The sequence below is a fragment of the Rhineura floridana genome, chromosome 16, assembly GCF_030035675.1.
Source record: "Rhineura floridana isolate rRhiFlo1 chromosome 16, rRhiFlo1.hap2, whole genome shotgun sequence".
In the NCBI taxonomy this organism is placed as follows: domain Eukaryota; kingdom Metazoa; phylum Chordata; class Lepidosauria; order Squamata; family Rhineuridae; genus Rhineura; species Rhineura floridana.
Genome location: NC_084495.1, coordinates 5,573,159 through 5,836,074, shown reverse-complemented (window position 1 = coordinate 5,836,074; position 262,916 = coordinate 5,573,159). Strand labels below are relative to the sequence as shown.

At 42.9% G+C, this 262,916-nt stretch overlaps 3 protein-coding genes across 5 annotated transcripts; 2 read left to right on the top strand and 1 right to left on the bottom strand.

Moving 5' to 3' along the window:
* Positions 1-4,324: 4,324 nt before the first annotated feature.
* On the top strand, positions 4,325-20,505 carry MAGT1 (magnesium transporter 1). Of its 2 annotated transcripts, none has more exons than XM_061598541.1 (10): positions 4,325-4,454; positions 6,365-6,534; positions 8,017-8,134; positions 8,724-8,864; positions 10,766-10,906; positions 11,826-11,915; positions 15,148-15,211; positions 16,132-16,206; positions 16,630-16,720; positions 18,347-20,505. In XM_061598541.1, the coding sequence occupies exons 1-10, from the start codon at positions 4,374-4,376 to the stop codon at positions 18,360-18,362; spliced, it is 987 nt and encodes a 328-aa protein (XP_061454525.1). In that variant the 5' UTR covers positions 4,325-4,373; the 3' UTR covers positions 18,363-20,505. The 2 variants fall into 2 exon arrangements, with proteins under 2 accessions (XP_061454525.1, XP_061454524.1); XM_061598540.1 differs by lacking the exon at positions 4,325-4,454 and adding an exon at positions 4,461-4,594.
* Positions 20,506-30,291: 9,786 nt separating this feature from the next.
* ATRX (ATRX chromatin remodeler) lies at positions 30,292-194,273 on the top strand. The gene is made up of 35 exons (XM_061598106.1): positions 30,292-30,481; positions 52,458-52,570; positions 60,627-60,676; positions 63,069-63,121; positions 63,652-63,776; positions 73,272-73,391; positions 74,767-74,876; positions 78,185-78,252; positions 79,218-81,991; positions 94,481-94,556; positions 100,937-101,067; positions 101,564-101,743; positions 107,082-107,175; positions 125,551-125,656; positions 128,290-128,469; positions 131,733-131,871; positions 132,089-132,198; positions 133,786-133,932; positions 134,108-134,285; positions 136,657-136,794; positions 137,782-137,957; positions 139,698-139,815; positions 146,326-146,456; positions 146,746-146,834; positions 146,968-147,140; positions 152,970-153,117; positions 153,331-153,431; positions 159,235-159,343; positions 172,692-172,869; positions 173,639-173,833; positions 183,839-183,988; positions 185,521-185,646; positions 186,662-186,757; positions 189,562-189,690; positions 191,365-194,273. Exons 1-35 carry the CDS (start codon positions 30,462-30,464, stop codon positions 191,683-191,685), a joined length of 7,152 nt encoding a protein of 2,383 aa, XP_061454090.1. The 5' UTR covers positions 30,292-30,461; the 3' UTR covers positions 191,686-194,273.
* A 7,348-nt stretch (positions 194,274-201,621) lies between these two features.
* On the bottom strand, positions 201,622-226,150 carry FGF16 (fibroblast growth factor 16). 2 transcript variants are annotated; one of them, XM_061598389.1, is made up of 3 exons: positions 225,620-226,150; positions 208,086-208,189; positions 201,622-202,750 (listed from the first exon to the last, which is right to left on the bottom strand). In XM_061598389.1, exons 1-3 carry the CDS (start codon positions 225,891-225,893, stop codon positions 202,508-202,510), a joined length of 621 nt encoding a protein of 206 aa, XP_061454373.1. In that variant the 5' UTR covers positions 225,894-226,150; the 3' UTR covers positions 201,622-202,507. The 2 variants fall into 2 exon arrangements, with proteins under 2 accessions (XP_061454373.1, XP_061454371.1); XM_061598387.1 differs by having other exon boundaries at positions 201,622-202,753; positions 225,620-226,148.
* Between the last annotated feature and the right edge of the window lie 36,766 nt (positions 226,151-262,916).

Sequence of the window (262,916 nt, the reverse complement as noted above, 5' to 3'; positions counted from 1 at the left end):
GTGACCTCGCCTCAGTCATTCATGCTCTGGTAACCTCGAGATTGGACTACTGCAATGCACTCTACGTGGGGCTGCCTTTGAAGACAATTCGGAAACTACAGCTAGTGCAAAACGCAGCAGCCAGACTGCTGACGAGGACCAGACGGTCCGCACACATAACACCTGTTCTGGCACGTTTGCACTGGCTACCTATTTGTTTCCGGGCTAGATTCAAAGTGCTAGTTTTGACTTATAAAGCCTTACACGGTGCGGGACCAAAATACCTTGCGGAACGCCTCTCCCGCTATGAACCTACCCGCTCACTACGTTCAACATCTAAGGCCCTCCTCCGAGTCCCGTCCCATAGGGAAGCTCGGAGGGCTGTTACTAGATCCAGGGCCTTTTCAGTGGTGGCCCCCGAATTATGGAACAGTTTCTCCAATGAGATGCGCCTGGCGCCTTCTCTTCTATCTTTTCGGCGCCAGGTTAAAACCTTTTTATTCTCCCAGGCATTTTAATGTTTATTGTTAATTTCTTCTATATTAGTTGTTAAATGCTCAAGTTGTATGTTTTTAATGATTTTATCTGATTTTTTACTGTATTGTATTTTATTCCTTGCTGTGAACCGCCCAGAGAGCCATAGGCTAAGGGCGGTATAGAAATGGAATGAAATAAATAAATAAATAAAAATCAAAAGTGCTTCTAATCTCAACAAGGAAACCCAAAGTATTCCCTGTTATAGCAAAGGGGTCCAATTTAAATCTTCATTTAGTCCATTTGGCACCATAGTCTTCAGGGAATGTATCCAGAAAAGTTCTCTTTTTTTCAATTTAGCTTCCAGGTGTCTTCCTACTCCTGTGACTTTCTCGATAGTCCAGAATTTCATATCTCTTTCCGTATGACCACAGCTTATAAAATGTCTAACCATTGGAGCATGTAGTCTTCCATTTTTGATGCAACTTTTATGTTCACTGATTCTCATTTTGATTTTTCTAGTTGTCATTCCTACATACATGAGATTACAAGGACATTGTATAGCATATATCACCCCCTTAGTGTTGCAATTAAAAAATCCTCTAAGAACATACCTTTTGTTGTCAACCTGATTAGTTAACTGTTTCAATTTAGCACAGTTAATACAAGTACTTGCTAAATAGAGTTGTAACACTTTGAAGCTGGTTATACTGTCATAAAGAATGCACTTCAAGGTCATACAGAAAGGCATGTTTGCTCAGCCACCTAGTCTATCAGTTGTTTTCCCACACTCAGCAGTTTTTTACACTTTCCAGACACTGGCAGAACCAATATTTTCAGATACCCAGAATCCTCTATATGCTGGTTATTTTACTCCCACAATACCTTCCCAAAGACTCCTGAGTAAGCTTACCCATGGGATTAGAGGACAGATATTCTTATGTGTCCATAGCTGGTTAAGAAACTGGAAGCAGAGAATAGATAAATGGACAGTTCTCCCAATGGAGGGAGGTTGAAAGTGGACCAAGGATACCTATTGGGACCTGTACTATTTAACTTGTTCATAAGTTATCTAGAGTTAGGGGTGAGCAGTGAGGTAGCCAAGTTGATCAGCATGGTTGAAACAAAATGGGATTGCAAGGAACTCCAAAAGGACCTCCCCAGCCTAGGTAACGAGTCATAAAATGGCAAATGCAATTAAATGTAAGTAAGTGTAAAGTGATGCATGTCAGGGCAAAAAATATATATTAATTTCCCTTATACACTCATCATGAGGTCTGGACTGAAGACCTTGGGGTTGTAGCAGATAATTCAATGAAGATATTGACCCAATGCGTGGCAGCTTGGGAAAATGTGAATTCCATGCTAGGGATGATTAGGAAAAAGAATGAAAATAAAACTGCCAATATTAATATGCCATTATACAAATTTATGGGTGAGACCATGCTGGTCACCTCACCTCAAGGTAGATATTGTAAAGCCAGAAAAGGTTCAAAGGCAACTATCCTGTTTTGGTTGGAATGGTGCTTTTCATGTTTATAACTGTAACTGTTTTCCTTGTTTTTAGAACTTCCTGATTAGATTGTCATAACTTGCCTTAGGATCTTATGGTAAAGAGCAGGAAACAATTTGCAATAAAATAAAATAAACCAAAATGATAAAGGGGATGCAGTAACTCCCCTATAAGAAAAGGTTTTAGTTTGGAAAAAAGGTGATCGGGGGGGATGGACATGATAGAGGTATACAAGAGTAGGTAGAATGGCCCAGCTGACAAGACACCATGGCATGCTCCTGAATGCCAATTGCTGGGCAGTTTAAGTGGGAAGAATGCTCTTGCATTCATGTCCTGCCCATGGGCTTTCCAGAGGCATCTGGTTGGCTGGTGCCAGACCAGAATGCTGGACTTGATGAGCCATTGGCCTGATGCAGCCAGGCTCTTATTATTTCAATGCCAGGCAAAGACCTTTCTGTTTGCCCAAGCTTGTGTGGGTTATTAGTATTATCGTTACCTCTACAAAATCAGGAGCCATGTGTGGCTCACTTTGTTTTTAACAGCTGGATTTTAAGGATATGTTGTTCTTTTATCTGCTCTTATCATGGTACTTTTATTGTACTGCAACCTGCCCTGGGATCATATGAGGAAGGGTTACATAAGAACATAAGAAGAGCCTGCTGGATCAGGCCAGTGGCCCATCTAGTCCAGCATCCTGTTCTCACAGTGGCCAACCAGGTGCCAACCACAGTGGTCAACCAGGTTAGAAATGCTTTCATTTAAAATAACTAAAAATAAACTAAATATGCCAGCTTTCATAAGAACATAAAAAGAGCCTGGTCGCTGCATCAGACCAATGGCTATGTGCAGCACCCGGTTCTCACAATGGCCAGATGCCTCAGTTGGAAGTTTAAAAACAGACCGAAGGGCAACTGCACTCTCCCCACGTGCTCTTCCTTGCAACTGAAATTCAGATGCATACAGCCTCCAGCGCTGTTGGCAGAACATAGTCATCATGGCTAGTAGCCATATCATGCTATCCTCTATGAGTTTGTCTAATCCTCCAAGTAGGTTGCCATCACTACTTCATTTCACAGGACTCCTCAGGCAGGCAGATCCTGTACCAATTTAAAAGGATTACTGACCCGAGAGAGAAAAACAAAGAGCTTTGTGATTACTAACAAATTAATTATGGCACCAGCTTTTGTGTTTGCCTAGTACCCACCTTATTGTCCTTTTTGACATGAAGCAAAGGATTTCTTTTTTTAAAAAAATTGTCCCATCTTCTTACATATGTTAATTCTGCTGGCTGTTTTGCAATTCTGGTTTTATGATTTTGTGGCTATCAGGGTATTTATTATTATTATTATTGGTTGGTTGTATATTTCATATAGGCAGTTGTTTGGCGAGGGAATGAATGTTTTATCATTATTTTATTTAAAGTTCTATTTTATTTCTCTGCCTGTTGAAAAATGAAATGGACTGCCTTCAAGTCAATCCCGACTTATGGCAACCCTATGAATAGGGATTTCATGGTAAGAGGTATTCAGAGGTGGTTTACCATCGCCTTTCTCTGAGGTTGAGAGGCAGTGAGTGGCCCAAGGTCACCCAGTGAGCTTCATGGCTGTGTGGGGATTTGAACCCTGGTCCCCCAGGTCATAGTCCAGCACCTTAACCACTACGCCACACTGGCTCTCCACATTATTATTATTATTATTGTTGTTGTTATGTACCTTCAAGTCAAATTACAAGTTATGGTAACCCTACAAACCAGCAACCTCCAATAACATGTCAGGAACCACCCTGTTCAGATCTTGTAAGTTCGGGTGTGTGGCTTCCTTTATGGAATCAATCCATCTCTTGTTTGGCCTTCCCCTTTTTCTACTCCCTTCTGTTTTTTCCAGCATTATTGTCTTTTCTAGTGAATCATGTCTTCTCATGATGTGTCCAAAGTATGATAACCTGTTTCATCATTTTAGCTGCTAGTGATAGTTCCTTCTGGAACACGATGGTAGAAAATGGTTTATCTAAATAAGTTAAAGAATAATTAAGATAATTAATAAATAATAGGCCATTAATTAATTAATTGAGAAGAAAGGCATCCCTGTGCCTCTCTCTTCGAAGCTATGAGGCCACACTGCCGGCACTTCCAATTTCAAAGGCACCGCCCGCCTCCTTCCTTCCCTTGCAACGCTTTTAAGTCGCGGCAGGAGCCAGAGCAGCTGCGCGCGCTTCTCCACTTCGGCCTGTCTGTCAACTAACCCGAGGCCCGCCCTCTTGGGCTCTATCGACCAATCACACCGCAACAACTCGTCCCATTCTAATTCGTCCTTCCGGCCCCTCCTCCTCCGTTCCTCCACTTCTAGTCCAAAAAGTAAAAGTTCGGCTGCGGGCGGAGAGTCGGCGAAACAGGAAGCGGAGTGGACCAATGTCGAGACAGCGGAAATACCGCTTGGCCAATCCGGTTCTGGCTCGAAACGCGGCCTGGCCAATGGGCGCCGAGCTGCCGGTGAGTGCGTTTATGTGTGTGCCTTTCCTATCTCTGAGGGGAAGGAGGCCGGTTCGCTGATGGCGGTTCCACTGAGGGTTCTGCTGGGCTTCTTGGTCGTGCTTGTCGGCTCCGGCGTCGGAGGGCAAAAGAAGAAGGAGGTGAGTGGGGCGGGCTGGAGGAGGGCCGAGGTTGGTCGGGCTCCTGGCGAGGAGGAGAGACTCAGGGGGTACGTCGAGGTCATCCAGCCAACCACATCCCTTTCTTCCGGGACTCAGTTTGTTCCAGGCTCCTCAGCACCTCTTTTTAATGCTTAGTATTCGACCTAGGGGTTCTTGTTACGGAAGAGAGTGTTGCTGAACATGTGTGGAGTGCCCCTTTTCTCCCTCCGCCAGCCACTGCTGGGCCTTATAATAACCGCTTATTTTGCTCACCTCCACGCTGTGGGAACCTTCAGCTGCGAATTCCTACCCTCTCAGGCTGTTGTTGGAGCTTCATAGGTTGTTGGTCATTTGGCCAGGGAGTACATTGGGTGGCCTTGGGCCAGTCGATTCTGGCTAAGCCAGCCTTGCAGAATTGTTGCGAGCTCCCTGGTGGAGAGATGGGTTAATAATAATGTAGTAATAGTTGTAATAATGATAATAAACTTTGCAGCTTTGGTTGTGCCTTTAACACCAATGTCTCAGGTTGCAACTAAATATGAGATGTTTCCTCCAACACTTCATCTTCATGGCAGGAAAAGTGTCTTATTTATGTACAATCAGTATGTAGTTAAAGGCAGGGCTGTGGAGTCGTGGAGTCAGAGTCAGAAGCAATTTTGGATGGAGTTGGAGTTGGTAGAAATGTTCCGACTCCGGCTTCAAAATAAATTTTGATTGACAAATTTTTTAAAATATAAATTCAAAATGTCAAAGAAGCTTCCCATGAAGTCAGCTGTAGTTGAGCATTTCACCATAACTCAAGATGGAAAACATTTTGTGTGTCAGGACCCAGATGAAGACAAATGCTGTGATGCCAAAATCAGCGCATATTCAGGCAGCGATAAAAATGCTCCTATGAGAGCTTCCAATTTAAAAAGACATCTAGGGCTGTGGAGTTGGAAGCAATTTTGGGTGGAGTCGGAGTCGAACAGAGGAGTTGGAGTCGAGAGTTTGGTGTACCGACTCCACAGCCCTGGTTAAAGGCGCAGGAGCAAGCAGTGTTGCTAGCTAAGTTCTTCACTGGCCTGGTTCCTCTGCAAGAGAGGGCATTTAGAAAGGGATGTGTTTCCCTCATGGAGAGAAAGCGATGGGTAGATCCCCTCCATCTACACTGGGCGAAAGGATTTGAAAAGCATGGCCACCCATCAGGAACTGAGTGACGGGCAATAGTAGAGAAAGCTAAGGTGATGATACAGTATGATACCTTGGCACACATATGCAAGCAGGATGTTGTGTGGTCAAGAGCCAGCCTACTGCCTTTATCTTCCATAATCGCTGACCATTACCCATGCTTGCTGGGGCTGATGGGAGCTGTTACTTGCCAACATCTTTAGGACACCATGTTGGGAAGACTTTTTACACAGCACTGAGGAAGCAATTGTTCACACTGTTTTCCCTGGTTCTAGTTTTAGGTGCTGTAAAGAAACAGAATTGGGAAATAGAGGAAATGAGAATATATCTGGTCCAGTTGTGTTTTGTTCAAGTTTGCTAGAAGTTGTTAATTTCTCAGGGAAGGAGAAGGAAAGGCTAAAGAGAAGAAATAAGTATACTGCTTACAATCCCTCAGCCAAACTTGGCAGGAGTTGGGTTTGACCCCAGGACTATGAACCTAACGTGTGTCATTTAAATTTAATGCATGATCATCGAGGTTGAGTTACGACAGCTTAGACTCCTGGAAAACTTGTTTTAATGCTCAGTGAAGCTGTCTTATATTTTCCAATTTTGTTTTAGATGGTGCTTTCAGAAAAAGTGAGCCAACTGATGGAATGGACCAACAAAAGATCGGTTATTCGACTGAATGGTGACAAATTTCGTCGTCTTATAAAGTCACCACCGAGAAACTACTCTGTGATTGTTATGTTCACCGCTCTTCAGCCTCACAGACAATGTGTTGTGTGCAAGTATGGACTTATATTGCTTAGAAGTTTGTGGTTACAGAAAAGCTTGTATGTTTGTTTGATGTCAATATATTTCTCCTTTGTTTTATCTTTTTTACTTCAAGCTTATTTTTCTTGTATTCAAGGGGAAAGCACCATGCTAGCATGCCAAAAATCAGGTGTGCCAAAAGATGGATGAAGCAGCAATCTATAATCTGATACTCTTTATACATTATTTTTTAAGAAAAATGTCCGCAGTCATATACAGAGGGTTGGCTTTTGTGTTGAAATTACTGTATCCTGCATTTTTTGAAGTGCCTGAAAGTGAGAATGTCTGTCAGCCATTTTTGTAGGGACTGTGGTCTCTAAACCTTATTCAAGCAAGCACCTGATTCACAGACTAATTTATCTTTAATTAGTTTAGCATTTGCCATTATAGACGACTTCTACCTGCCTACATGTGAAAGTGCCATCTGCTCTTATCTGCATAGACTCTAGAATTATTATCAATGCAATACCAACTGACAGGAGGGATCCAGCTGCAAGGAAGTGTCAGACTTTCTTTGTTGGTACCGCAGTAGTTGAGATGGAGTGGTGATGTTATTTGAAACATATTAGATGAAAGACATTCTCCAAGGAAAGTAAAATGGCAACTTTGTGAGAACTCCAGGAAGCATGTGCATCCTTACTTTGTCATTTCAGAGGCTGTTGTAGTGGTGACTTGTGACTGCATGATCACTACTGGTACCTAAATAGCCTTGGCATCAATGCAAAGGTGTGGGCTTACTTTCTTGAAACCTCTCATAGACTGATTCAGAGGTGGGGAACCTCCAGCTCATTTGTCACACTTGGGCTGCCAGGTCTCTCCATTTGGCCCTGAAGGCATCAGGTGTGGGGAGGTTAAGGGTGGGGTTTCAAAGGAACAGTCATGTGCTTAAAGTTGGGCTCCCAATTGCTCCTTTGCTGGAGCAGGGCATTGATGGGTGGTAGGAGCATACCTTGCTCAAGGAGGGAGAAGTGGTTTCCTCCTAGCACTGCTCTTGGAAGCCACTCTGCGATGTTCCTTTCAACCTCCAGTGTCGGAGGTTGGGCTTGGTAACCCTTCTCGCACCCACCTTTTAATCTCTGAAGTCTCTAGCTTCTCATAGCACCAGGAACCTTCTTTCTCTCCCCACCCCCACCCCCACCCCCACCAGAAGCACAGGAAAGAAGCTCGCGTTTTAAAAGGCAGGCTTCTTTCTTGGGCTTCCCTCATTGACAATAGGTGCTTGGGAACCACACAGAGAATTTTGATAGGTGTGTGGGGCAACCCATCTGTCAATTGTATGATGTAATATGAGTGATTGGTGGATGACCCCCACCCACCTGTCAAATTTGACCCACGAAGCCAGTCCTGATAAAGATTTGGCCCGTGGAGCCAAAAGATTCCTCACCCCTGGGTTATATGCTTTTAAATCTCTTTGACCTGAATAGATGTTTGAAAAGCACATTTTTAAATTTACACAGACAAGCTGATGAAGAATACCAGATTCTGGCAAACTCATGGCGGTACTCAAGTGCATTCACCAATAGGATCTTTTTTGCCATGGTTGACTTCGATGAAGGTTCCGATGTATTTCAAATGGTAATGTGCTTCTTTTGAATTTATACTTATACCTTATAAATAAGGTTAAGAAAAAGAGATGAGGTTTTTTTTAAAAAATTGCATGTTTAGAGCAAGCGTAAGCATGTTTATGCCACTTACTCCCCAGTAAATTTATTTAGATTTTTGTTATAAGGACTAGGGCTGTAAGTAATAGCTTTCTTCTCTAGAGTATTTAAGAGTAAGTAGTTTGAACAGTGCAACCTAAATGGAAGAGTATGGGAGAGAGAAGAAACATGTTTTTCTTGTTTTAACCTAATAGTTGAACTCCATATATTTATGTAAGACAGTGGAGTTTGCAACCTAGATCTAAGTGTTTTGGTTCATAGGTTATAATGGATTGTATCCAACTCAGTTCTACTCAGAATAGACCCCTGAAATTAATGGACCTAAGTTAGTCATGTCTATTAATTTCAGTGGATCTACTCTGAATATGGCTAACTTTGAATACAACCCAAAGTCTGGATAATTTCAAAGTGTGAGCTGCTTTTTAGAGCATGGATTTTAAATATTGGCAGCTCAACAGAAATTTTGAGTGACAGAAATTTTTTGTGTGTTTTAAAAAATGCAGCTCAACATGAACTCTGCTCCAACCTTCATTAATTTCCCACCGAAAGGAAAACCGAAAAGAAGTGACACGTACGAGCTACAAGTGCGAGGTTTTGCAGCTGAACAGCTTGCCCGCTGGGTAGCTGATAGGACTGATGTGAATGTAAGTAAAGTCCAGACTGACCTCTGTGCAGTGCTGTGCTTCTAACTGCAATGTACAGAAAAGAAATCTGCTTCTGTACTGTTGGCAATGGTTCTGTAGAGCTGGGGGTATAGCCATTCTGCTTTGCCACACACTGCAAGATCACCACATGAAGATAACAAATTTATGAGCACTTGGCCACCCTTTCTAATACAGACAGGCACTCAAGACAATTATTTCCTCTAAACCAGAACAGTTTGTGTAGTCTTATGATTTCATATAGCACAAATATGTTTTTAATGCTTACCACAGTGGGTGAAGAAAGTCAGTGCATTGAACTGATTTTTATGGGGAGGCAATTGTAAATTTTATTTCCAGTGTGGCCAGTTATCATAAGCATCCTGGTATAGCACTATCAGTAATTTGGACATCTTTTCTGAAATGCCTCTTTGATATCTTGGTGTATGTACTCTTGTGTCACCTTCAAATTATTTTCAGCGCATTCTAAAAAAAAGTATGGTAGCTGTAGTCATCTTACAGCTTGATCCTGTGCATGTTTACTTGGGAGTAAGTACTCTGTGTTCCATGTGGATTGTCCCTGCATAAATGCGCATATAATTGCGGCTGTAAATAGTTTAAATGTCTTTGTTAGAGGCCTGTAGGCAAAATCTTTCTTCATCTGCGCCATTGACCCACAAGGTCAGATTGGCTGCAGCTTGGAGCAGGAATGTCTTGGTAGTGACACCTCGGGTTGGAATGTCCACCCCACTGTGGCGTGGTAAGCCCCACATCATGGATTGGGGGGGGGTTGCATTCAAGTTCAAGCACTTTCTCTTTCAACATGTATTTTTGTAAATATGCTTGGTGGTTATATTTTAATCATAATCTACTTTGAGTATCTTATGGGAGCAACAGGGTATAATGTAATTAAAAATAAATATGGAACATTATATGAATACTTAAATGTTACTGTTCATCAGCAGTTTTCTTTATGGGATGCTTCAAATGGTTTTTTAGAAATTGAAGTATCTTTGCTCTCTTTTCAAAAATGTATCCGTCTTTCTCCAAGCGAAGCTGTTCAAGAATTATTGGAGCCTTTATGTGTTTTTGTGCAGATTTCCTCCGTCACCACAGAGGAATAAATGGCAGCTTTTACTGCTGTAGAAATTGTAGCCATTATTTTCCAAACCTAGCTTGTTATTTAAGATTGCCTTTAAAACATTTTTCCCAGGGTGACTCACAACATATTTAATTATAAAACTTGAACATCATAATCCACATTTAAAATAATAATAATAATAATAATTTAATTTTTGTGTCGCCTATCTGGCCAAGGCCACTCTAGGCGACATACACAATTAAATTCCAGTAAAATACAATTTAAAATACGATTTAAAATACATAGCAATACAATACAGTCGACAATAAAGGATTAAATTACAGCATAAAACAGTATGTAAACAACGGGCATTCAGTAATAGTGATAAAAGCTTAGCCCACCCCGGAGGTCCCGAAGGCCTGTCCAAAGAGCCAGGTTTTAATGCTCGGCAAAATGCATCCAGGGAAGGGGCATGTCGAAGATCGAACGGGAGGGAGTTCCAGAGAGTGGGGGCCGCCACGCATGCATTCTGTTCAGGGCCAATTCCTGAAGGTGGCAATTTGTATTGTGAGGGTCCCAAGGCTGTGTCTTGGCAAAGGGCCCCACCACCTCAGCAAAGCTACCAATTTCGCTTTTCATGAAGCACCCAAGAGGGGTCAGATGCCAAGTAGGGGAATTCTCAGCTTATATATCTGCTTAAGGGGACGCACTGTTAGTGCCTTGCTTGAGCCCCACTAGTCAGCATCTTGATGCCAGCATTTCGGAGTCCTGCTGGTTTCTGGGTCGCAACTTTAACATGCAAACTGTTTTTTGACTGTCACAGATTCGCGTGATAAGGCCTCCAAACTATGCTGGACCCTTGATGTTGGGGTTGCTGCTCACTGTTATTGGTGGCCTTGTGTACTTAAGGAGAACCAACCTGGATTTTCTTTATAACAAGACAGGCTGGGCTTTTGCTGCTTTGGTAAGCAAATTAACGTCAAAGCTCTAAACAATGTTTCCTCGTTCCCTGCTCTAGTTCCTCCAAGTCACTTGACCTATTCCTTGCATCTACACACACCTCTAACCTGATCTGGCTATATTGTATATTCTTCTGTTTGGCAATGTAATTAACAGAGGAGCTTTCTTGTTCTATTTTTTTAAAAGTTCCATTCCCATTGATTCTAGTGGTAGGGCTGGCATAGGTTGTCCCCTGTTCCAGGGGAGTTTTGGGGAACAGAAGGGCTTTGGATCCTGTGGATTTATAGCCTTTCCTAAAATGTCTTCTGTTTGCCTCTCCACCTTCAGACTTCTAAAGTGAGAGGGGCACAGGCTGCAGTCCTTTTTTGCAGCATCACAGAGCAGGCATATGAGGACAGATCTCCCTGTCTGAGGTTGGACCTTTCTCCCTGTCCTTGGAGAGGGAGATCTGAAGAATACTGTGCCTGTTGGGACTATAGGATTGCAGCTAAAGTTGCTGTTAAAGTTAAAAATATTGCTGGGAGTTTACATTTTAAAGGAAATAAAACAGCTTCATTACCTTTTGATAACTCTTCTGTTGGGTTCAGAAAATGGGGGTTTTTTTGCTTTGCTTGGGGTAACTTCAGCATTAGCAGCTGCTTGTGGATGGGACACTCCTGGCGATGTCACAGGATTGTGTAACATAACAGGACTGCCACATATGGATAATATCCAGTCGTTATATGAATATTTAATACAAATTCATTTTGAGAACTAAATTGGGATGCAAACTCAGAATTTCTCTAAAATGTGAAGCTGTGAAAAAATGATGAAGCAACTCTTATGACTAGTATAGTTTGGGTCAGTTTAAGTTGTGAACAATATTGGGGATATTTTGTTTTATGCATACATGGTTGCTGATTTCACAATCTGTTGGTTTCCAGTGTTTTGTTCTAGCAATGACATCGGGGCAAATGTGGAATCACATCAGAGGACCACCGTATGCTCATAAGAATCCTCATACGGGTCAAGTGGTAGGTGTGGATTTAAAAAATGGCGAACTTAAAAACTGGATTTGTTTTCATTTCCTGACCTTGTAGCAAGCAACATTAACAAATCTAGTTCTCTAAACATTAGATAAGTCATGGTTCTTCAGCAGCTGTTGCAGCATAGGTAGCATTCTCGATCTTTGTTTTGGACCTTACTTTTTTTCTTTTTGAAGCCTTTCCAACCTCTTCTGTTTTTTGAAGAGGTGGGACACTCATCTGTAAGTGCCAGTTCTTGATCTAGAGGGGTGCCCTTCCTGTCCCACTGCATGCAGTATTTCCTTTTTTATCTTCTGACTGCCTGGTAGACGACTGATGGGACTTGCCTTTTAAGAATTAGAATTCTGAAATGTGTTCCTGGTGTTTACGGTCACTCATAATTAGAAAGGGCTTAAATCAGTTTGAGACTATGGCTCAATAAAATAAATTGTTGCTGACTAACATCATCTACTAACACTGAATCAGCATCACTTTTTTATTTATTATAAAAATTTTATTTATTTATAAAAATATTTAACCTGTCTTTCAGGATACACTTGAAAAACTCTAAAACATGAAAATACAACCCCTCCCCCTGCCAAAGCAGCAGCAGCTAAAGTTTTTTTCAGGTACCACATAACTCAACCAGAGACTTGAATAAATGTGTCTTGAGAGTGTTTCTAAAGACCAGCACAAGACCACATGTGCCTCTCTGGAGAAGAAGCTACACATGTATGGAACCCCCACTGGGAAAGCACTATTCCTTGTACTCACTAGCCTAAACATTCTTGCTAATGAGCCAGAGAGCATGGCCTCTGCTGATCTAAATGTTTGGGCTGGCTCATACAAATGTAGGTGGTCCTTCAGATTATGTAGCTGCAAGCTGTTTAGGGTTCTAAAAGTCAAAACCAGCATCTTGAATTGAGCCCAGAAGCGAATAGGCAGCCAATTTAACTGATACCGAATAGGTGTAATATAATCTGAGCACTTAGCTGCCACAATCTGTACCAGTTGCAGTTTCAACTTGAACGACAGCCCCACGCAGAGTGCATCATCGAGATGTAGTTAACCAAGATGTCGCATGAAAACAGTAGTTCAGAAAAGGGAAAGTGGTTTTTTAGACAGTCCCTATTGCAACATATGCAAACACTATATCAGAAGAGACATTCCTTCTTGTGTGTAAGAAAGAGGAATGCCCCTTCCAAGGAGACAGACACTCATGGGTTTGGAAATATTTTAAAATATTTTTGTTAGTTGCTGCTGTTTTGTAATCAAAAGATTTTTCATCAGTTAATCTAATTGATCAATTTAACATTACAGCCCTAAGCTGACGATAACTGCTTTGTCAATCAAAATTGTCACTCTTTGTACTGAAATCTCATGCTTTTTTTTAAAATCTCTTTTGCTTCTTAAAGAGGTGCCTCATTGGGATTTACCCTTCCTTCAGTTTGCCATGGCTCCTGCTTTCTGTACCCATAGGCCTCCTAAATGTGAAACTAAGACTGTCTATGGTGCAGTAAAAGTGAATGGGGTGTGGCTGTTTTAAGCAACTCTTCACTGCTTTCAGATTCTCACATACTCCCAGTCACAGTAGTGCTGCTAAATCTGGCATTTTCAGTTTTAAAAATACATACACTTTTGCCTCTCATTTCCTTCTACTACATGTTGTTCATTGCAGAAACGTATTTCCTGGATTTGTTCTTATTTTACTGCTGATCTGTATATTGGGTAAAGCTGCAGAAGCTAAACATTGGTAGTAAATTCATCTGAGCATGCTCAAGCAGAAGTTGCACAGCTGTCAAAGGGGAAGAAGGGTGAGAGAGAGACCAATGACCTTTTAAGTCTTCCTCACTGCTCCTTTACATACCTTATACTTAGGGAGAAGGTGAACCTGCATTGTCTGGAAGTACAATCTCTTATGCAGTTTTGTGTGTTGTCTAAAAAAATTGCTTTTAGAGGTGGAAACAGCAAGAAGGGTAAAGTAGCTCCTCCCCTGGCCTGCTTCTGCTCCACATCTTAGCCCCAGGTCCTCTTTTTCAGTAGTAAACAAAAAGCCACATTGTTCATGCATATATTCTAGTTAGGGCCTAACATTCATAAGCTAAGCATGAACTTGTGTACACAGAATTGACTACAAAGCTAGGCTGTGGCATGTGATTCATGGGGCTGGGTTACAGCTTAAAAGACCTCGCCTACAGCTCTTAGGGTGTCAAGAGGTTCCTGTGAAGAGAGCTGATCTCATTAGGAAATATGTTTGGGACAGGGCATGTCACAGGATCTCTTAATAAGAGAGCATTCAAAACCCACCAATCATAACACATCTAACAAACCTGCTCAAAACCAGCTTCACTATAGCATCTGAAAGCCAGGGCAAACAAGATTCTCTTGCAGCACTTCTGGAAAATGCTCAGGCTTGGACTTGGGTGAGCCTCCACGTGAAGGGAATTGGTAGTTACAGGACAGCTACCTGACATGCCTTATTTTGTGCTCTTGGGTAAATGGCATAGCTAGTAGAGTGTTCTCCCTTGCTTTTGAGATTGTGATGGGTGACACATAGACAAGACAGTGTTTAGCACAGAGACCTGAGCTCTTGGCTTTGTAGGTTAAAGCCAGCACTTTAAATGTGGGAAGCAATAACTGCTGCACATGCAGAAATGTAGTTGTGGTAAGCAGTTCCTTGCAGGGGTTGGGCCATTCCATGGAGCATCAGCTGACCTAAAAAGGCAGACATAGCAATGTTGCCAAAATATGCTCTGGCAAGAACTACTGACTGGAGCAGTTTTGTAGTGTTAAGTGGGGATTGGCTGGACCTGGCCGCTCATCCCCATGTAGATGTATGTGTGAGTGTGTGTGTGCAAATACTGTTCAGGAATTTTGTGGGGAGGAGAGTGTGGCTGGGAGTCCAGAGTCTGAGTTCAAATCCCCGCTTGTGTCTCCTGGGTGTCAAGGGCCAGCTAAAGATCACCTGCACAGTGAGTGGCTCAGGAGTTACATGCTCTGCTACCTGTGCAGCTGTGGGCAAGCGGCATAGTCCCAAGGAGCCCAGTTGCCCCCCAGCTGGAAGTCGCGGACAAGGAAGGGGCTGGCTTGTGCAGCCGTGGCAAGCTGAGCAGGCTCTAGCCAGCTGGGGAGGACTAGCCTCAGAGGGAGGCAAGGGTAAACCCCCTCTGAATACCGCTTACCATAAAAAAGTGAATATAAAATGTTTGTAACTGAATAATTTTAAACCTTTATCTTGCAGAACTATATCCATGGCAGCAGTCAAGCTCAATTTGTTGCTGAAACACACATTGTTCTGTTGTTTAGTATCCTTCTTAATGACAAATACTTGCTCGTGCAAGATAGCATATCTCAGTCTCCCGGGACTTGCCCTGGTGACTTTGCATCTTAGGAAAAAGGCATCGATCAGGTCAAGCAAGTAGATGCTGAAGCCTTATTGACGCTGACGCATGTGTGGTCATCTGAATGGGAGACCACTGGGAGCACCATGTAGGAGCAGCAGGTACATAGAGGTGGTAGCCGACGGAAGTAGGAGACCCATGGAAACTGATGGAACTAAATGGGGGTCTACTCTGAGTAGGCCTAATCTTATTTTTAAGGGCAGACATCCTTAGGATGTTTGGTATTACCTGTAGTTGTTGTGAACGGTTCCTGTGTTTATTTGTATACATTTAAGCTTGATATCCAATTGTCACAGCCTGTAAGATTTTCCTCTGTACTTGTGTGTCTGTGCCAAATGAAAATAATAGTGTGGATTTGGTTTTTATCTATGAAAGTTTCTACCACTGTAAATGTGTCTTTTTAAGGTGCCACAAATTCTTTGATTTTGCTTTCCATTGTGGATTTTGTCTTGCTTTCCTAATCCAGTGTTTCCCTCGCCACTGCTGCCTGCCTCTAATTGTGCATAAAATATAACAAGCACAAAGGGGACACAGTAGCTTCTTGCCCAATTACTGGAAATTGAAATGAAACCAAGCAACGTTTTGAGAATGCAAAGGCCTAAAACCTCTTGATCTGTCCTCTTCCTCCCTTCTTTATTGTGCAGCTCAGAATGCTAGTGCAGTGTTGCTGAGTTCACATTTCATTCGCTTTTCTAAACTGTACCAACTACAGCAAAGGTCATGATCTTCCTAAATGTTTAACAACATGTGCAGTTAAGAAGTTGAAGAAGAATGTACTTTCGTTCAGTCTATTCAAGTGGTTTAGCCTTAAACAGCTTTCTCAGATGCTGGTGTTACTCTTGGGATGGTGCTCCTGCATGAAGCTGCTACTTCTGACCTGGAGGTGGGGAAGAGAAAAAGTAAGTACCAATTCAGACACCATCATTCACTGTTTTGTTTACTGGGCCCGGAATGTTTTCTGTTGTGTTTTAAATAGTGAATGCCATGATAGGGAGACTCTCTCTCTCTCTCTCTCTCTCTCTCTCTCTGTGTGTGTGTGAGAGAGTGTGTGTGTGTGTGAGAGTGTGAGAGTGAGTGAGTGTGAGAGAGTATTTTGGTACTTGGGAAAACCTTTCCTCTGGCAGCCATGTTGTCAATGAGAATAGGTTTGTTGTTTTCAGTGGTAAATGTTTTGTTGGCCTCGTCTGCTTCTGTGGATGCCTATTAGTATTTTCTACTGCATGTAGACAATCAGTAAGCATTTTTAAATCCCACAATTCATGATGGATGATTTTTAAGCTGTTCTCGCAAACTGACTTTGTTCTGTGATTAATTTTCTACAGTAATGTGTATGGCTGGCATTGGTTTGGTGGTCTTGTTCTTCAGCTGGCTGCTCTCAATATTTAGATCTAAGTACCATGGCTATCCATACAGGTATGTATTTTTTGCTGTTTAAATTGACCTACTCCAATAAATAGAACTTTGGTATGATTCTTCTGACATGAAGGGCACATATAAAAACAGTCCTACATAATGTGTTTGGATTGAACCATACTATTGATTTTTAAAAAGCTAAACATGTTTTATGTTACTTTGTAATTTAGAAAGGAGTATTTAGAGAAGTCCCTTAAATATGCTAGGACTAGGTGCTGTTATAAAAATAAAATGCACAGGCTCCTGCCTGCAGACAGGTAGTTTAAATGGGACTTGAAGGGAGAAGGCACTAGGCTCAGAATCCATCAGCTGCTGCATGTGTTGACTTAAAGCAGAGATGAGACCTGTGGCCCTTCTGATGTTGTTGAACTCCATCTCTCATCAGCCCTAGACAGCATGGGCAGTGTGCAGCAACATCTGGAGGGCACCATGTTGGTGACACCTGACTTAAACTATGCCATTGGTATACATCCCAGGGAAGTTAAAAATACTTTTGACTACCAGAGTGATTGGAAGATCAAGCCGAGTGCATTCTGAGAATCATGATATAGAGCAGTGTGCATATATGAGTATGTACATCAAAAATATTGAGACTTCCCTCTCAGAAACCCCAACATTCCAACTACACCTTAAACTTTAAGTTTAAAAAGGAAAAAAATGGGTATTTGGTGTGAAAATTATTTAAAAGAAGGCGGTATTGGTACATTGTACTTGCCCAATTTTCTTCTTCAAGAAATAAAAGCTCCCATGTTAAATCCCCAAGCTGCTTTTGCAAGCATATATGTGTATGCACACTTCCAGATAGTCACTCAGTCTATTCAAACACCAGAAACGCCCCCATATCTATGAATCAAACAGCTGGTCTGCCTAGTCCAGTGCTGCCTCCTGTAGTCTGGTGTGGCCCTTCAAGGGTTCAGGCAGAAATCTCTTTCCAATCCTGCGACTTGAGGATTATTTTAACTGAATATGGCACGGGTTGAACCTGAGACCTTCTGCATGCAAAGCATGTGTTCTACCACTGAGTGCTGGGCTCTCCCCTACAGAGAGCCATTAACAGGAATCCCTATCCTGAAATGTAAAAACAGTGTAAAAAGTGTGCTGCACCTTTCATGCGAGCTTTGTATAGCGCTCTGGTTATCTAACTGATCAGTCAGCACAGTTGCATTACCTTAGTTACCGTTTGACCCTAGAAGAGCGCTCCAAGCAGTGCCTCTTGCATGGCTCAAAGGAGGCTGTGAGATGCCCACAAGTGCATTCTGACTGAAGAAGAATGGGATAAGGAAGGGCAGTCACAGGCAAACCCTCCAGGACTGCTGCCATTTCAGTACTGTCCATTTTTCACCACTGGACAACATTTTAGTGCCATCTGACACCATTAGCTTGGCTTGTTTCATCTCTGTTGTAAACTAGTTTCCTGCCATCCCCTTTCTAGTCAGTGCTTCTGTTGCATATCTTCTGTTACGTGTCCAAACAATGCTCACCAAAATGTAAATGTGTCATATCATGATGCAAGTACATTTTACATTTCTGTGAAGTCGGTGGATGTTCGCTTAGTATCTTTCGGATTTGCAACCAATAATTGCTTATTTTAATTTGGTAACCTGAATTTTTTTTGTCATTTTTTAGCTTCCTAATGAGTTAAAGAATGTTGCATCTCTGTTATCCTGAAGCATGAAATATGTGGACCGTCTACCTCTGTTTGAAATTAATAGGAACCAGACTATTGCACACCAAACCAAAGATGTCTAGTGCCTTGACAAGACAAGCAATTTGCTCTAAAAGTCATGGAGAGTATTAAGACATGTTCATGTTCTCCATTTACTTTAAGCCCAAGTATAATTTTAAATTTTGAATCTGGGTTCTTGGTTTCAGATTGGTTTAAAAGAAAACTACACTTTAATTCTCAAGCCACAGTCTAAAGGCCCTCTTTAGGCACATATTGTATTGTTTAGGCACCTCTGTTGTGCACAAAGACACCCTGATCATCACCTCTGCCACTACGTACCATTTCATGTACTGCTGGATCTTTTCAAAGTTCCTGAGTTTCAGAGGAGGCTCATTGGGGAGTGCCAGGGCTGCTGACACAAGGGAGCAGGATGCTCAGAAACAGTACCATGTGCATGTGCAATTTTCCATGCAGCCCTTTGGATTCTGGCTTCATCTGTTAAAACAGTCTGACACTGCAGTATTTCCAGCATGAGAACTTTTCCCCTAGTGCAGAGGACTCTTTGTTTCAGACCATTAAATATGTCCCTCATTGTAAAGGCAGTTGATCAGATTCTAGGTGATTCTACTGCAATTGATCACATTTTTAACCATGTTTTTGTGCAACATGTTACAATGCAAGAGCCACTTGGGAAAAGAAGGATGTTAAACTTTTTTAAAATACACAATTCAGTAGGGTGACTTCCTGAAGATTTCTTTTCTTGAAAAGCATGGGAGTATCTTTCAACAATACTGCCATCTTATAAGGCCATCTGTGTTGCAGCTGTTTTGTAATCTACTTGAGAACTCCTCCAGATTAGCGCATCGACCTCTTAGTATGTGCCCAGTGACTACCAGAAAGTATTTTCTGATATCAAAACTGTTATGTGGGCTTTTAGACCCAGCAGACCTTTGTTCAATAAAGGAATTTGTTTAACTGTTTGGGTTTGAAAAGCATACAGCCCTGATCTTTGTGCACATCAGTCTGCCGTACCCATAATCACCAGCCGAACAAAGTTGGTGTGATCAGCCTTGATAGTACCAATTCACTGTTGTGGGGTAGAGCTAAGGAGATTAATCCCCCAAACTAATTAATGGCACTATTAAAGCTGTTTGTATTGCCATTTACGGGGTGAACATAAGGTTTTGATTCAGTATCCTTTGATATGCCTACTATTCCAGGTGCTAGAGTGGGGGTATGCCGCTTGCTCTACACATAACCCTTCTGTGCATTTGAGATTCAAGTCAAAGGGTGGTTCATGCGTGGAAACTTGCCTCTGTGAGTGGATTGTCCTTGCTGGATTGGGACAACTTCTCTTAAACCTGAACACCTTGCATGCAGAATCCAGGCCAAGCACCAAACATGCCAGTGCTTTGGCATGATATCGTAAGAGTCCACTGGTTTCTTTACCTCTAAATACAGTGGAAATATGTAGGATGAGAGAAGATTCCAGCATGTATAATGAATCTTAGTTTGCAACTGTACGCTTTTAAAGATAAAAGTGTCTGCCTTTTCTCCTTTAGCTGCTTTTTCTCCAGGCAGGAATTATGCGCCATTTGAATTGTTCCCTCTCTTATCCCATGCTCAGGAAAAATTATTTGCTTGGTTTATGCATCACAGCCCTTGAGGATACTAGGAATGGGATCTAGAAGAAATCTTGTTAAGGATTCTAGGAAATGTATTATTGGGAAACTCCAACTGCTTGTCTTAATAACTTTTATCTTCTTCAAGGGGGTCTAATTCTGGGTATGATTGACTACACAGAGTAAGAAAAATAAATTCTTCTGTGGGGGTGTGGAGAGGTAAAGATAGAGGAAGGACATGGAAATAATGTTTCTCATTCAAAGTTGACTGGAGGCAACTACTACTGAACTCAATTAAGTAGTTTTCTCTTATGCAAGTTTGTTGTATTTAATTATATTTCAAGTGCCTTAACACCATTAGTCTATTTTTTGGTATTGACTCCTCAAATATTTTAAAAATGCATTTTTATACAGCTCATAGCATTCAGTTGTAGCATGGATATTGAAAGGACTACTGGGGATTTTGGACAACTTTCAATAAATACTTTACAAATGCACCCCTGCTGTTGTATTTGATTATCGCATCTACAGAACCATTCATGGAGTACAGGGCAGGCCACTGTGATTTTTCCCCTTGAAATAAGCTGGACCTGCTCAAGAGACTGGATTTTGGTAGGCAGATTCCTGGGTGCAATTGACGGAGAGGATCTACATAGTGTGTTGCCATCATTTGCCTCTGTTTGTCACATTTGACAGTGACAGGCAATGTCTCCAGCAACGAGAGCAGTGTCAGTACTAGCCTCATCCAGAATTGCACAGCACTCAGCCCACTTTTGTGTTCTGAGAGGCTGGCCCCCTCACACCCCCAGAGTTTGGTTGAACAGAGAGTAGAGGGAACACTGAACCCAAGCCAGGCAGCAATAAAGTCCCACAGGCCAGCTAAAATTAGATTGAGCTAGGGTTGGGATTCCTATTTGCTATCTTCCAGCAACAATGAAACAACATATGTAGCAAAATTAAAGCCTTTATTGAACAACATGAGGGATGGAGTAGGTTCCATCATATGTGATCTGATAACGTATGTTTAGGATGGGAGCAATGATGTGAAATACACTTGTTTCAGACATGTTAACATTTCGGATAAAGCTTGTTCTCCCACATCCCCCAGTGATAGAATGGGAAGTGTCTTTGTGGGATGGGAAAGGAAACATCAAATTGAGCGGGCTTCTAAGCAACATTCCACCAAGTTGATTGTGCCACCCACTCTGGTCCCATCATGCCCCTGGACTAATGAGGATCAGAGAACTTCGGCTATGGGGCGGTATACAAATGGAATAAATAAATATCACTTGAAGGATGGGATATAAATAAGTGCATTAGAATAGTATGGTGTACCATGTGTTATGTGCCTTCAGGTCTATTACGACTTTCAGTGACCTCCAAGAGCATCTGACATGGACCACCCTGTTCAGATCTTGTAAGTTCAGGTCTGTGGCTTCCTTTATGGAATCAATCCATCTCTTGTTTGGCCTTCCTCTTTTTCTACTCCCATCTGTTTTTCCCAGCATTATTGTCTTTTCTAGTGAATCATGTCTTCTCATTATGTGTCCAAAGTATGATAACCTCAGTTTCATCATTTTAGCTTCTAGTGACAGTTCTGGTTTAATTTGTTCTAACACCCAATTATTTGTCTTTTTTGCGGTCCATGGTATCTACAAAGTTCTCCAACACATTTCAAATGAGTTGATTTTTCCCATATCCACTCTTTCACTATCCAACTTTCACATCCATACAGAGAGATCGGGAATGCCATGGTCTGAATGATCCTGACTTTAGTGTTCAGTGATACATCTTTGCATTTCAGGACCTTTTCTAGTTCTCTCATAGCTGCCCTCCCAAGTCCTAGCCTTCTTCTGATTTCTTGACTGTTGTCTCCATTTTGGTTAATGACTGTGCCGAGGTATTGATAATCCTTGACAAGTTCAATGTCCTAATTATTAACTTTAAAGTTACAGAAATCTTCTGTTGTCCTGGGTTTAAATTCGTACTTGGTCATGAAGCTCACTTTAATGGCCTTATGTGTGCCCGCAGTGGGGGGAATCCTAATTTTTCATCCAGCAGGGCTCCTGTGCCTTTGACAGTTGCAAAGTAACAGATGTAATGTCCCTACAGAGCTTCATATTCATGCTACATTCCTTCATCTGTTGCATAACTCTCATGGGGCTTGCAAAGGTGCAGGATCCTATCTGAAACATAGGCCAGTGAAGGGTAGTTGGGGGTGCTGTAGCTGCTGCTACCAGTGATGGTGTGGAGGAATTCATGGTCAAAAAGGCTATCGGTGGCTACTAGCCATGATGGCTATGCTCTGCCTCCATAGGCAGAGGCAGTCTGCTTCCAAATACCAGTTGCTGGAAACGGCAGGAGGGGAGAGTGCTCTTTGCACTCAGGTCCTGATTGCGGGTGTCCCATGGGCAACTGGTTGGCCACTGTGAGAACAGTATGCTGGACTAGATGGGCCATTGGTAATCAATTTGATAATGACGACTGACGTGGAGAGCCTGGCATTTACTAACAGGTATTTCCTGCCCATGGGAGTGCATGCTCATCCTTGTATCTCCTGTGTGGGAGACGCTGTTGCATCTGCTTATTCAGGATGGGTTATCGACTTGAAGGTGCATAACACAAATCTGATCAACAGAGTTTAGCCAAAACAGCTGCCCTGTGTGCCAAGCCGCATCACTGCAGCCTCTCTAGGAAGGGCCTTCTGGATATAGGCTGGCCATTGTCTTCTAGGCAGGAAGGCATATTAAGAGGGCTCCCTGTCTCTGTGGTGCATTGCTCAGGTAGTAAGGTCTTCCTGGGCCCTGGTGTATCTTGTGTTCCTGTCTTTGTTCTTTGGTCCTGATTCACTCCAGTCTATTTGCCCAGCTCTGACATAACAGCAGACAGGCAGAGGCGGGGGAGTCATTTGGAGCAGTTAGACTTTGAAGATGACAAGGCTGAGCCATAGGCAGCTGTTCAAAGTGAGTCGGAGCCAAAAGACAAACCACAAACCACACTTGAGCCAGGAAGACCTTGTTGCGCAGTCAAGGCCCCTGGCCTGAGCAGGAACTATATTGTAGTCCTTCCTATCTGGGAATGGCAGTCGAGAGCCCAAGAGACATTCTCTGCAGGGAAGATGTTGCATGCAGCATAGTGAAGCATCATACCAGGACAGTGCAGTAAAATGGAAAATGCAATTCAATGTAAACAAGCGTAAAGTTTTATTTATTTATTAAATTTCTATTCCACCCTTCCTCCCAGAAAGAGCCCAAGGTGGCAAAGTTGTGCGTATAGGAGCAAAAAAAATCTATAGATATATGAACTGCCGGTGAGTGACCAGGAATGAGACCTTGGGGTCGTAGTGGATAGCTCGATGAGGATGTTGACCCAGTGTGTGGCAGCTGTGAAAAAGGCAAATTCCATGCTAGGGATCATTAGGAAAGGTATTGAAAATACAATGACTGATATTATATTGCCATTATACAAATCTGTAGTGTGGCTGCATTTGGAATACTGCGATCAGCTCTGGTTCCCTCACCTCAAAAGAGGATATTGTAGAGCTGGAAAAGGTTCAAAAAAGGGCAATCAAAATGACCAAGGGGATGGAGCGACCCCCCCTATGAGGAAAGGTTGCAGCATTTGTGGCTTTTAAGTTTAGACAAAAAGTTAGAGGTGATATCACAGAAGTTTATAAAATTGTGCAAGGTATGGAGAAAGTAGACATAGAAGTTTTTCTCTTGTCATAACACAAGAACTCATGGACATCCAATAAAGCTGAATGTTGGAAGGTTCAAGGCAAGCATTTCAGAATAGATGCACACAGGCCCTACTTCAACCATGACATCCAACGTGTGGCTGTCAAGAGGTCCAAATGGTCAAGACAAGCACTACGTAGCCTCACCCACATTCAGTTTGCTCCCACAGGAGGCAGTGATGGCCACCAACTTGGATGGCTTTAAAAGATTAGACAAATTCATGGAGGACGAGGCTATCAATGGCTACTAGCCATGATGGCTATGCTCTGCATTTATAAGCAGAAGCAGTATGTTTCCAAATGCCAGTTGGTGGAAACCACAGGAGGGGAGAGTGCTCTTTGCACTCAGGTCCTGCTTGCAGGCTTCCCCCAGGCATCTGCTTGGCCACTGTGAGAACAGGATGCTGGACTAGATGGGCCACTGGCCTGATCCAGCAGGCTCTTCTCATGTTCTTGCGCTGTATCCCCATATGCCTACTAAATCTCGCCAGCCAATGTATGCTGAGTATGTAGATTGCACCCAAAGTGACATTGATTAATAGAGAAATTGCTTACTAAGGATTTATGAAGGTACGCTACAGAAAAAAGTCTGCAGTATATTTAAATGAAGAAGCAGGTTTCTTTCTGACACCTGGATCCTATGATTTACTGTAACAACAAATAATTGTTAGAAGTTGGAGTAGTATATTGACCAACCAATCTTCCCAATGATCCTGAAAATTGTAGGAGTTTCAGGGCAACGTTGCAGGCGCTTCTTGCTATATTTTAAGACAGGTGAGGAATCTTTTTAATTCCCTCGTGGGTGGCCTTCTGGGGTCAGTGGGTGGGCCCAGAGGCAAAAGGAGGGAGAGTAACGGAGGTGCCTCTGAGCTTCAGGGCCAGCACCAGGCATGACTGGGCCCTTGGGCATCAGACTGTTGCAGGCCCGGGTCGTTGCGATGTTCCCCAACACCCCCTGAATTAGCCGGCATGGGTGTAAATAGGCCCAGTAGCCCCACTTCACGCATCGCCACACTAACATATGCACACATCTGCCATCATCATCACCCAAGATGGCAGCAGGGGCGTCAATGGGGTTGATCCTCCCCACCCACCATCTTGATGCAGCAACATGGGAAGTGGACTGCTTTGGGGGCGGGTGGAGCTGCTGCTCTGTGCCACCATCGGCCTGCCCGCAAATCATGCCCTGCAACCCGACACTGCTGTGAATAGTGGAACGGGAGCATCACCCTTCAAGCCTAAGGAGGGGCCCTCGGGCCTGTGCTCAACCTGACTGCCTTCTGGCTACATTCCAGCCAGGCAAAACTCATTGCTTTTTACTGTAACCATACACATCTGTCCAACTAGGCAAGCAAGAGGCATTATTACAATTCCGTACTGGAGGTCATGAAACAGGGCCATGAGAGGTGGGTTTCAAGGGTGGGATAGACAGGCCTGAAGGGTTGCATTTGTCCCCCAGGCCTGAGGCTTCCCACCTGTTTGAGGATAATTAGACTTACTGTTGGTGTTTTACTGAAATTTCTCACTTGGGATAAATTGTAAACTGACCCTTCACAGCTTAAGTTTCATACATTTATAAGCCGGTCTTTTAAGAAAACATTCTCACAAAGGAGTGTACAACAAAAACAACCAAAATACCTTTTAAAAACTTAAAACCAAAATTTATATACCAGTTGACTGTAAATAGACCTTCTAAGTGGTTTACAAAAAATACATTAAATACAACCACACTTCAAGATAATCTAGAAAGTCAGCACAAAAGCAATCAGCCCAGCATAAACTCAGCATCCACAGTAATTTAGAAGATAAATGTATGCCAATTTACACCAGCCTGTCTAAAGATATCAGTTCCACTGAATTCAGCAACTAATTTTATGGAAATATTAGGATGTGATAATAGTTTATTGGGGCTCAGGCTAGGCCACTAACAGCTAATCCAGCTACCATAAATAAGCCTCCACGCCCACACACCTCTCTCCTTTGCAACTGGGCAGCCAGCTAATATTCCTCATCTGGGGCAGATTTACATCAGTACGGCCTGTAGCTGCTGAACTCTACCCTAACCCAGGGCTGTGCACCAGATTCAGCTGAAGTCCAAACTGAATTGTGCCAGTTTGGGCATTTGTGGCCTTCAGGTGAATCGGGTCAAGTCAGGCCCAGATTGCCCCTGGTTGGGTTAGACCACCAAGAGCAATCCAGGACTGTCAAAAAGCAGGATGGTCAGGCCAGGGGCAGAAGGAGAGGCATGCTTGCATAGGAAGCAAGCCCCCTTTATCACTGGCACTTCCTTTCAAGTAAGCATGTGCAGTAGTGGCTAGTGGAGTGGCATTGCTCACCTGGCTTCCCAGTGCCAGTTATTACTGCCAGCTACTGAGAGGAGGAGGGGTGAGCTCCACACAGTGCAGGTGCCGCGGCCTGGCTCTGCCACGGCACCTGCACTGTGATCCCTGTTGCCTCACCTCTCCCCCTCTTGGTAACCCACATGGCATTGGGAAGCCAGGTAAGCAACACCGCCCTGTCTGCACTGCCAGCCACTTTGAAAAAATTAAACATTAGGGCTGGCCCCCTGAATTGATTAGGGGCCAGGATCTGGATCAGAAGGGGGGGCATGCACAGTCCAGCCCTCCCAAATCCACAGACTCAGTCTTTACACTCAGTCTCTGCCCATCCTTCTCACCGTTTCCCTTTTTATAAACCTGAGAGCTCCCCCACAGAGACATTTCTCCTATATGTAAGGCTTTAACACTACATACATATCCTCTGATTTAATTAAAAAGCAGATTTTCCCCAAAGTCTTCTAGGAATGTGCTTTAAAAAAGAAGCACAAACGTACACATTTTGTGCATTATACCACATTTTGCACAGAATTTCTGCATATTTCTTGCTCTCCCGTGGAAATATAACAAAAACACACCTCTATATAATCTTGTGAAATCACAAACCAGACAAGAGAGTAATCAACCAACCACACAGAAACTTTGTACAGAAAGTGTTTTGTTTTCACCATTTGTAGAAAAATTACAGTTCCTGAGAGAGCCAATGTGGTGTGGTGGTTAAGGTGTTGGACTACGACACACAGCCATGAAGCTCACTGGGTGACCTTGGGCCAGTCACTGCCTCTCAGCCTCAGAGGGAGGCAATGGTAAACCACCTCTGAATACCGCTTACCATGAAAACCCTATTCGTAGGGTTGCCATAAGTTGGGATCGACTGGAAGGCAGTCCATTTCCATTTTTACAGTTCCTGAATAGATGATTATCTGGGCATAGTGACAATCAGCGGTTGAGTCAGCAGTGAGTCAGATCAGATGAAGAGGGAAGGGCAGTCAGATGCCCTGTCCAAGCTGCCCTCATCAAGTCTTCCTCTCACTGAAAAGAGACTGTTTTAACTTTCTTTGCCACAATGGTGGCAAATGCTGTTTAAATGAACAGCATTTGCCAGAGGTGCTCTCCTGGGCAACAGTGCCCACAATGGACACTATTGTTGATGGAATATGCTCCCCTCCTGTCTAGTTCCCTGCTCAGCAACAAAATATGCTGGGTAAGATTGGATCAGAGAACAAACTTATTGGGCTCTATAATCCACCCATTCACTTTGTCTCATTGGTTTCAATGGAAGAGAGCCTCAGTTTATCCACAGGATTCTTGTGAAACACATTGTATCATGTACGCCACACTGAGCTCCTATGGAGGAAAAGGCAGAAAATAATAATTTTCATGGCCTTTGCCTTACTACCAGGCAGCCTAGTATGAAGTCTATCATATTTTGACTTAAACAAAAGAGTGATTTGGCACAGGTTTTTTTGCTGGTTTTAAGCAGTTAGGAATTAGTTAATGTGCATTTAGAAATGCTCAGAAGTTATATGGCTGAACTGACTCTTATTAGACCTTATCAGACCCTTATTAGACCTGCTCTGTTAACTAGATGTGTCTTCTGGTATTAAGATGGAAAGTGCTATCATAGTTTAGAGACTGATAATTGCAGAAACAACATTTTTGGGCAACAGCCTGCTTTCACCATAAGAATTATCTTCCTGGTTTAAATTTCCTATGTTAAATAATGCTTCCCTTACTGCAAAGATGCACCATGAACATAATTACAATCCTGTCATGGGGTATCTTTTCACCACCGCCATGGAGGAGATCCAAAGAATAAGTCAGGGTGTGTTCCAGGACTTACAAAGTGTCACAGACTAACCATACATTGGTGCCCAATAGCATAGCCCAGGTATGGGCGGTCCTCAGGCTTGTAGAATCTAATTTGTTTTTTTCTAGAGCCCATGAGGTCCACCAACTGGAGTCAGATGGAAAAAAGTGCTTTGGAAAAGCAGAGCCAAATATATTCCACACTGTGCAAATAATACGCTGGCATATATACAACCAAAGGAACATCTGAGTCCTGACCCCCCTAATTTAGATTTTTTGTGTGCTAGTGCTAGAAAATTTGAAGGAAGAATACTTTCTGACCTACTGCAAATCATTAGAGCTCACTCTTTCTTCTGCCTGCTCTTGGCATAGTCCATCAATCACCGCTTAGGTTATAATGGTTAAGTCTTATCTTTTGTATTTGGTTCACCATCTGTAAACTGGGAATAGGGACAACTTTCCCCCACAGCATTGTTGAAAATGGAAATGGCCTGCCTTCAAGTCGATCCCGACTTATGGCGACCCTATGAATAATAAGTGGTATTCAGAGGTGGTTTACCATTGCCTCCCTCTGAGGCTAGTCCTCCTCAGCTTGCCACAGCTGCACAAGCCAGCCCCTTCCTTGTCTGCAACTGCCAGCTGGGGGACAACTGGGCTCCTTGGGACTCTGCAGCTTGCCCACGGCTGCACAGATGGCAGGGCACGTAACCCCTGAGCCACTCACTGTGGGGGGTGATCTTTAGCTGGCCCTTGATGCCCAGGAGACACGAGTGGGGATTTGAACTCACACTGTTATGAGGCTTCAAAAGGTACTTAATGTACATTTAAGCTCACAAACTGAAAGGCAATATTTAGGACACAATCCAACTGCTTTTTACGCTGGGCTGAGGGGAGATGGATATGGATCCCAGCTCAGCCAGGCTACACTAACAGAAGTCCATCAACCTGCTCAGCCATGGTGGAGCTGGGACCCAGCCTGCTCAGCCAGGGGTCCACTGGGGAAGCCCAGCCCCACATAAGGGAAGCCGTCAGAAGGCCCGAAAAAACAGCATGTCAGGGGAGGGGCTGGGGGGGGGACTTAGGCTACATCCAACTCGTGTTCGGAGCACTCTTGCAGGTGCTGAATCGGGCAAAAACTATGCCAGGGAAAAGGTCAGTGTAAGAAAACAATTCAACAGAAGTTAATGGAGAGTGCTTACTCCCCGGTAGGGGTATCTGTGAGAGCCGGCTTTTATTTTCCAGTCGCTGTGTGCAGCTCCTCCCTGAGCCAGTGTTCAGCTGGCCCGGAGGCTTCCGAACAGCAATTGGATGCCACGGACCTTCCCACCAGCTCTTCTTGTGCCGGCTTCCCCTGTGTTAGATTGCTCTGTTAGCGAGAAAAAACATATGCAGCACAGGCCTGGGCTTGTTTACTCAGCAGTAAGTCCCATTAGGGTTCATTGGGCTTCTTTCTAGCCAAGAGTGTGTGGGACTACAGCCTGCAAAATTTGTGGCAAACTGTGAGCGTGGTAGGGTGTCTTTTTTATTATTATTATTACCTTTATATCCTGCCTTTCCTCCAAGCAGCTCCAAGTGGCTGTCCCCTTCTCAATTTATCCTCAGGACCTGTGAGGTAGGTTAGGCTGAAACAGTGACTGGCCTGAGGTCACCCAGGGAGCTTTGTGGGGATTTGAGCCCTTCATCTCCCCAGACCTAGTCCTACACTAATCTAACTGCTACACCAGAGTGGCTCATCACAGGCCAATTCTTTGCAAATATTTGTGACGTTTCAGTTCCTAGAAGGATAGCCATGTTAGTCTCATGTAGCAAAACAAAAATCTTGCAGCACCTTCAAGAAATGTATCCTGGCACAAAAATGCAGGCCACAATATATTTGCTTTGAAAGATGGTATCCTACCTATTTATTCATTCCTCTTTCATATTCTGCTTGGGATGCCATGGCTCTGTGGCACAGCATCTGCTTTGCATGCAGAAGGTCCCAGATTCAGTCCCTGGTTCCCTAAGTAGGGCTGGGAGAGCAGCTGCCAGTCAAGGTAGGCAGTCCTGACCCAGATGGACCAATGGCCTGCCATAGTATAAGGCAGCTTCCTGTGCTCCTGGCAGTATATAGCTGTATTGGTTGTCCTCCATTTGGGAAAGAGAAAAGACAGGAGAGAGTGCCGATTCAGGGTCAAATAGGCCCCTGCAGCGAATAAGACCAGAGGCGCGGGGACAGAAACATGTAACCTAACCTCCCGCGCGATGACGTCATGGGCGGCACGACATGATGTCAGCTGACGGCAGCCCCACCTCCGGCCAATCGGGAGCGGCGGCGAAGCGGTGATGACGCAAACGACCCTAGCAACAGCAGCAGCCGCGCTCGGGCCAATGGAAAAAAAGAAGCGGGCTGCCGGGAGCCAATGGGGCTCTGCGGAGCGGGCGAGGGAAGGCGGCAGGAGGCTGGTCTCTCCCTCATCCTTTCGCCGACAAGATGGCGGCGGCGTTGGGGCTGGTGGCGCCAACGGCTTTGTTTCCCTCCACTGCCTGAAGCCCGGCTTTCACCAGCCCGGCCGCGAGGGGCAGCGGCGGAGACATGACCGCGGAGCCTGTGAGGTAACGCGGCGGCGGCGGCGCGGACGAATCGCCCTTCCCCCCCAGTCAGAGGGATCTGAGAGGAGGCGGAGGCGGCGCCACTAAAGGGGGGGGAGAGAGGGAGAAGCGGCCCCCGCGGCCGGCGATGGAGGGTGTGTGTGGACGCTTTGCTGAGGCGGCGAAGGAGGTTCACCTCAGGGGCGCTCGTTTTTTCAGCGGCGCCCGGGGGGGGGGAGAAGGGCCGGGTCTTCCTCCCCTCCTTTCTGCGCATGCCCAGTGGGAGGCGAGTGTCTCTTTATCCCCCCCCCGGTCCCTGTTCATCGGCGCCCCCTCCAGAGAGGTACCATTTGCCTCCCGCCGCGGACGAGGGGGAGGGGCGCTCTACCCCCCACCGCCACCCCGCTCTGTCATCCGGGAGAAAATGTTTTTCTTGCTTCCTCCCTTCTCTCCTCCACCCTTCTCCGCCATCGGCACTTGATTAGGGCCGCCCACACCCGCGTGTAATGCTGTTCGCACGACCCCTGAGTGGCGCGTCACTTATCCAAAGCAGACCTGGAGCGTCTGACTTCCGCTTATGCCCAGGACGGAGTCCGGGGAGGGGGCGTGGCTTGAGCTCTTTAGTCAGGTGCGGATGGGTCGCCCTGGGACATGTTTTGCTAGGCAGTATTGGTGCACCCTTTTAAGCGGGGATGCGGCATAGGAAGATCTTACACCGCGTCACACCGCTGGCCCATCTGGCTCAGTTTGTTTACAGCGGCTGACAGCAGCTCTTCAGGATTTCAGGCGGATCAGGTGCCAAGGATTGGATTTGGGACTCTACCACAGCCCTTCCCCATGCATAGGAGTAGCCTTATGCTGTACTGAATCAGACCACTGGTCCATCTCGCTCGGTATTATCTCTACACCGACTGGCAATGGCTCTTTAGAGTTTCAGGCAAGAATCTTTCCCAGTCCTACCTGGAGCTGCAGGAGATTGATTCTTTGCTCTCCTGTATGCAGAGCAGCTGTTCTGCTACTGATCTATGGGCCTCTCCCCAAAAAAGTTTCTGGCAGAGCAAATGAATGGGATTATGGACTCTGGTCTGTCCAAGCCAACATGGTAAATGGTCAGGGATGATGGCAATTATAGCTCAACAACATCTGGAGGGCAACAGGTTTCCCATCCCTGCTTTTAAGGATGCTTTGGGAAGGGTAACTGAGAGAGTGTCCAGCTGTAATACTGTGTATGCCTATCTGGTTTCATTGAACACAGTGGGACTTACCTCTTAGTAAATGCAGGGGATGGGATGGGGCAGTTAGGCACGGGGTTGATTCCTAGACCCTGGACCTTGCATTGTTTCTTGTCCAGCAACTAGGGGCATGACCCTGGCTTTTAAATGGGACTCTTAAGTTGATGTGTCATGTGCACACTGAACTAGAATGTAAGTTGTTACTGTGGAATGTTTCTCCTCTTTATTGCACATGAGGGTGTTTTTTTAAGTCCCTTTTCTCCTTGATGCTGCTGCTGGTTTAATCTCTGTGTAACTTTGGAATGAGGACATAGGTGCCAGGGAAGAGAGTGAGCCTTTGTTTTATACCACCAGTGGATTCTTTTGGTGATTATAAACTCCCAACCAATCCTTCTACAGGAGGTTCCTTTCAGAACATCTGCTCTCCTAAACTGGCAATCGGTTTTGTTGCAAAGGTAAAAACCAAACAAACCTTGCCTGGGAAATCTGATAGTAAAACACAGTCCACTAATCTTGTGAATGTTTAAAACACTTAATGGGAAAAAAGAAAAGGTCTCAGGAAGCTTAATGAACATTTTCTGGAGACATTATTTTGACCAAAATAAAATGTGAAACTGCTAGCTTAAATTGCTTCCATATGTCAGTGGCTCTTCACCCATAATGGATGGATGAACCCATGGAGAGCAGTGGTAACCCTCAACACACTACAAATATAGTCCAGGAAAATTAAAAGCATAAACAAAGATTGCAGCTTATTTTAATCATAAGAGAATAAAACTCCACAGCTTTATATTCTGTAGTATTTCACCTACACCTATTGAAGTATTAAAGTTTGGCTTCTCAGAAGTAGGGATGTATGCATATGGTAAAATGGAGTAATATACCATCAGATGTTGGTTTGCAAGAGACCCAAAGTGAAATTGGCCAGCAATCCCCAAGTCATGTATACTTCGTTATACTGAGTGGTTCATTAATTTCAATGGGTCTACTCAGAGTAGGAATTAGTTGAATACAGCTCACCATGTTCTTCTGTGAGAGCCAACATGGTGTGTTGAGGTTTGAGCATTGGACTAAGACTGGGGAGGCATAGTTTCAAATTCTCACTCTGCCATGACGCTCACTGAAAGGCTTTGCATCAGTTACTTGCTCTCAGGCTGACTGCAGAGTAGTTTTGAAGATAAGATGAGGCAGGTGGGGGAGATCTATGAAAGCCATCCTGAGATTCTCAAAGGACAGGTTAGATAATAAAATAAATGTATATGTTGTTGATAGGTATAGTCTGTTGCTTTGAAGGTTCTGAGTTAAATGGGTTGTACTTCCAGTGTTAAGATTGCAGCTGTAAACTATGAAAAGGTAGGTACTGTACTTTTGTGAAGGGTCATAGCTCTGTGGTAGAGGACATAATTTGTGTGCAGGAGATCCCAGGTTCAGTCTCCAGGTAAAGCTGGGAAAGATTCCTACTTGAAACCCAACAGACAATGATTGATTGATTGATTTTTATTTACGGTTATAGACCAAACTGAATAGACAATGTAGGGCTAGATAGACCAATAAAGCAGCTTTCTGTGTACCCACAATATTTATTTATTTATTAAAATTCTAGCCTGACTTTCCTCCCAGAAGGATCCCAGGGTGGCAAGTGATATTGATACAGGTATTGTGATATCAGATGCATTTATTGTGTAGACATGCAGTTGTAGTCGTTTGAGCTTTGACTTCCATCCTGATGAAGTTTTATTAATTTCATTTTTATCCCACCCTTCACTGTCAGGTGATTCCAGGACGGGTTCAGTAATACCAAGAAATAAAACATGATATGCAATAAACCAATACACATCAACAATAAAACAGCATATAATGAAACATTAATACTCCATCAGCTCCTTCTTGATTTTAAAACAACTGGCCTACATTATTATCATTATTATCTACCCTTCACCAGTAGGTCCCAGGGCAGGTCACAATGATATAAAATACATTATTAAAAACAGGTTAGAAAAATTAAAATAAATTACATTCACAGCTAGAGAGTGTCCTAAAAGGATATCTCTCAAGTGTCAAAGGCCAGGGTGACGAGGTGCGTCTTCCCTCTCCCCATCAAAAGCTTGGAAGACTAGGTGTTCCTTTAGCTGTTGACTGAAACTAAACAGTGGAAGTGCCAACTGTCTCAAAGAACAGGGCATTCCACAGTCAGGGTGCAGCTACCAAGAAGGCCTTTTCTTAAGTTGAGAAACCTAGAGATGCTTGCTTGTGCCACAACTGCTTGCAAATTTCATTCTAAGCTTTAAAAGGAAACAAGCAATTTTATGCTCTTGTCCAAAGTTTAATTTTCCAGAACTTCTAGAAGTTTGGGGCTTGAGTATTGCTTTCACTATCTTGATGGGATAAAGATTAATTTCTCTTCCTTCCCCCCTTCCCCATTGTGCAACAGCTTGATGTGGGTTTGCTGTACATACATGAAGAAATTGCAGCAGACTCCAGTTAAGGTGCCCCCCTTCCAATATGGGTCTGGATAGAGGAGAAATTAGAAGTTGAGTGGCTTCCTTTGTGGGAATGGTTTTTAACCTACTGCATTCACTTGTTACTGTTGTATTTGTGCTTCCAAACCAGTCATGTCAAAATGTCAAGACATCATGGCTCAGGTTGGCCCAAACAATAACAGCTTGGTAATTGCCCTTGTTTCAGCTTACACTGGTTTTTCATAATCAACATCAGTGTTCTTTGGAAACAGTGGTTTCTAAATTTTGTTTATTTGAAAAATATGTAAGTAAATTGCACGTGTTGAATATAAATGTTTGTTCCCATGATGGCTAACAGTAGTAAAAAAAGGATACTAGTTAATAATATTTTAAAAATGAAATGAAATAAATAATACAAATTAATACAGTAAATTCAAACAGCAAACTAAAGTATCATTCAAATAAATAGAAAAAACCAAACTGCTTCAAATTTTAAAACCCTTCACATTAGTAGTATTTGAACGCCTGCAATAACAGAGTTGTTTTTGCCTGGCATCTAATTGATGATAATGAGGTCTCTAGACGGACCTCCTTTGGAATGGTATTGTAAAGTTGAGGAGCTGCCACAGCAAAGGCTTTCTCTTTGGTTGCCGCCACCACACTTCAACTGGCAGAGGAACCTGGAGAATGGCCTCAGATGACTATCTCAGTGGAGGAATAGATTGACATGAAAGAAGGTAGTCTAAGAAACATCTAGGTTGCCTGGTTGTCAACTCACAATTCCTAAATTTCATTCAGACCATCATCTTGTTTTCATCATCAGTAACTTTCAGGTCCTTGAAATCTAGCAGGTTAAAACGTCTTCCGCTCTTTCCAGTTAAATGTTTGGGTAAAATAAGCACATCATTTTGCCACATTGAGCCAAAGTAAATAGCAGGCATGGAGGACTGATCTGGATTGGGACGCTGCTGGAGGGGATGAGTAGAGTAGTATGCTCTAGCACTTTGCACTCTTACTGCAGAGCTGATCTGGATCACACATCCCTCCCCTGGCATGGCTGCTATATACTTCGGGGGGGAAACAGTGACACAGTTGCTAATTTGCATGTATTATGTCATGTCTGGGTTGTTGTTGTTATAATATGCCTCCAAGTCGATTACGACTTATGGCAACCCTATGAATCAATGACCTCCAATAGCATCTGTTATAAACCATCCTGTTCAGATCTTGTAAGTTCAGGTCTGTGGCTTCCTTTATGGAATCAATCCATCCCTTGTTTGGCCTTCCTCTTTTTCTACCCCCTTCTGTTTTTTCCAGCATTATTGTCTTTTCTAGTGAATCATGTCTTCTCATTAGGTGTCCATAGTGTGATAACCTCAGTTTCATCGTTTTAGCTACTAGTGATAGTTCTGGTTTAATTTGTTCTAACACCCAATTATTTGTCTTTTTTGCGGTCCGTGTTATGTGCAAATCTCTCCTCCAACATCACATTTCAAATGAGTTGATTTTTCTCTTACCAACTTTATTCACTGTCCAACTTGCACATCCATACGTAAAGATCGAGAATCCCATGGTCTGAATGATCCTGACTTTAGTGTTCAGTGATAAATCTTTGCATTTGAGGACCTTTTCTAGTTCTCTCATAGCTACCCTCGCCAGTCCTATCCTTCTTCTAATTTCTTGACTATTTTCTCTATTCTGGTTAATGACTGTGCCAAAGTATTGATAATCCTTCACAAGTTCAATGTCCTCGTTCTCAACTTTAAAGTTACAGAAATCTTCTATTGTCATTACTTTACTCGTCTTGACGATCAGTTGTAATGTTTTTGTGCTTTCCTCTTTAACTTTCATCGGCATTTGTTTCAAATCATTACTGGTTTCTGCTAGTAGTATGGTATTGTCTGCATATCTTAAATTATTTATGTTTCTCCCTCCAGTTTTCACACCTCCTTCATCTTGGTCCAATCCTGCTTTCCGTATGATATGTTCTGCGTATAGATTAAATAAATAGGATGATAAAATACACCCCCTGTCTCACACCCTTTCTGATTGGGAACCAATTGATTTCTCCATACAGTAGGGCCCCGCTCTTCGGTGTTCCGCTTCTTGGCGTTCCACTAATATGGCGGTTTTCAATTAAAGGAGGGCCCCATTCATACGGCACTTGTGCTTTTTTGGTGTTTTTCAGGCGTTGGGCACCATTTTGTTGGTGTTCCACTTTTTGGTGTTTTTTGCTTTTCGGTGGGGGTCTGGAACCTAACCCACCATATGAGTGGGGCCCTACTGTATTCTGTCCTTATAGTAGCCTCTTGTCCAGAGTATAGGTTGAGCATCAGAACAATCAGATGCTGTGACGCCCCCATTTCTTTTAAAACATTCCATAGTTTTTCATGATCTACACAGTCAAAGGCTTTGCTGTAATCTATAAAGCACAGGGTGATTTTCTACTGAAATTCCTTGCTTCATTCCATTATCCAATATATGTTTGCGATATGATCTCTGGTATCTCTTCCCTTTCTAAATCCAGCTTGGACATCTGGCACTTCTCTCTCCATATGTGGTAAGAGCCTTTGTTGTAGAATCTTCAACATTACTTGCCTGGGATATTAAGGCAATAGTTCGATAATTACTGCATTCCCTGGGATCCCCTTTCTTTGGAACTGGGATGTATATTGAACGTTTCCAGTCTGTGGGCCATTGTTTTCTTTTTCATATTTGTTGACAAATTTTTGTCAAAATTTGGACAGATTCAGTCTCAGTAGCTTGTAGCAAAGATCCTCCGTGGCACAGAGTGGTAAGCGGTGGTAACGCAGCCGAAGCTCTGCTCATGGCCGGAGTTCAATTCCAACAGAAGGAGGAAGTCGAATCTTTGGTAAAAGGGGTCGAGGTCCACTCAGCCTTCCATCCATCTGTGGTCGGTAAAATGAGTGGTAAACAAAGGCCGGGGAAGGAATTGGCAAATCCACCCCATATATACGGTCTGCCTAGTAAACGTTGCAAGACGTCACCCTAAGAGTTGGAAAGGACTCGCACTACAAGTGCGGGGACACCTTTACCTTTTTAGCTTGTAGCAACTCTGTTGGCATGCCATCTGTTCCTGGTGATTTGTTTCTTCCAAGTATTTTCAGAGCAGCTTTCACCTCACATTCTATAATTTCTGGTTCTTCATCATACAGTTCCTTCAAGAATGAATCTGTCATCCTTGCATCTCTTTTATAGAGTTTTTCAGTGTATTGCTTCCATCTTCCTTTTATTTTATCTCAGTCAGTCAGCGTGTTCCCTTGTTGATTATTCAAGATCCCTACTCTTGGTTTAAATTTCCCTTTCATTTCTCTAATTTTTTGGAATAGGACTCTTGGTTTTCCCTTTTTGTTGTCCTCTTCTATTTCTATACAATAACTATTGTAATAGTTCTTTGTCCCTACATATTAGATGTTGTATTATTGCATTTAGGGTCTGACTGTGTTTCTGTCTCCTTTTGCTTTCTTCTCTCTTTAACCGTTTTAAGAGTTTCTTCAGTCATCCATTGAGGCCTTTCTCTCTAACTAGAGGTATTGTCTTTTTGCATTCTTCCCTGATAAGGTCTCTGACTTCAATCCATGGTTCTTCTGGTTCTCTGTCAACTAAGTTTAAAGCCTTAAATCTCTTCCTTGTTTGATCTTTATATTCTTCTGGGATGTTATTTAAATTGTATTTTGGCATTATGATTGCTTTGTTCTTCTTCTTTAGCTTCACTCTGATTTTTGATATGACCAGTTCATGATCTGTACCGCAGTCTGCTCCTGGTCTTGTTTTTGCAGAAAGTATGGAACTTCTCCATCTTCTGCTACCAATTATATAATCAATGTGATCCGTATATTTACCATTTGGTGATGTCCCTGAGTACAGTTGTCTTTTCGGTTGCTCAAACAATGTGTTTGCAAGAAACATTATTATAAGTCTTTCTCCTGCTTCACTTCTATCTCCTGATCCCCATTTCCCCACAATTCCTAGTTTTTCTGTGTTCCCTACTTTTGCATTCCAGTCCCCATCAGCAAATCTTGTTTTGGTGTGTGATCAATTTCTTCCTGTACTTCTGTGTAAAATCTTTCCAATTCCTCTTCTTCTGTGTTTGCCATTGGAGCATAGACTTGGATGATGGTTATGTTAATAGGTTTCCCGTTAAATCTCATTGATATAACTTGCTCATACTTTGCGTAAATAGCTCCTAATTGCTTTTGCTGCATCACTTTACTATTAAAGCAATCCCGTTTCTTCTTAATTTCTCATTTCCTGCATAAAATATTTTGTAGATGTCTGATTGAAAATGTCCTATTCCCATCCATTTTAATTCACTCACACCAAGTATAATAATGTTAATGTGTTCCTTTCCTTGCTTAACAATTTCTAACTTCCCCTGGTTCTTGCTTCTCACATTCCATGTTCCTATTGTGTGCGTCGTACAACTCCGGACTCTCCTTTTGCATCTGTGTGCATCAGCCTCTGGGCTTCCTTTCGGCTTTGACCCAGCTGTGTCATTAGTCACAGCTCTGCTTGTACTTGTCCATTGTTCTTCCCCAGTAGCTTGGTGAGTGCCTTCTTTCAGCACTATCTTTCAGCACTATCTCATCTTGCATTTTGGATAGTCTATTCATAGGGTTTTCATGGTAAGAGGTATTCAGAGGTGGTTTGCCATTGTCTTCCTCTGAGTCTGGATGCATCTTAGTCTGGTGTCTCAGCTTTGACCATTCTGCCTTGGGTGCCCCTGCTAGGAATCTAGCCTTTTGGTCTAGACTCCTGACTGCATTACTCTCAAACCCCCTCAACCATGTTAAGGTGTGCATCCTAGAGGCGGCATGCAGGGCTGTGGAGTCGGAGTCGGAAGCAATTTCGGGTGGAGTCGGAGTTGGTAGAAATGTACCAACTCCGGCTTCAAAATAAAATTAATAATTTATTTTTTTTGTTTTAATGTATTTTAAGGTCTTTTTATGATGTCTTAAAGTGCTTTTAGCATTTCTGTTTGCCGCCCTGGGCTCCTGTTGGGAGGAAGGGTGGGATATAAATCAAATAATAAATAAATAAAATAAATAATGTACGTTTGCAATTTATGAAGGAGTTGGACATTAGAAAAATAGAGGAGTCGGAGTCGAAGGTTTGACGTACCGACTCCACAGCCCTGGGGGCATGTCTAGTTTGGCCCTTTGGAATTCCATTTCCAGTATGCAAATTTGCATGCTAAACATGCAGCATAGTTTTTTGTAGCCTGTATCACAAGTAATGGTATGCAAATCATTGTTCAGGAACAAATGATACAAGCTGTAAATATACACAATGTTTGGTAACGTTTGCCTATGTTCAAAGTGTGTGATGTAGTTTCCAAGGTGTGATGCTAAGGCTTCCACAATGTACCTATTACAAATAGGCTAGGAGCAGGAGTCTGTTGGGCATAGGTTCTTGACGAAATGGAAAAGGGGGGGGGGAAGAGAAAATTGATATAAAAACAAGTCATGGATTTTGGTTAGGTATTTACTATATTTTTTGCTAAGAATGGTAAGCATCTATGTAACAGGCCTTAGAAAGGAAGGACTAGGAGCCAAGGAAGTGGTGTGCTAAAGGCTGGGATAGTATGTGACCCAGAGAAATGAGTGGAAGTGGAAATGCCAGGGCCAAGAGCTGCAGAGATAAGGGAGGCTGAAGTTCATGCGCGGATTAGAAATATACAGCTAAATCTTTGGCTGCAAGCTTCTAACAGGAATCTGTCCTCACAAGATTTTGAATGTTATAATGGCTAATGCTGTATCTTTTTCTTATCATGTATATAATGTATCTTTTTCTTATCATGCATATGGTATGGGTATGTGTTCTGAAGAAGAAGAATCAATGATTTTGCGATTAGTGTCTTCACTTTTTATTAAAAGGTAAAGGTGTCCCCGCACTTAAGTGCGAGTTTCTGACTCTTAGGGTGGCGTCTTGTGATGTTTACTGGGCAGACCGTATATATGGGGTGGGATGGCCAGTTCCTTCCCCAGCCTTTCTATTATTTTTTTCACTTTTTATTAGACTTTGGTAAAAAAAAAAGGAGTACTGTTTCTGTAATGAATGTCAGACACTGACTTTGTTATTTCTTTGTCAGCTTTCATCCTGCCCTTTCTCCCAAGATGTTCAGAGAGTGTTTTAACCTTGCAACACTATGATGGCTGAGAGATAGTGACTTGCCCAAGGCTGCTTTCAGAAATGAGAGGGAGCTTGACTTTTGTTGTTCTGAAATGTACTTTAGCAACTGAAACAGTATGGTTCTGTTGCTAATCTCATGGCGTAAACTGGAGGAACTGACATAGGTTAGAGGTCTAGGTCTCCCTTCACACCATTGTATTTATGTGAGTCTATAACCAAGTTACTTATTCTATAAAAACTGTACAATGACAAAAACAGCACTAATAAATCAAGAACTCTTTTTAAAATGACTTTCTTTAATAACAAAAAGCAAGGAGGAGTACAGGAGGAAGATAAATAAAAATGAAAGATTCCAGGAGGAGGAGAGTAGGGTGCTGAGACGGAGTGAACTATGCCTTCATTCCCCCTCTTCAACTCTCAGCTGAAGCACACTGACTTGTCTCTGGGTCCTAGGGGCACTCTGAGATGCAGAGCAAGCCTCTTGCCCCCGTTTTCTATGAGGCGGGAGCGGCTTGTTTTCTGTCTTTTTCCAGTTCCAAGGTTCCCTCTAACCTTGTGCTGTGTTTGAGATGTAGCACGTGGGAGGTTGGTCCTGCTGATAACAATTTTTTCGTTGGTTAGCAAGACCAGACAAACAATTTTGATACTTAGTTAAATATCAATGTGAAGGCTTTGTACAAGGCTTTCGCCAACTACTATTTAGGTGACTAAATAACGCAAACACAACTGAAGAAGGCTGTTACGCTCATGACCTGCCTGTGGCCTAACCGTAGGCATCTGGTTGCTCAGTGTAGAAACAGAATGCTGGAATAGGTGGGGCTTTGGTCAGATCTAGCAAGACTTTTAGGTTCTTAAGACTGGCTGATATTTGGTGAAGAGACTGGATGGAGGTTGCTTTAAGTTGTTGAAATCAAATACCTAGTATAACTGAAACTTGGTGGGATGACTCCCATGACTGGAATACAGCAATTGAAGGATACAACTTGTTCAAAAAGAACAGAAGGAGAGTCGCGCTATATGTTAAAAATATATATCCCTGCACAGAAATACAGGAAGATGAGCTTGGCAGCTCCACCGAGAGTATCTGGATTAAAATTAATGGGGCAAGTAACAAAAAGAATGTGGTGCTTGGAGTCTACTACCGACCACCCAATCAAAGAGAAGACGAGAATGTAACTTTTGAAAAACAAATGACCAATGTTTCAAGGAGGCATAATGTAGTAGTGATGGGGGACTTCAATTATCCCGATATCTGCTGGGAGACAAATTCTGCCAAACACGGCCCCTCCAAGAAATTTCTGACTTGTGTTGTAGATCACTTTCTCCTACAAAAAGTGGAGGAAGCAACCAGAGGATCAGCTATCCTGGACTTGATTCTAACCAATAGAGATGATTTGGTAGATGAAGTGGCAGTTACGGGAACTCTGGGGGAAAGTGACCACACCATACTTGAATTCTTGCTTTTAACAGAAGCAAAAGCTAATTTTAATAAACTCAGAACAATTGTAAGTACGGTTCCATGGCAAGCGTCCCAAGATGGGTGGGAGTTTCTAAAAAAGGAAATTCTAAAAGCGCAATGGCAAGCAATTCCAACAAGGAAAAAAGGGGGGAAACAGCAGAAGAAGCCAATGTGGCTTCACAAAAAGCTTAGAGAGGACCTGAAAACAAAAAGGAGGCATACAGGAAGTGGAAAGAAGGCCAGGCCACAAAGGAAGAGTACAGGCAGGTATCACGGAATTGCAGGGGTGGCGTCAGGAAGGCTAAAGCTGAGAATGAGGTGAGGTTAGCAAGAGATGCTAAAAGCAACAAAAAAGCTTTCTTCAGGTACATCCATAGTAAAAGACAGAGAAAAGAAATGGTGGCACAACTACTCAATGAGGATGGCAAAATGATAACAGATGACAAAGAAAAGGCAGAAGTGCTCAATTCCTACTTTGGCTCAGTCTTCTCCCGGGAAACATGAAGTAGAAGGGACAGGATTGTTCCTTGAGATTGATAGACAAACAGTCAAGGAATACCTAATCACTTTGAACAAGTTTAAATCGGCAGGGCCTGGTAAACTGCATCCTAGAGTATTGAAGGAACTGGCTGAAGAACTCTCAGAACCGCTGTCTATTATCTTTGCAAAATCATGGAGTGCTGGATGACTGGAGGAGAGCAAATGTTGTCCCTATCTTCAAAAAGGGCAAAAAGGAGGAACCGGGGAACTACAGACCTGTCAGGCTAACATCAATCCCTGGAAAAGCTCTGGAGCAGATTACAAAGCAATCAGTCTGTAAGCACCTTGAAAATAATGCAGTGATTATACTAGGAGCCAACATGGATTTATGAAGAACAAACCCTGCCAAACTAATCTTAACTCATTTTTGATTGGGTAACCTCCCTTGTAGACTGTGGGAATGCTGTGGACATAATATATCTCGACTTCAGCAAAGCTTTTGACAAAGTGCCCCATGATATTCTGAATAGCAAGCTAGCTAAATGTGGGCTGGATGGAACAACCAGTAGGTGGATCCACAGTTGGCTCTAGAATTGTACTCAAAGAGTACTTATCAATGGTTCCTTCTCAAACTGGGCAGAAGAAACAAGTGGGGTACCACAGGGTTCGGTCCTGGGCCTAGTGCTCTTCAACATTTTTATTAACAACTTGCATGAGGAGGTACAGAGCATGCTTATCAAATTTGCAGATGATACAAAATTGGGGGGCACAGCTAATACCACGGAAGACAGAAACAAAATTCTTAGGGACCTTGATAGGTTGGAGCATTGGGCTGAAAACAACAGAATGAAATTCAACAGGGATAAATGCAAAGTTCTACACTTAGGAAAAAGAAACCAAATGCACAGTTATAAGATGGGAGATTTGTGGCTCAGCAATATGACATGTGAGAAGGATCTTGGAATTGTCATTGATCACAAGCTGAATATGAGCTAACAGTGCAGTGTGACTGCAAAAAAGGCAAATGCTGTATTAGGCTGCATATATAGTTTCGAAGTATAGTTTCGAAATCGCGTGAAGTATTAGTTCCCCTCTATTCAGCACTGGTTAGGCCTCATCTTGAATACTGCGTCCAATTCTGGTCTCCACACTTAAAGAAGGATGCAGACAAACTGGAACAGGTTCCAGGGAGAGCAACGAGAATGATCGGGACAGGAAACAAAGCGGTATGAGGAGAGACTGAAAGAACTGGGCATGTTTAGCCTGGAGAAGAGAAGACTGAGGGGAGCTATGGATAGCACTGTGCAAGTACTTGAAAGGTTGCCACACAGAGAAGGGCCGGGATCTTTTCTCGATCATCCCAGAGTGCAGGATATGGAATAATGGGCTCTAGTTGCAGGAAGCCAGATTTCAAGAGAACATCAGGAAAACTTCTCTCACTGTTAGAGCAATACGACAGTGGAGCCAATTACCTAGAGAGGTGGTGGGCTCTCCAACACTGGAGGCACTCAAGAGGTAGCTGAATCGCCATCTGTCAGGAATGCTTTGATTTGGATTCCTGCATTGAGCAGGGGGTTGGACTTGATGGCCTTATAGGCCCCTTCCAACTCTACTATTCTATTATTCTAGTTTTTTTCTGTTAGTGAAGAACAGTTTCTGTTTTGAGGCATGTGAGGAGATGGTTGGGTTTAGCTAAGTGGAATCTGCCTCTGGACAAGTCTAGAGCAGAGGGTCTGGGAGTGAACATTTATGGCTCTATTCAGACATCCTACGAACTATATTTTGTATTAAGCAGAGTTCAGCACTTCTCACTATGATTAAAGTTTTCAAGTGTGCAGCAGACAAACATGGTTTAGAGCTGCTTGTCTGCTTTTATAGTTACAGCCATTGCTCCATGATAGATGGAAAATCGTTTGTTTATTCAGACATGATAAATCAGTGGTTCTCAACCTTTTTTGCTCCATTCCCCCCTTTCACCGTTGTTCAGAATATAATTCCCCCCTTCCCAAGATAGTCTCTCATAGCATGTTGACGTTTCGCGAGTGACGGTGGTGTTTCTCGTGAGAGAAAAATTTCTTAGTTTATATTATAACAGAATTTCTTGGAGCACTTTCTGGTCTTTAAATAATAATTTAATTTTGCAAATGAAAATAATGCTGCATGTTCAAGAATGAATTTTAATCTGTGACATTCAATAAACTTTATTGAATGTCGCAGATTAAATTAAAAACAAACTACAATTTTACAGATTGTACATAATCTACAGGACATTACACTTTGCTGAATAGTGGTCCCAATTCCCTTCCTGGAACCCTAAAATTTCCCCCCGGGGGAGAATTCCCCCCTTGTTGAGAACCCATGTGATAAATCATAGTTAGAACAAATAATAACTTGCAAATCCATTTCAGACCATGGTTTCAGATTTTGATTTTCTGTCTTATTGCACTATGCTAAACCATAGTTTGGTGTGATGTCTGAATTGGCTGTGCAGTAAAATAGACTAGCTATTCAATGTTCTGTGCCCTGGTCTAATGACTGTATAGCTTGATAATATTTAGGATTTTTTTTCTCTATTTGGCAAGTTCTGATGAGAGTTCTGATGGTACTGTGCATTCCACCCCCAAACAATATGTTAATTCTGAGAGAGCGAACTTGCATTTGGGTTTATTTGCAGTATTTAGTCTCCAAGAGAAACTTTGCCTTCCTGTGTGAGCAGGGCCTGATGCTAGATAGTGCAGTGTGATACTTCTGAGTATTTAGAATACTAGATGCATTGACGTTATTCCCATTTTTTTCCTCGCTCAAGAAACACATATGCACATTCCTCTGATTTCTAAAAATCGCAAAATTGCATTGTAGATTGCTAAGCATCTCGCTTGGTATTGGCTATAGTGTCTGACAGCAGCTCTCCAGGATTTCAGACATGGATCCTTTTCAGTCCTACTTGGAGATGTTGGGGATTGAGTCTGGGATATTCTGCTTGCAAAGCATGTGCTCTACCACTGAACTACTCAACTCTTGAAAAGCCTCAGTCTGTCTTCATCTTTTTGGCAGTAGCAGAAGACTGGGAGTAGTTTTGTCACTGAACTCCATGGCCATGGGTATTGCTTTTCCCACACTGCCCTCTGACACTGTTGCTTGGTGTGCTTACAAGAGAGGTTAGCTTGATGCAGCCAGCTTTCTTGCAAGTGTTCCTGTCACTTGAAATATGACAGGTGGCTGCAGATCTAGAGCTGCTTTGCTGGCACTTAGACTGTAGAACTCTCTACTCTTCACCAGTCTTCCTCCTTGATGGCTGTCAGAAAGCAGAAGACTTTTACATCAGAGAGGATGTTTTATCTGAACTAGGACTTTCTAAGGCGGTGATCCAACCACTCTTGAAAAAACCCACCCTGGACCCATTGGTTTGTGACAATTACTGCCCGGTCGCAAATACCTCCTTTTTAGGGAAGGTTCTCAAGTAGAGTTGTGGTGCAACATTTGCAAGTACTCTTGGATCAAACAGATTATTTTGACCCATTCCAATCTGGGTTCAGGCCTGGTTATGGGACTGAATCGGCTTTGGTTGCGCTGATGGATGGCCTTTATTGGGAGAAGGACATGGGGAGTGCGATTCTGTTATTCTTGATCTCTCAGTGACTTTTGATACCATTGAACATGGTATCCTTCTGGGCCGACTTGGTGAGATGGGTATTGGAGGCACTGTTTTACAGTGGTTCCGATCCTATCTCCAGAGTTGTTTTCAGAGAATAGCATTGGGTGATTCGTTTTCAGCCCCCTGGCAGTTGTGTTGTGGGATGCTGTTGAACATCTATATGACATCCTTGGGAGCGGTCATCAGGAGATTTGGGGCAAGATGTCAGCAGTACACTGACGATACCCAGCTCTATTTCTCTGTAAAATCTGAATCGGGAGAGGCCGTGCAAGCCCTGGACCGCTGCCTGGACTTGGTGGTTGAGAACCAATAAACTGAGTCTGAATCCCAGCAAGACAGAGACTCTGTGGGTTGGAGGTTCTCGAGTTCGGATAATTGGTCAGTTACCTGCTTTGGACGGGGTTGTACTTCCCCTGAAAGAGCAGGTCTATAGTCTGGGGGTGCTCCTGGATCCATCTTTGTCGTTAGAGACCCAGGTGACCCCAGTGGGTAGGAGCGCTTTTACCACCTTCATCTGGAAAGACAGCTGCAGCCATTTCTGGACTGGGATAGCCTGAGCGCTGTTGTCCATGCACTGGTAACCTCCACGCTGGATTACTGTAATGCACTCTATGTTGGGCTGTCCTTGAGGTTGGTCTGGAAGCTGCAGCTTGTGCAAAATGCAGTAGCAAGACTGCTCACTGGGGCAGGGTATCACCAACATATTACCCTGCTGCTGAAGGAATTGCACTTGCTATCCATTACTACTTGGCCAAATTCAAGGTTTTGGTTCTGGTGTACAAAGCCCTGTACAGCTTGGGACCAGGATACCTGAAAGATTATTTTACCTCTTATATACACAGAGTGCAGCTGATCACTGCACTCTGCAGATGAGGGCCTCCAGCAGATACTATCTTATCAGAAGGTCAGTTCCGCACAACATAGGAAGTGTACCTTTAGCGTAATGGTATCTACCATTTGGAATTCCCTCCCCTTAAATATTAGAGAGGTACCATCTCTGTTATCCTTCCAGTGCCTACTGAAGACCTTCCTCTTTCAATAAGCCTTTTAAGTAGAGACCTTATCCCAGTCTGCATCTGTGCTGGAATTGCTTTTTAAGATGTTTTTAAAGCCTTTTTAAGAAGATGTTTTTAAAGATGTTTTAATTTGTTTTTAAAGATGTTTAGCTTTAATATCTGTATTTAATGTCTGTATTTATGATGTTTTATGGTGTTTTTAGCATTTTTGTTTGCGGCCCTGGGCACCTACTGGGAGTTAGGGCAGGATATAAATTTTATAATAATAAGCTAGATAGCTATTAATTTTAATTTTTGTTTCTCTTTGTGCTAATTCATACGGTGGCTTCATAGATTTTGTTTTTGCTAAGTTACTGTAAATCACTTGGAGCTTTTGCTGTGCCAGTGGTCTAGAAATTTAATATAACACCTTGTCTAATTTCACTTTGTTGCCTCTGAGCAGTAAGAGGTGCTTTAAAGTGTTGGCTACACCTATGATAATGAAAAGCAAGATTGTGTTGAATGCTGACGTTAAAGATTGTTAGCTCAAGAGTTTCTAAAAGTGGAACATCCACCTCTTCTCTTAATAGTGAGTGTGGCAGCTATTTCATTATAGAGGTGAACATATAACCAACCTTTTAAAAAGATGCCCTTTTCCCTGCTGTTCCCCATCTGGCTGGCTGATGGTGGAAGTGTAGTTTTTACCTGTATGAAGAACCTAAGAGGAGCCCTGTTGGAACAAACCAGAGGCTCAACTAATCCAGCATCCTGTTTCCCACAGTGGCCAGCCACATGTCCCAATGAGAAACGGGCAGGACATGAGCACAGTAGCCCTACCCTGGTCACGACCCCCAGCAACTGATACTCAGATGCATGCTGTCTCTGATCCTAGAGGCTGCATCTAATGATAACTGCTTCTATAGATTTACCTAATCCCCCTTTAAAGCCATCCAAGTTGGCAGCCATTTTCACAGCCAGCAGCAGCAAATTCCACAAAGTAATTGATTCCATAAAGGAAGCCACAGACCTGACTTTACAAGATCTGAACAAGGTTGTTCATGACAGATGCTCTTGGAGGTCACTGATTCATAGGGTCGTCATACGTTGTAGTTGACTTGGAGGCACATAACAACAACAACAATTGCACCTTTGGCTTGTCCTGAATCCACTGTGATCATGGGGTAACTTTGAGTTCTAGTATTAATGTGAGGAAGAGAAAAGATTTCTCTAGCCATCCACTTTCTCCACATGATGCCTAATTTTATAAATCTCTTATCTCCCCCCACCCGACTACTTTTTTCTACACACAAAAAAGTCGCAAACATTGTTGCCTTTACTCCTCAGGAGGATGCTCCAGCCCCTAATCTTGGTTGCCCTTTTCTGCAACCCAAAATACTCTTATTGTGGCAGGGCAAGAAGATGGATCAATCTATTAGATCATCCACCTACCTGGGCCTCTTGCTTGGTGACCTGTTTGTCATGGATGTGGTGCAGGAAAGTGATACCATGGTGCAGGTAGAGCTTGGCAAGTGCATTGTTGGGTGCTTCTGGCAATCACCTTTGCCCTCCAGTTTTTCCAACAGTGCCTTGAGGTCACACAATGATCAGTCAACCTGAGAATATTTTTCTGGACCTTGCTGAGATAATTCTAATTGCCTCAAATTATGATTCTTGGACATCCATTGATGCACCAGTACTATCCAGGGGGCTGATTTGATACTCAGTGAAACCAGAATACAATAAGGAAGTTTGAAAGGTATCAGAGTGGATTAATATAAACCAGCAGTAAGGAACTTCTGGTGTGTGAGCCTAATTAGGCCTACCAGGCCTCGCCGCTTCACCTGTGAGGCTATTCTAGCCAACCTATACCCTCCTGCCCAACAGGTAAAGATGTGATTCCTTACTGAAAACAGGGTTTGCAGGGACCACTGTGTTGTTTGCAAGGCAGACAAATCAGTTGATTTGTGGCATCTACAAAGCCCTGGTGTGCCTTTGCAAGTATTGAAAATCAGCTGATTGTTGGCTCTTGCAAAGGAACAGCGTCTTGCAGGCACCACCAATCAGCAGGCTGTTGCAAGCACCAGCGTGATCTCCTCTGCAGACCCCAAGTATCAAACAAAATTAAATACTTTTGATTAATAGGTTGAAGGGAATCTAATAAGTTTTTTAAACAGCTTAGAAGTTCTGTTTACAATCAAGCAGTATATACATTTTATTAGATAAATAAGTTATTGTGCTGATTAGAGCAGTTTGTTCTCATCCGGTGAAAATGAAATGCTTATGTTTGGTAGGTAGAATGTAATATTCATGTTTTGAGGGAAATGATCAAATTTGTTCTTGATTAGATTGAGTTGAAGGAGACTTTTTTCATCTGGTAGAGGCACTGATTTCATTCTGAGATTAATTTATTGATTATTTTCAGATAATTTAATATTAACCAAGGTGTACTCTAAGAGAAACTTATTTAAAAAATCTCTTTTTAATTTTTTAAAAAAATATTTCAACAAAGATCATCAATTTTTATCCACCCAGAAAGATGAATGGATCTTGGCAACCATGTTGGCATTATTAAGAAGGCCCATGAACAAATTTGTTTATCAGATAGTGACAAAGTATTTTATATATTTATTAATTACATTTATACCCTGCCTTTATTTTCATGATAGAAACCCAAGGCGGCTCACATATGGTTCCCGGGTGGTCTCCCATCCAGACCTGACCCTGCTTAGCTTCAGCAGGGTGCTGGCCTCGTGCCTTCAGACCATAGCCTGGGACCAGTAAGAGAAATCATGCCAAGTAACCCTCTGGTGCGTTGCTCTCTTCCTTTTATCCAATAGGGACTGGGAAGGGATTAAGTAAGTCATTTCCATCATTCTCGGAGATATGGTTTCATTGAGTCCAGTGGCAATTCATCCTCCTCACTGGAATCTTAACTGTAGTATTTCAGGGTTTGGGGGAGGTTTTGTTAAAAGTGTGCTTCTTAGTGGTGCCCAGAAGGCTATAACCCCACCCTAAAATATGTGACAGCAAAAAAAGTGACTTGCACACTGCCAAAAGCATCTCAGGCTGTTGTTTAAGCTACCAGGCTGCATCTCTTTGCACTTTACAAGGATACAGGAACATAAGAATTGCCTTGTTGGATCGGACCATTGTAGGTCTAGTCCAATGCTTGATTTCTAATAGTGGTGTTGGAAATTCAGCAGGTCTTAAAGGTGGAGTGGAGGTATGTCATTTTCTAGCTGGAGTTCCATCCTCTGCATTATACGCCCAAAGGACAGAACCACAGGGCAACAAGAAGATTGGAGCAGCAAGGGGACTCGGGGATATGGATTGCTTTGCCTTGCCTTGCTCCCATTTGCTTTGCCCTCCTGCACCCAGCTTGCCTTGCTTCAACAGTGTTACTGGCTTGGCAAGAGAGAGGTCTGGCAAAGTCACTTGTTTTCAAATCTCAGAAGTGTGGCATGAGATTGATGACCATCCCCTGTTGTTTGTTTCAGTATCTGGTATTTAGGGATATACTGCCTCTGTTCATGTAGCTAAAGCGTATTTAGTAGCTCTGTTTATTTAACTGAAGTCATCTACATGAATGACCATCACCATATTCTGTGCTAGTAAAGTGCACAGTTATGTGTTATGTTCTTTCATCTGTCATGAATCTGTTGCAAATTTGTAGGAGAACAGTGGAGACATTTGCAGACCAGTAATCCTTTGTGCTAGCTTGACCTTCAGTCCCAAGGTGAACATGAGATGCTGCAGTGTCTCTGGCGTCTTCACTAAAATTCAGTATACCAAAGGAAATAATAACATAAACTACTGGTGTGCCAAGTTCTTCACATCAGACACAACAATTCCATGAAGTGTGTGTTTGAAAGTAATCTATATAGGAAGACATCCATAGGTAAAACAGATCTTGATTCACAGAGAGGCATTTTCTGAATATGCAATGAAATATTTTATGGCCCTATAGCTGGAAACGCATTCTTCCGCCACGGTGGGACAGTATGTGTCTTTCAGCTTGTGCCACATATGACTTGCAGAGCAATCCAAATCATGGGAAGCCGGCAGGACCTAGAGTAAAGAAGCCTGTTCTAGATGAAAAGAAGCTAGTTTTGTAGCTCAAAATGCTTGAAGAATTCTGTCACCAGTGAACAAGAACAATAGTATTAACATTATATGATCTAAATTGCACTCTTTAAATACATTTATTAAATAAATAAAATAAAGATATATAAATTTATTTATTTATTTATAAAAATATTTGCATGTTACTATTCATGAAAAATCAATGTTATTTACAACAGTTATACATATATACAATAAAGATCATGTACATTTTTAAAAATCGGATCAGAAATTTTGGTTACATGGTGATGCACATTGGACTTTTCCAGAAGTAATTCTACGTTGTAGTGTTTGAAACTAGCTTGTTTCAATAAACCATGGTTAAAGTTAACAGTAGTTTATGGTTTGGATGTAATGCTAAACTGTGGTTAATTGATATTGAAAGTGATCGTATCTTGGCAGGGGAGGGAGGAGCACATGAACCTGAGACTCATTCACTTAATGCTAAGTAATAGTTTGCATGTAAAGGCTGCTTAGTTCATAATGTTTCATAAGGTGAAACTATGGTATGGCACAGCAGGTCTTGGGCTTGTATACTCCCCTTCACCTCTCCTCTTTTGCATGTCAGGTAGAGGAGTTTGGAAACAGCCAAACCGTGATTTTAAACAAATTAAAGTTCTGCTACAAGGTGGCATGTGTACTTTAATGTCCAGGGGTGTAGTCGTCTGGGGTGTCAGGGTCTTAGACGCCTAACATAGATACAGATTAGCAACATCAATAGTTTTATGTTGTCAGTTTTATGTTCTTCACTATCTGTATCGTGCATAGGAGGTTCTTGGTGCTAAATAAATAGTACAGCATTTTATAAGAATGTTTTCTCAGCTTACCATTTACTTGCCCCATTCTTTCTTCACAGTTGTCCTAGGACAACTTTAAATGTGAAGATAGTGAGGTGGAATTTAGTGGCAATTCCTTATGTGGGTACTCCATGCACCAGGCACTGTATTTTAAAACTTTTGATCCATATGTTGTCTGTATGTGTGGAGATTTTTCACCACTGCTAAATGATCATGCTTGCAAACACTGCATGCATGTGGGCTGAGTTTGTTATATTTTGCTGTGTACTGATTGCAGTGCCCGTTGATGGAACTGTTCTTTGGTGGTTTGTCGTGTTAAATTAGTTCTGAGCCTGAAGTGGTTTGGCCAGAATGTCATTGGGGCATGGCATATTCCAAGAGTAGATAGAACATGGGATGTTAGGAACCCAATAAAGTGTGTGGGCCTTGGAGGGCAGGAGAGCAGGATGAGTTTGTTTCTCTCTCAACTCTTTCACTTGAGGCTTGCATCTATTTCTGAATCCCAGATAAGTCTCCAGCACAGGACTCTAGGTCACTTTTGAGGGAGTTTGGTACTGTCGGCCATCGCAGAATCTCAGAATCTTCACAGCATAACATTTAATGTTCACAAAAGGAATACATTCACATTGGTGTATCTGTTTTTAACAGTGAAAGCAAGTTGAATACATTGGTGCAGAAGCTTCACGACTTCTTGGCTCACTCATCAGAAGAATCTGAGGACGCAAATTCTCCTCCAAGATTAGCTGTGAGCAAAAATACAGGTAAAAGGTTTTATCATTTTAAACCTGTTCAGATACCTACGTCTTTAACGTTTATTCTTTCATGCCTTATACCAGGACTACATAGAGGTAGAGAAACATGAAATACTGTTCCTGCTGTTATGTTCTTGATGACTATCATTAGAGGAGAGAACATGCTGTTGGTGTATTGTTTATGTGACTATAAACATTCACCTTATTGATCAGTATGGTGGGTGGGGAAAATGTATTCTTACCTTAGTCTGTGTTTATTGTTTTCATAGTTCCTTGTATTAGAACTGTGTAATTAGAACTGTGTTAACATACTATGTTATTTTTCTGCCAATGCCGAGCTCTCATGGATTATGTCAATTGCTGTTAGGAATTAGAATTGTGGTTAGTTCAGAAAGTGTTGCAAAATAACATGAAAGCAACTCTGGTACATTATCAGATTTGGAGAATTCTCATGATATTGTTAATTACTATAAAATAAATCCCTGGTAAGATCTGGAAAAATGACAGGAGCATGGTTGTCCAAGAATGGAGACATGTAATGCTGGTTCTAGGGGTCTGAAAAACATAAGTAAGTCTTGTGGCACTTTTTGATGGCGGCTTTTGATAAAACTGCAGGTGCCATGGAAGTGTTTTACATTCCTGGGTTTAGTGCAATAATGCTAAGAAGAAAAATAGAAATACTGCTATCAGTGACTTTCTAAAAAAAAAAAAATCATCTCAATATGTTCCTGTTGAGGATATACTCAAATGCAAATTTTCCCTGCCTGCTATTGCTTCCCTTCAGTGAAGGGAGCCATGCTGTGTATGCACTGGTTCCACCACTGAAATGAGCAGGGTGTCCTTGCACAGATGAACAAGGTCTGTGAACGTTGGAGTGCATATAGGACTCTAAATCACTTTGCTTGGTATGAAGACAAAACCTGGCTTCACATCACACTCATCTTTTCAATTAGATAAAAGTGTTGTGCTGAACATGGGATTGCAGCCTTTGGGCTTTCTTTTTATTCTGTCATAATTCTTGCAGTCTTCACATTACTTGATTAAATAAGATGCTAAATATCAATTTAGATTACTAGTTTCTCTGATAGTTTTCACCTGGGATTTGAGAAGCTAGATTTTATAGGTATCTCAGTTGACTCATAAAATGTACATTGCATTGTTGAAGACTTCTGCCCAAGGTAGAATTTTTCTGATCTGAAAATATCTATTCACACTTCTAATTTTATTTTAATTACATTTTTATCCAAGTCCTCAGTTTTTTATATTAAAATTAAATCTGATCATAAAATGGCTGTTTATCTGTGAGAATTAACTGTTCCTGGTAGATATGTGTTTATTCATCTCAGATTTTAGGCTATGCCCACAGAATATCTAACCAGTAAATTCTTTAATAGGCCAACAAATGACCATCTTTGTGTATTCAATCAGGCCAGATCAAAAACAGTTATTGCACTTTATGCAGCTCATCTATGAAAAGATTTCTCCATTCCAGAATTTTTCCAAAGGCCAATCAGATCTCATAATCAGATGGGTGGTGGCCAATGTAATCAAGCTTAACTATAGAGCGGCTTTATGTGTGCTAGGCATGAAAATTATGGGATACCATTTTGACCCCAAACAGTGTCAACTGTCATGGGGATTTTTTAATTTAAATGATTTGGGGAACTTTATAATTTTAAGTGTTGATAATTTGCAATTCTGAAAATTCATGTGATTTTACTTACTTTTTGATTCTTTTTTGTGATCTATATTGTAAATGGCTGCTGGCTACAAACAATCTGCTTGACTAGCATTTTTATGCAAATATTGTTGCTAACAATATGATGATTATCTATTACTGCATAGGAGAATAGCTCTTTTCCACAAACTGCAGATATATATTTTGGCCAAGCAAAAATTCCAATCCAATAGTACTGTATTTATTTATTATGGTCAAAGACCAGCAAAGTTATGTGAAATATATAAAAGATAGTTTAAAAAAGGACATAAGAACAAAATACAGTTTTACAAAATTCCCTCTGTCAGGAGGATAAGAACATTTTTTCCTGATTTGCATTGAAATCATAATAAACTTAGAAACCCTTTGCGTGATATAAGAGGATACATCCCTTAAACTGTTTAGTACTAAGGTTGTGGAGTTACTTCCAGAAAAGGCTGTTAATAATGGGGAAATTATCTTCTTTCTGCATTCCTTACACATGTTACAATACAAATGAATATGTTCAGCATATTCTGTTGTTCCAGCGCCACAGGGACATATCTGTTCATTAACTTGGATCTTACTAAATCGCTCTTCTAATAGTGCTGGTGGCAACTCATTAAAGCGAGCAAGGGTAGATGCTCTTCTGTACTTTGGGATGGTTAACGTAGGAAGATATGAAGCTGCAGTGAGTCCATAGTTGGTAAAGTGACTATAGAGTAACGGGGAATAAGATTTGTTAGCAGCTGTTCTTAGATGTTGTAGATCTAAGTCTATTGATCTTTGAACAACAAGAAATTGGGCCTTCTGAAGTCCATAGTTGCCCACAGCTTCCACAGAGAAGCCTAGCCTAAGTAGCTTCTTCTCCATCACTCTCATCCGAGTGACACAGGAATCTGAAAGCAGTAAGAAGAGATAGCTACTAGGAACTGCCAGGAAGTGTAACCGTAGCCACCATTTAAAGGTATCAATCCATGCCTTGCATTCGACTGATTGAATACCCACTTCCATATAAATTGCTGCGTTCCCCACACAGGAAGGAAGACTCAATAACTCCCTTAAAAATACAGACTGGACTCTTCAGTTTGGGCATTATATCCCAATATCCAAATAGGAATACCATAAGTAAATTGGGCCAGAGTCTTGGCTTTGTAAATTTGAATTGCAGAAGGGATAAATTGAACACCTTGCATAAAAAAGAATCTTAGGATCAGCTGCTGACTAAAATTTGCTGTCAGTTGCCTGCCTTCATTGTTCAGACCAAAATCCAGTGCTCTGCATTTGTATGCCTAGATATTTTAATATGGGCAACTTGCTTAATGATATATTTAAAGTCCATTTATATTTTTTCAGAACTTTAGAAAAAACCAAAACTTTAGACTTGCTATAATTGATAGCTGTTCTCAGAGCAATAGGTCCCAAATGCAGACAATAGTCGGTTTAGGCCAATTCTGGAAAGTGACAACAGTACAGCATCATCAGCATACAAAAGTAAGGGTATCTTAGTATTTGGCAGTTTGGGAGCATGGGAATTGACAATGCAGAGGTAAGAAGCCAAATAATTTAAAAATAAATTAAAAGGAAAGGGGCCAAAATACAGTCTTGTCTTACACCTCTTGTAGTAGGGATTAGGTTGGAACTTGTCCCTGCTGCCCACATCTGACTTGACTAGAGGTCTGATTATACAGGTATCTGATGATAAACAGTAGGTGCTTGTCCATAGAACTTTTATGTAATTTGGACCATAGCAGTTCCCTCGAGACTAAATCAAAAGCAGACTTAAGGTCAATAAAGGCAGTAAAAAGCTTACCACCAAGAAATGAAGTGTATTTCTCTGCCAAGTGAGCTAACACACAACAGTGGTCTAAAGTTGAATTGCCAGCTTTAAACCCAATTTGTTCTTCACCTATTATACTATTATCCTCCAGCCAAGTTAAAATCTTACATTTAAAATACCTGGCATAAAGTTTCCCAATGAAGAAGGCTAATAGGGCAATAGTTAGCTGGATTGGAACTGTCACCCTTCTTAAAAATGGGAACTATGATAGCTTTACTCCAAATATCTGGAATCTTAATAGAGTTATTAATAAAAGGAAATAGAGCTGCTAATAGGGGAGTCCACCATTTAGGATTAGATTTTAAGAGATCAGGAGGTATAGAATCTGGGCTTGGAGCTTTGGCAGACGTAAATTCAGTAATCAAATCAATAATTTCACCATGAGTAACAGATTGCCACTCTGGGGCATCAGGACAATTGGAAACTACACGATAAGAAATTATTTGGATCCTGGAGAAAAATATATTTCCCACTCATAGTTGGAAATACACCAAGCAGGGTGTTCTTGTTGCTCTGAGAGAGCCCCTGTAACAATTTGCCAGAAAAATCTACTCTCATTCTTTTGTGTGGTATATAGTAGCTTATTCCATTTCCTGCTCTCTTTAGCTATTTTCTTTTGAATGATAAGTGCTTTGTGTTCTCGTTTCAGTTTATAGTACACTTCAGGTAGATGTTTATTACCTCTATTACGGTATATGGATTAAACCTGGCTAATCTGAATCTTGGTCAAACCAGCTCTTGTTCCTGTGATATTTACCACCAGCCAAAGAGCTATCTGCCCCCTAGATTCCTTTGAATATCAAAAGTAAGTGCCTCATAGTGATACAGCTTCTCTTCACTGGTAGAGGCTAGAATGTTTTGATATAATTGGAGGCAGGCAGAGGATTCTATAAAAGAGGCGAACTTACCCACTCTCCTATTAGCCCATTTAATCCTTCTCACACAAGACAGAGAGGAGTCAAATAATGGAGGTCCAGTAGGCAAATGAATCTTTAAGGGAGGTTCAATTAATGTCACTAATGGATTTTGATTACTATCTGTATGATCATCAATATAAGCTTGGATTGCCCTTCTGAGTGACTGAGTGACAAGGACATAGTCAACAGTACTACTCCCTAACAAGGAACTAAAAGTAAATTCACCCATCATATCACCTGGAGTACTTCCATTCAAAATAATTTTGTTATCGCAGCATGCAAGAGCTAAGCATGTGCCAGCAAAATTTATTGTAACATCCTTAGAGTTTCTGATATACAGAGATTGCCCTATTGTATGATCAATTCCTTTAAGATGTCAAGATCCTGGTAGTGTATCATCATCAGGGCTGAGCTGGGCATTAAAGTCACCAGCCATTCAGACCTGTGCTAATGGAAACTTTGCATATTCTAGCTCTTCCCACTGGGCTTTCTTGCCAGAATAACATGTAGCTGGAGGGACATAGATGTTGAACAGTAAAACTTGAAAACAACTAATTAGGGTTGCCATAGCAATGGTTCCACAGCTAGAGAGTGCGAGAACCTCCACATTAAGGGATGTGGAAACCAAACAAAGCAATCCTGCACTGGGCCTACCTCTACTTGAAGATTTAGTTGCTGCCAGCGAGGTAGCAATATACCCATTGAATATTATCTGTTCACAAGCCCAGGACTCCTGCAGCAGAACAATATCAAAGGATTTGATAGAATTAATAAATGATCCATCCCTAATCTTCCCCTTCCAACCCGCTATGTTCCAAGAGAGACATCTGAGCCAAAGGTGGAAGGTTATGTGTCTTAGGGAGTCAGTCAATAGGGTTAAGTTACTCCAACACACCTTCCCGATCTAAAAAAGCACTGCCACTCTTAATTGGTAAAATCTGCTTATTAAAAGGCCTAGAAGGAGAGTTAGAAATAGGAGGCGAGCCTAATTCATGAGATTCCAAAAACTGGAGACCAACCGAATCCTTTGAGCAAGCGACACCAGCATTTACTATAGGAGCATTAGGCTTAACCACCAGTCCTTCCTCAGAGTGGAGATTGATAGTTTTAAATGCTCTGTCTTGCTCTGGTTTCTTGTCTATACAGACTGGGGAGAGCACTTTAGCAGTGGAACTGTTAAATACTCATGGGATTTATCTGATTTCCCATTAGTTATAAAAAGTCTCAGAACCTTAATTTTAACTGTATTTAATCTCTCTGTGATATTTATCTGCTGTGCCTGTGGGACTGCAGAAAAGGAACCAAGGAGATGGGACACCTCCAATTCCCAGAAGTCATATCTGACCTGGGGTAATGAATGAGATACAGAAGGTATATCTTTGCCTTTTCTAATTCCAGATGTGAAGGATTTGAAGGAATAACTATAGACGGGGCAAGTCAGTAGATGTGGGATCATCCCATCTAATTAAATGTGGGCTTTCTTTTAATGAGATTGTTAGATCCTGTTGTAAATTAGGTGCTATGGGTAGATGGAAATTTCACGGTGGTCTGTTGAACATATTTAGTACTTTTTGGATCTGCATCGCCTGACGGAATACCCTGGATAGATTGTTTCCTATTTTTTATATTATATAGTGTAGTGGTTAAGGTGTTGGACTACGACCTGGGAGACCAGGGTTCGAATCACCACATAGCCATGAAGCTCACTGGGTGACCTTGGGCTAGTCGCTGCCTCTCAGCCTCATGAAAACCCTATTCATAGGGTCGCCATAAGTCGGAATCGACTTGAAGGCAGTACGTTTACATTTTCCAACTGACACCCTTAATATTAGAATTGGTGCCAGAACCTCTTATGGCACCACCATGTCTCCTGTTAGGAAAGAGAGGCTTAAGGGATAGATCTTTAAAAAATTTTGTAGGAGAAATACCAAATGAATTAAGCAAAAACCTTTTGTGTAGGAATATCTGTTTTGCTAAAACTAAGAAGAACTCTGGTGTGTGTTGGTAAAGAAGGCAGCAATTCAACAGCTCAGGTAAATGAATCTAACCCCCAATGGTTGCCTTAGGTGATGTTTAACCATCTGAACTGAATCCCAGCATGGCATACCTCCATTTAAAGGGTGTAGTATTTAGGACAACCTGGTATGCCTGTAAAACCAGATGTAGTCCTGTACCCCCTAAACGTTGCTGCTTACTTTCTTTGGTCAGCTGATGATTTAGACTGGGCTGAAGAGGTAGCTTTCTCTGCCATTACTGGGGGATGATTGAAAGCAGTAAGATTCCCAGAAGCTAAACTTCCGCTTGGAGCAAGAGAGGCTAAGTGGTTTAAGATCGTCACTGTTTCTCTTAATTGGGAATAGATATTTTGTGTTGTATTAGCCACCAAAAAGCACTGGTTTCCCAAAAGTTCTGTGAAAGATAAGTCAAAGGGAAAAGGCTCAGGCTTAGTAGCCTCTGCCTTAGGAGGTGTAGGAGGAGCCTAGCCAGCTCTAGGAGGAGGAGGAGGAGGCTCGTTATCCTCAGCAAATGCTATTCGTGACTGGAATAGTAAAGGCCGTCTCTTTCAGTTTAGGTCTTTTGAAAGGCAGAAAGTCGTCAATTTTAGACTGTTTAAAAGGCGGTTGAGACACCAGATTGCTCAGAGAGCTACATCTTTTCCTACCTTTCATAGTCAAATCTAAGACAAGAAAACCCCATTAAAATATGTTAAAATTTAACAATCAAAATTATTGAATATTAAAATATCAAACCAAAACTATATTAAAACTAAGAACAAACAAAATTTCCTCCTCCGTTAGACTTATTTCTGTAATGTAAACATGCTCCCCTCCTCCTAGCATGGAGTTATTTGAGACTTATTTCTATATCATACACATCAAGTCCATTCAGACGGGGAAGGTACTCCTAAGTGGTGACAAGTCCTACAATGAGAAGTACCAAGCTGTCTTCACAAGAAGTCTTCTTAAGTAGATTTTCACTCCTTTTCACACCCAAATTGGCCAGTCCCAAGGCGTACTCCCGAGTCTCTCTTCCACCTTAAATCAACACAGGAGCTTCATGTCATGGCAGCATAGAAATTTCTCCTCTTTGTTTCCTTCCAAAAGTAGTCTCAAAGTGAATTTCCTCTTTTTTCCAAGTATTCCACCCAAACACATAAAATATGCAACATTTGAGAGAGAGAGAGATGCTGAGGGAGGATATGATATCACCAAACTCTATGAACCTTCAGGCAGCAGCACCCCCCCCCGCCTTTTTCCCAGCTTTTGAGCTGGGAAAATTGTGAGTATCACCGCAGTGAGTCTGGCAACCATATTTATTGAAGAGTGCAAGTAAGCACCACCCTTCAGTAAAGCAGTTCTGAGGAACATACTACTTCAGCTTGGCTTTATTCACGTATTTGCCGTTGAAAATGAGAGAATCCAACTTTATTTTCTAGAGGCAATCCTTGGTTTTTAGAGTTTGGTTTCTGATTTTGATATAGCACTAAATACAACCCAAGGCAGCTGGTGGAGATTTCTGTGGGATATAGTACTGTGCCTACAGTGTAATCATAATTTTGGAGAATTATTAGCTATCTTTACATGTGGACATCTTCTATTTTGTTTCTTACAGATAAAATGCCTGAAAATATTCCAACTTCAATGGAGAACAGCAGGGAAGAGGTAAGTGCCTTAGTTTATAATAATAGAAAACGGCTGCAGAAAGTGGTGATTGATTTGATAGGAACCCATATCTTTTAGATTACTTTCCCTATTGGGTGTGAGTGTGAAGTTGTATGAAGGTTATTTAGAAATGATTTTGATTAAAATGCATTAAACCTTTGGCAATTCCCAGGATAGATGTCCACTATAAGATGTCCACTGGGCTCCTGCTAGGAGGAAGGGTGGGATATAAATCAAATAATAAATAAATATAACTGAATAAGCCAGTGATAAGAAATGATCCAGATAGCTCACAGCATACAAAACAATAAATTAATTTTATTTTTTATTTTTTTGTATTTTGAAAACAGGGCGATATAAGACTTTAGGAATTATATTCTATTCAGGACATAAATTCAGTATTTTTGCATTCCTTTTTTCATTTTTTGATGAGATCAAGCTCTTTGCTCCAGTTTAAAATAGTACTAAAATGTGAATTAGAGCTCATTCGTATATTTTATCACTTGGATAAAAATTGGAATATGCTTACATGCAAGTAGAGCTTTTTACTCCCCCCCCCTTTTTTTTTAAGGATCTTTACTTGGTGGTGAAAGCATGTGTACCCAATGAACTAGGTAGTATCCTGTGTTGCCATTTTATAGGAATACTGGGCCAGTGCAGATCAGCCATTATTTTCCACAAACGAGTCTCACAGTGACTTGCAAAAAATTAGAGTGGATAATTATACACTATAAGTAATCATCCGCTAATGATGATTAATAAACTGATATGCCCTGTCACACACAGCATATGCATGGCCAGCAAAAAATACTCATTTAAAATGCCCACAAGGGTACAATAATGTTTTAACATTCAAATCCCTGGGAGAAGAGAACAGTTAACAGATTGGGAGTTGGTCTCAGGAATGTGCATTTCCCCTGTGAGTTGATGGCAAACCACGTTAACTGTGGTTAGTAACCATAGTTAGGATAACTTGTTCCCTCAGTGTTTACCTCAGCACCATCCCTTTGAGATCAGCCTCAATGTCTGCTTTGTGTTCTAGAGATTACAATTTTATCGTTCATATCCATTAAGCATCTTAAGTAGGACTTTAATTTTGTGGGAGATTAAAATACTATGTATTTTAGGATTACTTAACCTAGTAAGATTGTATGTTCTGAACTAGAGTTTACAGTATTCATGCAAGCTATATGCTAGAATATCCTTTCCAGTATGACCTTTGTGGATATACAAACCTTTCTGCCCTTGCAGCACCTGATTCACGTGACTGAAAGGAGCTGGTGGGTCTTAAGAGACTTTGAGCCTAGTGTTGACTTTTACAGTAGGGCCCCACTCATACAGCGGGTTACGTTCCGGACCCCCGCTGAAAAGCAAAAACCACTGAAAAGCGAAACTCATTGAATAGCATGGTGCATGACGCTCGAAAACCGCCGTAAAAGCGGAACAAGAGCCGTATGAGTGGGACTTTAGTTTAATTGCGTGTAATTGAGACTGCTGCATTAGTGAAGCACTGTAAAGTGAAGCTCTGTAAAGCGGGGCCCTACTGTATACAGTTGTTTAATTCCACAGCATTTGATCATTTTTACTTTTATGCACCAGCCCAGTTATATACATTTGCAGGCAGGGCTGGCCCCAGTCATGCCGGGGCCCTTGAGCCCCAGCCTGCCCTGGGCCCCAGCACCCCCCTTCTGCGATTCGTGGCAGGATTGGTACTGCGGATCGCAGGGCGGGAGATCCCAAGCCACCCGCCATTCCCCCGTTCTACTGTGCTGTTCTCTGTGCTGTTTTTTCAACGGCGCGCACTGCACGCGCAGGTTTGCCATCAATCAAGATGGCGCCCGAGGTTTCCCTAAGGGGCTGAAGCCTCTGCCACCATCTTGGTTGATGGCACGCATGCATGCTACACATGCACATTGCTGCCATCAACCAAGATGGCGGCAGAGGCTTCAGCCCCTTAGGGAAACCTCAGCCGCCATCTTGATTGATGGTAAACCTGTGTGCGCAGTGCGCTCAAGTGCAGCCGTAAAAAACAACAGAGGCAAAGGTAGGTGAAGCGGGAGAAGGGCAGGCGACTCTGAAGCTCCTGACCTGCTATCCGTGGCAGGATTGCTGCCTCGGATTGCGGAAGGGGAGCAGAGGGGCCCCTATAGCCCCAGCGCTCCTCGGGCCAGTGCCCCACCTGGCTGCCCGTTAGAACTGGCCCTGTTTGCAGGCATAGTGTATCTGCTGTCTAACAACTGAAATATACACTGTATGTAAAATATAAAAGTAGAGTTGTCCTTAAATTTTATAGGAAGTTATATTTAAATTGATGTGTATGCATAAGGATGATTATTTTTTGGATTTTTGTATAAGGCTTGCAATTCTGTGTTCCTCCTCCTTTCATGTTTAGGGTAGTAGCTCTTCTGAAAGATCCAAATCATTAGGATCATCACGTTCCAAAAGGTTAGTTTGATGTGGTATTTACCTATTTGAATTACTTGCTTGAGTCATTCTGGAGGAAGAGCTTATTGCCTGTCAGAATCCATAATAACCATTTTAAGAAGTGATATAACTGAAGTATATGCAGATATTATGGATAATGGTATTTGCTTTTCTTAATTCATGTCATTCAGTCAACTATATTTCAGACAATAGCTTTAGATAGCTTTTAAGAATGAGTCAGATATGACTGTCGTTCAGTGATGGTAGCTGATGAATACCTCAATGTCGTCTAGACTTGTATTTCCAGTGTGCATCATATACGCTTGTTAAAGTTCAGTTTCACTGGCTGTTATATTGCCTCTTCTGACAATGCTAAGAAGTTGTTTTTTTACTCTTCACAATTTGCACTACATTCTGTTATCTCAAATGTTTTAATTTAAGGAGATATAACTTGTGCAACAATACACTTTGCCTAAGATTCAAGGAAGTTGCTTGTTAAAGCATCATATTACTGGTGGTGGTATAAACATTTGTATCTGCTGCTCATGCAGGAAACCTACAGTTGTAACAAAGTATGTTGGCACGGATGATGAACAAATCTTAGATGAAACTATGAATCAAGATATTTCAAATGAAAACTCGGAAAATGAAGTTGATATGAAAAGCTTGCCTAAAGGTAATTTATTTCATAAGTTAACAAGCATTCAAAGCAAAACATTATATGATGGATGTATATTAAATCTATCTAGGAAACTGCCGGCACGTTATACCTAGAAGTACTGAAACTTAGAAATTCGGGGACACGAGGATAAAACTAATAAAATTTATTTCTGTTATTTTTGTCAAGGGCTTATCACTGGGGATTTTCTACAAGCTTCAGAGTCACAAGATCTTGAACTCCTCATTATTTAAAACATTTTTTCCTGTTTGTTTTAAAACTTTAATAGTTTAGGTCAAGGGTGGTTAACTGTGGCTCTCCAGAAGTTTTTCTATTATTTTATTTGCAAATTTAACAAAGAAGAAAAAAAGAGAAGAAAAAGAATTATATATAAAAAAAGAAGGAAATAAAAATAAATTAATAATAGTAATAACCACCATCAGCTCACATTAAGTATACAAGAATCATCAGTACATTCATCTTAAGTTAAACATATAAATTGACATAAGCCATTCAGATGTCCAAATAGGTATCCACACAACATTGACATTTATAAGAAATACCTTCCAGGCTCAAAGTATGAGTCTCTTAGCAACCATAAGGGCTTGCAAAATCCACTTCTGTTGTATTGCCGTTAATCCCCATATTAAATTGATACAAACAGCAACTTCAGTATAAATAGACAAGCTGGACTTGTCACTGGACAAGCTCACATCATATGCCTCCCACTTCTAACATTTCTCTGTATTAGGCAGCTGTGGAGTCTGGTATACCCAAAATATTAATTTTTGCTCAATTTCAAATCTAAAGCAATTTCCCATTGTTTAGGCTATACAATGCATTCTAATTCCCTATTCTGCACTTCTGTAAGCTCCTGAACTTCTACCTTCAAAGATCGATTAAGCATTTATAAACATCAGCTATGGCTTTGACTTTTTGTAAGGATCCAGTAATGCCCTCCAGTGGCCCTCCAGATGATGTTGGACCAATTCCCATCAACCCCAGCTTGCTTGGCCAGTAGTCAGGGTTGTTGGGAAGCAACATCTGTAAGGCCAAAGATTAGCCACTCTTGGTTTAGGTTTTCTGCACTAATACTATCAAAGTTTAGATTTAGCTTGTTGAAAGAAGCCAACACTTTTTCCCTATCCAAAGTTCTTCACTTTCAGATGCCACCTGCTACTGCTTGAACTAGAATCTGTAATTTTGCAGATACTTTTAGATATGATGGCAACAACTAATGTTTTAAAGGGTCTCGTTCCTGTGGGTCTGAACTGAGCCAAGACCATGCTTTCCTGCTATGTGAACAAGCGGCAATTAACCACTTTCATGGCCACGAGGAGGTCAGAAGTGTTCATTTCTCCCAGGTAGCATACCATTAGGAGGATATTGGCACCACTTAATGTCCAAAAGCAGGAATGCACAGGAGTCAAGACTTCTGATGCTCTTTCCTGTCTGATCCCAGTCCATTCCTGCCTTTGGATCCTTCTGCCTTAGCTCTTTGTGAGTCTGTTCCTGTATTGTGTATTTTGTGAGTCTATCTTCCTTGTTCCGTTTGATTCCGTATTTTTGATCCCTTTTTTATTTCTTAAAAAAAAACACCTTGCAGACCAGGGCTTTCCCCCTCCTTGCATTTTCTCTTTCTCCCTCTCCAGTTGTCTGGAAGCCACAGCTTCTCTGCCCAGCCTATTGTGGCATGTGCCCGATCACAGTCTTTTTACGATCGCGGTCCTTGTCCAGGGATTGCTGACTGCCACTGCAGTCAGCGGCTTAACCATCCCCACAGCCACTGATCCCTCCGGAGCTCATGGCTGTGGCTCTGGTTGTGTCCTTGTGATCCTTCTTCTGACCACCATTTTGGCTTCCTGACAGTCTCTTTCTCCCGGCCGCCATTTTGTCTTCATTCTTTTGCCACAATTGCAAGTTTTAATCAATTTGCTAGCCTATCGGTTTGTAATCAGCCTCCTTGGTCTTTGACCTCTTTGCCTCTCATCCACTTTAAAAAAAAAAGAGAGAGAGATGGTTGTCCTCTGGCTGTCCTGTACCTAGACTGGGCCCTCTGTGCCTCCTTCCTTTTAGCCTTTCCTCCTTTGACAACACAAAAATATCCTTTTTTAAAAAAACTGAATTCTGTTTTGCTGCCTTTTTGGTCTGTATTTGCGTGCCAGACATCTTCCGTCTTCTGGACACACTTAAAGGTTTTTTCTTTTTTTGTTTCCTTGGCTGCATTTAGAGCTCAACCACTCCCCCCTACTGTGGGTGGTTGATTCTGCTTTGGCTGCAGTTAGAGGTCAGACCATTCCCCGCTACCATGTGCAGTTCTTGTTAGCCTCACTAACGCACCACACCCCTCTACCTGTGCATGTGTTGGATTAACCAGGAGTATATCAAGCTAATGCCTGTTACCTTTCCCTTCTACTGTGTGTGCGTACTCATGGCTGGGTCATCTCATGCTGCTCTTACGGACATTTCAACTGAACAGCAGAACGCTATAACAGGTAGCAGCAGCCATCTCAACAGCCATCCACCCCATCAGCATCTCTGGCCTTGGACTCATCCAAGTTGCATAAGCACAAATCCTCCCAAGTCTTCCAAAGCCTCCAAATGTACCAAGAAGTCATTTCTCTTGGCCAAGCAGAAAGATTCATGGAGGGCTCGCTATGTCAGCATCCCTATCTCCTGAGGCGACTCATCGAAGGCTATGACGCAGGACCAGCCTTACCGATCACACAGGCTAGAGGCACTTTTTCAATCACCCATGGACTCCTCTGATGAGGAATTAGAAGGGTTTCTGGACCAACCTGGGAAGGCCACTGTGCTTCTTCCCTGCCAATTGGTCTCCAACGCCTCCACTCAGTTAGCTAACCTTCTTGAGTGCTCTCAGACTTCTCTTTCTCAGTTCGGATATGCTCTTTCTGCTGAACTTCAAAGGCCTTCTCCTGCACCTGCACTCCAAGCTCCTACTCTACCTCCATCTGAGCAACAACGGTCATCATCTCCTAATCTGTTTGACAGTCCTCAGGACAGGGTTCAACATTCTGCTAATACATAGGCTGATCCACTGGATCCATTCATCACGGCTGAAGTGGAAGCAGAGTGGAGTGGTGAGTCGGATGGGGAGGAGGATCTATCACATCAACTTTTTCAAGCCTCCAATTATCATGCTCTATTCCGTAAAGCCCTTACCACATTGGGGCTGGAAAGTTCAGAACCCAACCCATTGCCTGCTCCTGTCAAGGGTGCTAGGGTACTAAAGGCCCCCAAGACTGCTGTCCTTGCTTTTCCAGTTCCAGATTTCCTGGACAGACTGTCTTGTGAGGGCTTTTGCCAATAAATTTTACTCTTTAGCTCCTGACTTTATGGATTTCCTAAAAGTCTTTGCTGTAGACCGGCCCATTTTGAGTCTCGTCTCAAATCTCTTCTCCGTAAAGAGGGGGACTCTTAATAAAGAGGGGGACTCTTAATTCAAGGATGCTTCTGAGCACAGGCTGAATTTTGCCCTCAGGAAGAGCCATGATGCCACCACATGTACAATCCTGTCATCCTGCAATTCCTCCTTGATTACCAGAGCTTCTATTTTATTTATTTATTTATTGCATTTGTATACCGCCCCATAGCCGAAGCTCTCTGGGCGGTTTACAACAATTAAAAACATTAAAACCAAATATACAAATTTAAAAACACATTTTTAAAAAGCAATTTAAAAACACGTGCTAAAATGCCTGGGAGAAGAGGAAAGTCTTGACCTGGCTCCAAAAAGAACAGTGTTGGCGCCAGGTGCACCTCATCAGGAAGATCATTCCATAATATGGGGGCTACCACTGAGAAGGCCCTCTCCCTTGTTGCTGTCCATCCGAGCTTCCATGATGTCATTGGATGAACTACTGGAGGATCCTCAGCCCAATCCAATTCGCCTCCATAAGACTCTAGTCAAGCTGCACAAGACTGCTCATTCGTGGCAGACTCGACACTTGACGCCACCCAGTTCATGACCAAAGCTATGTCCACCGGGGTGGTGGCTCGTCATACACACTAGCTATGCCTTTGAGATGCTGACAGTACAGCTCAGATTAACCTTTCCACAGTCCCTTATTCCAGGTCCATGCTCTTTGGGGATAAAGCCCTCAAGGCTGGGCTAGTGAATCCTAAGGATAAGAGCAAGCCTGGGTTGGCTACAACTAAGAGAGAGGACTGTCGAGCCGCTCACATGTCTTCCTCTTACCTTTACAAGTCCTTTCAGCAGTCCTTTCGGGCCCCACGGTCTAGCGGTAGGGGTGAGACTTCAGTCCATCATTAGGGTATTGGAACAAGTAGCGCTTCCCCATGCAATCTCAATGCTAGTTTTTCTGCACATCAGAAGCTCCCGCCCATCCCTGGTTGGGGAAGATGCCAACAACACCAGTACTGAAGCCATTCCAGTTGGGGGCAGGCTTCTCCACTTTGCCAGCATGTGGAGGCACATAAACGTGAACACTTGGGTGAGAGACTCCGTGATTCACGGATATTCCATAGAATTTCGGGAACTTCCTTTTCACAGATTTCTTCCCTCTCCCCTCTCCAAATCTCCAGAAAGGCACTCCGTGATGTCGGGAGCTGTAAGTCACCTGCTTTCCATCAGGACCATAGAACCAGTGGATCCTGAAGACTCCTACTCAGGTGTTTACTCCATCTCGTTTGCCGTGCCCAAAAAAGACCACTTGTGGAGGGCAATCTTAGATCACAATTTTCTCAACACCTTTCTCAGATGCTGGTGTTTCAAGATGGAGTCATAGAATCATAGAATAGTGGAGTTGGAAGGGGCCTATAAGGCCATCAAGTCCAACCCCCTGCTCAATGCAGGAATCCAAATCAAAGCATTCCCGACAGATGGCTGTCCAGCTGCCTCTTGAATGCCTCCAGTGTCAGAGAGCCCACTGCCTCTCTAGGTAATTGGTTCCATTGTCGTATGTCTCTAACAGTTAGGAAGTTTTTTCTGATGTTCAGTCAAAATCTGGCTTCCTGCAACTTGAGCCCATTATTCCGTGTCCTGCACTCTGGGATGATGGAGAAGAGATCCCGGCCCTCCTCTGTGTGACAACCTTTCATGTACTTGAAGAGTGCTATCATATCTCCCCTCAGTCTTCTCTTCTCCAGGCTAAACATGCCCAGTTCTTTCAGTCTGTCCTCATAGGGCTTGGTTTCTAGTCCCCTGATCTATTGTGGAGGCCCTCCATGAAGGGGATTTTCTTGCTTCTATAGACTTAAAGGAGGTCTATCTCCACGTCCCCATCCTACCTGCCCACTGGCACCTTCTGAGGTTTGCTTACAGCCAGAACCATTTCCAATACCGGGCCTTACCATTCAATCTTTCCTTGGCCCCAAGAGCGTTTATTCATGAAGCTGATAGCGACCCTGGTAGTACACCTCCAGCACCAGGGTATACACATCTATCCCTACCTGGATGACCAATTAATAAGGGCACCTACCAGGACTCAGGCTTAGGCCCATGTAAAATCACACTAGCAGCTTTGAGGGACCAAGACTTCCTTGTCAATCCAGAAAAGAGCCATCTGTATCCAATACAATGTATTCAGCATCTGGGGGCCATATTGGATACTGCTCACACAATGTTTTTTCCTCTCCCTGAAAGGATAGCGACTACCATCCAGACAGCTCACCATGTACAGTCTTGGAGAGTGGTGGATGTCATGTTTCTCACCAGGGCCATGGGATTATTTGTCTCTGCCATCCATATTGGGGCCTGTTGTCATACCTCTTCAGTGGGTGCTCCTACCATTCCAACTGGACATTGCCAATTTCAGGCACAGAAGACTGCCACTTTCTCTGCCCCTGTGGGTGTCATTTTGTTAGTGGATGCTGCCCATCAATCTGTTGAAGGGAACCCGAGAGGACCCTAATTACAACAGATGTAGTCTTCTGGATGGCAGCCCTACTTCAGTTCCCTATTCATTCAAGGGACCTGGACAGTGTCGGAACAATCCCCAAACATCAGCCTGTTGGAGCTATAAGCAGTGCGGCTATCCCTCAATTTTCATCAGACGTTTCCGCTGACGGATGTTCTCGTCCGGACTGACAATGTCAGTGTGAAGGTGCATTTGAACCATCAAGGGGGCACACGATCAAAGGCACTACAATCAGAATTGATCCTCATCTTCAGTTGGGCTGAACGTCACCTACTTTCCCTGAGGGCAGAGCATCTTAGCAGCTAACTAAAAACCACTGCAGTCTGGCTCAGTAGGCAGCAGATCCAACCTTGGGAGTGGAAACTGCATCCTGAGGTGTTCCAGCAGCTGCATTGCTGGTTCAGAAACTTTGCAATAGACCTCTTTGTCTTGTCTCAGAACATACAACTCCCATTGTTATTCAGAAGGTACCAGCAGCGAGAGCAGAAGCAGCTGATGAGTTATAAATTCTGTGGCAAGAGGACTCCTCTACACCTTCCCTCCAGTTCCTCCAGAAACCCTGTTGGGATCAGGATCAGATGATTCTGTTGGCACTCTTCTGGCCACACACACCATGGTTCTCAGACCTACTAAACCTCTCAATTCGAGATCCATGGCATCTTCCTTTGCAGCCGGATCTTCTCTCTCCAGGACCGATCATCCATCTGGACCCTGAATGGCTGAGGCAGACAGCCTGGATGTTGAGCAGTATCACTCAACAATTTTAAGACTTTTTAAGGACATCATTGCGACTCTATTGGATTCTAGATGCCCCTCCACCATGCGTATATGTCAAAGCACATGGTCGGCCTTTGCCAAGTGGTGCTTCAAATGGCAGATGTATGCATCTAGCTCTATAGTCCAGTGCCTGCTGGACTTCCTCCATAGGGGGTTCTCCATGGGGTTGCAGCCAAATACGCTGCACAGACAGGCCTTGGCCATTTCTTCAACGATGTTGGCATGATCAGGTCAGGCTCCTCTCAGATCTCATCCCCTGATCAAGCATTTCCTAAAGGGGGCATCTCTTACCACCAGTAGCTCATCAGTTCCCTTCCTGGAATCTTCAGAAGGTCCTGCAAGCTCTGCAACATCATCCATTTGAGCCCCTGCGATCTGTTCCACTATGCTTGCTCTCCTTCAGTGTGCTCTTCCTTGTTACAATCACCTCTGCCCACAGAGTTTCTGATCTGGAAGCCTTATCTACCACCCGTCAACTATGGGTTTTTCACAAGGACTATGTAATGTTATGCACAGATCCGGCCTTTCATCCTAAGGTGTCTTCCGCCTTCCATTGCAGCCAGGACATCGTGCTGCCCCCCTTCTGCCCTCGACCAAGCCATTCTCTTGAGAAAGCTTGGCACTCTTTGGATGTTCTTCGAACCCTTAAAGTCTGTCTAGCCAGGATAGGACTTTCACATCATGCAATCTCTGTTCATCTCTTTTCAGCCAAGGACGTTGGGCAGGAGGGTTACTAGTTCGATGCTGTCACGTTGGCTATATGCATTACCCTGGCCTGTGAGTCCCTTAGTGGTCTGGTGCCCCAGAACATCACGGCTCATTCCACTAGGTCAGCGACCGGTATGGCTGCCTTCACAACCTGTTGTGGATATATGCAGAGCGGTGGTTTGTTCTACTCCAAATTCTTTCATTAGGCATTACAAAGTAGATTGTTATGCTTCTGCAGACACCTCATTTGGTAGGCGTGTATTACAACAGGTATTGTCCTTTGGCAGCCTAGGGCCACCCTATTGGGACTGCTTTGGTACGTGCCTCCTGATGGCATGCTGCCTGGGGAAAATGGACCGTTGGTCTCACCTGAAAGATGGTTTTCCCAGGTATCATGCCATCAGGGCCCTCCCTGATGGGGGGGGGAGTGTGCCTGTTCTGTTTGAGATCTGATCTGCGTATGTTTATCTGTTTTCAAGTTGCATTGTTTGAAATTGTTCAAAAACTGGGTTTTTTTTGCTGTGGCTAAGTCTGTCTGTTTAGTTGGGAGTCAAGTGGGATTTTAATCATTTGTGCTGCTCCTCCTAACTAATTTTTCTTCCGAGTTGATGTGGATCCTGAGTGCGAGTTGTCTGGAATGGACTGGGATCAGACAGGAAGGAGCATCAGAAATCTTTACTCCTGTGTATTCCTGCTTTTGGCCACTAGGTGGTGATGATGGCATGATACCTGGGAAAACCACCTTTCAGGTGAGACCGTTTCCATTTTTAAACAGACCACAGTTCCTTGTAAGTTCTGAATTCGGAACTGTGGTTTGTTTAAGCTCTCTAGACAGGGAAAACAAACCAGGATCAAACCATGGTTTCTGATCAGCTTCCAGACTTTTCCTCATGGCCACAAACGGAGTGAGGAGCACATGAGCTAGAGCGTTGTAGCTCATTCCCAAAGCAGGAAGGGTCATAGCTCAGTGGCAGAGCATCAGCTTTGCATGCCAAAGGTCCCAGGTTCAATCTCCAGCATCTCCGGTAGGGTTGAGAGAGGCTCCTTGCCTGAAACCCTGGAGAGCCACTGCCAGTCAGTGTAGACAATACTGAGCTGGCTGGTCCAATAGTCAGTATAAGGCAGTTTCCTATATTCCTAAAAGACGGCTTCCCATTGCATCTGTTGGGCAACGTGCATATAAAAATGAATATATGTGTATTCATTTGATGTTTAAAAACAATACATCTAAGTAAAAATGCAGATTTTTTTATGAAAGCGTTATTTTATTTCTGTGATAGCTTTGTTGGATGCAAGGCAGATAATTCTTCGCAAAACATTTCTAAAGTTAATAAAAACATTGTTGGATTAGGATTAGATGTTGGGTGATTGCTAGCTATCGCCTCTTGACTCTTTTGGTAAAGTCTAGACATACAAAACATGTTGCCACTCTTGTGGCTTTCCTGACTGCCTCAAGTGGCAGCCAATAAAACAGCTGGGGAACATGCAGCTTGGTGATGTTGTGGTCCATGCTTTGTATTACTAAATCTTATTGAGAGAAAGAGAGAGACCATGTGCAGCTGCTGCAGTTAGTTTCTTCAGTGCACCTCCCACAACATTTAGTTGTTGTTTGGAGTGGCCTGCCAATATAATGGCAACTTCCCTGGCTATCTCATGGGAATGAGGGTAAGGGGAACATGGCCAATTCATCTCTCTTACTTTCAACCTAAGATTTGGGGTGAAAGGAATCAGAAGCGCCACCTGGATATCTGTACATAAGAGTAAGAACAGACAGCTAATGGTCTGCAGGCTAAATACAACCCACAACAAAAAAATTTCTGGTCAACCGGTGACCTTGCCAAAACTACGTTCAAGTTGTAAGTAATAGAGATAGAACATGAATGTGTGGAATCTCTCTTCTGTGTTTTGTATATAGTATGTTAATATATATATTTGTATGCACTGAATTATGTCTGAGCACATGTACTGTGTAACTAGAATGCCCTTATTGTTAGGTCAAGATGACTTAGCCATCCTTGCATTAAGAGTATAGGAAATCCCTGCTGTGTATTTGGATACACTATTAGATCTTTATATTGGGTTTCTGCATTTTAATTTTTTTGGTGTAATTTTTAAACTGTCATCTTAGGTACAGTAGTTGTACAGCCAGAACCAGTACTTAATGAAGACAAAGATGACTTTAAAGGACCTGAATTTAGGAACAGAAATACTGCTAGAATGAAACCTGAAACTCAAAAGAAGCGTGGAGGTAAATGCAACATGAATTAAGTTCAGTGATGCATTTAAATTATTCCATTTTGACTTTAACGGGTGTGTCTTACCTCTGCATTCTTGATGCTTGTGAGCTTTCCAGAGACATTTGACTAGCCACTGTTAGAAGCAGAATGCTGAGTGAGATGGCTCCTTGGTGTGATCAGCAGGGCAGTTTGTTCTTATGCAGCCGTGGATGCCAGGAGTGTTTCACCAGTGCTTCTCTGAGGCAAAGGCAGCTGGACCATTATAGGATTTTTAGGAGGAAGGAGAAAGGGCAGGCTGCTGATGGCACCATGATCAAAGGGCCACCAAAAGCCCCATCAAGTTTGGGGGCTCTAGCACTAACACAGCATTACACTAGCAATCTATTATAAATTATAAACCAAGGAATTTATTACAGTCAGTAGACCAAAAATATAATCATGCAATACACCAGAATCTCAGAATACAACAGATTCAAAAGTGTGACATAATAATAATAATCATAAAGCTGGACAGTAATTTAGGGTTGGTCCCTGGAGATGGTCCTTCCAGTTTCACAAGGTGAATTCTTCATACTGCTACCGATAGAAATTTAGTCGCTCAGTGACACCTTTTGGGTTTTATCCTTCATCAGATATTTAACTTATTAATTATATTATAGTGAGAGATGAACAGAGTTTGGGGCACATTTTGGGGATGAATCTTCAGCATGATTTACCACACATAAAGTGCAACTTCAGTTTTGGAGCCTGAAATCCATGCTTGCTATTTAGTGGGTTTTTTAAAAAAGGTTGCAATGAGTAATTAAGGACTTCAATATCAATATAAATAATATACTAATATATTACTAATATGATACAAGAAGATCATGCTCCATTATGACTTGAATGTAAGATTTTATTTACACTTGCCAATATAGGTAGCAATTCTGCACCCTGTTGAACCAGTACAACTCCCAATGCAGTTGTTAAATTGTCTGCAAAATTGAATGCAGGATTACAGCCTTGGAGCATAAATATTAATAAGTGTATGAAGTAAACCCTTACATGTGAAGTCCAAGCACTTTATAGCAATGCTGGAATATTTTTTTATTGAATATTCTGCTTGTGCCATTCCATATGGGCTCCTGCTGGGAGGAAGGGTGGGATATAAATCAAATAATTAATAAATAAATAAATGTAGCTAATTTAATCAGGAGGGAGAAATTTTAACTGGTTGCAACAGTTTTCTTTAGCATTTAAGATACTTCTGAAATTGATAAATGTTACAGAAGAGTGCCACTCAGAATAGTTTGCCCTTCTAAAAAATATGGAAGAAAATTGTGTTGGGGAAAAGGTAGGTTTCTGAAGAAGAAAAATTGATATGGTACTTCTAACTTTTTTTTATAGAGGAAGGGCTACATGGTATTGTGAGCTGTACAGCTTGTGGTCAGCAGGTGAATCATTTTCAAAAGGATTCAATCTATAGACACCCCACATTAAAAGTACTTATATGTAAGGTATGTAAATATTTGATGTGTGTGTGCCTTCATGTGTGTACATAGAAGTCCATTTCCATGTAGTCTCAGGACAAAAACAGCTATGCACAAGAAAACAGGTTCATTAGGGCAGGTGACAGGTAATTCCATTCCCACAATACCGGATACATCCCTTTAGTTTCTGTCACAAAAGTGAGTGACAGTCTTTTACTCCTGTGATAAGATGTAAAATACTGTACAGGAACACTGGGATAGAGATGGCAACATATGTACCTTGTCCATACAAAATACCGGGTGGCCTTGTCTTCACTGAGAGAGAGGTCTGTGGGAGATGCATATTGATAATATGATGAGGATGAACTGCAACAAGTTTTGGACTTCAGTACCTTCCCCTCCTTCCGCATGGCTACAAGGAGAAATTTGAAAGCTTTTGCTTCTCAGTTTGATTTGTTGTCTGGATTGACAAACTAGCTAATGTTACCTATGGTTTGTTGAAACAAGCCAACTTGAATGCATCTCTGCACACAGGACATACATATGTATTGTGTGTCTCATTCCTTGCTTCCACCGGATACCTACAGTATGCAAGTCCTTTCCCTGTGCCCCAGGCCCCCAATCCATTGTCGTATTGTTCTATTGTAAATTTCATTGTTAGCCACCTTGGGCATTTTTTCATTGAAAGCCAGGATGGTAATGTAATACTGGACATTTTGATAGTCCTGTAGAAAAGCCAGTTTTCTACTTTGCCATTCTATCCCATGGAAGTGAGAGCATGGATGGCCAGTTTTTGACTGGGGTTTTACCTATTCATTTTATGGAGAAGTAAAGGTCTATAGTACTTTTGAGAGATGGCATAATTTTGGGGGAGGTTATTTTTTGCTTTCACATAACCCTAAAATCCTGCTTTAGTGCTACATGGACAAGTGACAACAACAAATTTTATTATATTGTCACAGACAGTGTAAAAACAAAACACTAAAACCATACAGTTTCCAACATACACAGAATTAAAATATATAGTTTCTACAAACAAAGGACAGGAAAAAATCAAGATACAATTAAATTAATAAAATGCAGGGCTGTGGAGTTGGTACACCAAACCTTCGACTCCAACTCCTCTATTTTTCTACTGTCCGACTCCGACTCCACCCAAAATTGCTTCCGACTCCACAGCCCTGATAAAATGTCTTTACAAAGTTTTGCAGCAGAAAAGCAAAACTGAGCAACTGATTCCATTATTTTGTTTGTGTTTAGCCACTTAATTGGCCACATACCATTCAAAAGTCCTTCCTGGATATTTTAGTAGGATGGGAGAAGCAACCTATTTTACTCATCTCTGTAAAAGTTTCATACAAAAAACATGTATTAATGTTTCTGTTGCCCCATCCCTGTGGGGGCAGAGCCCTTTGTTTCATATGGAGTACCCAAAATAACGGCAAACCAATACAGCAGAAGTAAGACAAGTAAATCTAACCCTAGCCAATATTTGGAAATAGTCAGGTTATCCAAATAATTGGCATGACCCTTAGAAAAGTCAAAAGACAAAGCATGAAAACTGGAGAGCGTATTTGTTTTCTAGCAGTTTACATGGAACACTGTGCATCAATATCCTTAATACACAAGTTAAGAATAAATTTTGCCTGGCAGTGGCCTTGAGTATGAAGAAAATGTTATAGGAATGCCTAATAGATACAGCTGATTATTGAAAGCTTTGGACCATAAGCTAACATAAACATCCTTTTGAAGATGGCACAGATATTCTGAAGATGTGTTAATGTAAACTGTCTTTAACCAAGCCTCAAGTTGCTTGATGAATGAGTCAGGCTCATGTCTTCTCTTACATGCCCGGGAGGAGGACTTCAGTGGAATTTAGTGTCACTTTTAGAGAGCCTTCGTTTAGCATAATGTTTTGAACCAGGAATTCTGACTTAAAACAATTCCATAATAAGCCAGCTTCAGACCATGGATTATGAAGCTAGCTTAAAACCAGGATCCTTAGTTCTATCATAACACTAAGTTGAGGTTCTTTAAAAGAGAAATTAAACTTGGCAGACTCCTCTTCCAGGCCATGTGAAAAGATGGTGTGTATGTGGGAACCTAAAGCGCTGCGCATGCTTATTGAAGCTTGTCCATGAAGTACTAGGCCAGGGATGGGGAATCTGTGGCCCTTTAGATGTTGTTGGCCTACAACTCCCATAAATCCCTGAAACCTGGAGTTCATCAACATCATAGAGGATGCATGGTTCCATTCATGAAGTATTATTGTAGTTAATATTATTATTCTTAATTGCCTGCCGTGTCACAACAGTTTTTAAATGCATCCTTAAAAACATTTTAAGACATCCTAAAGTCACATCACAAAAAAATAGGGTGGGTCCTGAACATATACATCTCAGGGGTCAAAGGCCAGGGTAAAGAGGTGCCTCTTCAGCACTGGCCGAAAATTGTATAGGAATAGTGCCAGACGCACCTCTGTGAGGAGGGAGTTTCAGAACTTAGAGGTTCCCACAGAGAATGCCCTCTGAGCCACCACCACCCCCAGTTTCTGATGGTGGCGAAACTACCAAAATGGCCCCTTTTGCTGATCTCAACACCCAAGAGGGCCTGTAGGGAAGGAGGTGATCTTTCAGATATTTGGAACCTAAATCATTTAGGGCTTTAAACACTAACGTGAGCCCCTTGAATTGGGCCCAGAAACGAACTGTCAACCAATGGAGCTGTTTTAAAACAGGCATTATATGAGTTCTAAAGGGAACCTGCGTCTGCATTTTTGACCATTTGAAGTTTCTGAGTCGTCTCCAGGGGCATCCCCAGGTAGAATGCATTGCAGTAATCCAATCTGGAAGTTACCAGAGCATGGAGTACTGTGTCCGAGACATCTCTGTCCAAAAAGGACCGAAGCTGGTAAAGTAGCCAGACCTAGAAAAAGGCACTCCTAGCCACCAAGGCCACCTGAGCCTCCAGTGACAATGTTGGATCCAGGAGTACCCCCATGATGCGGACCTGCTCCTTCAAGGAAAGAGCAACCCCATCCAGAACAGGCCCTCTCCCCATCTCCAGGATGTGAAAACTCTGGACATATGACACCTCTGTCTTTTCAGGATTCAGTAAAGCATGGTTCAGTGATGCATGTAAACTGGGCCAATGTGTCACAAAAATAAGTGCGATATCAAAAAAGGGGAGAAAAAGGAGGCCTTATGGTGTTGTTCTAGTTCAAAGGTTATTCACTTTAATAGCAATTTGAGGCCAATAATAAGATCTAGTGCATACAGCATATAGTCCATAATGGTGTTATCATTTCTGAAAGAAGAAATTTATTTTCTTCGTAGACTTGCTTCAAATATTATATGAGTGATGACATAAGCCGTGATGCAGATGGAATGGATGAACAGTGTAGGTAGGTGTATAAAAATTCTTCCATATCATCAAACTTAAGGTGAAGAGGAGCATATCTGGGTATATTATGATCAGCATTAGAGAATGCATTCCTTTAACTGTTTGCTAGTATTTAAAGTATAGCCAGAATCTAAAGAATCATGCAGCAAGTTAATTGCATCCAAGGGGATTTCTGGACTTATGTTTCTTAGATGGCACTATGCTCTCATGGTTTTGAAACTGAATTGAATGTCAGAAGTGGTTTGTTACGTTAAGGCTTTGGTGTTCAAAGAAAAAAGTCAAAAGCCCAAGCTTGAAATGGCTCTTTGGATTCTGAACTAAATTATTGATATTATGTTAAAGTAGCATCACTATATACAATGTTAATAGTTGAATTTAAAAATTCTATGGCTATGGTATACCATTTTGTACATTTTTCTTCTAGCTAGTAAAAGTATAATCCATTTAATTGGTTAATTCAGCCTTTCCCAGCCTTGTGTCCTCTGGGCGCTTTGGACTAGAACTCCTGTCAGCCCTAGCTAGTGGTTTTGTTGTCGAGGGCTGATGGAGTTGTAGTCCAGAATGGCTGGAGGGCATCTAGCCTGGGGAAAGGTGGTTAAGTGATTTCTAAACTGGAGTAAGAAATTGAAAGTTAATATGCAGAAAAATACTCTGTTCACGTCCTCTGTGTTCCCATTTACTTTCATGAGCATTATTTAACTGCTGCAACCAAACTGAGCGGGGAGTGTGTAGATTTAGGGGTGCAAAACCTTCTATGTTTTGAGGCAAATATGTCAATAGCTCTACCTGAAAGGACATATTTGTGACAGCAATAAATCCCTCCTGTTTTCACTGTAGTAGACACAGGGATTCTCTTATCTTAATGAAAGCAACATTGATTATCAGTAACTGTCTTTAGAGAGTGATGTAGCAGACCTTTTCTGATTTGTGGCATTTAAAAAAAAAATGTTCCAACTTTAATTTCAGATGGTGTGCTGAAGGTGGAAACTTAATTTGCTGTGATTTTTGCCATAACGCCTTCTGCAAAAAATGTATATTGCGCAACTTAGGACGAAAGGAATTATCAACCATAATGGAAGAAAACAATCAATGGCATTGCTATATTTGCCAACCGGAACGATTGCTGGACTTGGTTACTGCCTGTGATAGTGTGTTTGAAAATTTAGAACAATTATTGCAGCAAAATAAAAAGAGAATCAGAGTTGACACTGAAAAAAGTAAAATGTATGACAATACGCTTAAGTATTCTTCAAAGAAAAATAGTTCGAGTTGTAATGGACAAGAAAAGAAACCAGATCGTCCATATTCTGGTGCTCTAACCTATTCCTACAAAGCATTGATGGTGCCAAAAGACTTGCTTAAAAAAACAAAAAAACTAGTTGAAACAACAACAAACATGAATGCTAGTTTTGTTAATTTTTTAAAGGAGGCAACTGAAAATTCTGAAATAAACCCAACAATGCACTTACGTCAGCTGAAGGCTTTTAAATCTGTGTTGAGTGATATCAAAAAGGCTCATGTGGCATTGGAGGAAAGTCTGAATCTTGAGATTCAGTCTCTGGATTCTAAAATCAAGCAAAAAAACAGCAAGGAGAAGGAAACTGGAATTAAATTGGATAACAATGAAGTGAAGAAAACAGAAGGAAAAGAATTCAAGGAGCATAAAGTCACATCAGAGGTTAGTGAGCATACTGGTCCAAGTGTGCCAAGAATGGATCAATTAGGAAGCAAAAAATCCAACTGCAAAGATAAAAAATCTGGAAAAAGTGAAGATCTTCAGTATGAGCCCAACAGCACTGAGGCAACAGATATGGATATTGTGTCAGTCCCCTCATCTGTTCCTGAAGACATTTTCGAATCTTGTATGGAAGCGCAGAAAGCAGCAGGTGAGCAAGGCACTGGAAGTAGAGCCACAGAGCAAGGGGCAGCAAATGCAAACATAAAATCCAAAGACAGCAGGGGAGGGATGAAGTTGATGCAGTCTACAAAAGTAACAAAAGAATTGGTTGTGAAACTGACTCCAGTTTCCCTCTCTAGTTCTGTAAAAGCTGAAGATCCAGATGGAAAGCCAGAAAAGGGAGATGAAAGAGAAGGTGTAAAAGAAAACTATGTTACTGAATGTCCACCTGAAAATGAAATTAGTTCTTTTCTAGAAGATCATGATCTCAGAAGGTCTCCACGTGTTAAAACCACACCTCTGAGGCGCCCAACAGACATAAACACCTTACTGTCTAATTCAGAAGAGGACAGCAATGATGCATACAATGAAAAAGATAGGAGAAAATCCACACAATCCAAAAGAAAAAAAGATAAGCCGAGCTCTCCTGATACTACAGTTCACAGTCCTCGGTCGAACACACTTTCTGAGACAAACAAACAACACACGGTGGACCAAAGTTCTGATTCTGATGAGGTACCTGCAGTCCTTCAAGAAGTAGCTATGATGAGCCACAGTTCTTCAGATATTGACAGCAACAGTGAAATTTCCAAGGATATGTTAAATGCTTTAAAGAGGCAGTCAGTGAAGGAGGACAATGGAAAAAGAAAAAGAAAAAGTTCCAGTTCTGGATCAGAGTTTGATGCTAAAAAGGGGAAATCAAGTAAAGATTTAGCTGCTGCTAAAAAGAAACGCCAGAACTGTTCAGAATCTTCCAATTATGATTCTGAGTTAGAAAAGGAGAGAGAGAATTTGAGTAAAATGGACCCTGCAAGAAAGGCTACAAAAAAAGACCCAAAGAAAGAAAATTATGATTCTTCAGAAGATGAACCAAAGAAAAAAGAAAAAAGAAATTCAAAGCTGCAACAGCAAAGTGAATTGTGCAATGAAGTTCATTATGTTGAACTCTCTGCTCCCGAAAAAGAAAAGCTAGACAATTCTTTGGAAGATGCACCCAGTAAAGAGGCAGCTGTTAAGGGGAAGCGAAGAAGGGATTTCAAAGACAGAGCCTCCAAAGGTAAACGGAATATGTCATCTGAAAAAGAAGAGAGCAGCATTTCAGGCAAGATAAGTGTACCTCTGGCAAAGGAAGGACGGGATTTTTCCTCGGATGATACAGGGCCGTCTCTAAAGCAAGAGCAGAGTGGCGAGTCTTCGGATGATGCCAGAAGGAAGGCTAAAAAAGGTATGAAAGAAAAGGAAAGTGTGAACCAGAGAAAAACCTCTACAAGGGGACAAAGTGATTCGTCCTCTGAAATTGAGAAGTCTTCTCCTGAAAAAGAGAGTTGTAGTGCTTCTGGAAGTAACTGCAAGAAACAAAGTACTGCTGAGATGAAAAGGAACTTAAGAGAGAGAGTTTCTAAGAAGCTCCAGGGTAATGTTTCAGACACCACGCGGTCTCCCAAAAATGAACAGGCCTGTGATACTTCAGAAGATAATTTAAATACAAAAGGAACTTGCTCTAAAGAAAAGAAAAAAGCAAGCCCCAAAAGAAGAAATTCCAAAAAACTAAGAGGTGACTTATTGTCCACTTCTGAGGAGGACTTCTATGAGGAGAAAAAGAACAAAAAAAGAGGGGCAGTCATTAAGGGAAATGCCAAGGACAGTCGTAAAGAGAGAGGGAAAGTTGGTGTTAAAAAAACAAAGAATGAAGCCATCACTTCCACTGCCTCATCATCATCAAATGAAGCTGAACATGAAGACTTGAATTCAGCGGGCGAGGCAAGCAGTGATGAGCAGAAAATTAAGCCAGTGACTGAAAGTTTATTGGCGGCAACAAAAATTGGATTTTGTCAATCTTCAGGTGCGCAAAAAAATAAGTCTAACATTTGTTATTTATTAATGCGGAAACGTTTTTATCTTTGTCAGCCTGTGCACATAATCTGGAAAGTCTAGCCATCCCTGATAAAAGAAACAAGGTCCCTAAAGTTTGCATGTAGCTGGAAATTTTTGCTTCTTAGTATGGGGGTGTGTTTGGGTCTTGCAGTTTTAAAAGATAATTTCCACTTTTGAGCTCATTCTAAATTATTCATCAAAGCCCCATTATTTTTTGCTGAAATGCTGATGATTTCTACAGCGCTTAAGTATAGGAAATCTATTGTCCTGTTTCCTGCAGTAGCCATGGCCCTCTCCTGCACTTGTTCCTCAGAAACTGTTGTCTGTTGATAGACAAATTCCTGGAGGATAAGGCTAAATCCTCTTTTAAGGCCTTCAGGTGGAGACACCAAGACATCTTGTGGGAATGAATGCCAAAGGTTGCCACAGTCTGAAGAAGTACATGGCTACTGGAATTGTGAACTTGTCTTACTGCTACAGTCAGATACAAGGTTTCTTCAAGTAATCTCTAGGTTCATGTTATAGTATCATACAGCACACATTTTCATTGTAACTTGAAATTCAGTTCAGCAGCTTTAAGTATATTTAGTAGGAACTAGAATCCAAATAGGCCTGAATATGCATAGGGTAGGTTAGGGATGGGGGACCTGTAGCTCTTCACGTGGTGTTGGATTCCAGCTCCCATTTTCCCTGAAGAATGGCCATGCTGGGTGGGGCTGATATAGGAGTTGGAATCTAACTATTTCTGGAGGCCTACAAGTTTCTTGTTCGTGCATTGAAGTAAATGGGACTTACTTCTGAGAAAGCATGTATCTAATTGTGCTGGGAAGTCCATCTGCAGTTATCTCATTGAATGTCACCTCAGAAGGGCCACCTTCACCCCATGCATTTATTCCACTTTAAACAGTCGTGGCTTTCCCCAAAAAAACTTGGGAAGGATAGTTTGTGAAGCGTATTAGAGTTGTCAGGAAATCCCTGTTCCCATCATAAAACTACAATTTTCAGAGTTCTATGGGAAGAGGGACTATTAAACCACTCTGGAAATTGTAGCTCTGTGAGAGGAATAGGAGTTTCCTAACAACTCAGAACTCTTATCAAACTACACTTTCCAAGATTCTTTGGGGGAAGCTATGACTGTGGAATAATAGTCAAATAAATCTACAGTGTGAATGTTGCCAAGGTCTCATGGTACCAAAAGGCCATACATAGGATCTGAATATCCACCTGTTCATTCATTTGATACCATGTGTATCCCTTTGGATCCTTCCTCCCCTCACTCTTTCTAAAATTCAGTAGCTTTAACTTTTGTCATACCATACTGTTGTCCACTATTGATAATTACAAAGTTCTACTTAAGTATTTGAAAAATTAAATCTTGCTGTAGAATGAAAAATGACCACTTTAATAGACGATGCTGTTCACGTTTATAAACATTCCTGGTAGTATACTTGGAGATTGATTTTATAGACACAGGATAGCCCAGTGTGGTAAATGTAAAATAAAACCTCTAATCTGAATATGGTTTTTCATCTGTTCAAGGGTGGTTAAAAGTTTGATTGGCCTTTGGGACTAGTTCAGTATGTAACAGGTTTTGGTCTGATTTAATAATTCATCCTGACTTACAGATATGAAGAGAGGAAGCACTGTTAGATTTATATCACAGAAGATAATGGCTATAGATAGATCATTTGAAAAGAAATCAAGTAGGTGCCTGTTGTGACTTCTTGTACTACAAAATCTTGATGGTCAAAGGAATTTGGTCATAGTCACCAACCTAGGATCAGAGGGCCATGGTAGGAGGAATGGAAGGTTGGGTAAATGTCAAAGGCAGGATGTTACAACCTTCAATCATTAAACCTTGTTGAAGATATATAAATGAGGGATGGGTGTAGTAATGCAACATAAATGGAAGGCAGTGTACTTGAATGTGTACTAATAAACAGCAGTGCAGGTTGTGATGGTGGGTTCATCCTCAGACTTTGAAACATTGAAATTATCCAACCTAAATAAATACGAACATGGGAGATTTGCATCTAATGGACATATAGTTCACCACAAAACCTGCATTTTAAAAAAATGAATTTTCATCAAAATCTACATTGTAATGTTTCAGTACTACTGGATGATAATTTGTAGTACAGTAGGGCCCTGCTTTTGGCATTCCGCTAATACGGTGCCAGCGGGACGATCAGCTGGAGGGGGGGCTGGAGCTCCCCGCACTCCAGCTGATCACGCCGGAGGAGGGGAAGATCAGCTGAAGCGCGCTACAGCAGATTTCCTTTTCTGGAGCGATCAGACTCCCGCTCGAGCTGATTGCGCCTGAGGAGGGGAAGATCTGATCTTCTTCTCCTGTGGTGCGATCAGCAGGTTAGGTTCCAGACTCCCGCGCTACAGCTGGTCTGCTTTTCGGTGGTTTTCGCTTTTCGGCGGGGGCTGGAACCTAACCTGACATATGAGTGGGGCCCTATTGTACATGTAATCTTCCAAAATGGGAAGTTTTTCCCAGTGAAATATGAAGCATGCTTTTTAAAAAAAATGAAGCAAGTGAAGTGACCCACTTTAACATGAAACCCTACTTGAATCTCTGAAAATTACTTGAGTCCTACTTTCCAGAAAGTCAAATTGTCATTTAAAATTCCATAGTTTTTGTTAAAAAAAATGGCAATACCCAGTCAATTCTAGGGTCCTTGGTAGTATCTGCTTTTGACAAAATGTCTGTCCTTTTTTTCTTTTCTGAAAGCTATGTGTATTCCATATTAGCATACTTCCAGTACTGACAGGGTACGGTAATAGATCAAATGCAAAGATGTATCACTGAACACTAAAGTCAGGATCATTCAGACCATGGTATTCCCAATCTCTATGTATGGATGTGAAAGTTGGACAGTGAAAAAAGCGGATAAGAGAAAAATAAACTCATTTGAAATGTGGTGCTGGAGGAGAGCTTTGAGCATACCATGGACTGCGAAAAAGACAAATAATGGAGTGTTAGAACAAATTAAACCAGAACTGTCACTAGAAGCTAAAATGATGAAACTGAGGTAATCATATTTTGGACACATCATGAGAAGACATGATTCACTAGGAAAGACAATAATGCTGATAAAAACAGAAGGGAGTAGAAAAAGAGGAAGGCCAAAGAAGAGATGGATTGATTCCATAAAGCAGCCTTTCCCAACCAGTGTGCCTTTAGATGTTGTTGGACCACAACTCCCATCAGCCTTAGCCAGCATTGCCAATGGCTGAGGCTGATGGGAGTTGTGATCCAACAACATCTGGAGGCACACCAGTTGGGAAAGGCTGCATAAAGGAAGCCACAGACCTGAACTTACAAGATCTGAATAGGGTGGTTCATGACAGATGCTATTGAAAGTTGCTGATTCATAGGGTCGCCATAAGTCATAATTGACTTGGAGGCACATAACAACAACAACAAACGGTAATGGAACTATCAGCAAGCATTTCTCATTTTGTAACAACAGAGTTGTGGCTAGCTGTGTATAAGAATATGAAGTGATTTTTACCTCTTTAGGAGCACTGAGTTTTTTGAATGTATCGATGTTTTTGAAACAGGGACATTTTTGATCCTCTCTGACTACTATTACCCTGATGGGGACCCAGAGTGCGCTTGGATAATGATGCTGAGCATCTAGAATTGGAAGCCATAGACACAAAAGAAACGGAGATAAAAATCTCTTAAATCTGGTGTGTATGTAGCCTGTGTCCAGAAGGAACAGAGTTACTACTTGTTGCTCAATTGGCTACAAATGTGTAGCACATATTTTCTTATTTACATAGCTGTAGGGGCTAGATCACTTTTTCCTCATTACCTTTGAAACTGAGACTAACCTGGGGTATGGTGTAACCTGGGCCTTTCGGTTCTGGTTATGACCTGGCTACACAGAACCTTACACATAAACACCCAGCAACTACAAACATATGGAGATCTTTAACTGGGATTTAGATGTGCACTTTAAATTTTTTTATAAGGTCTCCCATACCAATAGAGCTCAGATTCCTCAAGTTTCCAAATCTATGTGGAGAGGTTGAACTATGCAAACTGGATGAACCATTTAGCCATCTCTTCTTGAGTTGCTAAAACATCCCCCATCAAATAAGTTACCAGCCAGATCTAATCTCCCAACAGCCTTAAGAGTTCCACAGCTCCATTGTGGTACTTTTAAGTCTTCAGTTGGGAGATGTTGTTTTCTATCTCAGCTGACTTTGTACCAATCCTCCCAATCTACTCAGCCTAAGGAGTATTCCCCCATGCACCATGATTACAAGGAAGATTTTGCAGCCTCCTGCTCCTTCACTGAGGGCTGTTCAAGACTCTTACTGGTTGAGAACCATGCATAATTCCAGTTATTGCACCTCAAGTGAAGAAGCATGGTACAGAATTGGAGATCCAGTTGCAACAGACTGCTCGATAGTGTGATGAGCTTCTGGAAAGTTGGAGCTTAACATCAACAGTTTTACATTGCTCCCAGCTTTACTAGGGGTTGTGCAGAAGTTATGGGCCAGATCGTCCATTATTACCCCATTTAGAAAGATGGAAAACAGTGTGACAGTTTCCCTTTTTAATTAAGATCTAAAACAATGGTTAGTGCTGATGCTTATGCATCATGCAACTGAAATTGTTGGGGGTGGTAGTGGTGTGCATTCCAGGGAACAAAAGGTTGACCCTACACTAGATGCTGAATTTAGCATGTGCATTGTTGGAACAGTCCTTCTGTTGTATAGGTGTATGCTAATGCAGCAGAGTCAGTGACATTATTAGGTCCACAATACATTGCATCCCAGTGGCTTTCAGTACTTTCATAGAATCATAGAGTTGGAAGGGGCCTTGTAGGCCATCGAGTCCAACCCCCTGCTCACAGCAGGAAATCCACAGCTAGAGCATCTCCCGCAGATAGCTGTCCAGCCTCTGCTTGAAGACATCCAGCGAAGGGGATCCCAACCACCTCCCTAAGCAGTCGGTTCCATTGCCGAACTGCCCTTACTGTCAAGAAGTTCCTTCTAATGTCCAATCTGAATCTATGCTCCTGCAACTTAAAACCATTAGACCTAGTCCTACCCTCTGTGGTAACAGAGAACAAATCTGTACCCTCCTCTATGTGACAGCCCTTCAGGTACTTAAAGAGTGCAATCATGTCACCCCACAGCCTTCTCTTGACCAGAGTGAACATGCCAAGTTCCTTCAACCTTTCCTCATAAGACTTCTCCATACCGGCTATCATCCTTGTCGCCCTCTTCTGAACCCGCTCTAACTTGTCTATATCCTTCTTAAAATGAGGCGCCCAGAACTGAACGCAGTATTCCAGATGAGGCCTGACCAATGCAGAATATAGTGGGACTATTACTTTCCTCGACCTGGAAACTATAGCTCTGTTTATGCAGCCCAAAACCATGTTTGCCTTTTTTGCCGCAGCATCACACTGCTGGGTCATGTTCAACTTGCGATCCACTACATTTCCAAGGTCCTTCTCACACGCACTACTGCTAAGCCGGGTATTTCCCATCCTGTACCCATGCATTTTGTTTTTGTGGCCTAAATGCAGAATCCTGCATTTGTCTTTATTGAATGTCATTTTATTAATTTCAGCCCAATTTTCTAGTCTATCCAGGTCCCTTTGGATTTTATTCCTGTCTTCCATTGTGTTAGCTATCCCTCCCAGTTTCGTATCATCCGCAAACTTCATAAGGCTTCCCTCCACCCTATCATCTAAGTCATTGATAAAAATGTTGAAGAGTATCGGCCCCAGGACAGAACCCTGTGGCACTCCACTCGAGACCTCCTTCCAGTCCGAAGCAGAGCCACCGACGACCACTCTCTGAGTATGGTTTTCCAACCAGTTGTGAATCCACCTGACAGTATTTCCATGTAGTCCGCATTTGACTAGTTTGCTAATCAAAAGGTCGTGGGGGACTTTGTCAAACGCCTTGCTGAAATCTAGATAGATGACTTCTACAGCATTTCCACCATCTACTAAGCTAGTGACCCGATCAAAAAAAGAGATGAGATTAGTTTGACAGGATTTATTCTTGACAAACCCATGCTGGCTCCTTCTAATCACAGCATTGTCATCTAGATAGTTGCCAATGGACTCTTTTATTATCCGTTCTAATATCTTTCCCGGTATTGAAGTCAGCCTGTAAGATTCCCCGGATCTTCTTTTTTACCCTTTTAAAAGAGCGGGATGACGTTTGCCTGTCTCCAATCCTCCAGCACCTCTCCCGTTCTCCATGATTTCTCAAAGATGATGGCAAGAGGTTCCGAGAGTACATCCGCAAGTTCCTTCAATACTCTGGGATGCAGTTCATCAGGCCCTGGAGATTTGAACTCATTTAGGTTAACTAGGTATTTCCTGACTATCTCCTTATCAATCTCGAACTGCAGTCCCGACCCCTTACTGAGATTGCTACTGATGCAAGGTTGCACACTGTTCCCTTTTTGGGAGAAAACAGAGGCAAAATAGGTGTTGAGCAGTTCTGCTTTTTCCTCGTTATCTGTCAACATTTTGCCATCCTCATTGAGCAGCAGTCCCACCGTTTCCTTGGTCTTTCTCTTGCTTCGAACATACCTGAAAAACCCCTTTTTGTTGTTCCTCGCTTCCCTCGCCAGCCTCAGCTCATTCTGGGTTTTAGCTTTCCTTACGCTATTCCTGCAAGCCCGAGCCGCTCATCGGTACTCTTCCTAGGTGATGCGTCCTTCCATTCTTTATACATGCTCTTTTTTACTTTTACCTCCTCCACCAGTCTTCCGTGTAGCCACATTGGCTTTTTCCGATGTCTTCCATTTTTCTTCCTCTTTGGAATTGTTTGCGATTGCGCTACTTGTGATATGTTCTTCATGAACTCCCACGCTTCTTGGGCTCCTTTTTTCTTTAGTCTATCTAGCCACGGGATCGTACCCATCATTTCCCTGAGCTTGCTAAAATCGGCTTTCCTGAAATCCAAGGTCCATGTTTGACTATATTCTTCTTTGGCTTTCCCCAGAATCCCAAATTCCAGCATTACGTGGTCACTTTCCCCCAAGGTACCGACCGCTTTAATTCCCGTGACCAATTTGTCCATGTTAGTTAAGATCAGGTCCAGGATTGCCGATCCCCTTGTTCCTTCTTCTACTTTTTGCAAGAGGAAATTATCAGCAAGGCCCATCAGGGATTTGTTGGAGGTTTTGTGCTTTGCAGAGTTTGTCTCCCAGCAGATATCCGGGTAGTTGAAGTCCCCCATCACTACTACTTCTTGCCTCCTTGAGATTTCAGAGATTTGTTTGAGAAAGGCCTCGTCTACCACCTCTTCTTGGCCAGGGGGTCTGTAATAGACACCTACTACCATGTCAGTTTTATTTGTTTCTCCATTTATTTTTACCCAAATGGTCTCTACCGGACCCCTTTGTTCGCTGTCTTGGATTTCCATAGAGGTGTATTTGTCTTTGACGTATAACGCTACTCCCCCTCCTTTTCTGTTGCTTCTATTCTTTCTGTAGACTTTATATCCTTGAATGGCTATATTCCAATCATGGGAGTCATCCCACCAAGTTTCTGTTATCCCTATGAAGTCATATTTACCTTGATGCCCTAAGACTTTCCTTTTGGTGGATATTTGTGAGTTCTTCAGATATGGATTGTACCATCACCAGATTATTTTTCATGCCAACTTGAACATTGCTAGTCAACTGTGACCTTCTGACCACATAAGGTATTATCTGCCTTGTGTTCTGTACTTACATACCTTCATTGACATGATCTGCAGCTTAAGGAAGGCTGTTCTATTTTATTTTATTTGTAACCTCTCCTTCCTCCAAGGTGCCATACGTGGATTGGTCTCAATTTATTCTCACAACAATCTTGTGAAGAAGATTGGGCTGAGAGGTTATAAGTGACCCAAGGCTAGGTTTTGCGCTTCATGGCTGAGCAGGGTTTTTTAACTCTGGTCCCCCAGGTTTGACAGCTGCAGTCCACGACAACACACTGGCACTGCTACAACATTAATGCCACTCAAAGTGTCTTGCCCTCCTTTCCTCCTGTATATATATAGTTGCAAGTGTCACACTTACAAAAGGGGGAGCTATGGCAACCTGTGGGGGAGCAGCTCTGGTGACCACTGGGGGGGGAGGCGGTGGCAGGGCTTTGGTGACATTTGGTGGGGTTGGTGAGCAAAGTGAGCAGGCATGGCAGCCCCTAGTTGAGAGTATAATTGTGGAGGAAAGGGTGACTGGGTATCATAACTGAAACCAGGGTCAAGGAAGATGCCAGGAATATTATTTTCTTATTCTGTAAACAAATAAGGATATCTGTTAAGATAGCCAGTGTGGTGTAGTGGTTAAGGTGCTGGACTATGACCTTGGAGACCAGGGTTTGAATCCCTATGCACACATGAAGCTCACTGGGTGACCTTGGGCCAGTCACTGCCTCTGAGTCTCACAGGGAGGCAATGGCAACCCCCCTCTGAATATTGCTTATCATGAAAACCTTCTTCATAGGGACGCCATAAGTTGGGATCGACTTGAAGGCAGTCCATTTCCATTTTTTCGTTAAGATAACAATTGGCTCTTCTGTAATATTGAAAGTTCATTTTGTCAGTTTTGGAACAGCTGTTTACATAGTGTGTTGGCAGCTTCTCAATTTTTGAAGAGGAAGTTTTTAGGTGTCACTAATTCCTTCCATCTTAGGGCAGTGCCATGTACAGAATGGCAAAAGTCTGACTTGTAGTCAGACCTCCAACAAAATGTTGCAGTTTGTCTTCATCCCCTAACAAAAGTGCTTCTGGTCATAGGTCCAGTGAGTGTCTGTTCTTCTGGGATGCTAAAGCAGGGTAATTAAGCCCCCATCCCCAACTGACAACATTCTGTATCTCCTGGCGATGACTGAGCATGCCTCATCCTCATAGGGCTTTTTCTTTTGGAAGAGGGAGATGGCAGTCTTGATGCTTAAACAGTTTTTAAAATATGCTGGTATCCCTCTTGTTTCTCAGTGGGCCTGTTGTAGTTCCATTTCTGCTGGCATGGGGCATAGATGTAGTCATTTAGATAACAGTCTTTAATAGTATTTGCCCATTCCTAGAGCATCTAAATTGTAGTTGAAAAGCTTGTGAATGGGGAGAGCAGAATAATAAATTTAAAGAATGGAGAGGGCAGAAGGAGAATACCCATGTAAGAGTGAGAAAGTGGGAGGTCTTGCCTCCTTTGCCAACTCATTTTTGTTGCTCTTCCTTGCATCCAAGAACACAGGGAGTTTAGTTGAGCCCAGTGGACCCATAATGAATACCTCTCCCTCCTTCTTGTACTGTTGTGCTTTTCAACTGGAGGGACCAGTTGCTCCCCCAGAAGGATGGGCTTGGTCCAGACTTCACCCAGAAGTCTCAGGATGGGTTACACCAATTTTAAAATACAGCATTAAAAACAAACTACAACAATCTAATATCACAAAATAGGGTGGGTCCTAAAAATAAATGTGTTGGGTAAATGCCAGGGTAAAGAGGTGCTTTAAACACTAGCCTGAACACCTTGAATTAGGCCCAGAAATGAACTGGCAACCAATGCAGCTGTTTTAAAACAGGGATTATATGCATTCTAAGGGAACCCCAGGCAGTAATCTGGCTGCTGCTTTTGGACCAGTTGAAGTTTGCCAGTTATATTCAAGGGCAGCCCCATGTAGAGCACATTGCAATAATGTAATCTGGAAGTTAGCAGAGCGTGGAGTACTGTGGCCAAGTCATCTCTGTCCAAAAAGGATTGAAGCAGACAGAGCTGGAAAAGAGTACTCCTAGCCACTGTGGTCACCTGTGCCTCCAGTGACAGTGTTGGATCCACGAGTATCCCCAAGCTGCAGAGCTGCTTATAAGAGAAGCTGCTTCACACATTTGCCTGCTAATAATCTTTTTGGAAGATGAAAGGGTGTGTGCATATGTTCCTATCCCCACTGGCATCCAAAGCACCTGGCTCATGCAGCGTCTTATATTCATAGGATGGGGGGGAAATACACATCTGCTCCATCCACCACAGGTCTTCTGGTTGAGTGTGAATTAACCAAAGGCTGTAGAATCCTACTCAAAGAGTGCTTATTAAGAGTGCGCGATCTGCAGAAACAGCCGCAGGAGGGATCCAGGACAGGAGCTTCTGAGCCGCCCGCCATCCCATGGAGCCAATTACCTAGGGAGGTGTCCTGCCGGAACCCACTGAAGTCAGTGGCAAATGTGGAGGTGTGCTTTTCTTTAGTAGATTTAATAGAAAGTTTCAATTCAGAGCGTTTCATAAATCAGCTCACAGGTTTCACAGAATTTAGCATGTTTAGTAGGAGTACCTAGACACAACTATACTGTCCTAAGACGTCGCAGCAACTAGTCATGCTCCCTTCTTATGCTTAAGTAAGGATGGGCAGGCACCCTACCTGAGTGAACTAAGTGGTACTGCTAAGAGTGTATGCACTCCTCAGAGGGGCCGTGGGGATGCCTTGAATTTGCTGGCGCAATCACCTCTGTGTAGGAGGTGAGGGTGGCTGTTCTGCCTCAGCAAGATCCACGCCATCAGAGGGAGGGGGGATGTGCTGTGGTGGCAGCAAAGGGGATGAACGTTGGGTGAAGAGGCAACTGCCTGACTGGGCTGAGGCTCCTTGTGGGTAACCGGAGCCAAAGGTGTGGAGCTGTCACTGTCCATGGTGTGAGGGCTTTCAGAATCTACTGCACTTGTAGGCACGTCGTAACTGTCATCCTATTCAAAGCCCTCCTCGTCCTCATTCTTGCAGCTGCACCCCCTCTCGGTGGGGCTCCCAACAAGAGGTGGTGGGCTCTCCAACACTGGAGGCATTCAAGAGGCAGCTGGGCAGCCACCTGTCTGGGATGCTTTTACTGTACTTTGATTCCTGCATTGAGCAGGGGGTTGAATTTGATGGCCTTATAGGCCCCTTCCAACTCTACGATTCTATGATTCTAATTCTGTGTAGTGCCAGTACAGTACTGTATACAGTTGAGGTTGCCCTGCTAACTCTACAATTTACAGCTCTTCCTACTTATGGATAAACCGCAATGATTGTTCCAAAGCGTAGTAGTTGTTACACCGATGGTATTAGCATCCTTTTTTGTTTTTAATTCCTTGTTTTGTATGAGATTTTTGTCTTGATTTTCTTTTTTTATTCTTTATTCTTGATTTTCTTTTTTTATTCTTAAAAACTGAAAAAATACATCAAAGGAATGTAACCATTGTGCAGAAAAATAGAAAGAATTATCAAAATAGAAAATAAATTATTCTCTCTATCCATCATATGGCTAGTGAGTTATTAAAGCTAAACTATATTCACTATGCATAATATAACTTATCCATCTTACATCCTGAGTTCATATCAGATATTGAACCGTAGTTTTAAATCTGTTCAAAAATTGCCACTTACCCTGTCACTTAATTCTGTCATTTAGCTATTACTACACAATCCCAAACTTTCTCTCTCCATTCTTTAATTGCTGGTATCACATTTACTCTCCAGCATATAATATTCTTGTGGCCACTTAGGAGATATGAAACTAATTTCATGTGCTTTACATTTTTTGAATATTATAAATAGTTTAACAAAAATATTACAGGATGAAAAGATATCTCGTATCCTAAGATCTTACTTAGTTTCTGAATTGCCTTCAAATATTTCTTTGCAACCTTGCATTTCCACCACAAGTAGAAAAACTCGATTCTGTCCTTCTGACATTTCCAGCATATTGGAGAGTAATTCTGATATATTTTATTAATTTTCACAGTATACCTCCTACACATTAACTTACAGCAATTCTCTCTTATGGCCGCATTGAAAGAAAATTTATTTAAAATAATATTTATTTAAAATATTTCTATCCTGCCCTTCTACCCTATAATAGGGCACTCAGGGCGGCTTACAAAAATAAACTCAAACATGTACATAATAAAATTGTAAACAGTAAAATCACAAAAACATTAAAATACAATTAAAATACAATTAAAATACAATGTATATATATACACACACATATATATAGGGGGTGGTACTAAAGGGACTATAAAGGTAAAATTTAACGTAGAAGGCATAAAATCAGTGTCAGGCTCTACCTTCAGTCCCTTCCAAAGGCTCTCTGGAACAAGATTGTTTTCAGAAGTCTCCGGAAAACCAACAGGGAGGGAGCAGAGCGGACTTCTTGGGGTAGGGTTAGACTTTGCAAAGGTTCTCCCATATTTCTAGAGGAATGCTTTCTCCTCTGTCTTGTCCTCATTTAATCATGTATTCCTTAATTCAGGCTCAGTTTCATATTTAAGCAAAAGTTAATTTTTTATAGCAGTCCTTGCAAAAGAATTGTTTGGTTTGATTATTTGTAAGAAACACTGAGTTGATGGTCACTGAGAATTGTTGAGGTGACTGGTGATGTCTCTTGGCATCTGATATGACAAAAGTATTTCCTTTGTGCCAAATGACTTCCCTTTTTTCCCCTTCCCAAGGAGATGAAGGTGAGACTAAATCGCAGACTGTGCCAATGGAAGAAGAGGAAGATGACGATGATGATCCCGAGAATAGGTATGATTCCATCCGTAAGGACTTTAAAAAGATTATAACACACCCTAGGCGTGGGCGCAAACAAGAGCATCGGAACAGCAAGCAGGTTGTAAAAACCAGAAGTGCCTGCCTTGTAAAGACTCGCTCACAGGCTTCCCGCAAGTTTGACCGAGAGGCCAGAAAACAAACCCCCAAATCCAGAAATGAAAAGAAAATAAGAAAATACATTTAAGTGTTAATTCACACACCTTGCATAGGGTGTGTTATAAATGCATTGCAGCACTGTCTGTTCTAAATTTCCATGTAAAATGTGGATTTTGTGTAAATTGTACACTTTAAAAATATGCCAGTTTGATAATTATGGCTACCTAGAGGAATAAGAGATACAGTTTAGCAGGTAATGTGGCAAAAATCTTTATTTTGGTTCTTGAATATCTTGGAATTAGTTTGCAAATTCATCCTTATGAAAATCTGATTAGAAAGCAGAGCCATGCTTTTGGAGAAATCCATTTTGTTGTATACAGAATGATTCACCTTTTAATTTTTTTAAAAAGACCTGGTTTCAGATAAAAATGCTGCTAATCTAGCTGTTACTTGCTTTTCACACACAACGTTTAAATGAATGTGTATTAGTGTACTTTTAAAATCTTTGTTTAGGGATTGACAATACAAAATGATGAGTAAACGCTTGAAATTTTTTTTGTAAGACTTTCTTTTTAAAAAGAGTCAAACTTGAGTCCCTTATTTAATTACTAGATTTAAAATGCATTCCTAGTAGATAATTTTAGCTAGAAGATTGTTAAGTGTTTTCTTGAAGTATTATTCTTTATTTCTTAATACCTAGCAGATGAATCTTGAGATAATAATTGCATTTAGTAAATAGGTGAATTCCTGGAATTGCTTTAAAGGGGGAGAGATACTGAATATTGTTAATCCAGGAAAGAATCAATCTACCTCTCTTAGATGGAGTTGGTGTTCATCAGCAAATAGTCTTGACCAGTATACGAGATGAATATTGGCTGACTTGTATTATACCATTTTGCAATGCTTCATATTGTACCAGAATCAAGAAAAAGCAATTTAAGGAGTTGGTTCAATGACTATGTATGTTAGATAGATCCAAAGAGCTGTGTTCAGGTGTTCTACAGGTGTTTCTGGTCCCCTTTCTAACTGTGCTGCTGTTCACCCTCACCCCCCCAAAGAGCAGCTCCTGTGGTGTGGAGGGATGCAGCTTCGGGTATTCCCCCTTGCCATTTGCAAACTGAAGTACTTTCTGCCGGCACATGGGGCTGGTTTGGATCCCTATCTTGGTGATTTGTTCCCTGGTATACCAATCCCAAACTTACAAACGCACTTAGGTTTGCATTTTTACCGTTGCTTGCTGTTTGGACAAAAGACCCACTTCTACCAGGCCAAAGAGGGATGCTAGAGATCTGTAGTAAACGTGGCAGCTTAGTCTGCGCCTACAATTTTCTTCTTCTGAAGAAACTAGTATTTTGAAACGTCGCTTACAAAAATGCTGAAATCCATCTTTTGCCAAAGTGCAATATTTTAGTGGGTCATCATATAACAGACAGTGCTGTATTTCATTGTGGTGTGTATTTGTTTCTTCTTGGTTTGTCTGAACTTTGAAATAGTGCTGTTTTAATATGTTGTTTTTGTTCATTAAGAGATTCATAGTGTATTCATGAACAATGCCTTTGAAGTATTTGATGGATGCAATAAATTTTTGTAAAACATTTTTCTCGTCCAAGCATTTAATTTAAGAAATATAAACTGCATTTTTTCCTGCTAAGATGCAATAGGGCATAGTTTATTGAGCTATTTTCATTCATATTAAAAATTGTCCACATAACAGTTAGATATTCCTGCGGTCCCCTAATTTAAAGCTGAACTGTATTAAAACATAGAACATCAGTTAAAAAGAGGTGTGTCTCATTAGTACACTGTTGTTGTTTTCTTTATTTATTAGCTACTTCAGATAATTTAGGAGCATGTAAAATGTATAATTGTGAACATGCTTCTTGATTCTAGTTGGAGTTGTTAACATATCCCAGAAGACTTGTGCATGCATTCAGGACTTCCCGTTTTCTTTCAGATGCAATACCCTGCATGATTCAAGCACATGTGCTGGCAAATCACATAACACATTCCTCCCCTTGATATAAAAAGTATTGAGCTGATTTGTTTGTATGAGTAAGTGAGTCAGCTTCGAGCTGCCACTGTCAAAAAGGCAGGAGGTACATGCATGGTTTTAATCTTGCACTGTGGTTATAACTGCAAAAGACTGCAAAATATTTGAAAGGGTGCAAAAGTTGGTCTCTCTTCAGTGCTATAAATGTAGTGAACAAATATTAATGTCCTAATCAGCAATGCTCATTGGGGGTCAAGTGGATTGAGAGAGTCCTAGCTTTTGATAAAGAAAACTTTTATCAGGTACGCACAGATGGCTCCTGATTCTCTTATCCCATAGAGTGTGAGTAAGAGCAACAAGGCATGAGGTGAAACCAAGATTTGTTTTTGGCCTACCAATCATGGTTTGTTTCAGCAAACAATCTAAGATCTACTATTTGAATGTAATACTAAGCCAGGGGTCATGGGTTTGTTGCTCCTACAAAGTGGAAACTATCTCCACGTTTATGTTAAACTATTAATTATGATTTTCCATGACATGCAAACTGGGCTAATACAGATATAGGGTTGGATCAAGAAGAGGTCATCAACTAAAGTCCCATCAACATAAATAGGACTAAGCATATTTCAGTGGAATTAAGCCACAACTTAATTACCTCTGGATTCAATCCATAGTTACTTTTTGGTCAAGGATAACTTTAAGGTAGACCTAACCAAGATATATTGTAATCACGACCATATCCTGCATTGCACCAAAATATGAAAAGATTGGATGGTGAGCAATTGATAATCTTGTTTTCGACAACAAGTTGGCTATTCTTGGAATAGAACTGCATTATCAGGTTCTGAGGCTCATCTCCTTGGCTTCGTTTCATTTCTCTATCTTGAATGTCTAGCATTTCCTGAATTTTATGTCAAAATGGGTTTTGTTTTAAAAATAAAACATTTTAGTAACATTTAAAACACAAAATACTGACATCCTATGTATTGAAACCAGAACATTATTTGAAAAATTACTTCATTGCTTTACTTGCTAAAGCAAGGGATGGGGAAAAGATTTATGTCAATACTAAATTCCAACATTTTCTTCACTCTAGACCAGTGGTTCTTAACCTGGGGTGCACGCACCCCCAGGGGTGCGAGACACTTTTTCTAAGTGTGCGAGGCCCAACCAAAGATTTTGGAAAACTGTCATTTATCTTAGCTAAGTTAGGCTAAAACGGACATTAAAGTAAAATAAAATAAAATTGAAATAAAAAATGGACGGTATTTTTTCAGGGGGTGTGAGAGCATATTTTGGAAATCCAAGGGGTGCTGGCAGTGGAAAAGGTTAAGAACCACTGCTCTAGACAATGATTTAATTAGAGATTGGGCACATCATATTTTTAAATGTGGCTCCTATGATATAGGACGAGCCACTGGATTAATGTGATTTTGGACAACTCAAACTAGCCATACAGTTTTATTCGTAATTCCATCTTATTTTGAATTTTAGCACTCATGGAAGCCATGGCTTCTAGTGATTGTGGACCAGGCCTACAGACAAAAGAAAAGTATTTTTACAAAGGAGTTTTCATGTGAAACAAAACATTTTTTCCAACAAATAACCTTTTTTGCAAGATTGATAATTCACACACATGGAGAGTCTACTCTTACCAAAAACAAAGTGTCATGTGGCACCTTAAAGACTAAATTCAGGTAGTATGACATAAGCTTTAGCAGACTAAAGACCATGGAAGCTTACATTACAATAAATGAATTTGTCTTTAATGTGTCACAGATAAGGTCCAAAGTTACTGGAGGCCAGGGAAACCCTACTCCTCTGGAAACTGTTACTCATGAAGTGATCATCTCTCCCGGCATCAGGGTCACTATGGTCTAGTTCGTAGTAAACATTTTTTGTACGCAGCACATGTCTGCACAACTGGTGATCCACCAAAGTGAGCATAGTCCAGTAGCTATGCTTGAAGGCTGAACGGGCTCTAACCTCCTGTTTTGCTGCCTGTTTAGGACAGCAAATATTGAAGGTCAGGACAAATACATTTCTTTTTGTTGTTTTTCCAGGTGAACTTTGAATCACAAAATGTGGCAAAACGTATTCAAGTAATCTGCCAGTTAAAACGATCCCTGTCACAACTCTTCATTTGGCTTCTTATTAGCACAATTTCTCCAAATGCATCTTGCTGCTGCTCTGCCTTGGTGACCAATCAGCCTATCTGTTGGGACAAAAATACAAAGATTAACTTGATATATTGTGATACCTGTTTTGTGCTGTACTTATTCCCACAGTAGGATGGGATTGCCCCCATATATTTACGTTAGATTGGCATTTTCCATGTCTGCATTTACCCATTGGATGCAATCCAGTGGCACATTCCAAACTTGATATACGAGTCTGTGTGATCCGGTCATTCCTGTGCTACACCAACAGAGACTCGTGAAACTTGGATCATGCAAGAGTGTCTCCAAAAGCAGCCCGCACTATGGTATTGATAGGAATACTGAAACATCTAGCCATGTGTTTTGAAATTCTGTCCATGCACATGCCATTGTAGGAAATGGTAAAACCCAGCAAATCTATCAATAACGTATTTCAGTTGGGTATTCAGATACATGCTGTTCCTAATCTTTGGTTATCATATAAATACGGATTCCTTGAAAACCATGGGCAAGCTTTAAACTAGTTTTACTAATTTCTCACATTGTGTCTCCTTGAAGTGCACTAACTATAATGTGGACAGTGTTCCTTCAAAATACTGGGAATCTATAACTAGGAAGTTAGGCCAGACAAAACTGTATTCTGAATGTTACTTCTGGTGCATTTTGACTGGCTTCAGGATGAGACAAACTGGTTTCATTCAGAATTGTGCCAATAAGACATGTGACCATAATGATGGGTCAACAAATGGGGTCTTTTGCAATAGAATGGGACTTGCAAGTTGTCAGCCCACATCCACCAGTCATCCCACTACGAGGGGGAAAGTTTGGCTCTTCCTGTGCTGCTCCTGGTCATTTGTACATGCCTGGGTAAAATGTCATTCATTTGAAAAGGCCCTCCCTGACTGGGATCCTAATGGTTTGAGTTATTGTGATTAAAAATAAAATGGCAGCAATCAAATATTCATTTTAATGGAGGAGGGGTTAGAACACTAGTCCTAGTTCTTATGTGAGCCCTGTTGCATTGTGCACCTCATGTGTGCAGAGTTGATTTGTCATCTTATTAGTCCATCATGTGCTGTACCACAAAACAAAACTGCATTGGGCAAGATTCTAGGGTCAGAAGCACATCCAATTCTAATTGGTTAAGGGATGTGGTTTTTTTATTTTAAAAAAGTGATTCACAAATTGAGTCCTTATTTAAAATTCGGTTAAATCATACTGAATTATCTTTGAATATACATTATATTCTTTGTATCTTTTGCAACTCATTAATGCATTTGATGACAGTGGAAGTACAGACTTTTTGCATGCTGCTAAATCTGTAAGGACATTGTTGGGTAGGCCACTACTAGCTTAAAATAGTGTATTTTTTGTTGTTGGAAAAGAATGCCAGATTCCCAATGATAGTTTGTAGTATCCAAGAACCTACAACACCCATTCTGGGTATTTAAGGGTTCTGGTGCTAACTTTTTCAGAAAAACAGGCCAAATCACTTTTGACACTGAATGGTTTATTTTTATTTATTTATTCAATTTATATAACTGAAGTTCTCTGGGCAGTTTACAGGAATTAAAACATAGAAAATTACAATGAAAGAGCAAAACAAAAGCCATTATGAAATTACAAATCACTAAAACAGAGGAAAATAATCTTTGCAGCAACAAATCAATTTAAAATTTTTATAACAGTTTGTGATACAGCATGAGGTGTGTTTCACCGGGCATGCGTAGAGCAGATCTCACTTTATGTTTTGGTGGCTACCAGGATTTTGTGGGATTCTTACATTCAGTTAAATGTTGCTGCACAGTTAACACAATGACACAGAGAAGGCGACACAGCTTAATCATGGAACTACAGCAGCAACAGCTATGCTACTGAAATTGCAAGTGTTTATTGCCATTGTTAAAAAAATTGTCTTCCACAATACACCAAATTATCCTGCCATTTCCAACAATCTTTCTCAGCTCTTAAAATTCTCATTTCAGGTTTGTTTCCATCCATAATCTTGCACAGTTCTTAAACTCTTAATATGGTTATGTAATTACTTGGCATTTACTGATTTTTATTGCCGAACCAATGGAATACACCTCTTTTGTTTTACTTCAAAGAATTGCCAAGAAAATGCTTTTAGAAGAAATCAAAGCCAATCTTTCCTCAGAGGAGGAAGCTTCTTCTGATGAAGAGTCCGATGAAGGGAAAAAGAAGAAAGAAAAACAATCAGAAAAAAGAGGCAAGAATGGTGAGCAACAGATAGTAGTATGATAAGAGTCATCATATTTCACTGGTAGCCTGGGTAGGCCTCCCCCAGATAAGGGCACAGTTCCTTTCCAGTAAATTTCAAAACATTTAGCAAGAGACAGATGAGCAGTACATCTATTTCTACAAAATATGTAAATTCACTAAACATTAAATTCAAATGACAATTGTGAATAGATCGCTAAAATAGCCATCTGCTCACTGCATAATCTTGAGTTGAAAGCTTCATATCAATGCCTAAAATCCTGTGACATAATGCTGAAGTATAACTTGAATACTTAATTATTGATATAGTAACATTTGTATATTAAAAAAGAAGTACAATTTATTGTAGTTAGTGAGTAATCTACTATTCTCAAGAATTTCATAAACTAAAAGGTGTGTATTGACATAACCTTCCTCTGATACTGATCTGGGCTGGAAAAATAACATGCATGGGAGAGGATTTATGTTGGTTTCCCCCCCCCCTTCTATGACAGAAGAGAATGAACAGGAAGATGATTCTGACTCTGATTCAGCTGTTGAAGAGGCTAAGAAACCTAGATATAGACACCGCTTGTTAAGACACAAATTGACCATGAGTGATGGAGAATCCGAGGAAGAGAAAAAGGGAAAATCTAAAGAGGCAAAAGAAGTTAAACGCAGAAATAGAAGAAAAGGTACAAAATCTAAAGTCTGTTTGTGTGTGTGCATACAAGAGTCTGTGTAGACAGCCATTATATTACCAACATATTCTCACTTGAAGATTCGGGGTAAACATCTCCTTGCCACTTTGTTGGAATAGTGTTTGTTAAACCACTGGAAATCCTTACTCTGGCAGTTGTATGTATTATGGAATTCTTGAAGTAAGCATTAAAAACATTTATTTATTCCTACTGCCTTTCAGAACAATAGTCTCTCAAAGCAGTTTACAAGTTTTCAGTAAAGTACAACAACAAACCCCTTGCTATTGGATAAATAAACATGGGGTAAAATAGGCTAAAATCAGCATTGCCTGCAGTCAGTAGCCAATGGCCATACTATATTAACTACAAAAAACCAAACAATCCACAAGTAAATTAAAACATGTAAAAACCAGCAGTGGACACATGACTCAACCATTCTAACCTAACACCAAATTTTAATTCTGGAAGGCCATTCTAAAAAAGTACGTCTTTAGCACTCACTTAAAAGAGATTGGCAATGGGACTGGCCCGATTTGTTGATATTTGTATTAGGTAATTTATGCCAAAGCTAGGTTTGATAACTGAGTCAAAAGCTGCAGCCAAGTATACAAAATCAACATATACATATCTTGTAGGGCTGTTAACATACTGCTGGGCAGGATAAAAAAGGGTTATACAGTAGTCAGTTGTACGTTAATCCCTTTGAAAGCCAGCTTGTTAAGGGGGGATAATTAAATTCTTTTCTTTCTTCCAACTGGTTAAAAATAACATCCAAAGGATTAATCAGGCATGGGTTCTCTCTACTGCCTTTTAAAAAAATTGTAAATACTATAGTTTGGTTCTGTCAAGTTGGAAGCATGCATCCTGCTCATCTGAGTAAACAGTTTGGCCAATGGAAATTAGTTTGTTTAGTTCTGGGGGCACATGTTTTCCCCAGGTGACTTGGCAGATGAAAGGGAAATCAGGCTCCCCTTGAGCATGGTCCAGAAGTTCCAGGTGGCGCAGGATGCAGAGACTAGACTGCTGATAGGCCAGATGGCCAACAGCATGTGATGCCTCTGCTGAAATATCTGTGCTGGCTGCCCATAAGCTACCAGGACAGATTCAAGACTCTTACATTGATATACCTTAGCCCATATATCCCACCTTAGCCCATGTATCTCAGCCCGACCCCTGAGATCATCCAGAGGAGCTCTGTTAGTTGTCTCCCATCTTACAGAGGCCTAACTGGCCTTAACCTGAAGTCGGGCATTTAATGTTGCTGGTCCCATACTATAGAACACATCCAGAGGTTTGGCAGACATCCTTGCTTTTGACACTTCAGGAGTCTGTTGAAGACTTTTTCTATGCCAACAAGCTTTTGCAGCGATTTAAATTTACTCTCTTTAGTAGCCAGTCATTTTAATGGTTGTTTTGTTTAGTTTTTCTGTTTTTATGTTGCTGTACACCACCTTGATGTTAGAAATACTTTTGTTGATCATGACCCTATGAATCTGTGACCTCCAATAGCATCTGTCGTGAACCACACTGTTCAGATCTTGTAAGTTCAGGTTTGTGGCTTCCTTTATGGAATCAATCCATCTCTTGTTTGGTCTTCGTCTTTTTCTAACTCCCTTCTATTTTTCCCAGCATTATTGCCTTTTCTAGTGAATCATGTCTTGTCATGATGTGTCCAAAGTATGATAACCTCAGTTTCATCATTTTAGCTTCTAGTGATAGTTCTGGTTTAATTTGTGCTAACACCCAATTATTTGTCTTTTTCGCAGACCGTGGTACACACAAAACTCTCCTCCAACACCACATTTCAAAGGAGTTCATTTTTCTCTTATCCACTTTTTTCACTGTCCAACTTTCACATCCATACATAGAGATTGGGAATACTATGAATGATCCTGACTTTAGTGTTCAGTAATACATCTTTGCATTTGAGGACCTTTTCTAGTTCTCTCATAGCTGCCCTCCACAGTCCTAGCCATCTTCTGATTCTTGACTATTGTTTCCATTTTGATTAATGACTGTGCCAAGGTATTGATAATCCTTGACAAGTTCAATGTCTTCATTGTCAACTTTAAAGTTACATAACTCTTCTGTTGTCATTACTTTAGTCTTCTTGACATTCAGCTATGATCCTGCTTTTGTGCTTTCCTCTTTAACTTTCATCAGCATTCTTTTCAAATCATTACTGGTTTCCGCTAGTAGTATGGTATCGTCTGCTTATCTTAAAGTATTGATATTTCTCCCTCCAATTTTCACACGCCCTTCCTCTTGGTCCAATTCCACATTCCGTATGATATGTTCTGCATATAGATTAAACAAATAGGGTGATAAAATACACCCCTGTCTCACACCCTTTCTGATGGGAAACCAATTGGTTTCTCCGTATTCTGTCCTTACAGTAGCCTCTTGTGCAGAGTTTAGGTTGCGTATCAGGACAATCAGATGCTGTGGCACCCCCATTTCTTTTAAAGAATTCCATAGTTTTTCATGATCTACACAATCAAAGGCTTTGCTGTGATCTATAAAGCACAGGGTGATTTCATTCTGAAATTTTTTGGTCCGTTCCATTATTCAACGTATGTTTGCAATATGATCTCTTGTACCTTTTCCCTTTCTAAATCCAGCTTGGACATCTGGCATTTCTTTCCATATATGGTAAGAGCCTTTGTTGTAGAATCTTGACCATTACTTTACTTGCATGGGATATTAAGGCAATAGTTTGATAATTACTGCATTCCCTGGGATCCCCTTTGGGATGTATATTGAATGCTTCCAGTCTGTGGGCCATTGTTTAGTTTTCCATATTTGTTGGCAAATCTTTGTCAAAATTTGGACAGATAAAGTCTCAGTAGCTTGTAGCAAATCCATTGGTATGTCATCTATTCCTGGTGATTTGTTTCTTCCAAATATTTTAAGAGCAGCTTTCATCTCACATTCTAAAATTTCTGGTTCTTCATCATATGTTTTCTCCATGAATGAATCTGTAATCCTTGCATCTCTTTTATAGAGTTCTTCAGTGTATTGCTGCCATCTTCCTTTTATTTCATCTCGGTCAATACTTTTGTAAATAAATGTAAATAAACAAGGACTTTAATGTCGTCTGCCATTAGTAGTAGTCATTGAGATAAATTTGTTTAATTCATGTTTCAGTGGAGCAGATACACCAGAACCCCCCAAAATGTGTGTGCGCCAATCCTTTACCAATAACTGCAAGGGGTTTGACATTAATCAGAGGAGGTGAAAGTTTGACATTAATCAGAGCAAGTACTATAATGCAGATGACCAAACTACCCAGGAATTGGGACAGCTGAGTTGTCTAAATGAGTTTGAAGAGACTCATTTGAAGAGAGGGGGTGTCGTTCTTCGCTCTTGCAAATGGACTATCACCCACACCGGTCCTTGGGCTAGGGTGGGAAGACTCACACCAGGAGTTTCCATCTAAAGGTGCACTTTTTGGACTATACAGACGAGAAGCCTTATTGTAACTAAGTTAGTCTCTATGTTATTGTTTAGCTCTTTTGCTTAGTTTTGATGTCCTTGATGTTTTATATGTTTTGGCTTTGTACGTTGCTCAGAGTGGCTGGGTAACCAGCCAGATGAGCAACTAATAAATTGAATAAATAAATAATAAATAAATAAATAAGAGACAGGCCAAAATCAAAAAAGCAAATTTAAATTTCCCAAAGGCTTGGGAACGCCCTGTGAGATTATTTTACGTTGAACAGCGGACCTAATGCAGTATCACAAGCAGCTTTTCCTCACTTAGTTCCAAAATGGGTGTGCCATGTCAGTCCATCAGATTTTCTATTGTATGTAACCAGTGGCCATTACAGTCTAAATCACAAGAAAGCAAACACGGCAGTCCAAGAGTGAGTTAAAACAGGTCACTTTTCAAAACTACGGTCATATTACCTTGAAAACATCCGATCTCGGGTGTGCCATGTGAAACAGATTGTCACTGTTGAACATGCACAACCTTAGCCCCCCCCCCGACCATGTCAAATCAATTGCTCCTGCATCCAGGCATCCTGCAGTCTGTCCCAGAATTCAGAACATACCAGAGGAGAGAGTTTAGAGTTCTGTTGAATCGGAGGTCATGTCACTCCTACTACTTCATGCTTGAAATCATGGTGATGACATCAGATGATCCAACATGAGAAATTATGCATGTCTTGAATAAGGATATATGCCTATCTTTAAGGATTTTTCACCTTTTCCCAAAATGTTTATCCTAATCTTAATTTATAACTTTTAAGTTACCTTCCTGTTTTAAGTGCTCTCTTCCTTCCAACTTTTTTTCACCTCTTCTTTTAAATTAACTGTATTGACTAGGATTGTGCAACTACCTAGCACACCCCTAGGGGGCTCTTGATTTGTGTTTCTTGTTTGGGGTGGGTGCTTATTTTAGGAGAGGAAATGTAAAAAAAATCTCACTGGATTCAAGCCAGCCCACAAACATACTTAAAGTGCGATCCTATATATGTCTACTGGGAAGTATTTCTAATTGTTTTCAGTGGAACTTACTTCCAAGTAAGTATGTATAGTATTGCAGCCATGGTGGGGCTTACTTCTGAGTAGACATGCCTAGAATTTCACTTTGGATTCTGGCTTTAATAAGTATTCAGTCCTTGAGAGGGCTTGAATGCAAGCAGATTGAGACAGCACTGGAGTTTTACTTCTCTTTGATTTTTTACATATAAAACTGTTCGTTTTGTCTACAGTTTGTCCACAGTTTAAAAAATGTTTGCAAGCATCAGGCATTGTCTGCTACTGTTTGTTGTTATTGGTAATGTACAAATAAGATAATTATATTTCACTTTTTTCTGCCTAATTCTTCTGCTATATTGTTTTAATATGTGTTTTATTTCAGATAGCACTGAAAATAATATACCTGTTGAATTTCTGCTCTTTGCTTAGCAGCTTTTTTTGCTGTTGCTTCTCCTTAGAAACTTTGCCCATACCTCTTAGCAGAGCTTGGAAAAGTTACTTTTTTGAACTACAGCTCCCATCAGCCCCAGCCAGTATGGCCACTGGATTGGGCTGTTGGGAGTTGTAGTTCAAAAAAGTAACTTTTTCAAGCTCTGCCTCCTAGATCCCTATTCTTTAGCTCAAGTTTAAACATTGAAATCAAAGTTTCTTTTCAAACATGCTATTGTATGACCAGCAGGTGGCATAGTTCTTACTTTTCCCTTGTGTTTCTTTTCTTAATATTGGTGGTCTTACTTCTACACTTACCGTGTTCTATTAGGTTTCTGTGAAAATGTTGATGCATACTTTAACTGCAAGTGTGAGGCTGATGTAGAAATTTTGATATTATTTTCTGTTTAACTTAAAGTAAGCAGTGAGGATTCAGATAATTCAGAAGCAAATGAATCTGGAGTAAGTGAAGACGTCAGTGAATCTGAAGATGATCAACGTCCTAGAACAAGGTATCTTTTATTTATTTTGTTCAAATGTGCAGTTCTTCCTATCCAGTTCTTTCTTCCTTGGTATTTTGGGTCTTTGGAGGGTACATACAGGAAGTTGTAGATGAAGGTGAAGTGAATCAGAGTGAATAGTGAGGAAAGCCTTTGCCTTTTCAGAAAAGCCACAGGGAAAAGGGATTGGGTCTGGTTTGCTTGTCTTGAGGTTTCTTTGTATGTAAACTTACCAGGCAAGTAGCTGCTATTGTTGAAAAAATGGATCCCGAGTTCCCACTTTGTGGAGAGATAAAGCACTTCTGTGTCGGTGGGAATGCAGACACATAACCATAAACGTAGTGGGGGGTTTCCTCAGGTAGCATGCCATCAAGTGGGCTGTAGCAATGCCTAGTGTCCAAAGGCAGGGATGCAGAGGAGTCAAGATCCGTGCTTCTCCTTCCGGTCATCCTCAGTTCATTCTTGCCTTCGTCCGTAGGCGTTTCGTTATAGCCTTAACTCAGTTAATATCTGTCAGTGTGTGCTAGTGAGTCTTTTGCGTTTGCGTGTGAGATCTAGTGTGAAACGGGGGGGGTGTCACTTTGCAAGGGGGTTTCCTTATTGTTTCCTTCCTTATTTTTAGCAGAACTTCGCTGGGGTTTTCCCCTTTTCTCCCCCCCCTCCCCCCGGGGCTTGTGGTGGGAATGCAAACACAAAACCATAAACATAGTGGATTTTTTCTTAATTTAAAGCAAAGTTCAGTAACAAAATCAAACACAGAATGAAACTTACTGCAGTATACCATATAACTGCATGTGCAGTAATTAGTTCTTAATAAAAAATAAGTTTGAATGTTACCTTGTACTTTACATTTTTTGAACATAACAATCTCCTTTTTTGAATAAACATATTATTTCCCCAGTCTGTCCTCTCAAACTTTAGCTGTATCTTTTTACTGTTTATTATTTTATTTAAGACATTTATATACCGCTTAATCATTAGCATTTCTAAGAGGTGTAGGTAAAAATAAACTTTACAAAAAATAAACCACTAGAACAAAAATTCATCATAGAAACAAACACTACCTTAGAATGCCTGGAGGAACAATAAATTTTATTTATTTATTTATTTTTAAAACTTATATACCGCCCGACTAGCAATAGCTCTCTGGGCGGTGAACATAGATACAATAAAATACAATATAATACAAAAACATCAGTCTAAAATCAAATTTCACAATCTAAAAACAGCAAAGGCTAAAATCAAATTACAAACATTACAATCATTAACAAAAAAATTAAAATGCCTCGGAGTAGAGAAAGGTTTTAACCTGGCGCCGAAAGGATGATAGTGTCGGCGCCAGGCGAACCTCCTCGGGGAGACTATTCCATAGTTCGGGGGCCACCGAGAAGGCCCTTGATCTTGTCACTGCCCTCCGGGCCTCCCTATGAGTCGGGACCCGGAGGAGGGCCTTCGTAGCAGACCGTAGTGTACGAGCCGGTTCATAGCGGGAGAGGCGTTCTGACAGATATTGAGGTCCCGCGCCGTATAAGGCTTTATAGGTTAATACCAACACTTTGAATTTGGCCCGGAAACGTATTGGAAGCCAGTGCAAGCGGGCCAAAACAGGTGTTATATGGTCAGACCGCTTCGTTCTTGTTAGCAGTCTGGCCGCCGCATTTTGCACCAGCTGTAGCTTCCGAACCGTCTTCAGAGGTAGCCCTACGTAGAGCGCATTACAGTAATCCAAACGTGAGGTTACCAGAGCATGTACTACTGATGTAAGATCCTCCTTACTCAGGTAGGGACGTAGCTGGGCTACCAATCGAAGTTGGTAGAACGCATTCCGTGCCACCGAGGCTACATGAGCCTCAAGTGACAGGGAAGAGTTTAGAACGACTCCCAGACTACGAACCTGTTCCTTTAGGGGGAGTGTAACCCCATCCAGGACAGGATATGTATCCACCATCTGATTGGAAAAGCCATCCACCAACAGCATCTCAGTCTTATCAGGATTGAGTCTCAGTTTGTTAGTTCTCATCCAGTCCATTGTCGCATCCAGGCAACGGTTCAGCACATTGACCGCCTCACCTGAGGAAGATGAAAAGGAGAAGTAGATCTGCGTGTCATCAGCGTACTGGTGACAACGCACTCCAAAACTCCTGATGACCGCAGCCAACAGCTTCATATAGATGTTAAAAAGCATGGGAGACAAAACCGAACCCTGCGGGACCCCACATTGGAGTACCCACGGTGTCGAGCAATGTTCCCCAAGCACTATCTTCTGGAGACGGCCTGCCAAGTAGGAGCGGAACCACTGCCACGCAGTGCCTCCAACTCCCAACTCCACAAGCCTCTCCAGAAGGATACCATGGTCAATGGTATCAAAAGCCGCTGAGAGATCAAAGAGAATCAACAGAGTTACACCCCCTCTGTCTCTCTCCTGACATAGATCATCAAACAGGGCGACCAAGGCTGTCTCAGTGCCGAAACCGGGCCTGAAACCCGATTGAAATGGATCTAGATAATCGGTTTCATCCAATAGCGCCTGGAGCTGGTCAGCAACCACTCGTTCCAAGATCTTGCCGAGATATGGAACATTTGCCACAGGTCTGTAGCTGCTGAAATCCTCTGGGTCCAGGGAAGGCTTTTTCAGGAGTGGTCTCACTGCTGCCTCCTTCAGACAGCCAGGGACCACTCCCTCTCGCAAGGAGGCATTTATCACTTCCCTGGCCCAGCCAACTGTTCCCTCCTTGCCAGTTTTTATTAGCCAAGAGGGGCAAGGATCTAGTACCGAAGTGGTTGCACGTACCTGTCCAAGCACCTTGTCCACGTCCTCGAACTGAACCGACTGAAACTCATCCAACAAAACATGATAAGACTGTGCACCAGACACCTCACTAGGGTTAACTGCTATAAAATGAGAGTCTAGGTCCCGACGAATGCGTAAGATCTTATGCTGGAAGTCTTACTCGCACACCTAATGTTCACCAAGAAGGGTGCCTGTCAAATTTCAGTTGGGAAGGAGTTCTACAGGCTTGGGCTGATATCACTGAATGCATAGTTCTAGTAGTTATGAGCCGTCCATCTGAGCCACAGAAGATCACCAACAGAGACTCCCCCAAAATCTCAGTTATTGGACTGGTATAAGAGATCAGGCTGTTCTTAAGATATCTTTAAGATATCCTGTTAAGGGCCTTGTAAATTAATATAAGAACCTTGAACCTGGCCTGGTATCATATGGTATCATATGGGCAGCCAGTACAAGCTTTTAAGTACCAGAGCTATGTTCTGGTGGTAGTTGATCCCCATCAATAGTCTAGCATTTTTCACCAGCTAGAGCTTCTGGACCAGGTGCAAGGGCAGCCGCACAAAGAGTGCTTTGCAATAATAAAGTCTGGAGGTGACCAATGCATGGATCATTGCAGCCAAGCTATCTCTGTCCAAGAATGGCTGTAGTTGGTGTACCAGCCATAGCTGGTAAAAGACACTCCTAGCCACTGAGGCTACCTGAGGCTCAAGTGACAAAGATGGATCTAGGAGCACCCCAAGCTATGCCCCTGTTTTTTCAGAGGACAGTCAAATAGCCAGTCTCCCAGACACAGGAACCACCTGTCCACAGTGCTTCTGTCTACTAATGGTTCAAGCTCAGTTTATTAGCATCCATCCACTGCACATCCAGACAGCATTCCAGACCATATGCAGTCTCTCCTGACTCAAATGTTACAGAGAAATAGAGCTGCATATCATCATAGTGATGATACTTCCCCCCCAAACTCCTAATGACTACTTCCAATGGCTTTATATAGATGTTAAACAACATTGTATGTAACTTTACAGTTGACAATGAGGACATTGAACTTGTCAAGATTATCAATACCTTGGCACAGTTATTAACCAAAATGGAGACAATAGTCAAGAAATCAGAAGAAGGCTGGGACTAGGGAGGGCAGCTATGAGAGAACTAGAAAAGGTCCTCAAATGCAAAGATGTATGACTGAACACTAAAGTCAGGATCATTCAGACCATGGTATTTCCGATCTCTATGTATGGATGTGAAAGTTGGACAGTGAAAAAAACAGATAAAAAAATCAACTCATTTGAAATGTGGTGTTGGAGGAGATGTTTGTGGATACCATGGAGTGTGAAAAAGACAAATAATTGTGTGTTAGAACAAATTAAACCAGAACTATCACTAGAAGCTAAAATGATGAAACTGAGGTTATCATACTTTGGACACATCATAAGAAGACATGATTCACTAGAAAAGACCATAATGCTGGGAAAAACAGAAGGGAGTAGAAAAGGAGGAAGGCCAAACAAGAGATGGATTGATTCCATAAAGGAAGCCACAGACCTGAACTTACAAGATCTGGACAGGGTGGTTTGTGACAGATGTTCTTGGAGGTCGCTGATTCATAGGGTTGGCATAAGTCATAATCGACTTGAAGGCACATAACAACAAACAAACCACATTGACAACACATCATGTCCTGTAGCATACCATAGTACAAGGTCTGTGAAATCGAAGCACAGTCTTCCTATGCTGTGCCCTGGATGCGCTCATGCAGGTAGGTATGGAACCACTATAAAACAGCACTCCCAATATCCATCCTTTGGAACCGTTCCCGGAGGATACTGTGGGCAGTGGTATCAAAAGCTGTGGAAAGGTTGAGAAGCAGCAACAGACACCAAATCTAATTCCAAGTTTGTTCAAATATTACCTTCCCCAGATCTCTTTCTCTTGTATTTTGATTTATACTCGGTTTGGCTTCTAATTCCAGGATAACCATATGTATCCTATGTATGATTTTATTTATTTATTTATTTTTATTTAGTTTAATTTATATACCGCCCTAAGCCCGAAGGCTCTCTGGGCGGTGTACAAAAAGATAAAAACAAGCACAATATATAAATACAATAAATACAATAATAAAAAAAAACAATAACAAACCAAACAACATCCAAAATACAGAAATGCTGTTTAAAATACACTTTAAAATGCCTGGGAGTATAAAAAGGTTTTCACCTGGTGCCGAAAAGACAGTAGCGTCGGCGCCAGGTGCACCTCATCAGGCAGACTGTTCCACAGTTCGGGGGCCACTACTGAAAAGGCCCTGGTTCTAGTCATCACCCTCCGAGCCTCTCGATGGGATGGTACTCGGAGGAGGGCCTTAGATGTTGAGCGTAGTGTACGGGTAGGTTCATATTGGGAGAGGCGTTCCACCAGGTATTGCGGTCCCATGCCGTGTAGGGCTTTATAGGTCAAAACCAGCACTTTGAATCTAGCCCGGAAACAAATAGGAAGCCAGTGCAGACGGGCCAGAACAGGTGTTATATGAGCGGACCTTCTGGTCCGCGTCAACAATCTGGCCGCTGCATTCTGGACTAGCTGTCGTTTCCGAACAGTCTTCAAGGGCAGCCCCACGTAAAGCGCGTTGCAGTAGTCCAATCTAGAAGTTACCAGAGCATGAACAACTGAAGCGAGGTCGTCACTGTCCAGATAGGGACGTAGCTGGGCTACCAATCGAAGATGGTAAAAAGCATTCCGTGCCACCGAGGCCACCTGGGCCTCGAGAGACAGGGAAGGATCGAAAAGAACTCCCAAGCTACGAACCTGTTACTTCAAGGGGAGTGTAACCCCATCAAGAACAGGATGAACATCCACCATCTGAGCAGAGAAGGCACTCACCAACAGCGTCTCAGTCTTGTCTGGATTGAGCTTCAGTCTGTTAGCTCCCATCCAGTCCATTATCGCGGTCAGGCAACGGTTTAGCACGTTAACAGCCTCACCTGAGGAGGATGAAAAGGAGAAATAGAGCTGCGTGTCATCAGCGTACTGATGACAACGCAGCCCAAAACTCCTGATGACCGCACCCAGCGGCTTCATGTAGATGTTGAAAAGCATGGGGGCCAGTACCGATCCCTGCGGGACTCCACAATGGAGAGTCCAGGGTATCGAGCAATGTTCCCCAAGTACTACCTTCTGGTGGCGACCCACCAAGTAGGAGCGGAGCCACTGCCAAGCAGTACCCCCAACTCCCAACTCCGTGAGTCTTCCCAGAAGGATACCATGGTTGATGGTATCAAAAGCAGCTGAGAGATCAAGGAGAATCAACAGAGTCACACTCCCCCTGTCCCTCTCCCGACAAAGGTCATCGTACAGGGCGACCAAGGCTGTTTCGGTGCCAAAACCGGGCCTAAAACCGGATTGAAATGGATCAAGATAATCAGTGTCATCCAAGAGCCCCTGGAGCTGGCCGGCAACCACCCGCTCCAGGATCTTGCCCAGGAACGGAACATTCGCCACAGGTCTATAGTGGTTCAGGTTATCTGGGTCCAAAGAGGATTTCTTCAGGAGTGGTCTCACTACCGCCTCTTTTAGGCAGTCAGGGACCACTCCCTCTCTCAAAGAGGCGTTTATTATCTTCTTGGCCCAGCCGGCGGTTCCTGTCCTGCCAGCTTTCACCAGCCAAGAGGGGCAGGGGTCCAGAACAGATGTGGTCGCCCGCACCAGTCCAAGGATCTTGTCAACATCCTCAAGCTGTACAGACTGAAACTCATCCAATAAATAAGGACAAGACCGCGTTCTGGATGCTTCGTTGGAACTCACTGTCATAACATTGGAGTCTAAGTCCCGGCGAATGCATGCGATCTTATCCTGGAAGTGGCTCACGAACTCATCACAGCGGGCTACAGATGAATCCATAATATCCCGAGGGCCAGAATGTAAAAGCCCTCGTACAATTTTAAAGAGCTCCGCTGGGTGGGAGAGAGATGCCTTGATTGTGGCAGCAAAATATCTCTTTTTTTGCTGCCCTCACCGCTACTATATACCGCTTAGAAGAAGCACTTACCAAAGCATAATTGCATTCATCAGGAGTTCGCCTCCATCTGCACTCAAGCCTCCTCCTCTCTTGCTTCATCACTCTCAGCTCCACGGTATACCATGGAGCTGTATGAGCTCTACATAGGAGGGGACGCATGGGAGCGATCGTGTCAACCGCCCGGGTCAGCTCCGTATTCCACAATCCAACCAGGGCTTTGACAGGAGCGCCAGTCTTCTCAGTCGGAAAATCCCCCAGAGCCCTTTGGAAACCCTCAGGATCCATTAGTCTCCGGGGGCGGACCAATTTAATAGGTCCCCCACCCTTGCAGAGGGAAAGGGTCGCTGTGAGCCTAAACTTCAGCAAGCGGTGATCTGTCCATGACAATGGGGTAGATGACAAATCCCCAACCACCAGATCACCATCTCCATGCCCAGTGGCGAAGATCAAATCAAGAGTATGTCCTGACACATGCGTTGGGCCGGTAACAACCTGAGACAGCCCCATGGTTGTCATGGAGGCCATGAAGTCCTGAGCCGCCCCAGATAAAGCAGTCTCGGCATGGACGTTGAAGTCCCCGAGTACCAAAAGTCTAGGGGACTGCAACAGTACCTCTGAGACTACCTCTGTCAGCTCAGTTAGGGAATTTGTTGGGCAGCAGGGCGGGTGGTACACCAACAAAATTCCCAGTCTGTCTCTCTGGCCCAACACAAGGTGGAGACACTCTAAACCAGTCGTCACCAGGACAGGGTGCTTGGTGAGTGAGAAAGAACTCCTATAGACCACAGCAACCCCACCTCCCCGTCCTTCGGTTCTACCATGATGCTGAACCGCATACCCAGGTGGGCAGAGCTGGGAAAGAGCAACGCCTCCCTGATCGCCCACCCAGGTCTCAGTTATACACGCCAGGTCGGCAGCCTCGTCCACAATTAAATCATGAAGAAGGGAGATCTTATGGTGAACCGACCTGGCGTTTAACAACAGCACATGGAGATCCGAAGGCTGACTGATAGAACAACCATCAGTCCTGGGGATGTGAGGAGAACCGGAACAAGTCACAGACACTACTTGTCTGGGACGAGTTCCCCTTATCTGGCACGTTCTCCTCACAACGCCGTACCTCCCATTACCCGTCACTACGCTAATTGGGGCCCCCAAAAGTCTCCCCGGTCGATGTATAATACTCTCTCCCAGGCACATATTAAAACAAATAAAACATATACACACACACCAAGTCACAGACACTCACACAATGCACATTCACACCAATACACACTAAATTCACACACACACACGACATACACACACACAATCCTCACTCATACAACACAACACCATTAAAATAATAAAGTGCCAGTAGACATCCAAAAACCAGGAATCCAAACTCTTTTTGCCCCTCATAAAGGCATATTATCTTAACAGTGCATTTAGTGTGGAGAAAGTTTACTGTAAATTGGTTTGATTTAATAACAGATCAGATTTGCTATAGTGCCATAATACATGCTTCAGATTGATTGAAACTCTTCATAGTTATGAAATAGTTACCTATTTTGACTAAACAAAGCCTTCATATGTTCTAAAGTAGCAGTACAGTAACACTCCTTTCCTTGAGGTAATGCCCATCTGCCTTCTCTATTTGCTTATGTAAAACGTTACTGGCAATCTTTGGATGCGAATCCTTCCAGTTCCCTAATAAAGTCGGACACTAGCAATGCAATATTTAATAACAATATGGGTATTATACAGCCACTCTATAGTCAGCGGGGATTTTTCACATTCCGCAATGTTAAATGGAAAATACCCCCGCATGCCATTCTGATGCTTCCCATAAGCTCATTTCAAAACAAAACCTTACAAAACTTATAGTTCTGAACTCAGAAACGCTTGCTTAACAACCCTGTCAATTTTCATGGCGATACACAAAACAGTCAGAGAGAATTGAGAGTTCAAAGTCTAAAAAGAGGAAAAAACCTCAGAGCCCTTTTGGACTTATTTCTGCGAGTTCTCATAATCTGTTGAAATTCATTAAAAATCAGCCATGTTCACAGAGTACCTGTAATCCTAATATTGACCTTGCCCCATACTCTGGCCTTCATCTACTGCAGTTTAAAAGTTAAAAAATGCCTGGTTGATTTTTAATTAATTTAAGACATTTTGGCTGGAAGCCTATTATAACGCGGAGCATGCTCACCAAGGAGGCCAACTGTCAGTGTTCTAAAAGCCTCACAGCTGCTGGGCTTGGCTAATCAGAGGGCCACACCCACTCCAGACTTGATTTCACTTGAGACAGTCATGGCTTCCCTCAAAGAATCCTGGGAAGTGTAGTTTGTGAAGGGTGCTGAGAGGAGACTCCTATTCCCCTGAGAGAATGGTTAACAGTCAGCCACTCTGATTGAAGGTCTGTGAGAGGAACGTGGCGTCTCCTAGCAACTCTCAGCACCCTTCACTAACTACACTTCCCAGGATTCTTTGGGAGAAGCCATGATTGGCTTTGAGCCATGGCTTTGAGAGAAGCCATGATAAATTCTTTTAAATTGTTTTTAAAAGATGTGTTTTTAAATTTGTATATTTGTTTTTAATGTTTTTAGTTATTGTAAACCGCCCAGAGAGCTTCGGCTATGGGGCGGTATATAAATACACTAAATAAATAGATAAATAAATAATGATTGTCCAAAGTGTAATAGAGGCCTGGTGTGGATGTGGCCAGGAACAGCTTTGTTTTAAATTTGGGTGGGAGGTAGGGTTGCCAGGTTCAGGGCTTGAGACTGATCCTGTATCTTTAGGAGAAGAGTTCTTGCAACATTGTAATGGGAAAAACCACAAGGTAGAATTGTCCCTTCCCCCTGCCTAGCTGTGAAAGATACAGAAGACGTCTTGGTTGGCAGGCCCAGCCTGGTCAGTTTTACCTATCCTAATCATGATTGCATAGGAGTATATCCGATTCAACTCAATAATCATACAAATGATCAGACCTGCCTTTTCTCTCCTTCCCCTCTCCTCTGCCTGCCTCCTCCCCTCCCCTCTTCCTTCTTCCACCTTCCCTGCCCACTCCAGCCCTCCGTCCCTCCCCCCCAGTCAGTTTTACCTATCCTAAGCATGATTGCACAGGAGTAAATCCCACTGAACTCAATAAACATGCAAACGACCACATCTGTCCTTCTCCCCTCCCCCTCCTGCCTGCTGCCATCCCAGTCCTCCCCTCTGCCTTTCCACTCCTCCCCCTCCTCCCTTCCCCATCCCCTGTGGTCAGTTTCACCTATCCTAAGCATGATTGCCTGGGGTGTGTATGTAAATCCCACTTAACTCAATAAGCATGCAAATGATCAATCCATTCTCAGCAAACTTGCACAGGATCCCATTTCTTACCTCCCGGATTAAAAAGCAGGGAAATTCACTAATAGGCAAAAAACCTTGCGGTTTAAGAATGTACCTATAGCCCACAGATATTTCTACCAAACTTTAAAAAGCAGGGAAATTGGGCAGCTATAGTGAATGCACCAGGGGAGCAGGAGACCTGAACTCCTCTCTGAGATATTGTACTGCCCCACAAAGTTGTCAAAATGCAAACACAATTTGGGTTGGTCTTTCACAGTCCAATCCACTTGCTGTGTAGCTTGGAAGAATTTGGTAACATGTGCCTCTGAGCATATGGTGAGTACTCACCATAGTGAGTGGCCACCACTCACCATATGCTCAGAGGCACATGTTACCAAATTCTTCCAAGCTACACAGCAAGTGGATTGGACTGTGAAAGACCAACCCAAATTGTGTTTGCATTTTGACAACTTTGTAGGGCAGTACAATATCTCAGAGAGGAGTTCAGGTCTCCTGCTTTCCTGGTGCACTCACTATAGCTGCCCAATTTCCCTGCTTTTTAAAGTTTGGTAGAAATATTTGTTGGCTATAGGTACGTTATTAAACCACAAGGTTTTTTGCCTATTAGTGAATAATATATTTAGAATGGTGATTTTCTCCAACTATGAGACTTTTAGAATATTTGAATTTTAGAACTCCTGTTTTACTTGGAAATGGAAATGGACTGCCTTCAAGTCGTTCTTGACTTATTGCGACCCTATGAATAGGGATTTAACAGTAAGCAGTATTCAGAGGGGGTTTCCCATTGCCTCCCTCTGAGGCCAGTCCTCCCCAGCTGGCTAGGGCCTGCTCAGCTTGCCACAGCTGCACAAGCCAGCCCCTTCCTTGCTGGCCTGGCAATGTGCTGCTGCAGCTGCTGCCACCAATCCCCAGACCAGCCTCCACTACTAGCCATCTTCCTCCTTCCCTCACTGCTCCTCCTGCCAGGTGATGGTAGCAGCCAGGGCTGTGGAGTCGGAGTCGTAGAGTCGGAAGCAATTTTGGGTGGAGTTGGAGTCAGAGTCGGTAGAAATGTACTGACTCCAACTTCAAAATAAAATTAATATTTTAATATTAATATTAATATCAATTTATTAATATTAATACAGTAATATGCACTTGCCATTTATGAAGGAGTCTGAGTCGGACAGTAGAAAAACAGAGGAGTCGGAGTTGAAGGTTGACATACCGACTCCACAGCCGTGGTGGCAGCACCACCACATGACAGTTTTGTGATCTTCCCTGCCCTTCTTCTTTGCCCCCATGACATCGGGGGAGGGCAAAGGATAAAAGGGGAGGATCATAAAAGGCTTTTGGCAAGCTCTAAGCGGACGTGGAGTGCTTTTAGCAAAGTGAGCAAGGGCAGCAGCCCCTGTCATATACTTTTCATAGTTCAACTATGTTGATGAATTATCTCAGTTAAAAAGCAACTTCTAAATTTTTTACTAATTCCTCTGCTATATCCTTTGGTGATATTGTGATGTCATTTCCCTTTTTTAAAGGATGGAATAAGATTTGATCCCATCTCTGTTTCACAAATGCTAAGAGTTCCTAGCTGTTCTTTTCAAATGTTCTTTTTCTTGGAAATCTCATTGATGCGCCACTTGGGTACAGTTCAGCAGACATAAGTATCTTCTTACTGTGTCCAGCTGCATATATACCCTTTGGGGCTGGGTCTTTTATTACTTTTTTTCATAACTGCTTTTGAAACCTCCCACATTGTTGGCAAAGATATGTCAGGGTGGAATTTAAGTGAAAAATAATAATTTAACTTGACAGGCTTCTGCTAGGCCTATGCAGGCAATTAAGAAGATGTCTTTTTACAATAGTTGACCTTTGTATTTTTAATGATTTTTACTGTTTGGTTTTTCATTGGTTGTAAACAGCTTTGATTTTTTTTTAAAAAAAAATGAAATAGTAGTATACAAAAATATTTATAAATAAATAAGCTAAACAGTCTCTACCTAGTAGTGACAGATTATCAAGTTCCCATTGACTTTCAGCCTGGGATGGGGAACTAGATACAACCATTGGGCCAGATCCTTATCTCCCTCTCGCCAGCCCCAAGGAGCAAGTTTGACAGGTAGGCAGGGTTGCTCGCCTGTCCATCGTCTGATATCACAATGTCATCAGGTGACCTCTTTTTGCCCATGCAATCAGCTAATCACCAGATCTTGTAAAGCGCAGTGCACGGAGCCATGCAAAGCCTGATTGTCAGTGTTTGCAAACAGCCAGTTGTGCTTTTATTTGCCCTACAACTGACATCAGCCAAATACTTGTCCTCTTATGTCATTCTGAATTATATGCTTTAAAAATACATTTACCTTAAATGACATGGCTCTTCTATAACACATATGCTTGCTGTCTCAATGGCTTTCGCTACTGTTGACCCCAGTATTCTGTTGGACTGACTTTGGGAGATGGGAGTTGATGGCACTATGTTGCAGTCATTCCACTCCTACCTACAGGCTGGGTTCCTAGAGTAGCATTGTGGGATTATGTATCTACCGCTTGCAATTGCGTTGTGGGGTGCTGCGGGGCACTATTTTATCCCCAACGCTGTTTAATATTTATATACAGCCGCTGGGAGCAGTCATTAGGAGATTTGGGGCATTGTGTCACCAGTATGCTGATGACACCCGGCTGTATTACTCTGTTACCTCTGAATCAGGAGAGGCTGGCTGTTTTTCCTGGATGCTGGTTGGGGAGTCCACCAGTTCTGAACAGAGTTGCACTCCCTCTGAAACAGGTACATAGGATGTTTCTAAGCCCATCTTTGTCACATGAGGCCCAGGGAACCTCTGTGGTGCAGAGCACCTGTTGTCAGCTTAGATTGATATGCCAGAATGCCCTTTCATGGACGGGGCAGCTTAGCCATCGTGATGAGTGTGTTGGTAACATCACAGTTGGGTCTACTGCACTCTTTATGGGGCTTTCCTTGGGACTGGTCTGGACGCTGTGGCTGGTATGGAATGCTGCAGTCGGTTTGTTGAGTGGATCACCTGGACATGCACATATTACACTTGTGCTGAAGGAACTGGGCCGGCTGCCAGTCAGCTGCTGGAACATGCTCAAGGTTTTGTTAACATATACAGCTCTGAACAACTCGGGACCAGGTTATCTGAAAGACCACCTGGGTCTTATATAGACCTGTAAGGTCATTTGTATCATGTGGGGAAGTTCTATGTGTGGTACCTCAGAATGTCATAGAGCAGGGACCCAAAAATGAACATTTTCTCTTATTGCCTCTCTGCTGTGGAATGCCCTTCCCTCTGCTATGCAGAGAGCAGCAACTAGCTGTTGCTTCAGACTTCTTTTGAAGACATACCCTTTTACCCAGGCTTTCTCTGACCCATAATATCAGGTGCTGCTTTTTTCTCTCCATATGAATTCCTGTTTTGGGTTGTTTTTATATGCTTTTACACTACTGTGTTATTGTATGCCACTATTAAACTTCTGTTTTTACTGGTGTATGTTTGTTTTAATGATATTGTTTGCTGTATTTCATGTTGTACACTGCTTAGGGATTTTTAAAATGTTACGTGGCTTACAAACTTTTAAAAACATTTCTTTACCTCAAACTGTAAGACAGACGACCCTTACATCTCTTAATTCCTCTGACTGGCATTGGCGAGCCTCTCAGAATAAGTTCACTGCAGAATGTTCTATCTCCACTGTCAGTGGCAGCATGGCTTTGGCCTCCAGTTATTGTGTTCTTCAAATAATATTGATTAGGGAAAAATTAGGACAGATCATATTTAATCTTCTGGTGGGGAAAGTGAAAAAGACATTTCCACTGGTAAGTAGAGCTGACCAAGAAGGATCCACTTGAGTTCTGTTTGTTTGCTGCTGTTGGAGAATTCTTCTCCATTGGGATCCTTTGCTGGGGGTCCTGAAAAAATATTTGAGGACATAGGCTTGAAGCAAAAAGTAGGCCTTTATTCTTTACAAGCATATGCACATGCAGGGTCAGCCCCCCCAGAAACATCCAGGAGAGACTGCACTCAGGCACTGTGTGCAAGCTCTTTTATAGAGTACAGTTACAGCATGTGACAGTGATTTCACCAATCTCATGAGTTCCTGCCCACCCAACATCATGGACTCCTCTCATGGATGGGTTCCTTGTTGCTCATCTGCTGTGCCCAATGTCCTGCTGTGTGTGTTGTTGTTTAATGCCAGATCTGTACGTAATAAGACCACTCTCAGCCATGACTTGATTGTGGATGAAGGTGCTGATTTGGTGTGCATTACTGAGACTTGGGTGCGTGAGCTGGGAGGAGTTGATCTGACCCAGCTTTGCCCACCTGGATACTCGCTGCAGCACCAGCACAGGCTGCAGGGACGGGGAGGTGGGGGAGGAGTTGCTGTGGTCTACAGAACTTCCATCTCTGTCACCAGGAAACCACTCTGGCTTGGAGCTGGGTGTGAGGGCTTGCACCTGGTGTTGGGTCGAGGAGACAGTAAACTAGGGTTGCTGCTGGTGTACCGTCCACCCTGCTGCCTGGCAGCTTCTCTGACCGAGGTGGTGGCGTTGGAAGAGCCCAGAATGATAGTGCTGGGTGATTTCAGTGTCCATGCTGAGGCTGCCTCTGGTGTTCTGGCTCGGGACTTCATGACCTCCATAACGACCGTGGGGCTGTCTCAAGTTGTTATTGGTCCAACACATAGGGCAGGGCACACCCACGACTTGGTTTTTGCTCCAGATGGAAGAAGGGGTGGTCTGGAGATGTCACCCCATTGTCATGGTCAGATCACTTCCTGGTGAAGTTTAGACTTATGGCTCTGATCCTTCCCTGCAGGGGTGGTGGACAGATTACGATGGTCTGCCCCCAGAGCCTAATGGAATCCACTGGATTCCTGAATGCCCTCGGGGAGTTCCCAGTAGATAGAGCAGGTGACCCTGTTGAAGCCCTTGTCACGCTGTGGAACAGAGAGGCGCATCGGGCTCTTGACATGGTTGCCCCCAAGTGCCCTCTGTGGCACTGTGGAGCCCAGCTTGCACCTTTGTTACACCAGTGAGCTAAGGGCAATGAAACAGGCTGGACGACGGCTAGAGCGCAAGTGGCGAAAGACGTGCTGTGAGGCTGATCAGGCACGAGTAAAACATCATAACCGTGCCTACTATGTGGCGGTGAGGGCAGCGTAGAAGGCCCACTTCTCTGCCTCCATCGCATCCTCAAGTAGCCGTCCAGTGGAGCTTTTCCGCATTGTCAGGGGTCTCTTGACATCCACTCCAGGAAATGGAGTTTTAGACCATTTGGAGGCCCACTGTGAATTGTTTGCAAGGCACTTTGAGGGTAAAGTTGCTTGCCTCCGTAGCAGTCTTGATGCCCCATCCACATCTACTGTAGTCCCCAATGAGGTGTCCAGTGCAACGTCTGCTGCAACTTCTTGGGAACGGTTTCAGTTGATGCGGCCTGATGACGTAGGCAAGGTGCTTGCGATGATGTGGCCAGCAACGTGTCCTCTCGACCCTTGCCCTTCTTGGCTCATTAAAGCTTGCTGAAGGGGTCTGACTGAGTGGATCCAGGGTGTAGTCAATGCATCATTGCGGGAGGGAGTGGTTCCAGCCACCTTGAAAGAGGCGGTGATCCCACCACTCCTGAAAAAGCCCACCCTGGACCCATTGGTTTGTGACAACTACCGACCGGTTGCAAATACCCCCTTCTTAGGGAAGGTGATTGAGAAGGTTCTGGCGCAGCAACTGCAAGCATTCTTGGATGAAACAGATTATCCTGACCCATCCCAGTCTGGGTTCAGGCCTGGTTATGGGACTGAATTGGCCTTGATCGCCCTGATGGATGACCTTTATCGGAAGAAGGACAGGGGGAGTGTGACCCTGTTATTCTTACTTGATCTCTCAGTGGCTTTTGATACCATTGACCATGGTATCCTTCTGGGACAACTTGGTGAGCTGGGTGTTGGAGGCACTGTTTTACAGTGGTTCTGATCCTATCTCCAGGGTCGCTCTCAGAGAATAGCATTGGGTGACTGCCTTTCGGCCCCCTGGCAGCTGTGCTATGGGGTGCCGCAGGGTACCATCTTCTCCCCCATGCTGTTTAACATCTATATGAAGCCCTTGGGAGCAGTCATCAGGAGATTTGGGGCGAGGTGTCAGCAGTATGCTGATGATACCCAGCTCTGTTTCTCCATAACATGTGAATCGGGAGAGACCGTGCAAGCTCTGGACCGCTGCCTGGACTCGGTGGTGGGCTGGATGAGAACAGTAAACTGAGTCTGAATCCTAGCAAGATGGAGGCGCTGTGGGTTGGTGGTTCCCAAGTTTGGATAATTGGTCAGTTGCCTGCTTTGGACAGGGTTGTACTCCCTCTGAAAGAGCAGGTCTGTAGTCTGGGGGTGCTCCTGGATCCATCTGTCGCTAGAGACCCAGGTGACCTCAGTGGCTAGGAGTGTCTTTTACCAGCTTCGGCTGGTGAGACAGCTGCGGCCATTTCTGGACTGGGATAGCCTGACCACTGTTGTCCAAGCACTGGTAACCTCCAGTCTGGATTACTGTAATGCGCTCTATGTGGGGTTGCCCTTGAGGTTGGTCCGGAAGTTGCAGGAGGTGCAAAATGTGGTGGCGAGACTGCTCACTGGGGCAGGGTATCGCCAACATGTCACCCCACTGCTGAAAGAATTGCACTGGCTGCCCATTTGCTACCAGGCCAAGTTCAAGGTTCTGGTTTTGGTGTACAAAACCCTATGCAGCTTGGGACCAGGATACCTGAAAGACCGTCTTACCCCTTATATGCCCAGTTGATCACTGTACTCTGCAGGTGAGGGCCTCCTGCAGATACTATCTTATCAGGAGGTTTGTTCTGCACAATATAGGAAACAGACCTTTAGTATGGCAGCACCTACTCTGTGGAATTCCCTCCCCTTGAATATTAGGCAGGCACCATCTTTGCTATCTTTTCGGTGCCTTTTGAAGACTTTCCTGTTTCAACAAGCCTTTTAAGTTGAGACCTATCCCAGTCTGTGTCTGTGTTAGAATTGCTAGATAAGTTTTTTAATAATGCTTTTAATCCTTTTTTTAAAGTTGTTTTTTAAAAAAATGTTTTTAATGCTGTTTTGTTTCAATGTATTTTAAGATCTGTTTTTATGATGTTTTTAAGTGTTTTTAGCACTTTGTTTGCCGCCCTGGGCTCCTGCTGGGAGGAAGGGCGGGATACAAATTAAATAATAAATAAAATAAACATCACAATTCCTCCTTTCTACAATCGTTCCAAACCAATCAGAAAGCATTAGGCAACTCCAGTGGTGATTCCAATATTCTGTGCATCCATTAATGTTACTATTGTCCTACTGTCTCTCTAGATTAATGAATTTTGGGACTGGTTGGAACAGTTACTATTGTGAATATGCTTTCAAGCATACTTGGTATATCCATTGTTGCATTGTTTCTGATGGGTCAGGGTGACTCAGGTACACCTGGAGATATTTTGAACAAGTTCCCTGAGTTAAGTTTGCCTCAGCTCAGGGTGTTTGGGAATGTATGAGCACCCCCCCCCCCAGTTATATCCCTTGCCGTAGGGGTTCTTATGTCGTTATACTTTCTCAGAAATCCCATTTCCTTACTTATAAAATACATAGCTCAAGAGAGAGGATTATATTTAAATCATTTTAAAACCCCACAGGCTTAGAAAAAGACTTGGTTACTCTGGCTAACTAGTATTTATCAGCCTCAGAAATATAGAGGAGGCAGGCCACACCCCAGAGTACCTTTTTCTTAATAAGGACACACTTATAAAGTTGTAAATATAATATTTTAAAATCGTTGTAAAATCTCCATTAAACCCTTTGATTTTTTTTCTCTAGATGGCATTATTGCTATATTCAAGAATCAAATATTGGCAATTCCTACTTATTACATCAATCACAGCTTCTCTCACAATTTAAACGCTCCTTGATTCCAAACAATAGAGTAATCAATTATCTGTCAGTCAAGCATTGGCCAGGTCTTGGCAAAGAAACAGAAGGTCCCTGTGACTGCTGCCGTTGCAACAGATCTGATTGAGGCCTGTGGAAATTTAGGGTGTTCTCTGAGCCTGAATCTCAGGTCTTAATAGGCCTACAACCTTATCCTTAACTCCTTATGATTATAAAACATATATGTTCTTAACAGCTATGATCATATATGTATGGATATATAAAATTCCCCATTACTACTGTTGAGCAGAATATCCATGACCAGAAAATCTATGAATTTTTTTCAATTTTTCAGATCTGCCAAGAAAGCTGAACTAGAAGAAAATCAGCGGAGTTACAAGCAGAAAAAGAAAAGACGACGCATAAAAGTCCAGGAAGATTCATCTAGTGAAAACAACAAGGTACGTATCCTTTGGTAAAGCATCTTCAGGAGCCCAAAAGGGAAATGTCTATAGATAACTTTTTTCTGGGATTTCAAGTAGAAATAGATTGAGCGACAAAACAATTATGTCAGTATTTATGTTAATTTTATTTTTGAGTTATGCAAAATTGTGAATGTTACATGATCTAGTGAAAATAATCATCTTGGTTCTTATCGTATGTGTAACAATATTTGTGACTTTATATACTATTCAATAAAAAGTTTCTGAAAACCATAAACAAGGTATTGCACAGTTATACTGTCAAGAATCAAGGAACTAGTTCTGTGGCTTTGAGGATTTAGACTGAGTTTCTCAAATAGTGCCCTCCCCTAGTAAGCTGTTTTTGAAACTGAGGAGATGGGTCAGCTCTTTAAGGTGGGTGAGGGAGTCAAAACTGTCATCTATTAAGCTGGTGCAAGGCCCTTAGATTATCCTAAGCAGCTCTTTGGATCCTGGCCTCTGTTATTTCTTTGAAATATTTTAGATGATACACTCAATGCTTTGATATGACTGTCATAGTATTTCCTGTGGAAGTGCTCACAGGAGCAAGTAAATACAATAGTAGAGTGGTTCCCAACCTGGGGGCCGCAAAGTAATCCAGAGGGGGCCGTGAACAGTAAAATGAATTATTTATTAATTTTTCAAAAAAGGTCTTCACTCCCTCTACACTGTCTGCTTTCCGCTGCCGCTGCAGATGACACCTTCCCCTTGCTTCAAACGAGAGGGGAGGCCTTTTCCTGAAGTGCCAGAGCGTCTTTCAGGTGCACTAAGGGCAGGCATCTGCTTATAAAATACATGGCAGATGCCAAAGGAGGCTGAGGTTGGGGCTACCAGGAAGAAGAGGGGATTGCTATCACTGATTCCCGTCTCCTTGCACTGCCGCTACTGGCAACGCCCTTGCTTAGAATGAGAGGAGAGGGCTTTTTGTGAAGCAAAAAGAAGCAAGCCTGCAAAGAAAGGCTGCTTTCCCCCTTCCTTGGCAGACAGCCTGCCTCCCTGGGGGGGAGGGGGTCACAATTTTTTTTCAGCTTATAAAGGAGGTCCTGTGCTCATAAAGGTTGGGAACCACTGCAATAGTAGCTAACTAGCCATGCTGTTCTAAATATGCACTTTATCCCTGTGTACTTTATTCCATTCATGTTGCTATGTGCTGCATGTTACCAATATTTGGCAGCATTTAAAACATAATATGAAATAGTAAACTTTCTAACATATACTAGTGTATCACTGAACAGTAAAGTCAGGATCATTCAGACCATGGTATTCCAGATCTCTACGTATGGATGTTGAAAAAAGCGGATAAGAGAAAAATCAACTCATTTGAAATGTGGTGTTGGAGGAGAGCTTTGTGCATACCATGGACTGCAAAAAAGACAAATAATTGGGTGTTAGCACAAATTAAACCAGAACTATCACGAGAAGCTAAAATGATGAAACTGAGGTTATCATACTTTGGATACATCATGAGAAGACATGATTCACTAGAAAAGACAATAATGCTGGGAAAAATAGAAGGGAGTTAGAAAAAGAGGAAGACCAAACAAGAGATGGATTGATTCCGTAAAGGAAGCCACAGACCTGAACTTACATGATCTGAACTAGGTGGTTCACAACAGATGCTATTGAAGGTCGCTGATTCATAGGGTCGCTATAAGTCGTAATCGACTTGAAGGCACATAACAACAACAACAGGTAAACTTTACATATTAGCTGATTTCCCCCCCCCCAAAAAAATATCAGTTTCCTTTTTATTATATCACTCTGATAACTCATTATTGTAAATTATGATTATCAAATCAAATTTATTATTAGAGTTGGAGACTGGCATATAAATACACAACATTAAAAAATAATTAAAATTCAATCATCCACAAAGAAACTATACAAACTCCAATAAAAACCCAATTATAAAGCCTTTGGATGATGTTAATTTATCATCACTCTGCCCACTGCATAATGCCCACTGCCCAGAAAGTAGCCACTTTAACTGTGACCTGAGAATTCTGACCAGACAAAAGATATTCTAGATAAAATGCATTATCTCTCCTGCGCATTTTTGTAATTTTGGGGTAAGGAGAGAGGATCAGAGGTCTCAATAAAAGGAGCAATAAAGTAGAACATGACCTGCTGTCTCTACTTCCTTGGTATCACATGGGAATACATGCTTATTACAAGGGTTTTTTTAATCTATCGTCCAAAAGCAGAGGTAGTAACACATTAAACATATTAAAAACTATGGAGTATAATCTGTTTTAAATTGGGTTTAACAGGCCTGATGTTGTTTTATTTGTACTCTGATGTTTTATTTTTTTTATTTTTTTCTCTCTCTGTATTTTGCAAAGGTCTATGGCTATATGCAATAAAGTTCAAACAAACACATTAAACTTGGTTAGCATAAATGCTTTTCTAAATTGGGAAATGGTCAAATTAGCCAAATAATTAGTGGGTACAGATGCCCTTATGTTATCTCTAAAATCAGGGTGAGATGCTGCCAAGCTTAAATGATTTTGGAGTTCAATATCCTGAATTTGCTGGAAAATAGTTTATTATTATGCTTGAGAATATGAAAATATAGTAGACTTTTCACCAATATTTTCCTTGGATTTTTACAGAGTAATTCTGAGGATGACGATAACGATGATTCAAAATCTCCTGGGAAAGGCAGGAAAAAAATACGGAAGATTCTTAAAGTTGATAAACTCAGAACAGAAACCCAAAATGCTCTGAAAGAAGAGGAGGAGAGAAGAAAACGGATCGCTGAAAGGGAGCGTGAGAGGGAGAAGCTAAGAGAAGTACGTAGGCTTTTTTTGCATAAAGAGCCATTGGTATTAGCGAGTCTGTTGGCAGCTTTAAAAACCATGGAACTGGGGGAACTTTTTTCAAATAATCCTCCTGGGTGCAGCTAATACCTTGAAAGTTCTAAGACAGAATTATAATAGAAATCTGTGGTGTGCAATATTTCATGTAGATATAGATGTGCTGTTGAAAGCCTTCTTAATGCACACATTAATTTTAAAACTGTGTCTCATAATACAATAGTTGAGAGGTTAGTGTCAGTGATTAAAGATTAGCGTTGAAGCGCATAATATCTACTCTTCCCAACAGTCTACTATTTCAGACATATACTTAAGATATTTTTATTTACTCAAGCCTATTCTGACTTGATATTTCTAGTTGTTGTCTGCCAATCATCTTTTGGTGTTGTACAGTTGTTTTATCTATATTATTCTCAATGTACATTTTATACTTATTTTTGGGTTTTCGTGTACGCTATGTCCTGGCTCCCAGCCAGAGAAGCAGACTCAGGACTCGAAGACTGGGTTTGGGCAAAAAGCTTTATTCCAGAAGTTAGTACAGGAATGCAGCATCAGACTTTCTAGGCATGAATCAGGATACAGAACTTGGCATGGAAGCAGCTACGGAGAGTTGTTGCAACAAAGGATTCCCCCCCCCAACACTCCTTATAAAAGAGAGAGGGCAGGCACACTACTTGCACAGGCTAATTCTAGCATTTTCTAGCCTTTGCAGCAAGGCAGGGACTCCTTCTAGGAGCAGATGAGAATTCCTGAAGTCTCCCTTTCTTCAGTCTCCATGACCTTGGAGAAATTGGTATCTCCAGCTCTGACAAACTACTGTCATTCTTACCTCTCTGGAAGAGTCCAGTTGTTTCATAAGAGTCTCTCTGTTCAACTGCAAAATCTGGGCTGGGTGCCAGTGAGGATTCCTCTCTTTCCGACATAGACAAAGGGAGGCTACTGACATCAACAGATCACTAGACATGGAACTGCCAGAGGTTTTTGGAAGCATTTATTCTGTGTTTTTCCCAGCACCCTCCAAAACATCTGTAACCCACTCTTCAGTCTCCCAGTCCAACCAAAGGTTCTCCATTGGACCCATGACACTACTATGAAACGTGAACTGTTCATAAATCTTTTAAAATAGAAATAAATAAAAGAGCATTTGAAAATTAAACTGCTTTTCTGAAAAAGCAAATAATATTGAATGGTGTAAAAGGCATTGTATATGTAGAGCACTGATTATGCTGTTCTTTGTGAGATATTTTTACCTATGGTACTTGCTTCTGTACTTGCTGTTTTTTAGCATAAATAAAATAGTTGAGTTTAATTTTCTAAAAAAATAATTTTATGTAAACTGCCCTGAGTATTGCTGTTGCCAGTAAAAAAACAGGGTACAAACTGCCTTAATAAATAATAAACAAATAGCTCAGATTTCCTGTGTTCAACAAAATCTGATTATTGAGAATGTTTACATAACCATGCAGTTTAATTACTTTTGCAGACTTTTTATAACAGGTGTGGGGAACCTCTGGCCCATGGGCTTGATTAGGCCTGCCAGTCTTCCCCATTTGGTCCACGTGATATGGGGCAGGAAAGTACACGGCTAAGCCAAAAGGGAGTTGGCAGCTGATGTACAGGTGTTGCAAAGCACTCTGCAAGATGGCACTTCACACAGGATTCCACAAGAATGTCTTGCGCTATCTTGAGGAGGGCTTTGCAAGGGGCTAAGCAAGACCTGACAATCAGCTGGTGGCAGTGATAATGATATGTCCTGCCAGCCAGCTCCCCACCCGTTTCATAAAATCAGTTGTGAGATATTCCATGCTAAATCATTAAAATTTGGCACATGAGGATTTCATCAGAGTCATAGATTTTGTTGACATTTCCCTAATAATTTTGTTCATGGTCACATTTCCCATAAAACATTGTTCTTTTTTTTAATTATTTTTTTGCCATGGAATGAGATGTGTTGTACCTAAGAGTATCTTCTGAAAGTCTGAACCTCTGAAAGTCTGAAAAAATGTAGGTTGCTATGTGCCAGAGTTTGGCTAATTTTAGCAGTACTTGACAGCCAAACATTTAGGAAATGTCCAAATTTCCTGATGGGAATTGCCATGCCCACTATTTTCTATGTGCAAGTAGGCTCTGTATTGGCATTGTTAATTTTGATTCACCAAGTAGGGAATCAGTTTGCCAACACATTTCATTACAATATTTTCATGAAAGCATGATGTTTTGGTTGCCAAATTTCTAAGAAAAAGCAAGAAGCAAAACACAACACTTCTGCCCCCGCCCCAATCAGTATGGGTGGCATCCAGTTGATATCCATCAGCAGAATGGGGTGCCACCCATGTGTGCAAGGTACTGTAAAATTCAGAATGCACTTGTTGATAGTTTACTATGTGCTTAACAACTTCATGAAAAATTACCTTGATATTCCAATAGGTCATGACTTAGTGATGGCGCACATGCTTTGTGTGCAATAGGTCCCAGGTTCAGTTCCTGGCACCTCCAGATTGGGCTGGGAGAGACCACTTTCTCAAACTTTGGACAGCTGGTGCCAGTCAGTGTAGACAGCACTGAGCTAGATGGATTCCCTGGATTTAATCAGTGTAAGGCAGTTTCCTATGGAGGCCACTTTTAGCTACCCTCCAGGCCAGACGAATCCCCTAAAATTGCCTCCTTATTATGCTCATGGATGTCTTTTGCCAGTGTAGCAACAGCTGTTGGATACCATCCATATGGGGAAAGTACTATAATGTTCAGAACACACTTGTTGATAGGATGTGTTTAACAACTTCAAGAAAAATAGTCTTGATTATCCAATCCTTTATATGTAAAAACATAAGTTGTTAAGATTGTTGGTGTATCTAACTTACTTTTGTCTACACTGACATGGCAGTAGCTCTCTAGGGTTTCAGACAGCAGTGTTGTCCAGTCCTATGTGAAGATGCTGGGATTGAACCTAGGAGCTTTTGCATTCGAAGCATGTGCCACTGAACTGTAGCCCTTGGCCTGAACAATGGCCCCTATAATAATTGCAGTTTTCCAACAAAATCCATGACTATGATGCTTTGTTGATTTGGCATGGAAAGCCCCCTTAAATACATAGTAATTACTTCACATCTTGCAATAAATCCATTTACTTGTAACTGAAAAAAATAAGGTCTCTCAAAATACTTATTTTGGCTTTTGTTCTGTGTAGCTTTGTTGTTAATGTAACAGCTTGAATTAATTGCACAAACATTTCTTTCCAGGTGATAGAACTACCAGATACGCCAATTAAATGTCCAATTACAACTAAGCTGGTTTTAGATGAAGATGAAGAAACCAAAGAACCTATAGTACAGGTTCACAGAAACATAGTTACAAAACTGAAGCCGCATCAAGTAGATGGTAAGAAAATGTGGCCAGAGCTTTGCTCCCGAAACTCTGGATTTCCATGGCTTTACATTTTGAACAGTTGTGGTTCGAAAGATGTTGCAATATTCTGTCACTGCTGTCGTAAACCAAAACCAGAAATGGGGCTTGATTGTTTGTTGTTAATTTTTAAAATGAGTAGTGCAGAGTGTTTACTCTTCCTTTAAGGATCTTTTGAAAATATTATTTCTAGGTGTTCAATTTATGTGGGATTGCTGTTGTGAATCTGTGAAAAAAACAAGGAAATCTGCAGGCTCTGGATGCATTCTTGCCCACTGTATGGGTCTGGGAAAGACCTTGCAGGTATGTTTCAAGGGTTTGTTGGCAGGGATAAAACTTGCTGCCTCCAGCTTCAATCAAAGCCACAGGATTGTGTGTTGTGAAAAACTTCTCCAGACTATTGAAGCCTGAACTCCGACTACCCTTATTAGCCTTATCTCGGCAGTTCCCATCTGAAAGCAGTAGCACAATATCCAGTTTATACATAATGGGTTGTATACTCATTGAAAGCAATGAAACTAAGTGAGCTACATCTATTAACTTCAGTTGGTCTAATCTGAGTAGGACTACCATTGAATACCACCCAATTGCTGGAGATGTGGGAGAGCAACCTGGGGAGATTTTATTACAGCTATATAACACCCTTTCTCCAAGGAGTTTGAGCACTTTACATGAAGGGTGGGCATCCAATTTTATCCTCGCAATAATCCTGTGAGGTAGGTTAGGCTGAGAATACAACGCACCCAAGATCAACCCAGTGAGCTTTATAGGTGAGCTGAGAATTTGCACTTGAACCTCTCCCATTCAGATCAAACACTGTACTTACACTACAGTGACTTCTTGCATCTGTTGCTGCAGCTCATTCCCTCTTCAGCATGGGAATATATACCTGCCATGACTTTAAAAAAACATGGGGAAGGGACATGTTCAAAAGAACATAAGACTTTGTTACTTTAAAAAAAACAGCGGCAGGAAGATAGGGTAGCTGTGCTGAGCACCATTTTAAAGACTAGATGAATTCTTCTTAGTATTGGTGCAATCAGGGAATGCTCAGCCTCTAAAACCATAATCAAAAATTTAAAAAGAACATTTGAGAAATCATGAAATGTCATGGGCATGTGCAGAAATTGTGTTGCTCATCACAGTTTAAAGTGCAAGTGATGGTCGGGTCCCTGTCACGCTTGTGCAGTCTTGTTCCGTATGATAGTTGTAAAGCAATAGAGGAATAAATAAAGGAAATACTGCATTTTTCAGGTATAAAATAAAGTGCATCGTGTACTGGAAAAATGCTGTAACTTTGCAGGAAAAAAACCACAACCTTAAGACCAATATATCAGGACTGCACCCAAGGAATGAGCAATAGGCTGTTCATGTGTTGCTATACAAACAGGACTCAGAAGGTTAAGCATTTGAGGGGATGGCTCTGTCCTCCCGGAGTATCATTGCTCCCCCAATTTGAATACAACCAAAGTATACCTTCATTAAGAGCTAGGGTTTTGTTGTGCCTTCCTTACAATTGTGCATCTTGGAATGGATTAATATGCTGCACACAAAGCCTTTTTCTTTCACACTCAGACTTCTGGCAGTTTGATTAACTACCTAGGGAGGAATTATCCAAGAACAGCAATGTGGGAAGAAAGCAAAATTAGCTGGTCAGTTGGTTGCATACCACATACACACAGCAAGTTAATATAAGGAGAAAATCTTTGATATACACACAGCCCCTCAATAAATAATTCATTTAATATGAAAATCAGCTTGCTCTGCCCCAAGTCAGCCACCACATGTATTTTTCTTTTAAAAATGATATTTGTAGCTACTTTTTTAAAATATACAGACTTGAATATTAATACTGATTTGCTTGACTTTCTCTCTCTCTGTCTCTTGAAGGTAGTTAGTTTTCTTCATGCTATTCTGTTGTGTGACAAGCTGGATTTCAGGACAGCTCTTGTTGTCTGTCCACTGAACACGGCCCTGAACTGGCTGAACGAATTTGAGAAATGGCAAGAAGGCTTAGAAGATGATGAGAAACTGGAGGTACTTACTGTTTAAGGTGGACTTCAGGGTACTTGTGCATTCAGTTTCAGTCATGATAAAATTACATCATTAAGAAATGCAAACAATAACATTTGCTTTGAGTATATGGACACTTTATTCATGGAGTATGCATTTTAAATTGAAAATTATTTTTTGTGTGTCTTGTTTTCACAAGGTCTGTGAACTAGCAACAGTTAAACGCCCTCAAGAGAGAAGCTATATGCTGCAAAGATGGCAGGATGAAGGGGGTGTAATGATTATAGGTTATGAGATGTACCGTAACCTTGCACAAGGAAGGAATGTGAAGAGCAGAAAGCTCAAAGAAATATTTAACAAAGCACTGGTTGATCCAGGTAAGCCAGAATGTTGTGCAATTCATATTGTGCATTTCTGTCATAGCAGAAATAACCCCTATGATGCTTTCTCTGTGGAAGAGGGCATTTGGTGATAGGCAGTTCATTCCCTATTCAGAGGCAGGTCTATGTAAAACAGCAACCCTTGACTTCTTCTGGCAGGAGGAGCTCTGCACAGTTGCTCTCCTGTCTGCACCGAGAGAGCAGGACCCTCACTGGCCTCGTTCACATGTAACAGTAAGCCACGGTCAGAGACAAACAATGCCTGGCTTAGTATTGCATGCTATGGATTGTTTTTCTCCAGACAAGACACAGGTGGTAAGCAAAGACCAAATCTTGGCTCACACTTGTGGTTTGTTCAGAGAGAAACGAATCATGAGCACTGGTTCTCATGTAATGCCAAGCCGCCTGCTCCATGGTTTGTATCCCAGCACTGGAGAAGGAGGAGCAAAGTGGCCACAGTCGAACAAGCTTGCTGCTTGTTCACAGTAAGCCATATTTGGTTTCAGACCATGATTTACCATTACATGTGAACTGGGTCATTGTGCAGGCCCTTTGACTAAGCAGTTGGGTCCAACTCTAAGCCAGCAAGTTGGCAGAGTCTAGGGGACTGGGAATTGATTCCAGTCAACAGCCAAGCGCATTCTCCCTTTTTAAGAGCACCTGCCTCCACTCTTCCCTTACTTTCTCTGGAGCGAGCTGTTTCCCACCCATATGTTTATATATGGATCGAATAGGTACAGATTAAGGCTATTAAGAGAGGAAAGAAAAAACACAGAATTTTTGGCTCCTATCAGTCTGATTCCTCGCTGTCTCCATTGTGCGGAAAGAGAGAGAAACTACAAACTAAGCACTGTACAATGCCTCTTGCTTTTTAATTAGGACAACAATGTCAACTTCATTTTCACTGGAGCAGCTTTCCCCATTCTCTAGATGTTGTCGGACTCCCATCATCCACGACCATTGGTCATGCTGACGGGCTGATGGGAGTTGAGTGTCCAACATCTAGGGATCCAAGGTTGGGAAAGGCTGCACGAGAACATCAATGCTCTAGGCTAGGAAGTTGACAGAGCCCAGAGGCCTGGGAAAGAAAGAAAATCCAAATCCAAGCACTACTCTTCCCTCCCCTGTAGTCAACCATGTTCTTAAGCTTTTTAATGGGGAAAGTACTGCATATACATCAATTTCCCCCATATATTTATCCACCCATCATAATACTTGTAAGGCTGCCTTGTGGACTAATGACTACTCATCTACTAACATGTACCTGAAGGGTAATGTACTTGGTAGATCTGCCAAACTATTTGCCCAGGTGGTGAACTCCAAGGCTTAGTTTTGTAGGAGGTGTTCTCATCTTCCTAACTAGGTTCAAACATTGCTGTGAATTAATAATGGGAAATGATTGTTTTTATAGGGTATATGCCCTATAAAACTTTATTTCTAGGTTCCAGTAGATGGTGGTGTAGCCTGAATTTATAAAAACATATTGAGAAATACTACTTGAGAGAACCTGCATGCTTAACTTCTTGGAACATTTTTCAAGGGAATTTCTGCAGAATGTTTTCTTTTATAACCTGTGTACTAACACAAAATGTTTTTTGACTTGTTAAATCCAGTGATATTGTTTCCTGCATACATCTAATGAAGTGGTATAATTTATGATTTAATAAACCAGGAAGTCTTTCAAGTGTCATGTGTCTCTTGCCTTTCTGGCATATAGGTATTAAAAAGTACTGAAGGTAATGCACTGCCCTGTATTAATTGTGTCTTGGTGACAGATAAGAGAATAAGTTTTGCTTTTTCTAATTCTTTTGTTTTCTTTTTAAGAATATGCCAAGGTCAATCATATCCGGTACTAAATACTCAGTGATTCTCTACCATGGTTAGGAGGGACACATTGTGCATGTGGAATAGTTCCACATGAGTAGCCCCTTGCAAAAGCTCACTGTGCACGCAAAATGAAAGCAGATCTGTAGGCTGACAAAGCAGGTCCACAGATCCATTTCTCAATGTGCAGAAATTAGTTCAATGGCATTTTAGTTCTTTCCAGACTGACTGTTTACATCTAATGCAGCAGTAATGCATATTTTCCATCTAGTCTCTCAAAAGTGAATGAATTGCCACATCAAAAGACTGTGTATGTGCTGCCTTTTCCTGTGTTGATACTTCTGGATCATGTTGGAGATGGCAGTTAAGCTCTGTTAACGTTTGGTAGAAGCCTATGAAGTACAACATCTTGGTAAAAAGTGAAATTCAAAATAATTTCTTTCCTTCCTTCCTTCCTTCCTTCCTTCCTTCCTTCCTTCCTTCCTTCCTTCCTTCCTTCCTTCCTTCCTTCCTTCCTTCCTTCCTTCCTTCCTTCCTTCACCAGGCCCTGATTTTGTTATATGCGATGAAGGACACATATTAAAAAATGAAGCTTCTGCTGTTTCTAAAGCTATGAATTCTATAAAGTCCAGGCGGAGGATCATTCTTACAGGAACCCCATTGCAAAACAACCTCATAGAATGTAAGTACATTTTTAAGGGACAGCCAAAGTGTGAACATCTGTTTTATATTCTTCTGTGATTTTAGTAAAATAAAATTAAATAGCTTTGTTAATATGGAAGGAGTATGCATTCCTGCAGCCTTGAATTTCTTTTCCTCTTGTAACTCCTAACTACATTCACAGAGTTGTATCCTATGTTAGTCATACTCGGAGTAGGCTTATTGAAATTAATAAATGTGACTAATTTAGGTCACGTAATTTCATTGAGTAAAACTTGGATACAACCCAGAGTCTTTGTTTTTTTAATATATATAATACATCTGAGCGTTAGCTGTTAATACCTGTGCAAACAGTGTTCCCACAAATATATCTGAGAGAAAATTCTGCTTGGATTTCTTCCCTGTCTTTGTTAACGAATATGACTTAATGTGGCTATGTAAACATTATACTCTTACCAGACTCGACATACTCTACAAAACCAATGAGGCTGCAATTCTGTGCCTTTTGAAGGGCGGGATGTAGATTAGCTTCTATAGGGCCCTAGTATGCCTGAATGCATGCATGTGCATGCATGCACACTTGTGCTACAGAGTATGCTGCTACTTGGCCAAGTTGTTCCCCTGTGTGCCCAGCTCTACCCCTGCTTCTGCTGGGAGCAGCTTGCGCACCAGAGGCCTGGATGCCAGATTGTGTGATGGCACAGCAGTGGAGGACTTCATCTGTCCACAAGTGGCATGGCTGAACTGGATACTTTGAAGAGTTCTGCAAAAAGCTGCTGATAGGAGGGTCTGACCCACAAGGCTTCTTGGAGAATTACTATATATGCAAAGTACAAGCTTTTGACATAAGTGCCTATTTAAACAAGTAGTAATTTTCTTGTTAAAATCTTGTCCATGATCTTGCTTGCCAAATACAAGAGGACACACACTGCATTTTGAAAATCTTAACCAAACCTTTTCATGGGGATTATTTTGGTAAAGAACTAAAGTTTAATTTGTGGTTCCTTAGATCACTGCATGGTTAACTTTATCAAGGAGAATTTGCTTGGGTCTGTTAAGGAGTTCCGAAATCGATTTATAAATCCAATCCAAAATGGTCAGTGTGCGGACTCTACTCTGGCTGATGTCCGGGTGATGAAAAAGCGTGCCCACATCTTGTACGAAATGTTAGCTGGATGTGTTCAGGTATGTGAATCTTTTGTTTCTATTTTCTTGCAGTGTGAAAGTTAAGGATTAATTTAAAGTTTAACAGCTTTTCCATTCTCTCTGTGTCTGCTGACTAAAGATATATATATGATTGATCTATACAGGGTTGGTGTTAGGCTGGCATGGTCAGGTACCCCTCTGAGAGCCCCAGGGGCTCCTATCACTGCTGCCACAGGAATCCCCACCTGATGCCTCTGATCCCATTAGAGCTGCCACGTTACTGCTACTATCAGTTATTCACCTCAACCCCTCCTCTCTGTAAATGTGCTTTACCCAGTGGCAGTACTTGTTATGGGAGCCAAGCCAGTGCTTCGCTCTCTTCCACAGCTGGCAACCTCCATGTTAAGAGTCCCCAAGATGCAGTGCCCTAATATGGCAGTACAGAAAGCTTTTAATGAATTAGTGGATAATGCTAAGGTGCAGTTACTTAAAACCAAATAAAAGCTGATTTTCTCCTGTGATGGAGAAAAGAGAGGAGGGGGCTGACAAGCCCAAGGTTGTCCCTTACGTCTGTATGGTAGGATCCAACTGAGCAACTTAACCACTGCAATCTGTACTACCTGCACCAAGGGCAGCCCACATAACATAGCATTGGCAGTGCGGGTCTAGTCCACAATTTAATCCAATCCTATATTAAAATCTTCCTACACCTTCTTTAAACTCAAAAGATCACCTAAGCCCTTATCTAAAAGAATAGTATAGATTTTAGAGACCAGCCCTCTATCTCTTATAGCCCAGCTGGAAACCAAGCGTTCAGACAGGGTCAGTCATTTCCCTGCCTGTGTTAATATATTCCCAGTTTTTAAAAAGGCAGAGAGTTGGCGCCATTGCAACCAAGTTAATGGAACCTCACCCAACTGCTCTCTCACTTCATCTTCAGATAGTAGCCCACGCTGCATTATAAAATCTTTTAGGCGATACAGTCTTTTCCCCCACCACATTTGCCAACATAAGTTCTGGTGCTTATTGAAAAATTCAGAAGAAGGGAGGGAGTCCCAAGGGGAGTCCCAAGAGAGTTTTTATCTTACAAAGCCAAGCCAACAATAACACTTTGGTAAAGAGGTTATTCCTAACACTTTCACACAGTTTATTTTTGTTCTTCTAATAAAATAACGAGGTAACTGTGAGACCATCAACCAATGTATTTTCTAATATCACCCATCTCTTCCCATTTTCTTCCAAGGAAGGAAGCAACATGGAAGTGTTGGTTGGCTTCATAGTATGTACACAGTAAGGTATCCTCCAACCACCTCTTCCAGTTTGTCCATACAGAAAGCATTTCCTAATTCTAGTTTCCTTTATCGAGAAAAATAAAGGATTCTAGTTTGACTGCCAAAGTTTGAATTGCTTAACAGCTATCCAGACTGCTAACACAAGAAAAGAGTTTGGTAACAGATGTCCAAACCTTGTAGTTTGCTAAGAACGGCTTACCTACCTTCTGCGTAATAATACCCAAATATCTGTTCTGTGTGCCATGCAAAGTGACCCCTAAAGTGTTGGACATTTCTTTTTGTATCTTCGGGGATAAATGAAAGCGTAACATTTCTGATTTCTTAAAATTGGTCTGCAGTGTATGCATCCTTCACAGTTTTGTGTAGTTTAGGTTTTCAGACTGACTAAGGCTATTTAGCTGATTTAGTAACCGTACTATATTAGTAATCAGACTGCTATATAACAATATACTGTGGCCATTTTTTAAAAAATAAATACAACTTACAGAGGAAAGATTATACAGCATTAACCAAGTTCCTGCCACCAAAATATGAATATGTTCTGGCTGTAAGAATGACTCCTCTTCAGTGTAAGCTATATCAGTACTACTTGGATCATCTAACAGGTAAGTGATGATTCATTATAACTTCATACTTTCTTTTGTTTGACTCTTCTGTTCTTGAGCTTTCTGTGTCTGTGTGCGCGCGCGCTTGTGTAATTGGCCTAGAGGCTTATCACTGTAACAATCTTATTTGTATGTATACTAGCCTTAAAGTTTAGGCCCTGCATGTTAAGTGCTGCTTTTGGAATCATTGAGAAATCTTTGTGCGTCCAGCTGGTGTTTGGTGGCAGTGCTGCTTTGAATTGTGAAGTCAGTTATTGTAGTCAAATTTTAATGACCACAACAAGAGCTTGTGATCTTGTTGGCTGTGTGTAGTGGTGGAGTGGAATTGTACTCACTCACCTTGTCTTACTTCTGGGCCCATAAGATGTATCCATGTGGGCATTACATTTGAATAGTGCCTATGTGTGAAGAATCCAGTCTGTGTAGCATAGGATTGCATACCAATTACCATAACTTGCGTGGGTATATAAAATGACAAATGTTATAGAAAAAGTAGACAGGGAGATTTTTCATCCCTTTTCAGAATGATAGAACCCAGGGTCACCCAATACAATTGATTGCCAATAGCTTGAGGATAGGCAAAAGAGAATACTTTTTCACACAGTATATTCTTGATACTTCAGAAGATGGCAATAAAATTCTGAATGAACTTTATAGAATGAAAAACTCAGTCAACACTATTGAAGTGAAATTCAACAGACATTCACTTTTGTGTAATTAACACACACACACACACACGGGAGGGCTCTACCTTCTGCTTGCTCCACTTGCCAACCCCCTTGCTCCGCTCACCAACCAGGGACTCCCAAACACACACAGGGACTCCCCATTGGGTCATCCTCCCCCGAATTGGTCACCAAGCTTCCTTCTCTCCTCCCCTTTAAATGTTCTCCTGTGAGGTGAAGGGAGGTGGCCGGCTGAGATGAATGACACAGGAACAGTGTGGAGTGGCCAGGGCAATGCCTCAACAACTGTCCTTCTCTCCCTCCAGTTGGTGAGGTGTTGGGGGAGCAAAAGCAGAGCAGGACGGTTGATAAGGAAGCACCCCAGGTGGTCCTGACTGTTCCTCCGTGGCTCACCCAGCCACCTTCCTCTCCCACCTTGCCTGCTTGCCTCATGACCACCTTGCCCATCCTTACTTGCGTCACACCTGTAGCCCCCCCTGCCCCCATGGAATGCTGCCGTCACACTGCTTATAAAAATATTATATGTTTAGATAGCATGGGGGTTACCTGGCTTGGCAGCAGCACATGTAAAAGGGATCTCGGGATTGTAGCCCATCACAAGTTGAACACAGGTCGGCAGCTTGATGCAATTGCAAGAAGGCCAGATAATAGAACCATAACTTTAGAGTCACTGGAAGTAATAGTTCCACTTTATTCTGCCCTAGCCAAGCCTCATCTAGAGTACCGTGTCCAATTCTGACCACCACACTTCACAACGAATCAGTGGTCCATTAGGACATCTGGGGCACTGGCCTACCCAAAATATGACAGAGCTGCAAAATTTTCTGTTTCCCACACATTCCATTCAGCCAGTAGTCATCAGCATGTGGCAAAGAAAGCAAGGAGGCCATTGAGGAGTGCGGAGTCAACTTGTTCTGCGAGTTGAATAACTTTTTTTTTTTTTTTGCGGGTGAAGGAAGGAAATAATTTATTAATTTATTCCTGAAGTTCATAATAGATTCATCTGAATAGATCCAGAGGAAGGCAATGAAGATAGTCAGGGGTATGAAAAACAACTTAGTATGTTGAGCCTGGAGAAGAGAAGACTGAGTGGGGACATGATATCACTCTTCAAATCCCTGATGGGCTTTCACACAGAAGGTGGCAAACACGTGCCTTCTGCTTCCCGCAGGGAGGGCTTAAGTTCCAGGAGGGTCAAGTTTGGTTAAACATGAGGAGAATTGTCAGTAAGAGTAGTTTGGCAATGGAACCAATGATAGAGCAGTCATGGGCTTTCCGTGACTCAAACTGCTCAAGGAGAGGCTTTGGGGGGGTACTGTAGCTCTGAATTTCTGAAGTTGGGCAGAGGGTTGGACTCAATGGCCTACAAGACCCCCTCAGTTTATTAGCCTTGGAGATTCTCTGTTTCAGGACTGCCTTAGATTGCACTGGACTTTCACTTGTATGGGTCCATTTGTAGAGTATACCCTAATATGAACCAGAAGGATTTATTTATTTATTTATTTGTTTATTTATTTATTTATTTATTTATTACACTTTTATACAGCCCCGTAGCCGAAGCTCTCTGGGCGGTTTATAACATAAAACAATATACCGTTACGTTTGCCACAATTGATAATAAAAGAAAACAAATATATCACATTTTAAATAAACGTAACTGAACAATAAATTGCTAGCAATATACATATCTTAAAAAACAAAATATAACAATTATAAAAATATCTAGACAAAAATAGAAGAAAACCATACATCACATTATAAAACATAAACCAAACAATAAATCTCAATATACAGTTCATCAAAAGCAGAACAAAAAAAGAGAATAAATTGTAAAATACATCTAATAACAGTTATAAAATATGTCTCAAACAAAGTTCTCTACTGTCCCGTTGTGCTTCTCCCCACCTAACCACCATCTTCTATAACCAGTAGGACTACAAACATTTCTTCCATTGTTCTCTTTCTCCAAGACACCCCAAGACGACGCTAAGTGCGCACTTAGCGTTGCACTTGGCGCGATGCCAAGGTGCTGCCTCAGGCAGCCCTTCCCCTTCATATACCTGGAGCAGAAGACACAAAAAGAAGGCAAAATAAGTAACTGGCAACAGCTGCAGCACCACACAGAGTCCTTCCAACACTCTCTCTCTCTCTCTCTCTCTCTCAGATTATGGCTGAGAGAATCCTAACTATTTTAGAGACTGGAATATATACCTTTAATGTTGTGAAAGTTGCACAGGCTCATTTTTGATTAATTTATTTATTTAACAAAATTTATATACCTCTTGAATATGAAGACCTCTAAGCAGTTTACCAAAAAAATTAAAATTGTCAATAAAACAGTTAAAAACATATGTAAAACAATTAAAACAGCTACTAACTATAAAAAGATTAAAACAGATCAACATCTATGTGTCTGGAAAGGCTTGCCTAACAAGGCACGTCACACATTTCAAAAGTTCAGGAGAATTTGAGGCAATGTAGATAACTAATTTATAAACTTCCTTTGTGCTGATTTCTATAAATTTCGCTGCTTGTGAATATATATTTTGTTGCCAGAATTAAATTTGTATCTCATGGATGCTACGTTTTTATCCTGATATTGTTAAATAGTCAAAAAAATCTCTATTTCTGCAGAGGCTAATAGTAATTCTTTGAGCATTATTGATCAACAAGTGTAGATAACATAAAAAGTTAAGTTTTAATAATTTAATAATTATTTCTCTATACCACGTGATTGTAATAAAACCTCTAATATTTAAAAGCTCCATGCTTGTAGAATTTATCATCAAACATCACTCAAAAATATTCAGTTTTAGGTTTTTAAACCATTTTTCTGTTCATAGAGGTAAAGCTGACATTTAGTTCCAAGAACTTAAATGGCAAGTGTATAGAAATGTTGTTATCAGATCATCAAATATGGGCAACAATGAGAGTGATTAATTTCTAAGAATTTAAGTAGAAGAAAATGTTAATTCAGTTGCTTCAGTATTTATTTTATTTGTTTAAAGCATTTATACACCACTTAATCATTAGCATTTCTAAACAATGTACATAAACATGTGGAATATAAAACAATAAAAAGACATCATAAAACCAAGTCTTTGTCATGCAGCTGAAGTTTAGCAAGGAGGGCGCCTGTCTAATTTCATTCTAGAGGGAGTTCAACAGGGCCCCCAAAACACTCAAGGTGTGGTTTCTAGTAGTTACAAGCCATGCATCTGAGCCATGGGGGACCACCAACACTCAGTGATTGGTCTGGATCTAAGAGATCAGGTAGTACTTAAGATATCCTCAACCTAAATTTTTAAGGGCCTTGTAAATATAAACAAAAACTTTGAGTGTGGCCTTGTAACGAAAATGCAACCAGTGAAAGCTTTTAAGTACCGGAGTTGCGTGTTGGTGATACTCTTGCCATCAACAGTGTAGCCACAGCATTTTGTACCAGCTGGAGCTTCTGAACCAGGCGCAAGTGTATGCTCACACAGAGTGCATTGCAGTAATCAAGTCTGGAGGCTTCCACTGCATAAATCGTCACTGCCAGGCTTATCCTTGTCCAAGAACAGCCGTATTTGGCATACCAACCATAGCTCATAAAAGGCACTCCTAGCCACTCAGGCTACCTGAGCCTCAAATGAGAAAGATGAATCTAGGAGCATCCCCAAACTAGGCAACTGTTCTTTCAGAGGAAGAGTAACCCTATCCAGGACAGACAAATGGCCAATCTCCCAGACACAAGAACCACCCTCCCACACTGTCTTTGTCTTCCCAGGGTTCAAGCTCACTTCCACAACTGCATCTAGACACTGTTACCGACCATATTCAGCCTCTCCTGACTCAGATATTATGGAAAAACAGAGTTGGTATCATCAGCGTACTGATGACACTTTGCCCCCAGACTTTTAATGACCACTGCCAATGGCTTCATATAGCTGTTAAACAGCATTAGCAACAGGATCATGCACTGCAGCACATTATAGCAGAAGGACTGTGGGGCCGAGACTCCATCTCCCAACGATGTTCTCTAGACATGGCCCTGCAGGTAGGAATGAAACCACTGTAAAATGGTGCCCCCAATACCCAGGAGGATCCAGGAGGATACCATGGTCAACGGTATCAAAAAACCCCAGAGAGATTGAGAAGCAGGAGCAGAGGCACTGTATCCTTCAGGAACTTCTGCAAATCCTTGGCCACCATTCTCTCCACCCCCTTGTCCAAAGAGAGGGTATTCGTGACTGGGCAGCAGTTGTTATAAACCATAGGGTCCAGGGTGGTCTTCTTCAGGAGTGGATGCACTACTGCCTGCTTAAAAGCAACAGGTACAACTTTGTTGAGTAGAGATGTGTTCACCTCATCCTGGACCCACCTGGTCAGCCCCCCCCCAATCTAGCTTTCACCCGGATGCACAGTGGTCAAGAGAACAAGAAGCTGATCACATCATTGCAAGGGTCCTGTCGACATTATCAGGACACACAAACTGAAATTAATCCCATAAAAAAGGTGCTGCGCTTCCACTGGACTTGCATAAACTGCTGCGTCTATAAGGCACTACAGAACTGAGCGACTTTATCCTTGAGGTGCCATTCACACTGCTCACAGCATGGTACCAAGTGCTGCAGATGGCCATCCACCATTTCTGGGACAGTCTGCCTCCGGACCACCTGAAATGACTTCTGGACAACTCATTGAGGATGTGATGCTGGTAGCATGGTTAATATTTCACTGCCCCCACCAGCAATTGGTAGGCAGAATTGTGTGACCTAAAAAGTGTTTGGTCAGCTTTGGAGTGAGTTTTCCTCCATCTTTGCTTCATTCACCTCAGCCTGCTTCATTGCCCACAACTCATCAATGAACCAAGGCACAGTGCAGGCCCTGCAGCATCAGAGAAGACCCTTAGGAGTGATCACGTCAACAGCCCTCCTCATCTCCACATCCTAGAATGAGACCAGGGCTTTGACAGGATCACTGGCTCTGTGCACTTGGAAATCACTTAGAGCATTCAGGGATTTGCCAGGTCCCATTAGTCTCCAGGGGCATACCATCTGAATTGGTCCCTAACTGCTACAGGGTGTGGCTGCTGCTGAAAGTCCAGACTTCACCAGGACGGGGATTACGACCACCCCTATATCTAGACCATCCCTCTTCCCACAACGGACAAAATACTAAATCAAGGGTATGCCCTGCGCTGTATGTTTGTTTATTTGTTTATTTATTTATATCATTTCTATACCGCTTTATATTATTTGGAAAACAAATCTCAAAGTGGTTTACAACCTAGATTAAAACATTGAACAAAACATCACAAAATATTAAAAGAAAACATTACAAATTCAAGCCAAATATAAAAAACACATTCAAAACAGCATAATGTTGGGCCAGTGACTATCTGGGACAGTCCCATGGTTGCCATGAAGGCTACAAGATCCTGAGCCGGCCCTATGGCATCCTCAGCATGGATGTTGAAGTTGTCCAGGATCACAGTCCTCGGTTCCTTCAACATGACACTGGAAGCAACCTCAGCCAGCTTGGCCAGGAAGGTTGTTGAGTAGCAGGGTGGGTGGTAGACCACATCATCCCTAACCTTTTTCCATGGCTCCACACCAGATGCAGGCCCTCCAGTCTGGTTTTTAAGTGGAGAGGTTTTCTGGAGAGAAGAACCTCTATTAGAAGAGATGTTGTGTCTGTGGAAGAAATGTGTGTGTGTGTGTGTGAGAGAGAGAGAGGGGGGGGAGGGGGGAGAGAAGTATTGTAAGAAAAAATCAAATGTTAATTTGGCTAATGTTTCAAGTATGGATATTTTAGCTTAACTTCTGAACTCTGTTGCCAGGTGTCAGCAACAGCAGTGAAGGTGGAAGAGGCAAAGCTGGAGCAAAACTCTTCCAGGATTTCCAGATGTTAAGCCGAATTTGGACACATCCTTGGTGTTTGCAGCTGGACTATATTAGCAAAGAAAATAAGGTAAATTTCATCTGTCTGTCTTTGTCTCTAATGAAAGCTCTTCAGTGAGTCATGTCAAGTCCTAGAGAGTTTCACTGAATTAATGGAAATTTCTTTTCAGTGTGATAGCTAGTTTATTTTTTCTTGGTATTTTAGTTGGGACTGTTAACCATTTCCCCCCATGTATTTTGTCAATACCAAAGTAATATCTTACTGATCCTGGCATTGTTCAGATGAATGAACAGATTATAAAGGCTTAAGCAAGGATAACTAAATTTAATAATATGCCTGTTTATTCATTTATTTTCAGGGCTATTTTGATGAAGATAGTCTTGATGAGTTCATAGCTTCAGATTCTGATGAAACGTCAGTGAGCTTAAGCTCTGAGGAAGAAATCAAGTAAGTTGAACTGTTCCACATAAAACTATAAATGTGTGAATCGGTGGAATTTGTGTGTGTTGCAGAATTAATTTTTTTTTAAAAATGCAGCTGCAGGTTTTTATAATAGTAAGTGTTAAATGTTTTTTTATAGGAAGAAAAAATCCAAGGGTAAAAAATCAAAGAAGGAGAGTAGCTCCAGTGAAAGTGGAAGCGATAATGACGTTGAAGTTATTAAAGTCTGGAATTCAAGATCTCGTGGAGGTGGAGAAGGAAATGTAGAAGAGCCAGTGACCAACCCTCCATCCATTGTAAAGTCAGAAGAAGGTAAAGAGGGATTTTTAGCTAAACTTGAAATTTTAGACAAAACAGTGGAGGAAATTCACCCATTTATGATTGGAGTAGGAAAAACATAGGGTCCCACTCTGACGGTCGCTCAAAATATCAGTTCAATATATTGCAGCAATAAAAAGTACTTTATATGTTGGCTTTATGGACAAAGCCCTCCCACAGTGGCTCACAAAAGATAATTAGCTTTTATTTATTTTATTTTAAATTAAAATTTATGTACCACTTGATTGTAAAAAAAAACACCCTCCAAGCCTTGTACAAAAGACAAAAAGCTTTACAAAAAAGTTTACAAAGAGTTTACAAAAAAGCTTTCATATATGTTATGCTTCAAGATAATACACAAATGTCTAACGCTTCCAGTCCAGACCCACAATAATGTTCCTTTCGCCCATCCACCTGTGATCCATTCTGTTATACCTGTCCAGCAGAGTGGTTCCCAGCCATTATACCTTGCCTCGCCCTTGCTCAAGCTCCCTCCTTGGACGGTATAATGCCCCACAGAGCAATCCAAATGGTGGGAAGCCGGTGGAGGAGGAGCTGGCGGAAAGCTCCATGACATCCACTTCCCACTCGGGAGCCACCAGCCTGGCTGAGTGCCATCTCTGTCAGGAGCTGTGTGCACAAGCAGGAAGGAAGAAGCTGACTCCTGTGAATTAGCATCCCGGGGAGTAAGTGCTCCCATTACAGTTTTTGTTACTGCGCCAGCCTTTTGGCCGGCAGAGATTCTAGGTAGATTGGGACCCCGGGGAGGGCTCCGAACGTGAGGAGGATCTCTCATAAGTCCCCAAACCCATGACTCTGCCCCCATGACACCCCTGGAATGCCCCATTTTTCTTGGCTTCCACCAGGACTCCGTCCACCAGGCTGGCCGTCCCCAGCGGACTCTTGGTGATGTTGGCAGCGCTGCGGCTCAGCTGCGGCAGAGGCTGGCAAAGCCTGGCAGCGGTGGAAGCCCCCAACTGCCCCCAGCCTGGTGAACAGGTGAATTGGATTGCTCCCTCAGTCCATGAAGAAAAAAACTGACATTTGAACAGCACTCCCTTTTGGGTTTGGTATAAGATTGTCTTTACTTGCTGTTCTCCAAAGCATTTCACATCTACATGGCAAGTAGTAATTCAGCAGATCATGGAACTGGATCTTAGTACAACTGAGGCGATGCTGTTGCTGCTTCTCCCTCAGTCTCATAAAGAATGTAGTAAAGTTGAAGAAGAAATAGCAAAAGCCAACTAAACCTGTCTGGAGGATGTGGCATCTTCCTCCCAAGTTATAATTGGGACCTCTCTGTTAATATGAAAGACGATAAAGCGAACTTTGCAAACATTTCTTTAGGAGGTAGGCACCACTCTTTGCTCCACTCACTTGCACTGGTCTAAGCCCCAGGGTGCTAACATGGTGCTGTGCTTGCGTCTTCCTCTTCTAGCTTTAAAGAACTAACTCTTTTAAAGGCATAAATAGACATGATTGCAGTAGCTCTGTGCATTTTGAGCATAGATCTACCCTAGTGGCATAGAAAAGGATGGCTTTATTTCATTTGGTTAGAAACACACCAGCACACGTCCACAGCTTTTCAGCTCTCAAAAGGGCCCCCAAAGTGGTTTATGTTAAAACAAACCAGAGTACAACTGTAAAGCATAAAAAAAGAGAATATTAAAACAAGCCAATAGATACATCTACATACAGGTAAGAATTTCCAGCCTTGGGGAAATCTTGTTTTTTGAAATCTATAAAAATAAACCAAAGGTGGACGAGCTGTGCCCATCTAAAAGCAGTTAAGGAGGAAGTCAGTCTAATCTCTCTTGGGAGAGTTCTACGGTTGTACTGCCGTGACAGAAAAGTCCCTGTCCCACATTTCTGGTGGCAGAACGCATAACAAAACCTGTAGGCCAAAGGCAGCCGATGTGGTGCCCTCCCAGATGTTGAACTCCAGCTTCTGTTGGCCCCAGCCAGTACGGCCAAGAGTCAGGGATGGTGGGAGTTGACGTCCAGAAGCATCTGGAGGGCACCACATTGACTACATTTGCTCTGAGGTGAAAATAGTTGATAGATGTGTTCATGCAGGAAGAGAAGGTCCTTCAAATATCTTGGTTCCAACCTATTTAGGGATGTGTAGCATGTTGAATTGGGCCTGGAAATGAACTGGAAACCAGTGCAAATTCAACAAGACTGGAGCAATATGGCCTAAAAAGCTGACAACAGAAATTATTCAAATCACCTAATTTTTCATCAGCTGTAGCTTTTGGACACTTCTCAAAGGCAGCCCCAAGTAGAATGTGTGACAACGCTGCATTAAAACAGTACATTTAACAGCCAAAAGGAGCACATGAGAGAGGAGTGCAGCTCCTCTCCCAGCTGAGCTAACCTATGATATCACAGTTTCTGTAGGGAGAAAAATGACTGAGGGTGACAGATAGCATGGAAGTAAGCAGTGGATAGGGAGAAGTTACATACACTTCTTTCTTGTGCATCCCTTTCCTAGTTAGAACATCCCCACCTCCACCTTAGTGTGTGATTGGAGCAGATGTGTGTTTAAACATGCAGATCTGCCGTAATCCTCTCTGGTTGGACCTTGAGGCTGGAAGTGTGTTACGTTTGAAGATGCAATCAAAGCATAATCCAGATGACAAAAACCAGTTTGTAACTGTGTAGATAGTCAGAAGGGCCAGTGAAGGCAGGTACCAGGTGGTATGCAAGCAGATAATGAGAACAGACAGAGACATTCAGTACTTACTACAGAGGGGAGTTGCTTGGAGTGAAAACCAAGCCTGGACAGGTTTTTATTTATTTATTATTTGATTTAGATCCCGCCCTTCCAGCAGGAGCCCAGGGCGGCAAATAAAAGCACTAAAAACACTTTAAAATATCATACAAACAGACATTAAAATACATTAAAACAAAACAACTTTAAAAACATTTTTTTAAAAAAGCTTTGAAACCTTTTTTTTTTAAAAAGGTTAAAAAACATTGTTTTTTTAAAAAAAGGCTTAAAAGCATATTAAAAAGCAGTTCCAACACAGATGCAGACTGGGATAAGGTCTCAAAAGGCTTGTTGAAAGAGGAAGGAATAGGCGCCGAAAAGATAACAGAGATGGCGCCTGTTTAATATTTAAGGGGAGGGAATTCCACAGGGCAAGTGCCACCACACTAAAAGTCCGCTTCCTATGTTGTGCAAAATGGACCTCCTGATAAGATGGTATCTGCAGGAGGCCCTCACCTGCAGAGCACAGTGATCCACTGGATATATAAGGGATAAGACGGTCTTTTGGGTATCCTGGTCCTAAGCTGTATAGGGCTTTGTACACCAAAACTAGAACCTTGGCCCAGTAGCAAATGGGCAGCCAGTGCAATTCTTTCAGCAGCAGGGTGACATGTTGGCAATACCCTGACCCAGTGAGCTCAGATTTAAGGTTTCACATCAAAATACTTCCACAGTCTAAAGAGCAGCACAACTAACTCTGTATGCAGCCATTAAGTCTTTTGCCTTTTAAAAATAAATAAATAGCAGACCTCCCTTGATAATTGGTGATGGACAGGTCTTAAAACTTTGAGTTTGTTGAAAAGAGCCCTCTTAATCATGTCCATTGTTAGTGCCTATTTTTATGAACTGTGGTGTTTTGGTATAGCATTTCTAGCACCATTAAATCCCAGCTTCTGCAAATACCAAGACAGCTGTTGAAGGATTAATGTATTTGTTGATGCTTTTGCCTGAAAAACGTGTTGTGATGTCAACTTCATTAGTCCAGTCCATTGGAAGAAGATGGTGCAATGGGCAGTCATTTTTAGAATCTTAGAAATTAGCGTTCTAAGGGACCTATCCTGAGAGAGACTGGGATACCGTGGAGCAGAGAGGGAGGTCTAGAGAAAGAGACCTCCCTGCTGTGGTGGCTGCAAGCTCCACCTCTGTTGCCGACCCGCCAGTAGCTCTCTACATGAAGTGGATCCAGAAATACAGTATTTGGGGGTTGGAGGAGGATCCAGAGCCACCTTATTCCCTAGAAACACATACACGACAGGCCCCCAAATGATGTCATTCTTGGAGCTTGTGTACTGAATTTCCTCCAGTCGCAAACAATGGAAGGACAGTGGAAAAACTGAAGGAGAAGAAAAAACGTGCTATCTTGCCCCCACCCTCTTTGGGGAACACTGCCTTCTCCTGAAGAGTTTTTTTTTTCCTCCTAAAGATTTTTAAGCACTTGCTGGAATTTGAGTTCCAAATGTAAACTGTTCATGTTTCAGAGGAAATGAAAGCTGTGTACGCTGTCCAGGTAGTGCATTAAATGTGCTAGCAAACATCATAATTTTGAGTTCATACCCACAATGAAGTTAAGAAATTTTCCTTTTATTTTTCAAAATGCATTTCTTACATCTTAAGACTTGAAACAAATTGGTTACTAATTTATACCCCACAGAAATTATCAGTAAAACAAACATAAGCATGAAATGCAAAACATACAGCATCATTGCAACAGACATTAGAAACACAGGATAAAAAGCAGCATAAAATTTACCACAATTAGGGTTGAAAGTGCTTTTGACAAACCTGGAAAAATAGTCTTCTTATGTTGTCCTGTTGCGGTAAGGACAACAGCATAGGCTCCAGGAGACCCATCCTGGGGAGAGTGTTTCACTGAAGGGGTGCCCTCTCAGTAGTCATCTCCCAATGTGGTGTTATGGGGGCACCCAGAAAAGAATCTCCAATTTCTTCATTGAATGGCCATGTTTATAATGGAAGTGTGTGATCCTTCAGATTCCCTTGTCCTTGGCCATTCAGAATGCTGGTGTTGTCCTTTAAACTGTGCTTGAAAGTGGAGCAGGAGTCAGTACAGCTGCTTAAGGACTGATGAAATATGCCAGTACCAGTAGCTAGCCCAGCTAGCCCAGAATACAGCTTCTGGACTGATATCTGTAGTTGCCACACAGTCTTCAAAGGCAGCCACTGTACACAATTACTACTGAAATTACAATAGTCTAATATGGAGGTTGCCGTATTACCGCCCTGGGCTCCTGCTGGGAGAAACGGCAGGATATAAATCTAATAATAATAATAATAATAATAATAATATAACCATGTGTCTAAATAGCTTGCGGCATCCACACAACATGCTGCTTATCCAAGTATTCGCCCAAACTTCTTCCTCATGAAATTCAGATTTTTCTGATTTGTGGATAATCCAAGGGAAGAAAATCCAATATAAAATTGCATGTTACTGTACTGGATGCACTGAGGCGCACTGTGTGTATGGGGTGAGGTGTGTGGTGACATTTCACTGGGTGCACTCTTATCACCACACCTCTTACTTTTATTTTGTTTCCATCAGCCCAAAGGAAAGGATGCACCGTGCCCTTTTCCACCAGTTGTTGCTGACGACACCTGCAGTTTTTTTTAAAAAAATACAGTGCCACAAAAAGAAGCACATGGAGCTTCAAATCCACATTAAACTCTGATGTGGAGAAGCCCTTAGTGGCATGGAGTGCTTTCCATCAGGTCTAGCTGTTGTGCCATCTGAGACCCTTTCTGGATAGATAGCTTGGTCACAGTTATCCATGCTCTGGTAACCTGCACATTGAACTCCAGTGGGAATGAATCCCTAGTGAGGAGAGTCCTGCCCACATGGTGCTGTGATAAACTGTGCCACAAAGGTGGTTATAGTGCAAATTTGGCTAAGAAACATTGTAGTCCATAAGTTCCCTTTGTATTCATCATAGACCTTGCTACTTGTAAGTGTGTGTGTGCATGTGTGTTTAAAAATATCTCAACTTTGGAATAGAATATCTATTTTTAATAACTTTTTAAAAAATTTCTCTAAGGTAAAACCACTTCCAACCCAGGCAGCCCAGCTCCAGATTGGTACAAGGATTTTGTTACCGATGCTGATGCTGAAGTGTTGGAGCATTCTGGAAAGATGATGCTTCTCTTTGAAATTCTTCGCATGGCTGAGGAGCTTGGGGATAAAGTGTAAGTCATTCTTGCCAACTGGAAAGGTTCCAAAAATATTCATCCACGCTACACCTTTGCTTTAAGCAGACTTGGCCTTTTAGGACTGGCTTATTTAGGTTAATAATCTGCCTTAAATCCATAAAGCAAGTTTATGACGTTGGAGTGGTTAGGTAAATCGATGTGCTAGTTAAATTGAAAGTGGTAACTATTTATCTTTTTCTCCACTTTCAGCTTAGTGTTCAGCCAGTCTCTGATATCACTGGATTTGATAGAAGATTTTCTGGAGCTAGCAAACCAGGACAAAGAAGAAGACAAGCCTATAATATATAAAGGCAAGTGTAGAAATGTCGTATCTGTAGATCTGGAAGATGGCTTGTTGGTTGGCTTGTTTACAACATGTATATCCTGCCTTTCCACAGGCATCTCACATTAGGACATTTGCAACTTTTGGAAGCCGCATCATTATTTATTATATTTACAACAAATGTTTTCATAAATCTGCTTGTCTTCTAGCAGGTTTCTGTTCTCTTCTCCAAAATAGCGTCAGTCAAACTGGGACAGGTTCTCTTTCTATCCCCTGCATGGACAAGGACATGAATTTCTTGGATTGTGAAAATACCTCTTATTGACCTTTCTACCCACACCCTCCAGAAATACAGGTGGACAAAAACAGAGGATTGAGCTGCTCACCAGTGAAGCTAATGAGGAAGACCTGTGCTGAGGGCAGGGCATAAACTGTGCTGCAATGTGTGGTGATGCATATCTGGTTCATGTTTGAACAGAACAGGAGAATCATCCTGGCAAGAGGATGGAGAGGTTGGGTGTCAGTGCCCCTACAGCCAGGGCCCGAGATCATCTTCAGTACCAGCCCTGCTGACTCATCTGTGTCTTCCTCTGGCTGCCAGGGGCTGTAGTCCGTCACAAGCTCTAGATTGAATGAAGAAGATGTGGATAAAACCTCTGTCTTCCTAAGGCTCCCACTTGCTTTCTTCTTTTCCCATGCTGTCTTAAGTTTGTTGCTGCAGCTGTTCTCCGTCTTTTCAGCAGGTTCATTATGTGAAAGACTGATTAAGTGTTGATCTAGGAAACAAGGATATGGAACTGATGAGCAGTCTTTCAAGGTGTCCAAGGTGATCAGTGCTGCTTGCACAACCTGAAGCTACAATTATCAGGTTCCTCTTAACCTACCAGAGGAGTCCCTGAACTACTGTAGGGCTTTCTAGTGGTATGTGGTTAACTGGTTTGGCTGATAAATCCCCTGTTCATATGGCTTAATTGTAGCATCCAACTCTGGGCCTTTTATTTTCTCTGTTTATGGACGGCATGGGTAGACTCATTGCAAATGTTCACTCTAGTGACCATGTGTGCTACAGTATGGCTTAGCATCAAGACTCTGTGAAATGCCAGCATCAAAGTATCTTTCTGCTTCACTTTTAATAAATGCCTCAGTCTAGTTTATTTTGAAAATAAGATAATTGGTTCTAAAAGAAGCAGAGTGTTTACTCTCTTATCAGCTATATTTTAAAATTCTTCTTGCCAGTAGCAACAACCATAACAAGCAGGATGGTTCAGCAGCTGTTCTAAATTTCAAGTTCACAGTGATTAGACCTTGACTTTTAAGAGATCTCCTGTAAGGCATTTACTTTGAAGGATGCAATTTCTATGAGGTACATCGTACTAGAGGAAGTGGAAACATGAAACTACAAAGATCAATTAGAAAACTAGATTTCCAGCAGTAAAAGGCTTGAGGTTAAAAGGCAGAGTTAAATTAACTCTTGCAATAGGCTTATGGGATTGTTGCAGCCATACCCAGAGCTTTAAAATGTTGAGATGATAAAATTAACCAGAAACACTACTGACTTTGTTACCATTTAATTTCTCTATAAAAATCCTACTTATGTTGGTCCTTGAAATGCAAGCTTTAGCTATAATCCTGCCTTATGTATGTATGCAGAAGTCCTATAGGACTTTCACATGCTTAATGTGTGGCAGAATTAAACCTTTACTCGGGCTGTTTCTAGAAGTTACTTAGTTCAGATTTTACATTGAGATTCTATGAAGACGATACAAATTATAAGAGTAAAAATAGCCATGCATGTAAAATAAATGTGCAGAGCCTTTAAAAACAAAACTTCTCCACTATCCCTTTGAGACTGTCTCCCCTCAGCAATGGGGTATGTGAATGGAGAAAATGGGGGCAGGGCGGGGGTGGAACAGAGATAGAGAGGAAATCTACATTAAATTAAACAAATAGTCTAGATTGTCTAGACTTACTAGGTTGCTTTTATTATGTTTCTGAGTCCAAAACACAAAACTAGATATCTCTTTTCTTAATTTTGTCAAAGTTATTATTAAAGTACTTTTAAATTAGTACTTTTTGAGGTCACCTCAAAAAGGATCAGAAAAAGGCAACCGAAGTGATAAAGGATTGGAGCAAAATCCCCTTTAGAAAAGGTTGTATTTGCGGCATTTTAGTTTAGAGAAAAGATTCCCGAGGAGAGAGGACATGATAGAGGTATATAAAATTATGCAAGGCGTGAAGAAACTGGATAGAGAGGTTTCCCACCCTCTCATAATACTAGAACCCAGCGTCATCCAGTAATGCTGAGATGCAGGACAGACAAAAGGAAGTAATTCTTCAAATGGCACATAGTTAACTATGGAATTTGCTACCACCTTGCATGACATCAAGAGTGTATTAGACAAATTTATGGAGGGTAAAGCTATACTAATGACTACTAGTCTTGATGGCTGTATGTTACCTTGAGTTTCTGAGCCACTATGCCTCTGAATGCCAGTCTCTGGGGGACACACGTGGGAGAGGGCTATTGTGCTCATGCCCTGCTTTTGGGCTTCCCATAGCCATCTGGTTGGCCACTGCGAGAATGCTGGATGAGATAGGCTTTTGGTCTGATCCAGCAGGGTAGGTCTTATGTTATTAGGAATTAATGTGGGTTTTTTTTGGGGGGGGGGGCAAACAGGTATCTGATATGTGTGCATACAAACAGTTATCACTATGCCTAAATCTAAAGGAACAGCTGGTGGTGTTCTCTCAGTTTCCTTATATTTTAGTCCTTTCCACTTTTCAAGTAGTTTATTTTCTTTGGGTTCAGTCCAGAGTTCAAAGATCAGAATTCTTGTTTCTGCTCCGCCGTAGAATCAGAATAGTAGATTTGGAAGGGGCCTATAAGCCCAGCGAGTCCAACCCCTGCTCAATGCAGGAATCCAAATTAAAGCATCCCCAACAGGTGGCTGTCCAGCTTCCTCCTGAATGCCTCCAGTGTTGGATAGCCCACCACCTCCCTAGTTAATTGGTTCCATTGTCATGCCGCTCTAACAGTTTTTCCTGATGTTCTGCTGAAATTTGGCTTCCTGTAACTAGAGCCCATTATTCTGTGTCCTGCACTCTGGGATAATCGAGAAGAGATCCTAGGCCTCCTCTGTGTGACAGCCTTTCAAGTACTTGAAGTGTGCTATATCTCCCCTCAGTCTTCTCTTCTCAAGGCTAAACATTTTTGCCCTTCTTGAAGACAGGGATAACATTAGCCCTCCTCCAGTCATCCAGTACTTCAACCATCCTCCATGATTTCTCAAAGATAATATACAGTGGTTCTGAGAGTTCTTCAGCCAGTTTCTTCATTACTCTAGGATGCAGTTCATCAGGCCCTGGAGATTTGTTCAAAGTAATTTGGTATTCCTTGACCATTTGTCTATCAATCTCAAGCTGCAGTCCTGCCCCCTCAACTTGTAGTCCACATCATAGACCCTCTTTTGGGAGAAGGCTGAGCCAAAGTAGGAATTGAGCACTTCTGATTTTTCTTTATACGTTATCATTTTGCCATCCTCATTGAGTAACTGCATCACCATTCTTTTCTCTTTTACTACAGATGTACCTGAAGAAAGCTTTTTGTTGCTTGAAGCATCACTTGCTTACTTCAGCTCATTCTTAGCTTTAGCCTTCCTGACGCCATCTCTGCAATTCTGTGCTACCTGTCTGTACTCTTCCTTTGTGGCCTGGCCTTCTTTCCACTTCCTGTATATGTCCTTTTTGTTTTCAGGTCATTTCTAAGCTTTTTGTGAAGCCACATTGGCTTCTTCTGCTGTCTTCCACCTTTTTTCCTTGTTGAAATTGTTTGCAATTGTGCCTTTAGAATTTCTTTTTTTAGAAACTCAAACCCATCTTGGACTCCTTTTCTCATTAGGGTCGCTTGCCATGGAACCTTATTTGTAATTGTTCTGTTAAGATCAGCTTTTCTGAAGCCCAGGGTACGCATACGGTTACTTTTTGCTTTCTTAAAATCAAGAACATGTTCACTTTCCTCCAGAGTTCCTGTAACTGCAACTTCATCCACTACGTCATCTCTCTTGGTTAGAATCAGGTCAAGGATAGCTGATTCTCGAGTTCTTTCCTCAACTTTCTGTAGGAGAATGTTATCTCCAACACAAGTCAGGAATTTCTTGGAGGGACCGTATTTGCCAGAATTTGTCTTCCAGCAGATATTGGGATAACTGGAATCCCCCATTACTACTACATCCTCCTCGAAACATTAGCAGTTTGCTTTCCAAAAGTTTCATTATTGCCTTCTCCTTGATTGGGTGGTTGGCAGTAGACTCCAACCACCATGTTCCTTTTATTCCTTGCCCCATTTTATTCCTTGCCCCATTTTTTTCATCCAGATACTTTCAATGAAGCTACCAAACTAATCCACCTGTATTTATGTGTAGGGGTATATATTTTTAACATACAGTGTGGCTCAGCCTCCATTTCTATTCCTTCTGTTCTTCCTGAACAAATTGTATTTTCAACTGCTGTAGTCCAAGGGAGTCATCCCACCAAGTTTCAGTTATACTTATCAAGTCCTATTTACTCTCCTGTATTAAGAATTCAAGTTCATCCTGTTCATTTCCCGTACTTTGGGCATTAAGTATACAGACACTGAAGACCATGTGGTTTATGGTCTAGCTTTCTTCCTACATTTTTACAAAGACTTTTATTGAGTCCCATTAGAGGTGTTCTCTCAGTTCCTGTTACTGTGCACAAGCTTTCCTCAGTTGTTACCTCCAAGTTTACATCTCCCCTCCCCCCCCCTTGGGATTCAGTTTAAAGACCTCCTGATGTTCTCCATGCTGTGGCCAAACACATTCTTCCCAGTCTTTGTGAGGTACAACCCATCACTTGCCAGCAGTCCACCTTCCAGGAAGCCTAGCCCATGGTCCCAGAATTCAAATCTCTTGTTTCGGCACCACCTTCGTAGCCAGTCATTCCACCGGAGTATTTTTCTTTCCCTTTCCTCTCTTCTCTCTTCACCAAGCCTTGAAAACCTGGCTATTCAGGCAGGCCTACAAGATCCCTGGGGTAGCCTAATTTTATTGGTTTTAGCTATGGGTGGGTTTGGTTTCGTTTTATATTGTAGTTCTTGGGTTTGTATGTAGTTTGTATGTTGTAAATCCTTTTACTTGATCTTGTACGCCGCCTAGAGTGGCCGCTTGTGCGGCCAGATAGGCGGCCTAGAAATAAAATTTATTATTATTGTTTATTCTTCTGAGTACCGGAAGGATGGATAAATTTCCTTCCCAAAGCTTCAAAGTCTGACATGATTTCTTCGTAGTTCTGTTTTGGCAGTATCATTCGTTCGAACATGGATGAGAAGAAAGGGACCTGTTAGTGCGCTTTATGAGTGATGGCACTCCTTCTGTCACCTCTTTAATCCATCCTCCAGGGAGACAGCATACCTGGAGAGTCCATGGATCTCGGCATACTTGGGTTTCAATCCCACGGAGTAGGGAGCCTTCCTCTACTATTACTATTACTCTTCTTGTCATGGGACATGGTTTAATTGCCTCTGCTTGACTGAGCTTCAGCCTCTCACTTGCTGTCTCGCGGGGTCTCCTGTAATTCTTCCTCTGCAGGCTGTCCTCCAGTCTCATCCTCAAGCGCCTGAAAGCAGTTCCATAGATCCACCGGCGCAGAGTGTCTTCTGACTCTCCCTGCTTTTGTCATTCCTTTTCCACAGAGTTTCAACATGTTAGAATATATTTGAGAGTTATAAATTACATTTTAAAAGACATGTAAATTGTCGGTTTATTTCTGTTCTTATTCAACAGCATATAATCATTTGCCTTTTAAATTCCTAGGTGAAGGAAAATGGTTCAGAAATATTGATTATTATCGTTTAGATGGTTCTACAACAGCTCAGTCAAGAAAGAAGTGGGCTGAAGAATTTAATGATGTAACTAATGTCAGGTAAAAAACCCCACCTTTTTGCTGTATGTATATGTATGTAAGTGATCTCTTCCCATAGCCCATGATGCTTTTGCTATTGTGGTAAAGTACTTCTTTTCCAGCCATTGTAATGTATCCAAGAAACAGGTCCTGTGAAGCAATTATAGGTGTTAAGGCACTATAAAGTACCTTTTGAGTAACCATATCATAATATATATGAATGAAACCTCTGACATTTTGTCTAGAAATGCATCCTAGCATGTACAGTGTGAAATCCAAGGAGATGTGGGGTTTACCCAAATCCAACACTCTGAAAAAAACACCCATCCAAGTACTTATGTCATGAGGTACATGACTGAAACCAGTGCTGATGTGTGTGGAAATGTATCCTAAATGCATTCATATAAAAAATGAAGTCTGACGTTATTTTAGAGAGACTTTTTCCAAATCAGCCACTGTTTTCATATAAAAGGCCCTTTTCTTGTCTGATAAAATACAGAATTGAAACTTAGATCATTTTGTGCTGAAGAGTTTTTTCAGCATGCAAAATCTTGCAAGCTTTCTTACTCATAAAAACATAAAAATTATTTACAAGATATGGTAAGCCTAATAAGTTATTCTCATTGTATCATAAGTGCTATTGAACAACCATTTTTAGGTATGCCTCACATTTGTTTTCTGACAGTAATCCAAGAGGCCTGCCAGACTGGAATCTTGGATCTCCACACTGGACATTTTATCTGTAACATAAACTTGTACAGAACATAACAAATGTCATATCATTACCATCATGATCATTCCCAAATTACCTGTCTCAGTGACCCTGTTCACATGTTGCATTCATTGAGCGTACAGTTTCTGTACCTGGGTACACAAGGAGTTGAGCTGTATGCTTGTACAGTTATTCCCATGTGACATTCAACTAATGTACAGTCTCCAGCATATACAGGTTTGCTGCCAGCAAAAGGAAGTGACATTGAATATGTCCCTGAAGCAGTTCCCTTTTACTGGCAAAAAGGCAGGGCATGCTAGATCTGTTGTTCAACCTGAAATAGTTTTCTATGGAATTTCTTGTGGTAGAAAGTGGAATATAACTTTGCTCATTTCATTTTTCCTGCAGCACCTTAACATTTTTTTAACTAAGACACCAATTTTTCAAAGTAAAGCATCAACTTCTGTAACTCTCATAATTACAGCTATTAAAACATTTTAGCGACATAACGGTCGCTATTTTTCTAATCTGTGGCACCTGGTTTCTTCTAGAGATATTCTGTTGTGCTAATATATTTTATAGTACTGATTTTATGTACACCACTTAGAAATTCTGAATTTTAAGCGATATATAAATACCAGAAATAAATAATCTAATATGCAGGGTTGCACTCATGACATGTAATTAGTTTTAAACTGTAATAATATTGTATTTTAAATGGTTGTAATTCATCCTGGGATCTAAAAGTGAAGGGCATGTAAACAATAATAATATCATTGTCGTCATCATCATCAACAACAATGATAATAATAATCATGGGGAAGGGCAGATTGATAATAATGATGATAATAATATTAAGATACAAGGGAAGGCTGTTTGTGCAACTGGGCTTTCCAGCACCTCTTTCCATTTTAGCATCTCCTGAAAACCTTTCTTGAGGCAGCAAAACTGGAAACAGCAGAGCACTGGTGATCCAAAGTGCCTTTCACTGTTGAGGGTTGGTGACGGAAGGTAGGGCAGATTGCCCTTATGGAAAGGCTGGTGCGCATATTGAAAGAGAGCAGCTTTGAGGGCAGTTGGTGGCTGCTTTTGATGTTTGCAACTAGCAACCAGCGTACCCACAGACCACAATCCCTTTTCTGGTTAGGTACAATTCAGAGTGAGTAAAAGTCCGAGCTCCTTTTCTGGATGCATTGTTCCCAATATTGGACTTGATTATGCTATAACCTGCTCTTTATGGTATTGTGTGTGCTGGTCCTGCTTGTATCTACCAGCCACTTATTTCTATCTCCCCTTTTTTATTTGTTGTTGGTTTGTTGCAAAATTCAATAAATATTTATGTATATACCTCCCCAAAAAATTGAGGACAGAGAACACTCAAGAAAGCTCTGGGCTGTGGTACAGTGGGTGGGAGAGAACTGCTGCTGTGGGAAGTGGTATTGGATTATTTGTCTTTATTCATATGATTTTTCAGTGCAAATTTTAATAATATTTATAATAATAATATTTAATTTGTTTGTCGCCTATCTGGCAATTCGCCACTCTAGGCGACGTACATTAAAAGAGATCAAATACAATAATAACAGATGGAATCACATTAATCACAATAGGTAAAATACTGGACAGTCATCAATACATATAAAAGCAATTATATTAACAACATACGATAAATGACAGAATCATGGTGATTTACCCAATGACCTCGAAGGCTTGCTGGAATAGCCACGTCTTCAGGGCCTTGCGGAATACATCTAGGGAAGGGGCATGTCGAAGATCACATGGGAGGGAGTTCCAGGGAGTGGGGGCCACCACAGAAAAGGCCCTCTCCCTAGTACCCACCAACCTAGCTGTTTTGGTTGGCGGGATTGAGAGAAGGCCTTGTGTGGCTGATCTAGTTGGGCGGCATAATTGGTGGCAGTGGAGGCGCTCTTTCAGGTAAGCTGGGCCGAAACCGTACAGGGTTTTAAAGGTTAAAACCAACACCTTGAATCGGGCCCGGAAAACAGCCGGCAGCCAGTGTAGGTCAAATAATACTGGCGTGATGTGATCCCGTCGGCGGCTGTTGGTAAGTAAGCGCACCGCTGCATTCTGTATAAGTTGTAATTTTAGCAACTAAGCAGCAAAAAGTTCTTCAGTTAACAACCCTTTTGATTATTTATGTCATAATATTTAGCTTTTAGATTGGGATCTGCTAATAGATCTCTGGGAGATTTGAATTAGATCAGTAAGGATTTCTGACTTCTAATCATTTAGCAATGGCAACAACAAAATGAATCTTCCCCCTGCCCAAAAAAGAAATCACACTGCTGAAATGATTAGAGCTTATGGGTGGGAGTTTTGGGAGTTGGTTTTTTTATTGAGGCTCAGCTTGGTTTTGTTACTCAAAACAAATTCCTGGACTAAGAATTCTTTATTTTCCTCCCGCAATCTTATTTATTGTCATTTTATAGAACACCAATACAAGAGTGAAAAGATAGTAAATGTCCCCATCAACGTTGCCTTCCCCTAATTCCCAACCCCACCCTTTCCCCCTTCACAGGAGATTCACTAATCTCCTAAGGATTCTTTAAGCGCCCCTGGCTCCAGTTGGTAGATTTTGCAGAATCTAGGGGAAAAAGCAAACTCGGTCCTTCAAGCCTAAAGGCTTCTCACCCCTGATTCAAACACCTTTACAAACAGACTCATAGAAATCCATCCAACAACTGTTAAAGGCAGGTTTGTGTTAAATGGTATTCTTACCACAGCGGCACTGCTATGTTATTATCATTATCATCATCATTATTACATTTATATCCCACCTTTCCTCTGAGGACCTCAAGGTGTCCCGTTCAGAGTGGGATCCACGAGGCTGAGACACAGGTGTAATTAATTCTTGTTTTATTAGAGTAATAGGTACATCAAAAGCAGTACATTTCATAGAGAGCACTAAACTAACTCACTAGAATTCCCTAGCTGCACTCTAGACATGCTCTGCAAGGCATAAAGAAAGTTGACTCAGCAGCTCCTCCCCTGGAGCCGCAGGTTTAAGTAGGGAAAGTCCTTGATCTTAATCTCTGACTCCTTCTGAAGTCCTGCCTCTGACCCATCCGTTTCTCGCGACAACGAGCGCGGGGTGACAGTGGGCGGGCATCCAATGGTCATCCAAAAGGGCCTCGGCAACAGGCTCGATGTCAGGGGGAAGTTGCTCTCCTGGCGCCTCCTGAGAACCGCTAGGCAGAGGGGGAGGGATCGCGCCCTCCGGAGCAACTTCCAATGGCTCCTTGTCTTGGTCTGGGGGTGGGGCACACTCTTCTTCAGAGAGCGCACCATCCGTGGGAACTGACCCTGGCTCCAACGCACTCCCACACCCCCTATCCTGCGGAGACTCAACAACTCCTGGATCTACCGCTCCTTCTGACAGCTGGGGACCCTGAAACTCATGCCTTCCCCCTTCCTGGCCCCCGCGGAGGAGCTGAGGCCCAACATCAGGTGGCTTACAAACATGGTTCTCCCCCTCCCGGTTTTATCCTGACAACTACTCTGTGAGGTAAGCTAGGCTGAGAGACATGCCTGCGTAAGGATTGGAACCCTGGTCTCCCACCTCTTGGTTCCACATTCTAAGCTCTACACCACACCACACCGGCTCTCTCCTCTTCTCAGGAAGACCGCAAGTTCCTAACCCTTGCTTTAGATACTATTTGCTCATCTGTCTGTAGCTCTTGCCTTTCTAGCTCAGGCGTTATGCTCCAAACCTAGATATGCGTGGAGTCTGCTTCCCATAGCAGCTCCATCAAATGGCTTTGGGCATATTTGATGACCTGGAAAGGTGAGAGTTGCAGAGAGATGAGCTTACTCATAAATGGTATCTTCCCAATGTTTCAGAGTACAGTAGATGTGTAACATTGCTTCTAGGAGAATGCAATCATTGGCATATTTTTTTTTTAAAAAAGGGTTTCACTTTGGTAAGTTGTCTCATTTTTGCACGCACTCCTTCATACCTGTAAGGTATGATTCTGTAAGGTAGAGAACAATAATTCTGTAAGGTAGAGAACAGAGTCTGTACAAATGGCTTACAGAAGTAAGTCCTGCTGAATTTAATGGGGCTTACTTCCAGGTAAGAGGGGTTAGAACTGCACACACAGTGAATTTTTAAGCATCTACATTAAAAGCATAAGTAACCTCTGTTAAACTCTTTGAGTTGGGACTGGTCACAAAATCCCATGCCAAATGCACTATCCTGTGCATGTCTACTTTGAAGTAAGCCCCTTTGTGTTCAATGGAAATTACTCCCAAGTAAGTATGTATAGGTTTGTTAGGTAAGTTTCCAAACCAATACACAATTATAAAGTGGTAAATCTCATTGTACTCTAAGGGATTAACATCTGAGTAAACATGCTTATTGATTGCACTGTACAGAAAATTAACACATGTGGAAAGAAGCAAGGTCTTTACTGTGGTTTCCCAAAGATTATGCTATCTATTATTGGCAGATTTCTGGCTATATTTCTCTCTGCTGGTCTTCAGGAAGAAATGTAAAATGCATTTTTAGCTTAATCCTGAACAAGATTATTCAAAAGTACCACTGAGTTGATTGAGTTCAAAGAAATTTGCTTACAGCTGAATATGTATAAGATTGTAACCATATTCTGGTTTGTCCTGCTGTGATTTTTCATTTTGCCTCATGCCTTATTTGTTAAAACAATATATATTGTTTCATTATTTTTATTCAAAATATGTTTTAAGGTTAACTAGCAACTTTTTGTTACCTATAAAGGAAAAAGATTCTAAAGCAGGAATTTTATATATCTGCTGAAATCAGTGTGTCCTAGCTCATATTCAGTTAATATTGTGAATTAACAGTTGTACAAAACATAACTTCCATGTGGTTGTTTATGTTATCATTTGAAATACATGTTTTCCCAACCCAGACACTGTAGACCAATAGCAGTTGGAAATCTTCACATGTGATTAGAAGAAGAAAGTAGAGTGAGAAGGCTTTAATTCATTTTGCAGTGGACTTTGCCTCTGCAGCTTTGGGGAGGGGTGTGAGGCTTCCTTCCCTGGCTCTCCCTGTCAGGCTCCTACCTGCTCGTGGTTACTGCCTGTCTCTAGGTACCACCAGGGACTCCACCAGTCCGGACCGTCCTCTCTTATGGTTTCTCTCCCCGCTCTAGCACAGATCTCAACAGATCCCCCTGCTAGGCAGCACCACCAGTCACGTCCTATAACCAGTATTCCCAGAGACTCTGCCTGAGTCTCCCTCAATCTGGTTACCTCTGTGACTGAGTGCTTAAACTGTCCCCAATCCCTTTGATTTACTCAGACTGCTTATAATTCTGGTTTGCTCTGAATACTTGTGGTGTTATTCTTCCCTTCCCCGCTGCCACCATATTATCCTTCAGCCTTGGTATTTACCTCATCCTCCCTTCTGGTCTGTGAAACCCCAGCCAAGGATCAGGCCTTTGGTAAACCAAATTAAGTATTTATTAAATAACACAGATAACAAGCTAACAAGATTTCTTCATAAGGCACATAAGCATATGGTTTTATCTAATACTAATCCGAACTCCACCCCCCTCCTTCTTCACTCTCTCCTGGTAAACAACTCTCTAAACCCCACCAAGCAACCCACTCTTTCTCTTCTCCCCCCAGATTCCACTCTCACTCTTCCTTTTATACGTTCAGCCATTTTAAACACTCAGCCAATCATCTAGCATTCTACTGCCCATTCACTCCCCCTCCTCTTTCACTCCACTTACCATGTATCTTCTAAACAACCAACACTTACCATATATACATTAATATAGGAACATCACAAGGGGGAGGTGAAATAATTTTGTATTCATTTATTTGGGCACAAGATCTACATATTTGGCAAGTGGTCAAATGCATCCATATTTGTTCTTCATGTAACTGAGTCAATTCATTGCTGTGCATATCTCTTATACTTCCTTTATGTAAATGAGGCAAAACACGTCTGGGCACATTTATAAAATGTCTGAAACAAACCCCCTCACTCAACATTATCTGAGCCGTAAACTAGTTGATCAATAAAGGTGGCTTGAATGATGGTATGTGTGCGAGAACGCATGGGGGAAATTCTTCCAAAAATAACTTGTAAATGCTCTACAGGCGATCGATAGCTGCCTTTGTTCTGAGTATGGGTGGAAGATCACCATAGTCAACAAGATCAACACTTCCGGGATATACCTCAAATATTTCATCTTTCATTTGGCAAATACTAAGGAGTCTCTCCAGCAGTGTAGCTACTTGATTTTAGTGGTCTTATGGTCTCCCGCCCCCCCCCCCCGCTCTCCCCTGGGTCATGGGTATTACTTAAACCTCAGGTGAAGCGCATAAATAACATTTCCCTTCTTCCCATGTCTGTCATGTCTTGTCCCGCCCCCCCCGGTGCCCCCATTCTGTGCCTCACAACTATTTTCCACATTACTGCTATATTAGAGTAGAGAAGGGCAAGCTGTGGTCCTCCAGATGTTGTCGAACTCCAATTCCCATCACCCCCACCCTTGGCCATGCTAATGGGAACCGGAATCCAACAACATTGGGAGGGCCACAAGTTCCACATCTCCCTGCTAGAGTAAGAAACAAGCAAAAGCAGCGTGTTAACCCTAATTTTACAATCTGAAATACGCTGAGCATATGCAGTTTCTCATGTTAAAAACTCACTTAAACCATAGCACCATCGTGGCTACAGGAATGACACGGTGTTTGCTTCTGCTGGTGCTAAACATATTTACTTGGGAATAAGCACCAATTTGTCATAGAAATGGACAATATATTTTTAATAGTACAATTAATCAGATGAGCGTCTGTAACCATGTACGTGCCTGGCCAGCTGCCCTTGGACTAAGCAATATGCAAGGATGCTGCAGTGACCAGAAATGGCCCTGGTGGAGCCCAGCATGCCTGTACTGGCACTAACCTTCTTTACTGCTGCTTCTGTCGTCTGCCACTCTGTGGACTGTCATATGCCCCTCCCTTCTCTTCAGCCCTAACTACACAATTGTCGTACACACAGAAAAGTATCTGCCCTCTTTAAAGGAACAAATCTTGCAGTACCATTCCAAAACGAGAAATGTTTTGATGTGAACAAAATCAAGGCAATGGGTGTGTGCACACAAAAGAACAGCATAATTTGGGGGGATGTGATAGTTACCTTCAAAATATATTTTGAGCCCCTTGTTTTAATTCAATCTTGTAGCAAAATACAGACTAACAGACTTATTGTCTGTTCATGGAGGACAGGGCTATCAATGGCTACTAGCTGTGATGGCTGTGCTCTGCCACCCTAGTCAGAGGCAGCATGCTTCTGAAAACCAGTTGCCGGAAGCCTCAGGAGGGGAGAGTGTTCTTGCACTCGGGTCCTGCTTGCGGGCTTCCCCCGGGCACCTGGTTGGCCACTGTGAGAACAGGATGCTGGACTAGATGGGCCACTGGCCTGATCCAGCAGGCTCTTCTTATGTTCTTATTGTAGCATAAACGTTCATGTGGACCAGTACCTTTCTCATCAGTTGATAGTTGCACACATGCATAAGTATCAAAAAAAGTATAACAAAAGAAAACCAAAAGGCCATGAGATGCAAGACATGTTTAGGATTACACTGTGATCCTTCAGATGATGAACTCCCTCTCTTCTCCCCCGCATTTGCTGTGCTTTCCCTGACTTGTGTGAGAGAAAATCCCAATAACTTGTGGGACTTACTTCAGAGTAGGCGTGTTTAGGATTGTACTGTGATCCTTCATATGCTCAGCACTCTCTCTTCTCCCCCTCCCCCTTTCCCTCAGTTGTTGCGCTTTTCCTCAGACTCTTTCCTCTGTGGGCTGGAGTCCTAATCCCACTTACCTGAGAGTACGTACGCTTGAACTCTGTGGGATTTCCTTCAGAGTATGCATGGGTTAGGCTTGCACTATCATCCCTCAGTACCTGACTCTCTCCTCTCCCCCCTCCCTCATTTGCTGTGCTTTCCCTCAGACTTTTTTTCTCTGTGGCGCTGGATTCCTCCTCACTTCCAATAGCTCACTGTCCTGGAGAGGCCCTCCCGGGGAGAAAGCCACAAATTCTCAAAATCACGTGGAGAGAATGCAGGGACATATGAACACATGAGCAAAACTCCAGTTCATTCAGGGGACAGCTACACGTGGGGATCTGAAAAATCACAGTGTGTAGACTTTTTGTCCTGAACAGCTGTACACAGATACAGGCAACTTGTATCTGGGTACAGAGTAACATGTGAACACTCCTCATACCTTCTTCAGCAGGACTTTCAGTCTATCCAGGGTCAACTCTTGGGACCAGGATACCTGAAAGACTGTCTTACCCCTCATATACCCAGTCGATCACTTCGTTCTGCAGACAAGGGCCTCCTGCAGATATCATCTTATCGGGAGGTCCATTCCGCACAACATAGGAAGCGGACCTTTAGTGTAGTGGCACCTACCTTTTCGCATTCCCTCCCCTTAAGTATTGGACAGATGCCATTGCTATTATCTTTTCAGTGCCTACTGAAGACCTTCCTCTTTCAACAAGCCTTTTTAGTAGAAACCTTATCCCAGTCTGCATCTGTGCTGGAATTGCTTTTTAAGATGTTTTTGAAGTTGTTTTTTAAATATATTTTTAAGTTGTTTTGAAGTGCTTTTAGTATTTTTGTTTGCCACCCTGGGCTCCTTCTGGGAGGAAGGGCAGGATATAAATTTAATAAAAAATATCCAGGGTCAACTGTAACAATGTAATTGTGCTTCTTGAGATAATGATTACTACCTTTGTGTGGAATAACTAATGGTTGCCATGTGTTTGTACTGATGCACTCTGGCCACTCTGTACCCCGTGTATACCTACTAGCTTTTTAGAACTCTTCATCTGACAAGGTGAGCAAGAGGTTGTGGGTGCTCCCCCCCCCAATACTTTCCACTTCTCCAACTTTAACTCTTATTTAATTTTACCCACTCTTCACAGTAAGGCCCCAGAGTGGGTTACAACAATATAACATAGTTACAAAAACAGCTAAAACAGTTGCAATGATAAAAAAAGTTAAAACTGTTCAATTCAGAATTGATCTGTCCATCTATCCCTCCCTCAAGCTACTTTATCCATAAATGTCATGGGCTGCAGTCATAGAATAGTAGAGTTGGCAGGGATCTATAAGGCCATCAAGTCCAACCCCCTGCTCAATTCAGTCCCATGGACACTTGCCCAGGGAAAAGCCTGTATTGCCTTGCCTGGAAGTAAACACAGTGGGGATTAACTTCCATGTAAATATGGTTAAGATTGCATTGTAAGTTTGTGTCCTATTTTAAAAATAGTTGCTTTCAATAAAATACTTTGAGGGAGTATGTAATGGCAGTAATGTAATCGCAGTAATGGCCACCAGCTTGGATGGCTTTAAAAGAAGATTAGACAAATTCATGCAGGACAGGGCTATCAATGGCTACTAGCCATGATGGCTGTGCTCTGCCACCCTAGTCAGAGGCAGCATGCTTCTGAAAACCAGTTGCCGGAAGCCTCAGGAGGGGAGAGTGTTCGTGTACTCGGGTCCTGCTTGCGGGCTTCCTCCAGGCACCTGGTTGGCCACTGTGAGAACAGGATGCTGGACTAGATGGGCCACTGGCCTGATCCAGCAGGCTCTTCTTATGTTCTTATGAGTTAATAGGTGTTGTGACTTTGGCGTTTGAGCCACACAGCAGGTGGGAGAGCAGGAGGACCCAGTTGGGCTAGACCAGTCTGCTGCACCTGGAGTCCATAATGACTCTTTCTGGGCTAGCCTGTTATTGGCCAGTGGAGTGGGGTTGGCTTAGAGTACACCTGAGGTGGAACCTCCCCTCTTGTCAACTCCTGGGGCTTTTATTGGGGACCCTTTCTGGCTATCCTACCCTCCCTCCTAACTAAAATGCCTCTTCATCATCCCTTGCTAGGGTCCAGTTGACAGGGCTAGGAGGGAATGTTTACCTTTGTTCTTGATTGGCCTTTGTCTTTTTCACCTTCTAATGCCTTGGGAAGGTTTTGTCTTTTCCTGCCTGTTTTTCTCTCACAACTGGTTGTTAATGTGTCCTTGTGCTGCGGGCTGGGAGCGTAGCTGAAAGTAATCTTCCTGCATGCCCACCACAAGGGTGCCCTTTTGGGGCCTTGGGGCAAGGGCTCAAGGCCCAGCCCAACATGGGGGCTGTCACTCCAGCCTCACAACCTGGTTGGTGACAGTGGGTGGAACAGCATTCACTGTTGGCTGTCTTCATCTAGCCATCCTCCCCTGACAATCTCCTCAGCAGACACCACCAGTCCATATGTCGGAGACTTGGGGGTCTCCTGTGCCAGTCGTTCCATCTGTCATCAATAAAGTTGTGGCCTATTTTAACCCAGTCCTTTCTTGGCTTTCCGTTCTCTGCCCTTGCCTGAATTCCTGCTGTGGGCACAATGAGTTCCACCCTTAATGAGAAGAAATACATTTGAAGTTAGAATTTCATTTAAGAAAGGGCTTCTGTCATTATGTTAAAAGCATCCTGTTGCATTCATTAATCATAGGGTTTCCCCTGCCACATGTCCTGCCTTTTATTGTGACAAGCTTGCCATTCTTAACACATATGTAGATTTAGACAATTTGGGGCCATAAGTAAATTTCTTTAGTTTTCTGCTGCATTTGAGCATTGGACTAGAAAATTCCTCATCTAATATTATAACTTCCAGAACATTTTATTTTTTATAAGCAGGTATGTTTTATAAAAATATAACTCAGTATGTCTTCAGTTTTTATAAAGATGCACTTTTCCATCTCTGTAGCATTTTCATGTTGTCTCTTTGTGACAGGAGACAACCTTCTTGGGGCTCAGTTTCATTCTGTCACACGTTTGGGGGTAGTATTTTTATGCAGAACCTTTTGGATAAAACCTTTGTTACGTTGCCAGCTTTTTTTACTTGAAAGAAAAAAAATAGTTTTGATGGAGATCCTAGCCGTCAAGATACAAATTCTAATATAAAAAATGTACTCCTAAATGAGTATGGCATAGTGGTTAGAGTGTTGGACTATGACCTGGAAGACCAGGGTTCGAATCCCCACACAGCCATGAAGCTCACTGGGTGACCTTGGGCCAGTCACTGCCTCTCAGCCTCAGAGGAAGGCAATGGTAAACCATCTCTGAATACTGCTTACCATGAAAACCATATTCATACGGTTGCCCATAAGTCAGGATCGACTTGAAGGCAGTCCAAATACATAGGCTATCCCAATGAAATTTCAGAACAATTAATGAAAGGGTACCAGCAATCTCTATTTTCATATGTTAAGCCAGGGGTGGCTGACATCCAGATGTTGTTGGATTCCGATTCCCATCATCCCTGACCACAGTCAAGCTGCCTGGAGCAGGTGAAATTTGAAGTTCAACAACATCTGGAGGGCACTAGGTCCCCCAGCCCTCTGTTTGGTAAGCTGTTTTCCTTCAGCAGTGCAAAATAATGCAATAGGCTAATGTGTGAAAGCTATTGTAGTCAGTGTGTCTTGCTCTTTGATATATTCTTAGCTGCTGTCTTCTCCAGATGCGTTCTCATAACCCATGGTTTGACGTTTGCTTGTTATGAAACTTACCAGAGTTTGTTTTTAAACCAGGATTCCTTGTTCAGATAGTAAAAGTGAAGCTAAATTCTGCTAAAAAACTGTTCCCAGCTTTGCAGGGGGCAGGGAGTATGTGAGCCTAGTGCTTTGTTTGGACTTGACCAGGGATGTCCATGTGGCACTAAACTCTTGGATGATGATGATTTAATGACAATGATGTTAGTCACCTTGCACAAAAAAGAAATGTCTCAAAGCGACTTAAAAAACAAAATAAAATACAGATAAAATAAAAGGCAATCAAATAAACAGGTTTAATGTTGTCACAATTTGTTTCACTAAGTACAGTTTCCCAGATTTCAAATGTCCGACTTGAATAATTGGCTTCCTCAGAATGTTGGTCACTTCAGCAGTGTAACCAACCATTTTCACAGCCCATTCACAAAGCCCCTAGTTCATATACTTTGGGGCCTGCTTGCTAAACCATGGCTTGGTGATTCGGAGCTCCTTACAGGCATGCTTTCCCTCCTGCCCCTTTCCCTGAAATAATACAGTTTATCATGACATTGAAACGACAGTTAACTGCTAAGTGTAGCTTAATCTCAAATTGGAGGTTGAGTTCTAGGCCAGTGTAAAATAAGGTATACGGTTGTGTACAGTAGGGCCCTGCTAATACGGCGGGTTAGGGACCAGACCCCCGCCGTAAAGCGGAAATCGCTGTAAAGCGGGGCCCCATTGACTATAATGGGCTGCGTCGCGTGAAAATGATGTCAAAATGGTGCACGACGGAAGAAACCCGCCATATTAGTGGAACAAGCGCTGTAAGAGCGGGGCCTTTCCTTAATTGAAAACCGCCTCATGAACGAAGCACCGTAAAGCAGAACGCCGTAAAGCGGGGCACTACTGTATGGCATGATAATTTCTTATATGGCATGATAATTTCTTAATTCAGTTGAAGAATATTTTTTTGAAATACAATACAATATCATATTTTTTAAAAACCTAACCAACATTGTTTTGCCACTCAAACTAATAAGCAAGCAGTTGATTTCTGAGTTGGGAGGCAAAGCACCCATACTGGAATGGTTGTGAGGGGAATTAACTTTCATTTTGTTTTTTGCAGAGGCCGTTTGTTTATTATCTCCACTAAAGCAGGATCCCTTGGGATAAATCTGGTGGCTGCTAATAGAGTAATTATTTTTGATGCATCTTGGAATCCATCATATGATATCCAGAGTATCTTCAGGGTTTATCGTTTTGGGCAAAATAAAGCAGTGTTTGTGTACCGCTTCTTGGCTCAGGTAAGTCTGAATTAAACGTTTTCCATGTGAGTGGTGTCTGATTCTTATATGTTTGAAGCCATAAACAGCTCAATTCCATGCAGATCAGATTAAAGGAATTCTAGAAAATAGTGAGGTATGAAGAGATGTCTAATGTCTTGTCGTATTTATTAGCTTCACTGAATTTTTAGACTGAGAAACTGAAGCAAGATTCTGGAAGAAAACATGAAGTACAGCATAAAGTTCTAGATATCAACCATGCATATACTTTTAATCTCTTTGATTTGAGACTACACATTTTCTTTGAAATTTTAGCAAGTAATAAATGGTGTTCGCACCCGTCAAAGAGTTGTCCTCTTGCACTTGCTACTCAGTGGTACGTTACCTCTATACATTGAGGTTCCATCCACTCATCATCCATAAATTTGTCACATCCCCCCTTTAAAGCCTCTATACCAGCAGCCATCATCACAGCTTTCTGTGGCTGTTAATTCTACAAAGTAATTATTATTTTTTATTTTAATTACTTAACTTTTATACAACTGCTTTGTTGCCAATGCATTCAAGAAGGTTCAAAAGAATGGCAAGATTTTGCATCATGTGAAGTGTTTAATAGTCTTGAATCTACTGCCAGCCAGTTTCATTGGGTGTTCCCTTGGCCAGCCGTGATGCACTGGAGTTGGTGGAGGGGTTGAGCGGCAGCAGCAAGGTCACAGGAGCTCTGGATTGGTGGGGGTGGCCCTGCAAGTGTGCGTGCAAACATAAATTGTAATGTGTTTTTGTTTTAAAGGGAACGATGGAAGACAAGATCTATGATCGTCAAGTAACTAAACAGTCGCTGTCTTTCCGGGTTGTTGACCAACAGCAGGTTGAACGCCACTTTACCATGAATGAACTCACTGAGCTCTATACATTTGAGCCAGACTTGTTGGATGATCCTAATTCAGAAAAGAAGAAGAAAAGGGATACACCCATGTTGCCCAAAGTAAGCCAGTATGCACAGCTAGCACATGTAGTACCAAAATGTTTAGACCTGTGTCTTTGGAAGAAAAGTAAATATGAATTGCCATTCTGAGTGAAACAAATCCATTCTGTCTCTGACAGGAGCCAATGCAATACTGTAGCAAAGTTTTCAAGATGGGTAACATTTATCCCTTGTTGTTTGTTCCCAGCATACAGTGATCAGAAGAATCCTGCTTCTGACCATTTCCCACCATTGTGGCTAATAGGCTGTCTTTCATAAATGTATGGATTTTTTTTAAAAGGTGCTTTTCCTCTGTGCATTAATGGCATGAAAATGCACTGTTCCCTGTCCTCTGCCTGCTATTGTTCAGTTTCCTTGTTCTATGAAATAACCAGAGCTTGGAAAAGTTACTTTTTTGAACTACAACTCCCATCAGCCCCAGCCAGCATGGCCACTGGATTGGGCTGATGGGAGTTGTAGTTCAAAAAAGTAACTTTTCCAAGCTCTGGAAATAACCACATGGTCCATCTTTTAATAGCTGCTTTGGGTAATACTCATTTAATAGAATTCAGGCTATCACTTAGGAAGTATTTCTATGCCCCCCGGCTGAACTGGATTTACTACTTTATTGCAACTGATCCCCCAAAAGGACAAAGAAGTTTGGCTGGCTGGTTTTCAAACCTATGCTAGCTCCCTTCCTTCATCCTCCCTCGGGTATTTTGCTGCAGTCTGAAAAACATTAAGCAGCAGTCTTCAAGCGACTGGCTTTAACAGTAGTACCATTGATTTGGGTGTTGTTCCAGAGTAAGCAGTTGAAAAGCTGTAGCTTTAACTCTCTCCAGAATTGTAGCCTAAATGACAGAATGATCTCTTTTTTTTTTTATGAGTAAAATTCCTTAAATTTGCATTTTAAAAGAGAGCAAAAGCAATTGCATGAGATGCATGCCAGGGACACTGCTGGATAGACACCAATGTGGTAAACAGAAAATGAGGGTGGTTTGGGAATTTGAAAAGGAAAGGGTCGTTTAAAGAATCTTATCATGTGGAGTGCAACACTTTAACTGTTGAAAGCACCTTTAGAATTCCAGAGAGTTAGGCAAAGATTGAATATTGTGAGCGTTTGCTGCTAGATGCCATCTTGTTTAAGGTGGATGGATTTGCATTTTAGTAGGCTGTGAAATCACGTAGACCCTTCCATTTTTACATCACCAATGAGTGTTTCCATTTTATTCTTTTTTTAAAAAAAGCTTTAAAAAAGCTACATGGATGCAGCCTTCACTTCAGAACTTGGTTTTAAAGTTAATGTTGAGAAATATGGTGATCACGCAAAAAAGTGGTTGATTTTGTTCTGAAGATTCTTGAGGCCAATTTAATTTCCTGTTTAAGACCTTTTCCTGTTCTTGGATGAACACGATACTTGGCCAGACAGAACTGTCCTATGGCACCCTCCAGCTATGGGACTAGTATACACCCTTGCCCTTAAAAGCATCGGGATGTGTTAATCAGCAGGAGTGAAGATAAGAGGGAGTCCCCTTCTCCAAACATCACTAGAACCTTTATATTTCTAAATATATTTCTAAAAATATATTTATTCAGGTAAAAAAACGTAGCGGGACAATGGCAACTGTGCTCAGGTTTACAGTAAACCTGATCTCTCAAGAGATTTGACACCTTTGGGTCCCTGTGCGTTTAAGACCCCAAAATAAAATTCCAGCAAACATTATGGCCTGCACCAGGAGCGGGGGACTTCTTTTCTGTTGAGGGCCTCATTCCCTTGTGGGTAACCTCTCGGGGACTACATGCAGGTGGTTGGTGAGGCCAGAGCCAAAAAGGGATGGGCCACTCTCTCTCCTCCCCCCCCCATTCCCAGCTAGTTACTGGGTGAGGAATAGATTGTTCCTTGCCAGAGGTCTGAACAGATCACTCACAGAGGACTTTCTCCCCCTCCTCCTTCCATTGCTTCATCCATTGTGGCTCCCTCCCACCCTCCTCCCTCGCTCTTATGGTGTTAGGCCAGCAACCACATGAAATGGTGGCCCTTGGGATGCAGCAGGTTCCCCATCAATGATTTACACAGAGAAGAACGTAGGAGCTGCAGTTGAAATCCTTTGTTTTCTTTTTTGCTATTTTGTGGTTTTGAGGGTTTCTTTCTTTCTGAGTTTATCATTGCAAAGTATGATATTTCCCCATCACAGTTCCTAAGCGCAGGCATTTGATCTACACATTTGGTGCTGAGAAAATTGAGACCAAGTGGGAAATGGGGGATGGATCGGCTTTAAAACAAAATCCCCACCAAAATAAAAAGGCTGACCTGCAAAAAATAACCAGATGCAGTCATCATTCTGCTGCTAATCCCTGGACTGCCCTCTACATCATAGTTTAATTTACTGGAGCGCCTTTTGCAAGTCACTTCCATGACGAATGTCTCAAAGTGTGAAGGATTGCGCTCTTGCCCTGGACATGGGATTGTTGAGTGTCCAGTTTCTTAGTTTCATATTAAAGGCTTCATAATGTTCTCTGATGTCTACAAGGATACATTTCCTGGAGGATTTACTTAGCTGACTTGTCTTTCTCTGCCAAATTTCCTTTGGGCCCTTGATAGCTGGGTAGAAAGCAGTTTGCTCGCATACATTGAATGCTAGGAACTCTTACATTCTTTGTTTCACTTATTTTGATTTACTGCTTTTTAAAAACCACAGTCTTCTCAGCTGCTAGACCAAGAGAGCTACCTAAAAATGTTTCGGCATCGTTCCATAATTGTAGGTTCTTTTCTGTATATAGCCTACAATTCTACTTGCTTATATTCCCCGCTAATGTTTGTGTCCTGGGAAATTGCTCCTGTTATGATTCCCTCTGAGTACTCTGATTCAGACTAGGATTGGCAGGCACTTGAGGAGGAGGACAATGAATGGAAAGGAGAAGGGGATGAGACTAGAGAGCAGAGCCCTGCCTCTGGACACAGCTGTTGAAGCAGGAGGCCCAGAGGTTTCCTCTCCCCTGCCTATGGAAGAGAAGGGGCTGCCTGAAACTGTAGAGCCATTTTACCACCGGGGAATCGGGAGGGCTCCGGGGCATGGTCCGATGTGACAGAGCGGAGGGATTCAGGGGTGGAGGCAGGCCCAACATTGTTTCCCAGAGAGAAGTGGCACATCAAGAAAAAAGAGTGGGTATCTCCCTCTAGATGTAGTGCTTCCCCCCTTTCAGTCCAGAAATTCCCGGAAGAGCAAGGACTCTTGCAAGTAGCCCATCGCCACCTCTGCTTAAAAGCTTGGTGGTAGGCAGGGAAACTTGTTGAAACAACTTTGCAGCTCCTGTGCAGCCTTGGAATTCTTGTTGCTGATCTTGGACTCATGAACCTTGGCCCTGGGCTTGATTCTGCTAACCCTTTGCCTTGTAAGAGCTCCCGCACTGTATCTGGCTCTTTCCATGCTGCTGAATCGGTACCGTTCATCTGCTTTTAAAAAGTATCCCTTACTTACAGCAAGTGCAACTGTTGTCATGTTTGGGCGGGAGCCAGAACAGTTCATTGAATAAAATGCTTTGAAGAATCCTGACTGCCCACGCCAGTGATTTCTGGTGATGATTCACTTTGTTGCTCTTAATACTGCTTTACAGCACAATCCTAATGATTGGAACAGTGAAAGAACTGCCACTTCTGGATCCCTGCCAGCAGGAGGTGGGGGCAGCAGCTTTGGTTTGGTTTGGTTTGTCTTATTTTACAAAATGTACCGGTTGCTAACCTCCAGAGAGGCCAGGACTCCTTCAGGGGTGCAGACCAGGGTTAGGAATGTTCTCTTGGAATTTTTTTCAATGTATATACCTTTTCTGCCTATGCAGATATAGCACAAAAAGTGCAACCATGCAGATTCATAGAATCATAGAGTTGGAAGGGGCCTTGTTGGCCATCGAGTCCAACCCCCTGTTCGCAGCAGGAAATACCCAGCTAGAGCATCTCCCGCAGATAGCTGTCCAGCCTCTGCTTGAAGACATCCAGCGAAGGGGATCTCACCACCTCCCTAGGCAGTCGGTTCCATTGCCGAACTGCCCTTACTGTCAAGAAGTTCCTTCTAATGTCCAATCTGAATCTACGCTCCTGCAACTTAAAACCATTAGACCTAGTCCTACCCTCTGGGGCAGCAGAGAACAAATCTGTATCCTCCTCTATGTGACAGCCCTTCAGGTACTTAAAGAGTACAATCATGTCACCCCTCAGCCTTCTCTTCACCAGACTGAACATGCCAAGTTCCTTCAACCTTTCCTCATAAGACTTGTTCTCCATACCGGCTATCATCCTTGTCGCCCTCTTCTGAACCCGCTCTAACTTGTCTATATCTTTCTTAAAATGAGGCGCCCAGAACTGAACGCAGTATTCCAGATGAGGCCTGACCAATGCAGAATATAGTGGGACTATTACTTCCCTCGACCTGGAAACTATAGCTCTGTTTATGCAGCCCAAAACCGCATTTGCCTTTTTTGCCGCAGCATCACACTGCTGGGTCATGTTCAACTTGCGATCCACTACAATTCCAAGGTCCTTCTCACACACACTACTGCTAAGCCGGGTATTTCCCATCCTGTACCCATGCATTTTGTTTTTGTGGCCTAAATGCAGAATCCTGCATTTGTCTTTATTGAATGTCATTTTATTAATTTCAGCCCAATTTTCTAGTCTATCCAGGTCCCTTTGGATTTTATTCCTGTCTTCCATTGTGTTAGCTATCCCTCCCAGTTTTGTATCATCCGCAAACTTCATAAGGCTTCCCTCCACCCCATCATCTAAGTCATTGATAAAAATGTTGAAGAGTATCAGCCCCAGGACAGAACCCTGTGGCACTCTACTCGAGACCTCCTTCCAGTCCGAAGCAGAGCCACCGACGACCACTCTTTGAGTACGGTTTTCCAACCAGTTGTGAATCCACCTGACAGTATTTCCATGTAGTCCGCATTTGACTAGTTTGCTAATCAAAAGGTCGTGGGGGACTTTGTCAAACGCTTTGCTGAAATCTAGATAGATGACATCTACAGCATTTCCACCATCTACTAAGCTAGTGACCCGATCAAAAAAAGAGATGAGATTAGTTTGACAGGATTTTTTCTTGACAAACCCATGCTGGCTCCTTCTAATCACAGCATTGTCATCTAGATAGTTGCCAATGGACTCTTTTATTATCCGTTCTAATATCTTTCCCGGTATTGAAGTCAGACTGACCGGCCTGTAATTCCCCGGATCTTCTTTTTTACCTTAAAGAGCGGGACGACATTTGCCTGTCTCCAGTCCTCCGGCACCTCTCCCGTTCTCCATGATTTCTTTTTTTTTTTTTACAATAATTTTTATTCAAATTTTCATAAAACATAGAAAACAAAATCATAAAACATTCAAAGACAAAAAACAAAACAAAACTAAAATGATTAAACAAAAAAATAAAATAAAATAAAATGTTGACTTCCCATTTGTCACATATCAAATCAGTTATAGGTCTACAATATATAACAATCCTGTCTCTTAAATCATATTATAAAATCACTTTCCTCCAGTAGTTATCTTAATTAATCATCAAATCTCATAAACATTACTTTATTCTTTCCACAAAAAGTCAAAGAGAGGTTTCAATTCTTTAAGAAATATATCTATCAATTTTTCTCCAAATAAACATGTCAATTAATCCATCTCGTTAATAATTATAATAATCTTATTGTCATAACCATAGTCCAAATAAACATTTCGATTAATCCATCTCATCAGAATCTGTTAGGTCCAATAATTTCAATAGCCATTATTCCATTATCCCTATTAGTTCCATCTTCCATCTTCAATAGTCCTGTTAAGTCCAGTAATTTCAGTGTCCAATCTTCCATTATCAGTATTCCATAATAATCTTGCTGTTGTAGCCATAGTCATATAATAAGAGTCTGATGGGAATTTCCTCTATCCCAAATATTTTCTTGCCATCCATTCTGAATAAGTTGCTGAAATACTGTTGTAAAGTCATATCTGTGTTCTTCTTTTTTACAAAATGCACTGGCTCATCTCTTAAGAGTTTTTCCATTGTCACATGGCTGCAGTTAATTCCATAGATTTTCTCTATATCAAGCTCCATCACATCATTCCAGTCCAGAAGATTATCCAAGCCATTGATAACTTTATCTCTAATATCTTCATTAATTTCTTCAGAGATAACGTTAAATTCCAAACAGTAGATTTTATTTCTAAAATCCATAAACTCCAGATCTTTTTCCAATTCCACATTTGTTCCAATCTCCAGGGCTTGTATCTTCCCTTTATTTTTTCTTTTCTCATCTCTGATCTCATTCTCCTCTCTCACAGGGTCCCCTATTTCTTTAAACTCCTGCGTCATTTTGCTCAGTTCAATTTTCAGCTCCTTACTACCCTGTCGCAGGGTTTGTTTCGTTATCTCAATCTCATCCATTATTTTCTGAAACATAATTACTTCCAGATTCTCAGCCACTTTCTTGATTGCCATTTTTAAAACCACGAAAACAAAGCAAAACAAAAATAAAGAAGAACCACTTCTTATTTCAGCAACAATTGGGTTAATATTCCAGGCTTGATGACATCACAGTATAAACAGAGCAACCTGCCTTATCTCTCTTGTGCAAGAATGCAAAACAAATTTAGTTCCCAGCATCAAAACAGTTAGTGGCGTCGTGAAGAAGCAGATTCGTCAAAATAAAATAGACCAAAAAAAGAATAGTCCCAGACAATATAATATTCCTCGGAAATCAGGAATAGAAATCCCTCTTCTGTTTATTATCTTTAGAATGCACTTCCAGGACAGCTTTTTGCGACAGAAACAGAGATAAGCTGTTAATTTCGTGAATAACAGAGAAGAGCTATATCTCACCCAGAAGTTTTCCAAAGCCGATCAATCTGACAAATCTCCTTTTGCTGCAACAATTTAAACCAAGTAAAAAAAATAATAGAAAGAAGGGTGCTTGCCTGTTAGTCCGTTCTCTCTTTGAAGAAAAGATAAACGTATCGCTTAAGCAGATAGAGCTTGTTAGAAAGTCCGTCCGGCATTGTTGGCTGGACCTTATCTCATAAATTAATGAAATCCAGTCCTCCCAACAAAAACAGGCTTTGAGGTTGATCTCTACGTTTCTCCCTGCCCGGGAGAAATTTCATCAGTCAAAAAAAAAAAATGTTCTGACTGATTTATATCTGAATAAGCTTCTTTTGAGGCGGGAGCCTGTCCCAAAAGCAGGCACAAGCGAAGTCACCCTTCCCAGAAGTCACGTTCTCCATGATTTCTCAAAGATGATGGCAAGAGGTTCTGAGAGTACATCCGCAGATTCATTTTTTTGTCCTTATTTGGTCACTCTGGAAAAGGTAAAAGTGAACAGAAAAGATGTGCATAAAACCAAAGGTCATAACTTAGTTTCCCCCTTCAGGTCTCTTTCGTTTGTTTCTGGGCTTAATTCCGTAAGTACTGATGTCATTCTTCCGTGCACAACCTAGGTGACCTAAAGTGCAATCCAACTCAGGAAGCCGGCAGAAGGTGTGCTGGAGCAAGAGACGATGGCGCAAAGTTCCACCGCATCCAGTTGCCACTCAGGAGCTCTGGCTTGGCTGAATATCAGCTCAGCCGGGAGCTGTGTGTAGGGACCAGAAAGTAAAAGCCTCGTCTCCTAAATACCCTACTGGGGAGTAAGCCCTCTCCATTGACTTCTATTAAAATTATTTTCTTAGACCAACCTTTTTCCTGGCATAACTTTTCCTGGATTGGGACTCGCAGGAGTGCTCCATACATGATTTGGATGTAGCCTAAGTCCCCCCATCCCAGCCCGTCCCCTGACATGCCCCTTTTTCAGGCCTTACACCAGTTTACTCTGGCTCCACTGCACCAGTCTCAGCTGCATCTACGCAGGCATAGCCCGACTGAGCTGAGACCCAGCTGGCTCAGCTTGGAGGTCCGATACATCCAGCTCTCCTCAGCCTGGCATAAATGCAAGTTGGTTTGCATCCTTAGTTATCCATATATTGGTGAATGTGGTACAGTACACAACAGTGCTTAAAACACACACACACACACACAGAGTATTCCTCAGCAAAGCCTTTCCTGATGTGTGCATGAAAATTGTTTATTGAAATAATAAACTCTTCAATATTGATGAGAACAGTATTCTCTGCCCTGAATTGTGCCCAACAGGTTTTCTACATCACACAATAATGTGAAGATTGGAAAATCATTAGCAGGCTGAATTCTGTTGTCTACTCCCTTGTTAAGTGGAAAGAAAGCTGAGCTTGAAGTTCTTGTATAAATTTCAGATTAGTTCATGAACTCACCAGGCACGTAGAATCTAAAATGCAGTAACTAAAAAACTAAGTCTTCTTGACTGATCTCTCCAAATATGTGCTGAAAGAAAGGTTAAAAGAATACAACTGGAAAAGTGTACCATCTTTACGATAAAATTCACATGCAAAGTTTTCTGTGAGGAAATAAGTTTTAAAAGATTAGAGATGACTGGGCAACTTTTTAAAAATCTGTTTAAAAATATTGTATGCTGTGTCATAAACTTGTTTGTATGTATTAAATAGATATTTCTGTATCTTTTCTACATGATTTGTATTTGATACTTTTACTCAAGCTGTCTTTTTCACTGGATCTTGTAATTATTTTTTTAAGCTGAGAAAGATCTCATAATTTTTTCTAATGCCTTTAAATGTACAGATCTGAAAAGTGACTTGAGAGAGATTTTGTATGATACTGTAAAAAAAAATCACATTAATATAGACAGCAATATCTTCTGGGTGGCAAAAGTATTTGTATTTTTGAAATAAATCTTCATACACATCTCTTCATTAAGCATGAATTTGAATCATATGAGGCCATCAAATAACATTTTCATAAAGTTTTACCTTTCAAGCCTTGACTTTTATTGAACACAAATTGCATTTCAGACAAAGAAATGCAGATCTACCCAGTTGAATATAATTTAAACCACATTTTGATGACTCTTTTGGCATGGTATATATGGATTAAATTGCACTGTATTCAACAGTATTGTTACCATAGGAACTAACGCAAATGCATGTTTGAGAACTCTCCAGTCATTTTAAGTCCTGTTATGTAGTGTGTAAGAGAGCTCCTCTGTGCTAATTTAATTTTTGAAACTGGACTTTCTTCAACTTCCATCTACATAGATTTACTGCCCTAGTTCTTTTCAAACACCACTGTTCTGCTTTGTGTACAGTTTTATCCTATAGACCTGTTTCAGGGCCTCATCACCACCACCATCATTGTTATTATTAATTGAATTTATAGCTCTCCCTCCTGATGAAGCCCAGGGCTACACTTTAAAGTGTGGGTTATTTTGCACATGAAGATGAGGCACTTGTTTGCTCTGTTCTAGAGATCCATGTAAGCTCAGATCTGCTTGCATATCTCTTACATACCCAGTTTCTTTTGGTTCCTCCCTTATATAAAGGAGAATGGCATATGCCAAGGGAGGTGGGTATGGATCTGTATCTGCATCCTTCCACTGAAACAAGCATTACCCACAACAGCAGCATGTCGGAGCTCTCCCTTTTGGATCTGTAACCCACCCCTGCCTCATAGTGTGCCTTCAAAGAACCTGGGGGATATAGAGACCATTAGCCTTTGGGTGACCAAGTTGAAGGGAAAGAACTCATAGGTTAAGCACATCCTCTTCTCTTCCAAATGCTGCAAAGCATTGACTTGGTTAACAACAACAAAATTATGATGTGTCTTTGTAATTGCCAGGAAGAGTTTGAGTAAGAGAGAGAGAGAGAAAATGTTCAACTCCCTGCTAAAGAATTGCATACTAACCCCCCCCCAAAACCCCCACAAATCAGCCTTAAGAAGCAAAATTCCACTAGAAGTCAGCCAGAAATGGGAGTGCTGAGGTGATAAACTTCTTTCCATCCACTGTTTAAATGTTCCTTGATGAGAAACGCCTCAGCTCAAAATGCATCAGGATCTGGTGCCTTCCATTAAAGGACTTTGATATGTGCTTGTTGAACACTCTGTCGTTTTTATTTACCAGGATACAATTCTGGCTGAAATACTTCAGATCTGCAAAGAGCATATAGTGGGCTATCATGAACATGATTCCCTCCTGGACCACAAAGAGGAAGAAGAATTGACTGAAGAGGAAAGGAAGGCGGCTTGGGCTGAATATGAAGCTGAAAAGAAGGTAGGATGCCTTAAGTCATTTAGTGCAGCTTTACAGCAATTGCATTGTGCAAATCAAACCATTCTTCTGCGTGTTTAATATTTTTTAGAGAGTGTGTTTGTTGAAAGGAATCTGTGTGGAATTCTGTTGCTCAATGTGAAAGACTTTTATTATTATCACTTCATTTGTCGGCCAAATGAATTGGCAGAGAAACGTTGCTCCGTGAGAACCATATCGGGGGGGGGGGGGGAACACAAGCAAAACAAGGACAAGCAGAGATCAAGGATTCTTCATGCCTCATTTGTGAATATATTGTTTGGGTACCTTGTTAAGGCATTTACTGTGATTTCCCACATTGGATTTAGGGCTTAAACAAAACTGCACCTTCTCTCTCTGTATATTTGCAGGGGGCGGGGGATAACAGGTTTCTACTGCAGTCTGTAAAAGGCCCAAAGTCTCCTCTTCCCCCATCACTAAAAAGTCTTCACAAAATTCTACCTTCAGTTTAGACACCCACTTGGCTTCCTGTGCCTTTTATCTCTGCACATGCACACAGAGACAAAACAGCAGAAAGAAGGTAGCTACACCCCCAATGTCACGCCAAACCTCTTTCCCCCTCTTATTTAGTGGAGAGGCCTGCAGTCATGGAAGCAACTTCCTTGCTTTTGATTCAGATTTCTTTTTCAGGTTCAACGGCCTCCACATGGGTTTTTGACTGTAAATAATTATGTGTGGCCTTCTTTGCAGCTTATGCCTTTCAGGTGTACAGAGTTCCATTTTCTGAGATGCAAATGTCTCTCAGAACTGGCGTCTGCTGCTTAACAAGGTTTCTGATACTGTATTAATTCACCCTGTTCTGCTGCTGTGTTCTTCGTTGAATGCTGCAGGCATGCCAGCTAAGTGATTAAATGTAAGCTTCATTAAATAGACTATAAATACATACAAGTTATTCTCAAGTAAATTGATTTGAAGGGTTGAAAATGTTTACTTAAGATTTTTTTAGGGATCACTGAAGTGAATGTATTTATTAAAAGGCACACTCCCTTCCTAGGTCCTTTTATATATTGTTTCTTGAAGCTCTTAACGCTATTTTTCTCCACCTCAAACTGGCATGGAATAACCCCTTGTGGAGGAACTTGATAGATGTGTAAAAATCAGCAAACGTGAAGTGAAACTCTGAAAATATTAGAAGTTCACTTAAGCACACACCCTTCTCTACATTAGGGTTGAGAGCATTTTCTGGGATCTATGACTTAGGAGCCCTGGTTAAAAACCTGACTGGAGCTTGAAACAAATGGGTTTCCTGTCTTGTCCATGACATTTTGTACGTTCTTAAAAAAAATGAATCTGGACGGCTTGGGTAGTACACTCTATTGCTGAGCCACCTCCACCAGCTCAGTAGCTGGCCCATATTTGTTTATTTTCAGACATATTATTTCTTCTGTTGGGCTAGTCTCTGGCTGCTACTTTGACGCTTGAATTGATCATATTCCCTCCAGATGCTCTACAACCGTCAGGTTTGAATTCTTAAAAGAGACATCTCTGTTTTTCAGGGCCTGACAATGCGTTTCAACATGCCAATGGGGGCAAACATGTTCCACACCAACTTTAACTCTCAAACTCCATATATTCCTTTCAATTTGGCAGCGTTGTCCGCTATGAGCAACCAGCAGCTGGAGGTAAGTGGGAAAGTCCCAAATACCATAACACGTTAGTTATTGCATGCTGAAGATGCCTTACCTAGGGCCCATCTGTGCTATACATTTCAAGCAGTGTCATAGCATTTTAAACAGTCATGACTTTCCTTAAAGTATCCTGGGAATGGTAGTTTGTAAAGAGTGCTGAGAGTTGTTAGGAGACCCCTGTTCCTGTCACAGAGCTACACCTCCCAGAGTAGTCTAACAGTTTAGTTTAACAATCAATCCCTCTTCCCAGGGAAGATGTTTTTCAAGGTGCGTTGTTTTAATATGTTTTAAAAGATGTTTTGTTTTAACATGTTTTATAGTCTGTTTTTAAGATGTTTTAGAATGTTGCTAGTGATTTGTGTGCTGCCCTGGGCTCCATCTGAGAGGAAGTGTGGGACATAAATTGGATAAATAAATAAAGTCTAGGAATTGTCGCTCTGTGAGGGGCATAGGGGTCTCCTAACAACTCTCAGCACCATTAACAAACTACAGTTCCCAGGATGGGGGGGGGGAGTCATGACTTTTTAAAATGGTATAACACTGCTTTAGAAATATAGTGCAGATGGGGCCCTAGTTAGAGTGTTGCCCCCTAACAATGGGCACCGTTCTTTTGCTTCACAATAAATGTACTGCGCACGTTGATTTGTAAGATGCTGATTTCTAGGTCATATTGCAAAAAGTTACTCACTAAAGTAACAGTGCTGAATAGTTGCTGGGGGTGTGGGGGATGAATGGGAATACAATGGTAAAATCTGCAGATACTTTTGTTAAATAAAAACCAGAGCGGCAGAAGTGCCTCTTACAACTAAAATGTTAATCATTTTAGTTATGTCTGAAATAATAATAGTGTGTGAATTTATTTCCATTCTGTGGCCCAACAGTGTGTATGTGATTGGACTTGGACTTGTATCATTTTATATAAAGGCAAGTTGGGTTATTTTGCTGTATTTGTGGACAGCTGAATATATTGCTATTCAGCCACTCTTTCACGTTTTTAAATTTCTTCCAGGACCTCATTAATCAAGGCAGAGAAAAAGTTGTGGAAGCGACTAATAGTGTTACTGGGGCAAGAATTCAGCCCCTTGAAGACATCATTTCCAGTATAGTAAGTACATTTATGGATAATAAAAGCCATTGTTGCTCTGGGGTCATGTACATTTCAGAGCACTGAATGGATGACAGGATATGGATTATAAATTGCAGTTAGTTCGTTTTTCTTCTGTTTCTTCCTCCAATATTGAAATCACAAATTAATCAGTTGGTTGCAGTACTATGAGACAGTATATTTTAGTTATTTTGCCAGCCCAATCCTATGCACATTTATTTAAAAAACCCGACTGCATGTTCTTAAAGTACTCCTTAAATGGCACTGAACACCCTTAAGGCTCTTCTGGGTTAATAATTCTATTTCTCTGTTATGTTGGAGGGTCTTCAACACTGTGGGATCTTTTAAGCATATGTGGTGGGCATGTGACCATTTTGGGAAATGATCTGTGGCAACATCTCTGAGATCACAGGTCAGATATTAAATCCTACTCCAGCTTTTGCTCTTCTGTCCTTATCAGGACACCTAGACACATCAGTAATCCTTAAAGAACTGATCGTATATTTTTTGGCAATGGCTCATCTGGAAATAGCTTTTCAATGGAAATAAGCTAATGACCTCACTATTGATAGATGGGTGGGTAGAGTGTGGGAAACAGCTTTATCTGACAAATTGAAGAGACATGGTGCGAAGGCTATCTCACTGGGATAAATTTGATTCTATATGGTCCCCATATATTTCATATATAAATAGGCCACTACCACCCTTTCCCCCTCCAGTCACTCATGTGTCACTGTGGAGAGAGCTCCCCTGTGTTCCTACTGAGAGGAAGGGTGGGGTGTAAATTTAATTAATTAATTTGTTGTTGTTATTCAGGGAAACCAGCTTCTGAAGGCTCAGTATAGGTAGTAATATGAAAAATGCAATGGACTGCCTTCAAGTCAATTCCGACTTATGGGCGACCCTATGAATAGGGTTGTCATGGCAAGCGGTATTCAGAGGGGGTTTACCAATGCCTCCCTCTGAGGCTGAGAGGCAGTGAGTGGCCCAAGGTCACCCAGTGAGCTTCATGGCTGTGTGGGGATTTGAACCCTGGTCTCCCAGGTCGTAGTCCAACACCTTAACCACTACACCACACTGGCTCTATGCATTACAGGGATATCATGTAGGTTCTAAGAGTTGTGGAAAATGAAAATGAATATAACTGGGATATGTGTTGGCTAAATAAATTTAAAACAAACTTATGGCAGTGCACATACTCTTCATCATCATCATCTAGAAAGTTATGTGAATGGGACCCAATCAGGTATTTCCCACCAAGAGGGTGAGATCAATTAGGTAGCAGGGCTAGCCAGTTATTATTTATTGTACTTGCAAATGTCTGTAGGTTGGACTCTATTCTTTTCATCTTCTGCTGCTGTTTCAGTAATAATGAACACTGCAGTCTGTTCTTTGTTGCTTGCTTGTTCTTTTTATGAACTTCCTTTGAAAATCAATAAAATATATTTGCAAAAAAAAGAAAGAAACCTGACTGCATTTGGTGGAGCTGACTTTCAGGTAAACCTGCATGGGATTGCACCCTTAATTTGTTTGTTTATTGTCTTGGCCAAAAAACCTTTTTAATTGTTAACAGCTCTTCTAAAAAGCAGTCTCTTAGGACTGATTTCTGTTATAGTATCACATAGTATTCAGTTAGCTGTTCACTTGGATGAAGGGTTTCCTAGCACACAGTCAAGCCACAGTTGAGCACTTTTATGTTCTGTTTATTTTCAGGGGAGGAGATTTAAACAATACTTAATTCCTTAATTGAAATCAGTGGGCCTTTTAAATTATTTGGAGTTGCAGGTTGTGGGTGTACATTAATTAGCCTACTGCAGAAAATTGTTAACTATGACACCGATTTTCATGAACAACCACCTGACTATTTGTTTGGAGCTTCACGAATGTGCGTGCCAAAATGGATACTAAACCGGCATCCTGTCAACAGCCAGCAAAATGTGCATTTGCCATCTGTAAAAGTTTTAGAATTTAAGCTATATGACAAATCGTATTTACAGTTTTATATCGGGCAGGTTACCTTTATTTTTATGAATGCATGTTCCTATGAACAACTTAATCATGCCAGGTACTTTTTAATGATATCAGATGCTTTCCTCTCTGCATGTTCAGGTAGTCCTCATCCCTTTGCCATTAGTTTTTTCCCCTCTTCTTCTCTTCCCCCCGCCATCCCAATTCCACAGCAGTCTACCATCAAAGGGGAGAATCCCACACCTCCACTGGGCATGCCCAGGTCAGAGAACTGCCTAAAGTAGCCTTAGAATCCTGGCCATGGGTCATTCAGCAGGTATAACCCCTGAGGGAAATGGTAGATCTGCTTTCCCTCCCCTGTTTCTGTTTGCCAACGTGACTGCCTTGTCCACCTGAGAGCGTGGACCTGGCAGAGACCTTGCTCTGGCCTGTTCTTATGTGCTATGCCCGTGGGTGGCCACCACTGGCCCTCCAGCAGCCCTTCTGCAGCTCTAGGACTGGCACCAGAAGCGCTCCCTCGCCCCAGCATCATGGCCTTCCTGCCAAACCCCAGGATGCTGCCGCCACAATCCATTTTGAATTGGTTCCACCAGCTCAAGTGAAGGAGAATATGTGGATAGACAAAATGTACACACAAAGGAAAATCACAGGAGTTAACATGGTGTCCGAATCCAGCCAGAGAGGTCTGTTGCTGTGTCTCAGTGGGTTTGTGTTAGGCCACTTCCTGAAAACTGAGTTGCTGCATTCTTGAGGCAAACTCTCCGTCGACGCATTTCAGGGCCACACAAGGCTCTGCGAGAACTCCTCTCAAGCCCTCTTTCTGTTTTCCTTTGCAGTGGAAGGAGAACCTGACCCTCACAGAGTCCCAGGTCCAGGCGTTAGCTCTAAGCCGACAAGCAGGCCAGGAGATGGATGTTAAGCGCCGGGAGGCCATCTATAATGATGTCCTGACAAAACAGCAGATGGTAAGAATCCCAGACACCTTTTGATTGTAATGGCAGGCCCGTGGAAATGGCAAGCAGTGCAGGAGCGTAGGAGTGCCTGTGAGGAAGGTCTGCAGCTCCGGGGTAGAGCATCTGCCTTCAGCCCTCGACATCTGGGAGACGATCCTGTCTGAAATCCTGGAGAGCGGCTGCCAGTCAGTGTAGACAATACTGAGCTGGATGTACCAATGGTCTGACTCAGTGTAAGGCAGCTTCCTTTGTTCCTAGGGGAACTATTAACCGATCCTCCCCTCAAGCTTAAAGTCCTTCACTGGCATCTTTGCCTAAATCTGACACCAATCCCTCCCCCTCGCCATCGCAATGATGTGTTGCAGATAAGAGGCCGTTGGTTGATGGTTGAGCTACGCTTTGCATGGCAGCGTAGGGAGGTATGCAGCTTGCAGTTCCTGTTCCGGAGCCCTCTGCTGCACTAGGTCTTTTGTAATCACCTAGATTTAGTTTGGTGAGAACTGTTGTTTCTCACCTTGCCAGGGAATCCTGTTGCATTTTTTTTAAAGGCATGTCATGCATGGGAATTGTTCAAGTGAGTTTTAGCCATACTTAGTACTGATAACATTAAAACACACCTTAGTTATAAAGAGCAACTTTGTATGGTTCATGAATGAGAGTTTGCGTAGCATAGTGTGTAAAGGAATGAGCAGTGAGCCAGGCAGTTCCCGGTTCAGATCTCGCCTCCTCTGCCATGGACTTCTGAGAGGAGAGGAGGGAAGGGCCTTAGGTAAGTAGCTTGCTTTCACCCTCCATTCTCCCGCACCCCCAAGTAATATGGAGATAGGAACGCTGACCTACCTTACAAGACTGTTGTGAGAGTCTCGGAGAATTTCTTTGATGACCCCTTAGACAAAGTGCTGTATAAATTCTAAATAAATATTGCAACATGGAAATTGTTTTCATTTTCTGTATTGTCTTTTATATTGTATTTTGAAATTACTATACAGACCTTGAGTGGGTTGAGTGTATAGTCAATATAATTAGTAGTGCTTCAGTAGAAACATTCATTTATTTAGAAACAGATATAAATATTCTGGAATGAGCAGAATTGGCAGTAGATGTGCCAGACTTTACTGGTTTTCTTTCCCAGATCACCTCCTTGCCAATCAAATACTTTTTGTTGGAAATCTCTGCTTCTCAGCACCAAGGAATTGACTTCTGTTAATACGTGTGTGAGTTAAAGTCTTGCAGGGGTTCATGTTATGTTGCGAAACTTGAAACTTTCCCAGGAGACGTTCTCTCATACTGGAAGTGTTTTTTTGCTTGGTGTTTGCCACAAAATGTTTGTTTGGTCACTCACACTAGAATTTTCAGAGGGGTGGCAAATGGTACCAGAGGAGAGAATGCTGTAATGGATATATGGGAGCAATTTCACAGGAGAGTGCCTGTCCCTATGGCAACCAAGATAAATGCTGCCTGCAATACAATGGGCAAGTCATTAGGGGACTATGGTCCTAAACAGTGTTGCTAACTGGTTTCTCCAGTCACTAGCTTGCAAATGCCACCACATTAGTGATGGTGATAGCAGTGCAGCAAGTATCAAGTTTAGGGTTAAAATCAATTTGTCAGGGATGCCGTGGCTGAAGGGAAAGGCATTATTGAGACAGGTCATGCCCTTGTAACGGCTCCGCTTTCCCTCCACAGTTAATCGGTTGTGTTCAGAGGATTCTGATGAACAGAAGACTTCAGCAGCAGTACAATCAGCAGCAACAGCAGCAACAGCTGTCTTATCAACAGGCAGCTCAACAGGCAGCTCAACAGGCAGCTCAACAAGCAGCCATGAGTCATCTGATGATGCCAAAGCCTCCTGGTTTAATTATGAATCCTTCCAACTTCCAACAGATAGATATGAGAGGAATGTATCAGTCCGTTGCTGGTGCAATGCAGCATCCCCCACCCTTGCAGCGCGCCCCTCCCCCAATGAGTGGCAAGAATCCAGGACCATCCCAAGGGAAATCAATGTGATTTTGCACTAAAAGTTTAAAAGATTGTTAAAATCAGAGATTGGGAGAGAGAGCTTTTTTATTTTTGTAGGAATCAATGGCTTAACAGAACTCAACTGTATAGATAGTTTGGGTGATTTTCCCCCATTAGTCGCCATGTTCTATTTCAGTGTATCCACTTTGTTTTGATAAGACATGATGTCCCCCCCCCCCAATATTTAGTGATGTTGCCTAGAATCTTCTTACATGTGTTGAGTACAGGAGATATCCAGTTGTTTTCAGTGAAAACAGGTCCTTCCATAACATTAGGGGCTGCACAGGTTTCCTGTTTAAACTCCTACGCTTGCTGTTAATAGCCATAAAAACAGCCGTCAAATGGGAGAAGCTTAGGGAAGTTACACAGGTCTGTATATTTCGGTCGTCACACACAAATGTACACAGCTGAGTTCTTGGTTAAAGTTGATTCCTCAAATTATGGAACTTTTTTATAGTCCTTCGTGAAATGGGAAGCAAGACAGAACTGACATGAAGACTTATTCTACTCATTAACATGTGATGGAAAAATAACACATAGAAACTGAGAATGATCTTGAGACAGAACTGAGTGCAATATTCTTAAATACTACTGCTCTGAAACTTCTGAGTCATGCAGTTTTTGGAAACTGTGTCTGCAGCCTTAAGTTACAGCCTGAGAAGATGCTGTTTTCTCTAGCCTTCTGCCACTTTTATTTCATCTTTTTGATGGAATAATATCAAATAACTTTTCGTTCTTCACCCATGTATTTCCACCCCATGCTAATTCTGATGCAAAGTGCATTTCTGTTGACTCCTTTATACTGGTGCTAGTGCCTCATCCTGTTGCTGGCAGTAGGGTGGGGGGCTAAGAGAAATGTATTCCTGGTACTTTGGGGCTCAAAGTTGGTGGCAGTGGTTAGGATCCAGCCCATCTTCAGTCAGCAGCCTTGAAAATGGCTTGAACCATTTGCTCTCTTGACATACAAAGGAATGTGCTTTCACAGTTTGCAGTATTGCCAGAATTGTGAAATAATTCCTCCTTTTATAGATAAGAATCTCTGGTTACCCTGTGTTCCTTCCCCATCCTAGTTTTCATTCTTTTAAGAATATGAAAGTGGAAAAAACAGCTTGATTTTTTTCTTTTTGTTTTAGTCCTAGAGAAGTACATTTCCAATTAATTACACTTCATTAACAGCTACTTTTACAACATGGAAATAGGATAGTCATCCATTTTTCTGTGCTCATGAAGATCCAGGTTGGCACCACTAAACCTTTTCCTTGCATTAGTCTAGCTGATGTTTCCAGAAGCGAAGATATTTTTTGGAATGTAGGCATAAAATTAAATGACAGGTGCATTTGAGGTATTGGAGCAGGCGAAAGCAAACAGCAAAGGAATTTTGGAGATCCATGAAAGATGAGTGGAAAGACTGACTCCAGGCACCACTGAAAAAGCAAGAGTTTATAGTCTAAAAGTTTGGCTTCCTGAATCTTTCTAGAAGAATTGTTGGTTTATCTTCTCCTGTCAGAATGCTTGAGCACCCAGACAATGCTAATTTTGGGAAAGATTTTCAGTTTTAAGTGAATGCCCTTTGCTTGGTGAGCGGAACATAACTTGATCATCTGCAGCAAATTTAACCATAAATTGCTGTTTTCAGAGGTGGGAAGAGATCCTGAGCCCATTCACCCAGCGGTGTGGTTCATTTCTTTAATTTGATAAGAAGGGGAAGGCTCCAAAAATTGTTCTTCACTTCAGAAGAAATGACAATAGAGACTCCCAGGACAAATGTTTGAAGGCAAATGTAACTACCCAGGACATTCCTACATTTTTCTGAAAGGAGCTAGGAATTTTAGTGGCATTTTTACATCAACTCAAGAGACTTAAGTGTGGAAGTTTTAGGCAACATTTTTGAAGACACATTTTTTTCCACCCTCAGTGACAGCCGACAAAGGCAACTGGCGTGGATGAGGATGTCAAGACAAGAAGCATTGAAGTAAAACTTGGACCACTTTGCATACATATTTCTCACATGGCATATAGCTGCATAATAACGTGCTTTTGAGTATAACATCAAGCTTTAACCAATATTTAAAGACAGAAATGGCATCAATTAAATAAAACTGATTTTTATATTTGTTTTAGATGTTTTACCTAGTTGAAATGGCTTATATAAGATGAATAAAAATGTTGCTTGTAATACAGTTTTGCCTGCTAAATTCTCCACATTTTGTAACCTGTTTATTCCTTTGGATGTAAAGCGTTTTTGCTTAGTATTGTGATACTGTACATGTTTTTGTCCCAGTTGTATAGTAATGTTTCAGTCCCTCGACCAGCTTTGGCTGCTGAAATCATACAGCTGTGAAGACTTGGCCTTTGTTTCTGTTTAGACGGCTTTTTCAGTTATGTATTAAATATCATAAAAGTACTGTAGAAAAGATGTCACTTCTTCCTATAAGGCTGTTTTGTAAAATATATATTAAGGACTGGAAACGTGTTTTTAAGGAGAAGCATTCAAGTATGACAATATGCTATCTGTGTTTTCACCATTCAAAGTGCTGTTTGGTAGTTAAAACTATTTAATATCTCATTTAATAAAGTGACCAAAACATACGAATGTCTGTTGTGCTCCTTTGCTAACTTGACAGCCGGGGCTCTTGACACAACTAATCAATGCCAAATCAGGAGATTTGAGAGAGTCCTGGATACAGCCAAACGTTCATAAACTCAAAACATTCTTTTGCATGTTAATATTCCTGCTTGACTGATACCTATAAACTATCCGCATCATGGCCAAAAATATTCTTTTGCCAAGGAAGATTCAAAAACTTCATTTCCCTTATCATGACCTGAATATGAATTAGGATTTTATTAATACATTCATTCTGACAGCTCCCTGTAAAGCTGTTTTGAGTGGTTTTCTCTTTCCAGGTTTGCCCAGGTAACTTGTCTAAAATTCCATAGGGAATATCCAATGCAGTTCATAGGAACAGTGCATGGAACTGTTCTTGCAACTCAAATGCTGATTTTTTTAAAAAAATGCAATGCCCATCCTAACAAGACAGAGGTATCCTGAGTGTTTCCATTCATGGTTGCAGAAGTTTTGCTGGATGTAGAGAGAGAGACCCTTTGACTACTGTTTTCTATAAAAGGAAAGATCAATACTGTAAATTTATACCTTGAGCTGAGCTGGATCCAGGTGCCCCATTCCTCTGAACCTGCAGCCCTGTAGAGAAGTATGTGCTATCTGTATATCCTGCTTCACTAGCCTTTTGAGGCCTAGAAAAATGAATACTATTTTTACTTTTTGTGTGTGAGCACCCATTTAAAGCTAAGGCATTAAAATTGCAGCACTGAAAAAGAGGAAACAGGGCTGCTTTTACAAACATCCGCAACTACATACCTGGTGTTCTCATGTGGTGCAGAATGTGTGGATATTGCAACCACATAGATAAAGCAGGTTCCATGGGTCTTTCCATTTAATCATACCACGTCTTGGAGGGATGGTGAGTCAATGGAAAAGGCATGTAATCAGCGCTGATGCCGGGTTGTGGGGGGTTTTGCACAACTCCAGTGCAGTGTGTATGAGAGGGCGAGCATGGTGCAGGGTTTTCACAAGGACACTGTCTAGAGCAAAAGTGCAGAGCCTCAGGCCTGGGGTCTGAATACAGGCCTCTGGCCCGCAGAACTCTCCCTGAGCCATACCCCTCACTGGCCTTGCTTCACTCTCCCAAGTGTGTTTGCCAGGCTGAAACATGTCCTTGACCCTTTTCCTTGTCTGGATGGAGGATAGAGAGGGGTGTGTGAATGTGCGTAGAAACTAGCCTACTGCAAATAGCTAAAATGCAATTGCTGCTCTGCCCACAGCTGGCACATGGCCTCCAGAAGGGAATGTGGCCTTGGGGCTGAAAAAGGTTTCCCATCCCAGAGATTTGAATGATTCAGGATTTAAGGGCCACCACCTTGCTTCCAGGTGGAAGCAAATCTCACCACCTTTTGGCTGTGGTTCTAACAGTTTTGACCTAATGGCCAGGAGAAGTTAAGCTTAGCAAAGTTTCACTAACACAAAGAAGTGCTGGAGAGCCTGGCCTTGAATTGAAAATGGAGAGCTTAGAAAACGGCATTGTGGAGAGCAGGTTAATCTGCTTTTAACTGGGCTCCTGGCAGAGAAGCGTATCTTGTTTCTCATGCTCATCAACGGGACGGGGTTGGGTGGGGAGGACAGCAGCTGTGAAAGCCCCCTGTACAATTGAGTTGAATCTCCAATGTTCTTGGCTCTTACAATAGTCAACTTTTAAAGGCTCTGATGGGGCAAAATTAAAGAGGTCTGATTTAACAGAAGCCCCAAGTAGTAGCAACATGCATGTAAAGTGCATGTCTATATAGATGAGTGCTCTTTCACTGGCATGTAGGTTGGGCCCTGCAGATCCTGCTCTTAGTTGCTCACAAAGCATAGTTAAAAGGAAAGCTGAGACCCGTTAAGATTGTTATCATTAAGCTACTCTTGCATGAAGTGAATGTAGTAGCGTAGGTGTAAATATCCCACAAACACTTCATGAAACTAGCAGCAGGAGGAAATAATTTCTCAGACCTGGGGAAAGTAGGACCCCAATCTACCTCTAGCGTGCCTGGATGGGCCCCCATTATATTCTGTTGGGATGGGATAAGCATTCAAGCATGCTTCCACATCCTGATGAACGTGGGCACCAGCTCTGCACTCAATCCCTCCTTCATTTGGGTGCATGGGAGGGGAAAACTACAACCTTTCCAGGCATCCTCCTTAAGAGATCAGGTAGCTCTCTATTTGGGGCTCTTACATTCTGAGGATTCCGTATGAAGAGAATGAAAAGCCAGTGTAGATAAAAAAAAACATTAACCTCTCTTAAGACGAATTTCACATTGTGCACAAACGAGCCTAGGCAAGCTCCAAATAAATGTTTTAACACGCAGTTGCTGGAGGATGCAATTTTGAGTGGAGGAGCAACAGGGCTGGAAGAATACTTCATCTTAGAGCCTTTTTTTCTGCTCCAGATTCCTCCCCCCCCCCAAAAAAAAGCTGATTGGAAACCTGGCAAGTGTTTTAGACAATCCAGTATATTTGATTTTGTGTAGTCCAAGGATGTAGTAGATGAGAATAAGGAATGAAGTCTCCTCAGATATGGACCAATTTCAGAAATGAACCAGTCAGCCCTCTTAAAAGAATCTTGGGCAGGCGGTTGGTAACTTAAAGTTGCAGAAGTTTCATTTACACAATTTAAGTGAAAATCAACCCTTGCAGTTACTGGGCGGCCATGTGCTTTTTGAACCGTCGGCTTATGGAAAAAGTTTTTGCAGAATTTATGGAGCAAGAGCTAAATTTATTCAATGGGTGCTGTAACTTGCCTACTATAGATGCATTAACATGCATAGGAGCACTGACAGTGGCTCTGCCATGCCCAGTTCTGGGCAGTGATAGAACGGCTAGAGAGGAAAGGAAACATACACCAAGTCTGGTGCAAAAGGAGCAGTGACTCCACTGCAAAAACACAGATTTGATGCAACAGTTTGACAGTGGCCTTTAAGAAGTTGGTACCAGGGGTGGTGGTGTTCCATGCTAGCCCTACACAGAGTATACTCATTGAAGTTAATAGATAATAGATAATGGGTCTACTCTGAGAAGGATTTAGTTGACAACAACCCAGTATATTCTATGTGAATTGGGCCTTCCGCCCTAATTGTAAAAGAGAGGACAAATTTGCATAAAATTCAGAGTTTGGAAAAGTTACTTTTTTGAACTACAACTCCCATCAGCCCCAGCCAGCATGGCCACTAGATTGGGCTGATGGGAGTTGTTCAAAAAAGTAACTTTTCCAAGCTCTGACAAAATTGCATATGCTTTGTGTCATATGCAAATGTGTGTCCTCTTTTGTGAGTAGAATGGAGTCCCCCCCCCCCCAAAAAAAAATCACGGGCCACTTACAAAAAAGATGCCCGATGGGCAGAATGTCATCGGATGAAAATTTTCCCATCATTGCATTTCCATCCTAGAAAGGGATTACCCTGTTGAATGTCTGCCTGCTATACAGCAGTTAATGTTCCATGTGCCCTGCTCTCCCCAAACACCAGCCCTAAACCTTGCAAAGAACTCACATTTCATCAGCTGTAAACAAACTATGTTGCTGCAACTGACAGAAACGAATATTGAAGACACTGGCATTTCAACAGAGATCAGTCAGCAAAAATGGTAAGAAGAAACTGGTATGTCCACCCCACTGCTGATTCCCTAGCCCACGGGTTCCCAAACAGTGGCCTGTGAGCTTTGCTCGGGTGGTCCATGGGGTGTCTGTGTTAAACACGGCAATTGATTCTTCACTGTATATTATTTTTTGCCTCTTTTATTTCTTACATATTTCTATTTATTTCTTATTCTATGGGGTGCAACTGCAATACAATTAAATACAAATAAGTAAGAAATGACAGAAGCAGTAAAAATACACTTGCAAACCACATCGCATTTAGCACGGGGCACTACAATTGCTGCAACAAGCAGAAAATGTGTTAAAAGCCATTAAGACCCTAAGCAATTTTGTAGTGGCCCATGGGGGGGGAAGTTCCTGTTAAAGGGGTACAATGAAACCAATGACCTAGGGAGGTGTTGGGCTTTCCATCACTGGAGGCCTTCAAGAGACAGCTGGGCAGCCACCTGTCAGGTATGCTTTGATTTGGATCCCTGCATTGAGCAGGGAGTTGGACTCAATGGCCTTATAGGCCCCTTCCAACTCTATGATTCTATGATTTTATAAATCCGCTCTGGGTTTTAGTCCAAACTTTTGAGAACCTTCCCAAAGTGCTGAAAATCCTTGAAAGTTTGGACTAAAACCCAGAGTGATTCCATTGCCCCACTTGACATGTGACTGAAGCCCATCAGACCTTGTCCTGCCTTCTTCAGTGTGACTGCCCTTCAAGGATTTTTTTTCTGCAGAGTAACTTCTGTTAGTTCTTCTGTTATTTATTGAACTACAGAGTCCTTTTGGGGATGTCACGAGTGCTATAATGTATTCTCTTCTCCAGACTAAATACACCCACTTCCTTCAGCCCTTCCTCATAGCACGATTTGTTTTCCACAACCCAGACCATCTTCCTGACCCTCCTCTTAGCCTGTTCCAAGTGTCACCCAGAACTGGACACAGAACTCCAGATGAGATCCGACTAGTATAAAGTGACTTGGAAACTATGGATCTATTAATACAAGCCTAATATCACATTAGCTTTTTTCGCAGGCATATCACACTGCTGACTCGTGTTCAGCTTGTGACTGATTGCAAACCGGAGGCCTTTTTCATGTGCCCTACCGGCAGTAGTCTAGGTATCCAGCCATCCTATAGCTGTGCATTTGTTATTTATGTATGTATGTATGTATAAATGCAGAACTTTTGATTTGTCTCTGCTGAATTTCATTTTGTTACTTTCAGCCCAGTTTTCTATACTGTCGTGGTCATTTTGAATTCTGTTATATTCTGAGAAGTTATTTACTAGTCTATTGGTGGTTGAGAATGACAGAAGAGCCCTATGCAGGTGAATGTGCTAGGGCTTGAAGTGTGCACACATTCAAGCCCCGCCCCTGAACATCCCTGCACATGCCAACTCCACACCTGACCTTCTCATGCAGAACACAAATCTCCCTTCTGACCTTCACGCTCCACACACAAAAGTGGAGTTGGCATGCAGGAGGATGTTGGGGGTGGGGCTTTGGAAATGACCACCTCCAGAAGGCCCCAGGTTCCATCCCCAGCATCTCCAGGTGGGGCAGGGAAGGAGTCACCCTCTCTGGACAGCCACTGCCAGTCAGTGTCAACAATACTGAGCTAGCTGGGCCAATGGGCTCCTCCGCCCGTATCTACATTGAGATAGTGAGTTCTTTGCAATGTAACATAAGAGACGCAAGTAAGATGCTATATGCAGATGGTGATGTGCAAGAAAGTAAGAGTTGTATCCAGTGTTGGCTTTGCCTATACACAGCAGGCCAACCGATTGTCACCGATTCCTCCTACCCAGTGTAGCCCACTGCACTTCCCAAAAGCTTCTCTGGCAGTACTATAGCAGCAAATTCAGAAGTGCAGGGTCCCTTCATGATAGCCACAGCCACACACCCTTTCCTTTTTTTTCTTTTGCTTTGAGAATGAGATCCTTGTTAATGCCTTTCCCCACAACAACAGATGTCCCTAGGAGCCAATCAACATGAAAGGGGAAAGTGTTAGTTACTGGAAAGAGTCTTCTCGGTGGCTCTCACCTCCTTTCACTGGCTGCAATAAGCAGGAAAGGAGAAAGATGTTAGAAGACTTTTCTCAGTGTCTAACACACTCCCTTTCATGCTGATTGGCTCCTAGGATGCTGGAGACATTGGGACCCTGCTCCCAAAAAAGTAAAGCGTCTAAGACACACACACCCCGAGACCCTGGACAACTACACCCCTGGTCTCTGGATTGGGGGATCCTCTGGAATGTGACATAAACAGCTGCAACTGGTAGAGGGGGTTATAAGACGGTTCCTAAATAAATGCATCCCATAATGTTGCCCTCTTAATGCTGCAGATGGAGACCGAGTGGAAAAAAAGAGAGGGGTCTGTTCACATAAAGCCACCCAACAGAGCAATGGGAAGTAGCAGGAAGAATCCTCATGCTGCAATCTTGTTCCCCCAGGAAATGTTTGAGGGTAACCACCACCACTCAGGGTACAGCTGGTTCACGGAGCATACATTACGCTTCCAGCCAGGGATGGGAAGAAATTTGATTCAGTTCACACAAAGTCAAATCTATCAAATTCGCACTTTCTGAAACAGTATAAGAACCAAAACGTGTTGATCTGTCAAAAATTCACACTTGCCTGAATTTTATGATGTGGTTCTCTAACTAAGCAGTGTTTACCAAAATGCATATATTTGGGGGAAATGTGCATAAAAATGAATGCATTAGTGAAGATAGCATGCAAAAATACATTGTATTAGAACATGCTTGCAAAAAGGTGTACATTAGTCAAAACTGCATACAAACATGTGTTTAGTAGGAGAAAATCACACTAAAGTGCTTAAGAATTTTCTTCAGGATTTTAAAAAAACAACAGATTGCTGCAGAACTGAATTTAAGATTGGAAAAGTTAGAAACAGAGAGAACACTGTTATCTTTTCGGCACCAGGTCAAGACTTTCCTCTTCTCCCAGGCATTTTAATTTTTTTTAAGTGTTTTTAAATTTGTATATTTGTTTTTAATGTTTTTAATTGTTGTAAACTGCCCAGAGAGCTTTGGCTACAGGGCAGTATACAAATGTAATAAATAATAATAATAATAATAATAATAATAACCGAAACTGACAGATCTTTCCATCCCTACTTCCACCTTTAAGATCCTAACAGAAAATGTGAGGGCAAGTTAGTTTAAACTTGCTTGATGTTTACCTGTGAGGAGGGCTGGTCCTACCATTAGGCAAAGTGAAGCAACTGCCTCAGGTGGAAGATGCTGGGGGAGAGGCAGCACACTCCCCTCGTCTGCTGGTGATCAGAGCTGTGTTCTCCACAGCCTCTCATGCACCACCTCAACCATCCTGCTGCTCTCCTGTGCCATAGAGCATGTGGCCACTTTCCAGCGTTACATTCAGATTCAACTGACCGTCCAGTTGGTCTCTGCTCATGGAATGGAAGGCACCATCGTGTCCTTTGCCTCGGCCAGCAAAACATCTGGGTTCTCCCCACCTCAACCCTTTGGCACCATAATTAAGAAGTCCACCCTCTTCTGCAGATATATCCTGTTTTCACTTGTTGTTTTCTTACTGGTAGGTCTACTCCAGTTCAATTTCTTTCTTTCTTTCTTGATTGGGTGTCTGTGTCTGAAATTAACAATGGATGTGTTTGGAATAAATTAGCAAGCCACCCACAATATATAAAGACAATTTTATTGCCAAAAAGCTCTTAAAATTCATTTCCCCCCCCTTCCCTATTTCAGTAGGACCTCATCCTTTCTGGCGAAAGACAGGCAATAATATCTCTCATTTTAAAAATAAAATAATTTTTGAAATAAATAAATATATAAAATAAATATCATATGTACTTTATAAATAGATTCATCCTTATGAACAGTGTCGTGTTTACATCTTACGCATGTTCATTCCTTGAGCCACCCTCTTCTGCCCGTCTCTCCAACAGCAGGAAACACGCATGCACGCACACACACACACATATTTGGATCCCTCAGGACCCAGCACTGCCAGATGTAAGGTTTGATTTAGATACTCTGGATTCTCCCTTCCATTCTCCCACTACGAAAAGTCGGAGCCTACAGTTACAGGATTTGTGGCGTAGCAACAACAGGCAAGTCTGTTATTCGAGTCCTCTCAAGAGGATCCAGTTAGCAAACTGAGGGCCTCTCCATTCTGCGGCCCCCTTAATAAGCCACCATTCCAAGCTTGTGAGCCAGTGTATAAGCCACTTCTGTGGTCTTCTTTCCTGGGATCACCTTGATCACGTGGCTGCCGATTGGTCCTGGCGGTGGTTGTCATATCAAAAATATTATTTTCTCCCCCGTGTGAACATCTGCCTTTTCCTAGCCCACCAGAAAAAGATAGTCATGGAAGAAACCAATGATGGCACAAAGCATTCCAGGTCCTGCCCATCCCCACCCCACAGAAGTAAACTTGATCTTGATGTACACCTTTTAAAAGAAAACACTGAAGAATGGGCAGCGCTGGAATTCATTGTAAGTGCTTCTCTCTCGGCTATCCAGATTTGTTAAGAACGATGGCATGCAGCATTCTTCTGGCAGAAACCTTGGAGACCCAGGTCTGGCTGCTCAAGTTGCAGAGAACATCACCTATAGTGGAAAAGGTCTCTGTACATTACAGGGATCTTAGCAGGGTCCACAGGCCTTGGCAAGAAATGAGTGAATTTTTGATGTCTCTTAGTCCTATAACCTTCTCGGGGAGAGCCGTCTTTGTTCAAAGCAACGTAATACTGTCTCTCCGAGTCTGAGTGTTTGTAGAGGGTCGAGGCGTAAGTGTTGTACCAATTTTCTTCAAACTGCTCTCGGAAAACACACTCCCTTGTCAGCTTCTTCTGTGTGGGAGCCGGAGGTGACAGTGGGGGAGGGGGTCAGGGAGAGAGAGAGAGAGAAAAGACCTGTGAAAAGCCATCCGGCCTCCCATGCCCGCAGAGTGCCCTGCTGGTCAACCCAAAGGCCCATCTCGGCCAGCCTGCCGTCTGAATGTACAGAGGTAGCAGCTCAAGGGTTACATTCTCTTCTGAGCAACCTGCTGAGGGACACATTCTTGTTGTTTTGTTTTAATGTATTTTAACGTCTGTTTTTATTATTTTTAAAGTGTTTTTACTGATTTTGTTTGCCGCCCTGGGCTCCTGCTGGGAGGAAGGGTGGGATGTAAATTAAATAATAAATAAATAAATTCTTCATTTATTTATTATTACATTTATGTCTTGTCCTTTCTCACCAGGTGATGGGAGGAGCAAGATGCAAAAGTGGATGGAGCAATGAGTGCAAATTTTACTTTTGTACAATAGCATATAGGCTGCTTTCTACACACACACACCCCTCTCCATCTGGGAAAGCAAGGGGAATTCTCAGAGTTCAAGGACATCTTCTAGCCAGGCAAAAACATTTGGGGTGAGATGCGGGGCCAGGGAGGGGTGTAGCCTGGGGAGAGTTCCAAGGGCCAGACCGAGAGGCCTGGGGGGCCACATTTGGCCCCTGGGGCTGAGATGCCCCACCCCAATATAAAGTCAGATCATTGGTCCGTTTGGGCCAGCATGGCCCACTCTGGCAGTGGCCAGAGGTTTATCGTATTGTCTGTCAGATCAGAATTCCCAGGTTACAGCGAAAGTGGCTGGTTTCTGTGCAGTCTGGCCATTGCCTGTTGTGGACTGATGACAAAATGACAGTATTTTACCAACGGGGTTTCAGTGCTTCTATATGACACTGTATTATAATGTATTTGATATTGCACTATATTGTAATGTGTTTTATATCATTCTGCATTTTATGTTTTGTGTTTTACAATACATAGCTGGTATAGCACAGGGGGGAGGAGAGCCTGGCTGGGAGTCCAGAGTTTGTGAGTTCGAATCCCCGCTCGTGTCTCCCACGGTGAGTGGCTGGCAGCTGCGGACAAGGAAGGGGCTGGCTTGTGCAGCTGTGGCAAGCTGGCCTGCCAGCTGGGGAGGACTAGCCTCAGAGGGAGGCAATGGTAAACCCCCTCTGAATACCACTTACCATGAAAACCCTATTCATAGGGTCGCCATAAGTCGGGATCGACTTGAAGGCAGTCCATTTCCATTTCCATTTTACAATACAGTCAATGACTGAAATAATTTTATCTATCTGTCTCGCCACTTGCTAGTGTTACCTGGGGATACCAGGGGAGGGCACAACCTGGGACCTTTGGCTTGCAAGGCACGGGCTCTGCCCCACAGCTGTGGATACCCCCTCATTTCCAGCAGTGTCCCTCCAGATGCCGACTTTGGGAAGGTTACAAGCGGAGCAGGAAAGAGATGCCCATTCTCTGTTTTTATCCACAGCATCTGAACATGGATGCCCTAACAGCTCATTCTGCCCCAACAAGGCCAACGTGTCCCGAGCCAAAGGCTGCCATTCTGGGCATCCATGACTGGGAGTAAGACCCATAGAACACAGTGGGTGCTAGGAGAGCCAGTGAAGTTAATAGACACGACTACCTTAGGGTCATTAATTTCAGTGGGTCTACTTTGAGTAGGACTTAGTTGAATACAACCCAGTGAGACTGACTTCTGCTCACCAAAGAATTATGAGATAATGAAAGCCTGTTAAATTGTCACAGGAAGTCTGAGCTTACAAGGCTTGAACTATGCATCCTGACGACAAGTCTTTGTTCATCTGTTTAATAACCCTTCCTCCAGGAAACTCAGGGTGCCAGACACGGCCCTCCCTCCTCCTCCTCCTCTAGTTTATCCTTTTTGATTGATTTGTTATTTGTATATTTTGTTTTTGTATTTTATTTTATTGAAAGCATGAAGGGTTTGAGTGGCAAAAAGTGGCATGCAAATATCCTCACAACCACCCTGTGAAGTAGACTGGGCTGAGAAATAAGGAGCAGTAAGCTTTGTGGCTGAGCAGGGGGATTTGAACGGGGTTTTCCCCAGTCCTAGTTAGGGTGGGCTGCAGCTCAGTGGCAGAGCATCCGCCGTGCATGCAGAAGGTCTCTCGTTCAGTCCACAGTGGCACCTCCAGGTAGGGCTGGGAGAGAGAGAGAGACTGCTGCCAGGCAGTGTACACAACATTGAACAAGATGGGCCAATGGTCTGACTCCGTGTAAGGCAGCTTCCTGGGTCTAACATAACAGAACTCTGGCGATTATTTACAGACGCACATGTCCTTTATTAGTAGTCTGGCAGTAATTAAATTGCCCCTTTTCTCCTTTGTAGATGATGAACAACTCAGTTCTTTCCCCTTTTTCTTTTTTGGGTGATGCTGATCTGGAAAAGCCCCCAATGGGCATTGATGGAACTATCGAAATAATAGTTCCACTGAAGAACTGATGCAGGTAACACTTTCCAGTTTTTGTCATTTTTGATAAAAACTCACAGCTGAGGTTTTTATAAAAATGTAAATGTGTTTCATGTTGCCGTGTCTGCCTCCAGTGATTCAGGCTGGCTGGTTCTTGCCTCTTGTTCTTAGAGAGTGGGAGTTAGAGGCCCAACATCCACTATTTCAAGTGGAGACACTCAAAATACACAGCAACATTTTATTATATTGCTTTGCCTAGGATTAAAACTCAGACAAACCTATTCCTTAGAAATGGGGAAAAGGTGCTAATTGATGCCCCAGTTCTCATTAATCCATCCACGGGACACTCCGCTTTAAATGACAGGCCTGCTTACCTGACTGAATGCTAGAAAACAAATCCTTGCACGTGGAAAGCTAGCATGCAAAAAGGTCACTACGCTAGCACTCTTTTCCCTGGCTTCATTTGAAGTGTTTCGAATGGAGGAGCATTCAGTTGAATGAGCCCCTAGAAACAGGTTTAGCAGCTCACCTGCTTTTTAGGAGAAACAAATGATTTTGAGCATGCACCCTTGGAAGCAAGTGATAGCAAAGGTTTAGAGCTCAGGGACGTCCCTGCAGAGAGCAAAATGACCCTGGGAGATTTCCTTTGAGCACAGGGATTCTGAGAAGCAACATAATCATAGACTGAGGTCCTGCCCTAAGACAGCAAGGATATCCTAAGGTCATATCCCTAGAATAGTTAAGTCTGGGAAAACTGATATGATGATGCAGCTTCTGCAAAATTAGCCATCCTTTTGGAGCCCACAGTACTGGCTGAACTTGAGCATGGGACTTGCAAAGGGCTCATCTCTCAGGAGGGTGGATTTTCAAGGGTCAGGGATCTAGCAGACTGATCTGAGGGGTCTCTTCATCATGGCAGCCCCAAAGGGGAAAGCCACCTCATCTTGACATCTGGCTGTGTGAGCCTGCATGGTAAAGCGTGCCTGGGAATCCGCTTCATCATAGCTCAGATGCATGCAGAAAGGCCCAGGTTTAATTCCCAGCATCTCCAGTTGTAAAATGCTCTATATCAAGAGATGCAGAAGGCCCCCTGCCTTAGATGCTGGAGAGCTTCTGCCAGCCAGAGTAGGCAACACTGGGTTGGATGGACCAATAGTCTGACTGTAGCAGCTGTCTGTGTTCCAAAGTCTGCAGGATGCTACGCAACATCAGCTTCTGGCATGCCACACAGAACACTTGTGAATGCCAGCCATTTCAGTGGCATGCCCTAAGCGGAATCCTGCACACGCCGATGGACTTCCATGGTATGGAATGACCCAGCTGAAAACCAGCAGGGGACTGACTTTTCCCCTGCAGTTGCTGTGGGTTGAGATGGTCACGAGAACACACTCAGAGAAGTAACTGGATGCTAGATTTAGTCTGAATGCACTTTGACTTGCAGTGAGCCATTACCCAAACAGCATTATGAAGATGTTCCGGCAAGGATTTTAACCTTTTCTAATTTGAACAGGCCCACAAAGTTTTCTGAAGATATTGGCAAATTTCTGGTGCCCATGTGGTGTGCTCCAAGACAGAGCATAGCCAAGCGATAGCCAGCCCTGTGTGTGTCTTACAATTCCAGGGGAGTGCAGAATATAGAACTCTCGAGCGTCTCAGCTCTCATTTTTTCAAATGTTTCTGGCTCTGACCACTGGGAAGATATGTTTAAAAATGTGCAGTCAATGCCCACTGAAGTCTCAGAAGCCCAGAGGTGTGTCTGAATAAGATATCCACTGGCTGTGGGTGGAGCCTTTTATAGTTCACTATAGCGAAGACCAGAAAAAATGTGCAAAATATTTGTAAAGCCAGCAAAAGATATGCACATTTATTAAATGTTTATATTTTAATCAAGTCACAAAATCAGGCTTTTCTTGGGTGGTGAACTTGGATGGACTGGGTGCAGAATTTAAATATAAGCATGAAACACATACAGACCTGGCAATAGTTTGGGTTTGGTATTTTACGGGTTTTCTATGCAAGATGAGAATCTTTTAAGAGAAACATTATCAAACCTGCTCTTTTAACTTCCATAGGACTCTACATAGGACTTCTCATGAAGGGGACCGGAAACTGCACTACTGTAAAATTCTCTTTCTCTTTCAGATCTCCAAACCAACACCGGAAGGCATGAAGCGAGACAGCCAGCTGGGCAACCGGTATGCAAGTTGCCAGTTGGTTTCTGAGCCTAACACAAGGTGTTGGTGCTTACTTTTAAAGCAAGGATAGGGAACCTGTGGCCCTTCAGATGGTGTTGGACTACAACTGCCATTATACATGACCACTGGCCACTCTGGCTAGGGCTGATGGGAGTTGTAGTCCAACACCATATGGAGGGCCACAGGTTCCCCACACCTGCTTTAAGGCCTTACACAGACGGAGACCTGCAAAGTTTAGAGATTGGCTCTCTTATTAAGGAACCCCACCTAATGCAGATGTGATGAGAGGTTTCTTCTATGAGAGGCACAAGATAGGTAACAGATAAGAGCTGGACCTTCTTTGTGGTGGCACTGAGGCTATGGAATGAGCTCTCCAACGAGGTACTGCCTCCCTCATCAGCTGTCTTGAATGTGGGAACATTGTTGACTGAGATATACAAAGACCCTCCACTTGGGCCTGCAGCTTCAACCTGGCAAATGCAACTCATTTTCATTGCCATAAATTTGCCATGGTTATTAATCTGTTGCTGGGGATCCAGGTATTTTCCCAAACCGCCACAGTGGCAACGAAAGACAGTGCCACAAGTGATTTAAGTGGATATCTTGGAAAATGTCCAGCCATAATAAATTCTTCACGCTGCCCCCTCCAGCACTCCGCTTCGCCCTTGACATTCCACAAGCCCGCAGGGCTAACACTTACCGATCCATATAGCTCCCCTCTCTCATTCATCCCGAGGTAAAGTCCGGCATCCACTCCGCGGATACTAACGAGCCCTACAGCCAAGCTAATAAACTCCAGAATCCCTTTAAAAAATATAAACACAAATTGAGAGTTACTTAATAAACGCAAATATGTCTCTTCGCGGACATCAGTCCTTACAAGTAAACAGCACTGTTGAAAACCTGCCCAGACTTTAACAATTCATTTGTATCATAACACAATAAATGGGCAAATGTAATAGTTGGAAGTCATTTTAAAAAACCAAACAAGATGACGCCTTAAGACTTTACAATGCCTGGGTGAATAGAAAGGTAGACGCCAGGAAACCCTCTTTGACAGGCTGCTCCAGGACCAGAGCACCAACTTGGCTGGCAAAGCCTTCTCCCTTCAGATTGGGTAGGGAGACTGGAAGCGGCCCTATACTGGGCCAGACCGTTGGTCCATCTAGCTCAGTAGTGTCTGCACTGACTGGCAGTGGCTCTCCAGAATTCCAGGCAGGATCCTCTCCCAGCCCTACCTAGAGATGCCGAGGGTTGAACCTGGACCTCTTGCGCCCAAAGCAAGAGGACACTGAGCTACGGCCCTTTCCCAGTATTCTACCTCTGATGAAGACAGTGCTTACCTGGGGAAGAACCTCAGCAGCAGATCTTAAAGCTTGGAAGGGGTACTCCTTCAGGTATTTGGATCCCAAGCCATTTAGGGCTTTCAGGTAAGAACCAGGGGTTCTTGAGCAGGGGGTTGGACTTGATGGCCTTATAGGCCCCTTCCAACTCTGCTATTCTATGATTCTATGAACCAGCACCTTGAATTGGGCCTACAGGCGAACAGGCAGCCAATGAAGTTCTGTTCAGACTGGCATAGGTATAAACCTAACCATGCTGGCCACAGGTGTGACAGCCACGTTCTTCTTCCACTGAAGCTTCCAAGTCACCTTGAGGGCAGCCCCGTGTATGATGCACTGCAGGTTTCCAGTCAGGAAGTTGTCAGAGCATGGATGACCATGGCCAGATTGCCTCTGTCTAGAAATGAACCAGCTGAAGCTGGCAAAAGGAACTCTGTGCCATGGAGGCAGCCTGGGCCTGTAGGGACAAAGCTGGATCTAAGGGTACCTCCAGGCTGCGAACCCGCTCTCTTGGGGTAGTGCAACAATCCCCATCCAAGACTGGTTCATCACTTCTCCACACCCAAAGAACCATCAACCACAGGGCCTCCATCAGAATTCAGCTTCAGTTTATTGGCCCGCATCCAGCCTACTCCAGAATCTAGGCACTGGCTCAGCACCTTCACAGCCTCACTTGACAGGCAGAGACAGAGCAGCGTGGCATCAGCATATTTGTGGCACTGGCACCCCAAATCTTTGGATGACCCTACTCAGTGGCTTCATATGGGTGCTAAAGAGCAGGGTGGGGGATAGAATGAGACCCAACAGGGCCCCATAACACAAGTGTCACAGGATCGAGTAGAAACTCCCCAATGCTACTTTCTCCATCCAGCCCTGCAGGTAGGAGTGGAACCACCATCACACCATGCCTCTAGCTCCACCCCACAGAGCTGGTCCAGAAGGATGCCATGACTGCTGGAATCCAAAGCCACGAAGAGATCAAGGAGAGTCAACAGAGTCTCACCCCACCCCACCCTGGTCTCTCTTCTAACTGAGATCATCCATCAGAGCAACCAAGACAGTTTGAGCGCCAAAATGTGACCTGTGAAGCCAGAATGAAATGGGTCAGTATAATCCATTTGATCCAAGAGTGCCTGGAGTGGATTTCCTAAGAAGAGGTTGTTGTGGATGTGATCATGTCAGCTGGTAAACCCTTTCATATGAAGAGCTGAAAGCTTTGGAAGAAGACCACCAACAGTGAATATATTGTCAGAGGTCATATGAAAAGGACAGTAATCTATGCTGTGCAAAGTAACCTACACAAATCACGGATATGCAGCAAAAAAGGAGTTAAAATGACACACATTTATGGAAGCAGGTGTTTAAGCTGAGGGGGAATGGAAGTGACTTGCTATGGGCCAGTTCAACAAAGACTGTGAAGGAGGCTCCACAAGGATGAGAAGCTTCCAAGTGCCTGCAACAGCTAGCAGTTCCAAAGCCACACTACAGACACTCACCCCCTTTCACCCTTCCCTCAGCCCTGTCAGCTAGCTTCCTCGCCCTCCCTGCAACAGCACCCCACTTCTTGGACTCTGAGCCGCAGAGAAAAACAAGGAAGCCACAGAAAGCAATTGCCTTTCTCCTCTCTACTACTAGAAAACTGAAGAAAATGCAGCAGTTCCAGAGGAAGAGTGGAAGCAGCATAGAGAGGGGGCTTTCCATTGATGGCTGTAGCAGCTGTTGAAAACATTAGCTGGTACTGTCAGCCAGAGGCTTCTCACCAAACAGAACTAACTCTATAGCAGGTCTCATCTGGAAGGAAGGGCCATGGTGTATGTTGTACCTTTTAAATTAGAAAAAAAACGCAACTGGGGATGACACTGCACTGTTCCTGATGGTACAGTCTCCAACAGACCAAACACACCCGTCTACAAGGAACTATATATACACATTATATTATCAAGTTCCATCATTATCATTATTATTACCACCACTCAACCTTCACCCAAAGATCCTAGAGTGGATTACAATAATTTCCAGGGCAGGTTACAAGGTTCCATCTTCTTTGTCACACGCTAGCAGGATGAAGAAATGGAGCTCAGGATGTGGCTGTGCAGCTGAAGGAGGAGGACCAGGCAGACGAGAGAGATGCTCTGTTCTATATGGCTTTATTCCATGAGGCAACTGAAGCCACCATGGGGGGAGGAAAGTCTTGTCCCCAATCCTGACACTGCCCGTCTCCATGGGCAGAGACCTTGCCATGCTGTGTGTGCGTATCTGGCACACCAAACTGCATACCTTCTGTGATCCATGCAAAATATGTCCTCCCCCCTTCCTCTTTCACCATGGCAGGCATTTTGCTAGCACTAGATAAGCCTCAGAGATCGGAATGGTGCAGGAGATACCTAAAGCATTCTGTTAAACACGAGTGTGTTACTTCAGCAAGGCTCTTCTGCAGGGACACAGAGGGAACCAAACCAGCAATGGGGGTTTATACCTATTCATTGTTGAAGGTACATCTTACATTTCCCAAAGATGGATGTATCTATTTATTTAACTGGATTGATATACCACCTTTTAGTCAAGGCACCCAAGGCGGTCTAGTTTTAAAATACTACAAAAATAAGGGAGGGTCAGGAAGGGGCCATCCCAACAGTTTGGTCTGGCCTTGATGGTCCCGTCGGAAGCCAATGGCCTATGCGCTCCTTGGCCCTGGACTCAGGATCTCATGCAGTCACAGCAGCAAAGCGTACACTGCTTAGCTTTCACTTCTTCACAGGGTTGATAAAAATCAGTGATTTTTAAAAAATAGATTTTTAAAAATTTAAATCAGATTTCAAAATTTTCTTAAAACAATTAGTAAAAACAAGAGTCTGGGTCAAGGATAGCATCATGAATACTAATTATACAACATGTAATTGTATTCTATGAATATATTAACAGCAGTTTATGGAGATGGGAGATAACCTGGTCAGTCCTATTCTGCAGGTGGTGCGCATGAAGTGCATGCACTCTTGCTCTAGCCCTCCCTCAAGGCCTTGCCTCTCTCTAAGTGCAAAGATAGAGAAGGTCAATGAAGGGAGAATTTGGGGAGATGGGAGTGGATCTGAACAAGGAAGAGACCACTGAAGTGGTAGCCCAACTCTTAACAGCACTAGCCTCTTCTGCAGGTGTAGAAAGAATTTTGTCTTCCTTTGGGCTTTGGATTCATTCTAAACTGAAAAAGCAGGAAAGCTTGCATTTCTTTTCCAGAAAATGTACAAGGAAGACAGAAGTGAAGAAGAAGACTGAGTTAATTGTACCACCCAATATTTTCAGTTTCCCATGTTGACTTGGTTGAAATTGCCTAAATTTTATTTTTTAAAGGACTTTACATTTATCTAAAAACTAAAATAGTTAACCATTCAAAAATCCATGTGCATGTTTTGTTAATGTTGTTGTTTGTTGAAGAAGAAAACTAAGCAGAAGAATAAACAACCTTATTAGTACAATTTAAAAGCCTGTTCGGTGGTGGTGATTCTGGCACATCATGACAAAAATGTCGTGATTAATCGAACAGTTGGAGTTAGTTCATCTCCTGAATGACTTCACTGGTTCATTCAGCTTTAGTACTAAAATGACCAAATTATCATCCCATTTTTTTTAATGAAAATTAATCTGAAAACAATTCAGAATAATTGCATAGTGTGTACCTACCTACTAATGAAACCTTACATCTCTGAATATGTATTAAGGTTGTACTAAACAACAACGTACTTCTACTAAAAATGATGATTAAATAGAATCTTCCTCACTAGTGACTTAAACTGTGATTTAAATCATTAAGATTGAGTCCTTCAGGTAAGTGATTTAAATCATGATTTAAATCAATTTGATTGAAATCAGATCAACCCTGCTTCTTCAGCACATGAATAAAGAAGCTTTTAGCTCACGAAGCATACAAAGCAAGACCGCACAGAACAGGTCTATCATCACAGCAGCCTCCATCCTTGCTGCACATCATGTCCATCACACCACAGCCTTGTTGCTCAGGCCTGCACATGCCCTATTTATTTCAAAGATTTATACATCGCTCTTCAGCAAAGCAGGGCTGCATGCTTCTGCCTCTGGCAGTTGCACTGAGATAACCACCCTGAGCTTTCCCCCATGTTTAAACATCCTATGCTGCACTCAGTCCGAACGTTATTGCTTCAACTCTATATACACACCATGGACCCCTATTGGCTAGTGACAGTGTCGCACAAACATCTTCCACCACCTCTTAATGCCTGCAGCACTTTTGGTGCTATTCATAAAGTTTGTTTCTTCAAGTACATGGAAGGATGGGTGCATATTCAGTGTTCACACATGTAGAGAAGTAGCTCTTTACAAAGGACCCCCTTCCCTAAAAATTTTGATGCTATCGTGTTGAGCGTACATCCTCAGTTGAACCTCCGCTGCCCCAGAAGCTTAGGGTGAAACTAACGCCTTCTTCATACCTTCCAAAGAATATAGCATATGGGCATAAAAGCCATAGGGGGAGCGTGCATGTGCCGGCTCCACACCCTCACACCCCCAAGATGCAGCAGGCAAACCTGCTCCGCCACGACCTTCCTGAGTCAACTGGGAATGTCTGGAGGGGGTTATGCCTGGCAGCGTGTGCTCAGAAACCCTCCTGGGATTGGGATGCCCAATCATGCAGGCTTCCTAATCACAGGGCTCCTTTCTCAGTGCCTTCACTTGGAGTGGGCAATGTGCGCCACATTTTAATAATAATAATAAACTTTATTTCTACCCCGCCCTTTTTTCCAATAGGACTCAGAGCAGCTTACAACTAAAAACAACACCATTAAAACATACAGAAATATACAATTAAAATAGAATTAAACAATGAGAAAAATTAAAAACCATAAAACATACGTTAAAAATAGCGGACAATTTAAAATAATAAAATAATATACTGTAGACACCAATCCTATGACATTTAATCTTGGTCGTTCTCTATCCCAAATGCCAGTTGAAATAAAACAGTCTTTACTTGTCGCCGGAAAGACGGCAAGGAGGGAGCTAATCACACCTCACTCGGAAGGGAGTTCCATAGCCTATTTTACACCCACACACTTTCTTTTGCATGCACGAATGTATTGCCAAGGACCAGGGAAAAGGCACCCCCCCTGTTTGCAGGTCACAGTGTAACCCTCCCCATCTGCCTAGACCTGCAAGGGAGGCATTGCGGCATGGGCCACCTCCTTTCGAAGCTGGGGTGCACGAAGGAACTGGTGGAGCCTCCTCACCTAAGCGGTGAGGCCAAGGCCGGTGCCATGGGTCCCCACAGTTTGGCATTTGCTGACAGCAGACATCCCAGCAGGGAACCTTCTGCCAACAGCCTCACTGGACTTGCTCCTCCCTCCCCCACCCCCTCATTCATCTACCTATCACTCTGGCCCTGAAGAGGGTGGTGGTAGTGTGGTAAAAGCCTCTAGGTGCTTGCTCACTCGCTCTCTGCCTGGTAGCAAGTAGGAGGCAGCAGTGTGGCAAGGGGGTCAAGTCTCTGAGAGTGGGGGGCTCATGGGGCCAGTGCTGGGTGTGGCTAGGACACTCTTGGAGCATTTTCAGGAGGCATGGGGAAACCTTTGCCCTTCCAAATGCACCTGGAAGATGGTAATGATGCTTTTAAACTGGTCTGGCGTTTGGCTGGGTTCTGTTTCTCGGTCTTTGTTGTTGGAATGGGTTGTTTGTTCCCAGTTTGGCAGCCTTCTTGAGTCCTTGCTGGGGAATTATTGGGTGGAAATAGAAGAGGGTCCTACTGCTATTAGTGCTAATGATTAGTCCTATCACCCCGTTAAAGAAATCTGGCATCACAGTTCTGCCTCTGATTAAGCAAACATTAGCTGCACAATGAGAGACAGTGCAGCGTAGTGGTTAGAGTGGACTACGACCTGGGTTCGAATCCCCACACAGCCATGAAGCTCACTGGGTGACCTTGGGCCAGTCACTGCCTCTCAGCCTCAGAGGAAGGCAACGGTAAACCACCTCTGGATACCGCTTACCATAAAAACCCTATTCATAGAGTCGCCACAAGTCAGGATCGACTTGAAGGCAGTCCATAAGCTGCACAATATTCAATGGGGCATATTCCCAAGTAAGAGGTACAATTACTCAACCAAATTATATTTAAATGATTGTGCTTCCACATGTGACAACAGGCAAAAGAGGTGCTGTTACATAATTTTAGACTCCAGACTTAATAGTCTTACGGAGGTAGAGTACTGTTTAGATCAGGTATGGGGAACCTTCAGCCCTCTAAATGTTGCTGAACTACAACTCCCACCATCATTCCTTTGGGCAGGCTTGGTGGGCCTGATAGGAATCATAGAATAGTAGAGTTGGAAGGGGGCTGTAAGGCCATCAAGTCCAACCCCTGCTCAATGCAGGAATCCAAATCAAAGCATTCCCGACAGATGGCTGTCCTGCTGCCTCTTGAATGACTCCAGTGTCGGAGATCCCACTACCTCTCTAGTAATTAGTTCCATTGTTGTATGGCTCTAACAGTTAGGAAGCTTTTCCTGATGTCCAGTCGAAATCTGGCTTCCTGCAGGTTGAGCCCATTATTTTGTGTCCTGCACTCTGGGACGATCGAGAAGAGATCCCGGTCCTCCTCTACGTGACAACCTTTCATGCACTTGAAGAGTGCTATCATATCTCCCCTCAGTTTTCTCTTCTCCAGGCTAAACATGCCCAGTTCTTTCAGTCTCTCCTCATAGGTCTTGGTTTCCAGTCCCCTGATCATCTTTGTTGCCCTCAAAGGAGTTTTAATTCAGGAACATCTGGAGAGCGGAAGGGTCCCCACCCGATTTTGATGGTAAACATGTATTACTTCAAAATATAGTAAGCTAGTCTTCCTATGTTTGGGGGGGGGTCATGCTCATGTTGCTGACAGCAGCACTTGACATCTGCCCCCAAAGTGCTGCCCTGCTGCCAGGCAACATCTTCGAACAGGCAACCTTCCTGTGTGAGAGTAAAAAGGAACTGCATCTTCCAAGATGGTACCTGCCATCTCCAGTTTTGCAACTGTAAAAAAAAATGTGTTGCATGATTTATCAAGGGTGCCTGGTTAGTCATTAATCTCACTGATGATCCCCTTAAAATTGCAGGCCTACTGATGATAGTGACGATTTAGTCATTCTGGGGACAGCTGCAGCAACCTTTCTGAGCTCATACAAGATACAGCCTTTGCCAACCCGGTGCCCTTCAGATGCTTTGGACTAGAACTCCCATCAGCCCCAGCCAACAAGGCAGTACAACTGATGGGTGCTGTAGTCCAAAACATCTGAAGGGCACCGGGCTGGCAAAGGCTGCAATAAAAGCTCAGCAATGGGATATCTGATGAGCGTGCTTCAGATGCAAAAAATAAACGATGGCGCTGTAATGCCACATGGAGAATATAATGCAAATCCACCCAAAGTGGCTGGAAATGAATTTTGCCATTATCTAGCTCAATTCTTAAGTGCACCCTCCAACATCCATACTTCACCAGCACTGGGAGTGGCTGTTGGGACACGATCAAGAATTCACTTTCTGCCTGCAACGGGGAGTTTCTGTGGCCAAACATGATTTGTTTTTCCAGCTCTTGTCGTTTCTTTCATGGCGGAGATATTCATCCTGCTTATTCTTTTGAGGCTCTCCAGATCACGTTCTGTGAGATTCGACAGGAATTTCTGATGTCTGAAAAGCTGAATTATCTTTGAACTTCCACTGGAGCAAGGCAGACTGCCAGTCATTGTTGTATTACTAAAACAATTGTTTAAAGATTACTTCAGCTGCCTGCACCTGTCTCTCCACGGGCAAGGGGGCTGCAGAACAACTCGGCATGGTGTGCTAGTATCTGCAAATCTAAACGTTCAGCTAAAGCCCTCTCTCCCTCTCTCCGCCCTCCTCCTCCCTGCAAGCCAACTGTTTGGAAACAGGTGCGCTGGTCTCCATGTCAAAGTCAGCAAAACCTTGGGGGAGCTTCAGCAGCAGCAAAGAGTATACCACACACACACACCCGACGCAAAATCCCGCTGGGCAGGCAGAACTGCCGCTCATGGTGCTGTGAATCGGGGCGGGGACAGGCAAGGAAAGCCGTTTCCAAGCATTCCAGAGCAGCCAGCTTCATTGGCACCATTCGCTCAAGACCTCTCGGGGCAATCTGCTGTTCCAAACGTGCGACTTGGAGGCTGATCCACTGCCAGCGATCAGGGCCACGGTGGTGAGAAGCTATCATTTGGGTGACTATGGACCTGGGGTGGAGGCACCTCAGGCCCAGAGGCTGGATGTGACCCTGCAGGTCTCTCTGGCCCCCAGGCTCTCCACAGGCCGCCCCCTCCCTAACCCTCCCCAACCCTGCTCCATGTGCCTTCCTAAAACACTTCCGGCTGGCTGGATGCGCCCTTGGTCCTGCTGGCCTGGGTGGAGGGGGCCTGTGGCTGCGTAGATGAACCCTCTGGCTTTTGCGTGCCTGGAACGTAGCCTACTGGGCCCAGGCAACAAAAGCCACATCTATTGTTACTGGCCCCACTCACCCCAGAAATGTCTCAGGGTGAGAAAGGTCCCCCACCCCTGGTACTCTCCCGCTCCAACTGGGAGGAAGGGCGGGATATAAATCAAATAATAATAAATAAATAAATATAATCTTCGTGGGCAGTGAAAAATCACAGGAAGAAAATGGAGCATATAGAATATGTTCCCTGGAAGAGGTTTGCTTCTGCGTCATGTTTAAGGGGCAACACAATTACCTTTCTTTCTCAAAATGCCCCTTAAGGACTGCTGGGGTGGAGACTGTCTTTAAGATGGGTTGTGCTACATGAGTTTTAGATTACTTTTATTCTCCAACCTGGTGTTGCTAAGCGGCAAGAGCCAGTGAGTCCCCGTTTCAAACCTAACTTCAGCCATGAAGTCACTTAGCGCCTTTAGGCGAGCCACTGTCTCTCAGGCTCAGTCCTCCCTCCCCAACATCTGCAAAATGGGGATAATAATATTGATTCACCTTAAAGGCTGGTTCTCCCTTTCCCCTGCAGCCCCTGGCCCCACCTCCCATGGTATTCCAGAGAGTCCCCCAACCTTCCAGAGTAGGGATGGGGTAGAAATTCAATTCAGTTTGCATTTAAAGACCTAATTCACACTTTTCAAAACAATTATGAGAACTGAAACACAGCCATCTCGTCCTTCAAAATGCACGCTTCTCTAAATTTCTGTATTTTGCAATAGAGTTTTCCAACTAAGTAACGTGTACACAAATGCGTATACGAGGGTAAAGTGTGAATAAAATGCATATATTCATGAACATACACAAAATTTTATTTATTTATTTATTATTTGATTTATATCCCACCCTTCCTCCCCGCAGGATTATATTCATGAAATGTATTATATATTCATGAAATATATATTTGTGAAAATGTAAATATTAGGAAAAATATGTTATGCAAAAATTGTGCATTAAGAGAAACTTGCACTAAAATGCTGATGAGTTTTCAGGAGGATGCTTTTTTTAAAAAAAAAAATCACAAACTGATGTGGCCATGTGGAGAACTGAACTTAACACTGGAAAAATGAGAAACAGAGAGAATCTGAACTTGACAGATTCACCCATCCCTAGCATTTCAGGAGCACAGGTGGCCGCAGAGAGGAGGAATTGCTGGAGGGGGGGGGAAGGTATCACATCCCCACCCCATGTTCCGCGGAAGGTGGGAGCGGCCTGCTTCAGATGGCATCAACAGGGACAGGGCAGAATAGATGAAGGCAAGAACTGGTGCCTAATTGGAGCAGCAAGACTTGTAAAGGGTTTGCCTGAACCGGGGGGGGGCAGGGGAGGAGTGCCACCATTTGGACTCCAGGCTGCCTACAAACTCCACGTTCTGAAGCCTCCAGTGGTCCTGCTTTGGAACCAGTGGAGGCCAGTTCCATCAGGGTAAAGGCCCTACCAACCTCCAGCTTTCTTACAACCGGTCCAGGGGGTGACTGTGCTTGTCAGCTTGCTTCTCAGTCTCTGTGTTGCCCTTCTAGAACTCGGGGGGGGGGTGAGGAGGAGGGGAGGGAAACTGAGGATGGGTTGGCTCTGCCTGTCAGAGGCTCTGGTTCCACTTTCTGTGGGCCTGTCGACCTTCCACTCCGGCAATCACAGTAGGCACCAGCCACCCCATCTGGAACTATAATCTGATGCCTGTCAAAGGATACATTGCCGTACCACCAGACCACTTGTGCCAATCAAAGAGGGCAGCAGCCTCTTCCTAATGTTTATGGACTTTTTATATTTTTGGAATTATGCCCATAATAAGCAGAAACTGATCATGGAGAGAGCTTGTCTTGTAGTTTTGGAGTCTAGATGCAGAACAAATCATCCCGCTTTCACCTTCTAAAGCATGACACAAAAATGGAGCACTAAGTAGCAATACAAATATCATTTTGAAAGAAGAATGTAGGTAAATTGTTGTATAAATTATCCACAGTCTTGGTTTTGCTGTCTGGTGCCTTCCACCGTCAAACGGATGCACAGAACAGGGGCTCCCAAACTCTGGTCTGTGGACCATCAGTGGTCCACAACCTTCACTCAGGTGGTTGTAGACAGGAGATGGCACAACCATCACATAAAATACTCAGATTTTTAATTGCATTTTTATTGCTTCTTTCATTTTGAATATATTGTGTTTTATTGTTATTACAAGTTGAATTCTATGGGCGTCAAACTGTAATACAATAAAGCACAATGCAGAAGACAACTGAGTGCAATTAAAAACCATACAGCATCTAGCACAACGCATTACAATTACGAAAAGTAACTAAGTGACTACACTAAAAAAAACCATTAAGTGGACCACAATTTTGAAGAAATCTGTGGGTAAAAAAGATTTGGGAACCAGTAGCACAACGTAATTTTTTTAAAAAAAAGGGCTGTACTGATCATTAGGCAAGAGTGACTGCTTTTCCAGCTCCACTTACACATGGCAAAGTGTTGTTGTAACAGCCTTCCCCAAACTGGTGCCCTGTAGATGCTTTGGACTACAGCTCCCATCAGCCCCAGCCAACACAACCGTTTGCTGATGCTGGGGCTGATGGGAGTTGTAGTGCAAAACATCTGGAGAGCACCAGGTTGGGGAAAGCTATTGAAATGTCACTTAACATAGAATCATAGAATAGCAGAGTTTAAGGGGGTTATAAGGCCATCAAGTCCAACCCCCTGCTCAATGCAGGAATCCATCACTGTACATATTTTGCTGCACTGAGGCAATAAACCGCCAGGATTTGCCATAAATAGGGGTGCACACGCTTTGCACGTTGACGATCTAAGGCTCAGTTGCTGGCATCTGCAGGTAGGGCTGTCCTGACCTAAATGAGCCCACAGTCTGACTTGGTCGAAGGCAGCTTCCTACATCCCTCACTTCCCAAGAGCAAAGGTCACAACCCTCTGGTCAAGAAAGGGAGCATGGCTTGTGACAGCTCTGCTCCAATACAGTTCCTGACAAAGGCGCTTCCACTGGGACCACAGCGGCAGCACATCTGCTGCGCAATCAACGTGCGCATCTGCAGCCAAGACTGCCAGATTGCCTCAAGTGCTCCCTCAAGAGCAGCCCCTTCATGTCTCTCCCAAGGATGCTCTGAGGAAGCATTTTAAAAACGGCAGCTTTGTGCCTTGACCCCAGCTCTGCATCGCTTCCGTACGCCCACTCAGCGGTGCAGGACTTGTGGCCCTTCAGATGAGACTAGAGTCCAACTCTCATAAGTCTTGGCCAGCAGGGCCAATGGTCAGGGGATGATGGGACTAGGGATGGGTGAGGATTTCGATTCAGTTCACATTTCAAGCAGAATTTATCAAATCCGCAATTTCCAAAACAATATAAGAGAACCGAAACACAGCCATCCTTTGAAATTCGCATTTATTAGAATTTTGGGATGCAGTTCGCCAACTAAACGTTTACAAAAATGCATATATTAGAGGAAAGTGTCCATAAAAATGAATACAGGAGTGAAAATAACATGCAAAAAGGCATGAAGTGATGAAACATGGCTTGCAAAAATGTGTACCTTTGTCAAAACTGCCTACAAAAATGTATTTGGAGAAATTCGCACTAAAATGGTGGAGAATTTTCGTGAGGATTTTTTAAAAAGAAAATTCACAGATCACTGCAGAAACGTACAGAACTGAATTTAACACTGGAAAAATGAGAGAGATCCAAAAGAGAGATCTTTCCATCTCTAATGGGAACCTATAAAGCTGGCTTATGCAGAGTCAGACCATCAGTCCATGCAGCGTAGGAATCTCTACATTGACCAGCAGTGGCCTGCCAGGCTTTCAGGCTGCGGCCTCTCCTAGCACTGCCTGGCGTAGCCTGGGACCTTCCGTGTGCAATGCAGGTGTTCTATCACTGAGCGATGGCCCTTCCCAAAGAGAGTTCTAGCCCTGCAACATCTGCAGGTGCACACAGGGTCCCCACCCCCCGGTCTACATAGTCAGGCGAACATCATGTTGTGCTGGGGCAGCGACACTAAGCAAATGTAGGATATGAAGATTGCTATGCAAAGGCTCAAAAATTGCCACAGGTCGTTGGAAGGCTGTAATAAACGTCAAACCAGTTGAGGACTGGAGCCATTGAGACTATGCCACGTGCACCCCTGGGATCCTTAAATCCACCTGCCTTGATGGTTTCTCAGTTGCTGTGAGGATTAGATAGTGGTGGATTAGGACGCATGCTTGGGTGGGTTTACTTCAACCTTCTTTGTGAAAAGTAAAAATGAATGTATACACGGGCATTTTGTAATACATAATCTTTTCTTTCCCCCTGCTGCCATCTAGACTGCCTACAGCAATGGTTTCAGTTTGCCTCCGGGATTCCTCACAATCTCATCAAGGATTCCTCAAAGAGCAGATAATGGCAAAAAAGCTTCCCGGAAGTATCTCTTCCCCTCCACTTTCCACCAGAGCAAAAGCGAGGGCCTCACCAGCACCCAGGAACTGGAGCGCTTGCACCAGGCCTCTTCCCAGAATCCTCTGCAGCAGGCAGGAGTTCAAGTGGAAAGGGGTGCCTGAAGCTTGCTCAGCCTGGTGCTCTCCGAATGTTTGGTCCTGCAGTTCCCAACAGCCCCAGTCAGCACAGCCACGGCGGCAGAGGCTAATGGGAGCTGCACTCTAAAACATAGGATTACAGTAGGACCCCACTTTATGGCGCTTCGCTAATGCGGCAGTCTCAATTAGATGCAATTACACTAAAGCCCCACTCATACAACGCTTGTTCCGTTTTTACGGCGGTTTTGGGGCATCGCGCACCATTCTATTCAATGGGTTCCACTTTTTGCTTTTTGGCGGGGGTCCGGAACGTAACCTGCCGTATGAGTGGGGCCCTGCTGTACTAGGTTGGTGAATGCTAAGCAAATTTAAAAGGTGCTGTCTACAGGACCCAAAGTCACTGCCCTTCCTTGCTTTACTGTGCCATTCTCGTACGTAGACAGTCTTGTCCAGATTAAATTCCTTCTTCTGGGACTGATGGCCATGGGAAGGCACAGATGCCGTATGGATTCCCCTGACCTTCTTCAGCCTGACAAGGAAGGGCCCTGTGGCCACAGATGAGCTTTCTCTGCTGTGTTCCAAGGACTATCCGGTGGAGTCTTTCTCCGCGCACCAGGCAAACCCAAACGATTCCACACATATCCCTTAATGGGCAACAAAGCAACACTTCCTAAGGAGGAGTAATGAGCAGCCATAGATCCATCGTACTGAACATGGGAAGCTGCCTCGTATCAAGGCTGACTGTGGGTCAGCATCACCTACTCATTGAGCAGGGGGTTGGACTTGATGGCCTTATAGGCCCCTTCCAACTCTACTATTCTATGATTCTATGACTGCTCTCCAAGATTATTTTGGGCCCTTATGCATGCAGGGCAGGTTGCTTTCCTGTGACAACCCTTCTCACTCAAGAAACAGAGCTTTCCCCTCCCCACACAGGATCTGGACTCGCAACTCTGTAGTAGCCAAGCGAAGGACATAAAGGGCTCTGACGAACCAGGCCGGAAGCCCACCTGGTCCAGCATCTTGTTCCCACAGTGCCCCACTGCATGCCTATGGGAAGCCCCCCACCCCCGCAACAGCACTCGCCCCACACGTGTTCCCCAGTGACTCGTGTTCAGAGGCATGCCGCTTCTGATCCTGGCAGTAATACAGCAATAGGCATGGTGGCTAGTAGGCATTGCTAGCCCTTTCCTCCATAAATTTCTCTCAACTCTTTTTAAAGCTAGCCAAGTTGGCGCCCATCACCACATCTTTGAAGTAGCGAATTTCACACTTTAACTACGCACTGTGTGAAGTGCTTCCTTTGTCCTGTCCAAAGTGCCCACATGCTAACTAAACTAAAAGGTACATAGCCCAGGTCCCCCGGCTTCTGTTTTCTAAACAACAAAGAGCACAATCCCAAGTATATTGACTCAGAAGTCTCTCTGAACGGAGTTCAATGGGATTACTTTCCAGAAAAATTGCTGCAACCTAAGGGCATGAGACAAGTCCTGCTGGTCTAAGGCTAAAACCCTTCTCTGTTGTTTACGCCAGGCAACTGGTATCCAGACGCATACTGCAGCTGAACATGGAGGTTCTACTCTCAAGTACAATGCTCAAGACCTTCACTGAGAGCCTGTTCCCCCTGCTTTAACTATAAGAGTGAAATGTCACCTGTAGACCACATGCCAGCAATGCTGCTAACTCTGTAATTTAATTGCTCATGACCCGCCGAGAGCAAAGGCTGAATGCACCATGCCAATTCTCAGAGCTTCTCAGGCCTAGAGTTCAAGCAAACTTGATCTGCACCTGAGGATTCCAGTCTGATTCTCACTCTTTCACCTGGAGCTGTGTCCTCCAATTACCACAAACAACTGCTTGTTTTATACTGCCTTCGGGAGAAGTCTGGAGCAGAAATCTACAATATTTTATATCATAAGCGTGGTCTCATTTACCTAGCTGGATGCCAACTGCTGAAACACTTGTGGAATGCTAATGTTTCGATTTATTGAGCACACCGTACGGTTAACTCTTCATCTTCAGCTGGCTGGCATGCCAACCAAAGGAGATAGCGGGTTACAGCGGTTACTCAAAAGGAGGGGGAGTCCTAAACTCTAGCTAGCTGCAAGGGGACTTGCATACCAATCCCCTTTTTCACTTGGAAGCAAACCCCATGCATCTCATTGACTGCTACTCTTCCAGCTACATGTGCGTAGGATCACAGCCATACAAAAAGAACTGAAAAGACTCCTATGTTCAGAAGTCCGTCAGGTCTTTCAGGAGCTAACTACAGGCCCCTTGGCCCCTGAGCCTGTGACTAACTTGCGCTGTCCTGTCGGTAAGGGCGTCCCTGGGTGATTTAACCTGGGAGATCTCATGGGCACCTGATGTTTATCCAAGGTACCGTTTACAGTAACGGTGCCACCCTGCACATGCTTGAGAGTCAACTTGGTGGGCAGAGGACTGGCTCAGTTTTTAAAAGGGATCCATTTCTTGCAGAACAAGAGCATGTAAGAAGGCATAAAGAACAAAAGTGTAATACTGAGATATCGTGGAGGGAATGGAGTGTTCAGAGTTCTCCCAGATTTGCTGGTTGCATGCCTGGGGGCTCCATGTTGGCTTTTAAAGAGTTTCTGCAGCCACACCACATCACCAGGCAAATCTTGGACTTCATTCCTTTTTCCTGCACCTCCCCTCTTTGTTTTGAGGTGTTTAAAAAAAAAAAAAGTCACAGGCACTCTTATTAAACATCCCAAGCTAGTGTGTCACAGACACAATTCTGAAGGCTGCACACATTGCCAAGTAAAAATTAACCAAGCCCTAACCATTTTTCTCATCCTCCCCCCCTTCATTTTAATTGAAGGATGTAAGCTTCCAAAACTTTTTGATTCTTGCTTTAAATTACTTTTACAGGAACACATATCTACTCAGAGGTAAGCCCACTGAGTTCAATAGGGCTTGCTCCCATGTAAATAGGCATAAGGTTGCAGCCTTCATGAGGGAGGGAGGTGCCTACTCCAAAAATGTGCAAAGGGTGACTTTTTCTTGGCCTTCCAAAAACACCTGCCTCTTCTCTACTTTTCCAGCTACTGTGAGCTGTATAAGGGGGGGAAGGGGAGAGGTCATGGAAATTGAAACATGTCCCCAGTGTGCTTCACTTGAGTTGTTGCTTTTTTAAAGTGTGTTTTTTATTCACCTGCAAAATGGTTTAGCAGTGGGAGGCTAGGAAACTGAATATTAAAATGCTTGCATTACTGGGGAGCGAACACATTTATTTTGCATCCTAACCACATCAGCGCTCGGGATGATTTATATTAATGGCGCAATTAGTTCTGTACGTGGGACAAGGCGGCGGGACACTTTGAACAAGTTAATAAAGGCCGAGAGCCACGACTATTGTGACTGCGCGAGGCCGGGCCGGGCGAGAAGGTCACCTGCTCTGAGACGGCGGGGCAAGGAGACCCACCCGACGCCGGCGGGGCGGAAAGGAGAGGTCTCCAATCAGGGGCCCTTCAGTTCGCTGGGGGGGGGGTGACAGAAGAAAGAGCTTGGAAGAAGGACAGGCGACCACGTGGCTTGGAACGGGCCCAAACAGAGGCTGTAAACAGGGGAGGCCGGTTCCTCCGCGGGGCGCAGAAGCGGCGCAATTTCCCACGCGACGGGAGTCGAGAGTCCCCGGGGACGCCTCTTAGGCTGCTGCTGCCCCCCCCGCTGCGCTTCCGTCCCCACAACTCCCGATACTTTGAGGGAACCGGAGCCCGGGGACGCCCCTCCGGCGGCATCGGCTGCGGCTTTTGTCTAGGCGGGCCGGGATGCGTGCAGCGCCGCGCACACCTCCCCGGGCGCGGGTGGCTCAAGCCCCTCCTCCCGCCCGGCCCCGGCGGTGGCTCCGCCGTCCGATCCGCGGCTTACCGAAGCGGCTGTGATCCTGGCGGGTGCCGTGGACGGTGCCGTTGGGGAAGATCTCCAGGTGGAAGCCGGTCCGGCAGTAGAGCTGCCGCCGCCGGAGGATGCCTTTAAGGTGGGCGAAGTCGGTGGGCGAGCCCCGCTGCAGCCGCCCTTCGATCTGCCCCAGGCGCTCGTTCAGAAAGCCCGGCGAGTCGGCCAGAGGCGTGTTCCCAAGTGATGAGGAGAATCCGTGCAAATCCAAATCCAGGGAGCCTAAGAAGCCGCCCACCTCGGCCATGGCCGCGGCGGCCGTCGGGGCGCCCAGCCTCGGTCGCGAGGGAAGCGCGAGCGAGCGAGCCGGCTCCGGCGGGGAGTTGCTCTCTCTGCTGCCTGCCTGCCCCTCGCTCGCCCCGGCTCAGGCCGCCTTGCCCCGCCCGGCGCGTCCCCAGCTCGGCGCGTCTCTTTTCCGGCTTCTCCCCATCGCGGCTGGCTGGGTCTGCCGGGCGCTCCGAGGCAAACTGGACTTTATATACGTCGCGCACACTCCCCTCACATGGACATATTGGCCATTTAAATGCAAGCCCCACCTCACTGGCATCCCGCGTTGGCCGCGGCCTCGGTCCCCCCTTTTCGTGTCGCCTCTCCGCCGATCCATTTGGCCCTTCGGGGATGACGAGAGAAAGCTTCGCTCCCTCGTTTATTACGGAGGGGGGCGGGAAGGGAAAGGGGGCAGAAGCAAGCCGTGTGCCAAGGCAGCCTTGGGCTAGCAGGTCCCGCGCAAGAGCGCGGAAAAAGGGCCTGGCGCGCGCCTCCGGCTCAGCCGCCGTCGAGGGACCAAGGGGCCCGGGTCCGAAGAGCGGCCAGCCAGCCTGTCCTGCGCTTGACAGCGGCGGCGGCAGTCTCTGCCAATCCCAGAAGATCTTGCGGACTTCGCGAAACGCAACGAGAGGCGCCCCTTAGTGCCGACACCGCCATCTCCTCCCCTCCCCGGTTGGTTTTGTGTGTTTGCAGCCGAGACCCTCGCAAGGAATCCCTGGTTGGGCCGAGCCCCGAGGGCAAGCCGGCGCTCGCAGCCCCAACTTTGCCACGCGCGTTCCCTCTGAGCTGCTCTCGCTCCTCTCCTCTCCGCCGCCACCTCTCCTCTCCCCTCGAGGAAACGGCATTCCGAGGCGGCAAATCGCACTTGCGGTGAATGCCTGCTTGGGGGCCGGGGAAGCAAGTCTCCAACAGGCCGCGTTGGGCTTGCTCGCCAAAGGGGAGCTCGGGCGCCTGTTTTGGAGCGGGACGAGCGCCTCGAAAAGCGGGCCTACAGCGGGGGCGGGAGGCTCCCCCGCCGCTTTTCCGCGCCTGAACAGGTGTTTCCGCGCTCTGCCGCCCCTTTTCTCCGTTGCTCTCTGGCGGCGGCAGCTGCGGCTGGAGGCGCAGCCAGACGCGAGTCGAGCGCCCGGGAGACGCGGTCCGGGCACGGCGGGGCGAAGGGAGCCTGCTTTGACGCACACAAAAGCGCGCTTTCTCGGGGACAGGGGACGCGGCCGGTTCCGACGCCCCAGAGGCCGCGCCGCCTATTGCGACGCCCGTGGAGGCTAGGGGGCGCTGTGGCTCGGGCGTCGCCTCCGCCGACCCCGCCGGCTATCTCGGGACCTGCCTGCACGTGGCGCGGAGGAAGGAGGCTTCAGACGGCCTACGGGCGTCTGAGCGGGCCTGGGCCAGGAATGCCTTCCAAGCCAATTCCCACTTCCTTGCATGTAGCAAACTAGCGCATCCGTGACGGGGCGGGGCTCCTTTTTTTCTTGGTGCGCGAGTTTGCAGGCAGGGCCGGCCGAAGCAGCAAATGGTGCCCCTGCCCCCTCCCGAAGGCACAGAGTGCAACAGGGCTTGTCACAGTCTTTTGGTGACTACGATCACACGCAAGCTCCCCTTTTCCTGGCATAACAATTGGCTACCCTTGGATGACACCCCAGATTGGCTGGTGCCTCTGCCTAGTGATAGGGCCAGCCTGGTTTGTACAGTACAGAAAGAGCTTTTGGCGCACAGTAGTGCAGTGGCAAATTCAGAAGGGCCTGGTCCTTTCAAGATAGTCACAGCCATGACCCCTTCCCCTTTTTTGCCACGGGGTTGAGAATGAGATCCTTGTTAATTCCTTTTCTCACAACAACAGACATCTCTAGGAGCCAATAAACATGAGAGGAGAGTGTTAGCTACTGAGAAGAGGCTTCTCAGTGGCTGTCTCGCCTCCTTCCACTCTAATTGGCTCCAATCAACAGAAAAGGACAAAGAAGCATGTTAGAAGACTCCTCTCAGTGGCTAACACACTCCCCTTTCATGCTGATTGGCTCGTAGGATACTGGAAACATTGGGAGCCTGCTCCCCAAAAAGTAAGGGGTCTAAGATTCCCTGAGACCCTGCATGACTACACCCCTGCCATATCCTGTCTGAAGTGGCCCAGACCAGGATTCAGTCTCTTCTCTCCATTTCTCCCCTCTGGGGAATGGGACTTCCTCCAGGACAGCTCCTTCTCACACCACTCTGGTCACTTCAGGAGCCTCATGTGGCAGGGGAGGAATCCCTGCTGTAGGGAATTCTCTGCCCATTGCTGCAATTTGCAAGAGGGAAAAGTATCTCACGCATGTTGGGACAGTTAGAGTGTTGGAGTGGGGCCTGGGAGACCAGGGTTCAAATTCCCACTCAGCCTCTGGAAGACACCTTGAGCCAGGCACTGCCACTCAGCATAACCTACCTCACAGGGCTGTTGAGTATAAAAGGGGGAGGGGCAAAGAACCATGTAGGCTGCCTCCAGTTCCTTGGAGGAAAGGTGGGAAACAAATGGAGGAACAAATAAGAGTAAAATAATTTGTGGCCTCAGTGTGCCAATCTGAGGATATTCTATGCTCGTCGTTTCCATGTTCTGGGGTTCAGCAGGAGAGCAGAAGTTCCAAAGTAAGAAGGACTGTAAGGGCAGAATAGCTTCCCTGGAAGACAGGTGAGCCGCTGGCACAAATCTTCCCTTGTAGCCTGCACACCCAGGGTAGCGTTGAGCACCCTTCTAGGTGTGGTGTGGACCCAGAGATGACACGGAGAGCAAGGGAGGCAAGGGGTAGTGGGAAAGGGGGTGTGGCTGTGAGGGGGCGTGGTGTGGCTGTGAGGGGGCGTGGCGTGGCTCTCGTGCTGGGACCCTGCCCTTCTGAATTTGCCACTACGTTACTGCACCCACCCACCCATATCCTCCACCCAAGCAAACCAAAGAGCTGGAGAAAGGGGTGGGGTGGGGTGGGGTGGGAAGGGTCCCCATGGCAAGGCACAGAGGCTCTGAGGGCTGCATTTGGTCCCTAGGCTGACGTTTCCATCCCTCCTGCCCTAGGGTCACACTCTTAGCTCTAGTAGGCAGCCGTGTGGCCTGAAAGGCCAGGCCAGGATCTCTCAGGGATGGTCTGCCTGGTCTGAAGCATGGCCCAGAATCCTTTGCAAAGTGCAAGAATTTCACAGCAGGCCTAGTGCTACGCCTCAGTAGCTGATGAGGGCCCAACTAGGGGGAACCAAGTTTGCTTAAACACGTCTGCCACTTTTACATATAAATCAGGGTTTGTTCCTCCTGCACAAGCAGCCAGCACACTGCCCGCCCCCAACTAGTCAAGCAATTAGTCCCATAATGTCCTATTCGCAGGGCTTTTTTGTGTGTGACGGCGCTCACCAGGATGGAGTGCCAGAACTAGAAAAGGTCCTCAAATGCAAAGATGTATCACTGAACACTGAAGTCAGGATCATTCAGACCATGGTATTTCCGATCTCTGTGTATGGATGTGAAAGTTGGACAGTGAAAAAGGTGGATAGGAGAAAAATCAACTCATTTGAAATGTGGTGTTGGAGGAGAGCTTTGCTCATACCATAGATTGTGAAAAAGACAAATGATTGAGTGTCAGAACAGATTAAACCAGAACTGTCACTAGAAGCTAAAATGATGAAACTGAGGTGATCCTACTTTGGACACATCATGAGAAGACATGATTCACTAGAAAAGACAATAATGCTGAAAAAACAGAAGGGAGTAGAAAAAGAGGAAGACCAAACAAGAGATGGATTGATTCCATAAAGGAAGCCACAGACCTGAACTTACAAGATCTGAACAGGGTGGTTCACGACAGATGCTTTTGGAGGTCACTGATTAATAGGGTTGCCATAAGTCGTAATCGACTTGAAGGCACATAACAACAAACTGGCACCTCTTGTTTTGTTTTGTTTTTTACCAAAAAAGCACTGACAGATAATATAAGGTGATGGAGATTTGAAAGGAACCAGTATTTATCTTCATCTATTTCTTTTTTAGAAACTACCTAGCTCTTTACTATGTCCCATATGCTCAGTTGCACAAAAACCTATTTCACACTGCACAATTATTTTTTTTTGCATTGCACAAAATGTGTCTAGTTGCACGGTAGAAAAAATATTGGTATACATTTTACCACAGATGGTGTGGGGGGGGGTTGAGGGGAGCCACATCCTCCCCTGCCATCCTCCTCCGTAGCTTCAGGCATTTTTGCCTGCCTCACTTCCGGCGCTGAAATGGTACAGTGTTGGACAAGAAGGAGGGGGGCATGGATCCAAATCCACACTGCGTGTTGAAGTGCACTGGATGGCTTTGGGTCAGTCTGGCCTCAGGTTAGGCAGGGACCATCTCTCAGCCTAACCTACTTTACAGGGTTGTTGTGAGGATAAAATGGGAGGGGATAACTACTGAGCTCCTTGCTACCATAGGGCATTGCTTTACACTGAGCCAGGATATTTGCCCATCTAGCTCAGTATTGCCTACACTGACTGGCAGCGATTACTTCAGAGTTTGTGATGGGGGTTTTTTCCAACCCTACCTGCAGATGGCAGAAATTGAACCAGGGGCGTCAAAGGGTGGGATAAAATGCAACAAATACATAAAACAAGGCAGGAGAGGTTTCAAAATTACACAACCCACATCTTGCTCTTTATCTGAATGTGGCAGATGTGTGAGCCACAAACATGGCTGTGTCCCCTGGAAGCCTCATTTAGCTCAGGGAAATTACCATTTTGCTTCAGTCTTTATTGTTTTTTACCTGACCTTCACCATAAGGTCCCAGGGCAGATTACAGCAATTTTAGAATACAATATTGAAACAATTTAAAACAAATTACGGTTGCAAGAATGGAGTAGGGTGAATCCTAACAGAGGTGCATCTTCAGTAAATGGGGACTGCATAAGAAAGATGCCGGACTCATATCTGTGGGGAGGGAGTTCTACAACTGAGGGGCCACCACAGAAAATGCCCTCAGGGGTGCCACTCCTCTGAATTCTGGAACTTTGTTTGGTGCAACTACCAAAAGGGCCCCCTTTGCTGACTTCAACACCTGAGAGGGGCTGTAGGGAAGGAGGCGGTCTTTCCGATATGTGGGACCTCACTCGTTTAGGGCTTTAACCGCTAATGTGAGCACCTTGAATTGGACCCAGAAATTAACTGACAACCAGGGCAGGTGTTTTAAAACAAGGGTTATGCGAGTTCTAAAGGGAACTCCAGCCAGTAATCTGGCTGCTGCAGTTTGGACAAGTTAAAAGTTTCAAAGGCCCCACATAGTCCTGAGCACAGGGATCTTCCTTTGTTCATCCCTGGGAGAAAAAGGAGGTCAGATGCAGGACAGGTGTACCTCGCGCCTTTGCTCTACAGTTTGGGGCAAATGCTAAACATGCCCCTCTTTACCCCGGCCTTTGGCACTTGAGATGTATGTTTTCAGGACCCTAACCTATTCTTGTAAATTTAATTTGTTTTTATTGTTTTTAATCCTGAATTTTAGACTGTGGTAACCCACCCTGGAACCTGCTGTTGAAGGTCCATTTTTGCTGCTGCTGCTGCAGGAGCTGCAATATTATTATTGTTATTATTATTAATAATAATAATAATAATAATGTGCTGAACAATAATACATCAGTACTTGCAGGATGACATTTTTAATGGAATACCTGCGGAACGTGTAGTACTCAAGAGATGAAACTTCCCTGAATTGCTTCACCTTCATGCCAGGGAAATATCACCTGTTGATTTCTGCCTATTGTGTGGTTCTTCAAGTAGATGATGGACACAATGGAAGAGACACCATTGAGGTATTTTGTGTTGTTACGTGCATGCAGCCTTGACTGAAGAGAGACCCACACAGAAGGGAACATCCCCGGTGCCACGCCATGCCGTTTGGGAGATGCGTCCCACATTCCCCTTGCTGCAGACTGCAGGCAGCTCAGTGCAATATGAGATTTGTGTCCCAGTGTCTTTGGTGCCGTTGTTAAGGGATTCTCACACACATTGCTCAGATCCTGCACTGCTTCACGGGTGCCTCTGAAAACGGTTTGGTTGCTTGTGCAGCCGTGTCAGCCCTCGATATGCTGAACCTCTGTGGCGAAGAGACTGTGTTGCACTCATGTCTCCCTCGGTGCCCCGAACAGAATGCTGGGGGAGGGGCTAGACCACCTGCTGTGCCTGCAGGAAATCCCAGGTTTAATCCCAGCATCGCCACATAGAGCCGGGAATGTCTCCAGCCTGAAACACTAGAGAGCCGCTGCCATTCAGAGTAGCCAGATAGGCCAGAGGTCTGACTTTGTGCAAGGCAGCCTTCTATGATCCTGTGACTAGATGAACCTTGACTCTGATTCGCTAGGACTCTTCTTGTGTGAACATCATTATGCTTAATATATTGCAATAGTCCAATGTTCTTCTTCAGTGACCTCTCAGTCTGAAGGAACGACAAGCGAATTGCAGTATATTTAAAAGGAAAGCAAAACTTTGGCACTCTTTTTGGTATTTTAAAAAAATCCTTTGTGAGGAAGTAAGCAATGATGAAAGAAAGCAGTGGTTTTGTAGTGGGCATGAGCATGTCACCATTCACTTTAGTGAGATTTGGATCAAGGCCAACGTCCTCCAGCCAAATCCATTCAGGGATAAAGGAAATGTCCTGAAATTGAAGTGGGAATTGGTCTTCTACAACATTCAAATAAAATCCAGGGTAAAATAAAACCCTCAAATCCTGCACTTAACCAAGGTAAAAAAAAAAAAGGAATTGCTTTGGCCAAATGAGTTTTCCTTTCTTTTTGTAACCCTCCTCATTATGGCTGGTTTGCCCAGATTTGGCCGTTTGAGTTGGAACAAATACCAAATGATCTGCTACATCGACTTATCTTGGATCCAATGCAAAGGCAAGGGTTACTTTTCTTTATATCCACTTTAACTTCTAGTTCTTTCTCATAGCAATGTTCAGCTTCCAGAGCGGAAGCCGTGTTGGTCTGTTGCAGAAAAGAGATCTGTGATACCCTCAAGATTAATATATTTGTCGCAGCATGCACCTTTGAGTGTCAGAGGCACCTTGCATCTCATGTCCTGTCCAATGGAAATTTGTGTTAGTCTTTACAATGCCAACGGAGATGGGCCCTTTGTTTTTTCTGTCATTATTCAAAGAACTCTATCTTAAATCTACAGCACAGCAGCATTCAGTGCTTTTAGGATTGCCCACTAGGACTTGCTCCTTATTTTGGGAATCCTCACTAAACCACTTCCTGATAGAAATTCATGTGCACATGTTGATTATTTATTCATATGCCACTGCACCCATACAAATCACTATCAGGAAGTGCCTACTGCACCTTGGATACCCAGGGCCCAGTACTACTACTCTTTCCATGTGGCTGTTTCTCCACATTGACTACGTTGCTAAGGTCTCAGTTGCTTCTATAGCCTATTTTATTAGGATCTCCTCTCCCTAACGGGTCTCTGGATTGTGTACATAGTTTGGGTGGATGAATTTTGCTACTCAAAGACTTGATAGATTAATAACTTTTTGGCATAAATGCTCTTTCTCTAATCATTTGTTTATTTCTTTCTTTCAGTCCTATATGCCCTGGGAAATGGGCTTTCTGTTCCACTCGCTGTGCTCATTTATGTGACTTTAATGTAACACAATAAGCCATTTATTCTATCATTAGCTGTGCATTAGGCAGGTGATGACATCTCAGTTATGTAATCGGCTGGGAATACCACCAAAGAGAAGATTTCTTTTCCAGATTTTTTGCTTTTTGATAGTATATGAACTTGCTAGTCGATGTGCCTGCTTTTGGAAAAGGGCATGTATTCCATATCTTTATTCATGCCTCAAGTCGTCAACTCCCGTCTATTGGTTAAATGCAACCAGGCTTAACTAAGGTGCCAAGTTATGCTAGTTTTTCTTTTCTTTTGCTGGTATTTTTGGAGAGAACGTTGCTAATTAACCAATAAATAAAAAATAATAAATAATAATTAACCACACTAGCAAAACACCTATCATTATGAAACTCTCTCTCTCTCTCTCTCTCTCTCTCTCTCTCTCTCTCTGTGTGTGTGTGTGTGTGTGTGTGTGTGTGTGTGTGTGTGTGTGTGTGTGTGTGTGTGTGTGTGAATGCTTATATACTGAGGACTTTTGGAGGGGTGCAATTAGGGATGGAAAGATCTCTCAATTTTGGTTCTCTGTTTCTCATTTTTCCAGTGTTATTCACTTCTCCACATTTCTACAGCAATCTGCAATTAAAAATATCATGAAATTTCTTCAGCATTTTAGTGCCAATTTCTCCTAATAAACACATTTTTGTATGCAATTTTGACTACTATACACATTTTTGCAAGCAAATTCTTCTGATATTATACATTTTTGTATGTTATTTTCAAGAATACATTGATTTTCTGCCCACTAATATATATATGCACTTTTGTAAGCATTGTTTGGTTAGAGAACTGCATTGAAAATTCAGATAAGTGCGAATTTTGAAGAATGGCTGTGCGTTTGTTCTTATATTGTTTTGGAAAGTACAAATTTGATAGATTTGGCTTTCAATGTGAACTGAATTGAATTCCTCCCCCATCTCTTAGTGCAGAGTGACTCTCATTTTTGTACCCAGAGATAACTTTTGCCACCTTTCCTTCAGAATCTTTGTTATTGAAGGCCTGGCTACCCAGCGCCTGAGGCAGGACAAAGTTTGCCTTGACTGCAGTAATAGCACTTTCCTTTTTTCCCACTGGAGGGACTTAGTTATTTGTTATTTTTATTATTTATTTCAGGATTTGTAAACCTCTCTACATTTGGAGAATACCTTAGCAGTGTACAGAAATAAAATATAAAACATAAAACCAAGAATAAAATAGTGTTAAAAACTAGCAAAAATTAAACATTTTGGTAAAACAGACTAATTTGGGAAAGCATGGGAGAAGAGGAAGATTTTCAACAAACCTCAAAAACATAATGTTAGAGTTTGCTTCATGGTCCCATAAAGCTGACAGCATGTGTGGAAGTCACCAAATGCTTTACTGGAGAGGCGTGTGGCACCATCAAATAGATCTTCACCCACAGATCTGAGTGACGGGGTGGGATGCAGGGGGAGAGGCGGCTTCCCAGAAGCCTTGGTCCAGAATCATTTAGGGATTTGTGCACCAATACAGCAGTAAATCCTTGAATCTAGCTCAGTAGCAAATTGGCAGCCAATGCAAAACTTCAAGAGCGGCATCACGTTATCGGTAAATTGCCCCAGAATGGCAGAGTTTACTTGTTTTTATGTGCCTTCAAGTCGATTTTGGCTTATGGCAACCCTGTGAATCAGCAACCTCCAATAGCATCTGTCGTGAACCACCCTGTTCAGATCTTGTAAGTTTGGGTCTGTGGCTTCCTTTATGGAATCAATCCATCTCTTGTTTGGCTTTCCTCTTTTTCTACTCCCTTCTGTTTTTCCCAGCATTACTGTCTTTTCTAATGAATCATGTCTTCTCATGATGTGTCCAAAGTATGATCACCTCAGTTTCATCATTTTAGCTTTTAATTACATAGGAGAAATAAAAGATGTAAATCAAAGACTTTGGGTGTGGGATGAACTTGCTTCCAACCATTGAGCATCAAACCTGCTTGCTATTTACATAGCTCCATCCCTTCATCTGCATAGTCCCACCCTCTTTCTGCTTCTTGGTCATTTGCCTTTGATTTCACAATTTTGCTTATTCTTTACATTGTTTAATTGATTTTAACTGTAAATTTTAGACATTTTAAAACAGCTGCAGGTATTAAACAGAAAAGTGGTATACAAATCTTTTACATAAATAAACACAGTTATTCAGATACGAGACTTGATCTTTTCCACAAAATAATTTTTTTCAGCCCCATTTAGTAAAGCATTTTAGTTCCCTGAGTGCTCCCCCTGATATTTTGCAAACTTGCCATGGTCAGTGGTATTTTCACATTACCAGTGGGGACGTACGATTGATTCTAGGGCTCACGCCACATACTCTCTTCCCCACAGCGAGGGACTACTGCATTGCTAGATAAATATATGTTGCCACTTTAGCGTACTAATATTGGATGCTCTGAAGGCACCATCCATCCACTGAGGGTGCCAACATTTCAAATGCCAAACCATCTCTTGTAACAGCAAGGAGGGTGGGGATTTCAGGGGTGATAAGCAATGCTTACACCAGCCTTCCACAACGTGGTGCCCTCCAGACATTTTAGGCTACACTTCCCATCCGCACCAACATCATACGGCTGTGCTGGGTGGGGATGATGGGAGTTGTAGTCCAAAACATCTGGAGGCACCAGGTTGGGTGAGGCCACCTCGCACATTTCTTTGCAAACACCCAAAAGCTGCTGTCGAAGGACAATTGGGATAAGGCCTCAAGGGTGCCAAATGCCTTGGATCCTGGGGCACCGTTAGTTTCATCATTGTCAATGGTAGACTTAAAAGATGTGCTCTCCCATTGAAAACAGGCTGACTTAATCCTCCTTAACTTTGGATAGGTGGTGCCCATAGTTTGAACTAGGCTACATGTTATGGATGCTACAAAGATGGTGCTGAAAGTGACAACCTTGCAGGGCTGGCCCATGGTATTTTACTGCCTGAGGCGAAGAGGAAGAGCCTCCTCCCCATTCCACAGTCCGAGGCCAAACAGACTGGCAGCTGGATTTTATCTCAACATTGCTGGTTATGGGACAGTGTTCTCCCTTGCACCTGAGGGCACCAGGCCAGCTTAGAGGGTACAAAGGAAGCCACAGCAGGCTGCACAAAGCTGTGCCTCATAGCGCCTCACCACCATTCCCCACTTCACAGCATCTTCTGCCTGAGACAGCTGCCTCACTCTCCTTAACGACAGGGCCGGCCCTGCATCCTCCTCTCTCCCATAGTGTGTAGTGAGTCTTGCCGCTTGGGGTGACATCATTTCACCATGTATTTCTCCACCACTGGCTGCCAATGTTGTGGCCCAGAGGCTGGGGACCTCAAACGTGGTGATGCTTCCTCACAGTGGTCAGGGGTTCAAAATGAAGTTACAGGTGTGTGTGTCAAGCAGGGGCAAAATTTTTGATCCAGTTTGCATTTCACGCCAAATGATCAAATCTACACTTTCTGAAACAATATGAGAACTGAAACACAGCCATCCTTTGAAATTAGCACTTATACGAATTTTGTGATGCAGTTCACCAAACAATGTTTACAAAAATGCACATGTTAAGGGAAAGTGTGAATAAAAATGAATATATGAGTGAAAATAATGTGGAAAAATGCATTATATGACGAGAAATGGCCTGCAAAAATGTACATTAGTCAAGACTGCCTACAAAAATGTATTTATTAGGAGAAATTGACCCTAAAATGCTGGAGAATTTTAATGAGGATTTTCTTTTTTAATTGCAAATTGCTGCAGAAATGCAGAGAACTGAATTTTACACTGGAAAAATGAAAAACTGGGAGAACTCAAACTGACAAATCTTTCCATCCCTGTGTGTGTGTGTGTGTGTGTGTGTGTGTGTGTGTGTGTGTGTGTGTATGGTGTGTGTGAAAGAGAGAGAAAGAAGTAACCACAGGGATGCTGTCTTAAATGCCATCTCCATGACGTGTGTAACACAATACGTTCATAGATCCATCCAGGCCTGGTAGATGGAACAGACAGATTTAAAGTATATACTCCCTCACAGGGAGATTGTAATAAAACCCAGCGCCTCAGAAAGAGAAAACAGAACCCACTGATTTTGATCCAAGAGAGGGAAGAGAGAGAAAGAGCGGATTCACCAAGTTCACATCCATGTAACTGCTGCCAGTGTTGTTGAGTTACAGAAGCAGACAATAGTCTGACAGCTTTTTTTTTTCTTTGCCGTCATGGCTTAGAGAGCAATCTGATTCAATTTGGGGGAAAGGGAGGGTGTTAAGGAAAGGCATCTGAGTGAGGACCTCACAGAAAAACTGACATAAGTGTCCAAGAGGTTTGAATAATCTAATTTACAATAAAATGGTATTTTACAGTGTTATCGGACAAAGCTTAGCAGTGTGAAGTTAAACAGCATGTAATGTGATTAGCGAGGGGGTTGTGCCCGTGATGTCATGGAGATCCTCTGAACTTTCCAAATGATCCAGTAAACATCCCAGCCTTTGATTCTTGATGACCTGTCAAAGACTCCCCCAAAGGTTTGGGATGGGGAGACAAGCAAGGAGGCACACGTGACAAGTCAGACCAGTTAGTTTTTGTATTTCATTGCATTTATAAAAAATTAACAGTTTTATTGATAATTAACCCTGGGACTCACATATAATAAACCAAGCTAATCAGAGCCCCCAAAGCATCGGTATCTTCAATCCCCCCACCTCTTGACTATACAGGCATGACTTTTTCTCATTCCACAGTGTTCAATTGAAAATACCACCCGATGCCATTCTGATGTTTCCCATAAGCTCATTTCGAAGCAAAACCTTACAAAACGTATAGTGCTGAACTCAGAAACACTTGCTTAGCAACCCTCTAAATTTTCATGGCGATAAACAAAACAGAGATAATTGAGAGTTCAAAGTGTAAAAAGGAAGAGAGAAAAGCCAGACCCCTTTTGGACTTTTTTCTGTCAGAGTTCTCATAATTTATTGAAATTAATTAAAAATCATCCATGTTCACAGATTATCTCTAATCCTATTACTGCCCTTGCCCCATACTCTGACCTTCATTGTCTGCAGTTTAAAAGTTTAAAAAATGCCTGGCTGATTTTTAATTAATTTAAGAAATTTAGCATTGAGCTCAATGATAAGGCTGGGCATGCTCAGTAAGAACCAATTGTCAGTTATCTAAAAGTCAGACTCACTGCTGCTTGGCTTGCCTAATCAGGAGGCCACACCCACACCAGACCTTTAGTTCACTTTAGACAGTCATGGCTTCCCCCAAAGAATCCTGGGAAGTGGAGTTTGTGAAGGGTGCTGAGAGGAGACTCCACTTCCCCTGACAGAGCTCCAGTGGGCAGAGTGGTTTATTTATTTATTTATTTATTTATTTATTAAATTTATACCCTGCCTTATGGCCAAAAGGCCCTCAAGGTGGCTTACAAAAAAACATGAACATAATGCATCAATAAAATAATACAGTTCTCAAGATTAAATAATTCTCAAAATTAAATAACAATTAACATTTGCAGATTGAAGCTCTGTGAGGGGAACAGGGCCTGTCCCAGCAACTCTCAGCACCCTTCACTAACTACACTTCCCAGGATTCTTTGGGAGAAGCCATGACTGCCTAAAGTGGAATAACAGTCGGTGTGGATGTGGCCAGGGACAGCTTTGGTTTAAATTTGAGTGGGAGGCTATATGTGCCTACTGTAGAATAAAATGGTGGGGGAAATCCTGAAAAAGAATGATACTGTTACCAATGTTTTCCTTTGGGAAAGGAAAGGGGCCTCCTCTCTGCCCAGTGCACATCCACCCAGTCTCCTCCCCTCTCCTCCCTGCCCTCCTCCTCCAGGTCAGTTTCACCTATCCTAAGCATGATTGCACAGGAGTAAATCCCACTGAACTAAAAAAGCATGCAAATGACCAAACCTGCCCTCCCCTCCTCCTCCCTCCTATCCCCTCCCTCTTGCCCCTTCCCTCTCCCATCCTTCGCCCCTCCCTTCCCCTCCCCCATCCCCTTCCAATCCCCTCCTGGTAATTAATTCACCATTGCAGCTGAGTAGCAGAGTTGTGGAGGGGATTCAGGGCTGAATGTCAGTGCTGGCTCCAGGCTTTGTGGGCAAGATGCCCTTAGTGGGCCCCTTCCCTGAGTGGCTCCACCTCCTCCTTGCCACTCTTACCACTCACCCTTCACTTGCCCTCTTCCAGTGGGCCCAATCCGCCCAGCCACCGAGAGGGAGAGGACAAAAAAGCAGGTTTGCTTCTGCCTGGTGACAGCACTGAAGAGGCTCCAGCCAAAGAATATGTATGGGTAAAGTGTTCATATAAATGCATATATTAGTGAAAATAACATGCAAAAGCACTTTATATTAGGGGCAAATTGCTGTGCAAAAATGTATATTAGGAAAAATTGCATACAACAATGTGCATATTAGGAGAAATGTGCACTAAAATGCTGATAAATTTTCACGAGGGCTTTTTTTTTTTAATTGCAAACTAATATGGAAATGTAGAAGACTGAGAGAAACCAAAACTGACAGATTCTCCCAACTTTATTTTCAGGGCACAAATTTTTGTTTGTTTGTTTATTATATTCTTTAGAATTTTGGTAGGTGGGGTTGTGAACTTACCTCATGGTTGCAAGATCACCAATGGTGGTGTTATGTAATTTTCTTTCCTGTCAACATTTCCCTGTCACTCTCAGCCTCCCTAGCTGCCTGAGCTTCCTGACCTGAAAAAGCCCCATGGGACGAATTACCTTGTGAAGTCTTTCCCTGAGATTTCCCTGCCGTGCATGCAGGCACCCAGGAAGGCTGCGGAGGCAATCTGTAGAATGAAAAGAGAGACACTCCCAGACACCCCTTGGCCACCTCAAAAGTAAGGTAAGTGGAAGGAAAACCCAGCACTTCACTGACGAGAGTTTCATCTCCTCTTTGATCATTTTCAAATGTATTTTCCCCCCTCATTGCTTGTTGGAAAATGGTTAGGAAAAGCGCAGGAGAGTGCTTGGCACTGCACAAGCTGAGGGCGGCCATTATCACTGTGACATAACATGGGAACTGCTGAAGGGAGAAGTAGGAAGTGGGGAGGGATGAGCAGGGCATGGATACGATGCAAAGCCCATCCAATGTACTTGCCCAGCTGAATGGGATGTATAGGACGTACATCTTTTACTGTGACAGAACTCCTTTGGATTGACAGTGTCTCCGACTGATGCTTGCAGAGTTATCTCTGCTTTGATGCGGAATGTCTCCAAGTATTTTATTGGACCGCAGTGGGAGGCCTCCATGCAGTAAATCACTGTTGTTCAGAAAGGCGTAAGCCAAACGTTTGTCTCTGTGTGGCTGATAGATTGTGAGCGGGGAGCCAAGTGCAATATGCGTAGAATGTTGTGGAACACTAATTGCACGAGAGAATGAAAGGCGAGCCTGCAAGGCACCCACCTTCTAAATAATCAGGTCTGACAGTTTTACTACGGTAGCAAAGTTTAACACTCCTGTAGGTATGTACTCCATCAGAGCTTTTGCCCTTAAGATATATTCTCTGGGCGTTATATTTAAACAACAATTTTAAAAAGTTTTCTTCAATAGGTTTTCCTTTTCCTCCCCCCAGGAAGAAACTACAAAACATCCCGTCACGCTAGCATGTCTCATATATCTGCTAGATGCCTAGGCAATGATCAGCTCTTGATAATGCGCTTTTAGAAATAATAATAATAAATTGGGTATTCCATGGACTTTATCTCACTCACAAGATCTGATATGTTTTGAAAACAGTTTCATGTAAATCATCCTAATTTTGAAGCCACCAGGTAAAAAAAAAAGCAAGACATGAGTTGCTATAGGATATAGCACAGTGGGGAGGAGCGCCTGGCTGGGAGTCCAGAGTCTGTGAGTTCAAATCCCCGCTCGTGTCTCCTGGGTGACAAGGGCCAGCTAAAGATCAGTCCCACAGGAAGTGGCTCAGGGGTTACGTGCCCTGCCACCTGTGCAGCCGTGGGCAAGCTGCAGAGTCCCAAGGAGCCCAGTTGCCCCCCAGCTGGCAGCTGCGGACCAGAAAGGATCTGGCTTGTGCAGCTGTGGCAAGCTGAGCAGGCCCTAGCCAGCTGGGAGGACTAGCCTCAGAGGGAGGCAATGGGAAACCCCCTCTGAATACCGCTTACCATGAAATCCCTATTCATAGGGTCGCCATAAATCGGGATTGACTTGAAGGCAGTCCATTTCCATTTTCAGGGGCTTCATAAAGATCAGTTGTATTCCTTAAAATATTTCATACATCTTTAACCCCAGAACAGGTTCTCAACGTTACTCAAGAAATGAAACCCTGGAGAAGAACTGCATTGTATTCTGTTATTTAGTCGTTCAGTTCGTTAACTGCTATTAACACAGTGGTTTCTATGCAACTAAATCCTACTCAGAGTAGACCCATTGAAATTAATGAACCTAAATTCGGGAGGCCCTGCTGGCTTAAAGGTAAAGAACCAACTGAGGGGGGAGCTGGCAGGAGAGCCTGGAAGTTGCTCATCGGCAGTGAGCACCTGGACAGCAGACGTAGCAGGCACCCACCATGGTCACCGCCCCAGTATGGTGAGATGTATTGTCTTTCTATATAAATTATAGCAATTAGTTCTAAAGTTGCACCTAAACAAATAAATTAGCATGAGCAAATCGTGTGCATATCTGTGTCTTCTTTTTTGCTGATGTGTAAGTGGCCGCCTGCAGCACAGTGGCAAATTCAGAACTGCCCGGGTCCCTTCATGATAGTCACAGCCATGCCCTCCTCTCCCTTTTTTTTTGATGCTGGGTTGAAAATGAGATCCTTGTTAATGCCTTCTCCCACAACAACAGACATCCCTAGCAGCAAATAAGCATGAAAGGCGAGAGGGTTAGCTACTGAGAAGAATCTTCTCAATGGCTGACTCACCTCCTTTCATTCTGACTGGCTCCAATCAACAGGCAAGGATAAGGAAGTGTGTTAGAAGACCCTTCTCAGTGGCTAACAGACTTCCCTTTCATGCTGATTGGCTCGTAGGATGCCAGAGACATGGGGACCCTGGTCCCCAAAAAGTAAGGGGTCTAAGACCCCCCCCCCCAAGATCCCAGATGACTATACCCTTGGTGGCCACTCTGGGTGGATGATCACCTGAGACAGTCCTTTCTCAGTAATATGGCACTGTGGAACTCCCTCCCCCAGGAAGGCTTGCTTTGCTTTCATTCTTGTGGCCCTTTCAGTGCCAGACAAAATTTTATTCCGGAGAGCTTTTGAGGGTATAATATTTCCTGCCAGTTTCCTGCTGCTTAATTAACTGTAATCTCTGTATGCTAGACTAGAGAGATGCAAAATCCCTATGCCGTGACATATGTTTATTAATTTATTATTGAATTTATGTCCCACCCTTCCTCTCAGAGGGGCCCAGGGTGGCAAACACCAATCACAAAAATTCTTTTTGTTAAAGCAGTCTAAGAACAATGAAACATTCTAAGAATGGTTACAGTTAAAAACATTCTTCCATCCAGTGATCTCTGGGTTGCCAGGAACAGCTCCTTCAGCCACCGAATGCCTGGGTAAACAGGGATGTTTTCAAATTCCTCCTGAAGGCCCATAATGAGGAGACAACAGACCTCCCCAGGGATGGCATTACATGAGTGGGGAACTGCCACTGGAAAGGGCTTGTTGCTGTCACAGCTCAGCGCCAACTGGGCAGTCCCCGGTGGCAAGACCTCAGCTTCCAATTGTAGGGTCCAAGATGGTTGATACTGGGTGAGGTGCTCTTTTAGGTACTTGGCTCCCAAGCAATTTAGACTGGAGATCTTGGGCCAGTCATCACCTGTCTTCCTACCCTACCTCATTTATGTGCCAAGAGAATAAAACGGTTGCCAGGGGCAGGTGGGAAGAGAACTCATATACCGTGCCCCGAACACCTTGGAGGACGTGTGGAATAATGTAATACATAAAGCGAGGGCCTTGCTAGCAAGATAGGAATGTAAGTGAGCTAATGTATAGCGAGGTGGGGAATCTGTGGCCCTCAAGATGTTGTTGGATCCCAACTCCACTGGTCATGGGTTGCAGCATGACCATTGGCTTTGCTGAGTGAGGCTGATGGGAGTTGGGAGTCCCAACAGCATCAGGCCACAAATTCCGCATCCCTGATGTATGTGATAACCTGGAAAACAGGGCTGTGGAGTCGGTACCCCAAACCTTCGACTCCTCTATTTTTCTACTGTCCGACTCCGACTCCACCCAAAATTGCTTCCAACTCCACAGCCCTGGAAAGGGCTGTAAATGCCTTTTTAAATTGGAAGCTCTCATAGGAGCATTTTTATCACTGCCTGAATATGCGCTGATCTTGGCATCACAGCATTTGTCTTCATCTGGGTCCTGTGTCATATACTGACACACAAAATGTTTTCCATCTTGAGTTATGGTGAAATGCTCAACTACAGCTGACTTCATGGGAAGCTTCTTTGACATTTTGAATTTATATTTTAAAAAATTTGTCAATCAAAATTTATTTTGAAGTCGGATTCGGTACATTTCTACCAACTCTGACTCCGGCTCCACCCAAAATTGCTTCCGACTCCACGACTCCGACTCCACAGCCCTGCTGGAAAATATCATTATAAACAAGAAGTTAAACTGCATTTGTCATGAAGCTGAATATACCTATTTAATGTTTCTATTTTAAAACAACAACAGCGTTCCGGCGGACTGCTCTGTTTATTTTCTTTGTTATTTATATTTATGCATTTTCCGGGACATAAAGTTTGCAAGTGGCTATACGTCGTGCCAGTCTGTGTGTCCTCAGGTGAATGATACAGTGCAGATGTTCTAACAAAAACATATGCTGGAGAAGAGGAATGCCTTCGCCTGAAATCGCTTTAGTTAAAAGGAATCTATGGAGTACCGAAGTGGGCTGTAAATTAGCCCTTGCACTAAGCTTGACTCTAAGGAAAGACTCCCGTAAATTACAGCAGAGCAACAACATGCCCCCTTAGAATTACCAGAGGCCTGCTGTGGAGGAGGTTTACTTTTGGGGTACCTAATTGGGAGCCAGATAATTCCTTTCGCAGCACAAGGATAGCCCTGCTAATTGCCATTATGTTTGTCTGCCCAAAGACAGAGTGAGGAAAATCAACAGATTTGGCTTCTTTTACAGGCCTAAAGGAAAGGCCTGCACTAGTGGCAATTTCTTATGGAATGCTTGTCAGACTCATCTTCTGAAGAAAGGAAATAAGCTGAAACCTGAGACATATATATATACAGAGAGAGAGAGAGAGAGAGAGAGGAGAGAGAGAGAGGAGTGAGTAGAAGGGAACACTTTAAAGAATTTGGTGGGTCCTGTCTATAGGCTGAAGCCACATGGGATTCCTCGTTGCCTTTGGAAGGCTGTTGAGATGTTGCAGCAGTCTTGCTTCTCTATGCCAGGAGGATCACACCCTGCCTGCTTTCCAACTGCCAGCTGCGATGCAAGGCTAGGCACTTGGCAATAGACAGGATCAGTGGCTCTCTCTCCCCCCCATAGTTCGTTCGGGGTTCCCTCCACCCCAACAAGATGGCTTAATTTAGGGGGCCTTTTTGTCATCAGCTGGAAGCCATCTTCACTCACTCTCTCTCCCTCCCAACTCATCAGTGTCAGGATTATACCCCCACCGTCTGACCTCCAAGGAGTGATGGAGAACTGAGGGGCAGGGGAAGTGTGGCCCTCAGGGCTCTCTGTTTGGCCCTTTGGACTCTCCCTAGGCCCTGCCCCCACCCCACGCCACACCCATTTCCTCCAGACCACACCCTCCTCCACTGGCCCTAGTCCAAGCTCTCTTCCAGTGCTTGTGCCTGGCTGGAATGCCTCTCTCTTGCTCTGTTGGGTGGTGGACAGAGAGGAAGGGTCTGCATGGGGCGTGCGTGCAGAGAAGGGCCTGGCTTGGGCCTGGCTGGAATGTCACCTGCTGCACCAAGGGAAGACTTGCAGGCACTGCTCCACCGACGTTTGCCTCTGGCCCTGCCCACCCCTGGCATGTGGCCCTCAGAAGGCTGCCCATGAGAGAATACAGCTCTTGGGCTGAAAACAGGTTTCCCTCACCCTTGCGCTCCAGCTTTGCTTTGAGGGGGCATCTTTACTCATTCCAACTTAATTTTAATAAACTAAAGCCAGAGTGAGAATATTTGTTCTCATCTTTGTTTGGGGACAAATCTTGTCCAAGAGCTTGGTTTGTGTGAAGTTCTCCAATGTGTGGTTTCGGGAAGCATATTCACTTCACACACCCTTGCATATAATGACACTTCAGATAGCCAAGCGAAATTTTGTGGAATAATTGAGCCAGAAGTGGTGTTAGCGGCAGGAGTGCTAATACTGCTGCTTTAAAAAGGAATGGTAGCCTTTGGCTAAAACGTCTGTTCAAGGAGCCATTTGCACTTCTGACTGAGAGGTATGCTCCAAATCATATTAAAACCCAACAAGCCAATCAGATATGGCCTATGCAGAGGACAGTCAAACAAGGCTCTTTGTTCCCTAGGAAAGGGACATACAATATGTTGCTTCAGGAGTTTTCACCTTCAAAATCACTCTGCAAAGACCCCTTGGATTCCTCGTCCCATTTCTTACCTCCCGGATTAAAAAGCAGGGAAATTCACTAATAGGCAAAAAACCTTGCGGTTTAAGAATGTACCTATAGCCCACAGATATTTCTACCAAACTTTAAAAAGCAGGGAAATTGGGCAGCTATAGTGAATGCACCAGGGGAGCAGGAGACCTGAACTCCTCTCTGAGATATTGTACTGCACCACAAAGTTGTCAAAATGCAAACACAATTTGGGTTGGTCTTTCACAGTCCAATCCACTTGCTGTGTAGCTTGGAAGAATTTGGTAACGTGCCTCTGAGCATATGGTGAGTGGTGACAACACCTGTAATCAGCCCAAATAATAGAAAGAAGATATGTCCTGTGCTGATCTTGTTTTAGCCAGGAGGAAGCAACATTATTAAGACAGTTGATATAGTTGAGATGGTCACTTTAAATATGTCTGATTTACTTTGCAATTTTAGTGAAGTTTCCTATAGGAAATCATTTTCTTTTGCTTTTGTTTCTATGAGTATGTGAAGTACAGCAACACTTTGCAAAATTTATACTAAAAAAACTCCAAACATAATTGTGAAATAATGGCACTGACTTCTGCAAAATAGTCTCCAGTGGACCTCAGAAGTATCTCAATTTGCACAAGATAAGACAGTGGAAGGTGAAATATATTCTAGCAAAATTCTAGATGTGCTCTATGGTTTTAATTGATCGTGAACACCTTGCCTTAAATAAAGTGGTTTAAACATAGCAGGCTGAAAACATGCATCCTCTTTTTTCCAGCAGCTAGAGTCATTGCTGAAGTAGCAACATATTGTGATCCGTCTGATTTTACATCAAACTGCAGTTTCAGATTCAACTGTTAATGCACCCAAAATAGAAATAGAACATAACCTCCAATATAAAACACAAAAGGCTGTCTTCACCATCACATGACAATGACCAAAAAAAAGGCTTTGAAATTAATAAAAATACATTTGACACAGATTTCTAGGATGAATAAGGAGGTGGGAAATTTTCTGGTTTAGATTCTCTGTAGAAACATTAGTAACACAGGAAAGAAGCTAAGTAAGAAGAACACCAACAAACATACAAAAATATAATTCTCCATCTTTGGAGATGGCAGGTGTTGCCACCACTCACCATATGCTCAGAGGCACATGTTACCAAATTCTTCCAAGCTACACAGCAAGTGGATTGGACTGTGAAAGACCAACCCAAATTGTGTTTGCATTTTGACAACTTTGTAGGGCAGTACAATATCTCAGAGAGGAGGTCAGGTCTCCTGCTCCCCTGGTGCATTCACTATAGCTGCCCAATTTCCCTGCTTTTTAAAGTTTGGTAGAAATATCTGTGGGCTATAGGTACATTCTTAAACTGCAAGGTTTTTTGCGTATTAGTGAATATTAATATATTAGAGACAGATTAGTATGTGTACAGATCTGTGGAATTATTTACTGAAGTTGCTTTCCTATGAAATGTAGCCAGAATCGGTTAGATTCATTGTTGGTTTGGTTTTCAAGAGATTTCAAGAGATGAATTGTTTATTGGATGAGGCTGTTCTGGTTTTCTTTCATCTACGTATAAAGCAATAAAAGTCTGGGCCTTTATTTCCTCTATTCTTTTTGCCTGTGTGCCTAATTTGGGGCCGGATTCTGTATTGCAGAAGGTAATGTGATTTCTTTATGGATTTTATTATATGCAGGAGAAGGCCTTTAAGGGAGAGGGGGCGGCAAGAAAGCAGGGAAAATGCTGTCAGACACGACCTCCCTAGAAGAGTGACTTTTCTTGATTAGAGTATTTGTTTGGTAATGGGAGATGAGCTCACCACTGGGAAAGATTAAATACAGTATCATGACTTGGCTGGCCTTAAAACAATTTCTTCCTGAATTCTATTTTGAAATCTCACATCTTACACAGGGCTCAGTAATTTGAAGAGATTGCCATAAAGTTGTTTGGAAAAATGAGGCCCTTTCTGCCTGTCTACAAGAAATACCCGGGCAGATAAAAGGTAGGGCTTTTCCCGATCTGTTCTCTTTGAAGCACAGAAAGTTGAAAGGGCAACTTGGCCAGCCAAAGACCTTTCAATGCCGGCGGTGAAAACCCCCAGTGGCCCCTTCTGCCCTCCACAGACTGGCTTGCCAAGACTGGAAAATGGAAATGGATGGCCTTTAAGTCGATTCCGACTTCTGGTGACCCTACGAACAGGGTTTTCATGGTAAGCGGTATTCAGAGGGGGTTTACCATTGCCTCCCTCCGAGGCTGAGAGGCAGTGACTGGCCCAAGGTCACCCAGTGAGCTTCATGGCTGTGCAGGGATTTGAACCCTGGTCTCCCAGGTCATAGGCCAACGCCTTAACCACTACACCACACTGCTAAGACTGAAACTGGTCTAACTCAAGAGTGGAACTGGATGTGAATCCTGCTTCCCCTTGTGGTAGCTAGACTGCAGAGAAAAGGCTGGACCACTTGGTTTATATTCCAGGGTCCCCAGCCAAGTTGCCCACTGGCTCCCTCCGGCCTGGTCTGACCTGCCTGCAAATGCTTTCAGGTCACATCTGGGCCTCACCCTGGCTGTATGGCCCTCCGTGTGTGCTGTCTAGCTTTCCTGCTTATTCCCCAGCCTCTCTCTGCATCAAGCTCCCCTGCTAGCAGCAGGCCCTGTCCTGAGACTCACGACCCTGGGCTCTGACTGCCCGTCCTCAGGAGGAGAGGTCAGGGGTGCAGAAGAAGTCTCAGACCGGGAGGAAGATTTTACCTCAGAACCACCCTTCAGCATCCCCACCTGCCTGGGAGTCCCAGTAGCAGAGGTGGCTGTGATGAGAGACCCATTGCCTTCCCATGCTTCAAGTACTTCAGCTCAGAGGTCAAAGCAGAACTTCAACCTCTCCCACAGCACTAGTCAACACCTCCTAAAACAGGCCAGGCCCTTTTAAGAGTGGAGTCTCTGTAGCGTCCACTCACCAGGGGCGCTGCTCAGAGGATGCTGCACTCTTATTTAAGGCCAGTCTTGTGTTGGCTGCAGGAGCAAGCCTGCCTTCTAGCCTATGTATCACTTGGTGCTGTCCAGGATGCTGCCTGCCTTGCTTGTTTGCCCTTTGGACCTTGGCCATATACACTTTGCCTATCTGAATTGACCCTTTGCTTTGTCTGAGCTGTGCTTGATATAACTTTGCTTCCTGGATCCTGAACTGGGACTGGTAGATGACCTGGTATCACTGGATCTGTGCCTCACGCATGTTTCTACTCAGGCAAGAACCCTGTCTCTTGCCTGGGACCATTGCCTGAGATAGAAAAGCTTCATTCTCTGAGTGTGGACCAACCCTCAAGCTGTTGGGAGGTGTCCGAATGCTTGGGGGAACCCTGAGATTTGCAGTACAAAAAATTTTTTTTGGGGGGGGGGAGATCTTAAGGGGAAAAATCCTCCCCTAACAGCCAAATGAAGGCTAAGCATGCTTAGTTGGCACTGAATATTGACTGTTGAGAGGGGAAACTGGAAACTGGATGCAGCATCCTGGAAGAAGACATGGCTGGAACACCAAACAGGAGTACTCCACACTGCAACATTTTGTTGCAGGTCCCACCTGTAATCTGTTTATTTGCAAGTGTACAGACTGAGCAGGTATTTGAGGGGTGCAGAAGCAACCACGCAGGCTATATCTAATTAATGGCAACAACAGCCCAGTTTCACTAAATCTGTAATCTTTAACCATTGATTTCTAGTTTTCTTGCCAAGGGCACTCACTGCCCTAAGCCTGGGCAAACAACTTTCAGGCTCTTTACAACCATGCAGGCGGATAAAATTTATGGCTGACTATCCAAGCAGGCTGAGGTGATCTGCTGCACTGACTAGGTGGAAGTACGCTGGGGGATGAAGATGTGCTCAGCAGACAGACACAGAGCAAGGAAACACAGGAAAACATTGGGAGCTGCCTTATCTTGAGTCAGCCCGTTGGCCCGCTTAGCTCAGTAATGTCTATACTGACTGGCAGTGGCTTTCCAGGGTTTCAAGCAGGGATTCAACTTGAGGCCTAGATGCTTTACCCCTGAGCTATGGTCCTTCCCCAAAGGACACCGCTGACAGCTGGTAGCAGGCAAAGTGTAACTCATAGCTGGTAATGATAGGAGGCAGCAGGGCGACCTGGGCAGGGCGAGGGTTGATTTTACCTTTGGACAGTAGGCTGGTTTCTACACACACATGCACACCTCTACCCTCCACCCAGGCAAGCCAGAGGCATTGTGAGAGTTCAAGGACACTTTCCAGCCAGGCCAAAAAAAAGGAGGGTGCAGAGAAGGGCCAGTGAGGGGCATGGCCTGGGGAGAGGTGGTATGGCTAGGGAGGGGGCGTGATGTGGGGAGAATCCTGAGTGCCATATAGACAGGGATGGAGGGCTGCATTTGATGCCTAGGCCGGAGGGGCGCCACCCTTGGTTTAAAGCAACTTAAAGGCTAGGACTGGGGAGGGCAGCTGTGGGAGGACTAGAAAAGGTCCTCAAATGCAAAGATGTATCACTGAACACCAAAGTCAGTATCATTCAGACCATGGTATTCCCGATCTCTATGTATGGATGTGAAAGTTGGACAGTGAAAAAGACTGATAAGAGAAAGATTAACTCCTTTGAAATGTGGTGTTGGAGGAGAGCTTTGCAGATACCATGGACTGCAAAAAAGACCAATAATTGGGTGTTAGAACAAATTAAACCAGAACTATCCTTAGAAGCCAAAACAATGAAACTGAGGTGATCATACTTTGGACACATAATGAGAAGACGTGATTCACTAGAGAAGACCATAATGCTGGGAAAAACAGCAGGGAGTAGAAAAAGAGGAAGGCCAAACAAGGGATGGATTGATTCCATCAAGGAAGCCACTGACCTGAACTTACAAGATCTGAACAGGGTGGTTCACGACAGATGCTCTTGGAGGTCGCTGATTCATATGGTCGCCATAAGTCGTAATCAACTTGAAGACGCATAACAACAACAAAATGCTCTGGCAAGAGGACCTCTGCACTTATGTGCTCTTGAGCTGCCTCCATATCTGCTTCAATGAATTAACAATCACCTCTTGTAACCAAAGCTTTGCAAGTGCTCTTTAGTGCCACATTTATTCTTTTTTGCCCTGTGGGGAACAGGGGAAAGAAGCTCAAATGAAATATATAATACTATAAGCTACTTCTGGAAGATAAAATATGACGTCTCAGTCTTACAGTCATAGAACCGTAGAGTTGGAAGGGGCCTATAAGGCCATTGAGTCCAACCCCCTGCTAAATGCAGGAATCCAAATTAAAGCATACTTGACAGGTGGGTGTCCAGCTGTCTTTTGAAGGCCTCCAGTGTTGGAGAGCCCACGGTCATTTGTTCCATTGTTGTGCCCATCTAACAGTTAGGTTTTCCTGATGTTAAGTCAAAATCTGGCTTCCTGTAACTTGAGCCCATTATTCCATGTCCTGTACTCTGGAATGATCAAGAAGAGATCCTGGCCCTCCTCTGTGTGGCATCCTTTCAAGTACTTGAAAAGTGCTATCCTGTCTCCCCTCAGTCTTCTCTTCTAAAGTCTAAACATGCCCAGTTCTTTCAGTCTCTCCTCGTAGGGCTTTGTTTCCAGTCCCTTGATCATCCTCCTTGTCGTCCTCTGAACCTGTTCCAGTCTGTCTGCATCCTTCTTAAAGTGTGGTGTCCAGAACTGGATGCAGTACTCAAGATGAGGCCTAACTAGTGCCGAACAGAGGGGGACTAGTACTTCACATTATTTGGAAACTGCCTTTTTTTGCAGCCACATCGCACTGTTGGCTCATATTCAGCTTGTGTTCAGCAATTCCAAGATCCGTCTCACACGTAGTATTTCTGAGCCAAGTATTCCCCATCTTATAACTGTGCACTTGGTTTCATTTTCCTAGGTGTTGAACTTTGCATTTATCCCTGTTAAATTTCATTCAGTTGTTTTCAGCCGAATGCTTCAGCCTATCAAGTTCACTTTGAATTTTGTTTCTGTCTTCCAGGGTATTAGCTATCCCCTCCCAATTTTGTATCATCTGTAAATTTTATAAGCATTCCCTGCACCTCCTCATCCAAGTCATTAATGCAAATGCCAAAGAGCACTGGGCCCAGGACTGAGCCCTGTGGTACCCCACTCGTTACTTCCCCCCCAGTTTGAGAGGGAAACATTAATAAGCACTCTTTGAGTACAATCCTGTAGATTACAGATTGACAGCTTTATAAAAATATTTATAAGTATTCCAGGTTTTCCCAGGGATCGATGTCAGACTGACTTTTCTGTAGTTCCCAGGTTCCTTCTTTTGGTCATTTTTAATGATAGGGACACCATTTGCCCTCCCCCAGTCATCCGGCACTTCATCCATCTTCTATGATTTCATGAAGATATAGACAGTGGTTCTGAGAGTTCTTCAGCCAGTTCCTTCAATACTCTAAGATGCAGTTCATCAGGTCCTGGAGATTTGAACTTGTTCAAAGTAATTTGGTATTCCTTGACCGTTTGTCTATTAATCTCAAGCTGCAGTCCTGCCCCTTCAACTTGTACCTCAAGTCATAGACCCTCCATTGGGAGAAGACTGAGCCGAAGTAGGAACTGAGCACTTCTGCCTTTTCTTTATGTTATCATTTCGCCATCCTCATCGAGTAGCTGCATCATCATTTTTTCTCTCTGTCTTTTACTACAGATGTACCTGAAGAAAGCTTTTTTGTTGCTTTTGGCATCTCTCGCTAACTTCAGCTGATTCTCAGCTTTAGCCTTCCTGATGCCATCCTGCAATTCCATACTACCTGTCTGTACTCTTCCTTTGTGGCCTGGCCTTCTTTCCACTTCCTGTATATGTCCTTTTTTGTTTTCAGGTCATCTTTAGGCTTTTTGTGAAGCCACATTGGCTTTTCTGCCGCTTCTACCTTTTTTCCTTGATGAAATTGTTTGCAATTGTGCCCTTAGAATTGCCTTTCTATAGAAACTCCCACCCATCCTGGACTCCTTTTCTCATTAGGGTCACTTGCCATGGAACCTCACTTACCACTGTTCTAAGTTTTTTTTTTAATCAGCTTTCCTGACATCCAGGGTACCCATATAGCTAGCTACAATCAGCCTTTTCTTCCTTTTAGATCAAGAACTCAAGTATAGTGTGGTCACTTTCCCCCAGAGTTCCTGTAACTGCCACTTCATCCACCAAGTCATCTCTGTTGGTTAGAATCAAGTCAAGGATAGCTGATCCTCTAGTTCCTTCCTCCACTTTCTGCAGGAGAATGTTATTTCCAGCACAAGTCAGGAATTTCTTGGAGGGGCTGCATTTGGCAGAATTTGCCTCCCAACAGATATCGGGGTAATTGAAGTCCCCCATTACTACTACCTCTTGCCTCCTTGAAACACTGGCAATTTGGTTTTCAAAAGTTTCATCCTTGTGTTCTCCTTGATTGGGTGGTCGGTAGTAGACTCCAACTGCCATGTTCCTTTTATTCCTTGCTCCATTTATTTTAATCCAGATACTCTTGATCGGGCTACCAAGCTCATCCTCCTGTATTTCTGTGCAGGGGTATATATTTTTAACATGTGGTGGACTCCACCTCTCTTTCTATTCTTTCTGTTCTTTTTGAACAAGTTGTATCCTTCAATTGCTGTATTCCAGTCATGGGAATAATCCCACCAAGGTTCAGTTATACCTATCAAGTTGTATTTACCTTCCTGTATTCAGAGGTCAGGTTTGTTATGTTTGTTTCCCATACTCTGGACATTTGTATACAGACATTGAAGACCATATAATTTATGGTCTGGCTTCCTTCCTACATTTTCATGAAGCTTATTATTGGGCCCCATTCTCTCAGTTCCTGTTCATAAACCTTCATCCATCATTACATCCAGGTTTACGTCTCCCTCTCCTTTGGGATTCAGTTTAAAGCTGCCCTGATGAAGTTCTCCAAGCTGTGGGCAAACACATTCTTACCAGCCCTTGTGAGGTACAACCCATCACTTGCCAGCAGTCCATCTTCAAGGAAGCTTAGCCTGTGGTCTCAGAATCCAAATCTCTCTTGTCGGCACCACCTTCGTAGCCAGTCGTTCACCCAGAGTATTTTTCTTTCCCTTTCCACTCCTCTGTTTACTGGAAGAATGGATGAGAAAACTATCTGGGCCCAAAAATCTTGCAGCCTTTATTGCTCTGCTGATCATGCTGGTGCTGTTCAATGGAGGCAGCAGGAATGGTGAAATATTTTATTTATTTATTTATTATTTGATTTATATCCTGCCCTTCCTCCCAGCAGGAGCCCAGGGCGACAAACAAAAGCACTAAAAACACTCTAAAACATCATAAAAACAGACTTTAAAATACATTAAAACAAAACAACTTTAAAAAAAATTAAAAGCTTTGAAGACATCTTTAAAAAAGTTTTAAAAAACATATTGTTTTTTTAAAAAAAGTTTAAAAACATATTAAAAAGCAATTCCAACACAGAAGCAGCCTGGGATAAGGTCTCAACTTAAAAGGCTTGTTGAAAGAGGAAGGTCTTCAATAGGCGTGGAAAGGTAACAGAGATGGCGCCTATATATATACCCAAATATACCCAAAGAGAAGGGAGCATATCTGTAATATAAACAGAGCATGGCGCTGGCTGAGGCTGATGGGAGTTGTAGTTCAAAAAAGTAACTTTTCCAAGCTCTGAATATAAAGGTAAATTGGAATCAAGTGAGAACATCCATTGCAGCTTTCCCCAAAGGTCCATGGGAACTGTAGTTTGTGAGAGTGAATTATTTCTGCCCTGGTGTCTCTTAGGGATTTTCCTACTGACATATCTAGCAGCTCTGTCACAGCCCTGATTGATCTCTGGAATAAGGAAGTAATATGGACCATCAACACAATTATTCGTAAATGTCCTCTCCTTTTTCATGGAGTCCAGCTGACTCCTTGGTTTCTGAGGATCTGGGGAAAAGAAATTTATTATTATTTACATTTTTCAGTTGCTTTAGATAGTAAAACATCTCAAAGTAACTTGATTATCTTCCTTCCACAAAGTTTGTGTTTTGTTTTGTGGTTGAAGCATTAATGGTATTTTGTTATAGCTTTCAGAACTAGTTTGTTGCACTTACAGTTTTATTGCTTATGTAGTTTTAGGATTATGTTGTAGACCACTCTGGAGAGTGGGTACTTAAGAACATAAGAACAGCCGGCTGGATCAGGTTAGTGCCCCATCTAGTCCAGCATCCTGTTCTCACAGTGGCCAACCAGGTGCCTGGGGGAAGCCTGAAAGAAGGACCTGAATGCAACATGCTCCTCACTTGTGATTCCCAGCAACTGGTATTGAGAGGAAAACTGCCTCCGACGATGGAGGTGGAGCATAGCTATCATAGCTAGTAGCCTTTGATAGCCTTATCTGCCATAAATTTGTCTAATCCTGTTTTAATGTCCTCTAAGTTGGTGGCCATCACTGCCTCCTGTGGGAGTGAATTCCATAGTTTACTATGCCATGTGTGAAGATCTACTTTCTTTTGCCTGTCTTGAATCTTCCAATATTCAGCTTTATTGGATGTCCACAAGTTCTAGTGTTAGAAGCGAGGGAGAAAAACTATCCTCTGTCCAATTTCTCCATGCCGTGCATAGTTTTATAGACCTCAATTACATCACTCCGTACTAACCATTCCCCTAAAGTAACTCCCCCCAAATGTATTAACCTTTCTTAATAGAGGAATAGTTCCATGCCCTTGATCAGTTTGGTTGCCCTTTTCTGAAACTTTTCCAGCTTCACAATATCCTTTTTGAGGCAAGGCAATCAGAACTGTGCACAGCATTCCAAATGTGGCTGCCCCATAGATTTGTATAATAACAGTATGATATTGACAGTTTTATTTGCAATTCCTTTCCACTTTTAGCAGAAGAGTGGGCTACAAACGATGATGATAAAAGATAATTCCCTGTCTAAGAAGATTCTCCCTCTGACCCATAATTCCGCTTGTGACTCTGTAAGCTGTTTTGGCCCCGCAAATTCTGGCCTCATTCCATTGATTTCAACAGGCTTTATGGATCAAGTTTGCTTTAGTTTGCTTTGCTTTGCTTTATTTACTTCCTTAATTGCTTTAAGGATTGTGTCTCACGTTCTTGGTAACTATGACTGCGAATACTGTAAGCCCCTCTGGAAATTACGAGGAGCACAATTGCAGCAGTCACCATGAAACACACCGACAGGTGCGGGATTGTGTTGGATCGCTTCCTCCCATGAAGCCCTAAAAGATTTGACAGCTTTTGGGGAAGATGCATTGCCGTGCATAAAGGACCTGAAATTCTTTCCAAGGAATCTCACAAATAGTTGGGAGTGAAGAGACTGAGTCATGTTTTTGGGAAAGGATTGTGGTTTTTTACCCTCAATGCAGGGTGTTGCCATAATATTAATCATTATTATGAGAAAAAAGGGGGGAAAGAACAAAACTTTGGCCCCAGCTATGGCCTTGTATGTTCCTCTGTGTGTCCCCCCCCCAATAGCTGCTGTAATTCATTGTCTTTTTGGCATGTCTTCTTTTTTTTTACCCAAGAGTTGCTGACGGTCTGAAATGAATCAAGAGAATCACTGACCAGATAGATACACACGTTACACGGAGGTGCTGCTGTGAATGGCAGGGCCTGCATCAGATTCCCGACACCTTCTCTGTAACACAGAGAGCAATTTGTCTTGTACCAGATATCATCATGCTGTGTTTTTCCCCACCTCCAGTTGATTGACTGCTACTGGCAAATATGAGGAAATATCTACGCATGGTGAAATCTTGTCATGGGGTAAATTACAGTGAGTGTGTGTGTGTGCACATGCGTGCATGAGACAGAGCTGCTGTTTCAGTGGCAGCCCTCTGTTCCTTCTAACCTCCTGCTGGGAGGAAGGGTGGGATATAAATCAAATAATAAATAAATAAAATAAAATAAAATAAAATAATGCAGGAGTGGCTAACCGTTTTTGGCCTAAGGACCACATCTACTCTTGGGCAATCCTCTGGTGGCTGCATGGCAGTGGTGAGTGTCGCCAATCCAAATAATTGCATGCACACTCAAAGGCTGTGTACACATGATATTATACTTCCAATGGTCACCAAGATCTTGTTTTTACTACCTAGTTCACACACAGCTTGGACGTATTGCATATTTTATGCCCCCGAACAGAACTTTTTCACAAACTAGTTTCATTCCGAAAATAAAAGCTCAATGGAGATTGATTCCACACTATCCCTTCAGTGTGTCCATTAGAAAATGGATGGAGGCACTCACAACAATGGGGGGCGGGGCGGGGGTGTATCGACACCTGCCCAACGACATTTTGGGTGGGTTTATACCAAGACTGCAACTATCACTTCCTTCTTCATTCAGTTGGAGCATGCGTGTGGAGGAAAAGACATGGATAACCTGATCAAAAGGAACATTTTCAAATTTGTCTGTGAACGGCAGGATCTAGAATCAATCTAGATCAAAAGCCGCATATTGAGGACAAGCATGCAATGCACTCTATGTGGGGCTTCTCTTGCACTGCCGTGCTGCAGCCAGATTATTGACAGGAGTGAGACCCTGTCAGCATATAACACTTCTGTTCAGGGATCTGCACTGGTTACCGATTTGCTACTGGACCAAGTTCAAGGTGATTCTGTTGGTATATAAAGCCCTTAAGCAGCTTGGGACAAGTTGACTTGTGGGACCGCCTTGCCCCATATGTGCCCAGCCCACTTGAGCACTTCACTCTGGAGGACAGGCATTGTTACAGGTGCCGCATAATACTCGTTCTGCACTTGTAAGAAATTGCACCAACTCTTCGGCATTTCCTGCCTATTAACATCAGGTAGCTGCCTTTGCTGTATTCTTTTCGGTGCCTACTTAAAACTTTTTGGTTTAGGCAAGCCTTTCTAGTTGTATAGATGCTGATGTGTTTTAATTTTGTTTGGTTTGTTGCTGTTTTGAATTTGTTTTAAAAATGTTTTTAATTGCTTTTTAAAATCTGCTTAATCGATAATTTTAATGTCTTTTGTAAACCGCTTAGAGGTTTTTACAGTCAAACGATATAATTTTTTTTAATAAATAAAAATCATCATAAATAAAATGCACGATTCCATATTGAAAAAAACTTCTTTGCACCCAAAATGGGTAAGTGTGTGTACAGAGACTTGACGTGCATCCACATGCGCCACACACACCTGACACAAAGCTCCCCTTCCCAGTCAAATGATCAGGGTAGGGTTACATCTTCATCAGAGTTCTGAGCCGGGCAGAGAAACATAAATCTCTCCATCACCCCCAGCTCCATGTCTCCTCTAATCTCCCTCTTTTTTTGCTGCCACCACCAAAATTAGTGGAGTCTTGGGGAGCCAGGAAAAAATGGTTTGGGGACCCAAGTCAGGCCCCCAGACTGAGGGGCAGCCACCCCTGTTATAATGTATAGATTCCTCTTTGTGGATTTTTAAAAGAAATTGTTCATTTATGGAAGGGAACACTTTCAAAATCCAACAGTCACAGTATGAAGACCCTGCCATACTTTACCTCTAGAACTAACATTCTTTCTAAATGTGTTCCATCATTTTAAATCAATATACCTGGCAACTTTTATCTTTAAGCATTCTGTCTTTTGAGGTCTGCCAATGAAAAAATCCTATATGAATCCTAATGCATGTACAACACTCTTATCAGGCATTATTAGGGCTAACCTTCCATGTCCATTGATGCTTTGTGGTACTTTCATAGAATCATGGAATCATAGAATAGTAGAGTTGGAAGGGGCCTATAAGGCCATCAAGTCCAACCCCCTGCTCAATGCAGGAATCCAAATCAAAGCATTCCCAACAGATGGCTGTCCAGCTGCCTCTTGAATGCCTCCAGTGTCAGAGAGCCCACCACCTCTCTAGATAATTGGTTCCATTGTTGTATGGCTCTAACAGTTAGGAAGTTTTTTCTGATGTTCAGTCGAAATCTTTGTTTTCTTAGCAATCATTTCCATGCTTTCCCTTCTTTATTTCTTTAAATGTTGTTTTTGTCCGAGATTAACTTTGAAAACAGATGAGCTTCACCATCCAGCATACAGGAGCTTTCATGTAGGAGTTCAGCTTCCTTTCAAATTAAGAGTGGCAGTGTAAGCTTTGCCAGAGTTCAGGTGCTAATTAATGAAAATCAGAACTTCCAAAAGAAAAAGTAGCAAAGCCATGTTAGATTCTGCTGATGCTTGTGAACTGTGATATTTATGAAATGTATAGTTGTTTTAATGTTTCAGTGTTTCAACATTTTAATATTTTATTGTAGTATTTTTAAAAAGATGTTTATGTTCTATCTTTGTGGGGGGTTTATGTATTAAAAAGTGGAGTATAAATTTAATAAATGTAATTAAAGAGTCTAAATAGATAATAAACCATTTTGCTGTAACACTCGACAGCATAAATGTCCTTGTGTCTTGAAGTTGTTTGCAGGAGTAATGATTTGCATTCCATATCTGCTTCAGAAATGTAACTGATGGCTTTATGCTAGGAACTGCTAGTTCTCATGAACCTAAGATTTATTCATGATCACTAATGTATGTAGAAATATGCAAATGAACGGAAAGATGCATGGCCAGTAAATTAACTTTTGGTCTTCTCTAGCTTGTTGATATTAAGGTTATGTTGTTTTAATAATTGCAATTTGAATTGCTCATCCAAACTCCCCATATGTATGAACAGGGCCATGAAAAAGTATTTGCCCCCTGTCTGATTTTCTACCTTGTTGTATATTTTTGGCACTGAATGTTGTCAGATCTTGAACCAAAATCTAATATTAGAGAAAAGGGAAGCTGCGTGAACAAACAACACAAAAATTTGATGCTTATTTCATTTATTTATTAAAGAAAGTTAGGCAACACCCAATGCCCCTCTGTGAAAAAGTAATAGCCCCCCTATTAACTCAACCCAATGAAAGGGATTATTACGGCCAGAAGTTAGAATATCTTGGTAAACAATCAGGCCTGCTTTGGGCCAGCCCTGCCCAACATAAATCTGACTCACTTTGGCCCTTGCCATCAGACTGAAGTTGCAACCACACCGTTTCCAAAGCCACATCATGCCACAATCAAAAGAAATTCCTGAACACCTCCGGAAAACAGTTGTTGATGCATATCAGTCTGGAAAGGGTTACAAAGCCATTTCTAAGGCTCTGGGGCTCCACTGAACCACAGTCAGAGCCATATTGACCAAACGGAGAAGGTTTGGGACAGTAGTGAATCTTCCCAGGAGTGGCCGTCCTGCCAAAATCCCTCCAAGAGCAAGGCGTAAAATCATCCAGGAAGACATGAAGGACCCCAGAACAACATCCAGGGATCTGCAGGCCTCTCTCACCTCAGCCAAGGTCAGTGTTCATGACTCCACCATCAGAAAGACACTGTGCAAACAGGGCTGGTTCCAAGGGGCGGCCAGGTGGGGCACTGGCCCAAGGGCCCCTGAGGCTACAGGAGCCCATGAGGGACCCCTCTGCTCCCCTTCCGTGATTCACAGCAGGATCGCTGCCGCGAATCGCACTGTGAGAGCTTCGGGGCTCCACCATTCCCTTGCTTAACTTACCTTGTTTTGCGGTTGTGCATGCAGTGGTGCCCTTAAGAAAGATGGCGGCTGAGTTTTTCCTAAGGGGCTGAAGCCTCTGCCACCATCTTGGCTGATGCATGCATGGGTGCTGCACGCTCGCATCCCTTGGCTGATGCATGCATGCGTGCTGCATGCTCGCATCCCTGCCATGAACCAAGATGGCGCCGGAGGCGTCAGCTCCTTAGGGAAACCTCAGCCACCATCTTTCTTAAGGCACCGCTGTGTGTGCAACCACAGAACAAGGTAAGTTAAGCAAGGGAATGGCGGAGTCCTGAAGCTCTTGCTGTGCGTGAATCACAGAAGGGGAGCGCTGGGGCCTGGGGCAGGCTTTTGTCCAAGGGCTCCAGTGTGTTTGGGGCTGGCCCTGGGCACGCGCACGCGTGTATGTGTGCATGTGCACATGAGTGCCAGGGCCCAGGGCAAGCTGGTGCCCAAGGGCCCCAGCATGTCTGGTGCCAGCCCTGAGTGCAAACATGGGATTCATGGCAGAGTAGCAAGGTGGAAACCACTGCTCATTAAGAAGAACATGAATGCTCATCTAGAGTTTGCCAACAAGCACCTGGATGATCCTCAAGAGTTCTGGAATTGAAATTGAATTGAAATTGAAACTTTATTTTTACCCTGCCCTTTTTCCAAACTGGAACTCAGGGCAGCTTACAAATAAAACTACATGTAGTTAAAAACATAGAAAAACATACAATTAAAATACAATTAAACTATGCACAACCTTAAAACCGTAAAAGGCACTTAAAAATCTAAAAACAATTTAAAATAATACAGATAATAATATAAAACAATAAAACAAGCCTTGTAAAGCTCAATCCTAAACACCTTCTATCCCAAAAGCCTGTTGGAATAAAAAAGTCTTTACTTGCCGATGGAAGGATGGCAAGGAGGGGGCCATTCGTGCCTCCCTAGGAAGGGAGTTCCAGAACCTAGGAGCAGCCACCGAGGAGGCCCTATCTCGCGTCCCCACCAATCACACTTGCGAGGGTGTTGGGACTGAGAGAAGGGCCTCTCCTGAAGATCTCAGGGCCCAGACAGGCTCATATGGGGAGATACGGTCTGACAAATAGCCTGGACCTGGGCCGTATAGGGCTTTAAAGGTCAAAACCAGCACTTTGAATTGTGACCAGAAACAAACTGGCAGCCAGTGGAGCTGTTGTAACAAGGGAGTTGTATGGTCCCTGTAACCAGCCCCTGTTAATACTCTGGCTGCAGCTCTTTGTACCAGTTTAAGTTTCCGAACAGCCTTCAAAGGCAGCCCCACGTAGAGCACGTTACAGTAGTCTAAATGGGATGTAACTAAGGCATGCATCACCATAGTCAAATCAGGCATTTCCAGGAACGGGCGCAGCTGGCGCACTTGTCTTAAATGGGCAAAGGCACTCCTGGCCACGGCCAAGACCTGGGCCTCCAAGTTCAGAGCTGAGTCCAGGAGCACACCCAAACTGCGAACCTGTGTCTTCAGGGGGAGTGTAACCCCATCCAGCAATGTTCTATGGCCAGATGAGTCAAAGATGGAACTTTTTGGGCGACATGGGCCCCGTTATGTCTGGTGAAAACCAAACACTGCATTCCACATGAAGAACCTCATACCAACAGTCAAGCATGGTGGTGGCAGAGTCATGGTTTGGGGATGCTTTGCTGCATCAGGACCTGGTTGGCTTGCCATCATTGAAGGAACCATGAATTCTGCTTTGTCTCAGAGAATTCTACAGGGGAATGTCAGGCCATCTGTCCATCAGCTGAAGCGCAGCTGGGTCATGCAGTAAGACAATGATCCGAAACACACAAGCAAGTCTACATCAGAATGGTTGAGGAACAAGAAAGTTTTGGAATGGCCTAGTCAAAGTCCAGACCTAAACCCCATTGAGATGTTATGGCAGGACCTGAAAGGAGAAGTTAATGCTCGAAAACTCACAAATGTCACTGAGTTAAAGCAGTTCTGCATGGAGGAGTGGGCCAAAGGTTCACCACAGATCTGTGAGAGACTGATCAGGAACTACGGGAAGCGTTCAGTTGCAGTCATTGCTGCTAAAGGTGGTGTAACCAGGTTTTGAGTCTAAGGGGGCAATTACTTTTTCACTTGGGGCATTGGGTGTTGCTTAATTTTCTTTAATAAATAAACGAAATAAGTATCAAATTGTTGTGTTGTTTGTTCACTCAGCTTCCCTTTTCTCTAATGTTAGATTTTGGTTCAAGATCTGACAACATTCAGTGCCAAAAATATGCAACAAGGCAGAAAATCAGATGGGGCAAAT

What these genes read in the sequence shown, in the direction of transcription:
- MAGT1 (XM_061598541.1), top strand. Translation starts at nt 4,374, where the DNA reads ATGTCGAGACAGCGGAAATACCGCTTGGCCAATCCGGTTCTGGCTCGA. An exon ending in CAATGGGCGCCGAGCTGCCG is followed by an intron (nt 4,455 to 6,364) that starts GTGAGTGCGTTT and finishes ATTTTGTTTTAG; the next exon opens with ATGGTGCTTTCAGAAAAAGT. An exon ending in ATCCTCATACGGGTCAAGTG is followed by an intron (nt 11,916 to 15,147) that starts GTAGGTGTGGAT and finishes TTTATCTTGCAG; the next exon opens with AACTATATCCATGGCAGCAG.
- ATRX (XM_061598106.1), top strand. Translation starts at nt 30,462, where the DNA reads ATGACCGCGGAGCCTGTGAG. An exon ending in AACTCAAAAGAAGCGTGGAG is followed by an intron (nt 73,392 to 74,766) that starts GTAAATGCAACA and finishes TTTTTTTTATAG; the next exon opens with AGGAAGGGCTACATGGTATT. An exon ending in AGAAAAAAGAGGCAAGAATG is followed by an intron (nt 101,068 to 101,563) that starts GTGAGCAACAGA and finishes CTTCTATGACAG; the next exon opens with AAGAGAATGAACAGGAAGAT.
- FGF16 (XM_061598387.1), bottom strand. Translation starts at nt 225,893, where the DNA reads ATGGCCGAGGTGGGCGGCTTCTTAGGCTCCCTGGATTTGGATTTGCAC. An exon ending in CCAGGATCACAGCCGCTTCG is followed by an intron (nt 208,190 to 225,619) that starts GTAAGCCGCGGA and finishes TATTTTTTAAAG; the next exon opens with GGATTCTGGAGTTTATTAGC. An exon ending in GAGGGGAGCTATATGGATCG is followed by an intron (nt 202,754 to 208,085) that starts GTAAGTGTTAGC and finishes GCTCCCACACAG; the next exon opens with AAGAAGCTGACAAGGGAGTG.